The sequence below is a fragment of the Sinohyriopsis cumingii genome, chromosome 8, assembly GCF_028554795.1.
Source record: "Sinohyriopsis cumingii isolate HCF-2022 chromosome 8, ASM2855479v2, whole genome shotgun sequence".
NCBI lineage: Eukaryota > Metazoa > Mollusca > Bivalvia > Unionida > Unionidae > Sinohyriopsis > Sinohyriopsis cumingii.
In genome coordinates, this window is record NC_142968.1 from 90,092,462 (window position 1) to 90,380,819 (window position 288,358).

At 35.9% G+C, this 288,358-nt stretch overlaps 4 protein-coding genes and 1 long non-coding RNA gene across 10 annotated transcripts in view; 3 read left to right on the top strand and 2 right to left on the bottom strand.

The window, feature by feature from the left end:
• Positions 1–1,824: 1,824 nt before the first annotated feature.
• Positions 1,825–21,054, bottom strand: LOC149794120 (uncharacterized). Of its 2 annotated transcripts, none has more exons than XR_016422960.1 (4): positions 20,897–21,054; positions 3,367–3,503; positions 2,429–2,608; positions 1,825–1,948 (listed from the first exon to the last, which is right to left on the bottom strand). It is a non-coding gene; the product is annotated as an uncharacterized LOC149794120 (long non-coding RNA). The 2 variants fall into 2 exon arrangements; XR_016422961.1 differs by lacking the exon at positions 20,897–21,054 and adding an exon at positions 13,881–14,021.
• LOC149794121 (guanine nucleotide-binding protein G(q) subunit alpha) lies at positions 20,268–128,237 on the top strand. Of its 2 annotated transcripts, none has more exons than XM_089968106.1 (8): positions 20,268–20,472; positions 71,391–71,575; positions 89,842–89,996; positions 99,543–99,671; positions 103,348–103,477; positions 106,790–106,943; positions 117,379–117,486; positions 121,374–128,237. In XM_089968106.1, the coding sequence occupies exons 1-8, from the start codon at positions 20,346–20,348 to the stop codon at positions 121,454–121,456; spliced, it is 1,071 nt and encodes a 356-aa protein (XP_089824232.1). In that variant the 5' UTR covers positions 20,268–20,345; the 3' UTR covers positions 121,457–128,237. The 2 variants fall into 2 exon arrangements, with proteins under 2 accessions (XP_089824232.1, XP_089824231.1); XM_089968105.1 differs by lacking the exon at positions 20,268–20,472 and adding an exon at positions 38,704–39,074.
• A 10,079-nt stretch (positions 128,238–138,316) lies between these two features.
• On the bottom strand, positions 138,317–160,711 carry LOC149794122 (transmembrane protein 267-like). 3 transcript variants are annotated; one of them, XM_089968107.1, is made up of 5 exons: positions 160,628–160,705; positions 160,179–160,262; positions 156,669–156,815; positions 150,537–150,815; positions 138,317–142,292 (listed from the first exon to the last, which is right to left on the bottom strand). In XM_089968107.1, exons 3-5 carry the CDS (start codon positions 156,672–156,674, stop codon positions 141,990–141,992), a joined length of 588 nt encoding a protein of 195 aa, XP_089824233.1. In that variant the 5' UTR covers positions 156,675–156,815; positions 160,179–160,262; positions 160,628–160,705; the 3' UTR covers positions 138,317–141,989. The 3 variants fall into 3 exon arrangements, with proteins under 3 accessions (XP_089824233.1, XP_089824235.1, XP_089824234.1); XM_089968109.1 differs by lacking the exon at positions 156,669–156,815; XM_089968108.1 differs by lacking the exons at positions 156,669–156,815; positions 160,179–160,262 and having other exon boundaries at positions 160,628–160,711.
• Positions 160,712–160,735: 24 nt separating this feature from the next.
• Positions 160,736–255,648, top strand: LOC149794123 (uncharacterized). 2 transcript variants are annotated; one of them, XM_089968102.1, is made up of 13 exons: positions 160,736–160,916; positions 168,187–168,508; positions 173,860–174,001; positions 183,757–183,876; positions 188,504–188,650; positions 200,325–200,535; positions 203,191–204,774; positions 206,638–206,771; positions 227,586–227,669; positions 232,800–232,977; positions 243,001–243,114; positions 247,131–247,231; positions 252,970–255,648. In XM_089968102.1, exons 2-13 carry the CDS (start codon positions 168,219–168,221, stop codon positions 253,189–253,191), a joined length of 3,327 nt encoding a protein of 1,108 aa, XP_089824228.1. In that variant the 5' UTR covers positions 160,736–160,916; positions 168,187–168,218; the 3' UTR covers positions 253,192–255,648. The 2 variants fall into 2 exon arrangements, with proteins under 2 accessions (XP_089824228.1, XP_089824229.1); XM_089968103.1 differs by having other exon boundaries at positions 160,782–160,844.
• Positions 255,649–263,640: 7,992 nt separating this feature from the next.
• Positions 263,641–288,358, top strand: part of LOC149794124 (uncharacterized) — a 38,220-nt gene continuing 13,502 nt past the window's right edge. The window contains exons 1-4 of the mRNA XM_089968110.1: positions 263,641–263,880; positions 272,064–272,192; positions 280,059–280,209; positions 284,033–288,358. The exon at positions 284,033–288,358 is cut by the window's right edge and continues 13,502 nt beyond it. Coding sequence (XP_089824236.1) covers positions 272,094–272,192; positions 280,059–280,209; positions 284,033–285,699 — 1,917 coding nt within the window. The 5' untranslated portion in view covers positions 263,641–263,880; positions 272,064–272,093 and the 3' untranslated portion in view covers positions 285,700–288,358. The remainder of the gene's footprint in view (positions 263,881–272,063; positions 272,193–280,058; positions 280,210–284,032) is intronic.

Genomic DNA, 288,358 nt, shown 5'->3' on the forward strand with positions numbered 1-288,358 from the left:
ACAACAGACACAGTTTCAGCCATGTGTACCACATTTAAAATTATCATAAAAAGTACAAAATATGATCTAGATATGAATTAACAGCTAGTGTTGTTCTTTATTTCTGAATGCAATGTTCCCTACACCTTATGCTCTGCCCACCTGGACTTGCGCAATTGGTACTGTTATACCTATGTGGAGATCACTGGCACTTGATTCTGGGGAAACTAATGTGTACACTCACCATATAACCATGTTATAACCACATTAGTTTCCCCAGAATCAAGTGCCTGTGGTGGTGTTTAGTGATGAGTCAAGCGAATTTATGGCAAATTTGTCATGTTCATATTTGTTGTGTGAGGGAGATGAACTCCTAGAACGTAATGAATCTTAAGAAAATTCTGCTTGCTGAGGTTAGACAGTTCCAATTTAAGCTCGAACAAGACAAGGACCCTAAAGAGGGTGATAATGAGACTGAGTAGCACTTCTGGTAATTACTATTATCATTATGGGAATTATTATTATTATTCTTTCATTGATGTTATTTGAATTTCATAATGAAAAGAGATGGGCACATATTTGGGCAAAACTTGGATGTCTTCATAGCAGATTGTCATGTGAGCGTGGTTCATCTGTAACCAGTGGTGTTAAAAGTTAAACACTTAAGACTCAGACTGTGAGAGGTGTAGAAATAAATACTTTATGACAAGTTTGTTCTTTTAAACCATGATGAAATGCAGACCCCCGAATGTACTTTGGGTGTGATTGTTTACTAGCCTCCACAGATAGTAAAATTTAAGAATTTTATTAAAAAGAAAAAATAATCATTGACCTGGCGTATCCAGATGTTCAGCAAAGCATATATTTTCTCTGTGGGTCTAGGTCTATAATACTAGTGGCAAATGAAGTATACATATTTATGGGGAAACAAATCTTGAGAATAATATTATAATAATAATAATACATTGCCAATTATTGTTATGTTATGTTATTGTGGTACAAAAGGATAAACAAAAGTCTAACCACGCATCACATATACATATATATCATACTTTAGCATGCAAGAACTTCTCATAAATTTTACCCACAAGTTTCCTCTCTAATACAATAATGAATGATGGAGTGTATTTACCATGTACATGTATATTGGTGTACCTGTGCAAATTGCAGCAGTAAATAAAAAGTTGAGAAGTGTAGATGCTGTAAAGAGATTATGATTTTGAATAAGACTGAGGAGGCCAGGGTGGATTGTATCATTTGTCATCCAAGATTTCATACTCTTTGCTTGGATGAATATGTCCTGGAAGCAGCATACTGTGCCTACATTCAGCAATATGGAAATTGCAAGGAAATCCTGTTCGAGTACATGAACACTTGTAGGAAAATATTCTTACAGTTGTTATGGTGCCACTATCAGGGTCAATTTTGGGACAAGTGACTGCTTTATATGCATGTGAAAATTATGCTTAAAATTCTTTTTCATAAAATCCTTCCTTTATTAGCACAATTTATTAGTGCATGTACTATCATTTTACTTGAGTGTGGAATTTTTACCCAAACCTTTCCTTTTGATAATAGATTGTGCTAAAATCATTCATCCATTATCTTGGAAATTCTCATGAAAATTCTTTAATCCTCTGTAATTTCATTTCTTGAACAGATTCTATACCATGACATTAAAAGCATCTTGCTGTCTGTTCATGATCACATTTGATTCATTTAGCTTCCTAATACTGGTTGTGGTAAAATCTAATTTTATGCTAAAGGCATTGACTCTGAAAACATGAAATAAGTAATAGAAAACTGGGATACTTGAAATAACATAACTTTATTCAAGTTTAAAAATTTGCTGTATATTTTATTTTCAGTCATAATAGATACATGGCTGCATAGAGGTGGCAATAACTATCAACTTAGTACAGCTTCCTGACCACTTCCTCCAGCACTGCCATCAATTCTTCAACATAGTCTGGAAAAAAAAATTAAAAAATTGTTACCCCAGTAATTGAAGAAACTGAAAAATGTCATCCACTGCCTATGTCCAAAAATTACTGACAATTTACCAAAGAGAATTAATGGAAGCGGAAACAAGACTTAATTAGTATTAAATTTAACATACATATAAATCATAGTTTAATGAATGAATAATAATAATAATAATAATAATAATAATAATTTTTGTTGTGGTATATGATTTTGAATATGTGCTATAAAAAAGAATCTGTGTTAGCTTTGTTTTGATTGAATCGAGTTGCTTTTCTTTAATTAGCTTCTCCCTTCTGTCTGTGTATGTACAAGGCCGGGGAGGAGGGGGCTGACTGTATTCCTAGTAATATGTTCACTCTAACTTTAATATAACTTTAAACATAGAACTGTTATATATGTGCTTGTATACAAGTTTTATCAAATGGTATCATTCAGTGTAGTAAAAACTGCAATATCCACATACACTTGGCTACATGTCACACATCAAAATATTGTGTGGCCTTCATATTCTCTCTGATCCATTATGTTCTGAACATGCCTGTCTGTAATAATAGTGTCCACCTCCACACTGTGGTTCTGCAGTTTTTATGGCTCTAGAAAGTCCATCTTTTTTTGTGATATAACTACTCTTCACTTCATTAATCTGAAGAAAAGAGAAAAAACAATATTTCTATTTCTTGAAATGTGACATAATCTGTACATAGCTTAAATGTGTTTACCAACATTTTCAAAATGGACTTATGCATAAGTAACATAAAAAAGTAAGCTCATTTTCTTGCACGAGTGTCATGTATGAATGCTAACAAGTACTTGAAAGTTTGCAAGACCTTTGCTCCTTCTCTTAACTTGCTGGACATTTCACAACCTGTGTAGGAGGTGAAATTTTAGACATGTATTCTGATCATTGTAGTTTTCACACAGATGAGGATTTCTCATGAACATGTATCCTTTAAAGTGTATCATTGCTAAATAATAACAAGTGATTGGCCTACCGAGTCATATGCTTACATAATCATGCTGAGTTTAGTTAATACAATGTTATATGTTTCATTTGCTTGTTTGTTTTTTCTTAAGTATCCTATCAGTCTGATATTGAACAGCAATACTGCATGAGAGTGTATCTAGTCCCTGTAATAAGAGTATGAAAAACGTGTTTCATGCCTTTCCAGTAGATATGATATGGTAGTCACATATGAAGTCTTTTTCATGTCTGAATAATAATTGATAATTGCACAAACTCTTTATGCTCACTTTTACAACTAAGGGTTTATCATAAAGTTTGACATATTACCAATACATTGTAGTTATTCTGCAATCAAAAAATTACATAATTATTGACTCATATGCAGATACAACTTGTGAGGCCTAGGGAATCCATATCAACTATGAAGCTATACAAACCATATAAACAGGGAATGAATGGAAAATTCACTGTGACATCAAAATGCACCACAGGATATGTCACACCATCTACTGTCTTCAGTTCTCTCTGGTGCACTATCTTCCAGGTGCTGGTTCTCAAAATTCTCATATAGTACCTAAAACACACACACACACATATATATATATATATATATATATATATATATATATATATATATATATATATATATATATATATAGAGAGAGAGAGAGAGAGAGAGAGAGAGAGAGAGAGAGAAGCTTGGAGTGTTTTTCATTGTGCAATAAAAAAATCAATGTTTTTTGGTCATTGTTTTCATTAATGATGAGGTATTTGACATAATACCTTCAAAAATCACATCTAGAAGAAATTTATCATATAAATGAAAGATGTGTGAGCACACTAGTAGACCTTTAATCTTGGTGAATTCACAGAAACTATGGAGCACAACCTTATTTATTAACAAAAGTGATGCAGCACTGCCTTTCTGCTCAGTTATCCATGCACTTGAAAGCGACTCCGGATACTACTAGCTTATCCAGGTTTACAAATCGAAGAACACAAGTTTCCTGTGGATTTGCATGGATACTGTGACTTTAAAAGCTGATTCAAGACGTTCTGAAATGGCTGACAAATTTGGATGGATTATACCCACTTCCAAAACTTAAGCCTGAGCAGGATTTATCTACTTGGGACAATGAGACGAAGTAAGTGTTTCAGTTGTTGCATGAGGATCTGCAAATAGGAGTGTAAAAATACAGCTTTTCTGGAACATGCCAGACAGTCCTCCTGTTGTCACTAACTTCATTGGGGGTGTCTTGAGTATTATCCACACAAATACTCTTGAATAGAGAATTCATATTTTACCTTGAGAGCTACCAAAGACTTTATACAAATTTAAGTGAAGCGAAACAAACAATTACAAAATTTACGACACAGATGTTTGAAACAATGGGTAGCTGAATGATATAAAAAGCAAATTAGTGTACAGTTTTTCAAATGGTCGTACACTGATCAACGATTACTTAACTTCGTTAAGAGATTGTATGTACGGACATGTGCCTACAATGTTGCAGTGATACTCAGAATTCCAGGAATATAAAAGAATTAAAAAATGAAATGGCATTCCTGTGGATCACTAATATAAAGGTTTATCATTTCATGACATTTGTCATCAGTATTGCAAAAAATTCTGAGGAAGGAAGTCCAAGACATTCTTCAGGATTTAGTGGATAATGACTGACTGACACAATTCAACTGAAGTTTGGTCGATGTGTGGTGTGTGAGTGTTAGTGACCACTTATCTTGGATTTCATTTACCAGCAGATTCGGTGTGGATAATTTATAAACTGTACAAGAAAAACATGAAAACTAAAAATTAATCTGTGTTTGAAAGACTTGTTTGTGTTAAAAGTGTTGAGAATAGTGATGTGATGTAGATGAGCTGTGTACTTCCATGTGAGGAAGAAATTTGTTGTGTTTTATCCATGCTTCATACTTACAGAAACCTGTTTATAGCTAGTTTGTTACACCACCAAATGTTGTGGCTAGAAAAATTACATGACTGCAAAAGACTCTGGCTTCAATGCTTGGTAACATGATGTGTCTAAATATGCCAAAGACGTAGAACCAGTAAGAGAAAAACCAGCAGTGAAAGTGGTATTAGAATCTATGTTAGATACAGTGGTAAAAGAGAAGAAGAAAAAATTTAAACTCACAAGAGTAGTGTTTATAGTTATAATACTTCACAGATAGAATGATTGTATAGGAGAGGGTAGGAACAATTCATTCCACAGAGACTAAAACATCAGAGTGTTTACAAAGTGACATATACTGAGCAAGAGTGTTGACAATTGCCCTTTTTTTGGCAGCTTTGGTAATTTTAAGTTGTGCCTCATTTGTGTACTAAGTCATTTATGCATTATGTGTTTTCGTGATTTAATTTTTGTACATTGCTTGTCAAATGTAAATATATGCTGTTGTCGCTGCTTGACCTTGATGAAAAATATAAGCGTGTATAAAACATATATAATGTCTTGTATAGTTGATGGTATCTTAGAAATCTAAACTTGATTGTTATTGCTGCATCCTCTGTTCTCACACGGAATAAGTTAAGGTTAGATCTTCAAAGTTGGGTGGACATCTTGTCCATCCCTTTAACATACTGTTTGCTGGACCGTTTTGGTTAATGCAAAATCGAATATGTCAAATCTTTAATTGAATACAAATCACAATTGTTGAATCGTCCTCCTGACATTTTGTGTGGTATCACAATGTCTGGCAACTGGTTTACATGCTACTCCAAGAAAGTCAAGAAGAATCAATTTCGCTTGTTGAAAACATTCTTTGTGAAGACAATGGGATTGTGTCTGACTTTAGTAAAACATATCTTGTCACTGCTGATGACATGTTAGGAGATAATGAAGAAGATATTAAATTTAGTTTACAAGAAAAGGATATCTTTCTAATGCCAGTATTATTTACATCACCAAAAATGTATTTCAACAAAGAAAAGCACATTGCACAACACAATAAGTAGGTGATACTAGGATTAGCACTAAAAAAACTCCATCTCTCAGTGCATCCTGATGGAGTTGCTCGGGGAGAATAGTTCAGCATACTACACTTTATCGCAGAATTGCATCCGATGATCAGCACGGACTGAATGTGATTTTGATCAAATCGGCGTGGTTAAAAAATTAAAAATGGTTGCAAAAAGCAATCCTAGATACATGTAGGTTCACCCTAAGCTATAGATAGATGCTCATAAACTTGCCTCAGCAGTGATGCTGTCTGTCCTCTGAGTTCGAAGATGGCTGTGGCATTACTGACTGGTTTTGTTTCTGTGAGCAAGCACTTGAGTGGCTGATCAAGTCAATTTGTGCTTGAACTGTCTGTGGCACACTTGACAGGAGATGCTGCTAGGGTTTTCTTGAATAGAAGAGATGCTACAGAGATTTCAACTGCTTGCGTGTCTGCATTGCCTATTCAATTCTCCTCCGTTCAAAGTATGTAGTTCCAGTATGGTCGAGACTCCGTCAAATGGAGTGATCTTCTTTGGTAACCAAAGCTTGACATCCTGGTGACATGGCCCATCCATCTCAACTGTGATTTGGTTATTGATATGCCTGCCCGTGTAAGAACCTCCTCTGGGATCTGGTCCTTCCATCTTATTCTCATCAGTTTCTTCAGGCTGCCAATGTGAAATGGATCTGCTTCTTGGCATGGTATCTGAACAATGTCCAGGATCCACAAGTATAAAATAGGCTTGGCAACAAAATGGCTTTGTAGATCGTGATTTTTCTTTGTGGACTGATGCGCTTCCACAAATTTGGACATAGTCTGCCAAAGGCTAACTTCCTTGAGCAATTCTTGATTTGTTTCATCATCAATGTGGACTGCATGTGTCATTATGCAGCTGACAAAGGTGAACTTGTCCATTGTCACAAGCGTTTGACCATATACTTTGATGGTAGGCTGTACGTGAGATTTTCTGGTGTAGGTCAGTGCATCACCTTTGACTTCTTGATTCTGATTATAAGTGATAAATGTCACAAGCTGAAGAGAAATGGTCCTTACCTTGTAGCATGTCAGACTTAGTTATCAGCTAATAGGTGATCCCAAACATTCTCTTCCTGTAACTTTGTCCTCACCCGAAGTCTCTTCAGACTGAAGAGCTTGCCATTAGTCCGGTATCTAATGTTGATCAGTGTCATATTCATGGAAGACATCAGTACGCATGGAAGATAACATCATACTGAAGAGAACAGGGTCCAATACAGAGAGCTCAGCTTGACTCAATAGGTCACTAGGAATGGTTCAGATGATTCACCGCTGTTGTCGACACAAATGGGAGGCCATTTTTTTGCCATGATCTTTCAAACATTTCCACTGTTGACTGTGTCAAAGACTTGTTCAGGTCGATGTATGTTGTAATCAGGTTGGAGATCTGTTTTTGATGTTACTCTTCTAGATAACGAGATGAAAACATAATGTTTGTGGTCCCATGTCCTTTTCTAAAGCCATATTGACCTTCTGGCAGAAGCCATTGATTGATTCAGCAGAATCCTCGCAATATTTTGCCTATTATTGAAAGCAGTGAGATGCCCTGGTGGTTCTTGCAAGGTTTTCTGTTGTCTTTCTGCTTGTACAATTGGACTATGTATGCATCTAAGTACTCCTGGTATTCCTTGAGTCTAAATTGACTGAGTCATTTTCTGTGCCATATACAAGCTTCTGGCTATGCATACTTCTGCTGTTATAGCATCTTATTCTGGTACTTTGCCATGTGACAGCATGCCAATTGTATTTTTACGTTTCAGTCACCGCTGGAGGATCAGCAAGTGATATATTAATTTCCACTTGTTGATCAATTACCTAACTGCTGATAGATGACTATTGATTGATGATGCTGATGAAGTGTTTTGTCCATCTTTGAAGTATATTTTGTTTGTCTGTAAATAGAGTGGTGCAGTCAGCACTCATTATTGGAGATGTTCCTGATGACTGTGACCCGTAAATTGTCTTCATAGTATCATATAAGTACTTCATATCATTCCTTTCTGCATGAAACCGAATCTCATATGCGATGTTGCTCAGTCATGAGTCTTGCAACTCTCAGAGTTTGCACTGGACAGTCCTCTTGACGTTGTTTAAGGCTGACTTTTTATACGACCAATTGCTGTCTTCTAAGCAGGACTCCTGTAGCTATGTTTCTCTTGTAGAAGTCACTGTATGACAGCAACGTTCTCATCAAACTAGTTTTCAAGGTTATGTGCGGATGGACTAAGGATTTATGTAGCAGCCGAGTACACAGAGTCTCTAAAGGATGCCCAGTTTTCATCGACATTTTCGAAATTTATATCGATTGTATCCAGTTGATTGCACGTTTCTTCAACGATTTGCTATTAAGCTTACATAATAAGAGTATGTGGTCAGTCCAACATTTTGGACACATCTCATAGCTTCGGAGATCCTACAGGTCTCTTCACCTGATGGTAACGTAAGTCAGTAACATGGCATTGCATGGAGCGTGTGTGCATCCAGTACGTGTTGTTGCAGTTTGGCAGGTAGACGACCGTTTTGGTGGTTAGTAGGTCGTGTTCAGCGCATTTCTTCAGGAGGAATCCAGATATATTGCATTGGCCAACACCATTTTTTTTCGACGACCTTGGCTATTTCTGGTGAACTTCGTAAAGTCTAGCACTGAACCGGGATAAACATATTATTGCACGTAATCTATCACTGACGACTGAATAGGCCAAGCCCATCATACTCCACTGGGAACAAAATATAGCAGGTGAAATAATTTATTGTTAAATCATGTTTCCAGCAATAGGTATCATACATGGGAACATATCAAAACAGCTGAATAGTTTATATTAGCATGTCAACAATATACAGCTCTAACACATAATGTTCTTTGCACTTTACCTCTGTGACCTACAATTCAGATATTATCATTTGGCAATTATATGTGCTCTAACAACATCATCCCACTTCGTAATATTGGAAGTATAAAAATCACATGAGCTGTGCTTTGTGTGGTGCTGTCAAAAAATCGAATACTTTGGTACTACTATACGTATTTAGGATGCAACTCGATCACTACATGCATATTTACTCATCGATGTAAAAGCTAACATTCTCGATTGTCTGTAAGTTTGTACCCATTTGTTCCATAATATTTTTCTTTTGCCAAATTGACGCAAATGCATATGTACGTGCACATTTGATAGCAGGGGAACAGGGTGATTCGGACCATGGCTGATTCGGACCAGGCTGATTCGGATCAGATTTCTGGCTGATTCGGATCAGATTTCTGGCTGATTCGGACCAGATTTTTGGCTGATTCGGACCATGTGAAATATCAATAAGTTTCGTCTGAGATTTAAATGTGACACTTACATTTGTTTAGACACGATATTTCTCAGTATTTCCCAGGTACGTTGAGCAGTTAAAATATGCATTTAAGGAATTGATCATTAAATTGCATTTAGGGAATCGATCATTAAATTGTATGCAGATTGTTGGTGACAAAAATCGCTAAAACAGTGTCCATGCAGCAACATTTATTCATACATATTGATCTGAGTTTACATTATTTGTGTCCACACATACAGGTCTGGGTAGGTTTATGTCTTTGCTAGATTTATGTAGAATTTATTTATACTGTCTATTTTGCTATATACTAATAGTACTACTTAAATCTTGTTTCTTAAAGGAGAAAGTGAGGTGCTGTACAATTTTTGATTTAGTTCGATAAAATATCACACGTCAATATCATACGTTTATATATATTATATTTATATATTCTTTATTTTGGTTTAAAAAAATCTAAATGCTATAGTTAATATGGAGTTTGTTCTGATTTCGGTTAGAAATTTGCTAACAACTGTCTTACGTAAATTTAGAAGCCGAATATTAACTTTTTATATTCTCTTAGTATGTCTGCAAAAACCGTAATAACTACTAAACTATATAATGTGTGTGTTACACCGTTTTTCTTATAATAGTTCACATGGTCCGAATCAGCCCGTAATTTGGACCGAATAAGCCAGTCTTTGGGCCGAATCAGTTATGGTCCGAATCAGCCACGGTCCGAATCGGCCAGCATTCAACAGCAGCTGGTCTCAAAGAAGTGTTACCATGGTTTACTTAGACAAAATTATTTGATAAACATACAGGATCGTTGTTACCACTGTCTGATCCAAGAATTGATACTCAGTCAAAACAAATCGTGTTGAAACCTAGTGGAAGTGAATCTTTCGGTAGTGTCATTATTCTTAACTTTTAACATTGGCTCCTAATGCCGAAACAAAAATATCTAAATTCCGACAGCAGACCAAAAAGTATAGAGGTGGTAGTGGTGGTACAACAAGTTCACAAAAGAAGAACAAGACCAAAGAAAAAATAAATAATAAAAATACCCAAGAAAAAACTCCTGCTCTAAAGACGGATACTGTTGTTAGAACGCGCAGGCACGCAAGAAAACACTTCTTTTTTAAAGACTTCACACTTGTTCCTCAGGATGTTAATGACGGACATAAATTAACTTTATACGGAATGATCTCCATCGTTGATGATAACAACGGACACCTTCATAATCTCATCGAGATGTCACGTTTATAAACAAAATTTGCATTCGGCATCAGAAACAGAAAAATCGCAAGGGTTTGAACAATTATTGCAACTTCTTTACATGTTTAGCAGAAAGCTATAGATGAAACGACTCTGAGAGAAAACAATAAAGCATCACAGCTCCCAATATGACGATATTCACCGCTTCTGGAAACGAGTTTTAAAATCCACCAGCTAAAATACACTTGCTGACAAAGCCTACATCAAGGACTTGTTGATTCAAAAATCCACACTCTTGTAAAAACAAGAGAAAACGAAAGAAGTCATGACAAAACTCAAAACAGAACGATTACCCCTGTTCAGACATCATTCTTTATACCCACTACTTGCCATTCCAAACTATCCATCTATAAGTCAACATTATTTATTTCCGGCAATGAAATCAATATTTTCAAACCCCTTGACCAACTGGTGTTGCCAGTGACGTACAGGCGCACTCTTTGAACGCCTAGCACCCATTTGATGAGTAAATAATTAGTACGCTAAATGTACATGGCCGAATGGCCGCATATGTCTCTAATTTAAGATAATCATCATGATCACGTAAAGCGGGAGACGAACTCCTTAAGTCTTGCAAAGGAGTTCTCTGGGAAGTAATTGAAGAAGAGGTTGTGAAGATAATGTCATTCTGAGCTGATAATAATAATAATATTATAATAATGAGGACTTTGTATAGCGTCTAATCTTTAGAAGCTCTAAGCGCTTTACGACATTAGACAACACATATAACATAAAAAAACATATATAATGACATGATTACAAAAACAAACACCATAAAATTAGAAATAAAAAAACATGTTGAAAATATTTAAGGTAGGTAACATTAGGTCTTTAAGTTTGTTCTTGCAGTCGAAATAAGTGAGTTTTAAGGGCACTCTTGATTGGGATCACTGTGTCTTTGTGTCTAAGTTCAGTGAGCAATTCATTCCATGTTACCGGGCCCTGGTGTGCAAAGAATGCTGTCCATATGACTATGTTTTCATAGTGGGAGTAATGAGTATAAAATTGTCAGATGAGGAGCGTAAGTATCTTTGCTGGTGTGTACACATGGGTGAGGTCGGATAGGTATGTTGGACTGGAGTCCGTCATTGAAACGTAGCACAGAGAACAAATTTTGTGTTTGATTCTGAATCGAATGGATAGCAAGTGTAGGGTACAGAGCAGCGGGGAGGTGTGCTCTGATCGTGGTACTCAAAGTATGATCCGAGATTCTGTGTTTTGAAGTTTCTGAAGTAGTTATTGAGATGAATCAGACATAATTCAGTTACAATAGACCAGTCTTGAAAGTACTAATGAACACAAAATGTTTTAATGGCATCAACTGAAAGATATTTGCAAATGGAGCTGATGCGTCTCAGCTCAAGATATGCAGCCTTGCGTAGGTTCATGACATGTTGGTGCAATGTGAGAGTACTGTCCTGAGTAACACCTAGATTTCATACTGATTGTGTGGACTTAATATTGGCGTTGCTGATATTTATTGGTTGAGGTAAAGGATGTGAATGAGAAAGTCTTTGTGTTGTGATCAGAATGGCCTCAGTTTTATCATCATTCATCTGCAGCTTGTTAGACGTCATCCATGATTTCACATCGGAAATTCACCTCTCTACACCTTGGATGGTAGCATCAACTTCAGCTGTGTGGCTAGATTTGTATTATTAGGGTGTCATCAGCGTACCATTGGTGAGGCACAGGATCATGATCTATGACACTTGAGAGTGGCTGAGTATATATAATGAAGAGAACAGGTCCAAGAACAGATCCCTGTGGAACACCAAAACATATATTAACTGGGCTGGTGTGTATTCCACTTGCGGACACAATTTGTGTCCCGTTGACCAAGTAGGACTTGAACGACAGTAAGGCTGTATCATGAATGCCAAATACATGCTGCAGACGGTGAAGTAATATGTCATGGTCTATTTGTCAAATGCCGCAGACAAATCAAGGAGGGTGAGGACTGTAATATTTCCGCTATCCAAAGCAGATATAATGTCATTAACTACTTTTAGAATAGTAATTTCAGTACTGTGGTAAGGGCGATATGCAGATTGTACATTGCTGAAAAGACTGTTTGAATTCAGATGAGATACAAGCTGTGATAGAACAACCTTTTCTAAGATTTTTATGAATGGGAGATTAGAAGCTGGGCGGTAGTTCTTTGAATCGTTATGGTCTAGTGTTGGTTTCTTAAGCAGACGCTTTACAACGGCAGTTTTGAAAAATGATGGGAATTCCCTGGATGATAGAGAGGTATTAATAACATCGGTTAGAGAAGGCAATACTGGATCTAAGCACTCAAGAAGCAGTGATGTTGGAACTGGATCAAGTTCACATGACTTTGGTGCACTCTTCATCAGGATTTACAAACGAAATCCATAGAGACAGGTTCAAATGCTGCTAATGGTTGCCGCTCAAATTCTGTATCCCAACTGTATGGTGACGACGAGTCAATTGAAATTGTGGTGTCAAGCTTATCTCTAATCGTTTGTACTTTGTCACGGAAGAAATTTGCAAACATGTCCGGAAGGTCGACGGGAGAGAAGGTAGTTGGAAGTGGTGTACATTTGTTCCTTGACATTTGCTTGTTAGTACTCTCGAAGAGCTCTTTTCAGCTGGATCTTTCCATGATCTTATTGGTGTAGTGTGCTGATTTCGCTGCATGGACTATATTTGTGACATTCTTCTTAGCGGCTTCATAGATTTGCTTATGAATAGTGAGTCTGGTGGAAAGCCAAAGCCTCTCAGCTTTACGGCGGTCTCTTTTAGCAGTGCGAAGTTGGTCTTTAACACTGCTATACCATGGAGAACACTTTTGAATTGATACGCTGCACTTGGTAGCTAGGGCATGTTTGTCGAGCAATGAACGCAGGCAGTTATCGAGTTGTTCTGCTGTAGGAGGTAAGCAAGTTGTTAGGTTTGCTTGGATGTCATACATTAGTTTGGTTCTATTTATCATACGGAGGTTTCTCTTAGTAGCAGATAAAGGGTCAGGGACGGATACATCAAGATGGCAAAGAATGCAGAGGTGGTCTGATGCAAGTTCATAGGATACCAGGTTGGACCGTAGAATGTTATCATCAGGTCTTTGAAGAATCCAGTCTAAAATGTGACCATGTTTATGAGTGGGTTGGTTAGCTGACTGTTTGAGTGTTTGAGGTTGAAAACATTAATAGAATCTAGGAGTTTTTATGCGTTTGGGTTTCCGGGACAGTCAAAGTGTAAGGTGAAATCTCCAAGAATAATTAGATTGCCACCTATCGAATTTCCATACTCTAGGAGATTCAGAAACTTCTCCAAAAAGAAAGATTGAGTCAGCTTGTTTTTTCTACTAGGAGGAGGACGGTACAGGGAGAAAAAAAAATGGACTGACCTTTGCTTCTTTGTGAGTGTGGTTTGGACTAGTTCAAATGATGGGTGGTCGAACTTGAATGTTGTGGTGTGGTTAATACGTTTGATCATGGAGTTCTTTGTGATGACAGTAATTCCACCTCCGCGAGAGTTACGGGAGAACGACTTGATGGAGTAACCAGTGGGTGTTAGATCCGCGCACTTGGGGTCATCGCCTGATGTTTTTTAGCCATGTTTCTGTCAGGAAAAATACGTCGATATTCTGGTGGTTGATAAAATTAACTATTTCTGTGCGCTTTTCCGGTGGTCCTACTGACTGGTCACTGAACAGTGATTTGAATTAGGTTATCTAAATTAACGGTCGAATTTTTAAATTGTTGAGCCGGAAAGGGTATAAGGGAGATAACTGGAATTCTTCTTCCTGTGTTAGACGCCGGCCAGCTTTGAATTAACGTTTCTTTTTTCGCTTCTTTTTACATTTAGGTAATGATGAATTTAACCCGAATTCATTTAGTCTAGAGCACAATGTAGTGTGGAAAGCCAAGGAGTGGTCATTTAAAGCAATTAATGAGGGTCCATCATAGCATAAACGGGTTGACTGGCGAGTATCACGTGATGGCGGTTTGTTAAAAAAAAAACCACAAAGGCAGTTGTAGCAGTGGAACAAGACAGCTGAGAAAAAGTCTAATTGTTCACGTTTCCAAAACACGGAGATGAAGAAACACATACGAACTGAACAGCCAATACATGATGAACACAATAACGTAAACGAAGACAGGCAGCAAGCACATATATCATGAAAACAGGCCCCCCCCCCCCAAAAAAAAGGAACAGTTGCTTCAAGCCGGTTAAGCGATAGCAGCCATCTTGTCATATCTTGGCATAGCTGATGAGAAGTAGGAAAGGGAGAGGCACATTAAATAAAGGGAATTTGCGCGTCTCAGTATGAAAATGATGAGGATCCAAGACAATATGGGGTGGGTGGGTAAAAATTGGATTCCTGATGAAGAGCTACCACAGCAGCGACCTCTGATTTGGATTCGAAGACCAATGACTCTAATTTTAGGGAAGTGTGACCACCAAGTGAGAGGAGTGATGGCAGAAAGCAAAACATATCCTTTTCAAGACAACACTAATCTATGGAGAAGAGAGGTACTACATAAAGTATTTTAAAAAATCTGTCTTTGTCTATGTTTACAACTAAAACCCCATTACCCCTGCCTTATTTTTATGTGGGTATAGTGCGTCTATATAAACACTCCCACCCTTATCTGCTCATGTCACATAATTCTATGTTTGTACGAGAGTAACGTGTGTCTAGAAACACTCCTACACTTTACATTGAATAGAAGAGTAGTGAGATGTATTGTAACGAAAAACGGGTAACGGAAAGTTGGGTGTGTTTTAGATTGTAATTTTAAAAGCGGAAGCTCTATATCAGACCTGTGTTGGATTGTAATTTAAAAAAAAAATGTTAACATTACATTTCCCGTAGAAATGTAAAATATTTTCGACACTGAAAAGGCTCATAACGCAATGTTAAGGCACCCCACCCCCCAAGAAAGAAATATGTGTTTCCTATTGCACTGGTAAACATCAGGACTAACCATCAAAGAGCGCCCACCTCCTATGCGGGAGGTTGTGGGTTCGAACCCCGTCAGAATCATACCAAAGACAAAAATGTTACTAACTCCTGCCTTGCTAGGAGTTCAGCATTAAGAGGTCAGTGTTGGGACTAGTCGGTCTGGTGTCAGGATAATGTGACTGGGTGGGACATCTTGCTACATGATGCCCAGTTTCTCGTAGAGCCCAATAATTTTTATTCTGTAGGTCTACACAAAGACTGATCATTAATGTTACATTCCTTTATAGCCTAAAGTGACCCCCCCCCGTCACCATAGCGTAAACCTATGACGTAATGTTAGTTCCTGTATTGCCCTAGATCACCCATACAACTCCCAATGTCATCTTGTAGCTGAATTCTTATCGTGTCAATAACTAGGAACCAAATATATACATAAATGTTTCAGAAAATAAAAAGCAATTGATAAAACTTTGGAATCCCAGTGTACTACATTCTGAATAATTTTTGTCCACTTATATTTTTTAATCTTCAACTCATAATGGCATCTTATATTCAGCTACCATGTAAATATTTAGAAATGGCCATGTCTTGAGGATAAAATTTGTGAAATTAACCTGCTTATTTCGTTTGCACTGAGCTGCACCTGCATATATAAGTATTTTTTATATTAAAAAAATAACTTGTGTATACAACAGAATTTAATGCTTTGTTGTTCATTGTTCTATTCGCCATTCATTTAAGATAACTGAAATAATGTATCCACGCATTCCGTTTGGGCTATTGAAATAAAGTGCAGTGGCATGCTAAAGCGGGTACGAGGGGTGCAGTCCGCCTCGGGTGATAGCCAGAAGGAAGGCGGGAGGTGGTGTGCCATCGGAAGAGTTCAAATACCAGTACAAGTTTGTGTTTTTTTTTAAATTATTGTTTTAGTGCATAATATGCAGTATTATATGTTCACTAAATGTTTAATGTCCTGCATTGTTCTTAATCCCAATTTGCTTATGACAGTGCTGTACTGTTTAAAATGAACTTGCAAGCATAATGTATCTTTCTGTGTGTTTACATTTTCAAACTATATGTGGGAGTGCGAAAGGAACGATCCGCCCCGGCTACCAAATATTTTAGGTACGTCCCTACAAAGAATCTTCTCTCTCTCTCTCTGCTTGCTGGTTCGGCATGTAGATGAGATTTGAAGCGTCCTCAAGCATGGTGTAAGAGATGTGTCCCGTATTGCAGAAAAAGTCATACAGGTCATGTAGGAGCATTTACTCAAATTAAATTAAATTTTAATTGTTCTAAAATTTAATACTAAAATAGTTCAACCAAAGTCTATTCAATCAGGAATGCTGAATTCTCTGCACCTTAAATATTGTACCAAAATCTTCAAGACGTTAAGTTTTTATCGCTATGGACTTTTACGATGGTAGCCAGCTACTAAACTGGTTTGAAAAATACCCCCCCCCCCCGACCTAATCGTCACATCGTTGGTAATACACTTTTTTTGTAATCAACCTGCGTAGCTTTCATTGTGACATGACAGGGCGCGACATTTAATCAGGTATGTATTGGGTCACATCTTAATGTTGACCTCGTCCACAAATGTCCACATAATTTATTATTGATTTTGCCGTAAGTACTTCTCGTGGCATGTAAATAATTACCTTCTAAAGCAATATGGATATACGTGAATCCAAATAAAGTGAATAATTACAATTTAAAGGTACGTGTAACACTGGACAACAAATTTTTACAAAAGTCATGTTACTGAAATAAAATTAGTCAATTCTTATCAATTTTTATGTGCTGAACACGAATATGACAGTCAAATTGCAAAATTGGCTCTAGTTTTTTTGTAATCTGCAAGAAATTAATGTTTACATAACGAAATGCATTCCAATAGTAAAAGGTCAACTGTAATAGCCTACCTATAAAAAATCAAGTCATTGACTACATCTTAGATTTCTTCGCCTGTCTCTTGTACAGCTGTTCGGGAGCATCTCTGAGGAGTGTCCAGCAGTAGTCAGCCAGCATTGTAGTGGACCATTTTCCCTGGTATCTTTGTTCCATTGTTGCGATATCTTGATGAAAACGTTCGCCGTGTTCATCACTAACAATACCACAGTTGCTAGGAAAGAAATCCAAATGGGAATGAAGGAAGTGAATCTTTAGAGACATATTGCAGCCAAGTTTCTTATACTTCATCAACATGTCTTCTACTAGTTCCTTATAGTTTTCTGCCCTAACATTTCCGAGGAAGTTTGTAGAAACTAGGCGAAAAGCATTCCATGCTTGTTTCGCGTCACCTTCCAGCAAGTTGTTGAACCGGTCATCTTTGAAAAGCTCTCGAATCTGAGGACCCACAAAAACTCCCTCTTTAATCTTTGCTTCGCTGAGTCGAGGGAATTTTTCATGCAGGTATCGGAATGCTGGCAAAGTCCGGTCAATGGCTTTCACGAAGTTCTTCATCAAACCTAGTTTGATGTGAAGGGGTGGTAGCAAGATTTTCTGAGCCTCAACCAGAGCTGGGTGTTGGATATTATTCTCTCCAATGGCTACATTCTGCCTGTGAGTCCATTCCTTCCTCATGTAGTGCATTTCCCTTGCTCGGCTATCCCACTCGCATAAGAAACACATGTATTTTGTATATCCTTGCTGCAGTCCCATTAAAAGGGCAACTACCTTCAAATCACCACAGAGGTGCCAGCTGTACTTGTTATACTCAATGGAATTCAGTAGCTGCCTTAAGTTATCGTATGTCTCTTTCATGTGGACAGCATACGCTACTGGAATAGATGGAAGAATGTTTCCATTGTGCAAAAGCACAGCCTTGAGACTCAGTTTCGAAGAGTCCACAAATAGTCTCCATTCTTGTGGGTCATGAGTGATTTTTAAAGCATTCATGAGGCCCTCAATATCGGAACAGAATATCAGATTACTTTCCTTTCTGAAGAAAGGCTCCAATTGCTGGTGGCGCTTTCGATATGCAGTAATTGTGACATCTTCTTCTAGAAGATTCCATTGTTGGAGTCTTGATCCTAGCAATTCTGCCTTGTTCTTTGATAAGTCCAAATCACGAATCAGGTCATTTAGTTCTTCCTGTGTTATTCTGTGTGGGGTTGTTGATGCACCACAGTGAAAATCTGGATCACTGCATGCTGATGGACCAGGAGAAGAACAGGTCGACTCACCTTTGTCTTCGTCAGATGAATCAAGAGAATATTCTGCTGGAGGTTCTGGGATAGGAAGTCCCTCACCATGTGGAACTGGTCTCAATGCAGACGGAATGTTTGGGTAGACTATTCTCGACTTCTTTCGCTTCGTTATTCCGCCGGAAAGAGGAGGAACCAAGCAGAAGTAACAGTCATTTAGGTGGTTGCTTGGCTCTCTCCACACCATTGGGACTGCAAACGGCATTGATGACCCTTTGCAATTCAACCACTGTGAAAGCTGTGTTGTACATGTAGCACAGCATACATGCGGAGCCCAAGGCTTGTCTTGGTCACCAACCTTGCATCCGAAGTAAAGATGATATGTCTTCTTGACTTGAGAATTGATACTTTTCTTCTGGTTGGCAAATGTCACTTCCCCACAAATATAGCAAAAATTGTCCGCGGTATTAACACACTTTCGAGGCATTACTGTTCTTTATTGTACGTAAATGGATAAAATAATAAGTTTTATGTAACAGTAGCTTGAACTGTCTCGCACAACGTCTAAAATATTTTAAATGCTGAACCTATCTGATTGGGCTTTATATAGTACACTGCTTACGTCAGCTTCAGCAGCCGCCTGGCATTAGTATAATAGGCCTACACATGTATAGTACACTGCTGACGTCAACTTACTTCAGCAGCCGCATGGCATTAGTATTGCATTGCATCAGAAAATGATGCAATCAACTGTGGATGATGTGAGCATGATGGTATTATGCAATGTTACATCATTATTCCGGATGTTGCTGCAGTCCTACTGGAGAAATTTACACAGTGAAACATAGAAAATGAGGTATATGAATATCTTCAAAACGAGAGCCAATACAAATTTTTCACGGTTATATTCGTGTTCGGCACACCAAAATACTACAGATTAGGGCCTTTTCAAGTTAGTAATGATTTCACTGTTGACCAGTGTAATCTATGTCAAACAAATGACACTCATTACTGAAATACTTGGGTTATGAACCTGCATCATCGGAGACAGTTTTGGGCATTTTAAGGAAAGGCGAGCTAAAGAGACGTAAAAACTACAGACACATAATTTTCCATTCGGGTGCTTGTTATATGCTGTAATGCATGAAAACACAATATAATGTTTTTAATAATTTCAATAGCTGTAATCCCAAGTGACTGTTGTATTGTTTTTTTTAGATATTCAGTAAATTTTACGGTTAAAAAAAGTTTTTTCCTATTGACTTACTCATTGCTGCATTTTATGATTGATCAAATACAACCTATGCAAAATTTTATGATTGGTCAAATACAATCTACCCAAAACTTTTCTTCTGACCTCCAGAAAATAAAATGTTCAAAATATTTCATTCTTTTTATTGTTGCTACATTGCTAGCATCCCTATTGTGTTTTTATTTCACGTTTAAAATACATGTTGTCTTCTCAAATCCTTATCAGTAATGATCAAAATCAGTCCTTACGAAATAAAACTATAAATGACACGTACCTCTCCGTCAGTTGACAACGATTAACATAACATAACTATGTTTACCTAGGTTTTGAATGCATTCAAATACGCCACCCAGTTTGCAGACGACAAAATTTACCCACAATTCTTTTATCGGAAACAAAGTGGAAGACACCACAACATGCAGAAACTCGGGAGCTATAGTGTTTGATTCTCACTGGATTCTTGTTCATTTTTTAAAAAAAAACCAGCAAAAAGGCAGAAATATGTCTTGTCTAGCATTGTGCATGGATAAAGATTCTAAAAGACTGAGAGCTTTGAGCAAACAAATCGATGCCCGGTTGGCCAAAGAAAAGCGGATTGCCAAAAGGACGATTAAACTTCTTATGCTGGGTAAGTACAAATAACTCAGTACAGGTAAATCAGACAGGAGATGAAAACATGTGGCTGCATGGGTGTTTAATCTTTCTTCTGTCTTTTCTTTTCAGGTTTGTGGGGTTTTTTTTTTCATTATCTAAGTGGTGCGAGCCAAAAACCACGACAATTTTCTGACAGTGAAACTTCGTTGCTTAAAAAGCACAACAAAACAGTACCCCATCCATAAACAAACAAAACAAAACATTAGAATTTACATTCGTGAACGGTGTCACAAGATACATAGCCGTTATTCCCGCAGTGGGTCAGTGAATGAAAGAGGGTGAGAAACAACAAAGGCAAATAGGTCAACAAACTCAGAGGAGTATGCAAATATCACATGAGTGACTTAATCCATACATAAACTGTGTACCCATTCGATATAAGTAAAGATGGCATATACCTAGTTGCAGATCGATAGGCTTTTGAAGGTCATGTACCCATTTGCTGTTTGCGACAAAGACTGTTACGTTGTTTCAATGCGTCCTTTTGTGCTACTTAGTTCCAATAGTGTTCTTTTGTGCCAATTTCATTTAGGCCTAGTCACCCCACACACGTCATTCGACGTAGTACAAGTACTGAGATTAGATGTGTACGATTTGGTTTATTTATACATACTTAATAAGATATACAGTAAAGTCGAGCTAAAGTGGGTAAAAAAAAAATGCATGATAAGGGACCTAACAGTTAAATCAAGGGGAGGTAATTTACTTTAGCGCTGGGCTATAATTGTTTTCGTTTACCTCAAGATAATTTTGTCAGCTAAAATGAGAGATCTAATAGAAGTTGCTTTTTCTAAAGCTATAAATCAGAGCAAGAATATTTGTTCAAGCTATCTTAGAGCCGAAATTTATTTGTATCACTCAACCCCCCCCCCCCCCCCAGAGAAGCCACATTGAAATAGTCGGTCTTTAATGATCGCCTGAGTGTTAAGAGTTAGTGCCACAGGTCACAATTATATAAGAGCATTTTTAATTGTATATAGTGACTACCTGTCCATAACAATATCACTTTTAGATGGTTCCTTGAGTGGACACTGTACGCAGGATGGAATTATAATAAGTAAAGTTAGCAGAATTAAGTTGATATCAGCGTGCATTTGGCATTTGTAGATAAGAGAGACAATGTTAAGACTAACTACTTGTATCAGCTACTTAATTCATTTAATAAGCATTTACTCCGCAGCGTCTCTGCAAAACGGTGGACTTACCATTACTGAAATCAAGCCAGATTGTCCAGTTTATTTTGTTTACTTTTTGGGTGGCCAGGTGGCCTAAAGCGCTCGCCTTTACCTATCACTGTCATCTCACCTCTGTCCGCGTGGGTTCGAATAACGCAATCGACCAATGTGCGTATGTGAGAAGGCATGACATCAGATTCCCGTGTGTTTCCGGGCCTTACTGAGGTGTTCCTGTGTTTCTTCTCCACCATTGATACTGGCCGACATGTATCATGCACTTAGAAAGTGGCGGTAATCCCAGAACATTTCTTTTTCTTTACAAATCCTTTCAATTTTCAAATTTGTTATAACCTTCTTAGCAACTAAATCACCAACTGAAACGACACTCTTGTGAAAATCGACCCGGACCATCGGGCATTGCAGTTGAACACCAGTAAGACTGGTCACGTTGTCACAGAGGCGTAGCTTGGGGGGGGGGGGGGCAGGGGGGTACATATGTCCCCGGGCGCCAAGGTACAGGGGCGCCAAAATGAGGCTTACAACGTTACATTATAATAAGTAAACAAGGGTAATATTCAAAAATGTGATTAAACGGGGAGGGAGCTGGGGCGCCAATTTTATAGTTCGTCCCCGGGCGCAAAATATCATAGCTACGCCTCTGCGTTGTCACGCGATCGTGTAAAACTGGTAGTAGCCTTAATTCCATTGTTTTATTATTGGGTGCTGTTGTTCCAACTTATGGAAAAACGGAAGGGTGTTACTTCCAGTATACTTGCAGTATCTAAGTGAAGTAAAAAATCCAAAGTTTAAAAAGTATGCTATTTTATATGATTATGATGCAAATGAGAAAAACATTTAAAAAGGATTTTGTCAGGTGTGGCATGATAATGTGAGCTTATTATCACTCTTGCTCGTGCAAAATGTCGGTGGCTCAGGTCATTTTCCACACGAGTGTTATTACGGTTAGGAATAATTTAGCTAAGAAAGTAAGAACAGTTTTGAAACTTGAAAATGTATACTTTAACTGTAGTTTTATATTTTCTGTTTTGAACGTTTTTATAAACATGATCAAACTGGCAGCTTCCGGGAAATCGCGTTTATATAAAATCCTTGAAAGGCCATCACATTTTGAAATATATCCATGAGACATAAATATATAAGGGGTAAAAGTAATACCTGTATGTATGACTAAATGACCATTCTGCCATTCCGAAGTTATACCATAATAATTGTGTACAGTTTTACCTGCACTCACGTTGATAAATTATTAAAAATAATGTTCTTGTCACTGCAGCTATTGCTTTCCTGCAGTTTCTGTAAAAGAAGGTATTAGTGTCTGGTGATCTGGATTCTTGTTTGATTTAGCGTTCAGGTCTTAGTTTCTCGAAATTTCGCATCAGATTGAAGTTTTATATTGTCTTTCATATAAAATGTACGACTATACTGAGATTTTCTGAGATAAAGGTAATTTTGAAAGAAATTTCACACCTAACAGTATTTTAGTTACCGAAGAAAGAGCAGGGTAATTCCTTCAGTAAAGACAGTTGTCTAGTTTCTGAAGATAAAACAAAGCTCATTTCAGAAGAATTCAGAATATATCGGTACAAAATTAATTTTTACAAACCCTGCCAGAAGAATACTAATTGAACACATCAAGAACTTGGTACGGAGAGTTAATCTAGTTTCACTCTTACAGAATGAGTGTTACGACCAAATCCTCTCAGTGGAAGAGCTGCTTATTATTTTCGATATTATCAAACACGTGAAAAGCTCCTTTCTCATAAATTGTGATAAAATAATTTCAAGGACTTCATATAATCTGATTGAGCGCATTAACAGGGCGAAGAGTATTGCGTTGGAAGACCTTGACCCATTTTCACCAACATATCATTCCCGTTAAGTCTGAAAAGTTTCCCACTCTATAACGATATATATACCAAGGACATCACGAAACAAAAGTATAACGCAGTGTCGCAAAATGGGTCCAATGTATTATGCAATTATCACACATGGAGCGTTGATCGGAATATGCAGTAGCACGATGAAAGCTTGCAAGGATGGATGGAACTTAGAGACGTATGCAATGCGTTCTTTCGGAATCGAGGATTACTTGTCAGATGTTTTGGTTTAGTCTGCATTTTATCTGAGAAATATAAGGAGAAATGAACAATACACAATTAAGTGAAATTGCACGATTTTTTTTTCTTGCTGATATTGATATTCCCCCACCCCACCAATGAATTATCAGTTGCAGGTGTAAGGTGAGCTTGTGTAACAAGGCTGACACTAGATTGTTTATGTTGGTCAACCAGGTACGTTTAGTCAACATATAAGCAGTCTTGTACGGGTTTCTATACTTTCTGTCCTTGAAAAATCTCGCTAACTGAATATTGCCAAAATGTTGTGAATTACAGCAGATCTTGAAAGTTCGTACTCGTTCATCGTATGGAATTGGAAGTTTTCATTGTGTTGGATGTTGAATAAGGTTCTTTGAAGACACACTCTAAATGTTAATTATAGATTAACAAAATTCAGAACTTAACAAGTTTTCGTAATGGATATAATAAAACCTTCATCAAACTTCCAAACGTTTAGGTATATTTAATATAAATTTTTTTAAAATAATTGTTTTAATTTTATTTAATATTAAAAAAAACTTATTACATGCTATTGTAATGTAACATTGTATAATGGACTTGACCTTGTCCAAAACTGAGTTCATTTCTGCTTGACCCATATTGACTTTTTTATTTTATTCTGTGTAAACAACTAATACGTGGCTAAATTATTCACCTTGCATATGGGATTAAAATCAGTACTAGTAGTATTATTAATAGAAGTATATATGTTAATTTGGGTCTAGGTCTAGGTTTTGAAATTTCCTATGTGCATTTTACATAATCTAATTTAAGGTTTGTATTTTGTAAACACCAAGATCATTCTAGAAAGTTATTTTCCATTAGATAGTGTTTTTTAAAAAAATAATGTTTTTTTTTTAAAAAGAAAATGATAATTGTGACATGAGGTCAAGTAGACAAGTATATAATCTTGTAACTGAGATATTTTTTTCAGTCGTGCTTTAAGTCCTAGCACGTTTAATTTGATTATATGTTGCGTCCAGTATTTCATTTCAGGGCTGATTATTTAATTTCTTCCAATTATTGAATTCAAGTGATTATTTTTGCTGAAAATAAAAAAGTGCTCTGAAAAAATTCTTGGATAGACATTCTCAGGAATTTATAGTGAATTCAAACCTGGATTAATATTAATGTAATTCAGTAAAAGACTATTGACACATCAGTTCTCCATAAGCTATAACAGACACATCATCGGCGTCAGGTTTGGATTTATTCTGGACTTGTACTGAATTTTATTCAGGACTTTAAATTATTAGGACTTGTGGCTGCAATTCTAGGATCATTTTGGGGTTTATTTCACAATATCGTAAGTTCTTTTTCCATTTTTACTTTTTATTAGAAGGGAAAAAATTATTTGTTGAAATTTACAAAGATTTTTGCTTTTCAATCTTTTCTGTTACTTATTTTAAGAGCATAACAGAAAGTTGGGGACTCGTTTGGGATACGAATTTTGCTAAAATATTTAAGAAAACTTTGTTTTTGAAATTTAAATTCACCTTTTTTGGAAGTTTTTAAATCCCAGGTATCATTTCGCCATTCTATAAATCTTTAGTAAAACTAACAGGCTTTTACAGTGTCATCTAAAGTGGAGATATTTATTTCAACTCTAACCCAGGAGCAGTTAGACTCCTTGAAAAAGGATGAATTACTTCAGATTGCCAGAAAATATGATCTTTCTGAGGCAAAAGCTTCTTTAATGAAGCTAGAAATAAAAAATATTTTGGTCCAATATTTGGTGGAAAAGAATGTTCTGGAAAGTGCTTTGGATGTAATTAGTAAGTTGTTTTTTTTTACAGACTCTAACCTAAAAGTAAAGGCATTACAATTACAATACAAGATGGAGTTAGAGTTAAGAAAGCTTGAGCTTCAGAAAGAGAAAGAGGAAAATCAAATGCAACTAGATAAATAAGAAAGAGAGAAGAAAATGCAGTTGGAGAAAGAGGAAATGCAGTTACAGAAAGAAGAAAAACAAATACAACTGCAATTGGAGAATGGTGAAAGGGAGAAACAAACGCAAATGCAGAGTGAAAGAGAAAAGGAAGAAACGAAATATCAGTTTAGATTAAAAGAATTAGAGCTGGCAAGTGAAAAGTAATCCTTCACTTTACACACAAATTCTAAGTTTTGATGTTAATAAGAATATTAGGTTAGTACACCCTTTTAGAGAAAAAGAAGTATATAACTATTTTCTTCATTTTGAATATTGCTGAATATTGGAAATGGCCAAGAAAGCATTGGACTCTATTATTACAAAATGCACTTTTTGGCAAAACCCGAGACATGTGTTTCCCTGTAAGTACAACAAAGTGCTGACTTTGATCTGGTTAAGGAAAGTTGAAGGGTTTTGAGTTTGTACCTGAGGCTTATCTGCAAAGGTTGAGGAACTATAAAAGAAAAAAGGAAACTTGACAAACTCATGTCGAATTTGCAAGAGAAAAAGAGCAATTATTTGATAGGTGGTGCTTAGCAAAGAAAGTTGGTCAAGATTACGAAAGTCTCAGACGACTTGCATTAGTTGAAGAGTACAAGAATTGCCTCCATAGTGATGTTACGACTTATCTTGATGAGCATAAGGTCGAAACTGTAGAGAGTGCTGCTGGTATTGCTGACGAGTGAGTATTCCTTAGCTCACAGAGTTCCTTTTGTCAGTAAGTCTTCTACACAGCAGTCATTTAGTATTTTTAAAAAAACATATTTCAGCTTAATACGAGCTCTTCTTAATCTCAGTCAGGCGCAACTTTTAAAAATCTAGTGTCAGATAAGATTGATTAAAAGTCCTTATCTCTTCCTATTGCAACAAGAAATGACACGTTATTTCTGATTGCTACAAATTAAAAAAATAGGCAACAGAATCAAAACAGACTTATTCCAAATTTTCTTATTTCTGAGAGATCAAGATCACGGTCATGTGTTGAAAGAAATACATTTTTGAGTCAAATAAACCCCAGTCTAATTTTATTATCGAGAATTATGAACCATTCATGTTTTAAGGGACACATAAGCTTCTCAGATTCTTTTATTGTCAGTTACTTTGCCTTTTTCTGAGAAGTCTTCTTTTAATGAGATCGTTTTTATTCAGCTTTGTTAATGTTCTTCTTCATTGTATAAATTTGTCATCAGACTTAGTCTCACGACCAGTGACAGTCGAACAGTGTGATCTGCTGTCCAGTTCGACACAGCAATCGACTTGAACATATTATCATTCCTCCTTCAGAAAGGATGGTCATATCAACGTAGACTTTTCACTGAAAACTTCTCATGGTGTCTAGTTGATCCTAAATGAAAATGGCGCGGCTCAGAAGTCTAGTTGTTGTTGTGTGGTTTAACGCCATTTTTCAGCACACGGTATGCTATACATGGCGGCCAGTATTAATGGTGGAGGAAGAGCTCGAGAAAACCCCGGAAAGAACCACCTACCCACGAGAAGTTACTGGCAAGCTTTCTCACATACCCACATTGGCTGAATCCGAGACTCGAACCGCCGCAGACAGAGGTGAGATGGCAGTGATCCGTAACGAAGAGCGCTTTAGACCACTCGGCCACTCGGGGCCCCCAGAAATCTATTATGGCTGAGAAAGAGCTGTCTTGAAAATCGTTTTCGAAGAGCCATATTGGCTTGGTGATTTCATAGAAAGACGTTTTGTGATATCCATTTTGTCCAAAGGGAAAATGGTGCGGCTCAGACCTCATGAAAATATTGTTATTGCTACTCCTGCTTCTTTTGAATGGATGGTTATAGCAGCCTCTTGTTTTTTTGTTTTTTTTTCACTGAAAGATTTTTTATGATTGTCCTCAGTTAGTGGTCATATTAAGAGAAATTTGTGAAATCGGGTCATTTGTATCTGGAGTGTGCTTTAGGGAGTAAAAATATATGAAAAAGAATGTGCGACGAGTTTCAGTTGAGATGAGCGCACATTTATGCAAGATTTCGCTTATCACATAACGAAAGATACCGATTTTATTCAAATTTACCGTAGAATAGTGTAGTGAAGTGACTTTGAAAGTATGAAATACATTCAGATATCTAGGTCAGTATGCATTCTCCATTCATATATTTAAGGCATATTGTATAATGTTACAATGTCTTGTTAGATGTTTTACCTATGGAAAAAGTATGTCATGGTTGTATTAACCGAAATGACACAACACCACCATATTGAATGATTTCCATAAAATACATTTTTCAATGGATTACAGGACGACATCTGATTGACAACAATTCATTGCACTGTTGCATTGCATCGTGTTCATTACTGTATCGTCTGGTGCAGTTGAAATGGCATTGCCACTATTTTTGAAATAAGTTTCAATTCACAGTTATGTACTAAATCATGTATTAATATAGTATAGACCAATGTTATTGTGAATGTTAGAATCTATATTTAATTTTTATTGTTTGTTGACTTTTCTAATTGATTGCATGGTATGTATATCTGTATTTTGTAATAGACCTTAGTCTAAAATCAAGTTAATGGTCTACCTGACTAGTGACATTTACTTTGTAACAACATAATACATAGCTAATATTTCTTTGTGAATATAGACAAATATTCATATAATTATTGTTGATGGTAAAGATGTTTACTTGAAAATGAGCACAGGATATTAATTTTCCACTGGGAAATTCCTAAACGTTTTGACAACTTTTGGATGTTTTAGAAGGAAACTGACCCACGTACTGGCTCTATTATTGTGTCTTAAAGTTAGCTTTTAATATCCGTGTTGCTTGCTTAAAAAAACTACCCATTGCTAATTTGCTTCCTTAACATCCGAAATGGAATGAGTCTTATTGTTGTATTAAATTATTCACTGGAAGTACAAAGTGCTCACTAATACTTCTTGGATTAAATCATTAATAAGGAACTACTGTGACTTAAGTGAAGAACATTTTTGATTATAATGTCGTGATACGTCAAAAGACTGTTTTGTATCGCCATATTCCATGTCATTGGCACATTAGCACATTTAAGACTAGAGACACGAACTGTAAAACGGTTTTGGACAAAGCAACTTTTGTTGAGTCATATGTCTCCTTAGATATAAATTAATATTATTGTCACGAACAAATGTTTTGGTTGCATCAAACCGTCATGCGTGTAGGTCTTCAGTTATCTCTCTTCAAATAAACAACTCCGGGAGAATATCCTATCATATTAAATAATAATAGCAATGATTTAAATAATAAGTATATGTCCTGTCAAACAGATTTCAAAATCAGATGATATCCCTGGTACCTGTCATTAAAGTACCCGATGAACAAGCATTTTAATTCAGTAATGTGTAGAGTTCTGGAACTTTTATTTTTAATTGTAATTAGGGCACACAATTTGACGGTCGTTAATATCGTAAACAGTGAAACTTCAACAGACTATTATTTCTCATAAATGTAGAGTTTTAGTTATCATAAGCGCACATTTTCCTTGTCATTTTCTCATTATAGTTTGACAAGCCTTTCGAATTAATGCGTTCGTTTGTTGTCAGTGCTTTGTGTTCAGAAACTTGAAGTTTATGTACATGGAATCAGATAAGCTCATACATTGAGTTTGTGAGAAATTTTGAGATAAATATCGTTGCATTCGGCTTCATAAACGTCCTGTTAACGTGACGCGTACATTCTTCAGTTTTTATCTGTTTGTCAATTTTTTTTAGAAACAGTTGTGGTGTATATCGTAACCATGGCCCTTTTATGTTTTTTTTTTTTTTTATAAGTCCGCGTCCCAGTTTTTATCATATCCTCTTCTCTTATGATATTTATCTTATATTGATTACAGTTTCGTTTTCCACTTTTAAATTTTGGAGCATCAGCCCATATCCAACAAGTTAGATTTTCGAACCGCGGGGTATGAGCTGGCTGTCGTATATCAGCGTTCACTTCAATATTCGTTCTTCATCTGCATTTTGCTACAGTGTCTCAAACCTAAAGCAATGTCGATGTACTGCAAACTAGCAATGTATTATGCAAAATCCGACCGCTCAGTGGTGGCCTGGTATTGCCATTTGAAACAAAAATGGTATGCATTACCGATTACTGATATTCACAACGACTTGTTTCATGTTTTTTTTAATTTTGCTGTTGAATTATTAATTGCGAATGTTAAGCTTTTTTGCATGGCATGGAGTTAAACTTGCTCTGGCACATGGAGTGCATTGTTAAACATAGTATAGCGTATGTAAGGCATGGGAATAACTATTAGCCGCCTGTCTGTGTTTTGATCATTATGATTACGTCAGACCTTGCTTGTCCACAGCAATTGTCCCATAGTCTGTCGTTATCAAATAGTCCCATATGTTTTTCTTGTCTGTAGATGGATTGTGTTTGGTCAGTTATTTTCTCTCAGCTATTTAAAGATAAGAAGAGCTTCTGCGAAGGCCTGTCGTCCGTCTGTCCGTTAACATAAGTTTATTATTACTATTTTTTCTAACTACTTAACACTGATCAATCCTAATGCCTCAGCAACGATTCCAGGATACCGGTGACGATTTTCGAACGCACTGGCGACTAAAAAGTTAATGCCGAAATGGAAGCAACAGATGGGTATGCGATCAATTTATCTATTTCATTCAATTTCCTGGTTAAGTCATATCCGAAGACGAAGTTTTATACGTCATGCAAGACTTCTGTAGAATGACCACTAACCCCGTGTTCAACAAGAAATGAAGATTTACCTTGTGAAGACAGTGATGGATGACCACTGACACCAAGTACAAGAAGAAATGAAGATCTGCCTTGTGAAAACAGTGATAAGAACATAATATTTAACGACTAAGAAGATAAATGTATACCCGAAGCCTCTGTACACAAAGCAAGAAACAAATATGCTGTCAAACATTCATCGAAAGCTTAAATATGGCGCAATTGTTATAATTAGAAACATTGACACAGGCCGACTAGGCCTGGGACTGAACATTGTACGAGGCGCCAAAATTGCGGCGGCATTTGAAACAAAAAAAAAAAAACAGAAACAAAAAGCCCCAAAATAACCCAAAGCAAAACTTAGAAAATAGACAAAAAACTATAACAAATAACACTCCCTCCCCCCAAACCCCCCCCCCCCAAACAAACAACAACAACCCCCCAAAAACAAAAACAAAAAACCCAAACCTAAATACTAAATTAATTAGTTGTCGGAAAGAAGATTCGCCGTTCGCGACACATCTCTTCCTGCCGCCTAATACCTCTTTCATATTACCACTTTACAGTGGGCATAGGGCAAAAATGAACCCGACAATTAAATATGTCGCTGATTAGAACTTGTTACATCCTTAACTGATTTACAAGACAAGGAAAGTGGAACTAGGAGACGAGCCCCTCTCCCCGGCATTTTTTTTAAACTTTTAAAAAGTATGGGGAGCGGGATATTGCGCGCACGCGCGCGCGCGCGTGTTTAATTTTAACGTAGCTTTAAAAAAAACCCCAGTCATATCGCTACGACGGTTGCAGTGTGACAGTTTATAGTGATGTCTAGCACTGGGGCATCATGCTGCAGACATGTAGCATCATGTCCCAGCCAATCACATTATCCTGATACCAGACCGACCAGTCCTAACTGTAACCTTTTAATGCTGAGTGCCAAGCGAAGCAGCTTCTAGTGCCATTTTATAAGTCTTTGATATGACTAGGCGGGGATTCGAACCCGCGACCTCCCTAATCCGAGACTAACGCTCTAACCATATGGCCATCGGATCAGTTACTATTTTTTCATAACTTACAATCTACTAATCTTGTCGGGGCCCCGAGTGGCAGGGTGGTCTAAAGCGCTGTCCGTTACGGGTCACTGACATCTCACCTCTGTCTGCGTGGGTTCGAGTCTCGGATTCGGCCAATGTGGGTATGTGGGAAAGCTTGCCAGTAGCTTCTCGTGGGTCGGTGGTTCTTTCCGGGGTTTTCTCGGGTTCTCCACCATTAATACTGGCCGCCATGTATAGCCTATCGTGTGCTGAAAAATGGTGTTAAATCCTAGAACAACGACAACAGCAACAACTAATCTTGTCTTAAGTGGAAGATGCAGTAGCTGAGTGGATAGTATGTTGGTCACGGGTTAAATCCTTCCCATTTCGGTCAGAGTTGGCCGCCGCAGTGTCTTGGCAAATCGGTTTGCTACCAGTGCTTCGGTATTAAATAGTCTTCCATGTGTTGATGTGTACCAATCATCCACCAGTCAGTGGACAAAGCAATAAGTTTATATTAACAAATATTGATTATATCGATTAGAATATATTCATGACTTTCCTGAAGATTATCCAGTACTAATTCATACCATCATGTATCACACATCCGTAGGGTATGTCAATTGGGCGCTTTGACCACCTTTTTACTGAATGTCATTAATACGTGTAATGTTAAGATATCTATCGCATTTTGTCTTGTAATTGAACAGTTGAGATCTCAATGAAATTTGATGCCCTTTGGTAAATAATTGAACTGGTATATCAATGCTAGCTATGAAGAACATAAAATTGGTTGCTTGAACATCGGTAAGACATACATTACTTGTCACTAATAAATTGAGACGTATGCATGACATCTATAAAAAAATGAAAGCAACGCTGGCTTTGACAAGGTAGCGAGTAGTAAAATAAAACAACACTGTAAAATGTTTGACTTTTCATGCATTTGATACAAGGATATATCAGCGCCAGCACAAGGATATTAACCGAAACTGCAGGTCCAGATGCATATTCATTTTCAGGGTTGATAACCCTTGGGTTTTTTTTTGGTATTTTTCTAAATAAAAAGTCCTTAATTGTGATATTATATATTTTTGGTTTCCTGGTGTTCATTTCCCGACCGCTCCGGTGGCCTAGTGGTTAGAGCGTCCAACTCGGATGCGGGGAGGTCGTGGGTTCGATCCCCGGCCGAGTCATACCGGGTACTTACAGCTTCATCGCTTGGTGCTCAGCATTAAGAGGTTAGTGTTAGGACTGGTCGGCCTGGTGTCAGGATAATGTGACTGGGTGGGACATCATGCTACATATCTGCGGCATGATGCCCCAGTGCTAGACATCACTATTAACTGTCACACTGCAGACATCATAGCGATACGACTGAAAATTGTTAAAACTACGTTAAAATGACACACACACACACACACACACACACACACACGCTGTTCTTTTCCCTTGATAAAATGCAGGCAACATTGAATGAAACTTGAACCGTGAAAAAAATGCGCAGCGAAAGTTTAGTAAAAAGTTGTTTTTTCCAAATGTATTTGATGAAATTTTTATGGGAATTTACATATCAATAGAATAAATAGCAAATTTTCAGAAATCTTTTTTATTGTCTCTATAATTTTAAGTCAACAAACTCGAAAAATTAAAACCAAATTACAGACAGGCGAAAGGGGGAATGTAGAGTCAAACAGACCTACGGACATATGGACCGACAGAGAAGTGACTGCTTAGTCGTGGGTGATATTATGACTATCTTTGTTTCTCATGACATTAATAGTTAGTGACTGGTCCATTTTTTCCTCTTGTCATGCAGTAGTGTGAGTTGCTCATTTAAACGATGACAAATTATTACCTAAAAATATTTCATATTAGATGCGAGCATGGCAAAACCTGAGCAATAAACACTTCTCATTAGAAAGCGACATTGATTACATAGAATTATATAATTGTCATGCTGAAAATGGAAATGCATCAGTTTTCGAAATTATCCTCGACGAATGCAAACTCTTCGTTAATCGGGCCAATGTAATGGCACATATGTCAAACATTGAGCAATAGCTTGAGGTATGCATTATTACAAAAAAATTAAAGTCCTAAGAATAATCCTGAATGAAAATGTTGCAAATTTGACCGCCACCATGTGCGCACTGTTGTGATGTTGTGAAAAGGTTAACAAAAATCTGACCTTTTTGACCTTGAAGTCAAATTATGTCAGTACTGGCATTTTGTGGTTCACTTAACTTATGAACACAGTGGTTTGTACACATATAAATGCTTTATGATCATACTTTCGTTATTTTTTTAGTAAACAAGTTGACGATCAGCTTCTGACAGGCGATTTCAACGTGTGAAAGGTCTTGGTTATTTTCTTTTGGCAATAGTCTGCAATCATGATGTCTCGTGGGTCGGTGGTTCTTTCCGGGGTTTTCCCGGGTTCTTCCTCCGTCATTAATACTGGCCGCCATATATAGCATATCGTGTGCAGAAAAAAATGGCGTTAAACCCGACAACAACAACAACAACAGCAATCATGATGACAGTAACAAGTATAAACAGATTTGATGTATTTTTATATTTATTAAAATCTAACTTTGTATTTTTTATATATTTTAGAAATGTCTTGAATGATGCTAATTCAATAACTTTAATAATAATAATAATAATAATAATAATAATAATGGATTAAACCAAAAGTAGCATGTCGGTATATCTTGACGAAATCTTACACGAGTTAAATAATATTAGATTTTAGGTATGTCTTAGACTTTAGACATAATACTATTTAAGTCCTGACAGATATCTTTGTATTGCTCTTACCCTGTGAACGTGATAAATTAAATATCTGAAAATTTGGTCTTTTGAAGTTTCTTAAGAATATAGGAGATTATCAGAATACTTAGCAATTAAATTAATATATATATATATATATATATATATATATATATATATATATATATATATATATATATATATATATATATATATATATATAAGGGGGGGGGGGCGACATGCAGTAAAATCCTACACATTGTTTTCGGTACGTAGAGCGTCATTCCTTTAAAGTCACTCCTGTTGCAGGCAAGTTTGTCAGAGCTCTTTTAGCTGTAATGCCTGACGTAATCATAACATAATACCATCAGCAGCCATTCACACGGGTCACAAACTGTATAGAACTTCTGACTCGTAAATAAAGGGTCTCGCTTTGGCTCGTAATTCAAAGGTGGTGAGATTGATACCCCACTCAAGCCATCCATTGGTTGACTGTCTCTGTGTGTCTTTTGAAAGGCACTTAGCTTCCGATTTTTCCGTATAATGTTGTGCTCAAAGAGCCGTTAAAACCAGGCAATGGGCCAGTTGTTGGGGCATGTATCCTTGACGGACACTTTTAGCTTGTATTTTCTCAGATTTAGAAGAGTGGATGAGATATGCTTATCATTTTATTTACCCGACATTGAAACACTGAAGTCCCCAGCAAAGACCAGCAAGTTGTTCGTTAAAACAAACCCAATCTGGCCCACATGAAGCGAATGGATCTCGATACTTTCATATATAGACCGACATACCTGTCTTAAGTCGTTCGTCCTTATTAAAATGGGAAGTTTATCATCTACATGTGATGATTTATTTTCATTATATGATGTTGTCTTCTTATCATATTCGATCGTTTTGATGTTATTTGCAGTGGTTTCGTTAGTATATCCGGTACTTCCGACATTACCTGCGGTATTTATGAGACCATTTTATTATACGAGGCAGTCACCGCGTTCCATACTTTCACTTGGTATGGTCTTCTTTGTTCGCATTAAATCGCACTCGATATAGTCAAGGTAACTGATAGTGGCATCTCAGAGACGGGATGTCGTCTAACTTTGTCTCGCCTACGATGACTATTGCAAATGGCGAAATTTGGCGACCACAGCGTTCCCTGGCGACATAAATTATTTTGTACCACATATATCCGGTATCCATTTGGACGAATTGTTATAAAACGATTGTCCGATTATTTTATCCTCGTCAGTCTTCGCGTGGAGGTTTGACAAGAAAATAAAAAGACTAGAGCGAATTTTAATTCGAAGAGCTTAAAAACTCATTGTCACGGTCGAGGTGGGATGGGGTGATGTCCTTCAGAATGGGAATAATTGTTGCAGACAATACTGCAAACCGATCGTTGTATGCATATTGGTTTTATAATCTCTGACGGTCGAGTGGTGAGTTTGTCCGTCATGTTTAAGTATGAAATGTATGTGGTTTTTTTTGGTGTTTAAAAAGTAATTAAATCTCGAGAGGGTAATATATCTTTTATTTCTGCCATGACGAAGTAGATGAGTAGTATATTCATTTGTTAAATTGGGTTTAACTAGTACTTCAGTGCAATATATGCAAAATGCACAAAATAGTCACAACGAAATTCTCAAACTGGACAATATTAGTTTTGTTTTTAAAAGATTCATGAAGGATTTAAAAAGAAATTAGATCCATTAATTTGTTGAATGGTTAGAATTTATTCTTTTAAATTCATTACTTAACTGAAATGAAATATAAAACGTAAAAGAAAGTATGTGTAAAACATTTAACTTTCTTAAAACGTTTTTTATCTGAAAGATTAGACGGCTCTTTTGATAAATAAACACGAAAATTAACCACGCTCTTGTAATAATGTGGACGGTAACTAAAACCGAGTATATTTTTGTTCCTATATTGCATTGACATTAAGTACACACAGTTCCGTTACAGACTGCATGAATGTTTTGATCGAAATTTTTTATTTTTCTGAACCAATTCATGGCCTGGAATTTGGCACATTTGTGTGTGTGTGTGTGTGTGTGAGAGAGAGAGAGAGAGAGAGTATATTTTTAAATCATAGCCTAAGATTTTGCGGAGACATTGTTTAATTAAAATCTCCTCCGAATATTTGCATGTAAATATATTATAATCTACAATCGCTGTATAATTAATTTGCATCCACAAAATTGTACCAGGAAAAATAATTAGAAATTAACGAGTGAACTGAAGAACCTTGATTTGTCACCATCACGTTTACTCTTTCCCCAGTTTCCTTTCGCTCAAGGTTCCCGATTTTCGTTTCTTAGGCGTGGTTTCTTGCTACAAATTGCGTATACTCCGCATATCTTTTTGCCCGGGTTTTCCAGTAATTCCTCGGACCACGGCACCTAATGACATCACTGGTTTTCTTGCATTGACTATATATCTTGCAATAATGGGAGTTCATTGATGAATGATACTGTTCAGAATGTAAAATCAAACTCGCAAGACTTTCCTTTGTTATCAATGCTACAGAAATGATCTGTATTTGGAGCACATGAATGTAGAGTTATAAATCACAGCGAAAAGTGTTATATTGTATTCCATTCGAAATTATATTTCTGAGTACGCATGTTTCAGCATTCTTTCCACAACGTAACTTGACTATTACGGAACTAAAACTTCGATTTCAGTTCAAACAAATATGTTCAGATTGCAATGAATACGAAACGGTTTCATCATGATATTGGTAAATATATCTCTGAACTGTGTAAAAATAAAAAGCGAGTTGCGCTAACTACGTATATGGTTTTGCTTGTAGAAGGTTGGGTTCAGTCCAATATATTCTTTATAAGTTTGGTATAATAATTGTCGCACTCCACATGAATCATTAAAGTTGGTTTGCTTTATTACGTGATTTAGGTTTGAAGGAACGAAGGATGCTCTTGGGAAGATTTTGGGTAACATGTAATTCGCCTGATATTAATGTGTATTGATATTATTAAAGTGTATAATGATATTAAAGTGTACACTGCAGTATCTAACTCAAGTCAAGCCTTTTAAATATTTATGAGAAGGAAAAGAAAAAGAAAAAAAGAAAGGAAAAAGAAAACAAAACAAAAACAAACAAATAAATAAATAAAACAAACTCAAAGATAATCCATGGCTCACCAAAGCAAATCTCTACGCCTTTTAAAAAATATTAACCCAACCACTGAGCTTCTACCCTATCCAGCCTCAATGGGGATTGTGATCCACAAGGGTCATAACCAAAAATAGTTACATTGGAATGCCTTTCTCCCCTATACTGCATGTGTAGTTTTATAAAATAAAATTATAAAAATGTTATTGTTCTTTATAATTTTGTACGTTTAGCCTCTGACCTACTCCTCTTCCCACCACATGGGAAAGAAGATACAAATCATTCCCCAAACTTGCAGATGGTTAAGATATGGGCTCGATTCGGGGACGAGATAACTAAAAAGTACGTTTTAACCCATCAGTGTAGGAGGAAATATGAAAACAGACGCTGTTTGAGACAACAACGTTGAAAATATTTATAATTCATCTATTGTTATTTTCTCCACTGAAATCACGTCGTCACAGTCATCGCCAAGATTATCTAGGAGTGGTAGGAGAAGTATTTGGTGTAAGTTTGCGTCTGTAAATCGCCTATTCAAACTTATGAAGGGCCCCCACCCCACCCCCATTGCGTTAAATATATTTTTGAAAAGTGTATAACTCGCGGATTTAAAAAAAATTGTTTAGTGCCTGCTTTACCAATTTTAAAGTGTAGGCGGATATGATGACTGATTAATTTTTCAAGTTAGACTTTCATTCGTTTCTTATCGTTAACACATTTTCTTACAGGTTTCAATAGTAAAGGCAGCATTTATTACATTTTAATGTTTCTTTTTCCTCTGCAATCTCCTGTACAGTCCCACGGGCACATAACCGCACAGAACACTGAAGCAAAATTAACACATCAAAATTAATACACGAATGGAAAAAGAAAATAAGAAAAAGGTAATGATATATTTATCAATCGTTTGGGGATGTACACTTGAGGCAGCCGTTTCAAGGATAATATGACCTAGTATTCTGAGTGGGGTTTCTAGGATTTCAAGGTTATGAACTAATTTCTGCCCGTTTCCATTGAAACTCATAATATGCTTATCATAAACACCGAGCATTACATATTCGCAAGGAGGGAGCAAAACTCCATCCCATAATAATTAAATCAATCTCGCAAAGGCCATTCCAACAACGTTCGGCGTAATATTTAAGCATCCATTTCACCAGATATACAAAGTCTGCATCATTTCTGTAGAGAACATTTCACCCATAACAGTAATTTTGTATTTCCTAACCAGTTAGTTTATTCGAATAAGTCCACTATCCGTATTTGTCGCTAGATAATCACCTCACGCGACTGCTGTTCCATTTAATGGACTCACCCATTTTCACCACACCCTGTTTATGCTCCATCTATTGGGCCTCGAAGGGTTTGAGTCAGAGACACAATCTAGGTCGCCTAGATGCCGTAAATAGTTGGAGTTCCTTATTTCTTACTTGATCCAGAGACAAGGACTGGAAAAACGGATCATCGAAAGGGGTTTAGGGTTCAGTTGATAGCTCGTCTTGCCCTGTCTGTAAGCAGGGTGCGTGTGACGGGAGCTAACGTAGGGTTGCTTTTAAAATGGCGTGCTGCATAACGTGCATGAGCGAAGAGGCAAAAGAACAGCGTCGAATTAATCAAGAAATAGAGAAGCAATTGAGAAAAGACAAAAGAGATGCGAGGAGAGAGCTTAAATTACTCCTGTTAGGTGGGTATCTTATCACTATCAATTTTCAGCTAGAAAATAGATCTGATGTCGGTTTCAAACGAGACTATAAGCGAGAGGTAGCCATCTTGAATAATATTAATTATGTGTTAGATACATACTTGTCGAAGGTGGCAAATATTAAGCATTAAATAAACATTTTTGAATGTGCAGAGAGAGTACGTGGGTCACATGTAACGAGAGACGTGTTTTTACTGTAATAGCGGCATATTTGCACACTTTTATTAGTGGAACAGGTGCCCGCTTTACCGATATATACGCACACATGAATGAATATATTATTCCTTTTTACAGCATCTTTAAAAAAAATAGGTAAAATATATAGTTGCAATTCTTTAACTGCATCAACACAAATTAACAAGTTACACGACCAGATATTACAGGCGCAGGTCTGTTTCGCCAACAATATCGTGATTTTGACAGGAGTCGAGGAACCGGTGATGTACATTTTGGACAGGAAGTGATGCCTAGCGGTTATATTTTGACAGCTATTGAAAAAAAAAATGCTGCGTTTATCGTCATGATTTTATGTTTTATTGATATGTTGAAACTTTTTTGTGTGTGGGTTTACTGTAAGGTCATAAATGATATAATAAAACTGGCAAAAAAGTTTATTTTTTTTTACATGGTCTTTCAGCAGCCACACCCTTCAAACAAGCAGCCTAGCAATGAGTTGGAAGTTTCTTAAAACCGTGTGTGTGTGTATATATATATATATATATATATATAAGGTTACATGTGTGAATGCAGTGGTAGTGCTGTCATCATCAGAAATTTGATTTCATAACAGATTAATGTTTTTCACTAGTTTGACTATTTTCACAATATGTTAGTTAAATAGGTTTATACCTTCACTTTGTTCAACTCTTCATAACTTTCCTTACAAAACATTTATCTGTATGTTTTTTTCTTCTTCCCCTTAAGATTAATTTTGTTCTGCAAATACAGAATTGTCAATTGACCCCTGGAAATGTGTGATCTGTTGACAGTGCTTCAGTTGTATGTAGATACTAGCAGAGGGGCACCTACTTTCTCCACGTCATTTAACTTTTGCTGCTATGTTCTTGATTATGAAAGTAACTAGGAGAAACAAGTTAATTCCTTTAATATTTATTTTAAATTCTGTTTTTTTCTTAAGTTTTGTTATTTCTTTTTTCACTGCAAATTTTTTCTGAACCATGTTCTTTTCCTTCATTTGAAAAAGAATGACTATTAATAAGTCTGGGTTTATAATTAAAAAAAGGTTGACACCAGCGTTTGCCATAATTACATTTTTGCATGACAACAAAATCCATAAAAAAACTTCTGTGTAGATGATTCTCTCACTTGTTCTCCACTTCAGTGGCATAAATGGTTGGAGCGTTTGCCTTGGTTGGGTGGGGTTTCGGTTTTGAACCCTGGCCAAGTGACTTATAAAAATGATCATAGCAGCTGCCTCACTTGGCACTCGGCATTAAGAGGTTAGTGGCTAGTCTGCCTGGTGTCAGGATAATGTGACTGGGTGGGACATCATGCTACACTATAAACTGCCACAATGCAGACATCATAGTGATATGACTAAAATATTTTTAAAGCTACATTAAAAATACATATCCATATGGGTGGGACATCATGCTACATGTCTGTGGCATAATGCCCCAGTGCTAGTCATCACTATAACTGCCAGGACCCCGAGTGGTATAAAGTGCTGTCAGTTGTGGATCACTGCCATCTCACCTCTGTGTGCGTAGGTTTGAGTCTCGGATTTGGCCAATGTGGGTATGTGAGAAATCTTGCCAGTAGCATCTCAAGGGTCGGTGGTTCTTTCTGAGGCTTTCCCGGGTTCTTCTTCCACCATTAATACTGGCCACCATGTATAGCCTATCGTGTGCTGAAAAATGGCTTTAAACCCATAACAATAACAACAACAACACCATAACTGCCACACTGCAGACATCATAATGATATGAGTGAAAAATTGTTTTAAGCTGTGTTAAAATCCATACCACACAAAAAGTATGTCAATCTTCCAGTAATTAGAAAAGTGACCCCTTTTCTTTAATCATTTGGTGAATTTTCCCCAAAATTGTGATTTCTTAAGTAGATTCGTATATTTAATTTTCAAAGAAAAGGAGCATACTGCGCTTTTAAATTAATGAACAGAGCAGATCAAATCCAATAGCTTGACTTTATTCTGGGGCAAATGCTTATTTGCTATTTTATATCGAGCAAGTGCCAATGTTTGTGCTTTTAACACTCTTCTACCTTTATCTTAATGTTTACATCACACCCCCATTAGTGAATGCACAAGCCTACCTGTCTCCATTCATGAATTCATATCCCATGATACTACAGTAAGTGGTCATTGATAACCGTCAAACACGTGTATATTCTGTTATCGCTTGAATGCATATTGGGCTAAGTGGTCAGTTAATCAGCCAATTAAAATACTTCAAACTAAACAAATTCTGGATGGTTAATTGGCATTGTTTTAAACTACTTTCAGGGATCACAATGATTTCCAAACTGAAGTGTCAGTTTGCCCTTGACCCTAAAATCTCGGGATTTTATTATATTTTCAACTTTTCAACATATTCTGTTTAGAGGGCCTCAAGGGAGAATTATCCATGACTAATGAGTCACCCTCTATAAATAGAACATTATTATTATTATTATTATTATTAACTGCTCAAATTGATATGCCAAAATATACAACTATGAGGGTTATATATTATTCAGATATCAAGGATGTACATCACAGAATTATCAGTTCACTTTTCCTTCCATCCTTAAGTTTTGGGTGGCCCTGAGTGGTCTAAAGCGCCCACCGTTACGGATCACTGCCATATCACCTCTGCCTGCATGGGTTCGAGTCCAAGGCTCGTCTAGCGTGGGTATGTGGGAAAGCCTGCCAGTAGCTTCTCGTGGGTCGGTGGTTCTTCCCTGGATTTTGGCCGCCATGTATAGCCTATCTTGTGCTGAAAAATGGCATTAAACCCTAGAACAACAACAACAACAACCACGTTAAGTTTTGTAACAAATTTCGGAAATTGACTTTTCTTTTTCTTCTCATCAGAACTGACAGTATCATTCTGCTTCTTTGGAGTCTTAAGAGTAAGAAAATTCATCAATACCATGTTGTTTCCGAGAGAGACAAAAAAGAAAATATACTTCTTTGCGCCATTGTGATTTAAAAGTTCAGATGTATGCATGGAGTGTTGTGTCCGTTCAATTTTTTTCTGAATGACCCATTAATTAAATCGTTGGAGATTGTAAACATTTTGCAGATTTAAGCAAATTAATCAGCAATAAAACACAATTCCATGGTGAAAACTGGCTTAGCGAGAAGCCATATATTCATATTTTGTCGCACTGATTATTATATAATGCCCAATCAGACAAATACAGATATTTTATCAGAAATGAATCCAGTGAAGTCACACATGATTCCAAACTTTTAAACATGCTAAAAGAAACAACTTGTCAATAAAACAAAGTTGATCCACTTCTGTTGACAACTGGCTTAGTGATCTGCCATACTGATATGCTCCAGTTCTGACCAGTTGATTATAATTTGATGTCCAAACATACCAATGCTGATATTTGATCAATAGGCAGTCCATTCATATCATAATTGTTTTCTCTTCCTCCTTCATAAACTTCAAATGTAATCTCTCAACAATCCAACCTAAGTCAGTTAAATCCTCAGTGTTTCTCTTTATGCACATTTGTGCGTCAGGGACGCACATTAGAAAAAAATTGACATGCACATTTTTTTTGCTGTATTTTTGATGCATAGGATTTGCATAATGCAATCAGAATTTATTTAATATCCAACGCATTGGACGAGAAGTGGCATCGTGTATACTTCGAGCATAGGCATTGATTGGTTCCCCACTTTGTTTGCTCCCTGTGTTGCGTTTCTCTATTCGTATAGCAGAGTGCAATGCAGGGAACATAAGAGATAAGGAACCAGACTAGCATAGGCAATGTTATGGTGGAGTAGCTTCCTCTAATCTCACAAGCCCTCATGATTTTCATCGAGCTCAGCAAGATGTCATCTTGATGTTTAACCGCAGTGATTGTTGCATTAAAAAGTAATCTCCAGATTAAAACCTCATGCACTAAGAATCATTAGCGAAGAAAGTGAAAGAAGCAGAACACAAAATAGTAACTGTGGATCAAACTTTAATGAAAAACTGACAAAATAATTGCCTTGACTGGAATACGGCACATCTATTAGGATCCTCGGTGTGAGTGGTAGGGTTTAAGAATTTTAAAAATATCTCTCCCCATTTGCCACAAGATATTTGGAGAAAACATTATAACCCAAGACATTCTTTCACAACAAAGAATGTAAACTTGCCGAGACAAATGCATTTATTTGGATTACACAGTCAGGGGGTCATTGCAGATTTTTGGGTTTTTAACTTTGCTGCAAACAAAGATCGTAAAGTTCAAGTGTAACTTATTAGAAATAAGATGAATCATTAGCCTCCTTGATTTTTGGATAAATTTGTTCTAAGACGAAGTACAATGAAATCGATGATAGTACACATTTTATTACAGGCAGTAAATTAACTACCATTTGGTTTAAAAAGATTTATTAGGCTTTTGTATTGGCTTGTATGTAATGTGTTGGTCTTTAATATTGCTTCAAAAAGATTATAAGGAGAGTACGACTTTAAAAGAAAATTGAACTAATAAAATTATTCTTTGAATGGACAATGCATTTGTTTGTTAGTTTATTTGTATGTTTAGAGAGAGTATGTTGCAGTATCCTATTTCAAGCTGAAAGAGTATAAGTCAGATGAAAATTATCACTAAATTTTTGACCCCCCCAGTTTTTATTTGACCCGCAGTTCTGACACCAAGGGGATACATTGATCCTGATTTCATTGAACTGTTAGCTGAAGGTCTAAACTGTTGTCGAGGCGATGTCAGTCAGTGCCTCCTACTGTAAATTTGTTATGGACATCATGCTTTTAATAAGAAACTAAGCTGGAAGTGAATCAAGGGTAATTACGGTTCATGCTCCAGTCAAAATCTGCGTGCATCAAAAAGATGTAGAAGTAAAAATGTATTTATGTTTATTCAATCCAGATACTCGTGAGTTGATTCCAGTGAGGCTATGCAGTTAATAAAACGCACTATGCTGATATAAGTATCTGTTTCTTTTATGAATTGATTAAATGAAGTATTTTTGATATTTGATCGTTTACAGGATCAGCTGATATTCCATTCCAAGTAAAGCCAATTATGGTAATTAAGGAGCTGATTGTGTTTATATAAACCACAAAATGTATTTTGTGTCAGTTTTACAGGTTGTTGATGAGTGAGGTCATCTTTAATTCATGGATACTATGAGTTTAATTATTTCTGCAAGGAGGTTATAGAAGAAATTTGGAGAAGAAACATTCACAGGAAAGCAGGGGTCACACTACTAGGCGAAGTGGGCAACAAAGTGGCCTAAAAATGTTGTAGGGTTTAAAACTATGTTTCAGCACAAGATAGGATATACATGGTTGCCAGAACTCTGGAAAACCCCAGGAAGAACCACCAACCCATGAGAAGCTACTGGCAAGCTTTCTCACATACCCACTTTGGCCCAGTCTGAGACTCAAACCCATGAAGACAGCTGAGACGGCAGTGATCCGAAACGGTGAGTGCTTTAGACCACTTGGACAAATGGCCCCCCCCCCCCCATGTAAACTTTGCCTCTGTTAAGAAAGTGAAAATAGACTTCACCCTCCGATTTTTCAGATGTAAAATGACCGGCTGTAGTTTATGACTTTTGAAATGCTCCTTTGGTTTTGCCAGGAAGTTCTGTCAGTGTTGTGTAACCCACAGCGAAATGTATTTATGCGGTGTTGATACCAATTAGCCTATGCTGACAAAACCTTACACATTCCTAAATGTGTTTTAATAGCAAACTGACTATTAACCTTTTCTGGAGCAAGATGTCACTGCTTGATTTCCTGAAGCTGGGCCAAATGTATTATTCTGAACCAAAATCTAATTGGAAATTTAAACATCAATATGTAAATAGTAACTTGTTTTTTTTTTTAAATATAATCGGTGAAAAGCATTTTCTGATTTATTTTTAAAATGGCGATTTTAACTGCCTTGCTTGTGTTTTCAGTCTGAAACCATAAGTGAACCTGTAATGGCGGAAACACTGCTTCATTAGATTGTTATTCATAAATAATTGGGCAGATAGATTAAGGAAAATATATACGCTACTGGGAAATCTGGGGAAAAGTTGGGAGAAATGACAAATTTTTCTCCAATATGTGAAAAGTCCTTGAATTTCACAAATATTGACGAAAGTCTGGAAAAACCACTTGATGCCCGAAACAATGACTGGAGTTAAATTTATCAAGTTCTGACCAGAGTATTCGAAGCGTGCAGTATGGATCATTTGGGTGCTTGCAATAAACATATTTGCTGAGTCAATCCAAATGCTCAATGGATTAGATTTGTCTAGTAGACTTTTATTTTCAAAATTAGTTCGTTACATAGAAGCTATGAAAACCAGTCTAGCGTCACAAGAGGCCAACATGGTCGTGGCAAAGCGTAGCTGCTTACCGGTTGGCTTAGCAAACCTAAACACTGTTAGATCGAGTGATACATGCATGAAATTACTTATTTTCTCTGAAATTGTGAGTATGTCTTTTACCCTTTACCTCATGCAAGCACCTTTGGACGCCTCTACTCCATTCACGTGGAATCGCCTTTTGATGTCTGCTGTGAACATCAGTCATTTTAAGACAGTTTTCGTAGTGCCATCTTCGGGGAAAACCCCCTATTAAATACTACATTCATTTCTGTGAATGACAATTATGTCAGGTCACATGGTCACTGTTTATGCTCTTGTCAAAATCTGCTATTTAAAGTAACTGGGTCGTATTCTCCACTCTCCAAAATGGAGGTTGCAGATTTTGTTCATTACTTTTCACGATTAGAATCACAACTATGAAAGCTTCAATAACTTTGGTAAAGGCTTTGATATTGATGTAGGTAGTGATTAGTTTTTATAAGTTATTAAATTCAGATGACTTAGTGATCTAGACGCAGACGAAAAATGTCAATTTTGAGTATGAGAAATGGCAGCTACAGTTGGTCACACGGCTTCACTGACTTGATGGTGAACAAGTATGCTGAAGCACATAAAAAATTCTTCCGTGAAAAATAATTACACAGCTATAACGATCGGATTTTACTCTTAAATGTTTCCATACATAATAGATGTGTACCAAAAAATGTAAAATGGTTAAAATTGTTGTTAAACATAACATACACTTCACTGCTTAACAGTTAATAGGCAGGCCTATGTGTGTGGAGTTGAATAGATAACGTGTTCTATTTATAGTGCACTGCATTGGGTAACTTTGCTACATGTGTATCGGAGGGTTCAAAAGCCATACACTCTGGGAGGTAAAGGGTTAATAAAGTAAACTATTATATATGCCTTCTCTGTTTTCACTACAGGTGTAGTTCTTATTTATTATGCATCGATTTAACCCTTTACCTCACACAAGCGTCTTTGGACACCTTTACTCCATTTGCATGGAAGCGCCTTTTGATGCCTTTACTCCATTTGCATGGAAGCGCCTTTTGACGCCTGCTGTAAACATCAGCCATTTTGAGCTGGTTTTCGTAGCGCCACCTTCGGGGAAAACCCCCCTATTAGATACTACATTCATTTCTGCGAATGACAATTACGTCAGATCACGTCGCTATGTATGCACTGGTCGATATCTGCTATTTAAAGTAACTGGGTCATAATCTCCACTTGCCAAAATGGCGGTCGCGGATTTCATTCAGTACGTACGAAATTTTCAAGATTAGAATAACAACTATGAAAGATTCAATAACTTAGGTAAAGGCTCTGATATTGATGTAGGCAGCAATTAGTTTTTATAAATTATCAAATTCAGATGACTTAGTGATGTAGATGCAGACGAAAACCTTGTAAATTTCGAGTATCGGAAATGGCAGCTACGGTTGGTCATGCGGCTTCACTGACATGACGGTGAACGAGTTCTCTCTCGATTTTAAAGCACATAAAAAATTCTTCCGTGAAAAATAATTACACAGTTATAACAATCAGACTTTACTCTTAAATTTTTCCATATATAATAGATGTATACCAAAAATTATTTGATATCATTGTGGAGCTACATCTGTCTACCTTTCAATAATACCACCCACTTTAGTGTGTTTTACATGATTTTGATGCTGCAGAGCTTGGCAGTAGGCTACCTCCAGCCACGTAAACTCGACACCAGGGGTTAATGAGTTAACTTAATGACAGTGCCTTCCAGTATTCAATGAATCGACAATGCATTCATATCCTTATTTCTGTTGCAGTTCATGCAGTACATTTTTATAATGATCATATGAAAGTTTGTGATATTGTATACCTTGCAGTGAGAAGAACCTGTTTTGAAGATAAATGGCCATCCACAAACTAACAATCCAGCACAACAGAAGCCATCAGTAGTTTGTTTTCTTTGTTGTTGACAATAATATCATGTGCCAACTGATAACCTAAAAGCACCACAGCATGTTTGTCTTTGCCATCATGTTGACAGTAAGCAGTGTACTTGAGGACAAGAAAATTGTACTGTATAAACCATATGCTATTCCATTGTTTGATTCCACCTCCCACCCTTCCAGAAGACTGATTGAAATAAAAACTTGTGAACTCATAGTTTCACGATTTTGCATTTATCTGTTTATTGGCACCTCACTTCCAAATGATTTGCTATTTTATTTGTATGATGATAAAAAAAAATTCAGTTTCATATTTCCCCATACCAGAATGAGCAAATAATCGGATACATGTGAAGAGATTGTCAATACTTACAGAATGCCACAAATTTGTTCAAATTAATTCTCTTAATATTGGGGATTTGCACATTACCTTTTATTTCAGCATCAAGTTGAGTTCTGTCTAATTAGGAGGAATTGTCAAACTTTCATTTTTGATGGTGGTACCATATTTGGGGCTGTTGCAATGTGCCAAGTCAGATAACTTCCTGTTATAAAAACACACCATTCCTAAACTGAAATTGAGCTCATCTTTTGATGCTAATCTTTTTCAATATTTAATAACAATGTTGTCTGGTTATTGGCCAGATTTTTGTAAGCATCTGCTGCAGTCAAGTTTTTATTATGAAGAGAACTTTTAATTTTCTAAAGGTGTGTGTGGGTAAATGTTTCAAAAACATTGCCTTGTTTGGATTTGTAGTCCAGAAAAGACATTATTCAATTCCTTGTTTTTTTAACGTCTGCCTCAGATGCGGGCAGTCGTGGGTTCAACCCTGACCGAGTCATACCAAAGACAAAAATTGTACTAGCAGCAGCCTTGCGTGGTGCTCAGCATTAAGATGTTATTGTTAGGACTGGTTGGCCTGGTGTCAGGATAATGTAACTGGGTGGGACATGATGCTGCACTATAAACTGCCACAATGCAGACATTGTAGTGATATAACTGATTTTTGTGTGTAAAGCTACGTTAAAAATTCATATCGCACAGACACACACACACATGCAGACTTAGCATATATGCCATTCTTGTCCATGACAAGATAACAATTACTTGAAAAGAGACCACCTGTTGTCTGTGACTTTAGGTCATTTCAGACCGCACCATTGGATCAGGTGCTTGACTCAATACAATGCCCTTTGCTTTGCACTCTGTGAATGTTTTAAAAACTAATCAGAGGTCTCGCTAGGATTTTAAAGCTATGAGTCCCACCATCAAAAATTGCAGTCCCTTCTTTCCTACAGAATCAACACAGACATGAGTGCATCTATTTTTAGATGGAGAGGTTTTTGTAATGTAATCACTCACTTTAATATAGCTTCATTACAACAGTCCATTGACAGGATTGCAAATTTATGGTTTATTTGTCTACATCCTTGTAGTAATTTTAGGCAATAGTTAAATAGTATCTGATTTGTTTTTTCCCATATTTTCGCAAATACATGTCAAGTAGGAAAATGGCTTAGACCTTAAAGCGCATCTCGCGAATTCCACAACATAACATTGTCCCATAAGTTTCTGACCTACATAATTTGCATTTTAAAGTTAAATCGTTAATAAAAAAAATACCTTGTCTTTGATTTTTCTGAAAATATTTGCCCAACGATTTACAAAAACAGACAATCTAATAAACTGGTACATCCCAAACTTGGCAAAGTCCCCCATTATTTCACGTTATGCCTACTGGTTCACTTAAGTTTCAAACTAATTTTATGAAGAAATAGTGTACAAGAGGCAGTTAATATATATCCAGATCACCGATTCTGATCTTAAAACACGTTTGTATGTTTTATCATCAAAGGATATCATGCAGGAAATTGATAGTTGCTACCTTACTTGAAAAGGGTTAATGGTCAATCAGCTAACAAAACATATGCTTGTGCATGGGCAAGAGTTTGTTTGTTTGTTAACCTGATTGATATCAAAACTAGACCTAGCTAACTGATGTCTTGATGAGTAGATTTTGCTACAACACTAGAACTAACCAGGCTAAGGCGAGGGGCATTTAAAAAAAGTATGGTCTGTCAGTGTACTCTTAAATAGCTCTTGTTCGTCCATCAGAGTGATACTGAACTTTGTCAATCCAAGAAAGGACTTGTTCCAAACACTAAGCTAGGCATCACACACTTTCTTACACTTAGCTACTGTCCTATCCGAACTATCCATTCTAGCAGTTTTAGCACTCTTCTGAATCTCGTTACAGTCTTCGTAAGTTTGCCATTAACCCAAAAATACTCTTCCAAATTTACGAATGGCATTTTGTTGAAGTCTCAAAATGTTTTGATTTTGAGGTCGTGTGCACTACTTATTCCAATACATTTAGAAATGAAGGCAATAACGAAATCTAAAGTTGTTTATTTGATGTACTTTTATAAATGACCGCATTTACATCTCTGGGTCTTTTTGACTCTGAATTCAATCACTGTAAATATCTACATTTTTGCATCTGGCCGCCAGTCAAAGCATGTTCTTTTTGATGTACTGTTATAATGGCAATATGTATGTACATCAAGGGGTCTTTCATTCACTGAATGCTGTCATTGTCAAGTTTTTGAATTTTGTTGCACACCTATTACATGCATACGGAGGACTCGTGCCTCAGTGATTTTCTGCATCCCAGATAAAAAAATTGGCGTACAAATACACGTAATTAAGCGTTTCCAAGATCTCAGCTAATTATTACTAATTTCATGTCTTAAACTTAGAAGACGTTAGCTTTAGAACAGAAGAAATGGTGCAGTTGCGTTGTGCGATGAAAATCTCATCTAGAACAAGTACTTTAGACTAATGCAAAACAAATGCCATTGTCACAGGCACTTATTTTTGCTAGTTAAAAAGGAAAACTGTATTTCACGATCATCGATACAAATAAAAAAATACTTAAGGAAACAAACTCGTGCTGTTTGAGACCTGTATCATTGCAGATTCTGTACTGTTCATATTTATCCCATATGTACGTTCAGTAACTGGTGAAGTATCTCAGCTTAGGAAGAGAGCTTCCAAATTTGCTTCCTTTACAAGTACATTTCAGGTCATAAGAACCATGTTGCGCAAAGCTTCTCTTTTGTCTTGCCAACACTTCCAATGTGTCACGCAGGGAATAAGCTACAAGAAGTTCTGATTATTGGTTATTGTTTACACTTTACTTTAATAATAACCACCAATCTGAATTCAGTGTAATTCACTGCAAGACACACCGAAACTAGACTCAAGTGGACACGATATGAATCAAGAGAATAACTATAATAAAAGTGATTATTGAAAGACAAGTTAAGTACTTCTTTATATTTGGTTACACTTGGAATATCTCCTTTATGCTGAAGATGTAGCTGGGATAAAATAGTTAGCATGAAATATATGAGATGGGTGGATGGGGATCATTATGAACTATATCACCTTGTTTGTAGAAGAAGAGGGGGGATTTTCCATACGTGTTTCTTTTTAATTGTCAAAAGTGAGTGCCTGTATCAGCAAGATCTAAATATTAAAGTGACTTGTATAGGGTTGGTGTCTCATTTTTGTATTGGTTCTTCACTTCTTGTGACATTTATCGGTATGGCAAAAGTAAAAAAAATGGCAGCCTGTCACACCTGTCCAGCTAAAACTCTTTCGCATTGATTATAGTAATGGGTTTGGTACCAGGGCTGAGCAATTCCCATATCCCGACATCCCGGAGTAGTCAGTTTTGAAGTTGGACAAGTAAAATTTTCCAAGTCGCTAGTCCAGGACAAGTGCTTTTTAAAAAAGTCGGGCTAGTCCTTATTTTCATGCTTTAATGACTATATCTGCCTTTATTTGGCCAATCATGCCCTCTGGGCGTGCTGAACACTTAATTCTACCCCTCTTCGTGTATACATTTACATCCTGTATACTGGGCTAAGCGCCCAAATTATCAGCAAATCAAAACACGTCAAACAAAAGAAAGCCAGTATATCAACTGCTGGCTTAGTACTGGTGCAGGTGGCAGACATATACATAGACATATTTTCAAATCCATCAGCTAAAACATATATACGTGAACCTGAAGAAGCTAAATGTATAACAACGTTTTTGAAAAATTACATTCTTTTAAGAAATAATTATGTTGTATATTATTTTTGTTCTTTCTATGGATTAAGTACATACGTCTCATCAAATCTTGGCAAGTGATTACCATTTTGGGACCAGTGAAAAGTAAGGTGGGACTAGTGAAGAGTAAGGTGGGACTAGTGAATAGAAAGGTGGGACTAGTGAATTTTCTGAAACCACTTGTCCTGGACTAGTGGTTAAAATAAAAATTTGCTCAGTCCTGGGTACATAAATCTGATCTTGATTCCAACTGGGCTACTAATGATGTGATATCAACCCCAATTTTCAGCAAAAATGAGTTGGGATAGATTTCTAGCTATTCTAAGCAATTTACACCTGACAGACGAGAACAATCAAGGTGACACTTTGCACAAGATCCGCCCAGTGATTGAAAAAAATGAAGCATTTGCTGAGGTTTATTCACTAGATATGAACCTCAGTTTTGATGAGGCTACCTGCATTTGGAAAGGTCGTCTGAAATTTCCAGTTTATAACCCTGCCAAACCTAACAAGTATGGCATAAAAGCTGTTTCAGGTGTGCGAGGCAAGCAGTGGATGTTGTATTGGTTACCACATTTATGCTGGTAAAACAGGTGGAGACTTTGACAGTTTTGTAAAGGACTAGAACTAAACATTGATAAGCGGAGTAACATAACAAAACTTGAGTTGGTAGATACCTCAGCATGTGGAACCGTGCAAGCAAATAGAGTAGGTGTTGCAGAGGCAATGAAGGTTTGAAGAAAAGTAAACCAGGGTGAGTGTATTTTTGGAAGAAAGGACAATTTGCTACAGGTGAAATATCTAGACAAAACGAGATGTAACTATGATCTCCAGTTATCATGAAGCAAAGGTAGCAGTGATCAGGAAAACAAATTCTGCTACAAACACACCTCTAATGAAACCCACATGTATTGTGGATTATGTGAAAAACATAGTAGATTTAAGTGACCAATTTAACCAATACAATCCTGTAGTATGGAAATCCAAGAAATGATGGAGAATATGTATTTTTCATCTGTTGAATGTATGTATTGTGCAGATTTCCGTGTTTCAGTAGTGATGTCATTGGTTCAGGAAGCAGATGTGTCTGAACCTACTAAGTGAGGAGAAAAAAATTGCTGGTGAGCAACTCGAACGCCTGTTTGGGAGGCATTTCCCTGAATTTATTCTAGCAACACCTGGAGCTAAACGAGCACACCCTGCACATGATTGTGTTGTCTGTATTAAGCAGACATGATTTTCGTCCATTTTAAAGTGGAATTCCGCTTTTCTTCTGACTTGAATCTATTTTTCTTGATATAGTCCGTTTTTTTAAATCATCTCCGATCCGATTCTGTGGCACCAACATACAGTACAAGTTATGTGTTGCTCTTGAGCACTGATTTTCCTTGGCTTTTTGTTGTAGCAACAGGTTGGCTGTATTATACATGTGTAAGGGTAAGGGAATTGAAAGAGTGCACTGAATGTTAATCATGCGAGGCCTGGATGTAAGCCTTAATCAAGGTTGTTACTGATGCACAAGTTTCTTGAAGCCTGGACCTTTTCTCAAGTTGAAAGTTGGCTTGTATATTTTAAGTCTGCACCTCTTGCAGCTTGTAACTGTCCCCCTCTTTAACAATTTTGAAAATGAAAAGAGGAAACTTCAAAGTCCTTACCTTATATATTATAAAGTAATAACTAATAATGACTCTTTAAGTGAAGAAAAGGAATTGTATTTCATAAGAATTTTACATCCTGACCTAAATCGATCAGGCTGATTCTTTATAAAAGTTAAAACATGATTATTGATGCAATGTATCGATACACTAATACATTTTCATATCATGACGACTAAATTTTTAATTATTTTAATTTGTATGTATCACATTTTAAACTGTCAATGCATTGATGCACATTCATGACATTTCAACACTACAAATTTAATTTTGTGTACTATAATTGTGTTATATAGATGTAGAGAAGTTGTTAATATCTATAAAAACAGTGACTTAGTTTATATTACAATGACATCAAATTGTTTATTTACAAAAATATTATAAAGTAATGTATTTACCAGAAAAGAAACACCGGACACAGTATAAACTATACATTGTAATTCATCGTAACTGACAGGAGTACCTAGATTACACAATTGTAATTACAAGATGGAGAAATACTTAATTAACCACCACTTAAGCAAGATATTTTTACTTTCAGATATTCACTTTTAAATAGCAGTGGAGAAAATATTTAGCATGTTCGTGAGAACAAATGCACAAGTGTCTTCATATTACTGTTATTGCCCTATGATGTGAAGATACTTGTTCATTTGTGATGGTCAGTCAGCTATTAAAACACATGCCTTGAATGTGACAGCATAACATGGGAAATACACTGAACTACCTGGCTTGGTCAAGGGAGCATCTCAAAAGTTCTCTAATGTCACTCAGAGTGCAACTGCAAAATCACAGTGAAGTCTTTTTAGATTCTCTATCAGAAGGAGAAGTTGAACCTTTTATGGCAACTTAGTCACCCATGTTGCCTGGTAGCAGGACCCCTGTATTATGAAAGACTTTTTTTATACAAGCATTTGTGTACAGTTTTACAAACATCTAAATCACATACACACGTGCACTTGCCTTTACAAATCACTGACATTGCACCTCTATGGGTCGTTTATCAAATCCCTATTATGCATATCTATATTTAGATTTTAATCATTCCAGTGGAAAATTAAATTGTAAACAAGACTGGATCTAAAATGTTCCAGACTCAGATGCTCTGTAAAACATTCTACAATAAAACCTGTATTGAGAGACCTGCTATGCGAGACCACCTGTCTTGAGAGACCTGGTTCTCCATGTACAGATTTATTGATTATATAGTGTTATGACCTGTTATGAGAGACAGCCTGTCATGAGAGACCGTTATGTCTTGGCATAATGGGTGGTCTTTCAAGACAGGTTCCACTGTATTTACAACTTAAAATCTATTCACATGATCTAAAACAGTACAACTTGCAATCATAGCCATATTTGAGCAATGCACCTAAGTAAAACATAACTTGGTTAAATGCACCATTTCATGTTTCAAATTTTTGAAAGGAGTACACTGTTTATTTTGCAATGCTCAGACAATTCATTTTCTCATTTGCTTTAACAGAGAACACACTTAGCATTTTGTTAGTTCACTTACTAATGAAATATTTTGATATGTTTACTTTCAGTATTCTGTACCCATGTGTGTGCCAGAAATGATCTATGTTATTAATGTTGGGTTTAACGCCATTTTTCAGCACACGATAGGCTGTACATGGCGGCAAGTATTAATAGTGGAGGAAGAATCCGGTAAAACCCCGGAAAGAACCGCTGACCCACGAGAAGTTACTGGGAAGCTTTCTCACATACCCACATTGGCTGAATCCGAGATGCGAACCCACGCAGATGGAGGTGATATGGCAGTGATCCGTAATGGAGAGCGCTTTCGGCCACTCGGGGCCCCAAAATGATCTATGTGGGGGATGTCATTAAGATTGTATGGTCTCTGATGCACAAATGAGGGTAAAGGGATATATATATATATATATATATATATATATATATATATATATATATATATATATATATATATATATATATATATATATTAGCGGTGGGTATTGAATTAAAAATCATATTGCAATATATTGATTTAAGCAAGAATTACAGATTACTGTTAATTTATTGAAGTAAAATTAATGTAAACTGCAAAAATTACTTAAAATTATTTAATTACATAATTAAGAGATAGTATGGAAAATGAATAAAATGCAGTACAGTAGTTGCAATGTAACACAGAAATAAAAAGTTACAATTTAAGTCTTGTCTGAACAGTTGTTTGTGGTTTACTTTTTGATAAACATAAAATGCATGAAACTTGATCTCTTCTTTGTCACTTTACCCCGTGTAATTCAAACTGAACTACCTTGACAATCACATGATGGAACTTACTCCATAAAATCAGACTATCAACTTGATTTGGTTTTAGGGCTGAACGTTATGCATTTGCTATATCTCAAGCAGCGGAGAACACCCTCTCAGAAGGGACACTTGTTGCTGGGATGCACAATAAGGATTTAGCAAGCTTAGCTAATCTAGGAAATCTCTGCTCATGATTTTTCCACCATTGAAGAAGATCTGAATCCAAGGGAATCGATGGAAACACACCATGGTTCTTAAGCTCTTCTCTAGTTCTTCCATTTGTGTTTTTGAAGTCATAACACCAGTTAAGTAAACATCACCAAGAAGTTATTGCATGCCAGAAAGACAGGTACCTTTATCTATCGTATCACTCTGACCAATGTCTGACTTGAGCTTCTTGCAGAATTGGCAGGCACACATAACTGTGCTGTGGTAAAGGTGGCAGTTCTGACTGCCCACTATCACCCATAGGTGAGTGATGAGTGTCATGTTCAGCCTTAACTCTAACAATGATTTCTGATGCATTCTGCAAAATTTTGGTAAAGATTTCACTCCTTCGTGCATCACTGAGAAAAGGTATGGCTTTAAAACATGGATCCAAAGCAACAGCAATGGTGAGAGTTTCTGGATGAGTGTATCTATCCTGAAGATCATTAACCACAGTCCTTTTCTTCTGAGCTATTAGTAGAGAGTCATCATCACTATGTTGGAAAATGCTGTCAATAAGTTTGTGATGAAGAGCCATGATAACAGAAATGGTTGGAACTGACTCTGCACAAAGAGGTTTTAGACAAACCATTACCTTGTCTGCCAAGCAGATGTCATCATCTGACTGTGTTCAAATCTTTCTCTTTTAGCAAGATCTTTGGATCTCAAATCTACAATTACTGAAATCCTGTCATAAGTACTGTTTCTTCTAGTGGGCACATCAGCTATAAGCTTATGATCCGGTAAACCCAGCAATTCAGCTTGGCTTCTCAGTTTAGCTGCTGCAATTGTACTTTGGTGGAAGACCGTATCTATTCGATGAATCCTGCTGAGGAGAATTTCAATGTGTCTGATCTTGAGGCACTTTTGTGCAGCTAAATTAATTGTATGTGCATAAAAGAATCCCTGCCTTGTCCATGTTTGATGCATTATCTGATATAATAGATGGTAAGGGGATTGACCAGGGGTGGGCATGCGGCCCGCCAAGGGTTTTGATGCGGCCTAGGAACAAGTCATCATTCGCACAACATATTAACAACTGAAAATTAATTCTGTGTTATTTAGAAAAACCTTTTGTTTTTGCTATTTCAAATATTAATTACTTGATGAAATATGCGGCCCGCGACAAGGTGTAAATTTGTGTATGCGACACTTGCACTGGAAAGTTTGCCCACCTCTGGGATAGACTGTATTTTCCATTCTTTGAGGGCCTCATGAATCACAGCAGCTATATTCTCACTCTGTGCCTTTTATACATGGGCTAAGTTTGAAGAACAATTTTTATCAGTGAGTTGATGTCACTCATGTGACTGTCAGATATAATTCAGTTGACCTTGACATCCAACCATCTGTTGTCAATGCAACCTTCTCAGCATTTTGAAGGTCTTCTGTTACCAGTGTCTTCAGTTAAGCATATTTTTGAGGAATGATCACCTCTGCAAACTGCTTTCTACCTGGAATATTATGGGGGGGGTCAAGTGTATGTAAAAGGTCTCTAAACTCGGGCGAATCCACTATTCGGTATGGATGCATGTCCTTTGTTATAAATCTGCACACCTTGTCAGTTATATGTAAAGCACAAGAAGAATGCGAGGGGTATTTCGCACCAATGAGCCCTGGTAAGGTCCTCTGGATTGGCTGCAACATTTTAGCTTTAGAAAGATTGGAAGTATCTTCACATGACAAACTTGCATTAGCGATGATCGATGATCTGTTGTTTATCATCTTGTAATTACCACATTCCCAGGATGGTGCTTACTCATGTGGTAGGCTAGATTAGTGGTTTCGCAAGAAAACTTGACATGAGTCTCACATAGTCGGCACACAGCAATTGCCTCATCAATTTTCCCATCCCTTTTACTCTAAATGCAAAATGAGTTCATATGGCAGACTGCGGTTTTGAACTTTGCACCAGGTCATACTCGGCCATGCTTGAAATGTAGCTCAAGGTCAATGTCGTCATCAATGTCAGCAAGGTGCTTATTTGTTGACAAAGAGAAGTTAAAGCTTCAAAAGGATGAAGATTCACAGACATGTAGCTTCTGATTACCCCTGCTGCAACTGCTCAGGAAACGTGTGTGTGTGGCAAGTGCATCCTTCATGAACAATTCCCCCATGTTGTCACAGTTAAGGTAATTTGTTTGCCGACCAGTCCTAAATACTAACTTCTTAATGTTGTGCGCCAAGAGAGGCAGCTGCCATTACCAATTTTTTATTGAGTATTTGGTATGGCTTGGCCTGGGTTCAAACCTGCGATCTCCTGCATCTGAGGCAGATGCTCTAAACACTAGGCCACTGGATCAGTCTCTGACAGAAAGTAATTCTCGTTTACTGTTGTACTTACTGAAAAAAAATGTGTAATCTATACAATAAAATGAAATGCGTATATAAGGTCGCTATTTTATTACAGTTTACATTCAGCGGCCCCAAGTAGTCTAAAGCGCTTAATGTTTCACGGATCACTGCCATCTCGCCTCTGTCTGCATGGATTCATGTCTTGGGCTTGGCCAGTGTGGGTATGTGAGATAGCTTGCTAGTGGCCTCTCCTGTGTGTGTTTTTTCCACGGATTTCCCAGATTCTTCCTTTGCCATTTATACAGGCTGCCATGTATAGTCTATCCTTTATAGTATTTCTTGTGCTGAAAAATGGTGTTAAACCCCATAACAACAACAAAGTTTACATTCCATTCCAGATTATATACTTTGTTTAGTAATGCTGACAGATCTTGGGTGTGGCATTTATTCTCATCATCAGCAGCAGCAACATCACTGATGCACAATCCGTTCCCACTGGAATAAGCTTTTTCTTCCATTCATCCCCATATTTCACTGAGAGACAAACAGGCCTGCTGTAGCATGTCCTATAGTTTCGCTGTCTTGGGTACATTTTTTATACCAATAAAATGAGAATAAACCTAAGAAGAAATAATACTTTATTGAATTACCAAATGTAATAAATTGGAATGGATCTAAAGTTAATTGGTTGTTTCAGAGTTGACAATAAGTAAATGGTATAAATTTAAATTGCTGGTTTAAGACTTTACAATATTATAAATGGATTGGATCAAATTTAAATTTCTGGTTTAATAGGATAAATTCATTAATATGAAATGAAAGTGAGTAACATTTACCTTGCATTCGAAAGATAAGCTAATGTATACAATTTCTGCCTCTTTGGCGGACTTAACTGCAGAGATGTCACTAATTGACAAAAACTGACTGGAGGAAATGAAACGGTCCTGTTTTGACCTGCAGTTATCAGCAATAGCCCTGATAAATTTCTAACAATATTTGTACATAATTTCACATAGTCAATATATGGGTGTCCATGTTTTGCAACAAAATGAGCATTTATAAACTCAACAATTTTCAAAGGCTGCCTTCAAGCTTTTTTAAGCTATTCCTTTTGTGGCTCACAAACGAGTCATGAGTTGTGATTGTATCCATTTTAGAATTTTTGCAGCCAACTACAAATGTTCCTGTCATACACAGAACAAACTGAGCATCTCATCCTTGTGGTTTAGCCATGGAAATTCATGCTTTCAGGTCTCTTGAATTTTCGTTCTCTTTTGGTTTTCTTGTATACAATTGTTTATTATTTTTTCTTTATGGGTGGCGGAGAGACATTATCAAAAAATCTCCACATTATTTAAACAAGTGGAAACACCTCACAGAAAGATGCCTAGATGTTTGATGCTCTTGTATAATTAATGAAGCACCCAGATGACAATTTACAGTAAGCGCCCAAACGACACCGATAATTTGGTTTGAATTGCATAGGCATGATCTTTGTTTTAGCTTTGCTTAGATTTCTGCTGTTTGATGCATTTATTATTAAAAGATTTATACAGTTGTATATTATGTGATAGATTTTGTTAAAAATATCAACAATTTAAAATAGCAGGCCCAATGGACCAACTAGCGTTAGGAAAGTGCTGCTCCTTCTGAAAATCAGGTGGCCTTGGGCCAGCAGATCAGTGTTACTGTTTGTGTGGGTTTCTTTTCTTCATTTTTTACTCTCTATTATTCTGACATTTCTTAGTTGTAGAATATCGAAAGCAATTGTGTCAACATTAAAGCTAAAGTACTACTCTATCTGAATACTTCTGAAAAGGATGCCATGGAAATAGGTAACCGCTGGTGATATTGATTTAATGTGAAGTATGCCTATTAAAAAGTAAAAATTAAAATAATTTAACTCTGGTTCTTATTGTTTTTGATTGGTCTGATAAGCAAAAATATCAATTTCGATACAAAGAAAGACTTGCTACGAGAACCATATCATCTGACATTTTAAGTACACGTACAAGTATAATGATGTAGCAGCCAAGAATGACAAGGGAAGCTACTACCTTACGACTGATAGTATAGAAATGCTAATCACTCCTTAATAAACAACTTTTTCTAAAGTTCATGTTGTTAAAGAATTTTATGTAAACACACTACCCTATTTCAGGAATATTGAATGAGATGTATTTAGTATATTGATTCAAATGATGTTGAAATAATTTGTGTGCAAAATGACATAGGTACCTTTAGCATACATTTAAAGATGCTGACTTGAAAATTCACTGACCTGCATACACAGATATCATTCACAATGCTATATATAAAAGGTGCCAGCATTTTATTTGTCAGTATGACTTTAGTCGTTAATTTATTTTCTGCATGATAATTCTTGTTTACAGTAGCAGCTAAAGCATAGCAACAGAGATGCTGCCAGGGTACACATTTGCTTGAATCATGCAAAATTTGTACAAATTAGTACACTTGAAAAGCAGTGATGTGTGAGAACTTGCACTAGTTTAGTTTATAAAGTCATGTATATATGAAAATGTACACTACACAGTATAATTTTACCTGTTCACTGCTTGTTGTGACACGATTCAAGTCAGCAGACTATGTCAACGATGGACATTACAGTCATAATACAGCATAATGGAACAGATGAGAAATCCTGCATAGTAGTCGGTAAAGCACTGGTTCAAGAAAGCAAAACTTTGGCAGAGCTTATGTTAGTGAAAAAGTGTATTTTGGAATAGAAGTATGTAAAAGCTGATGACTGAGCTGTGGAAAATTATACAAAACAAACTTAAAGATGTTTACCAACTGGTACAGGCTGGCTAAGCTTACTATGTTTTCAGCACAGAACAATATTCACCACAGATAAGGAACAGATTAAGCTCAGAAACAATCAACAGATTAATCTTTATGCAAATAGAGGTGACATCTTTTAAATATTTTGATCCCAGTAGAGCTCAAACATAGTGGAGCAGGAAGAAAGAGAGATATATTTGAAGTGTTAGGTAAATATTAAGCCATTTCCTCCTACCCCTTATTTGACTACACTCCCCTTTCATTTGGTGACAAGCGGGAGCCTCATCCTTTAGCATCAGTGTAGAAGTGAAGTACTGGTATGTAATTATATTTAAAGTGTACTGCAGCTGTGAAGTATTTCCTTTGGACTAGAAAAGATGACAGGGTTTTGACTAAATAGGGCAGGGTAAACATCTGAAGATCACAGATGCATCTATTGCCATATTTAAATCACATGTTAAAAGTATTTTAATGTCCAAAAGATGTTTGTGGGCCTTCTCAGTTTAATTACATTGAACATTCATCAGGTTAATATGGTCTGTCTGAATTGGTGATTGGCTATCCTTTAGGTAAATTGATTGATTACAACTGGGTTGTCATGTACACAGTGATGGCCTGATCAATTTTCTATTTGTCACATGTTGTGATGATTCATATGCTATGGTTAATCCTAACGTTTTGCTATGACAGCTGTATTCTGCAAATAATGTAAATGTCTGAGTTGTCAAAACACTTAAAAACTGTAGCAGGAGTAATTCTGAAGATTGTTGAAGTGTGGGAAGAGTTGAGGTTTATATTCAAAAAGGCCATGAATAGGAGTGTATTGCAGTAAATGTCTGTAAATAATATATAAAAATTCCTTGCAGTATAAAAATAAATTTTCTGCATACGTTTAGTGATTATTTTAGTTTGGTAAAGAAAAAGAATGAATATGTACATGTATCTGCCTGGTACAGGGTGAGAGTTCTTTTTACTCCGTAACAAGCATAACTTCGTCAAATACAGATTTGCTCATTTTCAGTGATTTAAAAATAAATAAATTGAATTTGATCGAAAAGTGTCTGGGGAAAAAATGGGTTACTGTCAACGTCTCAAGAGAGGGCCATTGTCGTATAAAGTATAGTGCCCAAAATTGCTAATCCACATTTTGTCCAAAGTTATAAAATCTACGTTAGCATTGATTGCTCATTAATATGTGGCTTCACATTTTTACAGATTTTGTCACAGGTTGAACTTGTTCAGCCCAGGACTGGAGGTAGGGGAGATTTTTTGGTTTCAGAGGTTTTAAATCTAAATTATATACTGTTTATTGTGAACCTTTCATATTAATTCTAACATAAATCTTGCCGCCATGTTCACTTTGAAGAATCTCAAACCTGGGTGTCATAAGAAAGTCGTGGAGATGGAATATACAGTTGTAAAACTTGTTTACATTTATTCTCAAAAATTCAAAGCATCAAAAAATTTTGTTTTTCCACACAAACAACACAACAGAAAAAAAGGATTTGGCACATTACATATTACATTGAAATGTTGCACTTCCAAACCGCTGGAGGAATTTATTAGTTTCTTTCTAAGGGACATCTTTTGCTCCTCTTGCAATGAAGACTGTTTCTAAACTCTTCATATTGAAGTCACATGTATCGAAACTCTCCATTATTCTAATCAGTCTTCCTAATTTGGTATGATTCATTCATGATGTAAGTTTGGTTTCTGTGTGCAATTAGAAGGAGTGTTTTTCAGTTTCTTGCTGCCATTTTCATTTTCAGCATTCCGTGTTGGTCTTGGGCTGATGTTTCTTTGAGAAATAGGTTAAACTATTCCTCTGAGTGATTGTGTTATATGTAATACTTAAATTTGAATATTGACTTTGATGCACCAGTCTTGCAATCAGTAATATAGAACAATATATATGGTGTAACAGTAAAAATATGAAATAATTCCCTTGAATACAAAAAGTGAGATCAGTTATACAGTTAATCATTTGAAATAAATAATTGCAAGTATTTCACGGATAGTATTGCAACAATCAAAGTTTTGCATTTTTTTTTAAAGAATATCGTTTGCTGAATATATCACTAGAAACAAATTTTACATGAAAATTTCACAACGGCATTGTGGTTCACAGTCCATATTACATGTAGTGGAAACCAAAATTGCATATATATTATTTTGCTTTATTTGGAGAACCACGCTTAGTTTACATGTTATTTGTGGATTATAATACAGTCTAATGTATAGCATGAATAGAGAGTATCAACACCATGTACTGAACCACCAATCTCCTCACATACATTGAATTTACAATACACCTAATTCTGTTGAAAATACGCACACATTTAAAATATTTAATAATTGTCACAGATCATTATGTCTGAATTCAGTGCAAAGATATACATTCATATGGTGTCTATATAGCTATATACATTTCTTCCTACTAAGATTTACTCATTCGAGTATATTTTTTGTTGTTTTTTTGTTTGTTTGGGGGTGGGGAGAATTTTCAGCTGCTTTCTGCTACTGTCACATTTGCTGTTGGCAAAGTCGGTTGTATTCCTCAACTGATGAAATTGAATGCCAATCTTGATGTTAACATTAAGGGCTTGACTCTTTAACAGTAAAAGCTTTAAATTTCCATGTCCTGTTGTGCATTCTAAGTGTCCACTAATTAACACTTTGATACCTACTTGTTTAAATGACTGTTACAATAATAATTGTCAATCAACAGTGGGGTCATTTTTCAGTGGAATGGATGATATTATTCACTGGTCAAATGATTGCTTCTAACAACGCCAGCGGACACAGAGCTACATGCATGTTTTGGTGGCTTTCATTTTCTAGCACCATAATATGAATAAGTTTTGGCTTTTGGCTTTGATGATTAGCAATGTGCTTAAAATTAATTATGATAAATTCAGGCGAGAATCTTCCATCAACCACCACATTGTTTGGTGCTTGGTTGTGTAAGCAGTTTAATGAAAAAATATGTCTGTTATTGTTAGAAAAAAGATTGTATTCAGAATGCGTTGAAGACAAACACAAAAGAAGACTTGATGGATTTATTGTTCATAGATCAGTAATAATAAGACCAGTATTTATGAGCAGACAAAAATAAACTTAAATCCAAGTTCTCAAAAGGCCCAGCCATTGTTTCAGATACTTGTATTTATGTGTATTTTAACATAAAACTTAAAAGAAATTGATGCAATTTTATAATTTCATGGGCTGCACCACATTCATTTTATATTTGAATTCATATGTGATCTCCCCAAAATTATAAAACTTTTTACACATCATTTGTTGTACTTTTAAGAAGACAATTGTTTTTATGTATTTGAAAAGTGTGTATATGAAATTTCAAGAGCCATGCCATGATTGTCTTGTATTTGATCAAATTCTTTTGTGATCTCTTTCTCAAAATGAAAATTTTTACATTATTTTTGAACTACTGAGAGGAAAAAGTACTTCTCGTCCAAGAGAAAAATACATGTATGAAATTTCAAGAGGCTCTTCATGATCGTCTTGTATTCGAATTCACAAGACAGGATTGTGCTAAAGTGAGGTCACAATGTACTTGGTTCTGTGACAAAAAAGAACATTTTCATTCAAAAATTTTCTGTTGAAACATTGGTTCTAAACATATTGAAGCTGGACAATTGTTAACAAGTGTAGTTGCTAACTTGAAAGCAAAAATGTTACACCTTGAATGTTGCTTAATGATAGAATTACTAAAATATTGATTGATTGACCTTTTTCATGAAAATCATTTCCCAAATGACAAACATTGACTAATAAGAACACAGCCTCTATTACAATGCAGTTTCTTGCATTTACAAATTGTAATTCTCGCAAATGTCATTTTATAGGCCTCTAGATAAAGCTTCAGAATATTTTCTAAGTATAACTTGTGTTGTTTATTATATCAATTTGCCATGCACATTATTCTTACTGAATAAGCTTAAGATGTACATGACAACAAGCACTTTTATGAAATATCATTTATTGAGAAAGAAACTCGAGTTACAGCTTGTTGCAGAACAGTAGCACATTTCCACCTGTGTATATAGTTACATGTAATTGATCAACAAATAGGTATGTTGTAGTTGGTCTGTTTTCTGATGTACATTGTCGTTGACTTGGGTAGGGTGATATCCAAGAAATGTGAAACCATACTGTACTACTTTTTCTACATATGTTCATGTATATACGTACAATAGCTAGGCCACTGATAAATACCACAAGAAATGTTACAACTGTAAGGTTGATACTGGTAATGTTATGAAATTGATACCACCATTAGGGATGCCAGCAGATACTCGGGTATCTGTTTATAATAACCAGCTGAATAAAATGTGCCATTGGGTACCCGCTTGTTGATAATAGTTTAGTAAAATGGGCAGTCGGGTACTGGTTAAAAATATTTTAAAGTGTTTCCTGGTTTTGATCACAGACATCATTGAGACTTGGATTAATGATTATAGTTTGAGGGTCCTATCATAAGACAATTGATAATTTCAACCTAACAAGTAGGTGATTCAGTTTTTATCCTTTTAGACCTCTATCTTTGCTAGCGAAATAAATCCTTGTAGCCTGCCAGTTTTGTTTTAAAACTAAATCTTATTAACCAATAACATGATGAAATGTATTCCAAGATTTTTTTAGATTCATTTTGAGAAATTCTTTAATAATGAAATTAGACAATTAGACAGGCAAGATGAAGGATAAGACCCGAGTAACGCATATGTTATCCCCTATTGGTACCAGGTTTCAAGCCTGTTGTAGCATGTATGTTGAAATGAACAATTGTTGCACATTTATCCATAGTTAGACCTCTGTCTAATTTCCTTATTTTCTATTTATAGTAATTGTATATGAAATAGTTCCAAGGCAGCAGATGGATTACTTGAATGCTAATCTACATGTCACAGATTCATCATATTTTGATACACATGAATGTAGTGGACCAGTCAAAATTGTTTGACTGAAAAATGTTATTAGAGAGTGGTCTTGTTAAACCTCAAAACATGTTGCATCAGGAAAAGGACAAATCATTAGCACTTTACCAATTTTGAAAGAACAGTTTGACAGTGATATAATACAGCGTTCGTTATTGGTGGACTTTATGAACCTTCAGCAAAAGCTAGACATCTAAACTTTGTTATGCATAAATTATTTATCAGTTTGGTTTTTGTCTATACTCTTTGTTTATACTAATCCACATGGATTTAGCCAATTTGTGACAAGAATTTGAACTGGAGATCCAGGTAAGTTGGAAAAATAAATGTACGTTTTTCATAGTTTTCTGTAAATTTTGGCGTGTAACGTATACATTGTTCATTTTATGATCAGATTATGCTCTTTTGCCACATATATTACACTTGTACATCTCTTGGGGGTAGGCATGTATGAACCTACAACAAAGCAGTTCAGGTTCACATCTAATACAATTTACCTTCATTGGGTACCTGGTAACAAATCGTTCGGATCAACGGGTACTGAGTAGACGTTTCTGAAGCTTTATTGATGTCTAAAAAACCCAGTGTTTTCAAGTTCAGATTGTTGATTATATCAGGTGACATCAGGAATGCGTGAGACAGGTCAATGCATATAGTTTGTGTGACTTTTGGCTACTTTACGTGCATACAAGACATCATTGACTTGCCCCGACGTTTTCAGTCAGTCTTGATATGCAGGGCAGGAATGGATAGCACAGCAGTTAAAACTACTTTTTAACACATTCACCCCAAAGCCAAACAGCTAGGCATTCTGCTACAGCATACTTGCAGAGAGATCACCTAGGGCTGTGTTAACCTTACTAGTCATGTATCCCTGAGGCTGCTTGCAATAGTTTTATATAAAAAGTTATGTTCCTTTAATTAAGCAGAAATTTGTCACAGCAATTCTTAATAAAATTGCGTACATAATGTTATAAATTTTATGCTACATGCAGATATAAAACTTGTGCCTAAAGGTAAAAATATTTATTGGCTTCTCTAGCCATGGATCATCCATAATATCCATTATGAATTCATACTGAATAATTAACAGTCAACACATGAAATTAATTATATTTCATGTGCACCGACATTCCACTTGTCATCTCTCTTGCAGACTTCTGTGAATACTCTGAGTGGCTGATTCTTGTCATTTTGCATCATTTTCAAATCTTAAAAATTTTCACTATTTCTGCTGCTGTCAAAGTCAATTGTTTTTTCTTTGTTCAGCAATGTTCACTCTCTATACAGTAAAATTTTATTGGTTAAAATGCCTGCATAATTGGGAAATGGCTTGAAATCAACTGTGGTTTGTGCGGAAATAACTTGCAGGATACAATCCAAGACTAACACTCTCACCCAGACATGGCACCCAGGATACAATCTAGGTAAACTAAGTCACCTTATCATGGCACTTGGGACATGAGCGAGGTAAAGTACAAGTTATCGTGGTGACGGGGGTTAACGAGTTAAAATCAAGAATGGGTAAAACAAATGAATGGATTTTCACCCGGGGTTTTAGTAAAGGAGATCTTAGGGTTCAGGTTAGGCATTACCATTTCCCATTGATCTGGTACCAGATTAGCCTGTCACTGGGATTGATGGGTACCTGGTAGATGTTCACTAAACATTTGACAGTCCTATATGTCAGGATAGGATTTGCTGCATTGGGATTGTTCAGTCTGTTTACTGTATCATCTTGTTACTAAATGTAATAAAATCAATGAGGGATAAACTACGGCTGTAATAGAATCTTTGAGGGAGTTCCACATGATTGACTGGGCATCCACAATTTTATAGTGAAAACTTGATCGCTTGACTCGTTATTGACTAGAGCTGACTTGCTAGGTACTCAGCATAAGAGGTTAATGTTAGGACTGGTTGGCCTAGTGGCTGGATAATGTGACTTGGTGGAACATCGTGCTAAATGTCTGCAGCATGATGTTCCAGTGCTAGACATCCCTGTAAACTGCCACACTGCAGACATTGTAGCGATAAGACTAAATTTGTTAAAAGCTATGTTAAAAATCCAAATCAAGCACACACACACACACACACACACTCAATAAGGGCATACAAAAATAAGTGCATATGACTTGAACTGATTTTAGGATTATCCATGTTAGACAGTATCCTTAAAAGAAAGAGGCCTCCTGAAACTGTCAGAGCTTAAATTGGTTTTGATTTAACATAATTAGGTAGAATATTTCAAAACTCATAAAATAATTTTATAAAGCATAGATACTTAGTAACCGAATTGAAGGTCGTTATGAAAGTCATAGACTGATCTTGAATGTTGCAACTTTTATTGGGGGAGCCATCTCCCATTATTTATTTTTTAATGGACAATTCATAGCTTGTTGTGATTATCCCTATTATTTGTGAAGAAAAAATATATATGTTTAAATAAAAAGCAAAAAGTTTCCACTTTAGAATACCATTTTTCTATACTTTTTCAATCTGATTATTGATAAGTCTGAGCCAGCCTTGCCAACAAAAAGTTACAATGGTTAATCTATTTTTTGGTCAGATTATAATAGTTAAACAGCATGTGTCATATATTGTAATTATTATAAAGAATGTACTTCAGGTACTGGGAAAACGGGGTCAATTATATGTACAAATCAGTTGTTTTTGTGAAAAAGAATTATTAAAAAATTTCTTCTATTTAACCTGGAGCAAAATGTACTAGCAAAAGCCTACATGAAACATATATATTTCTTTTGCCATACACCATCAAAATGGGGGGAACAAAAGCAAGACCTGATATTGTATGATACCGCATCACAGATATATGGGTATTTCTTGGAATTGGCATTGTCATGAACATTAGGCAGAAACCCATATATTCTCTTGGCTGGACTGAATGACATCTATATATTTTGGGATCCCAGGAATACCACAGATTATGACCAGAGATTTTTTAAAAAGGGCAGATATTTCCATGTCATTGATGACAAGCATTTAGACACCTGGAGGCCAAACAGGACATAACAAGATTTGCTATACAAAACCTCATGGAGAAATGCTAGGAAGATTATGACCCTCCCAAAAATAAGTAAGTTTGACGAAGGCATGATTGCTTATAAAGGAAGACTATCACTTAAACAATACATGCCATGGCAAAACTCACCTAATTTGGAAGTAAAAAAATCTTGGAAAGAGTCTATCTCCAAACTGGCCATGTCCATGAATTTCAAGTGTGTGTGTGTTGAAAAGCCTGACGGACAACAAGGGAAAGAGAAAAAACAAGGATTACAGACCAGCATGTTGAAAGACAAGAACCACTGTATCTATATATGGACAGTTATCTCAAAAGCCCAATTTGTTTGAAGATTAATGTTAGAATGTACTCTTCTGTTGTCCAAGCAAGTAAGAAAGGAATGCCAGACCCTTTAAAAAATATTCCAGTGGATTAAAAAGACAGTGGGACATGAAAATATGCAAAAACAGGACTTGGTCGTGTGTTGCCAGGAAAGACAAGAAGTTTGTCCATATATTCTTTATTAACATGGATTCCACACAGCTATCCAGTGAAACTCTACAACATAAAAACAGGTGACAAAAGAAGTAACATATCCAAAAGTTGAAAACTATTATTTTAAAATCAAAAGAGGGTTGATACTGCAGACCAAAATCAAATGTAGTACAAGTTCTTGCTATAAATTGTGGAAGTACCCTAACAGAGCTATATCGATGTAGGCAGTGCCAAGTACATTTATCTGAGGTACCACTCTCTACTTTATAATTGGGGTGTGGATTTCATTCATATTTTACATGCAAATATAAAATAATATGTATGACTGATTTTTTGTATGATTTGATTTAGGAGTACTGGTATGTCAAGGTGGAAATATATAATTAACAGATATACTATACAATTTAAGCTGGTTGTTTTTATTTCATTGAAATCCTGCAATAACTAGTGAGATGATGAAAATAAATAAAACCATGTTTTTGCTGTCAGTTTCTGTAGTTAGCCATGGTAGTGCTTTAGTATTCACCATAGCAACAAGTCTCATTAATGTCAACCAAGGTGATGCTTTAGTATTCACCATAGCAACTAGCTTCGGTAGTCTCAACCAAGATGATGCTTTAGTATTCACCATAGCACCTAGCTTCATTAGTCTTAGCAGCAGTGAGTAGCTAAAGGGTTAAAACTACGAAGATTATAGTTTTTGAAGAATTTATTATGACAGCTGTAAAGTTATGATATTGCAAAACTTCATTCTTATTTCTTAGCATTGATGTATTTCTGTAGAAACAATAATTTCAGAATGAAATGGGATGTTTTTTTGCTTGTGGAGAAAAGAAAATTGCATGCATAATATGGGCTGTGCGACACAATATGATTAAGTTATATTATGTTTTCACAAAATTGGTATACATAACAAACCGTATGAAATTTGTATTAATTAATCTTTCAATGTAGCACATATAATGTACATCTGTCTCTGAAACACAAATCTGTGACATGTTTGTGAAAGCTCCATTATGCTTCAGGTTTTCAGTTTTGTATTTAAAAAAAGAGGCATCTTTCCTTATAATAAAATGTGTTTATTGCATGCAAGCACAAGAGATTATGCACAGTAACTTTCACTTGATGTTACCCATAGTTTTTATTGCTAACATGGAAACTGGCATTGATAATTAGAGAGATTTTTAAAATCTGCATTTATCTTCATTTTGGAATTCCTCAACTAACAAAATTTAGAAATATTTGAGTTTGCTCTTTATTTCAAAATGCGTAAAAATGTAATTTGATATTTAGTAAATAATTTTGCATTTCACAAGAATTTTATAATTAATTGGGTTATTAATCTGCTATTAGTGTGCTTTTTGTGTCATTATCTTTTGTCGATTCTGGTCAAAATTAACATGTATGAACATAATGCTTCAGAAATTTAATAGACTGGAAGTTAAATGAATAAGCATCATTGCAGTAAAAAACCCCGAACACATGACAGTATTATTTACCTTAGAATAAATAAGGATTTTACAGCCTCTGAAGCCTAAATGTCTACTGCCTCCAGTTCATAGCATCCATATTCATGCTGAGAATTTGGTTTGAAAGGGTAAAAATGTCATATAGATCACTAGTGATCACCCCCCACCCATTGCAGTCAACACCAGTAGTCAACAAATAGATTCATGGCTTATGTATGTAAATAAATCCATGTACATGAATGCATTGTACACCTATGATCAGCGTTATTTCAAACAGTGCTGACAATCTGATTCTATTGGCAATGAACCTTTCTGGTGGCCACATTAGTTGCAAAGTTGGCACAAATTTCATTCAGGACATAACCGTATTCTCAGGCAGTTATTTTGAGTCACTGTTTATGCACCCTGCCATCATTGTGTTGGGGGCATATAATTCTTGCCCTTGCCAATTTATTTACAAGTTCATGTTTTATGTTAAAGGTCAGTTTTAATGCTTGTGTTCTTTTTCCACCAGGTACAGGAGAGAGTGGGAAGTCAACCTTCATAAAGCAGATGAGAATTATCCATGGCTCAGGCTACTCAGATGAAGACAAGCGCAGCTTTATCAAGCTGGTGTACCAAAATATCTTTATGGCCATGAACGCCATGATACGTGCCATGGACACATTGAAGATTTCCTACAAGAATCCGGCAAATGAGGTAAAAGATTGATCGTACTACACTTGTGTTGGTGTACAGTGCTGCTGAATATAGTTTAACCCTTTACCTGATAGAGCATAGTTACAAAGTGATGCGCTATAAATAGAATACCTGTTGCCTAGTTGACTCCTACTCATAGGCCTGCCTGTGAACTGTTACGCAATATAGTGTATGTTTAACATCAATTTTAACCATTTTACATTTATGGTTCACATCTATTATATGTGGAAAAATTTAAGAGTAAAGTCTGATTGTTATAACTGTGTAATTATTTGCCACGGAAGAATTTTTTATGTGCTTTAAAATCTTGAGAGAACTCGTTCACTGTCATGTCTGTTTTTTCATCTGCGTCTACATCACAAAGTCATCTGAATTTGATAATTTATAAAAACTAATTGCTGCCTACATCAGTATCAGAGCCTTTACCTAAGTTATTGAATCTTTCATAGTTGTGATTCTAATCGTGAAAACATCGTAAGTACTGAATGAAATCCGCGACCATCATTTTGGATAGTGGAGATTATGACCCAGTTACATTAAATAGCAGATATCGATCAGCGCATAAACCGTGATCTGATGTAATTGTCATTCGCAGAAATGAATGTAGTATCTAATATGGGGGGGGGGTCCCTGAAGGTGGCGCTGTGCAAACCAGCTCAAAATGGCTGATGTTACAGTATGCATCAAAAGGTTCTTCCATGCGAATGGAGTAGAGGCGTCCAAAGACGCTTGCATTAGGTAAAGGGTTAACAAAATACTTTTTTGCTGTTCATAGACTTGTTGCATAGATCTTATGTTAGCACAAATATGAAGTTAGATTATCATATTTTCACACAAAAACCCATCCCATGCATATAAACATGCTCATGCATTTACCCCAATAATTGTGTAAAAAAAATATTTAGTATACCCCAATCACTGTTATAATCCCTAACATAATCTCACATGAACCAACCTTATGTGCCAAGATCCCCATCAGTGTACACTGATACATGCAAATGGGTTGTAACTGCTTGAAGTAAACTTGCATCAGCAACCAAATGCTTTGGATTAATCAAGGCCAAAGTGGACAACTTATGAAGCAGCAGCAGTCTGTTGATGGTGTTGAGGGAAAGATGATGATGCAGGAAACTTGGAGATGACTGAAGCACATATTACAACAGTAATAGACATTTTCATTGATCAGTCAGATGAGAGCTTCAGTTACAGCAGCTACAATGAACTTTCTGAATAAACATTTGTAAGGTTTATGTCAATATTTCTGTTAAAACTGATGGATTGGACACTAGTATAACAGCAGTGAAGAATATTAGATATGTGTATGTAGTAAGTCAGATCTTGTGCAGGTATGCAAAGTTAAATGCCCGAGTACCAAATTTATTATGCTGTGAAAAGTTTAGCTTGAAATATCAGCGTTGATTTTTAAATAGGTCTTGAGAAGAGAGATTAGAATCCTCCCTTGTAGGATTATATAGTAACATGCATGATTTGAAGGTAAATGGTAGGCAGTGATGTGAACCCTGTGCTTCTGTTGTCATTCTGATTAACTTAAACTTTTAAACATTATAACAAAATTAGTAAAAATTACATCTGTATATTTAGAAATCAGCTGATGACTACCAGCTGTGTGAAAAGAACTAATGTAGCCTATATGGATGGGTGAGGTGCATGTAAAATCCACTGGATATATGCATAAAAATACAGGTCCACTCCCATAGCAGTCTATCTGGTCAGCCCAGTCTGTGTTGTCCCAGTTATGGCTTGACTTGAGAGAAGCAAAAGATAATTGCATGACACCAGAATGTTACATTAAGCATAATTGCCTGACTATACCCTTTGACATCAGATTGTTACATTTTACAGGTGTAAAATTAAAGACAACAACACAGAGAATGAAGGAAAAATGATAATACCCATCATGTGCACCATAGCTTTAATTGATTGGCCCATTTCCAGATCAAAGTCCTTCTTCATTTCACCGCTATGAAGTCGAGTTAAGCTATTATACTGTTTCCAGTGTCGGGATGTTCACAGATAAAAGAATATACATGCGTATACCCTCACTGAATATTGGCCATTCTTTCATCCCAGATTCTATGGAACAGTTTTGAATGGGTTTCATAGAGCCTAAACCCAGGGTAGGGGCTAACTTGGTAGATAGAGTAGAGATAATGAAATTTTTCCAATCTCCCAGGTTTTTCAGTGGGGTACTTAATCCCCTCCACTTCACTCCATGCTTGAAGGATTAAGAAGTAAAAGTCACAACCTTACCTTGGCAGGCACGCCAATGGCAACTCCACCATGGATGTGTTGGTCAACTTTACTGATTAATATTTGAACAACTAATCAATCAAGACCAGTTATGGAAGACGGAGAAGTCAAGAATGATTTACAACTGGATACCATTTGAAGAATCAGTCATCTTTATTTATTTCAGTCATATATTTGGACAATAACAAAATAATTTTAGTCGTGTATATTCAGTACATGAATATTAAGAAGAGGTTGATCAACTATAAGCGAGTTCACGAAAAATTACTTTGCATGCGCAGAAATTTCACAGCTGTATCTGGGTTAAAGGTCAAAAGGACCCATAATGTATTCTCTTGCTATCGAGTAGATTGCACCATATGTCACAATGTATGAATGGTAGGCAGCAGAAAATTTCACTGATACTCTACTTTCATATGGCAGCATGCAAAACCTCTATATTTCATATTGTACCATCTACATTCATCTCTCTCTCTCTCTCTCTCTCTCTCTCTGTGACAACAGCAAAGGAAACAAAAATGGTTAGATAAAGAAGTATAAATTCAGTTCACTCACCGAGCAAAACATGTACAGTAAGCACTTCTGACAGCACCAGATTTCTTCTCTGCACAAATCCAAACCTTGTGTGGCTCTGAATTTAGATGTTGAGATGGCTTGCAGAAAGCAGCAAGAAAACAGTATGTTGAGATATTCTGTATTGGGTGATAAAATATTTCCTGGAGCCAATATGATGTGTAATAGCTGTATGCCTTTCCTTCCTTGTACTCGCCCATATGTTGGTTTGAAAGTTCATCTGGCTGTCCCGTTAGCTTGAGAAATTTTGCAATGTCCCAATACATGATGGGTGGCCACATTGTCATTCCATCTTTCTCACCTGTCCACTCATTTGGTTTCAGTAGCATAGGGTCAGGTAAATACCCATCTTCTGTCATCAAAAGTGATTTGTACTCGTCCTTTTTCTCTGTCAACTTCTTCCTGAGTTGGTACTAAGGGTAGCTTTTGTTCACTCGCTACAAATACTCGAGCAACTAATTCCTTTTTTGTCCCCACTGTCGAAAGCCCCCTTTTCTTCAAAAACACATTCAAGCTGTCGACTTTCCATGTTTCTGTAGTGTCAGAAGACAAATTCTCACCGTTAAAAGACATCGTTCACTCCTGTTAAATGGCTTTATGAATGAGGGTGTACCGGTTGGGTCCCTGTGACCTTTGACTCGTGACATCACAACAAATATGGCGGCACACAGTATATTATCGTGAACTCGCTTATTTTGTAATAATTTAATGCTTCTGCTTCATTCATATAAACCTGAACAAACTTTGTATGCTAACTTGATGTGCAGACAGACCTTGCTGACCTTTCTTAAACAGCATAAATTTATCCTATGATTCCAGATGAAAACTAATCCTCTGAGATATGGACAATTCAGTTTCAAATTGATGATGCTTATTTTAAAAAACACAACCAGAAATACCAAAAATGTTGAATTTCAACTGTAATGTGAACCACATGATTAGTCCTTATGCATTAATGGCACAGTCACATGGCTAATACACACAACTTTGAACTAGTTCATTTCTGACTGCATATCTATTGACAAGGGACTGATCAATTCATATATGAGGTTGGAATGTTCTTTCTGACCAGGTTTAGTTTTTCCTTTCATCATGAGATACGAAAATAAGGAATGGAATAATGTATTTTGTTTTTTAGATTACAGATCTGAATAAGGCAGTTGTTTTCAGGCATCCCCCTCCTCCCGTTAGAAAATTGAATGGTCTCACCTAAAAAAGACTTAACTTCAGTGGATCTTTCAGAAATAAAGGCAGTGACACTGTTATAAAATATTGACAAGGATTAGCATCAAAAGATGACATCAATACCAGCATGGGAAAGCTGTGTGTTTTCATCACACGAAGCCCCCTGACTTGGCATATTGTACTTAATAGCTCCCATTATGAACCCACCATTAACAACAGTACTTTGATAATTGTTCATAATTGATCTCTCCACTTGTTGCTGAAATGAATAATGCTTTATGCTTTTATTTGGCAGCTTCATATGGAGAAGAAATGGTAGGAAATGTCTTTTCCTCTCTATGTGTTTGGCTGATCTTTCACTTTCCACAGATCAGGTGGATTGCTTTTCCTATCAGAAGAGGTTATCACTCCAATCCAGAAACGGCCCTTTCATTCATGAAATTTAGCTCATATGGTTCATGCTGTTGCTACCTTTTGGGCCTGTCAAACTCATTAGTATCTGTAAGGTGTGATCAAATCCACTTTCTGCAATTTCACACTAAATTCTCCTCCTTCTGCCTTTGCTCTTAATCTCACGAAATTTAAAGTATATTTTCCTTGTGTCCGATTGTCATAGCTGATTCTTGTTTGATACTGTCTGGCAGTAGTCTTCTGTTCTATAGGCCTGTTGTGGTATCATAGGCCTCCCACAGGACTGACAACAAATTCTGCTATGCAGTAGCAACAGGTTTTGTATTACTGATACTTAAATGTAGTTTGGGAGATGGGGAATAAAACACATTTTAATGATGTAATACATATCTGTCGCTATTAACAAATTTCTTCCTCTCGCACTAATGTCCCACTATAATCTTTTCCATACTAAAAAGAATGATGGACAGTGTGCATGGGCAAGGTGTCTATGGGTTGGACCACTGGCAGTCTCGTGTTTTAGAATCTTTTGGTTTGCCTAAATGGTAGGACAGATTCTCATTATGCAGTCTGGGTATTTTCTGCCCCAAAAGTTGCCAGCTACTCACTAGCTACAGGTGAGTATTGTATGAATCAGATTTTTTTCTCACACCCGCCCCTTAAAAGCTGCATTTTGTGTCACTATAAAAAAAGTTTCAGTGGTGTTGAGCAGCAGGGCTCAGATTTTTTTTCCCAACTAGTTTTCCAAATACGATGGTTATAGTCCAGAAGAACTTCTGGGATGGTTTGTACATCATCCATCATTCACTAGAGCAAGTATCTTACTCCTGCCCTTTCTTTACTACTCAGAGGATTGCCTTGAAACTTTTCATCCCATGGTATACTTGATCCTAAATGACACTTTGCTGCTCGGACATCCAGCATAGCTGTAACAATGGCCATCGTAGAAATCTTGTTATAGCTACCTCATCAGAATCGATGGTACTATCAGGATGGGCTTTACACTAAAATAATATATGATGTCTAGTGAGTCCTAAATGAAACAAGTGCCTGTCTGTCAGCCTGTAAATCTTGTTATTGCTATTCCTCATTGTCAATATCAACACGAGGTATTCACTAAAAGACTTTTAATGTCTAGTTGGTCCTAAAATAATGGTGCTAATATGATGTAGAATGTTTGCCATGGTAGCTGTCTTGAAAATTTTGTGATCAGTATTCCTCCTGAATGGATTGTCATATCAAAACAGGATTTGCATTAAGAATTACAATGGCTAGTTGGTCCTATATGAAAAAGATGTTAATCAGATCCTTAAAAATTTCCACCACATCGGCCATTTAGAAAGTTTTGTTAAGGCTACTCCTGCTGAATAGATGGTCCTATCAACATAGGGTTTTCACTAAAATGATTTTCTATGATGTCTTGTTGATCCTTAGTAGAATGGTGCCAGTATGAAGCCCAATATGGTCAACACAGCACCAATCTTGATAATCAAATTGCTGGTTCTCCTGAATGGATTGTTGCATCACCGCAAGTTTTCACTAAAAGACTTCTTATGACATTTACTTTTATGACATTTACATAGTCCTAAATAAAAGTGGTGCCAATCCGATTGCCACTATGGCAGCAATCTTATAAATCTTGTTATCATTACTCTGCTTGAATAAAAAGTCATGTTGAGCTGCTCTCACAAGAAAACTTAATGAAAACCAGGTCTTAATTGAATATGGGGCTGATTTAACACCTAATATGGCCACTCTAGCAGCCACCTTGAAATTATTGCCGTTACTGCTCTAGAATGGAATGTAACCTTGAGAAAATATTTTCTTCAGTCCAGATGGATAGTTGAATCAATATGGGGTTTTCACCTGTAGACTTGTAATGTTACCTAGTTGAACTTAAATGAACATGGTGCCAGTCATACATCTAGTAAGGCTGCTATAATGACAGTCTTCTATCTTGGAATTTTAATAATCAATGAGATTTTTGCCAAGTCCTAAATAAAAATGGTGCCAGTGACACATCCAATATAGCTGCCACACTAACTTAAAAATCTTGATGTGACTACCATCCCTGAATAGATGTTCATTAGGACATGGGTTTTCACAACAGATGTGTAATGAGCTCTACTTTGCCATAAATGAAAATGGTGCCAAGCTGACATGCAGTGTGTGTGCTCACAGAAAAATGTCGATATGATTTCACACTTTACAGTTAATTGGAAGAAATGATCAGTTGTTTCTGCCCAATAAAGCATCAATTCCTTTGAGGAATTTGTGTATTTGTTTTCTCTTTAACAAGGGTTTTGGAAATTTCTTACAAATTGTCAGGGAATGGCTAATTTTGAAATTGTGTACAATAATGATGCACAAATGATTAAATACACAAGGAATATTCAGATTTGGTGACATCGTCAAACTTTACCCATTAAATATATTTTTTCCCTCTTCTGCAACTGGCTCTTTTGGGAACTTGTGTCCACTAGAATGGAAAGGGCAACATCATCCAGAGACCTTTCAAGCGAAACAGGACTGTCCTAACCAGCATCCCTTTATGGAGATGGAGAGATCAGATTATTGTTATGTCATGGAACTTACCTGTTCTGTTAGGATAATGTGACTGCTGGTCTCTTCTCAGCAGCCATGAAAGAAAGAGACCAGTGGTGACGACTGAGCAGGTCCCTGTCGATCATGTACACCATACGCTGAAACCAAGGCAGGAATAACCATGATGCTATGGGGTGGGCTTTTGGGTATAAGAAAACTTGCAAACAGGTAAAGGAGGTTCTCCATATGCTGTAGGGAAAGGGGGATGCCAATTCACTTTCCTTCCCCAGACAAGTGAGCAAAATAAAACTTTCTATCCACATAAGGATTGGACAGTAACAAACTAACTGGATATTATCTTTCTGATCCCTGTCCCTAGACTGACTGATCAAGCCCAGATGTCTGGTTGTTTGACTGGCATGTGACTGTGTTTGGAGCTTGGGTCCTGGTGATGGGCATGTGGTGATATCTGACTTGAGAGATCATTGCTCATCCCAGCTAGGAAGGTATAACTCCAGGTTTGTCAACCTATGGCACGCATGCCACAAGGTGGCACGTGGTCGTCATCCTATGGCACGCATGCCACAAGGTGGCACGGCAAGAGGTTGTGTGTGGCATGCAAAGGGCAGCCAATATTCTCGATTTTAAGAGTGTTACTCTCTTACTGAAGGCACATGCATGTTCATTTTATAATTAAACCAAGGACAGGTAATATTTAATACTGATTACAAAGAAGTTAACAACGAATAGAAGCACCTCCTGTTGAGCAAAGCACAAAAATCTTTTTAAGATGAAACACAAAAATCACTCATAATTTAAGGACTGGTGAAAAAAATGCAAATTCAGCACTAAAATGTTGGAAGATATGAATGACATACATTAACAGACAAAACTGAAAGCGCAGTATTGGTGAGCGCTCATGGCACACATGTTACTCACACAATGTCCAAGGAAAGAGGAGAATGTATTTCAGATGTTGCCTGTAATTAAGGAATCTGACTTATGTTCATCTGAATTCTGGACCCAATTACTAAATGGAGGAGAAACATTTAGTTTTTTGGAAAAGGTAAACAATGCAGTTGGAGTGGGTAAGTTTTTCTTCATCAATGGGACCTACCAAAAACAAATTTTGTTAAAGTTTGGCAGTAATTTCCTGTGGGTTGATGGTTGTTCCTAGGTTTTTCTAGGTTTTCCTCTGCGAGATATACTGGCTTCCATGTATAGTCTGTTGTGTACTGAAAAATGGCATTAAAACCAAAAATCAACTAAAATGATTGATTGAATTAGTTATTTTTGTCTATTAATCAGAGGAAGAGTGATTTTCTTTTTTCTCAAGCTATTTTTCAAATGAATCACAGGCTGCTTCTTCCACATTTAAATTACCTGTCCCTGTGATAGCTACATTTTAACACGTGTAGCTAGTCCTTAACTTTGGAACATAAGTGTTTATGTTGTAGGGGTGGATGGATTTGCATTCATAAGCTGCACTTTGTAACTATGCTCTATGAGGTAAAGGGTTTGAATCTACAAGACCAAATGATCTATTCACAAGCATGTCTTTGTAAAGCAAGGTTATCTTCACAAGCATGTCTTTGTAAAGCAAGGTTCTCCTCACAAGCATGTCTTTGTAAAGCAAGGTTCTCTTCACAAGCATGTCTTTTTAAAGCAAGGTTTTTGCATCCTTGAAAGAATCTGGAATTTCTTGAATTTTCAATAAAGTTTGATCTTGAACATTGTTCTGAATTTTTCTCAACTCCTTAAATTTGTTAGAGGAATAAAAAACGTAATTCCAAAAATAAAGAATAAATAAAATTGATAAAATGACACAACATGGCTAGTAATCAGATTGAGTAGCATCCTCTTGCTGTAGTGGTTCACTGATTAGTTGCAGGTTTTTCTTCTACTATTTTTGTACTTGTTTATGCACTGTTAAACAAACCAAAAATTATGTTTCCCAAGAAAAAATACTACTTGAAAACTCCTTTTAAGAAAAGAACTTCTTGGGCTAGATGAACCATTGAAATCTCGAATGGCAGAAATGTTTTTAGCTGCATATATTACGTTTTCAGATTTTTGAAAAGGAAGCAATAGGCTTAGTTCACAAGAATGAAAGAGAGTAGGTTATGAGCAGTTGCTGATAAATGCACTGCAGGATCTGTGGTAGTTCATTACTTTAAATTAACAATAATTCGGAAAAGATGCAAAATTAAACTGTAAAAATAACAGAAAGAAGAAAGAAAAAATTTAAGTCATGGCTAATGATCATGATAACGTGTCAAAGAATGTGAGATTTCATTATTAGCCAAGTTAACTGAAAATACACTTTACTGAAACTAGGTTTGTCACACGGAGATATGTCAGCTGACTGATCTGTATGCAGAACAGATGCATAGGGCTACATAACTGATTATTTTCTAGAAAACTTTGGGGTAAAATGAACTTGTAAGGCAAGATTGGACTAGGAATCTTGGCTTTAGCACCCCCTCGCCTATTCCTGCAGCCCTCTGTAAAATCTTATGGTGGACACCTTCAGAATTACTAGTTGTTGTTTGTTGTTGATTCGGGTTTTATGCCATTTTTTGTGAAGGATAGGCTGTATATGGCAGCCAGTATGATTGGTGGGAGAAGAACACAATATGAACCACAGGCCCATGGGAAGCTACTGGTAGCTTTCTCACATACCCACATTGGCTGAGCCTGAGACTTGAACCCACGTTGACAGGTGAGATGGCATTGATTGGTAAAGGTGAGCACTTCAGACCATTTAGACCCGGGTCCCTCAGAATTGTTTAGAGCTGGGTTTGTTGGCAGGGTCAGCTAACCAGTGTGTCCCTACACAAGGCACTTTGTGTATTTCTTGGTGTAAGAAACATTAGCAAAACTATTTTCATGTTGATAGTTACCCACTGTAGTGTAACTCATACAAAAGAATTGTGTTAAAAAAAGCATAGTCTTCATCTTTTAAAATGTCAGACAAATCTCCCAGGATAAATGAACTCAACACAAAACATAACATGACCTTGCATGTGCCATTCCACTGAATTTTTTGCAGTTCATCTGTTTGGTAGGGAAAATGACATCAGCACACATGCTTACTTTCCAGACCTCAACAACTGATAACTGTTGTGTACTTAACACTGCACATTGAACAGGATACATGAGGGTCTTGTACAGATGCACCCACATTTACTGTCATGCTCCAAGTGCATCTCTTTGCAGCATGCAATATTAAACATGTTTTTTAATTATTCTAGTGTATCTGGTAAATGTCTATGGAAATTCACAAATATAAAGAAAAACTTCTGAAGATTTAGCAGTTCCTACAATTGATTTATACAATGATACAAGAAAAATATAGGTTAATTTGTATATTTGCAGGTTTACTGAGGTATATGATACTATTGCATATACAAACTGTATTGAAGGGCAATTATCATTATAGATATTGCGATGCAAAATAGATGCCAATATCCAGCTGTACTACTAGGGAAGAAGAAATTGTTAGATGGTGGGTGCTCAGACCTTTGAGAACAAGAACAAAAATTAAATTACAGCTTGTTATATTTAAGAAATTTAATAAATTTTTCAGTGTAAAAGTCAACATGATTCATAATAAATTCTCTCAACAAAAGTAGCACATACTATAGGTCTATCCTTTTGCTTTCTATTTAAAGTTTGTTGTGTCCACACTAATGGGAAGCAAGACAATGTTTTTTTTCTATAGCATCATCATTTTTCTTGAGGCTTGGTTAAGTTTTTCCATTTGCATATATTCCCACCAGACTTTTGGGGTTATCGTACTACTAGGCATGAATTGTCATGAATCTAAACCTGTGCCGGAAAAGTTCAAGGAAACTTCTTGTTTCCACCCAAATAATCAATCCATTCATGCTGTTGTCCATTGGATATAATGGTCATTGTTGATATCCTCATTCTGGCTCGTTGTTTACAGATTAAGTTCTGTTGCCCCAGTTAAAAATTCACAGCAGTATAATTATGAAATAGTGAACATTTACTAGAGTGCGTTGAACTAGACTGTTGGCAGAGTTAAAGTAGATAATGGCAAAATGTGTTTTTGAAGTTGTACATATAGCCACTTAATTTTAATTTAGATGTATGGACTATGTAGTCTAAAATAAAGAATTCTAGGAACTCACCCATTAAAGTGTTTAGCACAAGACACAGAGTACAAAGGAGCTGCAATAGCAACACTATGGTACCGTCTTCAACCAGTTACCAAATAGTCTCAATTTTAGTGCATAACCTAGTCATACTTAAGCTTTGAACTATATTGAAACCCCCCCAGAAGAAACAAATTACATTATATTCCCTTTCCATATTGAAAGCCTTACAGAATCTTAAATTTGACAACCTGTTAACCCATTATCTCGTGTAAGCACTGTTTGGATGCCACTACCCCATTATCATGGAATCATTAGTGGACACCAACCAGATTTGCATTCAAATATGTTTGGGTGCTTCAGTACCATCTGCATGGACGTGTGTTTGGATGCCTAGTGTAAACATCAGTCATTTTATGCTGGTTTTTGTAATGCAAACTTTTTTGGAAAACCCTACATTGGACTATACAGGCATCGAGTTAAATGACTATTTAGGACACATGACATGGTTGGTATTTAAGATCTAGTTATGATCTGCTATTTGAAGTATTGGGTCGGATTCAACACTCAGAAATGGAGGCCATGGATTTAGCTCTACTTTCTTGAGTTTGGATGATTAGAATTGACTATGAAAGCTTAGTAATTTTAGATACAGGTACTGATTTTTGATAATTTAACAAATTTAAATGATTAGTGATGAAGACTTTGAAACAGAACTGGTAGATTTTGAGGTTGTAGTTGATAAATGTCAGTTGGTCACACTGCTTCACAGGCTTGATGGTGAAAATGTTATCTCGAGATTTGAAAGTGTATGAAAAGATCATTCTGTGAAAAAATAATTATACAACTGTAAAGATAATTTTACTCTCAAACCTTTTTGTAGATAATAGATATGTACCAAAAGGGTCAAATGATTAAGATCCGTGTTAAATTTAATATATACTACACTGCTATAAATTAAACAAAACAGTGTATGTGACTTGAGGCATGTTGATAACAGGTGTTTTATTGATAGCACACTGCACTATGTGATTTGTTACATGTATAACACGGCAACAGACCCCATGAGGTAAAGGGTTACTATCCCCAATATTGATATCATACAGTCGAGAGTTTGGGTGGGGTGGGAGTGTTAGCTGCCTAATCATTGTCAAAAATGGTATATAATAAAGGGTAGGGTAAAACACCCAAATTTGCTTTGCAATGGAAGATTACATATACTATCTCAAAATATGTATAAATCAGCATGTTCGTCGTATTTGGCAAAATATGTGGAATGAGAACCCCAAACATAAACCTGAGAATATAACACAGTGGACTGCTCTGGTGGCTTAGTGGATAGAGTGTCTGCCTTGGATGTGGCAGGTCGTGGGTTTGAACCTTGGACGAGTCATACCAAAGACTTCAAGAAATGGTACTAACAGCTGCCTCACTTGGCACTCAGCATCAAGAGGTTAGTGTTAGGACTGGTCGGCCTGCTGTCAGGATAATGTGACTGGGTGGGACATCATGCTACATGTCTGCAGCATGATGCTTCAGTGCTAGACATCACTATAAACTACCACAATACAGACATTGTAGTGATATGACTGAAAGATTATTAAAGCTACATTCAAAATTTAAATCACACACAAACCACCCTTTTTTTTAGCTGGTTTTTTTTTTTTTGAAGACCAAAATCATGTTTGTAAAGTGCAACGGCAGTGTGTCATATTGAAACAGCTAATAACCGGTGTCTTTAGGAAAGTCATCGAGGTGGGAAGATCACCTGTTAAGGATGAAACTAGGGAGAATGAAATATCAAACGGTTTGCTGCAGAGCATGGCACCAAAAGTGATAATAGAGAAATGTAGAGCATGTTTACTATGGTTTAGACGTTGCAGAAAATCTGATAGAAAAATCTAAGGAAAAACATGCATGAAATATGGAAAATTGCATGTATCATGAAAGCCAGTTTCTGAATCATACTGGCCATAACTCAACAGTTTTGCCTTTACTAACAGCCGAATGAAAGGAGATATAGTTTACAAAGTAGAATTAACATTACTCCAATGAATATGGTAACCACAGACCTTTTAAATTCTCATCACTGTTATATTTAAGAAGAAAAAAAAGAATATCTACAAAAGAAACATAACAAAATCCTATATAGATACATAATTTGATAATATATATGGAAAGGATTTTCCCATTTTTTCCCAATGATTTCTTGTGAAAGTGATCAAGGCCTGTGGGCTAACATGAAACAGTAAAGAAACTTGTGCCTATAGTGATGTGTGTGTGTGGTCTACTAGATCAGCTTGCAAAGGTTTTTGGAAGAGGAGTGATAAGAAAGAGAATATTACGAGAAGAGCAACAATAAAGTATGTAGATACCTTGTACATTATTGTCAAAGAAATGACAAAATCATTAAATGCTTGATTTAAATTGGGTGTTTCTACACCCTATAATAATGACATCTCCCATCAACTACCAATTCACATAGTTTGCTATGATTGCTCCTGCTTCCAGTAGAAGTGAGGGACCTGCTTGTCTTAAAATTTCTGGTAGCATCTCTGTATCAAATGAAAATATCTATCAGTTAAAATGTAGGTAATGACCGCTGGTAGCCATACATAAAGAAATGGAAGGTGCTTGGCTCATTGGTTAGCATGCTGGAATTTCAATTGAAAGGGGGACAGGTTTGAAATCTACTAACTGACCAGCCTAGCTCAGCTACTATTATGTGACCTCCGGCAAGGCACTTGACTCCAATTGCCTGACCACTAAACAAACTACTTGTGTTGCTGTTAACCTCCAAACTAAAACTTGAGGGGAAAAAGGATTATCAAGTGAAATTTGTGTTTCTAAATTTGGCTTCATTTTAGTCATCATAAATGTGATGTGCCTCCTTGTATTTGAAATGTTAAAATGTGATACCTGACCATCACAGTGATGCATGCTAGTGTTTCCTTGAGAATCTAATTTAGTACCGTGTTTTGATTCCTGACTTGCATAAGTGTTAGTTGTATTATTGTGCTCACTTACAAGTTGACCAGCATTGTATTATCATCTTAAGACTTTTGTGTCAAATAAACTTAAAGGTTAATTAAAAGTCTTGCTATTCGTTCCCATGTAAGAGTTAGTGGTCACAGATAAATGTTAAATCAACCATTATCAATTGATTAATATTGCTGCCGTGCATTATTTTCTGATGGATATTATACCATCTTGGCTAAGGGTAGTCCTGCAGGGACTGTTTGTGAAGAATCTTCTATTCACATCAACATTATAGAAATTAGGGTAGTCTAGCATTTAAAGTGTGCATTAACCACACAAAACATTGCTGTGTTTTATTAGCTGTGGACAACACATCAGCAGTAATTTTCTTAAGGACTTGGGGGAGGGCACTCGTGTTCCTTCCTTCTGCTTGGAATTCTGACAACTCTTCATTAGACAGATTCAGAGATCATTCTCATGGTCATTCATACTCTGAGCATGAGTATTCTGGATGACTGCTTGGCAGTCCTCATTGAATTGTCTCTTCATCAATCAGTAGCATAGACACTTTTTTCATTGGGGAAAGCCAGTGGTAGACCTGTCCACAGTGGGCTGAACAACAAGCTCCCTCATGATGTCTCTCCAGTGTCAGAACAGAGGGCATTTGCAGTGAACACCATCAGTTTCAGTTGGGATCCACTTCATGCCTACACATTCCACACTTTCCAAATAATCCCTTGGTACTTCCAAGTCATTGCTCATTCTGATAGCTCCCATGTGAACCCAGTGAATGTGGTTCAGCAGTCTCCTTGACCTGTTGTTCAACAATCCCAGACTGTTATTGCAGTGGAAAATCTGCTGTTGCAGCACAGATGGTCCTTTGTGCACAGCACTACTAAAATCCACCTTCACCCTCTGGCTTGTATCTAATGTCCACCAGGCCTGTGAGCCCAGTTGCCAGACACATTACTTTAAAGTTAGATAGGAATTGACTTCCAAAATTTATGATGCCAAGTGGAACAATTTTTTGCAACTGCTGGAGTTAAATGTATTAATCCTATCTGCTTTCCATTAACTGCAATTGAAGAGTTTCATCAATTTCATTTTAACTTTAAAGATGGCTGGGTATCCTCCATATAGGGTTGTAGAATAATTGGCTGGCACTGTTAAGTTCTCTGCAGGGTTGGACCCATCCTTTCAGAGCTAATCAGTTACTTCAAGCTCCACAGACCAGTCTCCTTTTTGGTTAACAATGGATTAGAATCTTTCATTTGTTCTCAGGTTATTATCTAATATTTGAATATTGGGTGAAGCTTCTTTTGAGAACCTTAACCTTAAACTAGTCTTCCTGATCTCCCTAGCATTGGTGAGGAGAAGGAGTGAAATTCATGTTTCATTGGTGGAAAATATTGTTGACATTACAGTAGTAACGATGATTTAATCTTTCTTCCTCAAGAACCTGAGTTTGTGCTCAAGAATCTGCACACCCTGATAGCTCCTGTTCCTAATGAAATCCCAGTTCATAGTCTTGTCTTTGCTGGGAATGATCAAGATAGGCTCCTTTGCTCAGTTGGATCCCTACAGTTCTATCTATTCAAGCTAAGAAAGGTGATACGTAACATTTTCTCATTCACAAAAGTACACTGATATTCAGCAGCCACTAGTTCGAGGTGTAATGAGGTAATATGTGAATTTTGAAGACATCACCAAATTTGAATACTCCTTGCATATGTATGTCAATATTGCACATAGATTACAACAAAAAAACCCCAACATTCCTTGACCTGTTGAACTATTTCAGATCTTTAAAAGAACTTATCGTTATCTCAGTGAGAGAGATCTCTTCATGAAAATTATAACACATGATGTCAGGATGTTGTTGCATCTTGAATAATTGCTTGTTGGATGATGTCATAAAATCTAAATTCTGGTGATCTCACCCCACTTTTCATTTAATGTTGGATCATTGTCGCATGAAAGAGAGGGTATTGTGCTTTGTACCCATACTTATCAGCTGTCATACAGTCTGTAATAGAATATCCTACTGACAGCATTTAACTCGTTAATCCCTGGTACCACGTTTATGCATCTTGAGTTTGTACCTTTCATCCAATATCTGTATGTCAGTCATTTAAGATATACCAGAGTGAATGGTATTGCAGAAAAAAAGTAGACAGATGTAGCTCTACAAGTGATACCAAATAATCTGGACTTTCTACTCGCATTACAAAATACAGAGGAAAAATATTCTTTTGAAACCCTATTTTTTTATACACCAAACATTCATTGCCTGAATCATATTTGTGTCTGGATTTTAGACTTTTTGGCCTGAGATGTTAGGCAGACCATTATGAACTGCACACATGTGAACCTTTGCAAAACCAAAGACAAGTTGGAGATTTGGAGTTAATAGTGGCCAGGATACAAAAATGATGGGTCCAATAAGCAGAAAAAAAAGAAGACACCCCCCCCCCACTTTCACCGTTCTACACATGCATGAACGAAATAACCAGAGATAATGGTTTCTAACACAACTGTGCATCCAGCTAAATGACCATCTCTTGGAGGCGGCAGATATATTTGGATGTATTCAGAAGTAATCCCAAAATGTGTTTCCTGCTCCCATTCAGGCAAAAATGACAAAATTCTTCAGGGTTAATGAGTTAATATGTGAATTTTGATGACGTCACCAAATTTGAATACTCCTTGTATATTTGATAATTGTTATGCCAATATTGCACATAAATTACAAAAATAACTATTCCTTGACAATTTATGTGAAATTTCCAAAATTTTGTTAACAGCTCATCTTTACACACCATCACCCTACCACATCAGCTCTGACATAAAACACGTGTTCATCCTAAGTAGACCTAAGTGAAAATAGTGCTGCTCAGATATCCAGTATGATTGCCACAGTAAACATCGTGAAAATGTTGCTACTTTTAATAAGTAGATGATCATATCAAAAGGGTTTTCACTAACAAAGATAAAAAGACTTTTTATGATGTCTTGTTGGTCCTACATGAAAAGGATATTGATATGACATCCAGAATTACCACTATGGCAACCATATTCAAAATCTTGTTATTGCTATTTCCTTGGAAAGTTGTTCCAACATAGTTTTTGTTTTGTTTTTCCCAGAAGACTTCTTGTGCATCCCATTGGTCTTAAATAAAATATTTTAATCTGGCATCTAATGTACAGTGGCCATTTTGAAAATTATATCACTATTCTTGGATGGAAAATCATATCAGCATTGGGTTTTCACTAGAAGATTCTTGCGATTTCCAGGTGCCACCAAGTAAAAATACTCTCGATCTAACATTCAGTATGGCCAATAATACCGCCATCTTGAATTTTGTTATTGCTGCTTCTTCCAGATTGGAAGGTCATATCACCATTGGGGTTTTAATCGGAAGACAGATTAAATAATTTTGTTGGTATGGATGAAAATAGTACTGATCTGACCTGATCTCATATCTCACAATGAACATGCTGAAAATCTTGTTGCCTGTTCTGAATGAATGATCACATCTATATTAGTTACTCGAGTAAAGTCTTCCTATGGTGCCTTTTATGTCCTAAATGAAAATTATGCACATCTTAATCTAATATTGCTGCTACAGTAGCTAGTTTGATAATCGCACTGAGGAAAAGTAGAGATGGTTTCAACACTAAGCAATTAAAAAAGGGAATGAATTCCTGGAAATTCTTTTTGGACAGTAGAGTGTAAGACCATTTGAGATTGGAGATTGGAACAATGTCCTTAGATTGGGGTTTATTGCCAGAAATAGATACAGCAAAGCAATAATAGCAGTGAAATATTACATAATGAAACTAAATTCTCCTCAAACCACATAATTGTCACCTGACGACATTTGTAAATGGAGATTGTATACAGGTCAGCCCTACAGGAACACAAAGCTGCCCCCAGACGGTGCAGAGTACAACTAAGCTACACCTGGGAGAAAATCACTCCTAAAAGAGACTAGTGTCAAGTTTGGTATGAATTTATGTGGATTCTACAAACCATGAACATAAAGACCAACAAACGCTAACACTTAACTGTCTGTTGATTTAAAATGCAAATGAAATAACATTTTTCACCCAAAAGATGAACATTGATACCATTGAAAATAAGTGTTAAACCTCACCTTTATATCACCTTTGTTTTTGCAGGAAAATGGCATAACAATTAGGAATTTGGACCATGAGACAATAACCACCTTTGATGCTCAGTATGTAGATGCCATAAGGTCTTTGTGGGCAGATAGCGGGATAATGGAGTGCTATGACAGACGACGAGAGTACCAGCTATCAGACTCTGCAAAATAGTAAGTTCACACTGTTTAAATGTATTTGTCTAGTGTGGTAAATATAGGACATTATAGTCTCTTTGGAGTTCATGGTTTCAGTAGTTGCTATTTCAAGACATTCAGTTTCATGCCAGGAGATTGTAACTCTCCTGGCATAAAACTGAAGGTCTTGAAGTAGTTCTCAGATTGTGGTTAAGTTTCCACTCAAAGCTAGTCAATAATGAGTTTTCAAAGTTACATCTTCTGTGATTTGTTGAGGTAAAAAAAACCAAAAAAACAAGAATGTTACGCTAAGACTCTGACTTGCAGATCACATTAGCTCTTTCCTTGATCCTGGAAGTTTTTAGGATCCTGTAATTTTGGGATGTGGAACACCTGTTTGATTACTTCGCTCAAGAGCAAATGAGTTTGTATTATGGCCCAATGGACACTCAAAGCACATTTCAATCATTCTTGAGATTTATTAAGTTTACATCATCAAGATCACAATTATCCATGTATTTTAATGATCTGATCAAGTATCAGATTAACCCTTTACCTCATGCGAGCGTCTTTGGGCGCCTCTACACCATTCACATGGAAGCGCCTTTTCACGCCTCGACTCGAGTCGCATGGAAGCGCCTTTTGACGTCGGCTGTAAACATCAGCCATTTTAAGCCGGTTTTCATAGAGCCACCTTCGTTGAAAACCCCATATTAGATACTACATTCATTTCTGCAAATGACAATTACATCAGATCACGTGGTCACTGTTTATGCACTGGTCGATATCTGCTATTTAAAGTAACTGGGTCGTAATCTCCACTCTCCAAAATAGCGGTCATAGATTTCATTCAGTACTTAAGAAGTTTTCACGATTAGAATCACAACTATGAAAGATTCAGTAACCAGGTAAAGGCTCTGATATTGATGAAGGCTGCAATTAGTTTTTATAAATTATCAAATTCAGATGACTTAGTGATGTAGATGCAGACAAAAATCTTGTAAATTTCAGGTATGAGAAATGGCATCTACATATACATGCCAACCATTACAGTTTTGGCGTAATCATTACGCTTTTTTTTAACTAAATTACGCCTTACACGTAAACATGTATGGATTACGCTTTCTTGGTATATCCACCTTCCCCAAATAATAAATTGTTTGTTTTCTTGTTTTTATTAACATCCCATTAATCCCACAGACCGTATTTTAGAAAAGACAGTTTCTATATAACTACAGTATAAGAGTACGCTTGTGCGTCCACTTTCCTAACAGTATTATGTTCTATTTATAGCAACAATCCTATTACACAGAAACATGCTGGTTGTACTTTCAAACTTTTGACCTCGTATTCTATTTATAGCAGCCGTATGGCTTAGTGAGGAGAGACCAGACTGGTTTTCTAATTTTTAATCTTTACGCGCAGATTCTATTTTTCTAATTTATATTTAGTACAGAACCAGTCTATAGGTATTTGGCGCTAAAATTTATTTTAGTCGATGCATGTATGAGAGCAAAAATATCTCCTTTCAAATAATTTCACAGATGGATTAAAAAAAGGCAAAAAATAAACGAAACCTAAAAAAACAATCCTCCAAAGATGAGGACACGAGGGCAGCATCATGTGACGTCTATTGCAGGCCGTGTGAAAATAATTTTACTATTTGGTTTCTAAAAGTCTTTAGATGTATTCTATAGTCAGAATATACATGCTCGTTTGTATCCCCCTGCCGATTCCAATAACGAAAAGCATGAACAAGATCAGAAATCCACAGAACTTACTCAGTTCATTCATTAATTTATAATTTGTAACCTGATTGCCACCATGATGTCAATAACACCGTCATCATCTGTGAGTTTCATGCTTAACGGAAGTTTTCAATACAATAGACAGATATGCTCGAGATCCATTTCCAGTTCACGGAAAAGTTCATTTTCAGCAAAGGGGTGTGTGCACAACTATAGATGTACATACGTATGTCATCTGCTTCCAACATTTACAATGTCAAATCAAGCAAAAGAAAAGAAGGACAACAGATCTTCCATGGATTTAACATGCGGTTTACTTTCAGTGTTCATGTCTGCAAAGTGATGTCAGTTATGGAATTATCCGGCAGTTACCGAACAGGATGAAATACGTCATTATGTTGTCTGATGGAAATAAACTAGCCCATAGTGTACACAGTATGGTGCTGTGTTAGTATGGAAAAGTCCGTTAAGCATGAAAGGTGCAGTTGAAACCAGTATTAGTGCCATTCTGGTCACAGTCAGGTTAGAAATTATAAATAAATGATTCAGTTCACTTAAATCTGTGCACTTTTTATCACATTAAACATTTTTGTTTTTGAAATCAGTAAGGGTTACAAACAGACAGGGATGTAGAGTCAGATAGTCGATGTTTGTGTTAGAGCACATATTTTTTCAAAGAATTTCACAGGTGGATCAGAAAAAGACAAAAAAAAAATGAATCCTGCAAAGATCAATAGATGAATGGCATAATACAGCATTCCATTCTCGGGCACAGAGACTTGTATCGTTGCTTAAAATTGACCTGTAAAACTGACCTGTCATACATGTACTATATAGTACATGTATGACAGGTCAGTTTTAAGCAACGATACTAGTCCCTGTATTCTAGAGCAGCATCATGCTCATTGCAGTCTGTGCGGAAATGATTTTAATATTGAGCATGGTGGTCAATGTTATGTGGAGAAACACTTGAAAACAAAGAAACACAATGAATTAGCTCATCTTACGAATTCCATTACTAAGGTAACTTCTTATCTACAGCAGAACTAAAGTGCGGACATGAATGTTATGAATGCAGAGGTGTTATTTACGGAGTTCTTAATAGAAAGATAATGAAGATCTTGCTAATGGTGCAGAAGCAAGAGAATTCAAAGAACCCAATTCTACTCTAGCTGTGAAGGTGTTCTATGATAATGTTAGAGATTATTATGCTACAGCCTGTGAGTACATGCTCCAGAAATTCCCATATGGAGATGGTGTGCAAAAACATTCATGTTCTTAGCTGGTACAAAGTGTTTTAAAATGCAACATGAAAATCTGTTGCTTTCGAAAGCTAAAAGTGCTACATATGAAAACTTGAAGCAGTAAAGGATGTTAAAAGATGAGAGGGGCAAATAAATCATTGTTTATTGAATTTTTAGCATGTTGTATGTGGATTCCTCTTTTTCTGATTGGATTCCTCTTTTTGTTCACTTGGATTATACTTTTTCCTCATCAGAGGTTGGCATGTATGCATCTACGGTTGGTCACGCGGCCTCACTGACATGATGGTGAATGAGTTCTCTCAAGATTTTAAAGCACATAAAAAATTCTTACGCGAAAAATAATTACACAGCTATAACACTCGGAGTTTACTCTTAAATTTTTCCACATATAATATATGTGTACCAAAAATGTAAAATGGTTAAAATTGCTGTTAAACGTAACATACACTACATTGCTTAACAGTTCACAGGCAGGTCTATGCGTATGGGGTCGGCTAGGTAACAGGTGTTCTGTTTATAGCGCGCTGCACTTTGTAACTATGCTCTATGAGGTAAAGGGTTAATAGAACTTGTGAAACACTGGAGAGGCCACATTTCTGATCAGGTTTGGTGAGTAATCCTTATTTCATAAAGATCTGGGATGAGTTTTATTCTGATCAACATTTAAAAAATTTAATGTGGTGGTCTTTCATCTGATTTTACAGAGCTTGTGAACACAGACTGTATTTCTGAATATATTTTGATCAAGTTAGTGAGTTCAGTCATCAGTGAGATCCACACATGCTAATCAGGTGATCTTGCACATGGTTGGTTGATATTGTTAACACTTCATGAGGACAGATACTTGATCTGTAATCTGTAGCCTGTATGAACAGTGCTGCTTGGTGCTCATGTAAAACTATCCTTTAAGTCGGTTCATACAGTTAATTGTCATTGAGGCAGTTAAACATGAGGCAGTCAGATCAACAACCACAATGTCACAGCTAAGTGTCATGTCCTTTGAGGGAAAGATCGTAACCTAATTTGAATGGGTAAAGTAAACGAAACTTGGTTTTTGTGAAGCTAGGTGGATGAAAGAGATGCATATTGAAGACTTAAGTTGTTACACATTATTCACTTGAATGAGAATGTTTAAACTCTCATTATTGAAGATTATTGGCAAGTTTGTGATCAGTGGTCTTGTTTGTTCAAAGTTGGAGATATGGTCCATATATAAAATAAAAAACCCAATTATTTCCATAGTTGGAACTGTATACAAGTTTGAACGCAAAATGTTGAAATGCATTGTGATTCAGGAAAGGATGAGCCATCTGCCATTTGAGCAAAGCCCAGAAAAACTCAATTTCAGAGAATGGATTGATAGTTCGACATTTTGTGTCAACAGCAGCAAGAGGTAGCATTTGTTTATTTTATTTTTTTTGGTGCTTACTATAAATACTATATTGATATGAGTCATTCTGGAGTGTATGACATCTGTTGATATAGCAACAGAACAATGCATAAATGAAGAACTGGATCCCTGAAGTAACTAACATGTTTAAGCAACCTTCACGTCACAAGAGCTGAAGTACTTTTCAACAGTTTTATTGCAGAGCACAATCTGCCATTCGTGGCTGCAGATCACTTTCCCGACCTGCTTGTTTGCGATTCCCCTACAGATTTGCAGTTGCAGAAGGGTCATTTTCTTTGATGAGATCTTGCGGAAGAGTGAACAGTACCATCCTGTTTCCATTGTGAGCAAAGATGAACACAACCAACTCTTACATTACCTTCAAATCCCCCACAGAACTACTGAGAGCAGCAGAGACTGCATCTAATTAAGACTGTAATTATGGTCCAATTGATTTTTTTTATATATTGTCTGTGCGGTTGTGAATATGTGAATGGGAGCACATATGTACTTCTATGTGTTTCTTGGTGATATTTGATGATGCTAAATCTACCAGATATCTTTAGTTGCTACAGTACATGCATCATAGACTAAAGATTGAGCACTCATTCCGGTGGATGTGGTAGTGGCCAAGAGTGTTGCCTAAGCTTATTGGACATCTACTCAATCTAATGGAAATCCATAACAGATAACCATAATTGGCTTTTGATTTCATTTGCTCTACTAATTAACACACAAAACAAACATGGGAGAAATCACAGTGTCATAATCCAGTCACAATTTAATCCTTGTACTAGCTACACAGTAATAAAATTCTGATGCTATTTAGTAATGGCCTTGCAAGGTATATGCACAGACAAACAAGAATAACTGAGACAAAATATGGTATTTTAAATTTCTGGGATATACTTGCATCCCTTTTCCAAGGCAGTGATTACATCAGACGTTGCCATGCTACAATCATTTCTGTTGACAGACTGAGTGTTTACCTGTTGTGATATATGTATGCAAAAAGTAAGTGATTATATTTTTTCACTACTGTCAACCATTCATTTGGTAACATTAAACATGTCAGATTTCCGAAGAAACAATCATAAGCATATAAGCTGTTGGCAACAGAATACAGCAGCATGTGTGTGCAATAAGTCCAATTACAAACAGTAAGACTACCATAAAGGTAATACCTGTCCAGTTCTTGAGAAACTTTGGCCCATGGACAAGTGTATTTGGTGCAGAAGCAGACTGCTAACCCGTATGATTTTGCCGCAAGTCTTACAAAAATGGCCTAAAGTATGGAAAAATGGAACCAGGTAACTGGCTCATCTGTGTTTGATCTGGATCTGGGTGTCCTATTAGATTTAGTGGAATTTGTCAGGGTACCATACTAGCTTTACAGTAGTACTTAAGAAGCTTTAAATTATACATTTTCTTTATGCAGAGCATCTGCATGATGAAACTGTTCATTAAAGAATTTTGTTAAAAATAATATGGCTCCAGCAGGTCATGCATGTTGAAGATGACAGGGAAAATAAGACTCTTAAAAAGTTAAAATAATAGTACAGAAGAACAAAAAGGAATATTACGATTCTTGTGAATAAAAAGAGGAAGGGATAGACACAGTTATTTTTATTGGACATCATGTTGATTTGAGTATGTCTTGTGGCAAGAGATACAGTACAGCTCACATGTATTTTCGGAACACCATGCAACGGGGTGGTAGTAAAGAGAGGGAAGAGGATTAAGAAAAAACTCCACCTTCTCCGTTTGTGTCCTTGTGGAGTAGCTGGTTCAGCTTAAGAGAATTGCTTTACACACCACACTCTCTCGTAGAGATTTTGATTATGACTACTGCGGAGTGGACGTGGTCACGGTGGTCTCCATCAAATGGGCATGGCTTATTGCGAATGACCCCTGCAAGAATGCTCTTTAGAGAGAGAGATATCAATTTATTTACATTATCAGTTGATTATACATATTTCCTAGTTCTAATGAAGTCTATGTAATAGATGTGATGCCAAATCAAATTTTAGATAATAGTGTAGTCACGGTGCCTTGAAAACTGTATTAATACTACTGTACTTTTTACATTTACAAAAGGCTGATTATCACCTTTTGTAAAAGTTTGATGCTTTTACTATATTCAAAGGAATCTTAACAAACTTGCGCAAAGACTTGACGTGACCTTGATCTTCTTTTGAACTGTGCCAAGTTATCCTACTGTTTAAACCTGAAAAGTAATCCTCTGAGGTATGTACATTATACTCCAGATGGCAGCCGCTTCATTAAAAAAAAACACAACTGAATTTAGTATTCAATGCAAAGCACATGTTTAGTCATTGAAAGTAATGACCCAGTCCCGAAGCTGAATATACACATGCACAGCTACGAACTTTACTTCAGTTCTGACTGAATTTTGTCAGTTTATTTATGGTTCTTTCTGACAGGGGCATTTTTTTTTCAGTTCATTCATGCATCACAATATAAAATTGTTTCAAATGATATTACCCTTTGGAAACTTGAATGGTCTGTACCTAATAAAGAATTATCTTATGCACGTTCTGCAGAAATAGAGATAGTGACCATTGTAAACACTTGTAAAACTAGCACCAGAAGATGACATCAGTGTCAGTGGGAAAGACACATTTTTTTCTACCACAAAGCCATTTGACTTTGCACATTGTAGTTTGCAGCTCAAAAAAATGGTTTTATCACTAACAGACCTGCCAACTCTTGCAGTTTTGCCACAAGTCTTACAAAAATTACTCTTAAAATACAAACTTATGGCATACAAGCAAAAGCTGCGGAAAAATGATAGTTTCCGAAAAATCCAGATTATCGGTTTATCCATGTTTGATATGGCTCATGCTTTAATTTATGGATTAATGAAAGAAATCAGGGAACCAGATCAACTTTACAGCGGCACCCCAGATGCTTTAAACTGCACCTATTTGTCACGCAAAGCATCTACATGATCAGACTGTTGATTATATATATAAAAATTAAATGGCATCCAAAAAGCAATGCATGTTTAAGACGAAAGGGAAAATATGCTTCTAAAAAGTGTTAATAATCAACACAGAAGAACAAAAAGGAGTATTCAGATTCTTGTGAATAAAAGCTGGAAAGGACACAACTACGTTTATTGGACATCATGTGCCAATTTGAATGTCTTGTGGTGGGTGATATCATTGCCATCTTCATGTGCAATGGAAAAAGAATTTCCAAGAATTTACGTCAAGTTGAGAGATAGCAACAAGCCATTGAGTTGCATAGGGTTTGGAACTAAAGGTCCCCAACTTTCCTAAAAAGGGCCTGAAAGTAAGTCTGTCTGTGTTTACTTCAAGTGTGAACAATACCCAGTATACATGTGCAAGAATAAACAGCTAGATTTCAAATGACAAGTGACTATGTTTATGTGTTGGTTATGGTTTTTTTTGGGGTAGGGGCCCTAACGAGTTCTCAGTAATATCTTGTTCTATTTCTTCTTTCATCCAATCACAGGATTATAGAGGGGTTATTTAAACTTTAGATTTGTATTATAAGAAAGACCATACCATTCCTTTTCTTATTTGAAAGTAATTTAAATTGTGATGAATGTAATAACAATAAAAATATCTTGTTTGGGAAGAACAGTCTTGCCCCATAAATTAAATGGACAGTCCCTTGCAGTACACGTGTAGTTAAAATTTAACAAGTATGTATATTTGACCTTGTGACTGGCTCTTTACCTGATTTGTAAAAGATTCAGAATTTGTTTTTTAAAACAATGGACAAAGACCTTATTCACCCCCCAGGCAATATGGATTAACTCTAAAGACAAACAATATACACAACCACTGTCTTAATTTTGGCACTACAATGGCAATTCGTGACATGTACATTAGCCTGGTTTATGGACTGTAGCTTAGTTATTTTTTGTATAGTTATTTTTAATAGTTTTTTTTCTTTCTTTTTATGTTTTTTTTTATCAGAACAATTTTTACTAATCAAATGGTCATTACAAATGATTTCATAAAGGTCAGTGGTGGTTGTCTCTTCTCACAATGCAGTCATTCATAGAGCTGGATACTGGGTCCTACTCGTTACATTTGGGCAGAAGCTACAATAATGCAGGGAACCATGCTAAGTGCTGGAATACTCTGCATGTACTTTAGTTTGGTTTACAATAGAAAATATAGAACACTGTAATTATACCTACAAGATTTCAGATATATTTTTTATATAGAACCGTATTAGTGGTCATTGTTACATTGATTCAATAAAGGTCGGTGGAGTTTATCCCAGTTTATGAAGGAGATTGGTTTACATTGATAAACCATTTGGGAAATGTCTAAAGCACAACAGCAGTGTCTCGTGTTGAACAAAAGATAACTGATTTCTTCAGGAAAGTTAGGGAGGTAGAAAGATGAGTTCAGAACAAAACTGGGGGGGGGGGGATGAAATATCAGATGATTGCCTACTAAGTGAACATAGCATTGAAAGCATTGATGCAAAAATAACTGGCTTGTTGTCTACTGTAGTTTAGACCTTGCAGAAAATAATTTACCCATGTCCTTGATTCACACCCACTGGCATTAGTCTAAAAAAAATATCAGTGGATGTCATATTCACAAATTTTTGATGTTGGGATTCAGTTAAAAGAAATGGAAAGAAAATTACGTAAAATACAAGCAAAGAAAAGATAATTACCAAAAGAGCATTATGATATTTCAAAACAAAATGCTCATTAGGCAGGGCTTGTGAAGTTTATAGCTAGAATATGGGCAAGAATCCAGTGTTTTGCTTTTTTGTCAAGTTTGCCAGATATGCATCTATATTTAACACGGTCATACTAGTTGTGGGTTTTGAAGTATTATGATATACATGTGTGTCGAAAACACATTCAGTGTGTGAAGTATGAAGAGGCATCAAATAAACCTAAATGTGCAGATGCCAAATTATTGAAAACAAATGTAGAGTTCAGTCTTCTAAATTGTATGCATGTATGTAAGTGTATAACAAGTAAAATTTGTGGACGATGAGTAAAGTTTCAAGTCAAGTGGCTATATGAAAGCTTGAGATCTTTAATTCTGAAACCAGAATACTAATGACACGATCACAGTACTTTCATCCCTGCATTGTATGTATCAACATGTTTCATTCAGTTTCTTTACTGTCAAGATGTTCTGCTATTTTTCAGTTACCTTGATGATGTAGACAGAATAGCTGCCCCTGACTATCTGCCTACCTTACAGGACATTCTTCGAGTAAGAGCACCCACCACAGGCATCATAGAATACCCTTTTGACCTGGATAGTATAATTTTTAGGTAAGTACCAAAAGCAGTTTTCAGCCTTTGTAATCACTCAAGGGAAGTAATAATCATATTTTTGAAGCTCTGTTACAGCAGCATTCACGGATTCACGCCGCAAGCCAAAAATTCACAAATTCTCCAATTCTCAATTATTTTAAATGTTTAATAAAATAACTGATATCCCGTTAATTGCTAGTCGTGATATTTGCAGTTGCCGAAATGGTCCGGCACTGCTGGTCGCGATATTAGTAGAACCACAGCCGATTAGTACAGTTGGCCCGGTAGCAAGCATTTTAGCATATTTTAATCTATATGTATAAGAGCAGTTTTACAAATGCTTTTGAGAGAAACTGGGGCCTAACCAGAATCTTGCTCCGCGCATGCGTTACCAACACTGATTTGAGTTACCATTCAGCATTGCATGTAAGATCTTGAAAATGTCTTCACCACCAAGGAAAAAGAAATGTATTGCTCAAAAAGTGAAGTTTAATTTGGAATATACATGATATGGGATCAGTTCATAGCTTCATCCACAACTAGTCAAGTTGAGGCTACGACATCATAGCTAGGTCGCAGACACAATGTGAAGAAGCAAATCGGTTGTAAAAGACGCGTAGAAGTTGGGAAAATTAAGAATTCGCAGATTTCAGCTCCGGAGTATTTTAAGCCATCAGCAGAAGACCTGCAAGCTACCAACACTGAAGCATTATTTGTGAGTTTTCATGTTGAACACAATTTACCTTATCAGCTGGAGACCATGCTAAACATTTGTTCCAACCAGTTTCCTGACTCTAAAATCGCTTCCAAAATTTTTTTCTTGTGGAAGAACCAAAAGTGCTGCAGCTCATGGGCATTCCTCACAGCAACGGTGACAGCGAAAGAGTATTTTCTCTAGTGAGAAAAAATAAGACAGACTTGAGGACCTCCTAAAATGCAGAAAATTTTTCAGCAATTTTAGTCACCAAGATCAACCAGCAGGCAAGAAGTCTGAACTGTTTAGAAAACAAATTTACGATCAAGCAGTTGAGGAAGTTCAAGTCTGCCACAGTATCATGTCTTGATTAATAACCACAAGAACAAGTGAAGTTTATGAATACCATAATAAATAGAAATGCAGATATATTGCTGCATATGTGTAGTGTTTAGTTTTATATTGCGATCTTGATATAATGTAGTATTGACGGTCAGAGTGGATGGAGTTATTGTCATGGTATTTTTCACTGATTCATGTCCAAATTCACGACTTTTTATCCCTATTTTCACTAATTGTGAGCCTGGAAGGTTGGCAGCTATGCTTGGACATCCACAGTAACCATCTTGAAAATATTAACACCACATCAGAATGGATGGTCATGATGGTATTATTAATTAAATTCCATTGATGTCTGATGTCCTACAGTAAGATGGTGCCGGTTTAATATCAAGCAGCTATGGCAGCTACAGTGAAACCCAGCTGTAACATGCATTGCTGTAGTATAAATTTGGATGTAGCACAATTGTACTTCAGAAATTTGGGAATAATTTCACCAGTTTCTGAAAGTACTCGAAAGCTTTTGTGCCGGAATAAAGAAGAGTTGGATTTAATAATTTTTCCAGATGGTTTGTATTGTAGAAAAAGAAAAAATTTAGCTTATTTTTTAATAGACCCAGCTCCTTCTCAAGCTGATAATTATTAATCGAATTATTGAACCATGAATAATGAAGTTGTTAAGTCGTCATTGTGTTTTTACTCTATGCACCCAGTGAACAACTATTGCTCATTCCAAAGAAAATAGTAGCCAACAAATGTTTGCTCAGTCACATGGAATATTCATGTGGGAGTCTTAAAGGTTTCTCCCTCCAATGTATAAATTAATAAATTCACCCACCTAAGTGAGGGAAATAATTGTGCAACCAATTCTTGCTCATTCAACTGTCACAGCTGCTGAAACACGTGGATTGCACAAATTGTGAGATAGCTGTTTTAGGCATTTACACATCCCCCCTCCCAAACAATCCTTTATGACTTGGTCATAGACCAGAAGATTTATGGGATGGCCTTTTGTCATTTTGTCTATTTGTTCTTCCCCACATTTTGTCCAAAAAGAAATGAAATCTGCTTTGACATCAAAAATGTTTGCCACAGCAGGCAGCTTGTAAATTTTTTTGTATTGCTACTCTTCCTAATCAGACAATATGGGGTTTTCACTATCAGACTTGTTTGTTATGATGTCTAGTTGGTCCTGAATGAAAATGGTGTAAATCTAACATCCAGTATGACCCCAACATGGATTTTATTCATACTTGGGAGGGGCCCAGAGTGGTCTAAAGCGCTCACCGTTCCGCATCACTGCCATCTTACCTCTGTCTGCGTGGGTTCGAGTCCAAGGCTCGGCTAGCGTGGGTACATGGGAAAGCCGGCCAGTAGCTTCTTGTGGGTCGGTGGTTCTTCCCTGGGTTTTCCAGTGTTCTTCCTCCACTAGTTATACTGGCCGCCATGTATAGCCTATCTTGTGCTGAAAAATGGTGTTAAACCCCAGAACAACAACAGTCATACTTGGGTTGACTTGTTATGATGCTGGTACAATTTTATGCACAGGTTGCTCAATGTTTTGATGTTGAGGTCAGGGTCACATTTTATATCAATATTTTTCAGCAGTGCTTCAGTCGTGGGCTTGACAACCATGCTGTTGGTGTCTTGTTACTGATTAAATGAATAAACTCCTTATTGGAAGGGTGTGATTGGGAAAGATGCCCAGGTCAATCATTTAAGGAAAATTTTGAACCCTTTGAAACATTTTCAGGAGTAAATTGCATGTTTGTAATTTTATATTATTATACAATCCATCCGATGTAATTTTATATTATTTTCAGATCCATCCAATTGGCATAGGGGTCCATTATTGGCCCCAATTCTGGACCTTGGAAAAAGTCCATTTTCATCCATTGGGTAGACAAATTTAATGTAATGTTGTGTATATTTAGCTCACAGTGTCATAAGGTGAGTTTATGGTTTGTCCCTGTGTTCCTCTGTTTGTCATGTGTCCATCAACATTAGCTTCTTGAAAAACGCAGGATGATGTCAACCAAATTTTTAAAAGGATGACTTCTGAAAAACCATTTGACAAAATGTTCACAAAAGCATAAAAAAGTGACCATCAAAATATGTCTGCCATAACTATAAGTAGGAAAAATCTTCCAATGACATTTAAAAAGACCTAGCATCAGAATTTGAATTTGGCAAGATCCAGGCATGAAGGGCAATTAATTACGTTTGTATATATGATGCTGATCAGCTATCAAATATGGCCACTGTTACTGAGGATAAAAATATATTGATTCATCTCAAAATGTGCTAACAGAATTTTACCAGAGTTGATAGCATCCTACCATAGAAGACAGATGTTGCTAGTTAGTTGTCAGATACGGTCCCCTTTCCTAAAACTGAGATGAAATAACATTGAAATTATCTTGAAAAACCGCTTAATAGATTTGACCACCTTTGCTGGAAAACATCTAAGTTTAAAGGCCTTTCATTATTGGAAAATTTATCCTTGTGTGCCATCAAATAAAGATGAAGATACAAAAATAGAAAATCCTTGAATCTTGTCTGACACATTCTTGAAGAACTGCAATTCCATTTTGGCTGTTCAGCAGCAGTCAGGCAAGTGAGCACTCTCGGGTACAGTTGATCCTCTTGTTTTTATTTCAGAATGGTTGATGTAGGGGGCCAGAGGTCAGAAAGACGCAAATGGATCCACTGTTTTGAAAATGTTACGTCCATAATGTTTTTAGTCGCCTTAAGTGAATATGATCAGGTTCTTGTGGAATCAGATAATGAAGTAAGTACTTACCGTCTGTGTTCATTTGTAAAAGTCTGCAGTAAGAAATTAGTACAGGGTGTTATGTTGTTCAGCCATCCATCTGCTACCAGTCTGCTTTTGACTTCATTTATTCACCATCAAACAGTACATACTTTGTTGATGGCATGCAGTTAAGTAAAGAAAAACCCTACCAATTTCAGGGTCAGAAGATCAGATGTCAGGTTCACTGAGTTTTGAAAGAAAATGTTTTCCACAAGATAACTTATTTAGCAGTATACATGGTTCCCACGCTACCTGGAAGTTGGGAAAAAGTCTGGAGAAATGATCATATATTCCTGACCATGAAAAGTTTGTGAATTTTGCTAATATTGATGAAAGTTGGGAAAAACCTCGGAATTTTCCTCAACAGCTTCACACATGAAACAATTACATAACTGAGTCGTAACTGAACTGATTGTGGGTTAAATTTATGGAGTTCTAACCAGAATATTAGGAAGCTGCAGCATGGATCATTTTGGTGCTTACATAAATTAATTTGTTTAGACAATCGAGACACTCAGTGGATTAGATTCATCTGGTAGACTTTTTGTTCCACGGACAGTTCAGTATCTGTATATATTTTTTATATAGAAGGTATGAAAACCAGTCAGGCATAACAAGAGGCTTTAAATGCCAATTTATATAAATATAGCCAGATTTGTTTTGTGTGACTCATTTTATGGTTTTGTACATGATTATCTTTCCTGAGATATATGTTTTGGAGAGTCTTGAAAGAGAAACGTCATCAGCTTCGGAAAATGCGTGTTTTATAATCCAAGATATTCTTTAATTCCATTCAATAACGATCATACGCTAACCTTGAAAAATTAATTTCATCCTGGAAAAAACCTGGAAATTTCTATTTAGAAAAGTGTAGGAACCACGAGTATTGTGACCAAACTTTGCAGAAGAGTAAGGAAGAACCCTAAAGATTTTAGGCTTTAAAGTTTCTCTTACGGAATGAAGTAAATGACTTCCACACAATAAATAGAGATGCACATATGTAGTTACCAAAACTTATTTAATAGCTTGTGCTTGGTGTAAGGAAGCATCGTACTGATTTTGGAGTCAATGGGACAAAGTTCACCGACTGTTAAGGGAAAAATTGCTTTCTTCACAGGAATATCAGTTATCAACACACTGGACTATTTAACTTGATATGGCTGTTCATGTTAGACTTTTTGACATTACCGTTGTTTTCAGTTATTAAATATTAGATGTCAATAAGTTTTGGCATACTATAGTGTTAAACTTCTATATAGGTATGAGTGGCATACTGTATTTCTCAACTTCTTTCATATTACATATCAACAACTCTTTGGCATAATGAAATACTCCACTTGTTTCATACTGTGTGTCAGTAGTTTTTGGAATACAATTTTGGCATACAGTAATGATCAGTTTTTGTTTCATAGTGTTTGGTAAAGTTTCTTCGTATTCTATATTACTCAGATTGTTTCATACTGTCATCAACAGTTCTTGGCATATAGTAATGCTCTGCTTGTTCCATATTGTAAGGTGTAAAGATCTTGGCATTATATATTATTCAGCTTCTTCATGCTGTGTTGACAGTTCTTGGAATATTGCAATGTTTAATTTGTTCCATACTGTGAATTAATTTTTGATCAAGTACAAACTAGGGGCAAAATGATTCACTGGTGTATCAATGCAGTGATACTTCTACATATTACACTGCTGGTATCAGGCAGTGTAACATGTTACATTGAATTCTCATTGATGGTTATTGTTTGTTCCGGTCCAGGGTGGGGGCCCCCGAGTGGCCAAGTGGCCTAAAGCGCTCTCTGTTACGGATTATTGCCATCTCACCTCTAGCTGCGTGGGTTCGAGTCTCCGATTCGGCCAATGTGGGTATGTGGGAAAGCTTGCCAGTAGCTTCTCATGGGTCGGTGGTTCTTTCCGGGGTTTTCCTGGGTTCTTCCTCCACCATTAATACTGGCCGCCATGTATAGCCTATCGGGTGCTGAAAAATTGCGTTAAACCATACAACACCGGTCCAGGGTAAACAATAGCCACCAATCAGATCTCAGTGTAGATTATTTGCTGACAGACTGAGAGGAAGTATTAGGAAGGCAACTGAGAAACTTAGCACAAAAATGATCACAAATTGTTCAGTAAAGTTCTTGAACAGAGATGTTGCCAGGACATGACAAAAGAGTACAATTTGTAAAGATTCACACACTTAGAGAGCATTGATATGCGAGAAGTCTTGAAAAATTAGTTGAAGTTGCGCAAATGAAAATGTACATAACACATTATAAAATTTTTATTTAACTATTCACTGTTAACACATTCCATTCTTCAACTCAACATGGATGTTTAAATTTGAATGGCACATTGTAAGTTTACAAGTGTGTTTCAAATATGGGCTGACCACTCCAGTGGCCTAAGTGGTTAGAACATCTGCCATGGATGGGGGAGGCCACAGGTTCAAACCCCATCCAAGTCGTACCAAATACTTTTCAAAATGGTACTAGCAGCTGCCTCACTAGGCATTCAGCATTAAGAGGTTAGTGTTAGGACTGGTTGGCCTGGTGTCAGGATAATGTGACTGGTGAGACATGATTCTTCATGCCTGCGGCATGATGCCCCAGTGCTAGACAGCAATAAAAACTGCCACACTGCAGGCATTGTAGTGATATGACTGAAAAATTGTTAAAGCTATGCAAAAAATCCAAATGACACACATGCACATACACACACACACACACGTGAAATGCGGGCTACCTAGAACACCAGAATGGCTGATTCCCAGTTCAGTTTATATATGTATCGATAATATCATATTGTAGGCCACATATTGTGAATCATGTCAATATGTGGCACAAGCATATTGTTTCACCCTAGTACCATTTGTGCCTGGCCAGCACTGATGGAAATATTTAAAAAAATTAAATATTTTTTTATATACTGTAACATTAGAAAGAATCTGTTGCATATATGATTTTTGAAGTCATCTTCTATAATGAAAATCACCAGGTTTTGTTATGTCATCATCTAGGTATATTGTGTTATCAACTTTTTGCTTGGGACAGTACAGCTTTTTTATTTTTCTGTTTTCTTTTTTGCTGTAAACCACAAAGATCTTTCTTTAGAAGCAATAAGACACTTCTCCTTAATTCACATGTACAAGTAATGATTATAAACCCCCCCCCCCCCCCCCCAAGAACAAGGAAATTTTTAAGAAGGGACAAAGTTATTGTATATTTTTATCATACAAATAAGAACCACGTGAGATTATATGAATTATATTTTTGCATGCTTCTATTGCAGAACCGGATGGAGGAATCCAAAGCATTGTTTCGGACAATTATTACGTATCCATGGTTTCAAAATTCTTCAGTAATACTATTTCTCAACAAGAAGGATCTACTTGAAGAGAAAATTATGCACTCACATCTTGTAGATTATTTTCCAGAATTTGATGGTAAGTTGCTTTCCAATGGAAGGTAAAACCTGCCTATGGCAGACATTTGAGGGACTGCAAATTACCATGTATACTCACTTTTAAGTACGACCCAGCTGCGTACTGTATAGACCCATATCTGCCTAACACATTATGCAACACCAGATCAGGTTCTGTTTTGTTTGCAGGTGAACCCAACTTACAAGTAAGCATTCATGGTATGTCTTGGGGGATCTGTTTTTATTTTAGAGGTTGGAGCTGCTAAAGTTAAATCAAGTTGGCTGAAATATCGGGATCACTTGAAATGCAGAATGTTTGTACAGCTTGTTATAACACAGTATTCAGGGTACATTATTATTATTCTGTGTTATGCACAGAACCATGATGTACTGAGAATAGCACAATATACAGGACCATGATGTAGTGGACACTGTCATAATTTTTTAAAATATTAGTGTTCTGCAAATGAAAATGAAGATATAAGACCAAGTTTTCTTTCATCCCTGATTCTTATACATTGGAATGAGTTTGTTTATGGCATCCATAGCAGTACTTGTTTTATCCAGAATGGGGGAGAGTTGTAATTATATTCAACCATGTTCTCTCTGAGAACGGATCTCACATTGATGCATGCAATCGTTTTGAGATTTGAGCTGCTACCTACTCGTCAGTTTTCAAATGGTCATGGACCAGAAGAGCTTATGAGATGGCCTGTTTTCCCTTGTCTCTCTGTCCATTACCACAAACAAATCATTTCTCCTCCTCAACTAATTGGAGGATTGCTATGAAACTTGACAGACACATTCACATCATGGTCTAATTGGTCCTAATTGAAAATTGTGTTGCATGCATATATGCCAACCATTATGCTTTTGGCGTAATCATTACACTTTTTTCCCACTAAATTATGCCTTACGCGTAAACATATATGGATTATGCTTTTTCGGTATATCCACCTTCCAAAAAAATCATTTGTTTGTTTTCTCATTTTTATTGACATCCCATTAATCCCACACACCATATTTTAGAAAAGACTGCTTCTACGTAACTACAATATAAGAGTACGCTTGTCCGTGCACTTTCCTAACGGTATTATGTTCTATTTATAGCAACTATTCTAATACCCAGAAATATGCTGGTTCTACTTTCAAACTTAAGTCCTTTTATGCTATTTATGGCAACTGTATGGCCACGTGAGGAGAGAACAGACTGGTTTTCTCATTTTTAATCTTTGCTCGCAGATTTTCTTTTCTAATTTATATTTAGTATAGAACCAGTCTATAGGTATTTGGCGCAAAAAAGTATAATTTATTTTAGTCGATGCATGCATAAGAGCAAAAATATCTCCTTTCAAATAATTTCATTGATGGATTAGAAAAAGTCCAGAAATAAACGAAACATGAAATAAAAGAATCCTTCAAAGATGAGGACACGAAGGCAGCATCACATAACGTCTATTGCAGGCCGTGTGGAAATAATTTAACTATTTGGCGCTAAAAGTCTTCAGATGTATTCTAGTCGATGTTTGTGTTAGAGCACATATATTTTTTCAAAAAATTTCACAGGTGGATCAGAGAAAGACAACAAAAAAACGAATCCTTCAAAGATAAATACATGAATGGCATAATACAGCGTTCCATTCTCGGGCACAGGGGCTCGTATCGTTGTTTAAAATTAACCTGTCATACATGTACTATATAGTACATATATGACAGGTGACGTCAGTTTTAAGCAATGATACGAGTCCCTGTATTCTAGGGCAGCATCATGCTCATTGCAGTCTGTGCGGAAATGATTTTAATATTGGGCATGGTGGTAAATGTTATGTGGAGAAACACTTGAAAACAAAGAAACACATCGAATTAGCTCATCTTACGAACTCCAATACTAAGGTAACTTCTTATCTACAGCAGAACTAAAGTGCGGGCATAAATGTTATAAATGCAGAGGTGTTATTTACCGAGTTCTTAATAGAAAGATAATGAAGATCTTGCTATTGATGCAGAAGCAAGAGAATTCATAGAACCCAATTCTAATCTAGCTGTGAAGATGTTTTATGATAATGTTAGAGATTATTATGCTACAGCCTATGATTAAATGCTCCAGAAATTTCCCTGTGGAGATGATGTGCAAAACATTCATAGTCTCGGCTGGCCAAAGTGTTTTAAAATGCAACATGAAAATCTGTTGCTTTCGAAAGCTGTAAGTGCTACATATGAAAACTAGAAGCAGTAAAGGATGTCAAAAAGATGAGAGGGGCAAATAAATCATTGTTTATTGAATTATTAGCATGTTTTATGTGGATTCCTCTTTTTTTTGCTTAAATTTCTTTTTTTGTCCACTTAGATTACACTTTTTCCTCGTCAGGGGTTGGCATGTATGTATGCAGATATCCAATCTTGAAAATCTCTACTGAACTGTATCAACAAGGGGTTTTCAGCAGTAGACTTTGTGATGTTTTCTTGATTCTAAGTGAAAGTGGTCACTCTTGACATCAAATATGGCCATCATAGTGGCCGTCTTGAAAATTTTGTTATTGCTGTCTATTTTGACCAAAGTGTTGTATTTGAGATGGGGTTTTCACCAAACAACTTGTTATGTCTAATTGATATTAAATTATCATTGGACATACAGTATCGCCATTACAGTTGACCTGTTGAAAATCTTGTAACTGCTACCCTTCCTGAATGGATGGTCATATCAACATATGCTTTCATTAAAAGATTCCATGCTTTGATTACTTGGTCCTAAATGTAAACGGTGGCCTAAAGTGCTCGCATTATCAGATTGCTCCCACATCTCACCTTCTGGGTCGACCAACGTGGATTCATGTAAAACCTATCATCTGCTTTAAATAAAAAAGGGTCTTAAACACCCACAAACAAACCATATTATTTGGCAACAAGTCTTACTGAAACGACCCTGGAATTACAGACTTGTGGAATAATGGCATAAATTAGGAAAACATGATCAGTGTTTTAAAATCTGCAAACTGGCTTGTCTGTGTTTGATTTGAATCTGGGTTTCATAATAGGTTCACAGACCTTCCAGCCATTTTGATTTGACCTAAGTCTTGCAGAAATGACCTGTAAATTATGGGCTTTCAGAATATAAAGCAAAAATTATAGAAATATGATTGTTGCTGGATACTGGCTTGTCTTTGTTTGATTTGGAACCAGGTTTCATCTTAGATTCTGTGGAGTTGGTTAGGGAACTAGATTAACTTTAAAGCTTACAGTTCAAAATCCCATGCATGGCATTTGGGTACTTATACTTAATCCCCTTCCACTTTCGCTCTGTGGTGGAGGGATAAATACCGACAAATCTCCATCGTGGAGGGCTGGTCAACATTACTAGTTGACATTTGAACAGTCAATGAATGAAGACCTCCCATGGTAAGATTGAGACATACAGAGCGCTTCACAACCAGATACCATTTAAAGAACTAGTAATCTTTATTTTGATTACATATTTGGAAGAAGAAAAAAATTCTAAAGATTTGCATATCACTCCGAATAATATTTAGGAAAGGTTGATTGATTTCTTTTGCAATAATTTTATGCCTTTATTGAAAAAAATGTAAACAAACTTGTGCACACATTGTTGAGAAGCTCTTGAACAGTGTAAATTAATCCTTTTGTTCTGAAGAAAAGTAATCCTCTGACAGTTACATTCCAAAAAAACATCTGTTATAAAAAACATCCAAATCCACGGAAAAGGCAGGATTAACACAGAAACCACATGCTTAGCCCTTGAGCAGTAATGGGAGAATCAGAGACTGACCCTTTTATTAAAAGTGTATCAACTCCGACCAAGATATTTCTTTTTTCCTTTTCATGATGAGATACATTTGTTTCAAGAAAATAAGGAATAGAATAATGACTTTTTTATACTGCAAATTAGAATCTGGCAGTTGTTTGAAGCATTTAACCCCTTACTTCAGCAGATATTTACAAAAATCATGGCAAGCCTAGGAACTGTATTTGTTTTATTGTTTGAAGTGGCCTAACCTGGCATATAGTGACTGCCCCAATTATGGTCTGGCCATTAACAATGTAAGTTTAATAATTTGTAAGTAATCTGAACGATCCTTATTGCTAGAGTGAATAATAATGTAGAAAATTCTCAAATCTTGGGTGTTCAGAGATTTTGTTTTACAACAAAATTTTCATGAACAATGCAGGATCAAGATGGTTCTTAAAGCATTACCTACAAATGGCATTCAATGAACAAGAACCCTTTGAAGATGAAATAAGCCTCTTAAAACATTAGAACATTCTATATACAATATTCTAATTCTTGGTGGGGAGAAAAGGGGAGAACAGTTATGTTCATAGGACATCATTTCAGGTGGATTTGTGGTAGGAATGATGATTGTCATTGCCACTTGAAATTGAAATTGAAGAAACAAGACTGAAAAAATAAACCCAAAGAATGTTTGATGGAGATCTAGCATGAAGCCTTTGAGCTGTACTAGTCTTTTAAATGCATGTTTACACACAGACAATATAAAGAGATAAAATTTTGTGACACATTGCTAAAAGTTGGTCTAATTTAAACAATTTTTTTATTGAGGTCTTTCTAAGGTTGGCAGGTCTGCTGCTTCTCCTAAACTTAGATATATTGACATGGGGTTTTCACGAGAAGACTTTTTATGAATTGGTTTTAAATGAAAATGATGCTGATCCGACACCCAGTTTAGGTATTCACTTAAAGACTAATTAAGATATATAGTTGGCTCTGACCTCAAAATATGGCTGCCACAATGAACATACTGAGAATCTTGTCATATTTTTGAATGTATGGTCATATTGGTCATGGGTTTTTTTTGCCAAAAGCCTGCTAATGGTATCAGATTTATCCTATGTGAAGATGGAGCCAGTCTTTTATCCGCTTTGACTGCCACAGTATCAGATTTGAAAATCTTGTTGCCCAGGAAAACTGGAGATGGTTTCAACATGGCAGTTAAAAAGAAAATTCTTTCTGGATAGTAGGAATCATACATGTGATTCTACTGGCAATAATCCAAAATACCATTTTAAAGGCCATCAACCACACTAATGAAATCTACCACTTTTAAAAATGTTTAAAAACATTATACCCCAAGTCCCCAACACAATATTAATGCATATTCTATCAACACGTTTTGAGAAACCAGCCAAAACCATTCTACTGGGACCGAAAATGTTCACCAGTACATCAACCGGTACATTGATGACCAAATAGAAAACAACAGTTTACATGTGTAGAGACGCTGTTGATTAATTACGTTATTTTTGTAATTTGGAGAGTTTGAGACCAATTGTGGGACTTTTTAGGAGGTATTACAAGTAATAAAGGAGTTTAAGGTGGTCACAGTGTCTTCTGAGCCTTTGGTGAAAATCGGCAGACATTGGATGGAGGAAGTTTTTTCGGCAGACACTTTTTGTAGTAAGTATTTTTATTTTTTGTTGTGTTTAATTTTATTGTTCAAGATATTCTAGAAAGAATATTTTAAATGCAGCTTTTACATAATTTGTTGAATTCATTGCAAAATGCAGAAACATATATCCCGTCTCCCAGTGCTGAGAACCACTGGCTAAGAAACATTACAAGTTCAGGAATGTTTGAATATCAGAATTTCAGTATTTGCAAGCAAGTAGTAAAGGTCCCAAGTTTGCATTGTGTGTTTCAAAGGCATGCATCTTTTTATTTCATAATTTTTGGTGTTTTCATGCACATAAATTAAAATTGAGATTATTCATAAAAGCATAAATACACAATATATAATTCCATTTATTTCATGTCTAAATCTTAATTTTTTTTACAATGGTGAAACCTGCCTGCAGATTTTTGGAAGTGAGCCATGAAGGAAAGAAACGCTTATGGATGAGACTCTGCAGAACATTTGAAGTCCAGGTCAGGATTTTCCTCTGAGGGGTGAACATACTGTGGAGTATTGGAAAGCAGCTGACGCCTTACAAACCTAGCAACAGGAACACTGAAGTTAAAACTTCTTTGCAGGCTGAGCACAGATGTCATTACAATATTCTAAAACTGATACAGGGAGACATTCTTCATTCTTTGCAGAATAGAAAGTGATTCGGGGGAAATCTGGAGAAAAGTCTTTTTAGAGCCTGCTTAATAATCACAGTTAATGTCATCAGTGGTCACCAGACAGTAATCTTGTGAAATAAACTTGTTTTCTTTGCAATCCCTTTGAAGAATGTAAAATTAATGTTTAATAGTCAGTCTCTTGATTAAAATTTGGAAATCTACTGGCTTGAAAGGACTCTTGCTTAAAGCCACTTGTCCCAGGCTGATACGTGAAAACATTTAATTGAGCACTTCCCTGTGCTGGCTGTTTTTATTATGATTATCAATACCGGATTATACATGGTCATTGCTTTGTATTATCAGGGAAGTGTGACATTTAAAATGCCTGTCTTGATGAGTTACCAGTACATGTATGTTGCATGAAGCACAATTACCAATAAAACACTAGGCATATACACTAATTACTTCCAAGTATTAAAATATACACTTCATTGATTTTTTCCAAAAACACAGAATTGGCAGATGTGTCATTTGGGTCTGCTGATACACACAAATATTTTGTCAGGCAAATCATGATGAAAATTGCTGCATGCTCAGAGTCGTGAATAATTAGGTCCAATTTGTCAACAAATATTTGCACCAGTTGTAATTATCCATCAAGCATAAATTTGCTTGATTGATGTTTTTAAATATGATCGAGTGGATCAAGTTTATGAGGGAGGCTCAAACCTTCAATTTAGTTAGCATCTTTGAAATGTTGACACTGCTTGTTAATTGCATTGAGCAAGGGGCAGCTGGTCATGTATTTGGTTCACAGGTGGAATAATGACATCTGAACCATACAGGTGGTAGTATTGTTTTAACCATTGAATTGACATCTGTTTGTCGTCAGCCTAGTTTTGTTCTTTTGTATTCCTTTGGGGTGGTATTTGTCAGGTTAATTCATGAGATTAAATGCCTTTGAATTTATGTGTGCACAAATTTTTTCTTCTTCAAAATACAGATCCTGAAAATTGGGACACGGAAAAATAACAGTATCTGAAATGTGTTAAATGATCATCTGTTCATGATATCGGGTTCAACATGCAAGGTCATGACTAAGATTTTGTTGGTCTTACTCTAGTCTTGTTCATAATGGAGATTCTTAATAATATTAGAGGCAGTTTCAATAAAAGAAACAGACTTGCCATGGATTGCTTCAGTCTTTTCAGGCAGTAGAACTTCAGTCAAAGTGTTGCTTTTTTTAGACCATTTATCTGAACAAAATAAACTACCTGGTGATATTTACACCACTTGTGCCCTGATAACTTGCAAACCTGCTTATAATGTAGAGTCAGGCATGGATCCCATTTTTTTAAAACCAGAAAATACCCAAAAAACAAAATTGATCCATATTTTTTAAACTTGAAAAAAAAATCACAATCAAAATTGGTAACTGAACATTCTTTTATCATTTGTTTTATGGTTGAAAATGGTAGATATGACCTGGAGTCGACCCCGCCATAACACATCCCGCGATAAAGTGAATTTTGATATAATTTCATATATTCATTCGCACATGAAAAAATATATTTTGTTTCAAGTACATGAAATAGTGTATAAAAAATTTATTGTCATTTTGGGGAAGAGTTAGCATATGAATTCGAATATAATACGATCGTGGCATGGTTCCTGAAATTTTAAATACCTGTACGTGTATATTTCTTGTACTGGGGAAAACATTTTTTTTAGTACAAGAAATAGTGTGAAAAAAGTCTAATATCATTTTGTGGAAGAATTTGCTTATGAATTTTAATATACTACGATCATGGCATAGCTTCTGAAATTTAACAATTTCATGAGGTTTTTGAAGTGTTACGCCAAAATAAACATTATCGGAAATGTTACTTATTACTGATCCATGAGTAAAGCCAGCATGTCATCTTTGTGATTGTCTTCAATTAATTCTGTATACAACCATAGCCGACATGTGTTTCTTCTTTAACTGCATACACAACTTAGCAGCAGACAATGCGGTGGTTGATAAAAGATTCTCACAATTTAATAAACATGAAAAAATGAAAGTACCACGATGTTTTCTGGTCTTGGAGATGTTATTAGATGCAATCAGTTGACCAGTAAATAATGTCCGCTTTATTAGCTGGAAATTGTTAGGGTATGAAATTGTACATGCATTCAGCTTAATTTTTTATTTGAAAAGTGACCATTGCAGGGCTACTGCACTTTGTTCTCTGGTTTTACATGTGTATGGTGTTTTTTTATGAATTCGTTATTAAGTTCCTATTTTTTATAAAAATATTTTACCATTATGGAAAAGCAGGTTCACAAATGCAGGTCATTTTCTGCACTTTGTGCAATGATTAGTACAGTAGTTTTTACACGTTTCTTTCAATATTCACAAAATCTGAAGTAAAAGTTATATGCACGCTGCAAGCGTGTGTTAATTGTTAATTATTCTTGCTGTAGTCGTTCAACTGAACAGGCGTACAAGCCTTAATTATTGGAAATTTGCAGTGGATAAATGTATAAACCCATATGAGAAAATGTTAGCAGTATGAAATTTGTACAGACACCATTCATAGATCCTGGAACCTATTGAACTGTACACATGCTTAGTCTTTCTTAACCTCATTTTGCTGTTAATTGTTCCCATTGAATTCAGACACATAATGATCTGTGACAAAATTATTGAATAGTTTAAATATGTATGCAGTTTTTGTAATGGAATTAAATGTATTATGGATTGATGCAAGCCATGACGGTATGATATCAGAGGGCAAGTAAACGGTGTCAGTACTCTGTTCATGCTGTATATTAGACTTTGAATTCAGATACAATGATCTTGGACAAATTATTGAATATTGTAAATCTGTGTGCAATTTTTCAATGGAATTACATGCATTATGGATGAACTGCATGCCACGACAGCACGATAGTAAATGGTGTTGATATCCTATTCAGACTATACATTAGACATGAATACATGTATATGTGCCAATGACTTGTTCTTTGAAAAAAGTAAAATACTGTAAAACCCTGCATTAACACGACCGCGATATCAGTGCGATGCAATTTTTTTTACCCCAATTATAGCACAGTGGCGGGGTTCCAATGTATTCAAGGAAATTTCGATCTACGAAAATGTCACTTACATCTAGTGTAGGCAGTACATTAATATTTAAATGCCAATTAAATGATTTTTATTAAGTGAAATTTGTGTTTTAATTCTATCTTTTAGTTTCACTTATGTGTAATGATCATAAATGCAGTGTGTATTTAAATGTAAAATGTATCAATCTACCATAACAGTTATGTCCACAAGCATTTCTCTGAGAACCTAATTAAGTGCCAACTGTGTTTTGATAACTGACTTGTAGAAGTATTTGTTGTGTTGTTGCAATTAATTAACAGCTGTCCTCCTTTGCATGGCCTTGTCACGTTAATTATATCTTTTTAATGAAATAAAGGAGGTGGAATAAATTTTAAAAAAGTATAAAGGTATGCAAATCGTACATACTTAAAATCTAGTGGCCCTAGTCATATTTCGGGTAATTCATTTGATAATCGAACACTGTTATGAATTTTATTGTTTATATAACATAAACTACCTTAAATTAAACAACTCTTTCATTAACTGTGATCAAAGATAGCAAGACTACCATGCAAAACAAGTATTTAATAAAATAAAGAGCTTGGTTTCACAGCATGAACCATTGTGGGCAAGCAATTTTCTGAGAATTTCTGAACTGGCACTTAGAGATATCCTTAAGGATGATAAGAAGTTTTACTATTACTTTCAATGAAATCATGACATCAGTAGTGTACTAATTGAACAATAATTTGTTTTTACTTTCAACGTAGGCGATTTTAATTTTAGAGAAAAAGGAATCTTGTTTGGTGGTATATCAACAGATAGTCTAGTTTTCGGCTACTTTGACTCTCAACCTGCTAGTATACTATTTAATACCACTCCGAGAACCAGACAAATCAACAAAACAAAAAGCAGTGACGTAATACACATTTTTCTTGTACATGTGATGGTTGTTCAAACCAGTTGGAATGATTTTTTACATGTTGGAAAGTTTGAAAATGAATGTTTCTTATACAAAATAATGAACAACTTGGTTAGAAAAAGTGCATTATTAACAAGTATTATCGACGTGATTGTTAAAGGAGTATTTAATCATTAAAAAGCATAGCCCCTCCCCCCCCTTGTTTTCTCTATGTATAATTGGATTCTTTTTATTACTGGGGGTCCCTCGATAACTTTTGCCCTCACTTATAGTGCAATCTTTGTTTGTGGACCCCATTGTGTGTAAGTTAATGAGGGAGAGATGTATTATGATACTCTTCTGTAAGCAGGAATAAATCACAAATACAGTTAGGCCAATACTGACATATTTTTGTCTTTCCATTTCAGGTCCAAAAAAAGATGCCCAGGCAGCGAGGGAATTCATTTTACGAATGTTTGTGGACCTGAACCCTGACCCTGACAAGATTATTTATTCACATTTTACATGTGCAACAGGTTTGTACCATTTTTTGCAGCTGTGCCTTCTTGATTTGGTTTGATTGCCCATCCATAAGCCAGTCCTGAGAATCATTAGCAAAGTTATGCAAGTTATAATTCAGACAGATTAAATTCAGGAGGCATGTCTTTATCTGATTAGGTCATTCCATTATTAAAATAACTACGTTTTTAGCTCTAGTGGTCAAAGACCAGAAAAGCATATAAGTTGGTCTGTCGTTAGGACACGTTTGTTATTGCTGCTCCTCCTAAACTACTTGGAGGATTGCCTTCAAACTTTACGTTCACATTTCATCCCATGGTCTAGCTGGTTCTATATGAAAACGGTGCTGCTTGGACATCCAGTATGACTGCCACTGTGGCCATCTTGAGAATCTTGTTGATACTCATCCTGAATGGATGACCATATCAAGATGGGTTTTCTTTAAAAGACTTTTATAATCTCCAGTTGATCTTGAATGCAGCAGCCATTTAAAAAAATCAATCGCAATCCTTCTAAATGAAAATTGTGTTGCTCGGACAATCTTGAAAAACACTTTATTGCCATTTCTCATGAATGGATGGTCATGTCAACATGGGTGTTTAATTGAAAACCTTGTGACGTCTAGTTTGTCCTAAATGAAAATGGTGCCAATCTGGCATCCAATATGCAACATGTAGATCTGTTTATTGCTACATAAGCTACATGGATGGTCTTTTCAATATGAGCTTTTTGCTGCAAGATTTCTTATGATGTCTACTTGGTTCTGAATGCAAATGGTATTAGTCTGATTTCTGACATGGGCACCAACCACATCAGTCATCTTGAAAATACTGTTATTGCTCTGAGTGTGTGCAGGTGCGTGCGAGTGGTTTAGATTTTTAAAACTTAGCTTTAACAATTATAGCAGTACAGTGTCTGAGGTGTGGCAGTTTTATAGCACAGGGGGCGGAGCATCATGCTTCAGAAATGTAGCATGATGTCGCACCCAGTCACATTATCCTTATCCTGACACCAGGCTGACCAGTCCTAACACTAACATTTTAATGCTGAATGCCAAGCGTGGCAGCTACTGGTAACATTTTTATAAGTCTCTGGTATGACTCTGCTGGTGTTCAAACTGCATCTGAGGCAGATGCTCTAACTGCTTACACAACTAGTGGGAGGTCATGGGTTCAAACCCTGGTCAAGTCATACCAAAGACTTATAAAATTGTACTTGCAGCTGCCTCGCTTGGCGCTCAGCATTAAGAGGTTAGTGTTAGGACTGGTCGGCCAGGTGTCAGGATAATGTGACTGGGTGGGACATAATGCTCTATGTCTGTGGCATGATACTCCAGTGCTAGACATCACTATAAACTGGCACACTGCAAACATAGTAGCAATATGACTGAAAATCTGTGAAAGATATGTTGAAAATCCATATCACGCACACACATCTCCAAATGGATAGTTTTATCAACATTAGGTTTTCACCAATAGACAAATGATACTTCAGTTAGTCCTAAATAAAAATGGTGCTATTCATGCATGAAATATGCCTGTTGGGATGAAAATCTTAACAAATTCTGTTTTCACTTATACTCCTAAATGGTTGATCATCATGACATAAATTTCACCAAAAGACATCTAGTACAATGTCTGCTTTGTCCTAAATGAAAATTGTGCCAAGCTGTACCACAGCAGCTAATTTAAAAATAGGTTATTGCTTAAGAATATCAGAGTTGGTTTTGACACTAGAGTGTTAAAAGGAAAATGTGGTTTGAACTCTTGGAAATTCTTTTTACCTAGTAGAGTATCAGTCCCCTCAAGGGGCTCTTGTTCGACTATCTGGACATAGACTTTTAAGTTTGCTGTCAGGTATATATTTTGTGTAATCACAAATCAAGATGTGAAAAGCTAAAGGAATTAGGGAGTTTGAAGTTAACATAGCCTTAGAATATTCCTGGAAGAAGTTAATGTTTGCTGTCCACTGCCTCTTTTTGTAAGGTATATTATGCTACAACCCTATCTGTCTGGCCACATGTCAGTTGGTCTTAAGCTTTCCTTTTCTGAAGAATGCCTTCAGTTTTGCAGCACCTTCCATCACCAAACTTTACATGCAAATTCTCCTTGATGAAAGAAGGAAGCCTATCAGTTTTGTTGCCAAAAGTTAAAGTTCAAAGTCAGTTTGATTGAGAAAAGAAATTCCTGCACAATAACGGCACAGATAAGAGCAAAGAGTACAGTGTAGATGGCTTACGCTTGAGGTAGGGACTGTTGATTTAGGGCTCAGTAGACGATGGCTACTGCTTTAAAAAAATGACCCTACTTTTGTATAGTAATATTAGTTGTAAGTGAGACACCTAGATCTAACTTTGTGGATGCCTTTCATTTTCCAGCCAAAAGAGCAAAAGTTACCTGGATGGGTTGATAGAAGAAAAATTGTTTCTGCACAAAAATGTCAGTTCTGTAATACTTACCTTCACCAAAGTTTGTTAATGACTTGTCATATTAGGTAAGAAAGAAGCCTACTGATTTTGGGGTCAAATGTCAGAGTCACTGAAAGAAGAAAAATTGTTTTTGCATACAAACTTCATTTATAGATTTTGGGCAGTAAGAGCAAAGAAATTTTTTATTTATAAAAATCTAATAAAAACCAAGATACAAAAGCCAGATTGTAAATATAAAACTTGGTCGAGGCAGCTAGGGTGTTCAATTGGTGTAAAGGAATAATCAATTCTTTTATTTGGCTAAAATTTTTGCGAAAAAGTGACATTTAATTTTAAATTCCTACATATAACTATTGCCACAAACCAGTTTTTGAAAAAGATCAATTAAAGTAATAATGATAAATGCACCCTCTCTATAAGGAGGGAACAGAACAAATTGAGCTCTTATTCTGACTTAAGTTACTGGACGTATTTGGAAAAATTTGTGGAATGGATCCAAACATACTACCCAAAGTTTAAAATTATTATGAAAAATGTCTTTATAGGAAATAAAAAACCAACATTCTAATCTTTTTTGCAGAATATATTATTAACAGATCATATTGTGCATAAACTATCCCAAATCTCACATATAAAAATTGTTTTATTGCACAGTAGGCTGGAAAAATGTCATCAAAGTGAATAAAACTGACCAGTTTAAAAAAAAGTGGACCCTTTTGTCAAACTTGGGTTTCACTTCTTCGTTTTTCTTTACTTTCACATCAAAGAAACAAACGGAATGCAAAACACCTTGGAGTTTGTAAATGAGTGGTTCTTGTATAGAATATTTGAGAATGTATGTGTTTTTGTGTGTGTTGTGTCTAAGTCAAGGAACATGAGAAGAGCTCAGGATGGAAAATAATATAAAGGTTATGCCCCATACACCTGGTCAGGTGATGATGTAGTGGAACATGTAAAATCCTGACTTGTGTTCAATAAGAATAGAAAAAAAGATTTTGGGCAGCTTGCACTTTAGGTATTAACAAGACCTTATGATTTTGGGGTTAAAAAGTCTGAGGTCACAGTTAATATGGCTCAGGTAGAATGGGTTTATTAAAATAATTGTAATACTTTAGTAAGTTTCTTAACCAAACATTGTAGATTGCACTTTGGGTAAAAAAAGAAATGTACAGATTCTGAGTTTTACAGGTGAGAGGTTTTGGTCATGGTAAATCTGACCAGAAATATTTTTGTTTTAACAAGTTAAGTACCTAATAGCTTAGCCAGTGGTCCAAGTCATGTAGCCTCGGTGGTAATTAATCTCAGATATCAACTATGCCTTATCCAGCATGGAGGACTATTAAACATGGGATTAACTTGTAATAATCTATTCATGTTTTTTTAAATATATTACAGGTTGTAGTATCTCAGGTTTTCCTTTGCTTGAGAGAGAAGTTTTTAAAAGTATACTTAATGTTGTCTTTCTTTCTTTTGCAGATACAGAGAACATTAGATTTGTGTTTGCAGCAGTAAAGGATACAATATTGCAACTGAATTTGAAAGAATACAATCTAGTTTGAGGCAGGTGACTCTTTCACAGCAAACTTTGACCTGCCCACCCAATCTTCAGTGAAGTGTCCTTGGAAATGGTGAAATAACCATTAATTCTTATTGTCAGACAGTGAGCCGCCGCCACACAACGGTTCCGTTCTACTGTGTGCATGATCGATCTGTCTGCTCTTGAGACAGTCTGAATTCTATTGCTGTATATTCTCACCATTTGCTCTCCCCAAGGTGACTTCATTTTGACATCAGCAACATCATCTGTGTAACAAACAAACCAGCAATGGCATTTTTGCATATCAGTGGCTGTATCAGAGGGAATGTGGTAAAATATTAAGTTCTCTCCCTTTGGAGGGTAGTATAACAGAGTTGTCACCCCCGTCCTGTGGGGAGTTTTGTGACCTTTACTTCGTTCTTTTCCACTGGAGCTTTTGAATAGTGTGAAGACCAAGTATCAGTTTTGATTCTTGTAAAAATTGAAGTGGTTGCCAGAGTAAAAATAGAAAGAAAAATTAGAAATTGTTGATCACATGGCTGCAGGATGACGTGACAGTGTATATGTTTGTTGGAGATACAGAGATATGCAAATTTAATGGCAACACAAATTTGTCTATTGTTTCATGTCTTTTCCTAGTGTTTTCTTAGTGGAGCTCCAAGGATGTCTAAAATGCATATGCATGTACTTTGATCAGTACATATTTATATTCAGTATAGTATCACATATCTATATTTCCTAGACAAAACTGTCTTTAGTCCTTTACATCCCTTTTGAAAAGATGGGGAGTTAGTTCAGCAAAGATCTGTGAAAAGTTTCTTCTCAAGTCTGTTTTCTGTGGCGCAAACTGTATCACTATCATTAAGAAGTGTGAATGTTTGTGATCTGTCACCTGTACTATAAACAATCAAGAAAATTTGATGAGGCTTTTTGCTCTACACTGAATTGTCATGTCACCATAGGAGAAAAATTTATCAACTTTATATGACTTGTAGCAGTTTCTTGCTAAATAAGTGTATTAATATGTGCCAATTGTGGCAAATATATAGAGCTCGTACAGAATATCACCTTTCCTCTTATTCTCTCCCCTTTAATATTCCCTTATGAAGGTTACCTCCCTTTGCAAGAAGGGGAATATTGACTGGCCTGTGTAGTTGTTTACATGCCAACCATTATTTGAGTTGTGTCATTTTTTTAATTATTTTACAGCTGATCACAAAATTTGGGCCAAAATCTGAGCTCCAAATTGTTATTGCTTCTTTCTGTTCTATCAATTGGCAATGATTTTATTTGTATTTTAGGTATCTGTAACCGATTGTCTGCTAGATGTCGAGTGTTTGTTTGTATATTTTATGTTAGGATGGAAGGAATCGTGTAAACCAATTGATAGTTATGATTGCTAAGTCAGCTATATTGTACTGCTGATGCAGCAATTTTGACCCAAGTTTTGTGGGACAGCTTTGTTAGTAATGTTGTGATCTGGTACATTAACTTATTCATGCATATCTTAATTGTAATGTCCATCCCTCTTTTTAAAACCATTGTCTACTCATTCTCAATTGTATATGAATGTAGGTATAAATGTTAAATGGAGTCTGAATTGGTAGAAATCTTTTTTATCTTCATTTTCAACTTTAAATGATAATTTATTCTCAAAATCCCGACTTAAAATCATTGTCAGACAGTTGTTTGACTTGTCTTTAAATATGTCATTTAGTTAGAGGTAAGTCTTGACATTTTTACTGTAAATGATGTATAGAATTTCCAAAGGAAAAAAAATCCCGCGATGATTCGTGGACCTTTTATCACTTTTTATCAGAAAGAAACCCTTGGTTTCAATGACCATTCAAGAGGGATATTTGTGTATATGGTTTGTTCTTTATGTTGAAAAGAATGCTTTAATAAGCCATTTTAACAACTTTATTTATTTTAATTTTTGTAATGGTTAGTTGTTCTACTTGTAACAATATTTCATATTATGAAGCCTCAGAACAAGGTAAAATAGAAGATGATGTGTGGGCAAAGTACATTTTTGCTGTTAACTCTTGCAATGCCAAAGGGAAGGATAGACAAAGAAGAAAAAAAGGGGGTGAAGGGGCTTGCATAATGTACCTATTGAAGGAAATTGTTTTTAGTAATTGTGTATATTGATTGTTTTTATTAACAAACTCAAGGGAGGAAACTTAAGACCATTCTTGAATGCAAGTATATTGACTGAGTATATACTACATGAACTTTTGAAGAACATTGATATTTTACGTCACATTTTATAACCATCAATTGCAGAAATTAATTTGAGTTCTGATGTTTAAAAAACCCATATATATTATAGACTGTGTGCTTGATGGTGAAAAAATATTTTTTCTCTAAGAAAGTTAGCCTGGGTCAGCTAGAGATAGAGACCATTAAATGTATTTTGGGAGGAGGGGTTTGATGGTTTATTGCCATGATACTCTAGCTGTAGCTCTGATTTGTCCATATCACCAGGAGAACTGGAGGATGATTTTCAAGAATACCTCTGTAGTTTGCAGCACATATTAACATGTTGCACAGCTTTGAGTCTAACTGCTTTACTTCTACAATACTTGCACTGAATCTGTTTTCCTGAATGATGTAAATTCCATCGCAATTGAATGGTTGCATTTTTCAAAACCTCATAGCTACCATTTTATTTGGGTCAAGAACGACAGTAGCTACAAAATGCTTAAGTCGATAGAAATTTGGCTTAATTTTCATTTCATAATGAATGTTTTTAATCATATTTGACATTTGCTTCATTTAAGAAAATTAAATCCTAGTTCAAATGAGTTGGGGATTCATCAGCTACAATTGCTCTTCAACCATCTGAAGTGGTGGCTAAGAGATTTTGAAAAATGTATCTACTTAAGTGCTGAAATTTACTTCCTTCAGGAGAAAGAAATAAGAGAACAAGTATTGTACAACTGAAGCTGTCAGACTTAAAAGCTGTGCAGCAGTGTCAAAATGGACTGCAAACTATGTGAGATATACTTGAAACTTGGTCTTCAGTACTCTTGATAAAAGAGAACAGAGGTACATGGCATTAAGTATTAAGGTATTAAGATACCATCGACCCATCATGTATATTGGGTTAGCTGCAGTGCCATGTTTTAGGGTTGCATCTAGGATGTACAGTTGTGCTTCCCACAATTTTTTTTATCTACATGCATTCTAAATGGTGCGAGAAATAGGCATAGTTGCAAGTGTGTGTGTGTGTGTGTGTGTGTGTGTGTATAACGTGTATTTTTCTGGCTGTCTAGAAAAGTCTATACACATGTAATGACATTATTGTGAGATGTTGGGTTCTGATGGATTGACTGTCACAGGTATTTTTTCCAGACATGCCATGAGACAGAATGGATATGCAGCCCAAACTTTTTTCTTCAAATTTGTTTAAGAGAGAGAACTCGGGAGAAAGAACTGAAAGGGTCCAGAATGAACAACAGGAAAATCTCAGTTTTCAGCACCTCATATCAAGTTCACTGTACATTGTTCTGAAAACTAAGGGGCTAAACTGGTTCACCTTTTGCAGACAGGTGTTAAGATCATGAATGTGATTATTTTCAGCTGTAAATGCCACCTTGACCATTTGAAATCAAAACAGTTCATTTTTGATTGACTGTTTCATTCATTTTCAGTGATTGTTAAACTGTAAGAGCTTTATTGACTGGGAAGATCATTTTAATAACTTAAAGACTATGTAGTAAGACTTTGAATTCAACATTTACCAACTAGTAAACATTTATTTTTACATAATATTTCATCGAGGCCTAAATATTGAAACTGTTCCCATAAATACTGTGCATTTGATGTGGACATTTACTTCAAGCATGTGTGTGATTGAAAAATGCTGTTGATCCACATGTCTCAGTATGTTTAAAATAGTTATCTTCATTTCTCTATTTCATTGCAGAGGACAGTCACATTAGGGGTGTTGCTCTTTAATACAGCATAGTAGCCATGATGATAAGCATAGTACGCAACAGTAAAATATATAATGGCAGTGGACACAATGTCAGCATAGTTACATTTAGATAGCAGTTTGCATAATAACAATGGAGTTTTTATTTGTTCCAGTGTTCACAATGTCAGCGGTTTATTTGGCAGTGTACATGATGTCAGTAGAGTTACATTAATATGGGAGTGTACACAATGTCAGCAGTTTTGCATTTATGTGGTAGTGTACATGATGCCACCAGTTATATTTATGTGGCATTGTACACATTGTCATCACATTTACATTTATATGCACACAATGCCAGCAAAGTTACAGGTGCATGGCATTTGAATGAATTTTAAATAAAAGAATACAATCTTCATTTCCAAAAGTTCTTTCAAATTGGGTTTGGATTGGTTTTGTGAGGTTTAACACCATTTTACAACACATGATAAGCTATACATGGTGGCCATTATATCTGGAAGAACTGCCAACCCACAGGAAGCTACAGGCAAACGTTATCATACAACAAGATTAATTGAGCCAAGACTCAAACTCACAATGACAGGTCAGATATGCAAGTGATCTTATAGATGTTATAGGGTGATGGTCTTGGACTACTTGGTCAACCAGGGCTCCATAAATGAACACTGAGCTTCCCCTCATTTTTTTCTCTCCTCACCCTCCCCATTTCTTATTTTCCTAGAAGAAAGGGGTACTTGCCCCTTACCTTTGAAAACCTAGATGCAACCTTGATAATTTTGGGCTGGGCACTCGAGTCTTATTTCTTTGGCACAATATAGTCTTTCATGTGCAGATGTGCCTTTAAGCATCAGGAAGTCAATCAGTTGATAGCTCATTCAATCAATCTTATTCTAGTTCAGTGAAGAAAATAACAAGGTATGGAATGCAAAGTCTTGAGATGCCTGTACATGTTGGAAATGAAAGGGGGTAATGAAGTTGAATTTGTACTAATTGTGTCATGCCACCTTATATTATTGCAGGAAATTTTGTGAGTAAATTATAACAGGTCCTAGATAAGTACATTTTGTATTTCTATATTCTGTACATGTATCATTCATATAGACAGGTCAAATGAGCAGTGATACTTGCCCCTGTGTGTATAATATAGTTGTCATTTTTGTAGATGACAGGAAATAAGAACAGATAGATCTAAAATCCTGTTCACGCTTGAATTTCATAAATTTCATACATCAGTAATTAAATGTTTACATTTTGAGTATTGAAATCAACCCTAAACATTTGCCTTTAATCTTGACATTATTGTCCAATTTTTCCATGGATATGCAGAAAAAATTGTCATTTTGGGAAATGCTGCAAGATTGGGGGGAGGGAGACAGCTAATTCAAGACTTATGATGCAAGATTAAACAAGTTGTACACCTGGAGGAATTGTGGTATAAACAACAGAAAGTTGTAGTGTAAACAGGATTTTAGGAGCCACTGTTAGCACCATTTGAATGAGGTGTATGGTATGACAGTCACCAAAGAAACTCTAAACCAGGCAAGTACCATCTATTCTCACCTTTAGGTCGAGTCCAACTGCAAACAATATCGACCCTGATCTGCTGTTGCATAATGGTCTGTTCAGTTTGCAGTTGGATTTGTAAGAAGGTAAAATTGGTTCATGCTGCTTAGTTTTCCTTCATCAGACAGATCTTTATGCCATGTTGCTTTGCTTGTAATCGGTAATTTGCTCTAAATGTTCAGCGAACACAATTATTATTAATATATGCTGGTATTCTATAGAAACTTGGTTTGCTTGTTTAATTCATGGAATATAGTGTTAACCTTATGTGACTGTCACACCTTAAGTAGGTTTTAGGTTTTGCATTTAGGTAAGCTTTCTGGCAATGTGATGAATATCTTGTATTATTATTATTATTATTAAAATTAAATGTTAGCAGTCCCTGGAGTAATTTTTGATGAGAGACACTGCTGATGTAAATTGGAGTTCAGAAGTTTCATCTTTATTGTGTTCACAGTCTGCTTCTAATGAAAATATATAAAAACTTTTGTCCAGAATATGGTACCAAATTTAATTGCATCTAATGAAAGATATAAAAACTTTTGTCCAGAATATTGAAGAAGATTGTAATATGCACAGCACTGGACAGTTCACTTTATCACATGTCAAAAGAGCAGTTGCACATATATTTAATGTCAATATAGGCATGTGGACATGTTGATTTAGATTACTGTGTGCTCTGTTTGTTTGGTTTCCTCCAAGAAAACTGATTTTTAAGGGACTTGAGAAAAAAATGGCAGTGAATGTAAAACTTAAGTGAATGTTATTAGCCTTTCAGTCTGCATGTGCAATATTTCATCATTTCTGTGCTTTCGGGTTCACAACAAAACTGTTCAGAGAGCTCCTGAAACACCCTATTTGTATAAAATCAAACACTCACTGGAATCCTTGAATGTACTTAAGTTCAGTCCCTTTGTAGTATCTTTAATCAGTGGTTATTTTCAGTGATACAATATGTTTCAATGCTATTCATAAATTCTTTATCATTAACAGAATGATTGTAGGATATTGTAACTGAATTGAAAGTTGTATGTGTTTGTAATGCCTGCAAGAAGAAACTTACTAGATAATTTGTAGGATCAGTTTTGATGGGAGGGAGCATCTCTCACATGTCACTGCTAGCTAATACGGTGACACAGGCTGATATGACATTCTGTTGTATTTAATTTGAGTGCATACCATATCTGAGTTTTTACATGGGCAAAAGTGGTTTTATGTCATTTCAATACTGAGATATTCTGTGTCATTTTTGTAATGTCATAGTACCAAGACATGGATCAAAATAAAAGGTTCATCAGTGCTTCAGAGTTTGGCATAATTTAATTTGTGCATATTTTATAAGCTTCATGGGTCATAGACCAGAAGAGCTTATGGATAGGTCTGTTGTCCTTTGATATCTGTCTGTTAGCAAGTTTCTTATTGCTACTGTTGTTTAGATTGATGTGAAACTTGCACACACATTCATCCCATGATCTAAATGGTCCTAAATGAAAATAGCATTGCTTAGACATCCAATACGGCTACTTCAGTAACCAGCTTGAAAATCTTACCATTGCTCCTCCTTAATGGATGGTCATACCTGCATGGGGTTTTCACTAAAAGATGTCTTGTGACGTCTAGTTAGTCCTTAAGGGAAAGGGTGCCAATCTGACATCCAGTATGGCCAACACATGGATTATTCATAAGACTTCTTTTGTTGTCTAGTTGGTAAATGAAGATGGTGCCACATTCATTCAGTACATGTGCCACAGTGGTCATCTAGAAATAGTTACTTCTCCTAAATTATAGACAGTCACATCAACATGAGGTTTTCTTCTGATGTCTAGTTGGTCCTAACATGATGGTGCCACTTGCTTCTTCAGTAGGGCTACCACAGTGACCATTAAGAAAATGTTATTGTTACTTACACTGAATAGATGGTTGTGTCAGCATGTTTTGTTTTGCTTTCTACTGAAAGATGTCATATGTCGAGTTGGTCCTAGATGAAATTGATGCTATTTGGACATTCAGTTTGGCTGCCACAGTGGTCATCTTGAAAAGCTAATAACTATTCCTGAATGAATAGTATCAAAATTGGATTTTCTGTGACCTTTCTGAGAGATGCTGCCAGGGCATGCGAATGTGTGAACTGCTTAAAATTTGTACCAATTCACACACTTGGAGACTGGTGATGTGCGAGAACTTGTGCAAATTAGTTCATGCATGTGAAAATGTACTCAACTCAGTATACAATTTGTATTTAGTCTTGCACCCTTACAGTGCTTGTCGCGACATGAGCCATGAGCCATGCAGGTAAAGGTATTGTAGCACTTGTTGCAACACATCATTTTTTGTAACTGTTAAAACGTCTGGATTCTTCAACTTGACATAAATGATTGTTTAAATTTGATTGGCACACCAGCCCTGGAGCAAGCTTTCTGTCATATTTTGAACCTTGCATGAAGGAAGTTTGTTTCTTCAAATCCATGTTTGTAATACAGGTTGCCTAGAAAACCCGAAGTGGCCAATTCCCAGTGTGGTTCATCATTAGATGGCGATTTCGTTCAATAAATACTGGCTGCTGATAGTGACGAAGACAATTTACTTTTAAAATAAGGAAATGTATCAGATGAATGGAATTGGGAAAAGTTATAATGAAGATACCTGTGAGTAATTTGGAATCTAAGAATGGTGTTAAATGAGTCTCATGTACATGCTGAATGGACAGAAACAGATGGCATGCTGGTTAACCCCTCATTTCAGCGTTATTTTGAAACTAAATGTAGAAAAGGCAAAATAACAAGTCTAATTAAAATACAATTTAAATAAAGAGTGCAATTGTAGATTCTTCTCTCATCACAATTTAGCCCTGTGGAATCATGTGTTACAAAACCATATCCCTTGTTTAAGTATTAAGTAATTTATTAAATAAAAATGTAAAATTTAATTATTTGATCAAAATACCTGTCTGAACAAGCAGACAATGGCATTAATGGACATAAAATCCTATTACATCATTATGGAACAGATAATAATAATAATAATAATAATAATAATAATATGACTGGTCAACTGAGCAATGTTCCATAAATCTGGCATACAAGTCCACAATGTACTGAAATTTTGGCAGAGCTTATGTTAATGAGAAATCTTAGTTTTGGTTTAGAAGTATCCAAAAGGGGTACCTGTGAGCTGTAGAAAATTGGACATAACCATAAAGAACAGCTATGTATTCGTCCCATTAGACAGCACAGAACAGTCGGACAAGATTTTTCTCCATTTTAAAGCGGAAATCCTCTTTTCTCCTGAATTGAATAAGATTTTTCTTGATATAGTCTGTTTTTTATATTATATCCGACCAGTTATTTAAAAATGTTCTGTGTGCTCCCATTATGCAACAACCCTTGTAAATTATTTGTTACCTATATTAAAGTTAGCACACAACTCTCATAAAGTGTATTCTAATAAGTCGAAGGTTTAAATTCATCCAGTGAATCTTCATGTAATGGAAACTAATAGCAATGGAAAGAAGAAGCATGCTTGTAAAACATGGCGTCCCGAGTTGTTGAGAGAGACCACGACACAAAAAGTTTAGATAAAGGTTTAAAAAACGTATGGAAATGGGAATGGCTGGAGCGAAAAGTTGATGGAAATTTAGTTGGTCTTAAGAAAACTGAACGCTAAAGGACTGGCATTTTGTGACCTCTAAAATAAAGATATGAAGTATGGTAATTGCAGTTGGAAGAGTTTTGAACAGCACCTACAAAAGAAGCTGCATACGGAAAAATTGAAGCTCAGAAGGCATCTAGAAAAAGTGCAGTTAATTGCTATAAGAAGAAACATTTCTTGCATGAGAGAACAGATGTAGCCCTCTGTCAGAAAATGCACACTGCATGCTGCCAATACAAGCACCAGCTTGAAATGAAAAAGGCTGTCATTGAGAAGGACAAGAAACAATTGCACATTGAGCCCAAAAAGTCCGTGGTGACAAAAAGGAAGGCTAAAGAAATCTTTGCCAAAGCAGCAAAAAGAGCTCGACTGCCATATCAACAGGTTGTGTCCAGTGAAGAAAAAGACAGTGACTGTATGGGATTAGTTGTATATAGTTGATGTACTTAGGTGTTTATTTTACAGATTTGTTATGAAAAGAGAGAAGTAGAACATATTTGCTGCAAAAATTGAGAAATTGTGATTTAATTACGATGTGAACACTGACATGCAGATGAAATAACTTAAGCATCAATAGTATTGGAGAAAAAATTCATGTGATTATAAATATGGTGAATTTATTGAAGTCAAGTTGAACATTTTTGGTAAGTTTATTAGTTTTTCAAATGATTATTTTGGTTTATTTAATGATCATAAGTTGCACTAGGAGCAGTTTTGGATGAGTGCAAAATGTGTTTTTGGTTGGGGGCTTTTGGCCCCATGGACCCTTGGATCGGGGGCACTGCCTCTTGAGACCCCATTGGGGGAGGACCCACAAACACCCCCCTGAAAAATTTTTCAGGTTTTTTTTATGGAAGACCAAAATCATGTCTGAGAACATTTTTCATGCTTGGGTAAGGAACAGTTAAAAACAATCAAAAGATTAATGTTTAAACAATTGGAGTCAATACCCTAAAGGTTTTGATTGCAATAGGCTCAAACACAGAGGAGCTGGAGGAGAGAAATGGGTCTTGAAGTGTTAGGTAAATGAATTATGGCCGTTTTCTCCTTCCCACCTTTTTTGTTACATTTCCCCCTTATTTTATGACATGGGGGGAGCTTGCCCCCTTGTATAAAATCCTGGCAGCATCTCTGCTGTTGGTTGGTTGTAGACAAAAACGATGCTAATTGGACCTCCAATATGGCTATTACAAAAGCCATCATAAATTTTTTGTTGTCGCTACTTCTAGAGGGCTGATTATATTAACATTGTACTTTCACCAAAAGATTTCACAATATTTTCTTCATTGTAAATGGAAATGGTGCCAATCCGATACCTAATATGGCAACCATAGCAGCAATCTTTAAAATCTTGTTATTGCGACTCATCCAAAATGGAAAGTCCTATCAGCATGGTGTCTTCACAAAGACAATACTTGGGTCCTTTGTTGGTCCTAACTTAAGAAGGTGCCAAACGGATGTTTAAAATGACCATTATGGTGGCCATCTTGAAAATATTGTTACTGCTACTCCTGTTAATTGAAAAGTCTGTTTATATGGGTTTTCACCAAAATACGTCTGATTATGTCCTAAATAAAAATGGTCCCAATCTCAAATGTAATATTCGACAACTGAAGGTAATTAAAAAAAAATTACTGCTAAAGAATTTCAGAGATGGGTTCAGCACTCGGCAGTTAAAAGTAAGAAATGTCTATATCTTGAATTCATGGAAATTCTTTTCACCTAGTATGTACTGTCGTTTCCTTAGAGGACTTTTGTTGATTCTACACTTTACCTTCAACTACCTTTCCTGAATTATTGAATTATCAAAGTTCACATTATGAAGGACAGATCTTGCAGTCAGATCAGTTGCATGTAGATTTGCATTAAAGGGAAAAACATTTTAAATGGCCCTTTTCAGTCCCTATTTGTATTTTCTTGATGCATTAAATGTAGAGATATTGGTACTTCATTTATGGTAAATGTTGTGCGTTCACATACTAATTGAAATGAACACAACATGTCGAGAAACAATAAAATATTACAATTTTCAAGCATTTTCACACCCGATTGGCCTATGAATTATTTGCTGAATTTAAAATGATACCAGTAACAAGATGAAGCCAGGTTGGGTTGGATTTTAGCAAAGACGCTGAATGCAATTTCTTGAATGAGATGTAAATGAATGATGAGTAAATCTGACACGATACTCGTGCACATAATATGGATCAACGGATATAACAGAATAATGCACACAGTTAAAGAACGGATAGAAAAAAAATATGGCTCGTACATGGAACTAATCAGATCTTGAATGAACAATCAAACAAGAATCATTGCAAGGAATTTGTATACAAATGTGATTGTTATATGGGCTTATCACCAGACATGATCTATGGATAGAACTTCTAAACAAATATAGCTGATATATGGATCTATCACCAGGGATAATCAATGTGTAGAATTTAGAAACAAATACGACTGATATATGGATCTATCACCAGGGATAATCAATGTATAGAACTTATATACAAATATGTCTGATATATTACCAGGGATAATCAATGTATAGAACTTATATACAAATATGACTGATATATTACCAGGGATAATCAATGTAAAGAACTTATATACAAATATGACTGATATATGGATCTATCACCAGGGATAATCAATGTATAGAACTTACATACAAATATCACTGATATATGGATCTATCACCAGGGATAATCAATGTACAGAACTTATATATACAAATATGACTGATATATCACCAGGGATAAACAATGCATAGAATTTATATACAAATATGACTGATATAGGATCTATCACCAGGGATAATCAATGTATAGAACTTGTATACAAATATGACTGATATATGGATCTATCACCAGGGATAATCAATGTATAGAATTTATATACAAATATGACTGATATATGGATCTATCACCAGAGATAATCAATGTATAGAACTTATATACAAATATGACTGATATATTACCAGGGATAATCAATGTAAAGAACTTATATACAAATATGACTGATGTATGGATCTATCACCAGGGATAATCAATGTAAAGAACTTATAAACAGATACAACTGATATATGGATCTATTACCAGGGTCAATCAGTTTATAGAAGTTGTTCATACATGTGTGATTCATCAACAAGTACAATGCATGTATAATTATCTTCACTCAAATAGTAATACTGAGTTAGACTTTAAACCATGATAAATATTGTTTCAAAAATGGAACACGATATATATCTTGTGACACCCAGTCAACAATCACAAGATATTTCTGGTTCCACAGTTCTCATTAATTGGTCAATGAACAACCATGCATGGTCTACTCGTCTGCCGCAGAATCTCTTGTAAAACCTTTTTCTCAGCAGATTGATTGGTCCTGAATATTTGATCCGATTAAACCAGTACCATCCTTCAAATGAACGTCACCATCGACCTCGGCATCCTAGTTACATGAAACCTGACATGAGTTTATGACTCCCCATGAGCAGCTATTCAGCTGATGATTGCTTGTCTAATGTGGACATCTTCATGACAAAACCTCTCGATACTTTGATAATACAGTGACAATTTACCCTGGTTATGGTCAAATCATCACTAGCTCATCTCTCAATGTATCCACTTTTTATACTGTTTACAGACTGATCAACATCATCTGCCTGGGTTCAAGTCTAGGAATCGGCCAATGTGGGTATGTGAAAAAGCTTGCCAGTAGCTTCTCGTGGGTTTGTTGATCTTCCTGGGGTGTTCCCGGGTTCTTCCTCCACCATTAATACTGGCTGCCATGCATAGCCTATCATGTGCTGAAAAATGGCGTTAAACCCCACAACAACAACATCAATTAGCGCACCATCGGCAGTTAATAAAACTGCGATCTTGCCAGCCACTATTTTGTTAATTGTGTAATGACAGAAAAGATGTCCACTCCTGAGACTTTGAGGTTTACCTCAAATATGACCAATATTGTTTGGGTTAGCGTTAATGGAGTGGTTGCTGAAACCTGTGAAATCGGTCTTTGTTGCAAACATTGAGAGAAATATTGCGACTCCAGCCAGAGGGCCATCACGTATACATGCATGCCTGGTAATTAACATCAAACTCTACCAATCATGCAATGAATTGAGCTGCCAACTTTTAAATCCTGAACTGTTATCTTCCATAGAAACAATATCTATGTTATAAGCTTTGTATTCTTTAGTGGTTTTGACATTAGCCATGCTAATAAGGGTTTTGCGTCCAAGCTCCTCTAACGTGAAGAACTGATCTAAACTTTGAACCTTGGTAACTGTAATTTCCGCAATCCTGTTTGTGTTGTCTTTACATCTGTCACAACAAATCCTCATATAAATGGATATCCCTAAAAAAACTCATAAGCTTCAATAACCCATTTATTAATTTGTTTTTAGTGAAATGCGTGAAAATTGTTAGGATCTTGCTATAAACCGGTATGCCTATGAGCAATCTTAAATTGGCCCAGGAATTATTTTTTCTGAGTGTTAAGGTCCACTTTTTTTCTGAGGCCACATTCTGTTGGTAGAATGAATCTTTCACGTGCTTAATCACATTGTATCCCATGGATTATGTATTATGCAATATGCCCATGCTTTATGCTGCCAGCATTGTCAACCTTGTTTGCTTCCAGCATCATTTAAAATATCCACATGCTCTTTTCCTACTTGTTTCTTGGGACTGTCGCATCAGTTTGATGTCGAGTTGCTGGTCCTGCTCACCTTGTTTAGCTTGAGTACGCTTCAACATAGTCTTTTGAGGTCATTTCATGATAGTCGGTTGTGTCTGGAAAACCTCTGATCTTTTTGTCACCCATGTTCTGAGCCCAAGATCTGGACTTGCTAGCCTTTGTTAATGCCTTTGTTAATACAAATTTAGCGCTTTTGTTATTAATAAAAATATCTACGTAATCTTTAGTGAAGTAATGTGTAGGAACAGTCAGGTCCGTCACACTTGTAGGCTTGTTGTACCACACTGTCTGGTCCCCTGAGCCATGTAATCTACATATTGTCTATGGGCACATCCAGCTGGTTAGTTGTAATCATACTGTTCCCCATGTCTAGGGCCCACAACTGGTGTGTTGGGTGAATCTACCATAATAACAATCTTGTTGCCTCCCATGTTGAAGATGCCATTAATCATGTTGCCTCCCTTTTGCATCATTAATTCGGCCTGTTAATTAATGTATTGTCTGTTTATGTATATTTTTGTTGCCATATCTTGGGCCTCGCTGGGATAAGCTAAAGACGTGATCTTGTTGCTGTGTCAAGGTCACCGGCCTTTTGAATCCTGAGACCAATATCACCTGGCGTGCCATTGGCAATGAAGACTTCCATATCACCATCGGCAACATTAGCTGGCTTGGGGAAGACTATAAAGACATCTACGCCCGAGTTCTTTTTTTATTATATTGTTCTGATCATTAGAAAACATGTCATCATGGCCTTCATCAGAGTGCATCTGAAGAACATGGTACCAAATGCTGCCATTTCGGCCTTGGTCACACAATTGAAAAGGCCAAGGGATGCTGCTGTCATAAGGCAGCTGAAGGTACCAGTACCTCACCATCGTTCTAAATGGAATGACCAAATATGTAAACCAGCACGATCGCAGTATGAAAAAAATCTTTTTGAAAATCTGCTGAAAGCGATGACTTTAACAGTGTTTGAGCTGTTGGATTGCACTTAATAGCTGTTATCATTTCCATGGCTGAAATAAATGTTACAGTCATCAATGGCAGCAAGTGCCTTGTCACTTAGGGATTCACCTGTAACCTTGGCCAACGTCTTGATTTGCTCAAATCGTACTCAGGTATTCACTCATTTCTTTGGCATGCTTTCAGTGTCTTGATCATACATTTGCCATGTAAAGCAAACTGTCTTCATCCTGATTCCACATTTTGTGTGCACTTTTATGTGAAGCCTCCTTCTTGCAATCTTTGAGAATAATGCTTACAAAACTTTTTTTGCATACCTTCTGTCACATTTGTACCAGTTTAAAGTATCAACCATGGGCACATAAGAGTTTCTTGCTAATACTGGCACTGTTTGCAGATGTGTACTTCTATTAATATTAATTACATTTTGCACCTAGGTGACATATCTCTTTTACTTTTTGCCCTGGGGTAGGAAGCCATAATGCATAAAAAAGAAATGCACTTTATTCCAGTGGTGACCCAAAGCTAAAACCTAACGTTGGGAGTAAAAAGTCACTTACTTCAAATTTTGCTTCATCCCTAAAATAAGGGGTAAAACAATAAAAAGACCCTTAGAAGCCTTGGATGAACACAAACACTTGTTTTACATCTGTCCAAGAGTTTGATGATAGAAACATATATTTCAAGTTTTATCAAACCTGATCACAAATACAGCCTCCAGAAGTGTAAAAAGCTCTCCAAATCAGCTGCAAGATCACCTCATTAATATGCATGGATCTTGTTCATTATAATTTGCTTAAGATCTTAATGATATTCCATGTTTGAACAAAATTTGAGTCATAACAAGGTCAGCCAATCAGATGCAAGATCACCTCATCATGTGTGTGGCTCTTATTCATTACTGAATTCATTCAAGAAATTGTTGATGTTAGCATCTGTGGTCAAGTGGCTGTGTATGGAAGAATCGCTTTAATAACATATGCAATCAACAGCATTGGAATAAATTGAAACTGAATGCTTCCTACTGAGCCAGATTCTTGTCACAATATGGACTCTTTAGTAGTAGGTCGTGGGAGGTGTTTGTGGCCAAGTCATAACAAAGACTTACAAAAATGATAATAACAGCTGCCTCTCTTGGTAATCAGCATTAGGTTAGTGTTAGGACTGGTTGGCCTGGTCTCAGGATAATGTGACTGGGTGGGACATCATGCTACATGTCTGCATCATGATGCCCCAGTGCTAGACATCACTATAAACTGCCACACTGCAGACATCTTTGCGATATGACTGAAAAATTGTTTAAGCTACATGAAAAATCCAAATCACACACACACACACACTTCAGCAGTAACAAGCAATTGCTGATATATGCATAAAGGGCACACAGCCATATCATAAACAAATACCTAGATTTCTTGGCAAAGTGCTCTTGCATTTTGCTATCAGGCACCTATCACTTTCATGTGGCTATTAGGCAGATGTTGCACATCTTTGGCCTCTTGTTTACATTAGTTTGAACTGCACTCATTTACTCAAAAACATGCTCTCAGTCTGTAAATATGTTAACTACTCCAAATACATAACATGAAATTACTATTAGGGTTGCATCTGACATGGATTTTGTGTTCATTACGAGTGATAAATTTAAAGACTTGTGAATATTTTTTCTGTGAAATCAATATGATCCATTTCTTCAATCTACACACTTTAATACCTTTGAAAATATCATACTGTATATAAGTGTTACATCTAGGGTGGGGCCCTGAGTGGCCAAGTGGTCTAAAGTGCTCACCATTACAGATCACTGCCATCTCACCTCTATCTGCGTGGGTTTGAGTCTCAGGCTCGGCCAATGTGGGTACATGAGAAAGCTTGCCAGTAGCTTTTTGTGGGTTGGTGGTTTTTTCCTGGGTTTTCCCGGGTTCTTCCTCCACCATTTATACTGGCTGCCATGTATAGTCTATCGTGTGCTGAAAAATGGTATTAAACTCTATAACAAAAACAACATCGTGTACGGGCTTAAACTAAGTAACAAGACAGGGTACAACCCAACAAGTATTCAATTTTCCAAAACATAAATTTATTTCCCTGAAATATAAAATCAAACAAAGTGAAACAATGAAATATAACTTAAGAGTATTAATCCCTAGAACATTTCCTAAACTGTACTATCAATTTCACATCAATCCAGAAATTATCCACAGGTTTTAAGGTGCTTGTGCGATAATGTGCTAGCACTACTGAAGAATCAGTTCTAAATCCAAATGTTTTTACTTCAAGGTAATCCCGTGACTGTAGAATATCATTAATGTCCTTGAATGTAGAATATCATTAAAGTCCTTGAATGTAGAATATCATTAAAGTCCTCGAATGTAGAATATCATTAAAGTCCTTAAATGTAGCATATCACGAATGTCCTTGAATGCAGAATATCATTAAAGATTGAAGTCCTTAAATGTAGAATATCATTAAAGTCCTTAAATGTAGAATATCATGAATATCCTTGAATGTAGAATATCATTAAAGTTCATGAATGTAGAATATCATTAAAGTCCTTAAATGTAGAATATCATGAATGTCCTTGAATGCAGAATATCATTAATGTTTAACGTAATCCAACTGAATTATTTAAATGTTCAATAATTGGACATCATCCTGTAGGTATTGTTTGTTTTAGAATAAATATTTTCCACTCTGCAAGTCCAATGAGCGCATTATAAAAAAAAATAAACCATGATTTCCTCCCATGACTCTTACAATTCCCTTATATAGTCTCTATGTGCACACTAAGTCAACAAAATCTCAATCACCAAAAATGTTGTTGAGCATTTAAATCATTAAATTGTGAAATACTTAAGTCAAGTTCTGACCTTTCAAATTATAGAGCCAATTGACAGTTAGGGCATGCAAGATATCTCCACAGGACAAATGTAAAGCCAGTATCACATTCTGTTGACATGACCCACATTCAAATAATGCACAGCATACTTTGTCTGAAATAGTTGTTGACTTGACCCTGGCAATTGGCCTGCGTTTATGAATGAAATTCTACATGTAATGTACAAGTACTTTTACTATAACAAAAGCCAGCCAATGAATTTAAAGAATTAAAATATAAACATCATAAACCCAAATAACTTCAATAAAACTATTACAAATTAATATATAATACAGACAGCCATAACAATGAGTATGAATAGAATTCATGGCATATCAGCACAATCCTGTCTATATTGCATTGATTCAAAATTGTTATAAAAATAAACATGTAAAATTTAATTAAAATTTAACTAAAATTAAAGGTATAGTATAAGAGATCCTGTAAATATAAGGTCAATTGTTTTTCTAGAAACTTAATTTTGGTCATAGATCAAAAGAGCTTATGGAGTGGCATATTGTCTTTCCATTTGTTAGCACAAATTTCCTATCATTATTCCTCCTGAGCTACTTGGAGGATTGCCATGAAACTTGATATACACATTCATCTTCGAGGTCTGTTTGGTCCAAAATGCTCAGATGTTGTTGTTGTTGTGGGGTTTAATGCCACTTTTCAGCACACGATAGGCCATACATGGCAGCCAGTATTAATGGTGGAGGAAGAACCCGGGAAAACCCCGGAAAGAACCAACGACCTATGAGAAGCTACTGGCAAGCTTTCTCACATACCCACATTGGCCGAATCCGAGACTTGAACCTACGCAGACAGAGGTGAGATGGCAGTGATCCATAACGGAGAGCACTTTAGACCATTCGGCCACTCAAGGGCCCAAAATGCTCAGATGACCAATATGATTAACAAGGTAGTCATCTTTTAAACATTTACCAAAACTCCTTCTAAATGAGAAGTCACATCAAAACATGGGCAATTACAGAAAACTTGGTACTAGATAAAACATTTATGCTGACTTTATATCTAGTATGACCACTACAATGGCCATCTTGTAAATCTTGTTATTAGAACCCCTCCTTAATGGTTGGTCATCTCAATACGGGATTTTCACCAAAATATTTCTTATCATGTCCAGTTCAGGTTCTAAATGAAAATGGTACAAATTCACCAAAATATTTCTTATCATGTCCAGTTCAGGTTCTAGATGAAAATGAATATAATATCTAATTTGGCCACCTTTTAAAAATCTGTTTAGTGATCAAGAATATCAGAGATGGTTTCAAAACTCTGCAGTCAAAAGAAGAAATGATCTTAAGATGTGAACATTGTCAAATCACTAGTAAAGGTCAATACCTGAATATGTATATATTGTCAAATCATTGGTATGGTCAATACCTGAAGATGTGCATGTTCACACAACACAGTTTTTGCTCTCTCTCTGACTTGTAGCTGAATATAGTGTAATAAAGAATCTAATAAATGTAGCTAGTTTTACAGATTTCAGAGGATTTCCAAGAAAGCTGAATAATTTTATGATTATTATCTGAAGACGTTCATATCCACAAATCATTTTCTGTGATTTTGGCCTGATCAAAAAATCACTTCCTATGATTTTGACCTGATCGCAGACCAGAGGAGGTTATGTGATGTCTTGCTGTCTGATCACCAATTATCACAAGTTTATTATACCGTTTCTTCTAATCTACATGAAGGACTGCCATGAAATTTTACACACAGCTGGTGAAAATGAAAATGGTTCCAATAGACACTGAATGCAGACCCTATACAAATCATCTGTAAAAAAAGAAATTATTGCTATTACTCATGAATAGTTGGTTACATCAATATGGAGTTTACACCAACATTATTATGTCTAGTTAGTCCAAAATGGAAATGGTGTTGATCTTACCATCAGTATGGAGTTTACACCAAAATTATTATGTCTAGTTAGATCAAAATGGAAATGGTGCTGATCTTACCATCAATGTGGAGTTTATACCAAAATTATTATGTCTAGTTAGTTCAAAATGGAAACGGTGTTGATCTTACCATCAGTATAACTACCATGGCGGTCCTCTTTAAAATCTTGCTGTTGCTACTCTTCCTAATGCATGGTCCTATCAACAAAGAGTTTTCACTAAAAGGCTTCTTTCTATGTCAAGGTAATTTTAAATGAAAATGGAGCCTATCAAATGTCTAATATTCATCAATGTCTCCTTAAAATCAAAATCTACATCCGATAATTTAGATGTCAATTCAATTCTAATATGGAAGCTATGGGTAAATCACAGACTGTTTAAAAGTTTCACTAAACATTGATCATACTGAGCTTAGAACCAGTCTGTCCTGTGGGTTCCAACTGATGTATCTGAATGTTTTTTTTTAAAATTTTTATATTTGCATTATTATCAAATACCAGAACTTCACATAGCAATACACCAACGTAGTCAATTTCACAGCACAGTAATGTTGTCTTGTTAGCCAGCACAAACATTTCTGAACTTCATAAGGCATCTATTCTTGGTGTATTGATGAAAACTGTCAGCCAAAAAGCCCCTACTTTCTCCAATCACCTTTACAGCTGTTGGACTATTCTGCAGAAGTCAGCTATTTTGCTTCTGGAGTTGAATTTGTAGGTTTAATGATCATAATTGTCAAAACTGCAACATCAATATTCATTTTCACAGGAACAAGTTTATGAATTTTGACTAAACTTTAATTCCTGCAGAATTTCTTTATCTAACCCTTTATCTAACTTTACAATCCATATCACAGATGGCAGTTTACAAAATAAAACCAGTTCTTGAAATATTCATTTAAATAAATCATACATGGGATAAACTATACATGAAATATCACAAAGTTTTGATACATAATCTTTACAAGAAGTGGTATAATCAAGGTGGAAGTGATGTACAACCATACTGGAAGTGGTGTGGTTTCACCAAAGGGAGGCAACCAAAGTCCATGTCTTGAAGCATCTCGTATGTGGTGAGAGACCACAGCTGTAATAAGACATAAGCTCAATGTTTTCAGACAAAGGATCTTGTTCAGGAATAAGGACAAAATCCACAAGAGAATGACAACCAATAACAAGGGACTCGTGGCATGGAATGGCGGCCTCCTTTCGAGTGATAGTGCATCCTGAAATGAAAATGATGAATGCTGAAATATGTTTTCAACAAGGCAGTCTTCAAGACTTATATTTCATGTGGTCACATTCTCCAACCGTCTTCTGATGCAGCATAGCATTCTTTATAAAATAATTTGTATGCCCCTGCTGTAATAGCTGAAGTGCCATTTTGTTTAGACCCTGATCTGTCCATACTATATTGTATATAATTTGAGTACAACTGCAAACAACACAGACCTTGAACTACCATTGCATAATGCACTAACACATCAGGGTCACCATTGTCTGTTCTAGTGATTACTCCTAAAGTGCATGTCAATGTGGTTATGTAGATGCATTTACTCAATTTATATTAAATATTAATTGTTGTTCTAAAATTAAAAACTAAAATACTTCAACCAAAATCTATTTAGTTCTGATTGTTGAATGCACTGCATCTTAAATATAAAAACTTCCAGATGAAAAAAAATGAACACTGGAATTTTACAAAGGGAATGTTGGGTGCATCATAATAAATAACAGGCTGGTACCAATTTGTTTTCAACACGTGAGGTTTCATTGTGACATCACAGCATGTGACATTCAGTCTTTTTGTACCAAATCGTACCTTTAGGTTGACCTCGCCCAAAAATGTCAATGGACTTTAACACTGATTTTGTCATACACTATATATATTTCTCTGGGCATGTAAGTAATGTTCTTCCAAAGGATATGGATGAATGAGGATCCAGATAAACTGAATAATTGCCATCAATCAGATTTATGTAATCAAATTTTTTAAAATGACAGCCATTACTGAAATAGTTCTGAATGCCTATATGACCTGTATGACTTTTACTATAATAAACTGCACATGATGCAAAAGTAAATCTGGATCTGGGCAGTTTGCAGTTAGACTCAAATTATAGGGGAGTATTTATGGTAGATCTGTGCAGTTAGACTCAACTTATAGGTGAGTATTTATGGTAGATCTGTGCAGTTAGACTCAACTTATAGGTGAGTATATATGGTAGATCTGTGCAGTTAGACTCAAATTATAGGTGAGTATATATGGTAGATCTGTGCAGTTAGACTCAAATTATAGGTGAGTATTTATGGTAGATCTGTGCAGTTAGACTCAAATTATAGGTGAGTATATATGGTAGATCTGTGCAGTTAGACTCAACTTATAGGTGAGTATATATGGTAGATCTGTGCAGTTAGACTCAACTTATAGGTGAGTATTTATGGTAGATCTGTGCAGTTAGACTCAAATTATAGGTGAGTATATATGGTAGATCTGTGCAGTTAGACTCAAATTATAGGTGAGTATATATGGTAGATCTGTGCAGTTAGACTCAAATTATAGTTGAGTATATACATTAGATCTGTGCAGTTAGACTCAATTTTTTTGTACAAGGGAGGTTATAGACATAGCTTTGAAAGGTGTTTTACTTAGCCATGTAAGAACTCACAGTAGATTCCATTTCAGACACTGGGTTGAAGCCTATGGCTAAATCAACTCAAAGTTTGATAGAAAGTCAGAAATGTCTTTGTTTTGGCCTATATCCTTCTTTCCATGATGATAAAACATGTTTAAAATCATGGAATGCCAGAAAGTCATTGAGGTCTTTGTTTTTGGCCTTTATCCAGTTTAGACCAAAAGATGGGTGCCATGCATAGGTTCATCATTTCCCTCCTAAATGCAAAATTTCTCTCTAAATGGTACTGTACTGAGTACCAGTCTCTGCATCCATTCTGAAGCATGTGCCAGAGTGAAATTTTAGATCAATGACTAGCTGAAGTGTGCTGCCTTTGGCAACAAGAACAGTCTAATGTAAACTCCAGGTTAATTAGGTTTGAACAATCCCTCCTTACTGTATTCATGGGAGATCACTCTCATCTGACTTAGGTAGGCAGATGACTTTTAAAACTGTTGTTGCTAAAAGGAAGTTTGGGAAGGCAAGATTTGTTAGGTAGTTTATAAACTTTTAATGTATTATGTCTGGGTAATGTATCTGAAGAAGATATGAATTCATCACAAAAACTGCATGAACTGGATTAAGATTTGAATACCATCATAATATTAGACCTATTCAGTCCAAAGTTGGACAAACTTGGCATTCTGTGCGCAGTTACAAAATAATAAACTCATAGATTCAATTTAAATATTAAATGTAAAGACTGCCTGAAAGGTAGTGACAAATATGTGGAACTTGGAACTTTAATAAATACTGTAACATATGACATCTTTCCACAACTTTATGTTATCAGTTCTTCGTCTAATGTTGATGATTCAATCAAATGAAAAATAAGCAACATCAAACAGGCCTATATCAACAGAATTCTGAACAGCAATCTCCAATTATAATTTTTTTTCTGATTACACCTCTCCCTCTATAACTCACAAACATAGACACGCACTATAAGGGAGGTGCGAGTTATTGAGGGACCTCTAAAATTTGAAAAAATAGATTTAACAATGAGAAAACCGTTGGGGTGGGAGTGGTGTTAGGGATCTGGGCTGCTTAATGATTGAATCCTCATTTGACGATCATGTCAATAATAATTTGTAATAACACACTTTTTCTAATGAAGTTGTTCGTTATTCTGTTTAACCCGTTACCTCATAGAGCATACAGCATAGAGCATAGTTACAAAGTACAGCATGCTATAAATAGAACACCTGTTACCTATTTGACCCCATACACATAGGCCTTCCTGTGTACTGTTAAGCAATGTAGTGTATGTTACGTTTAACAGCAATTTTAACCATTTTACATTTTTGGTACACATCTATTATATGTGGAAAGATTTAAGAGTAAAGTCTGATTGTTATAGCTGTGTAATTATTTTTCATGGAAGAATTTTTTACGTGCTTTAAAATCTTGAGAGAACTTGTTCACCATCATGTCAGTGAAGCCATGTGACCAACCGTAGCTGCCATTTCTCATACTCAAAATTTACAAGTTTTTTGTCTGTGTCTACATCACTAAGTCATCTGAATTTGATAATTTATAAAAACTAATTGCTGCCTACATCAATATCAGAGCCTTTCCCTAAGTTACTGAATCTTTGTGATTCTAATCGTGAAAACTTCGTAAGTACTGAATGAAATCCACGACCCACATTTTGAAGAGTGGAGATTACGACCCAGTTACTTTAAGTAGCAGATATCTCCCAGTGCATAAAGTGACCACGTGATCTGACGTAATTGTCATTCGCAGAAATGAATGTAGTATTTTATAGGGCATTTTCCCCGAAGGTGGTGCTATGAAAACTGACTTAAAATGGCTGATGTTTACAGCCGATGTCAAAAGGTGCTTCCATGCAACTGGAGTAGAGGCGTCAAAAGGCGCTTCCTTGCAAATGGTGCAGAGGCGTCCAAAGACGCTTGCATGAGGTAAAGGGTTAGATAACATTTATTTTCAAAATGTCCAACATATGAAAGATTGTTGTAACTGGTTTCAGCAACCTATCACGTGCATGTGTAAAAATCTGTGTATTATGTCACTGCTTTTTGTTTTCTTGATGAGTCTGGTTCCCTTCCACAGAGCTGGGAACTAGACCAACTGTTGCTACACCACCAAATAAGATTCCTTTTTTCAAAAACACAAGATTTATTTTGTGATACAATCGTCTACGTGAAAACTCAATTATTGTATTGCTCAATTAGTACAATATTGATGTCATGAATTAATTAATTGGAATTAATAATGAAACTTCTTATCATCCTTGAGGATATCTCTAAGTGCTAGTTCAAGAATTCTCTGAAACTCGCTTGCCCACAAAGTCCGTATCTGTGAAGTCCAACTCTTTTATTTTACGAAGTATTCATTTCACTTGGCTGCCTTGTTATCTTTGGTCAGTTATGAAAGAGTCAGTTAATTTAAGTTAGTTTATGTCGGTTACATACACAATAACATTTATAAGTGTTTGATTGATCAAATGAAGTAAGTTCACCCGACATAGGTCTGGCGCCACTAGATTTTAAGTTTGCAGGATTTTTGTGCCTTTTAACTTTTCTTTTATTCCACATCCTTTCTTTGATTCAATAGACATAATTAACGTGATAATACAAAAGAGGCCAGCTTTTAATTCAGTACAACAATACAACAAATACTTCTGGAAATCAGTTATAAAAACATGGTTGGCACTTAATTAGGTTCTCAGAGAAACACTCAAAGACATAGCTGTTATGGTAGATTGATGCATTTTACGTTTAATTATAAGAAGACACATTGCATTTATAATGATTACACTTAAAAGGAACTAAAAGTTAGAACTAGAACACTAGTTTCAATTGATAAAAAAATTATTTAATTTGTATTTATTTATTAAAGAACTGCCTCCACTTGGCATGAGTGTCATTTTCATTGATCAAATTTCCTTACATATCGTTTAATTGTGGTGTGCTAGGAATGTCGTTTGGAAAGAAGATGTAAAAAAATTGTATGACCTATTTTTAAATTTGATATTTCAGTGTTGATTAAAATTTCCAGGTCCTATCTACCATTTTTGATGATAAAATGAGTGATACATCAAAGTTTCCATTACCAATTTTGATTACGATTTTCATTAAGTTCAACAAATAAATATCTATTTGTTGGAAAGGCTAATGAATTCCAATTCAAAGTAAAGTATGTCTCAAATGATCATGGAAAGGTTAATGAATTCCAATTCAAAGTACAGTATGTCTCAAATGATCATGGAAAGGTTAATGAATTCCAATTCAAAGTACAGTATGTCTCAAATAATCATGGAAAGGGTAATGAATTCCAATTCAAAGTACAATATGTCTCAAATAATCATGGAAAGGGTAATGAATTCCAATTCAAAGTACAGTATGTCTCAAATGATCATGGAAAGGTTAATGAATTACAATTCAAAGTACAGTATGTCTCAAATAATCATGGAAAGGGTAATGAATTCCAATTCAAAGTACAATATGTCTCAAATAATCATGGAAAGGGTAATGAATTCCAATTCAAAGTACAGTATGTCTCAAATGATCATGGAAAGGTTAATGAATTACAATTCAAAGTACAGTATGTCTCAAATGATCATGGAAAGGGTAATGAATTCCAATTCAAAGTACAATATGTCTCAAATAATCATGGAAAGGGTAATGAATTCCAATTCAAAGTACAGTTTGTCTCAATTGGTCACTAAATGCTAATACTGAAATCTATACATATTTAGTCCTACATGTAAGATCTTGATGCTGATATTTAAGTTCTGGGCATCAGAGTCTAACTGCCTAACTAACAGCACTGTGTAGTGTGTTTTGATGTCAACTAACATCGTAACAAAAGTAAAATTTTCAGGAATATCTCAAACAACTGGCAACTAACATAATGGCACATTTCTACAAAGTTAAGTCATAATGTTTTAGCCAGACATTACTTGCTCTGATGTCTTTTCTCTAATAAATTCAAATTATCACAAAAGAAATGGACCTGCTGTCAAGTTTCATTGGCCTACATTTCAGTTCACTGGAAAACGAAGAAAGCCGGGAATGCCGAAATTGGGTTAAGTTGAAATATTATTCTTTAACAAAATGAATAAAAAATATATTATGCCTATTGGTACTGTAAAGCAACATTTTGTTTAATTCAATAAACATATCAGCCACATGAACCTACTTAAGCATACTTTGGCATACCTCGACTACCGTCACATTGCAACAAATTCAAATGTATGTCAACGGAACATGAAAATGCATCCATTTGCTAGTGTCATATTTTGATTCTGCCAGGATAAAGACAGCACAGTAAGTATATTAATTACACATAAATTAGTGGAAGAGTGCCAATATATGCTGCCAAATGTGTGAGATATTTCTGAAACTTTGACTACACATGCTACACAAGGCCATTATTTGGATAGTATAGTATAGCACAAAAACAAAACCAACATGTGCTATGTCTTACATTGTAGGACTAATACATATCAAGACTGATTAAATTATAATAAAAGATTCATGATGGAAATTTATAAAAATCAGTTGATTTACCAATAATTTATAAATGTTGACATTCACTCATGTAAGTAAGAAACATGAAACTTAAACATGACGCTTTAAAGTTTCTGTGAAATCTTAATGGTAAACAAAATATAGTTTATGTCAAATTAAGTAGTATTTCTAGTCAACACAAAATTTGAATGAGAATTCTACAGCATATCAAAATATACATTGTAGAAACTCACTGCATTAAAATGATATTTTACAGCTATTTTCTTCAAAATCTGTATTAATAATATTTCATTCAGTCACATATATTAAAAGATGTAGATCAATTCCCTATTTCTAACAAGCAATTTTTAACTCCATTTTCAATTCAAACAAAATAAAAAATGTATCTTCAGTATGTGAAATACAGGCATCATTTTCTTTAAGGTATTGTAGAAATTAAAACCCAAAATGTTTGCCTACATGCTTTCCTGAGATTATCTCCCCTGTTTCTGCCATTCCAGCACCTCAAAGGGGCATATCAATCTCTCATACTTACTATGCATGTTTACAATCCACCCCATGATATCCAATTTCAATGCTTTAACAACCCCATGATATCACATTTAAGTGATTTACATGCTTTAACAACCCCATGATATTGCATTTCAGTGGTTTACATGCTTTAACAACCCATGATATCACATTTCAGTGGTTTACATGCTTTAACAACCCCATGATATCACATTTCAGTGGTTTACATGATTTAACACTCCACATTATCCCATTGCAATGCTGTAATGCATGTTTAGAATGCATGATTGCAAGCTTTCCATTAAAACATGGGGTTGTAAATGATTCCACAAATGTCAAATGATCAAAAATAGAACCAAATTAAAAAGATGCAAGTTGGTCCAAGATTGCTTACCTTGCATATAATAGCCAAAACTACTATCCAAAGATGTTTCCAGTCCAGTTCGGGCAAAAAGAAGGTCAAGTATTTTTCAAGAATGTTTCTTTAAATACAATGAATGTGGAATGGCATACAGTGGCCTCCCTCATGAATGACCCCCTTACCAGCAGCCACCCACTCTTTACAACCTAAATCCCTTGGCACCAATGAGTTTATGTTCAAAGTTCCCCTCAAGAAAGGCCACCCCACTAACATGACCAGTGGCAACCATATTAGTGCACAAATGTAGCGGCCACATTTTATTATTCATTTGTCCAGAACTAATATTTAATTACGGTGAGGTAAGTAATCTGGTTATCTCTTCCAATGTCAGGTTTTCGTTAATGAAAGAAGTGTTGGTTCAAGTATGTGAATGAAAAGTCATTCAACTTGACAACAATTGGGACAGTGTATGTACCAAGACTCAATGTTTTTGAATGGTTTTGTAATGCATATGCCAACAATACCACACTAACATTTCACGTCTAAGAATACAAAATATTAATTTATGTTATCATGAAATAAGATTCTGTTTTTAAGACAAGAACATCTTAATAATTAATGTTACTTTTAACTGAAGATATTTAATGCTTTAAGTTATATGTAGCTTTCCTACTATATACACTTGTACATAAACATCTCACAAATATAGTCCCCCTCTAGGTAACAGGTGTTCTATTTATAGCACGTTGCACTTTGTAACTCTGCTCTATGAGTTAAAGGGTTAAACAGAATAACGAACAACTTCATTAGAAAAAATGCGATATTACAAATTATTATTGACATGATTGTCAGATGAGGATTCAGTCATTAAGCAGCCCAGATCCCTAACATCGCTCCCACTGCCATGGTTTTCTCGATGTTAAATCAATTTTTTTTCAAATTTTAGAGGTCCCTCAGTAACTCGCGCCTCCCTTACAGTGCGGTCTATGTTTGTGAGTTATCGAGGGAGAGGTGTAATCAGAAAAAAAATTATAATTGGAGATTGCTGTTCAAAATTCTGTTGATATAGGCCTGTTTGATGTTGCTTATTTTTCATTTGATTGAATCATCAACATTAGACGAAGAACTGATAACATAAAGTTGTGGAAAGATGTCATATGTTACAGTATTTAATAGATAAAGGGTACATGCATACAGGACCAACCGACATTGATCTTCACCCCATGGGAACCTACATAATTATTTTCAGCGGAGGGTAAATTGTAGTGGTCAGCTGTTAATTTTAATGGATGTAAGCCACAACATGTTTAGAGCAGAAGTTGGTGGGGGGGGGCAGCTCCCATGATTCACACTGATAAACGAATCAACCTGCCCATAGTAATCAATGTTGCTTCTCCTTTATACTACAGTACCTTTATACTACAATACCTTCAGTTTTAATGATTTTGCTGCAATGAAGTGGTCAATATCTACTGCCATGGAAAACAGAAAGCAAATCAAGCATGCCACTATTTTTCTGGGATCTAGATCTAGGTCAATGACAATAGCCCAAGAAAGTGCTCCAACTGCTCCATGAGTTGTGTTGTCTACTAAAGCTGCTGCCCACATAGACTTCCTGACATTACTAAGAGTCATAATATGGTCACCTGACAGACATGTGATCAGCAGAAGAAGCTCAAGTGAAACTGTCCTAATCAAAGACTGGATCTGGAAATATAAAAAAATAGAACTGGTCATCCAGCTGCATGGTTTCAGTTAAATAACTGATAATTAATATCTGACTAATTCTGTGTATGTGTGTGCCTCTCTGATTTTTTTAAAACATAGCTTTAACAATTTTCCTGTCATATCGTTATGATGTCTGTAGTGTGGTAGTTTATAGTGATGTTTAGCACTGGGGCATCATGCCGCAAACATGTAGCATCATGTCCCACCCAGCCCCATTATCCTGACACAAGGCCAACCAGTCCCAACATTAACCTCTTAATGCTGAGCACCAAGCGAGGCAGCTGCTAGTACCATTTTTGTAAATCTTTGGTATGACTTGGCTGGGGTTCGAACCCACAGCCTTCCGCATTTGAGGAGGACACTCTAACTACTAAGCCACCGGAGCAATCTGTGTGTGTGTGTGTATATATATACTCTATGGTCTTAAAGTAATAGAAAAGAGTGAGAAGTAACAAACTCTGTAAAACACTGTACAAGCTTTGTTTATATTATCAATACATGTATAATGATTACTTTATTGTCCCTGCCATTCTATGAGCTGTATGACCTTTCATTTGAATAAGCAAGCATCCATTTATCTGTGTATAACATTATTATAAATTATATAGATAAAATTCAAATTTTCTTAGGTATAACTTCTTTTCATTTTTAACAAACAAACAACTGACACTTGAAGATTAGCATTTAAACACAAGAACAGAAAACATGTTTCCTTAAACAGTAATACTTCCTTACTATGCTTTTTAAATGTGAATTGTTAAGATTAACACATTAATCCCTGGAGCTTTATGTCATTTTTGCCTGAAAATCGAGTAAGAAACACATTTTGAAAGTTATTTTGAAATAGACTCGAAAACACCAAATCCCTGGCCATCTTTCACTAACATACTGCCTAGTTGTGTTAGAAACATAGCTTTTCATTGGCTATTTGACTCGCGCATGAGCAGAAGGGTAAAAGTTGGATTTTTTGTTGTTGCTAAACGAAGCCATTATTTTTGTAGGGAGACCACTCTTTATTCCAAATTCCCATCTTAACCTACTTTTTGCAAAGGCTCATCTGTCTGTTTGCAGTTCATACTGGTTTGCCTTAGATCTGAGACCAAAAAGTTTAAAATCAGGATACAAAATCGGATTCCGACCACAGGCGAATTTTGGGTAAAAAAAACTCGGGTCCAAAATATGAGGTTTTTCTATCTGTATTTTGTAGTGCAACTAGATATTTCAGATTATTTGGTATCATTGTAGAGCTACATGTCAACCTTTCTATAATACAACCCACTTTAATGTATCATGCATGATCATGACGCTACAGAGCTCGGTAGTAGGCTACTACCTCCTGCCCTGTAAAGTCGCTAGGGGTTAATGTGTTAAAGAAATTGGAAAGTGTTTAAACGTATATGAAATATATAAATCTGTTCATAGTTTTTTCCATTTTCCTAGATCCATCAATGTAGACTGTTTATACAATATTGCTTTAGGTATGAGAATTTTGGTTACATTCTACATTTGAAGATGCAAAGACTTTAAGATTTGGTCTTACATTGATGAAGGATACTTACTTCTGTCGTCAGTGTTGTTTATTAGGAGACAAATATGATTACTTGCTGTATATCACACAACTTCAGAAAGTAATATATTATTTTATATGCAATCAATTTGTTCCTTTAAAAGTTGGTCAATGATTAAAAATTATTTTATCAGCACATTCATCACTGTAATTTTAAAGCATTGAAGTTAATTTGCTGCAACTTTTCAGGGGGAAACAAAAATCTATTTTTACTGAATGAATTTTTTTAGAAATGTTTCACATGTACCGTGGTTTTTATTAGTGTATGATCTCTGCTTGAATGAGATCCAATAACAGTTCATTATATTTATATCATAATGTATTGAGTAGGAGAGTTACCATACAAATTCATTTAAAATTCTAATATTTACCAAGACTTATTGTAATTGTCTTGAAATTTGTTCAAAACTGTAAGTTACAAGATTTTACAAATCTCCTGTAATCATGCTTTGTTAAATCGATGTCTACTGCTAAAAAAAAATTGTCAAGTGTATTGTATATAAAGTTCATGTTAAATATTTAATTTTTAAAGGCACATTTGCTTAGTTTCAATTTCATTTGATAATGGAAAACAAGATATCTTCTCTAAACAAATCTGTGATAGAAAACTTATCTTTGATGTTTATATTCTATGAAAGTATATTTTTTAAATCTTAATAATGAAGAACATGGCACTCTTTTCCTAATATAAAGAAGAGTTTTCAACACACAAAAAACCTGCATAAATTCCCATTTTAAATTAAATAAAGACGTGCACTTAGTGTAGCTGACGCTTTAACCATTTATTCTCACCAATCATCATTAATTATCAACATCATCATAATTCGTTTTAAAGCTGGTCCTCTGAAGGACAAGTTATAAATTATACTCTGTTCCACAGTATGTGTATCATGTATTTTCTATTACTGAGAAAATCAGCACACAGCCTAATTGTTGTTGTTGTTCTAGGGTTTAACGCCATTTTTCAGCACAAGATAGGCTATACATGGCGGCCAGTATAACCGGTGGAGGAAGAACCCTGGAAAACCCAGGGAAGAACCACTGACCCATGAGAAGCTACTGGCAGGCGTCCCATGTACCCACACTAGCCGAGCCTGAGACTCGAACTCACGTAGACAGAGGTGAGATGGCAGTGATCCAGAATGGTGAGCGCTTTAGACCACTCGGCCACTCGGGACCCCGCACACAGCCTAATAAAATAATATATCAGCCCAATTCCTCATTTTTGATTCTGATATTTAAGTCCATACAATGAAATTCTAATATTCAGTGGTCTAATACTATAATTTCCTCACATTACTGAAAATGACTCTTATAAATCATACTTAGAAAAATCAAAACAATGACACCTAACTGGAGACATACATACATTGGTATTAGCTACATTATTGTATATTCAAGTTGTATTCCATTACTTGTCTGTGAGAAAGCTTGCCAGTAGCTTCTCGTGGGTCGGTGGTTCTTTCCGGGGTTTTCCGGGTTCTTCTTCCACCATTAATACTGGAAGCCATGTATATCCTATTGTGCTGAAAAATGGCGTTAAACCCCACAACAACAACAACAACAACAACAATTACTTGACTGCAACAGCACTATAATAGATCATATTAATGACTATGGATGAACAACAACAAATTGTACAATTTTTAAAATTTATTATTCTGCAAAAGCCATCACCAATACTATATGTACAAAATGATTAATTTCTTGCTCATTAGTAAAATTTCAGGGGCCCCGAGTGGCCAAGTGGTCTAAAGCGCTCTCCATTATGGATCACTGCCATCTCACCTGTCTGTGTGGGTTCGAGTCTTGGATTCAGCTAATGTGGGTATGTGGGAAAGCTTGCCAGTAGCTTCTCGTGAGTCTGTGGTTCTTTACAGGGTTCTTCCTCCACCATTAATACTGGCCGCCATGTATAGCCTATTGTGTGCTAAAAATGGCGCTAAGCCCTACAACAACTACAACTACAATTTCTTTTTACTGTAGTTTCATCTCCATTAATATACAGTATTACTATGTATAGGCAGACCCTCAAAATGAGTTTTTTTCTTCAGTTCTGTATAGTCAAATTGTGCCAAATACATTCCATATGGATCTGGAATATTCATATCCTGTTGACAAAGAAAATACTAAACCTGTGATAGGAACCACAGGGTCTTGAGGAATAGAGATTTAGTTCATCTTAAGTATTTAGTATAATGTACTGTGTGTACACACAGCTATAGTTTATTCCACACAGCATCTGTTTCTCATGTAATTTTCATGCCAGCTTCTCGAAATGTAGCTAACATTAATGAATTCATTTCAAGAACAAATTTTTTTAAAGCATAATTCATACTGACACACAGTGCAATACCATTCATTCAATACATTCGGAAAAAGACTGGTCTGTGTACAATGTAATCTGCCATGTTCATCCAGAATTCTGGAAGAATCCATTTTTTATAATGCAAAGAAATCAAAGAAAGGCTACTACATTATGGCCAAGTAGTAAAACTAGTCACTCCTTAAAAACCAATTAACTCTGTCCACAGGTCATGGCAGCATCACATTTTTTTATGTAAACAGACCACCCAGTTTTAGCGTGTATTTAATGAGACGTGTAACACTCTATGTCAGTTTGAACGGTGTTGAAATATTCTGTGTATGAAATAAATTTTAGCTACATTTTAATGATGTTAAACTGAAAATTCACTGAGGTACAGATACAGATATCAATCGCAACACTGTGTCTAACAAACCATAATTGCAATGGCAGTAGCTGGTAAAGGAAAGTAACATTTCCATTGGTCAGAATGTTACCATGTGATCAAAATGAATTGCATTTATTACTGTATGAACTGTAAGCAGAACTACTTTCCCACTTCTATAAATAGAGTCATGTGTACAGCATAAGAAAAACACTGCCAGTGATGGAGAATCCCAAGTGCTATAAATAGCTATGTAACAGAATACCCCAAACATGTATTACTAAGCTCAACTAAGATTTCTGTTTTTTAATAATGCAAACAAAATAACATAACGAATAATTGAACTTTTAATTATAAGAGTTTGACGTTTTTTCTTAATTTATCGTGGTATAAACTGTCAGTTGCCAACTCACACAGCTTGCATAATGCTCTGTAGCTGATGGCTAACCAAGTATCTAGGGTGGGTATACAGTGCAAAAAAGACTCCTTTTCGTGAAAAGGACTTGCCATCTGCAAAAAGGACTGAGAATGTTTTTACTAGCAGTATCAATCCATACATGTATTTCTATTTCACAAATTAAATTATTTTATGTAGTAACTCATTTTACATAGCATTTAATCTATCTTTTTCAATATAAAGTGTTAAAAACAGGCCATTTTCATGAAACAGGTTCTTTTTGCAATAAAACTTATTGTCTGTGAAAGGACACAGTGCATTTTACAAACAGTATCACTCAACAGTTTAATTTCATGAGTGAATACAGTTTAGGTATTAACTCATTATACATAGAATTTAATATTTCATTTTAGTATAAAGTGCTAAAAATGGTGCTTTTTGCAAAAGGGGTACTTTTCATGAAAAGAACTCAATGTCTGCAAAAAGACTATATTTCTGCAAACAGCTTTGATCAATATTTCTATTTGTATAAATGGCAGCATACACGCTAAATGCTGAATACTTTCATAATGCCCTTTACAGATCCAGAAATAACTTTAATATGGACAAATACACTAGGGTCTGACATAAACTTATTTTCTGGTAACCATAGCAGCGGACACAAATGGATTCTAAACTATTTTGTACAATTGGTATATGAAAAGCAACAGCTACACCCTAATACATACCATAAACAAGTAATACAGCAAAGAAAATCAGTTATTTCTGAAGAACACTATATATTTGTCACCAAAGAGATCTGAATGTCTGAATATAGATGGTCTAGACCATACACTGAATGTTTACAAAATGGTGGCATTCTCTGGATTAACTCAAGACTGCAATCTTCAGTCCCTGTGCATGCTGCAGATATTGATGGCCATATTTAGTTTGGGAACAACTTATCTATAATTATGGAGGAGAAATTTATTTCTGGGCAGCCATCTTGCCAGTATGAAACTGATAATATGCAAATAATGAAAGTTCTAGAAATGAATGTTCTACAAATTAAGGTGACAATTATAACTGACGTACTGCAAAAGAATGTGACAGCCATGATATAAATTTTACCATAGGACTACTGGGTAACAAATTCATGTACATAATGCAACACCAAATAATTTCGTAGGGTCACATACCATCATGGAGAAAATTCCGACAAGGAGAAAAGATGATATGTACTTTGTGACTAACAATTCAAGAAGGTTGAAGTCGTTGAAATAGAAAGAGGTCTGAAATATGGGATGACTGTGGTGCTTGAAAAATGTGGCAGCCCCAACATCCAACTGAAATGAATTGAAAGTTAATAACTGGTTAAATGGCAAAGACAATATTGTTTAGCAAAACAGGTGGACAAAAAATATAAATTCATTGCAATAGAACCTCAACCAAGCAAAACTGATACTCTTACAATCCACCATCTCTACCAAATGCTCTAGACTTCAAATACAGATAAAGACCAGTTTAAGAGGAAAGTATCTTGGTCAGAAAGTTGTATGACCTTTATGATGTACCTCTTGACAAATGTGCCTTGTTGAGAGCAGTATTTATACAAAATAGCTTCAATTCTATGCCACTGGCAGTTCTAAATATAGCACACAAGGGGGTTTCTGACAAACAGGCTGAAAATAATATCTGCTATCTAAGGATTTCATTTCGTAGCTCTTGACAAAAATGATGTTCCCGGGGCCGAATTTATTTATCTAAGTGTAGATCAGAACTCAACTGTTTGACTTCAAAGGTGACTAGAGAGTACAGAGCCAAAATACCCCACTGGAAATTGATGTGATTTGACTAGAACATAACAGAATAGAGATTTTATTGAATACTTTAGGTCTCTGAACCATAACATATAACATAATAAAACCCAAGTTTAATACAGAGTGCATTATTAACAGTATAGAAAAATACATTTCTTCCGGTGTTATTATTGATATTTTTAAAAGCTCATCTTTTACTTTAAAACCAAATACAAATTTAAAAAACAAACATTTCTAATAAGAATTATTTTGTGAGCGGACGTTAAATATATAAATTTAGCAACTGAAGGGTTGATATAATGCATCTTGTTGAGGTATTTCTGTCTGAAATTAGCATAAGAAGTTCACACACAAAGAAAATTATACTACAAACTTCATATTTTCTTTAAGATATAATTTGCAAACTCCAATCTCTTTCAGTTTTAGTGTGTCTTCCTTGTTCAATCATTAAATCTTCTTAAGAACTCTGAAAAGTTGTTAATGCTTTTTCTGAAAATGAAAGGAAGATTTATTATTAAATATTTGTCAATATCCAATAAATCTTGTATCGACTAAACAATCATATTTTGTAGAATCACCTATTTTACTTGACCTCTGTAATGAGGAATCAAATTACACATTGCTTGAACATACTTACTATACTGGTCCTGTGACCAAATTTTTTGTGCTTGCCATGCATAACCAAAACCATGAGAGAATAAAACAGGATTTTCTGGTGTTGGTCCATTCCCTCCAATGAAAAGTACATTTCATACATAGGTGTCTTTATCTTTCTGAAGGTGAAATCTCATTGACCACAACTGTGTACCCATCTTAAACATTTTTCTCTTTTTTTTATTTAGTTTGGGAAATCCATTGCCAAAATCAATAAAGTACACACCTTATATCTTGTATCTGGAATCACTGGTTCGTAAACCATAGCAGCAATATTTTGTCATCACCATTTTCACTGTCAGATGCAGTTTTTAAAATGTAAACTGTCTTTATAACCTAACTCTTCACAGTGAAAACTTGCACCCAACATGTATTGGATAAGCTAGTGCGTCCAAAGTCAATATTGCTGAATGTGCATACACAATGGAGAATCAATAAATACAGCATTGGCTAATTTTGTCCAAATACCAAATTGGGACATTTCCTCTGAAAGAGTACCATGGTTATGTCATCAATACAGACAGAAACATAAAATGCCTAAGAACAAAGCAATCAGTGAGGAATAATCAGAAAGAAGAACTGAAGCATGATTCAGTGAAAACACTATAAACGAGGATGAATAGGCAGAGAAATGATGACTATAAAAAACAATGAAATGTCTGACAGCTTAAGAATATCAAATCCTCCATAAAACAGAGCATCTCACTCTCCATTAGAAACAAAGTAGCTGATCGCATTGTATGCATCAAAAGAAATAACAAAAAGCACAAAGAGTGTCAAATATATTAGTGGTATTCTGCATCTTGTAATAGCACACTACACAAACAAACAAATCAATGACATAAAATGCTTTACTACAAAGATGGTGAATGTGTTTTAAGTAATGACAAGACATTTAACCATAGAAATTTTAAAATAACATCTGTTTACAAAGTTGTATCAGTCATACAAAGGTGAATATTAGACCATCCCATGTTTTGGACTGACAATTTAACTGACAAAGAACTCTCTATTCTTACCATAGGAAGTGACTAGGTTTATCATTCAAAAGGGCAATAAAGTGGATCTTTCTTGGATGTACACATGTTCGTCATTTGAAACAATATGCAAATAATGCATGAATGATCAGGTTGGATATCCAATGAAGGATTGACAAGAAACTTTATCTGCACTGTTTGGTGATAAAGGAATTGTAGGAAGCCGCAACTGTGACACATTTAATACTTGTGTCAACAGGTTGTGACATTTGATGAACAAAACAGATACCAATGTGGGTGGTAAACAATTTATGCCTTACATGAACAAATTGTTGCCCTTATTAGCTGAACATGAATGAAACCAGCTAAAAAAAAGTAAAATCTCTACAACAAAGAAAAAAAATAATTCAGAAAGTGTGAACCATATTTTGAAATCACCAACAAACTGTAAATTATTTGACTTGCCTAAAATCAACAAAACACACTGTCGTGCTCTTCAAGATATGGGGAATTTTAAGTTGAGCACAACATTTCAATATCAATGGCCAGATACAGATTAATAGACAAACATTTCACAGGAACAGAAAGACGTGAGAGTAACAGAATTTACAGTGGTGAAACCAATACAAACATTGTACTTTTTACAGACAGAAAGTGATAGGTACACATATCTTCTTCAGCTGGAAAAATGCCAAACCAAAAGAAGCATAAACATGCAGAGCAGTCATATACACATAAAAGATGGTTTGCCTCCATGAAACTGGCCCCAGCCATATGCAATAGAAGTGAACTCAATGCATAAACCAATCCACAGCTTTGCACTTATTTTCAATTAATAAACTTTATTAGTGGATATTCAGACCATAGCCATAATTTAAGAAATTTGATAAGGCCATTTTACAAACATATGTCTGTCACCTATGACTATAATATAAATATTCACTGAAACTATCAGCAAATTTATACATACTGGGTCCTTTTCATGAAAAGAACCCATTTTGAAAAGTTAAATGCTATGTAAAATCAGTTAATACACAAACTATTTCATTTGTGAAATAGAAATATTGACTAAAACTGTTAGTAATAACATTTTGGTCTTTTTGACACTTTATATGAAAAAAAAAGAATTATTAAATGCTATGTAATTTACTACACAAAACATTTTCATTTGTGAAACTGAAATATTGATTGAAAATGTTAGTTAAAACAAACTCAGTATTTTTCGCAAAATGGAGTCTGTTTTGTACTTGATACCTACCGAAGCATCTTCAATTGTGTTGGTGATGAAGCTTTAGACCAACAAGTGTTTCAAGGCCTTTTTTTCTGACATGACTGTGGAACACTGAAAGTAAGAAAAGCGAATAACAACTTCTTGGTCTACTGAAGCTACAGTCCTCCAATGTAAGACATCTACCCTGATATTTATGCTATTTGTATTGACCCAATATAAACATCACTTATCAGGATAGTCCTACAACGTAAGACAGACACATCATCCGATACTTTTGTTCTGGGGGGTGATGGCACTAAAAGAAAAACGTGTTATGTCTTACATTGTAGGACTATTATCAGGATAGACGTCTCATAGCATACTACGTGGAATTGCAAACCAACAATACTTAGATCAGATATATGAGGCATGACTATTTTAGCCTCTGATAGGACTGGAACTTTTGTTGTGATAAAATTAACTTTAGTAGCTTTTACCATTTGTGAGAATGGACGAACATGGTAAGGAACATTAGGTCAGACGAGTGTCTTTCAAACAAAGGGAGGTAAGTGGACGGTTACTACTGTCAACGTCAATAAAGCGCATACATTTGATTCAAATTACTTTAAGCATCTTGTATTTTTCACAAGTAAACAATATGGCGGATAAAATTGAATTCCGGAGATCACCTACAGACAATTTACTCTTATCAAAGTAAATTTTGGAATATAATTTAAATTATAGACATTTACCACGTGGAAATTAAAGAGCGTGTCACTTCAAAAGGTCAGCAGTCCTTCATAAACTACGCGTGACGTAAATTCCATTACATATGCTGTATACAGAGAATATCCAGGACACCTCAATTTTGACACTTAAACTCTTCCCTTTTCAGAAATATACTCCTTTCTTAGTAATACCTCTAATTACTTTCAAAACAGTAGTTATTTTAGAAAAGTATGGATAACAAATGACAATGTTATACATCTTGACCTAGTTTGTTTAGTAAAAATATGGTCCTGCAATGTAAGGCGCATATCCAAATATTGTGTTGTTTATGTTGCCGTCTTACTGCCTAAATAACAACGCTTTGTAGCCTGTTCCGAGGTAAACTAACACTGGAACGAGAAGTCAAATTTTCAGGATTATCTCACACACATGGCAGCCAAAATATACACTTTCCTACAAATTCAAGTCGTATTGCTTTTAGGATGACTTACTCGTATCTTTTTTGTAATAAATTAAAATTCTCACGCAAACAAATGGATGTCTTTTCATGTTCCCTGAACCAAAATTTCAGTTTGCTGGAATGCAGTGGAAGTGGGGAATGCCAAAATCAGTTAAAAAGATCATAAATATCTTGAATGAAACAAAGCTATCTGAACACTGTCTTCAATACTGTACTAGTATAGTTTTATAGTCTAGCATAGTTTTATTTGTTTTATTAAAGAAAAATACTTCAGCTAAATCAGATTTTGGCATTCCTAGCTTCCATCACATTCTAGTGGCTTTGTTTTGTGTTTTTTTTAGTTATTGTTGTTTTTTTTTAAATCAGAAAATGCCACTGATAGTTGGATATGGCCCAAATATTTTTCACAACATTCCATTTGGCCAACACATTAGCATACATAACACACGTCAAACATGTCATTAAAGGATCATAAATATAATTGTATTTGTAATTTTCACTCCCTCTCTCCCTCACTCCCTCCTATAGCCAGCACTTTGACATTGATTTTAAGATTAAAGATCTTGACTTGGGTTTTTTGCCATACTGATACCAAAAACAAATATGAATGGATTTTATTAAACCTGTTTTGTCAATATACCTGAAGAATACCTCGAAGAATTCTATTTCAATAACCTAATTTTTTTCCCCTAAAAATATTAATTATGGACTCATCTACTTAACCCAGGGATGCATATATAGTAGCGCTTTTTTCTTTCTATTACTCATTTATCCAAAAGCTGTTTTACAGTTTCAGAGCATCTTTATCTCTTGCCATTTTGTACATGCATCATTTCACAGGTAGGTTCCTTGAGGACAACACAGTATTGCAAGATGTCATACAGAGTAGAGTACTGGTATGTTTGATTACATCAGGTTATATGACTTTGGGTGGACGAGAACAAGTTGATATGAAGTAAAATCTACCTAAACAAGTATTTCAGCATCAACATTGCATGTTGTCATTATTTGACCTTTGCATAACATGTGCATTGTGAGAAAAGATTGGAAATGTAGGAAGAAAAATACAAGAAACAAAGTCAGAAGGTAGTAAAGTTGATCCCAATTCCAGTTTCTGATTATACAAGCTCATCTATAGTGGCCCCAGAGATGAATTGTGAAAATGGCTAGTCCCCATGAGATCTGACTGAGATAGTGCTAGTCCCTATGAGATTGACAAGTAAAGGAATTGTGACTTTTATGACTCTTTGGTTTTAACTAAGTAACAGAAAAAAAGCAAAATTCAGCAAGTTTAATAAAATTCATCACATCCAAGTTAGTCCTAAACGTTCTATCACAATTACAAAGGGATTGAGTATTCGGAAAGATTTCCAGCAGTGTTCCAAATGAATTCCAATTGTGAATGTGCTGATGTGCCTGGTCTGGAAGAGTGTTGATGTGCTAACAGTCATGATGTGTCTCAATGATATAATCCAAAATGACTCTAATTGAATTCATAATAATCCCAAAATATTGATTTAGTACAAAATGTCTAAGAGCACTTTGTAATTCCAATGAATAATTTAAATAAATAAATCCTCTCAAATATTAACCGAAGCGGAACTAAAATTGTGTTAAGATAGGAATAAAGAATTTCTGTTTACCCCCCCATATAAAAATCTAAAACACAATGACAGAACCAGAATGATGGTCATTTTCTCATCAAATTCAGAAACAAGATCCCTTCTAGAAACTTCCAATGTCAAAAGGTCACATAAACACATTTACCTCTAAGTGATAATTATCTTAATATATAATACACAATCATAGACAAATATTAGATATATAGTATGTTTGCAAAAAAAACAAGACATTAGTCAGGTAGGCCCAACTTCTACCCTCAATTATGGACAAAGATCAATCACACAATACAAATGAAATATATATACCACCTCCTTTCGTAAATAAAAATTAAAGATTCATACAATGAAGTTTTCTTTTTCATATTAGTCAAATGTACATATGATACTATAATAATTAAAATTACATAAGAAGATATCTTATAAATTTCACAAAATATACACAAAATAAAACAACCTAGTAATTCTTTATGGATGAAAGTTCATCTGCAATCAAATTATCTTTTCCTATGATGTGCCTGGTGTCATTGTTGTATTCTTGCAACATCAAATTCAACCTTAACAATCTCTGATTATTGTTTTTCATTTGTTAATGAAGGTAGGGGGGTTGTGATAATTGAACACAATAATCAGAGAAGAAACTGAAGAAATATATGCTTCGGAATGTTGCAAAGTCAAACATTCCTTCTTGACTGTGGATTAATTTCTCTGGTGCTTGTTTAAGATTTTAGAAAATTAGCACACCAAATGATCCACACCATTTTTGTCTTTTGAATCAATACTTCACCTACCCCTGCATCACTCACTTATACAAACATGTTAAATGGCTGTAAGAAATTTGTAGCTGAAAAGAACTGGTGCAGTCTGGCCTTTAATTTATCAAAATCCTCCTGACATTTTTCAGACCATTGAAGCTTGGTTTTCTTACTCAACAAATTGGTCAGAGGTTCAGCAATTATGGAAAAATTACGGCAAAATCTCTGGTAATATCCAGGCATACCCAGAAATCACATCAGCTGCTTTTTACTGATAGGCACAGGGAATTCAGAGATAGCATTGACCTGAACTTCTATAGGCTTAAGTTGACTGTCTCCCACAATATGACCTAAACATGTAACAGAACATACTGGCATTAGTTTTAATATTACTCAAAGAAATTGCCTCTGGGAATCTTGTGGTCACTCACATTATGGTGAACAAGTATCAGTTGCCTGGCTTGGTCTTAGGTAAGTTACTGGCAAATTCTACAGTTATTCTGCTAAATGGTTTGTCAAATGCAGGAATAGGTTGCAGAAGAGCTTAGGTATCTTCTGATTGGAGTTTCCTACCATTTGACAAGTATGACAAGTGTGGCAAGATCTAAAGTATTTACAAACATCTATTTTAAGTTTCTTTTAAGTTTCAGCCAACAAAATTTTTTCAAGATTTTGTGGTAAGTCTTATTGACTCCTCAGTGACCAGCCACAGGAGTTTCATGGGCTTGGCCAGTGGTTCACAAGCCCCCCAGGTTGGGAACCACTGGCGTAGACTAAGAATTTCCTGTTAGTATGACTTAAAAACAACAGTTTGATAGCTCACTGACCACTCTTTGCAGATACCTTGGGTAGTCCACATTATCTAATAAGAACCCATTTTTCACAAAATAATAAACAGGTTCTTGTATGACTTCAGTTAGATCTGGATCTTGTTCCTGTTTGAGTGATTGTCTTTTGTCACCCTGATTAGAATAAAAAGAATGATTAGTAAAAAGAGGATCAATGATCAAAAACTCTTGACTGATCAATACGAAGAGCAAAAGTGACTCATTGGAAAACTGACCCATACATGTGTCAGCTAAAGGAATAATTTCCTGCTCAACATCAATTTAAGAGCTCTCTTCACCATAGCTGATATAACTGCATAATCAAGGGATAAATCAGGGATTTCATTTTCATTTTTCACTTTTGATCCAAACAAGGTTACAAGTGGATTAACCACAACCATTTCTCCTTCTAGGTCATTGCCTAGTAAGAAATTAATACCTTTGATGGGTAAAGAAGTTACTGTTGCAATTGTCATGGATCCTAAAATTAAGTCTGATGACAAACCGACATGATGGAGGGGAACATTAACAAAGATACACTCTACTTCCAGAATAAGAACACTTTCAATAGAAGAAGACTTCTCATAAAATGCCAAAGTACCTGATAACAAAAGACTTTGAAAAGCTCATGTGTTCCTTAATATTTTAATAGGGATAAGCTTAGCTGAATCACCTGTAAGTTATATGGAACCTTTTGACATGAATAGTTCATAATTCTCCATAATAAAATCAGAATGGAGTTTGTTTAACCCCCAAAATGTATTGCTTATGATATATAACCATGGGTTTGACCCCTAAGAAATAAGAGCATCTGGAATAGTTCTATATTCTGTTGTTTTGTTTCAGTCGGAAATAATATGCCCTTCTTGCAATAAGTGCACATAGGAAGAGATAAGGATTTTTGATCACTCTGAGTCTTAAAAGTCATGCCAGATTGAGATCTGGAAGTACTTGTATGAGACAGATGGTTATCAGATTGTGAGTCAAGGAATAGTTGTCAGCTGTATGAGCAGCATTTTCAAATGTTTTGACTTTTTGCTCATCAAGGTAGGCATTGACATCACTATGGATGCAATTCTTGAACTCTTCAGCTAATATAAAGAGTCTTAGATTATCATATTCTTGATCTACCTTCTTGACTGAGCACCACCTATCAAATAATATGCCTTACATACTGACTCGTGACACTTTACAATACATTCCTTAACCACATTATAATTAGCCCATTGTTGTACCAAGAGTGAAGTGTAGACTTCAAGAGCATTGCCAGAAAGCACACATCGTAATAGCAAAGTCCAATGCTCTTTTTGCCATTGCATATTTTCATCAGTTTTCTCAAAATGAGTCAAATAATTATCTGCTTTTTTTCTCTAAAAGTGGACTCTGGCCCAATGTTTATGGTACATGTAACATCAAAACTTGAATTTGTGTGCAATGGGGTGAAGTGTTTTCTCTTTTTCTCTTTGCATTTGTATTAGCAATTGTCTCTCTTCTTTCTGCCATTGCATTTCTCTTTCTTCCTTCTTCATTTGCATTCTCTTTCTCTCTTTTTCCTGATTCTGCAATTGTATTTCTAATTTTTCTTTTTGATTTTTGATTTCCATTATTTCTTTCTGAAGATGAAGATTTCTCAACTGTATTTCCATCTGGTTTTTAAATTTCAATTCTTTTAATTACATTTTAGAATCAGATAGAGACTTACTAATCAAACCCAAAGCTACTTATTCAAAGCTTTAACTTCTTTTCCACCAAATTTTCAACCAGATATTTGTAATTTTTTGCTTTGTTGAAGAAGCCTTCGGTTTGGAAAGATCATATTGTCGGAAAGGACTCTAATCCTACAAGAAGACAGTCATACACATTTAAAATAAAATAATTGCCTAAATTTGCTTATTAGTCACCCAAAAACCTATAATTACTAATATAAAAATGAAATATCAAGGACATAATTTGCAGTTACATAAATTTACATAAAATAACAGATATGGCTTATTGATTTATAGGTCAATATAAAATATTTGTTGGCATCAGCATCAAGTTGAAGTAAACTCGTTGAAACACAAACAATTTCAAGCTTTTCTTCTCGTAGAAATAGTTATGTAAAGTTATGTAACCTCAATGATTTTTATGTGTTGTTTTGTTTGCCTTGTCTGTTTCGTATTTGCCTTTGAAAAAGACTCATTTAGAGTCAAAAGTACTCAGGCTAGTTAGAAACTAGTTTTGCACTGTACGTTGTCAGTTTATTGCATTTATCTTAATTAATGCCTGACACATGTGATCCCTTGCTGGATTCTGTACACTTGAAAGGACTCTTATTCGCCATATGATTTATATTTTATGTAGAATTCTGTGAAATTTTTGTGAAAAGGGTCTAAAATATTAAGGATACAATAAATAATCAGTTGAAAATATGTCACTCAAATTAGGTCACAATGACCTAGTTAGGGGTATTGTTGAGTTACTTAGTCAAGATTTAGGAATATATCAGTTTTGGTGAGTGCAGGTGAAAGAGCATCCATGATGTTGAAAGTGTTGTAAATTATCAGCTGAAAATAGAAGTCACTCAGGAATGAAATTGCATCATTTGACCAACGTTGTGTATGGTTATGTAATAATGTTTCATAAGTATGTGAAACAGGGTCAGAAATATTAAAGGATAACAAAATGTTGAGAGGATGTAGAAATGAACACACATTCAAATGAGAAAAACCTATGTGGATTCCAGATTTACTGATGAAGGGATAATAAAAGAAAAAAGACCAAGAAAACATTATAGTTGTAAGTGCTCTTTTGATTAGCCACCCATTTTTCTAACTTACATGCATGGCAGATGCTTGAATTCTTGGATCATTAATTTGTACATTGATTAGGTTTGGCAGATGGTGGATAGCAAAGACAAACAAAGAAAAGAGGAATTAGAGAGCAAATCAATTGGTACATTCAATTTTTTTGTCAGTAACTGTGGTTGGCAAGAAATGGGGGGGGACAAGAAATCAAGGGAGCACTGCACTTGTACATGTACTTAAAATATATTCTTTAATATTTTTTGAATTTATGAAAAGATATTCCATGAACACAGTAATACTCTCTTATACAGACTTTCAGTAAATTAAATTGAATAGTTTGTTTCACTACTCTACTTCATAGTAAATCAAGCATTTTCATTTCATAACTACTTAGTTGCAAGAGATAACCATTTGCATGTAGGCTTTGGATAAAATCATAACAAGGTACGCTTAATCTGGCTATAATTTTGACAGCAAATTAAATCTGAAATTGAGATAAGAAGTTCTTACTGTGGTTTCCCCAGGTTCTTCCTCCACCAGTTATACTGGCCATCATGTATAGTCTATCATTTGCTGATAAATGGCATTAAACCCACCACAACAACTTATAAAACTATATTTTTGTACATCTTACAAGAAAACTCGTTTTAATAGAAAAACTGAGTAATAACCAATTTAAAAAAATGTGATATTAAAATTTAAATATAATTTTTTTTTAATTGTTAATTTTTAACATTAAAATACATGTACTATGAAACAAATATTTTCAAACTTTTTTTATATTGTGTACATATTGGAATTGGTGACATCATCAAGGGTTTTGTATATAGTTATTATATTTGAAATTACTGTATCATTTATTTCAATCTTTCATTTTCAGGTTTACTGGCTTGAAAGAGACTGCTTTACATCATGGTGGAGGTTCTTCCCCTTCAGCATCATGCACAGTTAACAGTTATACAGGCATTACTGGATCATCTGGATAACATAGATGAAAATCAAATCAAATATATTGTAAAACTTTTCCAGACACAAAGTTTCACACCAGTGTCTGAGCAAGTGTTGAAAAGACTTGTGACATATTACCCTCACAAGTTAACCAATCAGATTCTGACAGCGTTAGTACCCCCACATGTACGCCAGCTTGTCCTGAAGAGCTGCACAAGTGTGTCATTTAAGGGATTGTCAGAAACATTAAAGAAGTAGGTTGTTATCTTACCTTACATGGTAGTAGATATGCTAAGTGGTGTTTTACCGTAACAAGGTTAAGATTTCATACTATTCATTATAGTAGTGGTTGCTGGGGAAGCAGTGGGGGTATTGGAGAGCCAACTGACCTGGGATTTTGAGCCTACTGTGACTCAGCCCCCTTTGTGCATGGAAGTGTACACTGTCACCATGACAAATAAACAGAGAGCCCCAGGGACTGCCAACTTCCCTTTCTGGCCCTGCGCTTTCATGACTAAATCTTACCTTTTCTATTTTGCTCTCCGACGGCTGTCAGGATACCTAGCAGACATAAACAGCCCTACAGATGTTGACACCAGGGTAATTTCAGACAATTGTCAAACAATTCATCAGATGTTGACTCCAGGGTAATTTCAGGCAATTGTCATACAATTCATCAGATGTTGACTCAAGGGTAATTTCAGGCAATTGTCATACAATTCATCAGATGTTGACACCAAGGTAATTTCAGGCAATTGTCATACAATTCATCAGATGTTTATACCAGGGTAATTTCAGGGGATTTACATACAGTTTATATGGTGCTATTCCCAGGGTAATTTCAGATCATTTTCATACAATTCATCTGAGTTTAATGTCCTTATTCTTGATATGCAAACTGGAATAGTTCTTGGTGCAGAGCATTTGCATCTAGTTTTCATCTAGACTGTTCTGTTAACTTATCCAAGTATTTTATCTATTGGTTAGTACTACATCATATCCTAAAAGTCTCTCCCATCTTAGTTTCATTCCCTTCTCGAGGGTCGGTGGTTCTTTCCGGGGTTTTCCCGGGTTCTTCCTCCACCATTAATACTGGCCGCCATGTATAGCCTATCATGTGCTGAAAAATGGCGTTAAACCCCACAACAACAACAACAACAACTTAGTTTCATTCCAGCCTTAACTTTCTTCTAGCATGGAGACAAAAGACGTGGATGATGATACATTTGGAAAGTACCTCACAGATGAGGATGCCCAGTTGTTAATTATGATGACTCCATAGCAGCAGAAGAGAGCACAAGCAAACATCACAAAAGGGAAGGGCTGGATGCCTATATATTGTCCTAATTTTCATGCATCTGAGCATCAAGGCTAGCAGATTTATCTGTGTAGTGTGCTTCATTGCTGCATACAAACTGCAGTCAGACAGCCTTCACCTCTTCGAAGGTCATTACTGGAGCATTTTTTTGCATATTGTTATCCTTTCCCCAGCTTTCATAGAATAAGACATACCACACTAGACTGGATATGTCATCAACATGACATACCACAAAAGACTGGATATGTCGTCAACATAATATACCACACATGACTGGGTATATCATTAATAAGATATACCACACAAGACTGGGTATGTCATCAACATGACATACCACACAAAACTGGATATGTCATCAACATGACATACCACACAAAACTGGATATGTCATCAACAAGACATACCACACACAACTGGGTATGTCATTAACAAGTCATAGCACACAAGACTGGGTATGTCATCAACAAGACATACCACACAAGACTGGGTATGTCATCAACATGACATATGACACAAGACTAGGTATGATATCAACAAGACATACCACACAAAATTGGGTATGTCACCAACATGACATACCACACAAGACTGGGTATGTCATCAACATGACATATGACACAAGACTGTATAGTATATGTCATCAACACGACATACCACACAAGACTGGATATGTAATCAACAAGACATACCACACAAGACTGGATATGTCATCAACATGATATACCACACAAGACTGGGTATGTCATCAACAAGACATACCATACAAGACTTGATATGTCATCAACATGATATACCACACAAGACTGGGTATGTCATCAACAAGACATATCATACAAGTCTGGTTATGTCATCAACACGACATACCACACAAGACTGGATATGTCATCAACAAGACATACCATACAAGACTTGATATGTCATCAACATGATATACCACACATGACTGGGTATGTCATTAATAAGATATACCACACAAGACTGGATATGTCACCAACAAGACATACCACATATGCAGCAGATGAACTGATGGTTTCTCTACTCCAGAAAGCTGGGATGGGTCTGGACAGTGTGTAGACTTCATCTAAAATAATCAACAAAATGGTTATTTTCTGGACCATTCACTTTGGTTTTGACTCCTTTTGGCCACTTCATCAAAAGAAACTATCACATGTCTGTATGCAGACTCATTATGTTATTAAAGTTCTCTTTTACAAGATGGTGTGTCACTGTTGCAACAGAGCTACATCAGATAGGGGGTCTTTCCCTACTTGCGACCACCATTTAGCTAGCTAGTTTTTTATATGCCAGTGATCATTCACCCATGGGCAGTAGAGTGAGGGGCAGTGTATTTCACTGTTCTGGCTTAAGCATGTAGGCTGCATGTTCTTGAGGGGCATGTCTTGCTACTGGTCTGGAGCCACAGACAATAGAATCTGAGCCTTTCTCTCAAGAGACATGTGCATGTTTTCACCATCACAAACCTTTGTACCAATGAAAGAATCCATCTGCATGTTGTCACCATCACAAACCTTTGTACCAATTAAAGAATCCATGTGATGAAGCTTGTAGAGAACTGTTTTCTTCATGTAGATAGAGTCAAGAAGGTTTTTATCGGCATAAGCCTACATGCTGGCCCTTGGATATATGTACTGTGGTTATTAGCATCAGCTAAGATTTCAACCTATTCATCTGAAGTAAGCACCACAGGGATAGAGGCCTGGAGATCCAGGTCAGTACGTTGCTGTTGTTGGGCTGCTTCAAATTCAGTCAACATCTCATTGATAAGATTGTCTGTAGTTGCCATGTTTTGTGGGTATACTCATTAGGTACAAATGTGCAGGTATGCTGTTTCTAAGAGGGTATTTTGTTTTTATTGATTCTTCAATGTCTATCAAATTCAGTTACATAAAAACTTCAGTTACATTCTCTGTCTCCAAAGATGGGCCTTAAGGGACTTACATGATGCATAGCTTGCTTTATTCTACACAGAGGTAAATTCTTACAGTATTCACCGGTGCAACTTTTCCACAAGTCTCACTACTTGCATATCTGAGGCAAGCAAAAGTCTTTTTGCCATCATACATAGTCACGTGTTTTGCAAGTGGTAATAGGATCTTAGAATGGGCAAAATAAATATTACTCAACACCAATGGGATAAGTTTCAAACTACATCAGAACTAGTGTCAGCTAACCACTTTCTTACAGAGGCAGGCAGTCTACATATGTTTTTTGTGGCTTCACTGGGCATAACTTTGCAGAAGTCAGTGGTGCTCCAGTTAGGACACAGCTGAACATTTCGAGAAGGCCATTTTTGCATGCATAGGCCCTGGCCTTGTTGAAATGGGTGATACCCTCTATTCTTAGTACAGTTGAATTATCTGGCCTAAGTTCTTGCCTACAACATTTTTGATACAGTCCTAAGTTTGTGCCTACAACCTTTTGATAAATTCATACAGAGAAGATTTTTTGATGTCAAAAAACTATACATAGACATTCATGTCTATCCATGTGGTCACAGTATCTCTAAATGATCCACAATAAAGTACATATAAATATATCGCTCAGCTTTGTTTTGAGTTCATACACCAGCCATCTTAACATTTAAAACTCTTGCTTGCAATGGGAGATGTCTCTCCAAGTGGTCAGATTATCTTTAAATGGACTGCGATCAAGTATGTGTATCTGTATTGACTTGCAGGGGTGGGGTGGGTGGACTCTCCCCAGGGTTATCTGCTCTTATGTTTTTTTTGGGTGCATTTTTGGGGGTATATTGTCATGCAGATGGGGGTAGGAGCCATGGCTGGGTCAGATTCCAGGTTGGATCTCCCTGCTGTCAATGAGTCAGTATGCCTTTAAATGTTTAATTTGATACAGTCATAACTTATGAAGAAGTTCTGATTGCAGTTTCGTTTTTTATCAGGGTTTTCCTTTGTGGAATTTTTGCACAAGCTCAATATAATTAGCATTGAGACTCTTGAAGGGACTTAAGTGCTTCCCAAAAACATCCACATTCTTAAGAATTGAAATAGATTATCTATGCTTGTGTTTATAAGTGTGTGATTCAAGTTGAACTTCTTAAAAAGACTGATCAATTTGCCAGTTTCCTGCATAAACCACATGTAGTGTTTACATTATACAAGTTATATTAGTTAAAGAGTTAAATGTGTCATCTTCAGTTCCTGCCCTAGGATCTCCTGGGATGGGCTGAAATGTATCATTCATGGATCATGTCCAATGAGATCCTGGCATGGGTTCAAATGTGTCATCCTTGGTTTCTGTCCAAGGAGATCCTGGCACGGGTTCAAATGTGTCATCCTTGGTTTCTGTCCAAGGAGATCCTGGGATGGGCTCAAATGTGAAATTTATAATTACAGTGCCACTTTTGAAATACTATCTAGCCAAACTTTATCCATTCAAGCTGGAAGATGCAGCATATATTTGGCATTATCACCACTGGGTCAAAAACATTGAGTGAAGGAAGTGGGGTTAGCAATTTGATTGGAATATGCAGAAGAAAATGTAGGGATTTGTGATGGCAAGCTGTTACAGTTGCTCTAGTTATTGTTGTTGCTGCTGTTGTTATTATTATTATTATTATTATTATTATTATTAAGATTTCATGAATCCATCATAGAGTTAGCTAATTTCACTTTCACATTTTAGTTCAGTCTAGCAAAATATTCACTTCTTACTCAAATTATTAAACATTATTGTGGCAGAAAAAAAATGCATTATAAGGAAATTTGCCTGTAACAACTGACAATAGATGAATATAAAAAATGTAACAAATTTAATTCATTCTACACAGTCATACTTTCCAAACATGGAAACAGGTAAAATATGTGATTTCTTGTTTAATTAATCTATAGACCTATAACTATCAAACAAAACCAACTACTGCTTATTACTGCTTATTAAGTGTCTGTATTTTTAGTATTTTATTACTAAAAGTCCAACAGTCAAAGAAATTTTACATTTTTAATTGGTTGCTAAATTGTTTGAATTAAAATTAAATGGATTACTTATATATATTGTTTTTAACTTTTTAACACATGGGGTCTGAATAGCAGAGCAGTTAGGCTTGAATATCTTGGGGTCCCAGTTTTGGTTCTTGTCTTCAACAACATATAAAGTAACATGGTCGCCCATCAAATGTTGATGCTTCCCTCTGTCCTTCACATTAAAAATAACATCACTCCAACTTTTGGGTCATTCAGATAATTTTTGTTGTAAGTTCTAAGAACTTTATGGAAAATTAATACAGTTTGACTTTAAATTTATTTACAGATGTAAACATCTGCAGTTCCTGGACTTGACACAGTGTTCTTGTCTGTTTGCCGATCTCTTCACTTATGCAGGGCTGATTTCACCTTCCCTCACATCCATTGCTGTAGAACATTGTGATACAGTTACAGATGAAGTTGTGCAGGTTGATTTCCTGGTCATAGAATAAATAGCTTATGGGATGGCCTGTTGTCTGGCGTCTGTCTTCAGGTTTTCATCTATTCATTAGCTCAAGTTGGTTATCACCACTCATACTCACTTGCTTGAAGGATTGTCATGAAACTTTATACACACACATTGATCCCAGGGTCTGTTTGGTTCTAAATGAAACTGTACTGTTGGGACATCCATGATTATCATCACAGTGGCCATCTTGAAAATCTTGTTATTATTACTACTCCAGAACCGATGGTACTATGGAATTTTTCATTAAAAGACTTCTTTAGATGTCTAGTTGGTCTAAAATGAAAATTGAGTCAAAATGAGTATTACCACCATGTCAAGCATCTTGAAAATCATGTTATTGGCTAGAATGGAAAGTCATATCAGTATGTAGTTTTCACCAGAAAACTCTCTTTGATGACTGATTGGTCCTAAATAAAAATGCTGCCTATTTAATCTCCAGTGTAGCCACCTTAATGACCAGCTTGAAAAATGTGTTGTTGCTACTCCCCAGGATGGATAGTCATATTGAGATTTGCTTTTCACCAAAGACTTCTTATGATGTCCGGTAGGTCCCAAATGAAGATTTGCCAACTGTAATTGTAATATAGCCACCACAGTTACCAGCCTGAAAATCTTATCACTCAAGAATATCAGAGATTTGTCAACACTCTTTGGTTAAAAAGAAAAAAATGGTTTCATCTTGGATTCCTGGAAATTCTTTACAGCTAGTAGAGCATCAGTGTCACAGAATAGAAACTGAGTGGGTTTTTGGGCTAAATGAATAAGACAAACACAGTGTGAGAAAGATGGAAATTTATGACTGAATTAATAAAGAAAAATATATGATGTAAAAATACAATGATTCTCTCACACTCTCAACATATGATTTACTCATATCACTCTACACAACATTCACACATCGAAAAAAACCACAAATATTAAATCAATATGAAGTATAGATCCAAGAAACCTCATGGACTGCAGATACGCTTCAAACAGTATTTTACACTATAAGAGAGATTCACATAATCCCGAATATGAACTCTATTAAGATTTAAAATAATCTTATGAACACAACTAAGATTCAGAATAATCTTATGAATATAACAATGCAATGGAACAACAATTGATCCAAACGTGTGCTTCTAGACCCCTTGTACAGTTGCATGATTCCTTGGGTTGGCCCACACTCTTATTGGCTGCTTGCACCCTTTATGAATCCACCCTGTGTACAGTCACACATATACACACGTACAGACAGCATACAGCACCCTTTTTAATTTGCTACGTCTACGTCCGTGGCACAGACATACGTACATACATACATACATACATGCGTATCGACAGCACGCAGCGTTAAATATTCTGGAAACTCCAGACAGCTCTAAACAACTTTAGACAGCTTCAGACAGCTCTAGTCATATTCACAGTCACATTGACAATCACACTTCACAGTGACAGACACAATCAGCTACAATAAAACCAAAATGGTCATACTAATAGTTTCTGTATAATCTCTAGATATATGATAATACTTAAACCTCCAACAGTGACTTGTAATTCAAAGTTCAAATCTGCGTTGTAATAAATGCATTATTATGCGATAAGACATTACAAACCGAATAAGCTTCGCATATCAAATGAAATGTAAATTTAACACTTACCCCTATGGCTGGAGAACAATGGAGAGCATACACTCCTTACGTGATCCAAAACGACCAGTGTCGGTTTTAGAAATTGATCTTACTTAAATCCATAGGAGAGTGAGCAAAAGTCAGGGTAGAATACCCATGCATATCATGTTATTAATGTTCCTTCGTCACAAGTAATTTCTGGCTAGGTACATGTTAATACAGTCACTTACCTGGAAAAACACGTATTCACCCTATGACCACTTGCCAATACCTCTTACCCTCCGGGGTGATAAACTCCCTATGAATTAGCTCGTTCCTACGAACGAATCTCTAGCTGCCCCCAGCCTTGCAGTGTCTAATTGCGCCAGATGCGATTTTCTCACTAACAGTTTTGATGGGTTCATAACGTTCTTGTTCTTGTGTGAATTCATCACGCGAAATTCTGGAGATCGATTTAGCGACTATTAATTTCTGAAACGCGTTTTTCTCTCATCTGGTTTGCACTCACGTTTCGACTGCCTGGGCCAAAGGTATCCTGAAATCTGCCATGGTTGGAAGATGGGAACCTTCAATGTTACCGATCGTCATATCGTAAATAGGGTTTTCCATACAAAGGGCATCTACAGTTCTGGTTAGGAAAGGTGTTTCTACTGTGATCCTTGCTACAGGAATGCGACCGATCGTTTGATCAAGTAGCATATATGGGGACTCCCACCCGAGCATTTGGTTATCCTGCACGAGACTATGTTTGATCACTACAGCCGTGTAACCAGTGTCATGTAATGCTACGACTTCCCGACCGTTCATGAAACCTCTCGCGGTTGGTACTCGCGTTTCGGGGAAAAGACACATGCCAAGTGTATGAATACTTGGTTCTACCTGCACCAGATTATCAGATATACTTTTACTCTGTATAGCCACGGCTACCTTATGCATAAGTCCCTTTCTTTAAGGACATTTCACTTGAACATGACCCCATTCCTTACACAAGAAACATTGTATACCCTGACGACCTGTATCCCTAACTGACCTACTTGCCTCAGCTGATTTCACAAGCTCCCTAGGCACCGGTCTTGTAGACTGGTTTCCAGACTTAAAATCTTTTGAAACCATGTTCTGGGTTCCCCCATGAGCCTTGGCATAGAAATCGGCTTGTTTAGCCATATCCTGTACGTTTGAATAGACTTTCTCTTTCAGAAACTGACTTAGTTCCCGCCCAACTGTGTTCAACAGTTGATCTCTGAGCAAGAAATCAGTCAACCCTTCAAACGTTTTCACTGCTTTGCCGCATTCAATCCACTGCTGAAAATAGTTCGCTATTCTAACGATGAACTGATCAAAGGTTTCTCCCTTCTTGGGCTTGCTATACCTGAACTTTTTACGAAAACCCTGTTCAGTCAGCTTGTACCTTTTTAGAAGTGCTTCCTTCAGGACATCGTATTTGAACACACTGTCTCTAGGAAGTCGCGAGTACACATCCAGCACTCTACCTTTTAATAAAGCACTGAGATGCAATGCCCAGTCATTTCGACTCCACTTCTGGTTCTTGGCATACTGCTCAAACTGATGAAAATAACTATCCATGTTATCTTTTTCATTGTCACAGGGGGGTAATTTGGGACCCTTTAATTTCCTAGAAGCAGAATCATGTTCCCCTTTTCTAGCTGTTGCTAACTCTACCTTACGTTCATGATCTCGTTGCCTTAATCTTTCTTCTACCTCCAAAGCTTCTGACCTTGCTTGTTTTTCTAACTCTATCTTCTCCCTCTCAGCTCCCCAATCCCATTCTATCCTTTCCTTTTCGGCCTGTTTTTCTAGTTCTATCTTTTCCTTTTCGAATTCCCTTGCCCATACCCTTTCATCCCTCTCCCGGGCTTGTTCTTCCTTAATAAATTCCCTTAAACTTTCTCCCTCATACCCAAGATCTTTGCCTCAGGGATGACATGATTAATAGTAACAAAACAAATTTAATTTTACAAAAGAAACTATTCCTGATGAAGGCAACCAAAACAAAAATGAATATGTATTTATACTAGACCCACAGACCTAGAACTACTGAACAAAATAAACACCTTCTTGATGATTATCTTGTCGAGAAGGTCACACTCAAATATAAACAATAAGTGTAGACTTTCACAAACAATATGATGACGATTCACTTAATCCAAAGATCCCACTTCTGACACCATTATCGCAGAATAGAAACTGAGTGGGTTTTTGGACTAAACGAATAAGACAAATACAATGTGAGAAAGATGGAAATTTATGAATGAATTAATAAAGAAAAATATATGATGTAAAAGTACAATGATTCTCTCAAGCTCTCAACATACGATTTACTCAAATCACTCTACACAACATTCACACATCAAAAAAACCCCAAAAATATTAAATCAATATGAAGTACAGATCCAAGAAACCTCATGGACTGCAGATAAGCTTCAAACATTATTTTACACTATAAGAGAGATTCACATAATCCTGAATATGAACTCTATTCAGATTCAAAATAATCTTATGAACACAACTAAGATTCAAAATAACCTTATGAACACAACTTAGATTCAAAATAATCTTATGAACACAACTAAGATTCAAAATAATCTTATGAATATAAAAATGCAATGGAACAACAATTGATCCAAACGTGTGCTTCAAGACCCCTTGTACAGTCGCACAATTCCTTGGGTTGGCTCACACTCTTATCGGCCGCTTGCACCCTTTATGAATCCACCCCGTGTACAGTCATACGTATACACACGTACAGACAGCATACAGCACCCTTTTTAATTTGCTACGTCTATGTCCGTGGCACAGACATACGTACATACATACGTATCAACAGCACGCAGCATTAAATATTCTGGAAACTCCAGACAGCTCTAAACAACTTTAGACAGCTTCAGACAGCTTCAGACAGCTCTAGTCTGTAATAAATGCATTATTACGCAAAAAGACATTAAAAACCGAATAAGCTTCGCATATCAAATGAAATGGAAATTTAACACTTACCCCTATGGTTGGAGAACAATGGAGAGCGTATACTCCTTGACGTGATCCAAAATGACCAGTGTCAGTTTTAGAAATTAATCTTACTTAAATCCATTGGAGAGTGAGCAAAAGTCAGGGTAGAATACCCGTGCATATCATGTTATTAATGTTCCTTTGTCACAAGTAATTTCTGGCTAGGTACATGTTAATACAGTCGCTTACCTGGAAAAACACGTATTCACCCTAGATAATGTTGTACGCATGTACAATGAGAAATAGTCAAATAGTTCTAAGACAAAACCAAGTTATTCCTTTGCCTAATTCTGTGACAATCAGACCATTTACATTTCTGTATTTCTGTTTTTCCCATCTATGAATAATCAAAACAATCTGCTTAATGACAAATCATCCAGCCAGGCAAGACGAGTCTTCGATTTTATACAAAAATTGCTGATCTGCCATCCAACATGGCCACTATTTCTAAAATTAGTAAAATGTTTGTACAACTTATTCTTAAAAACTGCTCACCAGAATTTTCAGGCATCCCAATTTTGTACAAATCCAGTTGATACTTTATCAAGTATTGCAACAATGATAAAAATAGAATAACATCATAGCAACTTTATGAGAGAAAAAACATTTCACCAACTTTAACAGAAAGCATCTTGGCATAAATCTCTTTCAGTATTGGACAAAAAATGGTAATGTGTTGTCAGATGTGGATCAGAACACAAATTGTAGAGATATCTTGAAGCCATTGTCTTTGCTACATATACAATCATCAGTAGTATTAGAAGAAATCTCTACAGAAAGCAGCCATCATATCTAGATTTCTTGGCCAACTGCTTATGCATTTGTTTTTAAACGTAGATGTCAGATCAGTAATTTCAGGTCCACTTGGGTGACTTGTTCCAGATCTATATTATCAGTTGTCATACAAACAAAATGCGCAGGTCCTGTATTAGGCTACTTGTCATACAAACAAATTACACAGGTCCTGTATTAGGCTACTTGTCATACAAACAAATTGCACAGGTCCTGTATTAGGCTACTTGTCATACAAACAAATTACACAGGTCCTGTATTAGGCTACATGTCATACAAACAAATTGCACAGGTCCTGTATTAGGCTACTTGTCATACAAACAAATTGCACAGGTCTTGTATTAGGCTACTTGTCATACAAACAAATTGCACAGGTCTTGTTATAGGCTACTTGTCATACAAACAAATTGTACAGGACCTGTATTAGGCTACTTGTCATACAAACAAATTACACAGGCCTTGTAATAGGCTACTTGTCCTACAAACAAAATGCACAGGTCCTGTATTAGGCTACCTGTCATACAAACAAATTACACAGGTCCTCTATTAGGCTACTTATCATACAAACAAATTACACAGGTCTTGTTTTAGGCTACTTGTCATACAAACAAATTGCACAGGACCTGTATTAGGCTACTTGTCATACAAACAAATTACACAGGTCTTGTTTTAGGCTACTTGTCATACAAACAAATTGCACAGGACCTGTATTAGGCTTCTTGTCATACAAACAAATTACACAGGTCCTGTATTAGGCTACTTGTCATGCAAACAAATTACACGGGTCCTGTATTAGGCTACTTGTCATACAAACAAATTACACAGGTCTTGTGTTAGGCTACTTATCATACAAACAGATTACACAGGTCCTGTATTAGGCTACTTGTCATACAAACAAATTACACAGGTCCTCTATTAGGCTACTTGTCATACAAACAAATTACACAGGTCCTGTATTAGGCTACTTGTCATACAAACAGATTACACAGGTCCTGTATTAGGCTACTTGTCATGCAAACAAATTGAGGAGCCAGCAGAGTCACAGACTAAAAGGGTTATGCTCTGAAAATGAAAATGCTTGTACTGTTTTAGTGTAACATGAAGTATATATTTGCTGTTTTAAATGTTCAAGGTCAGATGACAACCAGTTCTTGTTTACCAATATTTTTTGGTACATATGATAGAAGGTGAATGAACAATAATGGACAATACTTTAGTCTATCTGTTGTGGAGAATGACCCATTAGTTAGTGCAGTTGACTCCAAGTCAGGAGCCGTGGCTTGAATCATGTCAATCTCACATGACCCAGTAGTTAGTAAGCTGACAGTGAATCAGAGAGCCCTGGCTTGAATCATGTCAATCTCACATGACCCAGTAGTTAGTACAGTTGACTATGAATCAGAGAGTCCTGGCTTGAATCATGTCAATCTCACATGACCCAGTAGTTAGTACAGTTGACTATGAATCAGAGAGTCCTGGCTTGAATCATGTCGATCTCACATGACCCAGTAGTTAGTACAGTTGACTATGAATTAGGATCCAGGCTTGAATCATGCCATTTTCATATGACCCAGTGGCTAGTAGAGCTGACTTTTTGTTATCCTTCCTCACATGATGTTAGAAAAGCAATTTGAATGGCTCATCAGTACAGTACTGACTTTTTTGTTACTTGGGCCAGACGCCAGGTGAGCTTATGGTATGACCATGCATCTCATGTGGATTGTCTGTCCATCCATCAGCACTTGTTGAATACCCTAGGGGCTTCATTTTTGATCAAATTTCTAACGGATTTCGTATGTAAGCCTTTATCATCCATGCATCTCCTTGCCTGAGTTCACTGGGGTCCATATTTCTGATAGACTTTGATTAAATCTGATGTGTAAGCTTGTATGAGAAAGATTTTGGATGATTTTGATTTTGAACAATATCCAAGAATTTTAATATTGCATCTGATTGACAAAGCTAGTGAACACTATATTTCTAAACAGATCTGAAGTCGACTTGGTATGAAAGCTTGTTTCATCAAGATCTAAGATGAGTTTGATTTTGATCAAGATCCGCACATATATTGGGCATTCTTGTTTAACAAATGGTGAGAATTAAACCTGCAATCTGCTGGACATGAGTCTAATGCCTCAGCTACTGAGCTGTACCAGTTTCCTTGGATGTTGATTTTGATGCTTTCTAAGTTTAGATTCAAGGAGTGGGGTCCAAGAGGTTAATGACATACATGTACCATGGAATCCAGACTCACTACACAGATTAATGTCCTGTGCTTTAAAGGTGTGACTGAACAACTTCTAAGTTCTGAATCAGGGCCTCATCTCCAGAGATGGAGAGAGTTCCAAGAGACAGTGCTGGTTGTAGATGGACTAAAATAAACAGATAGTGTGCAGATAGTTGAAATAATCCATACCAGCTCTTCATGAGTTATATCCACTTTGAAACCTGTGCAGTTAACCTCAGCTGATAATATAGATCTGGAACAAGTCACCCAAGTGGACCTGAAATTGCTGATCTGACATCTACGTTTAAAAACAAATGCATAAGCAGTTGGCCAAGAAATCTAGATATGATGGCTGCTTTCTGCAGAGATTTCTTCTAATACTTCTGATTGTATATGTAGCAAAGACAATGACTTCAAGATATCTCTACAATTTGTATTCTGACCCACATCTGACAACACTTTACCATTTTTTGTCCAATATTGAAAGGTCTTTATGCCAGATGCTTTCTGTTAAAGTTGGTGAAATGTTTTTTCTATCATAAAGTTGCTATGTTATTCTATTTTTATTATTGTTGCAATATTTGATAAAGGATCAACTTGATTGATCAACAAAATTGGGGTGCCTGAAAATTCTGGTGAGCAATTTTTAAGAGTAAGTTGTACAAACATTTTACTAATTTGAGATAAGAACAGTATTTGTAGTAGCTCAGGCTATTAATCTGTGTAGTATGTTTTTCAGTCTGTCATTGATTTTGATTTATAACAGTCAAACAATTTTGTAGCCTGTGGTTTTCCACAGACAATTACTTCATAAGTTAGTAAATTTAATTTAGTATAATAGTAACTAGCCATTTAAGATACTCAGTTGGTTAAAGCATTTTAGTAATATGACAAATGTTTGTAGATTATACAACTAATGATGTAAAGTCACATACTTCTGATAGCATGTTCACCATAAAAACACTGTTTCCCAGTATTGAAAGGCATTACTAGTCTTTGAATTAAATATCAATCATTGGGTTGATATTGTGTATATTTGGCCTAGGTGTTTTATTGTATGGAGGCCAACTCAGATGCATTGTAGGCAAATTTAGATGCCGCTTGTAGTGTCTGTATCACCAGGTACTATATAAAAAATTTACTAAGTGGAAGTATAATGAAATCTGTGAATAAAACCAATGTTCATTGGCATTTACATCTTCGCTAGTTAAGGTTTTGATCTGAACACCCCGTCTACACCTTGGTGTATTGAGCAGATATTTCTGTACTTCAAATCGGTGAATTTCATTGGATGCAGCAGCAAGCCACTGCATCTAATCAGAATTAAGTTGTTCAAATTTGAACAGTTTCTACATGATCGAGACAAGTGGAGCACACACTATTGGCTATACCAAGGGAGGTAACTCATGAAATCCAATAGATGTCACTAGGAGAAAGCACTAAAATATATGTTTGATCTGCCAGGTTGTTGATAGGGTTATCATATCACAACCTTGGCGAACAAAGATGTGGCATTTATAAATGGTAATCTTTTGAATAGGAGATTATGCTCATTGTTTAAACATTCCAGAAAATGGGGCGGGGGGAATTATGCAAGAAAACATTATCATGTAAGTGCTGTTTATTTGGAAACAAAGATAGCCCACTTTCAAGCAGTATTGAAATGCAGGGCTAAGCAAGTTTACCATCTTCTGTATTAACCAATTCTTGTACTTTTTCTAAAGATTCAGAAATTATCAGTGGATACTTTGTGCTTTTAATCCTTCAACTTTACCATCTGGTGCCAGACCCATATCTTTTGACATAGAAATGTGAAAAAAATAACTGATCATACATACTGATGTGGGATAGGAAACTTCATCCCTTTGGCTTATAATTTATGTGCTGGAATTTTGCAAACCCTATGAATTTTGCCCCATCTTGGGTGTGATTTCACTATCCCACATTAATACATTTGCCATCATGAGTGCAAAACGTGTCCATTAACTTTTAGTTGCATGATAAGTAACTGCTAACATTAAACACTAATACTTACTATGAGTTTCCTTTTTTTCTCAGGCTATGCTGCAGGGTATCTCACCTCTGCGACATCTGAGTGTTTCCGGCTGCCTCAATCTGACTGATAAAGTCTTCCTTCTAAATGAAAAATTACAGGGATCCCGAGAAGCATTTTCCAGTGTAAAGATTTTAAGTTATATTTGGAATGCCTACATTTATCATGTAGCATTGGCATAGATGTAACTTTTCTCATCAGTTACATTGACAGACACATATTTTGTACAGTGTGAAAGACACATTTTGTATACTCTGACAAAGAAATTTATTTTGTACAATGTGACAAACATATTGTGTACATTCTGACAGACATATTTGGTAGAGTCTGACAGACATGTTTTGTACAGTCTGACATACATTTTGTACAATCTGCCTTTTTAACAATCTGACACAGACATTTTGTACAGTCTTGATCTTATTTTGTAGCAAAAATCACATATCCTGCTTAAATGTAAAATAATAGATTCAGATAACACCAATACATGGTTACTTACAGAAATATAAAACTTTCATAAAGAAAACAAGAAAAATACTAGCAGATTCACTGCCATGAGGACTTTAACAGCAGTGTAGTGTAACTTCTCCATTTAAGATATTACTATTATGTGACAAAGTAAGCATGAATAAAATTCATACATTTTATGTCATTTCCACAATATAACAATGTAAGGATGAATGAAATTCACACATTTTATGTCATTTCCATAATATAACAATGTAAGGATGAATGAAATTCATATATTTTATGTCATTTCTGTAATGTCACAATGTAAGCATGAATAAAATTCATACATTTTATGTCATTTCTGTAATGTAACAATGTATGGATGAATGAAATTCATACATTTTATGTCATTTCCATAATATAACAATGTAAGGATGAATGAAATTCACACATTTTATGTCATTTCCATAATGCAACAATGTATGGATGAATGAAATTTACACATTTTATGTCATTTCCATAATATAACAATGTAAAGATGAATGAAATTCATACATTTTATGTCATTTCCATAATATAACAATGTAAGGATGAATGAAATTCACACATTTTATGTCATTTCCATAATGCAACAATGTATGGATGAATGAAATTTACACATTTTATGTCATTTCCATAATATAACAATGTATGGATGAATGAAATTCACACATTTTATGTCATTTCCATAATGAAATAATCTATGGATGAATGAAATTCACACATTTTATGTCATTTCTGTAATGTAACAATGTAAGCATGAATAGAATTCATACATTGTATGTCATTTCCATAATATAACAATGTAAGGATGAATGAAATTCATACATTTTATGTCATTTCCATAATAAAATAATTTATGGATGAATGAAATTCACACATTTTATGTCATTTCCATAATGCAACAATGTATGGATGAATGAAATTTACACATTTTATGTCATTTCCATAATATAACAATGTATGGATGAATGAAATTCACACATTTTATGTCATTTCCATAATGCAACAATGTAGGGATGAATGAAATTCATACATTTTATGTCATTTACATAATGAAATAATTTATGGATGAATGAAATTCACACATTTTATGTCATTTCCATAATGCAGCAATGTATGGATGAATGAAATTTACACATTTTATGTCATTTCCATAATATAACAATGTATGGATGAATGAAATTCACACATTTTATGTCATTTCTGTAATGTAACAATGTAAGGATGAATGAAATTCTTACATTTTATGTCATTTCCATAATGAAATAATTTATGGATGAATGAAATTCACACATTTTATGTCATTTCTGTAATGTAACAATGTAAGGATGAATGAAATTTACACATTTTATGTCATTTCTGTAATGTCACAATGTAAGCATGAATAGAATTCATACATTTTATGTCATTTCCGTAATATAACAATGTAAGGATGAATGAAATACACACATTTTATGTCATTTCCATAATGCAACAATGTATGGATGAATGAAATTTACACATTTTATGTCATTTCTGTAATGTAACAATGTAAGGATGAATGAAATTCATACATTTTATGTTATTTCCATAATGAAATAATTTATGGATGAATCAAATTCACACATTTTATGTCATTTCTGTAATGTAACAATGTAAGGATGAATGAAATTCATACATTTTATGTCATTTCCATAATATAACAATGTCAGGATGAATGAAATTCACACATTTTATGTCATTTCCATAATGCAACAATGTATGGATGAATGAAATTTACACATTTTATGTCATTTCTGTAATGTAACAATGTAAGGATGAATGAAATTCATATGTTTTATGTCATTTCTGTAATGTCACAATGTAAGGATTAATGAAATTCATACATTTTATGTCATTTCTGTAATGTCACAATGTAAGCATGAATAGAATTCATACATTTTATGTCATTTCTGTAATGTCACAATGTAAGTATGTCATTTCTGTAATGTCACAATGTATGGATGAATGAAATTCATACATTTTATGTCATTTCTGTAATGTCACAATGTAAGGATGAATGAAATTCACACATTTTATGTCATTTCTGTAATGTCACAATGTAAGCATGAATAGAATTCATACATTTTATGTCATTTCTGTAATGTCACAATGTAAGCATGAATAGAATTCATACATTTTATGTCATTTCCATAATATAACAATGTATGGATGAATGAAATTCATACATTTTATGTCATTTCTGTAATGTCACAATGTAAGGATGAATGAAATTTACACATTTTATGTCATTTCTGTAATGTCACAATGATAGCATGAATAGAATTCATACATTTTATGTCATTTCTGTAGTGTCACAATGATAGCATGAATAGAATTCCTACAATAAGAATTTAAGATGGCAGAGATCTTTAGAATTCATTCACATTGAAGATGAAAAGTTGAATTTGAAAGTTGTAACAGTATGTTTAGCCATAGTTTTCAGTGACTGTATTATCTTTTATTTGGTTGAAAGTATATAGTAAATAGGTTATTGAATTTGCAAAGAAAAATATATTTGTACAAACTCCTTGGCCATTGCTAGAATACTTCATTCACACAAATATTTTTCAGTACAAATTAATAATCCGCGTTTATTTGAATCAGAAAATTTGGTAGGCCATGTCAAAACTTGAAATTAATCTCGACATTCAAGGAATCTGTCTTTCATTGCCTGGACATATACCAATGTTCATCAGCTTGTCAATTTACTCTGCAGCATGCAACCCATTTCTTTTATTTACTTTCACTACCATTGCCTTGGGTGGCCTAGTGGCCTTTACCAAACACTGCCATCTCACCTCTGTCTTTCTGGGTTCAAGTCTCAGACTTGGCAAATGTGGTTATGTGAGAAAGCTGCTAGTGTGTTCTAGTGGCTTGGTGGTTCTTACTGGGGCGGTTTCCAGATGCTTCCTCCACCCGTTATAGTAGTCGCCATGTATGGCCCATCTTGTAATGAAAAATGGCATTAAACCGAAAACAATAACAACAACAATGTCTTTAACAGCTGACTTGAAATAACCCTTTGCATGCATTGTCTGGCTTTAAAAAACAACCTTTGCGTGCAATGTCTGGCTTGAAAAAAACAACAACCTTTGCATGCAGTGTCTGGCTTGAAATAATCCTTTGTTTGCAGTGTCTGGCTTGAAATAATCCTTTGTGTGCAGTGTCTGGCTTGAAATAACACATTGCATGCAGTGTCTACTTCAGTATTCCTTACTGAGGTAAATTTTCACTGAGCTTAATAACTTCCTTGACAATTGTATGATTGGTTCTTTTGGTTTTTAAACTAAGTTTCTTTGTTATTTCAGCCCAAATTAATGGAAGTAAATAAACTTGATGACAAAGTGACTTTGATCATACAATAGTGACATAATGAAACTTTCAGTACATACGGTATCCTCTCGAATTTACATCAGTTTGGAAATGATCAGCTTTACAAAGTAATACTTCCACATATTCAGATTTTATTTTCACATACCTTTACAGTTGAAGAATAATTCTGTGAAGTGGATAGCTTCCTGACAAGACTCCTCTATATTTTGGTGATACAGAGATAATCTGGGCTATAAGTACTCTAGCTGTGGTCACATATACAGCACGAGAACAGTTTCCCCACTGCAGGCACTTTTTGTGCACATCAGTGAGTGAACATAAATCAGTATTTCTAAATAGCCATGGTTAAAATAATACACCCTGGGTGATGTTGTATAAGGCAACAAAACCCATCTGCATTTTTGTTCATACATAATGCATAGATTTTTTCATATTCCTTGTACTCGGATGGGGACAGGAACCTATTATGTTCACATATATACCAGTCCTCTTGATGGAGATGTTCCTCCTGATGGGAATAGGAGGCCTTTTCTATTCACATATATGCCTCCTGATGGGGATAGGGTCTGTTTTCTTCACATTTACACCTCTTGATGGGGATTGACTTCATAGATATACCTCCTGCTGGGTTAGGGAACCTATTGTCTATACAGATATACCTCCTGATGGGGACATGGGACCTGTTGTCTTCACATATATGCGCCATGAAGGGGATAGAAGAAACAGATCATTCTTAGTTGGGTATTTCAAGTCTTCCTTATAGTCATAATACAATACATAGAATCTGATGCCTCACAGATAAAAGAGAATTCACAGAAATACCAATATGATAATTGATTGTAGAGTTGTAGAGATGCTGCACTGACTTTCTACTATACATAACAATCATATCTAAGGTACTATTTATAGGTGCGCTCAGTGATGGACTTGGACTATGAATGTCACCTAGTGAGTGTAGATATCTCTGGCTGTAGGAAACTCACTAGCACAGCAATACGCCATCTCTGCACACTCTGTGGACCTACATTGAAATCTGTCAACATATCTTGGATTCTGGTAAATGAAATTATTATTATTATTATTATTATTATTATTATTATTATTATTATTATTATCAAGCCCAGATTAGTGAGAAAGCAATACATAGCAGTCACTTTTCTGACACCACCAGCTGTGTCAGCATCATCTACATTTTGTTATGGTTTTAATTCAAGTTTTTGTTTATGCCTGGGATGAATCATTATGAGGCTAAAACAGTTCATTCTGCAATATCCATTTCATCCTATTGACCTTATGGTCAGTATCACATACAAAATTTGCATAACGGTTTTGATGGATCTTTTCATGGCTGGCATGGCTTTCACATGCAAATCCTTGTCTTGGTCTTTGCATTGTTATTATTATTATTATTATCATTGTTCAAATTCTATTCAGACAGTGTTACATCTTGATTTGTTCTATATGGTGGACAGTGGATTTTGTCAGATGTTTGGGACAGAAATGAACTACAGACTACAGTTAGTTGACAATTATTTATCATAACTATGGAAAAAGTACTGAGCATGCATGTGCAGAAAAATATACTCATTGTCGCAACCCCTTTACAGTATTAGGACTAATATGCTTGAAAGGTTTACATTAAAAGTTTGATTGATTCATGAGCCCCTAGGCAGCAATGCCAACAGCCTAAATACATGATCAACTGAGAGTAAAATGTATAACAATTTAACCGATACTAATACTAAATAAACTATTCAAGCAATTTATGGATATAAATCTTACAATTACACCCCACTCATAAATTAATATATTAATTTGGCCTATTAACCAATACCTCAGTTAATGTCCTAATGTGAGAGAGTCTCCTTTCAGTGAGTAGTTCCTTATATTCATCTGTATCATTTTTCCTTTCTCCCTTCTTCCTGCATGCCCTCTTCCTGTGCCACTCCTTATACTATTCTCCTTCTCCTGCACCCTTTCTTTACTACTCTTTGTACTCCATTATTCCTGGTATTATTCTTATATTTCCTCCTTCCCTCCTGAAGAGTTTAGTGCCATCTCTGATTGCACCCTGGGAGCTTCCTGAAGCTTTATATTTCTTTCCCAGTTCTATTCCTCGTTCCCTTTTTTATGAGTCTCTTGCTCAGAGTGGTCTTTTCCCATACTTTTTGATACTTCTTGTATCATATTCTCCTTTCAAATGTCAACAAAGTACTGGGTAATTTTACACAGGTACTGGCCAGATGTTTCATTGTCCCCTTGTATGTCTGAGACATTAGCTCCTCCTAATGGTAGGTTTTTATATTTATCTAATTTCGATTGGCTGGTATGCCTAGGTTGATGTTCGTGGTGCTTGCCACAACCCTTTCACAGGTACCTGTGAATACAGAAATCTGACATACATAGCAGAAAGTTCAAACCCATTGAAGTGACTAGCCAATTCAGCCGTCTAATTACTGAATAAACACACCATTAGCCATTCGCTATGGGTCTCACAATGCCTTCAGTCAGCTGTCATAGAACATATGTAACCCTTTGTCAGCAAGAAATCACAGCTGTAAAGATGGAAAAATTCTGACTATTTCCTTGCACTCATTTTATTGACACTTGCCAAAGCTCACATAAAGGAGGAATATAAAGCTTATGCAACATAGTTAATGTAAACATGGATACACAAAATATATGGTTAGTGCAGAGTGATATCACATACCCGATAAAGAAATGAATACCATTTTCGATGTAATACACTCACTGTATGCTTACAAAATTATCCAGGTCAGTTTTGTGAGTTAAAAGCTCTTATAAAACAATGCACACAATAGTCACAAGCATTGACCCTATCACATACTTACATGTGTCAAGAATAAGTTCCCTTTGTGAGAATTCTCTTCTCCAATCAAGTGATGCTGAATAATGCACATGTATGAGCTGCTTTTGAGATGATTTCATGAAAAGATTTAGTAGTAATGAAACATTAGGCATCCATAGTTTGGTAATGAGACACAAGGCATGCATAGTAGTAATGAGACACAAGTCATGCATAGTGGTAATGAGATACAAGGCATGCATAGTAGTAATGAGACACAAGGCATGCATAGTAGTAATGAAACATTAGGCATGCATAGTCTGCTAATGAGACACAAGGCATGCATAGTAGTAATGAGACACAAGGAATGCATAGTGGTAATGAGATACAAGACATGCATATTAGTAATCAGACACAAGGCATGCATAGTCTGGTAATGAGACACAAGGCATGCATAGTGGTAATGAGATACAAGGCATGCATTGTAGTAATGAGACACAAGGCATGCATAGTAGTAATGAGAGACAAGGCATGCATAGTGGTAATGAGACACAAGGCATGCATAGTGGTAATGAGACACAAGGCATGCATAGTGGTAATGAGATACAAGGCATGCATAGTAGTAATGAAACATTAGGCATGCATAGTCTGGTAATGAAACACAAGGCATGCATAGTGGTAATGAGATACAAGGCATGCATAGTGGTAATGAGATACAGTACAAGACATGCATAGTGGTAATGAGATACAAGGCATGCATAGTGGTAATGATATACAGTACAAGGCATGCATTGTGGTTGCTGTTGTTGTTCTGGGGTTTAACGCCATTTTTCAGCACACGATAGGCTATACATGGTGGCCAGTATTAATGGTGGAGGAAATAACCACTGACCCACCATGCATAGTGGTAATGAGACACAAGAAATGCATAGTAGTAATGAGATATAAGGCATGCATAGTGATAATGAGAGAATAAATGCATAGTGGTAATGAGACACAAGGCATACATAGTAGTAATGAGACACAAGGCATGCATTGTGGTAATGAGACACAAGGCATGCATAGTGGTAATGAGACACAAGGCATGCATAGTGGTAATGAGACACAAGGCATGCATAGTGGTAATGAGATCCAAGGCATGCATAGTGGTAATGGGACACAAGAAATGCATTGTAGTAATGAGATACAAGGCATGCATAGTGGTAATAAGACAATAAATTCATAGTGGTAATGAGACACAAGGCATGCATAGTGTTAATGAGACACAAGGCTTGCATAGTGGTAATGGGATGCAAGAAGTGCATATTATTAATGAGACACAAGGCATGCATGGTGGTAATGAGACACAAGGCATGCATAATGATAATGAGACAAGGCATGCATAGTGGTAATGAGATACAGGGCATGCATTGTAGTAATGAGACACGAGGCATGCATAGTAGTAATGAGACAAGGCATGCATAGTGGTAATGAGACACAAGGCATGCATAGTGGTAATGAGACACAAGGCATGCATAGTGGTAATGAGATCCAAGGCATGCATAGTGGTAATGAGACACAAGAAATGCATATTAGTAATGAGATACAGTACAAGGCATGCATAATGGTAATGAGACAATAAATTCATAGTGGTAATGAGACACTAGGCATGCATAGTGGTAATGATACACAAGGCATGCATAGTGGTAATGAGACACAAGGCACACATAGTGGTAATGAGATACAAGGCATGCATAGTGGTAATGAGACACAAGGCATGCATAGTGGTAATGAGACACAAGAAATGCGTAGTAATAATGAAATGCAGTGAATTCATAGTGGTAAAGAGACAATAAATTCATAGTGGTAATGAGACACAAGAAGTGCATAGTAGTAATCAGACACAATGCATACATGGTAGTAATCAGACACAATGCATGCATGGTAGTAATCAGACACAAGGCATGCATGGTTATAATGAGACACAAGGCATTCTTAGTAGTAATCAGACACAAGGTGCATTGTTGGTAATGAGACACAAAACATGCATAATGGGAATGAGATGCTATGCTTGTTTAGTTAGATGATTTAATGACAAGATTTAGCAATTTTGTGGTAATGTGACACAAGGCATGCATGGTGGTAATGTGACACAAGGCATGCATAATGGTAATGAGACAAGGCATGCATAGTGGTAATGAGACACAGGGCATGCATTGTAGTAATGTAACACAAGGCATGCATAATGGTAATGAGACAAGGCATGCATAGTGGTAATGTGACACAAGGCATGCATTGTAGTAATGTAACACAAGGCATGCATAATGGTAATGAGACAAGGCATGCATAGTGGTAATGTGACACAAGGCATGCATTGTAGTAATGAGACACACAACATGCATAGTAATAGTGAGACAAGGCATGCATAGTGGTGATTAGACACTATTCATGTTTAGTGATAAATTCCAGCAAATTTATGATGTTCTAGGCAGATTTTTCCCTTCTGCAGTTCATTTTTGGATCCAGACATGTGATACAAATGCATCTGTATGTCTCTACTGCATTTTAGAGTAAGCAGCTTTTGACACCTCTACCACATTTCAGTGTAAGCGTGCTTGAGTACCATTGCTATCTCCATACAAGTGCTTCTGGATACATATGGTAAACAACTGCTATTTACTAGATCAGTTGATCAGAATATTCCAGTAAGCAAAACAGGCCTACAGGAAGTTTCTTTGATGTAGTAGCATGTGTATGAGATGAATAGTCAGCCATAGGTCTGAGTATATCTGAAATTCCTCCAAAATGCAAATGGCAACTGCTTCTTGCAGGTAGATACACAAAATCCAGATTGTTATTTCCAGTTTTGATGATTAGGATTTTATTTGAAGACTTTGTCAATAATTGTGAAAAATGTGTAATAGACAAAAATGAAGAAACATGCATAAATACTGTAACCAACATATCAATGACAATAATTGCGATTCTTGAAGTCCAACACGTGAGTGGAATCTGTAGCACACTACCAAAACCTGGGACTCACCACTTGATGTTCAAAATAATTAAGAATGCTGCTATTTATCATCTGTTTACGGGGCCCTGAGTGGCCGAGTGGTCTAAAACGCTGTCCGTTACGGATCACTGCCATCTTACCTCTGTCTGCATGGGTTTGAGTCTAGGATTCGGCCAATGTGGGTATGTGAGAAAGCTTGCCAGTAGCTTCTCATGGGTATGTGGTTCTTCCCAGGTTTTTCCTCCACCATTAATACTGGCCGCCATTCATAGCCTATTGTGTGCAGAAAAATGGCATTAAACCCAACAACAACAACAACAAATCATCTGTTTACTTTTGAAGAAAAACAATATTGAATTTTAAAGCTTTAAATATGCATATATCACTGCAGTTTTGGAATAATTTCAACTTATTTTATGCTGTTCTTTATACATCACATTGTACAGTGTAGCATGAGATGTAAACTGACCTGTAATTGAGTGGTTGGTGCTATGAAGCTAAGCGTTTCATGCTCTCCTTTATGTATCACATTATAAATTGCAGCAAGAGACATATGCTAAACTATAGTTCATTGTTGCTAGAATGTTGAGAGTTAAGCACAGGGTATTGTTCGCAAGTTTAAGCCCAAAAGAGTGTGTGTGAACTTCTTAAGGCATGTTCAAGTATTATATCACATACAGTAATTTATATAACAGTGGAAATTCAGGTGTTCTCAATAGGTTTGTTAAAAATGTTTTGCTGTGGTTTTTCTTATTCATTGACACTAAATTATATTATTTTCCATTTAAAATTTTAAGGCTGTATGCACTCATTTACTCTTTGTGCAGTCTGCCTCAGATGCAGGAGGTCGTGGGTTCCATCCCTGGCTGAGTCATACCAAAGACTTAAAAAAATGGTACTAACAGTTGCCTCGCTTGGTGCTCAGCATTAAGATGTTAGTGTTAGGACTGGTCGGCCTGGTATCAGGATAATGTGACTGGGTGGGACATTATGCTACATGTCTGTGGCATGATGCACCAGTGCTAGACATCACTATTAACTGTCACACTGCAGAGATCATAGTGATATGACTGACAAATTGTTAAAGCTACGTTAAAAATACTAATCACACACACGCATACTCTTTGTGCACAGTAGCTATTTTACTAGTGGATCATGTTGTTTCAATATTGTTAACGCAGAGCTCAGGGAAAAAAAATTTCTAAGCACTAGTCCCTGGGACAAGTGAGTTGCAAGAGTCCCTTGACCCTGTCCTTATTGTACTCGTCAGACTACATCTCCACTGCATTGCTTACAGTTTTCCTAAAGAACCACAGACACCTAATGCAAGCTTGATACTAAAATGGGTAAATATCATGAAAATATTATGTTCTATTACATTGTTCCTTGGGGACCCACATGGCTGAGTCATCTTAAGTGATTACCGATAGCAATCACTGTTGTCTCACCACTTTTTGCATGGGCTTGAGCTTGGACAGAGTAACTATGTAAGAAAGTATGCCAATAATTTTTCATGGGTTGATGCTTCTTACTGGGGCTTTTCCAGGTTCTTCCTCTATCAGTAATTCTGGCCACCATGTAAAGCCTATCTTGCACTGAGAAATGGTATTAAAAGCAAAAATAGCAACAACAATATAGAAATATAAAAAGATACAAGGTTTGTAACTTGAGAAATTGCATTGCACACAAAGCCCTTGATTTCTTAGTGGTATTCACATTTACAGTGCAACCATTCAGCATTCTGGGTGTTATGTGTTTCCATTTCCGTGTGCTGTCATGCATCTTTATGAGTTAGAGATGGGAGAAGTTACGGGGCAGAGAATGTCAATATTTGTATGTTTTTGTCTGGTTATAAATTGTTATGCTTGTCCCAGATCACCAGTATTTTCAAGACTGCAGCTTTATTAATACATTATAGCACCAAATTAAAGATGCCTGAAAATATTTATATAAGGCTGTAATTACTTTTCAGAAGACAAATGTAACTTGCATTTGAAAGAACAATTCCATCATTTCATTTTCTACTAACATTTAAGGGGCCCCGAGTGGCCGAGTGGTCTAAAGCGCTCTCCGTTACGGATCACTGCCATCTCACCTCTGTCTGCGTAGGTTCGAGTCTCGGATTCGGCCAATGTGGGTATGTGAGAAAGCTTGCCAGTAGCTTCTCGAGGGTCGGTGGTTCTTTCCGGGGATTTCCTGGGTTCTTCCTCCACCATTAATACTGGCCGCCATGTATAGCCTATCTTGTGCTGAAAAATGGCGTTAAAACATACAACAACAACTAACATTTGAACTAAATGATCCATTTTGGTCAAAACTCAATCCTATGGTGATACAAATGGTCACCATGAAAAGAAATATTGCCGATTGGCCAAAAACAATTGAACATTTCTAGGTCATGATCCCAGCTAGATTTTGACCAATCTGCTGTAAACAGCATGCATTGTGTGAAAGTTCATGGAAATTGGCTGAGACACTTACATACTAATTTGTTCATGTAATTAGCAAGATTTTCAGATGAAAATAATTACATGCTAACAGAAATATCTGCTGGCATCTTCCCTTTAGCATGACAATGTATCAATATTGTTTCCATCTTGAAAAGACAGTGACCTACTGCAACTGTAGCCATATGTTGTTGTTGTTGTTGTTGTAGGGTTTAACGCCATTTTTCAGCACACGATAGGCTATACATGGCAGCCAGTATTAATGGTGGAGGAAGAACCCGGGAAAACCCCGGAAAGAACCACCGACCCACAAGAAGCTACTGGCAAGCTTTCTCACATACCCACATTGGCTGAATCCAAGACTCGAACCCACGCAGACAGAGGTGAGATGGCAGTGATCCATAATGGAGAGTGCTTTAAACCACTCGGCCACTCAGGACCCCTGTAACCAGATGAAACATTCTATAAATTTTGTCATTCTTTGTCTCTTTACTTCTAAAAAGTCTAACTGATATAAAAATGATTACTGAAAGGTGTCACTGTATTAATGCAAACAGCATTAAGAAATTGAGTGCTAAATGTAAAACTGTTGCACAGTATGTTGATAATATTCAACCATATTAGTATCAAGCTTATATCAGGCACCTGTGTAAAAAAAACAAGCAAAACATGAAATGAAGTCATTTTCTTTGGAACATGTTCAAGAGTGACAACAATTAGGCAGATTAGGCATAATTTTTTTATAACTGACGCATGCCACATGTTAAGCAGTGCTGAATGTCAGTGCTTGTTAAGGGTAGATAATACAGTCATTCAGATAATTTGTATTCAACCTAGTTTATGAATTCTGACACATATTGTGTTCATTTAATTATTGTACTCATTTGTCTTGGTCATTAGCTTCCTCTTCAAAGTAAGTTTATGTGACACATTTAACCTGTATAGGCTATTGATTTCCTTTCAGTAATTACATGCTCTGAATACAAACACTTTAAGTTGGCTGAGGATAGTATGCTACGTGCCTGAAATTTGTATGTTTGAGTTATACATGAAACATTTGTGTCAGATGGATAAAAAAATATGTGGACTTCTGTCTCGACCAGACAGTGTGAATAGGCTAATGAGAAAGGAAAAGAAATACACTATCATCAACCATGACAGAATAGTGCAAATACATTAGATGAGATATATTTAAAGTCAAGAAATGAATTCCCTTGTTTCATTTCTGTTCTGCCTTGGATTTCTTGCCAACAAGGACAAATCTGAAATCACTTCATTTCAACATTTGACCAAGTTGGGTATGGAGTTCAAAAAACAAAGGTCAGCAGGGTCTATCTCCACCAGGAACATGCCTTGAAAATCATCTTGATGGTGTCTTTGGACTTTGGCCCTTGCAGGGAATTGCATTTCAGCCTATGAATTCATGCTCCTATTGGGTCTTCTTAGTGCAGCAGGAGATTTCTTTCCTCTGGGCTATCTGTTCATTAGACCATTGCAGATGACATTTTGTTCCAGTGGATCTAGCAGTGCCAGGTTTAGGATGGTGTCCAATCCCTGCAAGTGGAAGAGCATCACCTTGGCTTGTGGCAGGGTTCCCTTATGAATTATGATCTGCATAGAAGCCCACCTCATTTCTTTTTCTTTGAGGAAGTCAGTGGCTTGTGGCCTTCTCAACACCAACTATTGCACAACAGATTCCTGGAGATGATGCCCATGGTAAATGCATTTCATTGTTGGCAATAGACACTGTATGGAAATGATTTCCTCTTTCTGTCTGACAATTCCACTATAGTAAAATTGTATCAGAAGGCAAGGGGGAGGCAAATGCTCAGACCTCTTACTCCTGGTTTGGGATCTTCTGAGGTGGTGATATCAACAACAAATCCATGTTCAAGTGGATCATATTCTATGCAGATTCAGTGATTTGCAGTGCTTACGATCACGATGGGATCAACTATCGAAACTAAATGGTGAATTCACCCTCATTATTCACTCAGATTGTACCCACAGTGTTTGATGAGGTGGAATGCCAAGCATCCAACTTTTATCTCTCCAGTCCAAAATCCAAAAGCAGTCAATATTCTTTACATGGATTGGAATGGTCAGGTGGCACACACTCTCCCTCTAACCCTTTTATCATAAAGATCTTGCAAAAAGTGATTGAATCAGAGTGCAGTCTTATTCTGATTGCTCCATCAAGTCATGGATAAATGATCTATTAAACTTGTCAGTGGCAATTTGCAATGAAAATTGTTTTACCTCACCTGCTCAAGCAACCTTGACAGAAATTAGAACTGTTGAATCTCTGTGCCTGGATCAAGCTGTTAGAGGCAAACACTTCTCAGAACAAGTGGTGGTCAGAATTGCATAGATGAGAAGGCACATGAGGAGATGTGGCAAGTTTTCTCCCAGTGGTGTGATCTGGAAAACATCACTCCATTTTAAGTCTCAATATGCCAGATAGGTAACTTTCTCCAGGGGCTCTTAAAGGATAAGAAGTTAATGCCCATCACTATAAAGGCTGCCATTTAAAAATATCACTGCCAGGGAGGGGATGATATAAGCCAAAACAAGGACCTCTCAACTCTTATGATCAACTTTGCCATGACTGGAGGCTTTGGACCTGTGTCCAGAATGGAATCTACCATGGGTTCTGACATAGTTCAATAAAGTACCATTCAAGCCTCTCTATAGAGTCTGTTTGGCCCATTGTCTTTATAAAACTGCTTCCTAGTCATTCTAGCTAGAGCATTCAGAATTGTTTGCTTATTCTGTTAATTACATTAAAAGCTATAAACTATGTGTAGAAAGTGAAGTACATGACCAATGAATGGGGAACAGTACTATTTCTGTGTAATGAATTTCATTGGTAACCTATAATAAGCATTACTTGTCCTTTTTGATTAATAATGAGCTATCCATTGCTCATACTGACATGGTAATTATCATTGGTAGAATCAGCTATCCATTGCTCATACTGACATGGTAATGTGTCATTGGTATAATGAGCTATCCATTGCTCATACTGACATGGTAATTATCATTGGTAGAATGAGCTATCCATTGCTCATACTGACATGGTAATTATCATTGGTAGAATGAGCTATCCATTGCTCATACTGGCATGGTAATTATCATTGGTAGAATATATCAAGCACATGCAATTGTTTGACAGTTAAGCTAAGCTAGGGGATTAGTGACTTATAAAAGCCTCCAGTACAATGTCTTTCACCTTAAAGAACTGATATAATTATGTTGTATTTTAATCCAGTTTGTTCAAAGAATTTGTAACCACTAGTTCTGTTGATATATGGGGTGGGTATTGTCTGAATTGGAATGAATGTAGTAACATTTAACAGTACTGCAACACAATAGTGGCTATATGTTGACAACACAAAGTGAAAATTCCAAATGTGTAAAATGAAGAATCATACAAAAACCATTTGAAGATAAATGTAAGCATGAATACAACAAGACAGAATATATAGGATAAATATGTTAAAATTCAATAAAAGGTATATGAAAGAAATGATTATGGTATCACATGTACAGTATTTTAAACATCAGGTCAAAATTAGTTTATCAACTGCATTCCTTCAAGAAGTCCAACATTTTCTCAGCTGGCATATCATCATACAATTTCTCCATCGAGTGCGCATCATATTACTTTTGTCGCAGATGGTTGAATTTGACACTTGCCACAAGAATGTATTCTATGGTCAGTGGACACTGGTAGGTCATTGACATTCATCCTTTTTGACAGTGATACATCAACAGTACCTTGACATGAACTAATAGTGACGCTTGAAGCTACAGTAAAGATCAGTGCCTATCCAACTTCATTTCTGTCTTCAACCTTGATTGAAGATTTTTACAGCATCCAGTGAGCAAAGTAACTGAATACAGATATACATCAGGGCCTAAAAGAAACATTGCTTTTAATGAAATCAAATCCAATCAGAATTTTAGTACACAAAGTCATGCATGATTTTTTCTTAAGTACCCTATTATGAGAAACAATGCACATAGAAAATAAATTAAAGCATTGATATATTTTTGAAAAATATTTAAATGATAACAGTTTCAGCTATTTGTTAAAATAATAGGAAAAAAAACAGCCCTGTGAGGCAAGTGGGGCAAGTGAATTTTGAGTCAGGGCAAGAGATTTTTTAAAGTCACTTGTTCTGGGCCTGTGTTCTTTGAAAAATGTTATGTTTAATATGCTAAATGTATCCATATAAAAATGTCCATGTTATTCATGTATAAACATTTTTTGTGGTCATAGCCCAATTTTTCACCTGCGTTTTGGCCAGATTTGTCTGAACATACCCAACAACACCATTTAAGTATATGTGCAAAGATTTACATGGAAATATGTTAATATCTAATGAAATTTACAAGAATCATTGTTTATAGGTGAATTTAAAAATGAAACTTGAAACTGTTCTACAGTTCTAGTGACCCTGATTGTATTAATTATTTCAGGCAGATTGTACAGCACTCCTCTACTTGAGTGGATATGACCATCTAGCAGTGTCATGTGTCCTCTCTTTATTTGATGTGGCGCAGCAAGCTAAATCCAAGGACAAGTTTTCACATGTTTTGCGGGAAATACTGCAAGAGTTACATAACTTGGCTGATAACTATTCATCTGAGCCGAGGGCTCAAATCTTGAGAAAGCTTGTAACAGCAAAAGGTAAAATGAAACACTGGGCACATGAAATATTCAGAAAGGAATCTGAGACAGAGTGCATGTACATTTCCTGAATGAGCTGATATTGCTTCATGAAAGAAACACAACATATGAAATCCATAAATGCATATCTTCACAAACAATCGTGTTAAAACCAGACAGGTATAGGTAAGCTTTTTACAAGGAAGACAAAACAGATCCAAATTATTCAAGCCAGTTTCAAATCATTAAAAGGATTTTAGCCAGTGTAAGTTGGGGGCAACAAAAATTAAACAAAAATATTGAAAAAGAACACATTTCATTTCCAGGAACAAGGGGCAAACATCTGTATTTTTAGTGAATAAGCAAACTAAGAAGTCTCTATTAAGACTGCATGTTAGTTATATCAGCCAAAAATATTAACAAGGTTTCAAATGCACACAGTTTTTGATTCAGATTCTGTCTAATTTTTCCATCAGAACTTTAAACAGTTTCATGCTGACTTGTATTTTAGATTTATTCGTCATAGGTTATTAGGATTTATTTCTGGTTATTTTTTAACAAATTAAAACCTTATTTTATACAACTTCATACCAGAAAAATAATTAATAATATAATTAATTAAATAAATAATTAATAATATAAATACATAATGCCATTTTAAATGTAGTGAACGATTTATTAATAGACAATATCAATGAGAAATACATGAAAAAGATGATAAATCTGCACATCTTTGAAATGTTTTTCACACATGGTTTCCATGGCAACCAACACATGAAAACATCATTTATGTTGGAAATTAAATCAAACCACATCATACATGTGACATGTAATACATCATATGAAGAAAATTGGAGAGAAGACATAAAATGGACCTCTCATTAGAAATGGGCAAAAATGAAGGAAATATGTAAGGAACTTACTTCATATAGTGAGGCCTTCTATCCACCTTCCAGGGACACCATGGGTGGAAGTCAAGAATACAAATCATTTTGTAGGTGGTTTTTATGGAGATAACACAAGTACCAAGTTTGGTGAAACTGCATTAGTGGTTTAAGATACAGAGCTACAAACTGACAGTTGGACAGAGTGAAAGAGGCTGTTGCAGCAGTACATATATTACTATAAAGAGGAATACAAATAAAGTTCATTCCAGACCCTATGAAATGAAAATTCTGAGCAAGATCCTGTCTTGCACTGAAACCTACATTCTGAACTAGAAACAATCTTGCATCGAAACCTAGATTCAGAAATTGAAAGAGTCTTGCATTTGAAACAGTCTTGCATTGAAACTTAGATTCAGAAATTGAAACAGTCTTGCATTTGAAACAGTCTTGCATTGAAACCTAGATTCAGAAATTGAAATAGTCTTGCATTTTAATCAGTCTTGCATTGAAACCTAGATTTAGAAATTGAAACAGTCTTGCATTTGAAACAGTCTTGCATTGAAACCTAGATTTAGAAATTGAAACAGTCTTGCATTTGAAACAGTCTTGCATTGAAACCTAGATTTAGAAATTGAAACAGTCTTGCATTTGAAACAGTCTTGCATTTGAAACAGTCTGGCATTGAAAACTAGAGCCTTAACTTGAAATCCTAATTCTGAACTACCAGTAGAAAGAGTCTAGATTGAAATCTAGATTAGAATTAGAACCAGTTTTGCAGTGAATTCAGGATTCAGAACTAGAAACAGTCTTGTCCTGAAATCTAAATTCTGAACTTGAAACAGTCTTGAATTGAAATCTTGCATTTGAACTAGACACAGTCTTGTATTGGAATATAGATTCTGAAATTAAAAAACGTTTTTCTTTGAAATCTAAATTCTGAACTAGAAACAGTTTTGTTCTGAAATCTAGATTTAGAATTAGAACCAGTTTTGTACTGAAATCAGGATTTGGAGCTAGAAACAGTCTTGAATAGAAATCTAGATTTTAACTAGACAGGCTTGTATTAGAATATAGATTCTGAACTAGAAACAGTCTTGCATTGAACCCTAGATTCAGAAGAGAAACTGCCTTGCATTGAAATCTAGATTCTGAACTGGAGACAGTCTTGCATTTAAATCTAGATTTAGAATTAGAACCAGTTTTGTACTTAAATCAAGATTTAGCGGTATAAACAGTCTTGTATTGAAGTCTAGATTCTGAACTAGAAAAGTCTTGAATTGAAATCTCACATCTGAACTAGACACAGTCTTGTATTGGAATATAGATTTTAACTAGAAACAGTTTTCCATTGAATCTAGATTCTGAAATAGAAAAGTCTTGAATTGAAATCTCACATCTGATTTAGACACCGTCTTGTATTGAAATCTAGATTCTGAACTAGAAACAGTCTTGCATTGAATCTAGATTCTGAACTTGAAACAGTCTAGTATCTGAAACAGTCTGGCATTGAAATCTAGATTTAAAATTAGAACCAGTTTTGCACTGAATTCAGGATTCAGAACTAGAAACAGTCTTGCATTGAAATCTAGATTCAGAACTAGAAGGTAATTATTTGAATATATTTGTTTCCTTCAGAAATGACAAATTTTACCAATACCCTGTGTTAAAATATCAGGCTCGTTTAGAATAAGATTTTTCATTTTTGGACTTGCCACATAAGAAAACTTGTATGATTACAATATTTATATGAAAAAGTAGAGTATATTAAAATGTTATCTTATTATTTTAGATGAGGTTGATTCTGCAAGCTCATCAACTCTTTCTGTAAAGACACTGGCCAAAATCTCTGATGTAAACAACATTCCCATAGAGGAGGTAGAAGAGAAAACTCCAAATACTGTGAAAAACCAAGATGCAAATTTTATCAAACCAAGCATCTCAGAAGACACTTATTGTATTGTATCACATGAGAGTGTGAATGTAGAGTTTGAAAATCTGATTGAAGAGTCTGATGCCAAGCAAATCTTGCAAGCAGAAAATCTGCATTTGTCACCCTTTGAAGGTTCCACTAATGCAGATTGTTTTACGAAGAAGCAAATGACTTCATGTTTGGAAAATGATGGTTATACAAGCTTATACCATTTCCATGAAGAAAAGGTTCAGCTAGAGGTGAATGTACGTGAAAGAGACTCTCTACTGGTTGCCTTGAGTGACCAGCATTGTGAAATGAAAGAATTCATTAATCTTGATGTTAATAATGGTGGAACTACTCAAATGGATGGTGCATCTCAGGCAAATGGCGATACAGGCAGCACATTGTTGGCTGATAATGGCTCAAGTCTTTTAAATTCTTTTGGTGAGGTTCCATCTGTTAGTGAAAACATTACAGAGGAAGAGTTGCCAAACGTTTCTGATAATCTGAGCACATGTCTCTTTTCATTATCTGTTGATGACGCAGTTTTATCCACAGAGGGAATGTCAAATTTATCCCAGAAACATGAAACTTTAAATTCCTCTTTGACAGATGCTAATTCAAGCTTGAACAAAAAGAAAGTTTCAGTTATTTCCTGTGAAGGAATATGTTCTGTTGATGATGATTTCTTGCTATCTGTAAACAGCTCAGATGTATTGAGAAGGGGGATATTAAGTACAGAAATGGATACCACTGACTCCTATTTGTATGAAGATACTAGAAATTCAAGTTCAACAGAAGAGAATATGTCAGGGTCATTTGATACACCAAAGACTGTGGATTGTTTTGGAGCTCTTAGTAATTCCAGTCTGGATGATGATGACATAACAGAAATTGAGTTCTCTTCTGGTGATGTTATTCAAGACCCTGATGTGATTTCACAAGATGTTGTTGAACCATTGTCATTCCAAAATGTTGAGGATACAGCTGTGCTGATGTCCTTTGAGTGCACGGATCCGTCCAGAAGCCAGAATAATCGGACAAGTAAACCTGCTGTGGATAGAGTTTTTACTTCCCCCATACTTAGAATCATGAATTCTGTGGATAGCTCCATATTTCAAAAACAGGATTCAGTATTATCTTCACTGTCCATAAAAGAGCTAGAGACAATATTTAAACAAATATATGTACCAGAGTTGTCTAGCTTGGACATGACAGATATCGTATTTCATAACAAAAGTAGAGATGAATTTTGCCTCCACGTCTTCTTTCAAATCAATAAAAGCATAAAGAAGTTTGGAATATCATGGAAGGAGTTGTCAGATGAAATGTTGGACAGAATTTCTGCTTCCTCACCTGATCTGCATGAAATTATGTTGGTAGAATGTGGGTACCTGTCAACACCTGGAATCTCCAATTTAGGCCTGAACTGTCGACAGCTGCAAAAAGTAGATCTTAAAGGTAGATTTTAATAGCAGTAATACAATGTCTGTCACTACTGCCTTGCTTATCTTCCAACACCCTAAGTTCCTTGTCCAAGTTCACAATTCTACCCCTCCATTATATAGAACATTCTAGAAATTTAGAACACAGAGAATTCAGAACCAGTCTGACTACCATGTCATCAGCTTCATTTGGGGTTCTCTTCCTCTTGAAATTAAAGTTTTGTCAAATTATTCAAATTTCCCCTTTTACAGTACAGCTCATGCAGTTTTTCAAAACCCCATATGTTGCAATGGGGCACTTAATTCCTTCCACTTTTGCTCTGCGATGGAGTGATAGATACCTGCAAATCGCAACTGCACCTTGGCAGGCACACCGATGACAACTCCTGTGGAGATGCTGGTCAACATTGCAGATTGACTGCAGAGTATAATGTTTATTTTTCATTTTTAAAGGGGAAATTAGCAAACATGTTGATGTTTTGAAACAAAAGGGAGGTATTGGGAATGGTGTGATGGTAAGGCAAAGCAAGTGAACTTCATTCTCTGAGCATGTTGAGGTGAAATGACAGTAAATAGTAATTATTTTGCCTGAATTATGCCTTAGTTGGACCCCAATGCTAGGAAAAGATCTGATAATGTAAAGATGGCTACATTTTGGCTTCAACAGACATAATTCATGCTTACAATATCTCAGTATATTAAACACTTGGAACAATTCATACAGACCCAAATCATTTCACCTTAACTAGGTCTATTATGCAACCTTTTTAAAAATATCTAGACAAGAGAAAGATTTGTTTTGGCATTTTAAAGATCTTGTCTCACAAAAGAAGAGTCATTTTGGAATTTTCAAGATGGTATCTGGTACAAGAAGATGCAAATATATGCAAGAAATACACATAGCAGAATTGAACAGAACCTAGCTCAGATAAAAAGTTAATTGTTATGAATCATTTGAAAAAGACTGACTTGACTTTGACTTGACTTGACTTGAAATGACTTTGACTTGAATTTGACTTGACTTGACTTGACTTTGACTTGAATTGACATGACATGACATGACTTGACTTTGACTTGACCTGATTTGACTTTGACTTGACTTAGACTTTGACTTTGACTTGACTTAACTTGACCTAGACTTGACTTTGACTTGACTTGACATTGACTTGACTTGACTTGCCTTTGACTTGACTTTGACCTTGACTTGACTTGACTTGACTTTGACTTGACTTTGACCTTGACTTAACTTTGACCTTGACTTGACTTGATTTTGACTTTGGCTTGACCTGATTTGACTTAGACTTGACTTAGACTTTGACTTGACTTAACTTGACCTAGACTTGACTTTGACTTGACTTGACATTGACTTGACTTGACTTGCCTTTGACTTGACTTTGACCTTGACTTGACTTGACTTGACTTTGACTTGACTTGACTTTGACCTTGACTTAACTTTGACCTTGACTTGACTTGATTTGACTTTGACTTGACTTTGACTTGACTTGAATTGACTTGACATTGACATGACTTTGACTTCACCTTGACATGACTTGACTTTGACATGATTTAGACTTGACTTTGACTTGACTTGACTTTGACATGACTTAGACTTGACTTTGACTTGACTTGATTTTGACATGACTTGACTTGACTTGACTTTGACACGAATTTGACTTAACCTTGACCTTGACTTGACTTTAACTTTGACTTGACTTGACTAGACTTGATATGACTTTGACTTGACTTGACTTGACTTGACATGACTTTGACTTGACTTTGACCACTGATATATTTTGATTTGCCTTCATCTAGTGTTCTGCCTGTTGAAATTCATGTTCATGTATTTGTTATGTCTGTTGTTGTTTGATTTCTGTTTAAGGTGTGAGCTTCATAGGAGATAGAGCTGTAGCACCACTGCTGACACTTCCAGGTCTTGAGAGTTTAGTGCTGTCTGGGAGTGAGATCACTGATAAAACTCTTGACACAATATCAAAGGGAAGATGTGCTGCAAAGGTAAAAAGGTCAACCATTATAGGTTTTATATGTTGCAGAATTAACCACAGTGTTGCAATTTCTGGTCAGAATGGACATGGTCGATGGTGTTGAAGAAATGTTTGAAAGGAGCAAGAGATGGGCAAAGTTGAAACTGACGGATAGTGATAACCCTAGTTCCTTGTCCAAAACATTGTTACAGCTAATGTATTGATGTCCCAAGTCCCCATCAAAACATTGTGTGTAGCTAATATAGTTATGTCCCAAGTTCTGAACCAAAACATTTTAGATAATGTAGTGTTGTCCTGAGTCTCCATCCAAAACATTGCAGACAATGTAGTGATGTCTCAAATCCCCATCCAGAACATTAAAGGTAATAAAGCAATTTCCAGAGTCCCCACCCAAAACATTGTATGTAGCTAATGTAGTGATGTCCTTGAGTCCCCATCCAAAACATTGTATGTAGCTAATGTAGTGATGTCCTTGAGTCCCCATCCAAAACATTGTGGCTAATATAGTGATGTTCCAAGACCCCATCCAAATATTGTCTATAGCTAATGTACTGGGAGATACTTTGATGGCACTTCCCCCTCCTAAGATTCTTTGAACCATTATGTCAGGTCTGTTAGAGATGGAGAATTGGGTGCCGTAATATCTCTCTAAGCTACAGCCAGTACAAGCATTGCGTGAGCTGCATCCATACTACACCCAGTACAAGCATGCATGAGCTGCATCCATACTACACCCATTACAAGCACTGCATGAGCTGCATCCGTACTACACCCATTACAAGCATGCTTGAGCTGCATCCATACTATACCCAGCACAAGCATTGCGTGAGCTGCATCCATACTACACCCATTACAAGCATTGCATAAGCTGCATCCATACTACACCCAGTACAAGCATTGCATGAGCTGCATTCATGCTACATCCATCACAAGCATTGCTTGAGTTGCAGATGATGAGACTTGTTTAGGAGAAGACTTTGCATTATTAGCTTTGTGGAGGGTTTTATCACTCTGTCTTTCCAGAACAGACTTTGAACTGACATGAAATTTTTCACCCAAATCCAGTGGACATAAAGTTGCTCCACATGCCCGAGCATGGCCTTGAGGTCTGTAAGTATGGAGTATAATACTGAACTCACTGACTTGTTTTACCAGCTGTTATTGCTGCCCACCACCATTCCAGCTGCTAAACTGGATAGTCCAGCCAGCCAGGTGGCCATATATACCACGTATCAGCCAGGATTCAGTTCTTTTGGCAGGCTATGCCACAAACCAGCCCATTATATGCCAAACTTTCCAGTCAGCTGTTCAGCTGATATTTGAGTTGATATCCTAGTTATCAAGCCAGTCAGCTAGCTGGTGACATGTACTTTGTTGGTTGCCCAACTGCCTGTCCAGCTTGCAGGCCCAATGTTGTTGGCATATCCAGTTGAGAAATAACATGCTATGCCCAGGGATAATGTCATCATTCTGTTCATACATGGATATAGACATCCTCCACAAAAAGTGCCAGATAAACCTTGATCCATTGCCTCACTCCAATTTGACAACAGAACAGACAGTTAGTATGAATGATGTTGTTGGGGAATTTACCAGAGTGGACTGCTGCTATCTGTGAGCCAGGTCAAGGGCTCATAAGGTCAAGGGCTCGGATGACACTGAGGATGAGACTAAACACTCCTCCATTTATATCATTCTGCAGTCAGCAAAAATAAATCTTTTGAACAAAATTCAGGATCTGGAAACTCTAAGGATCCTAATCTCAGAAAGCGTATTACCAGTGTATTCCTCAGCACAGTGGATCACACCTATATGGGCATGTTCCATCATCTGTAAGAACATTGTAACAGTAAATATGTCAACTGATAATACTGTAAATTTAATAGAACATGTTTTTGGCATGACTTCCAAGTTAGTGTGGACTATGGCAGACAGATCTTCAATGTTTGACTTGGCATTATTGGTAATAGACAAAGACAAGGACAACCCCCACAATGAGTGCAAGGAAGACCAAAATCTGCTGTCTCGCTTTGATCTGACTATGGATAGCTAACTTGGCATTATTGCAGTTTTTAATCTGGCCAAAACAGTGGCACTAAGCTTCTGTGGGAGTCTATTGCCCACATCACCAAATCAATTAATAGGGCAGTAGATAACTAAATACATGTACCCATTGCCCTTATGGCTTCTAGCAACAAAGATTTGGTGTGACAAGGCACCATTTTTCACTCATTGTCACTGAAGCCACATCACTCTTAAAGCCTTTACTCATTGCCTCGTGAACCCCTCTGGTGGCCTAGTGCTTTGGAGCATCCACTTTGAATGCAGAGGTTTCGTGTTCGAACCCTGGCTGAGTCATACCAAAGACTTGTACAAATGGTACTAACAGCTGCCTCACTTGATGCTCAGCATTAAGAGGTTAGTGTTAGGACTGGTTGGCCTGGTGTCATGATCATGTGACTGGGTGTGACATCATCTTACATGTCTGTGTCATGATGCTTCAGTGCTAGATATCACTATAAACTGCAAGTAGAGCAGGTGGGCCCATGTTACTGGCATATGTTGTGTATTTTTAATTTGTATTGTTTGTTGGCTTTTCTCCATCATTATATGTAATGAATATCTGTATTTTATACTTGACGTTTTTGCAAAATCAAGTTAATTGTGTACATGACCAGAAATAATTATTTTGTAAACAACTTATATAAAGACATCAGATACAACTTCAAACACCAAAATAAAATAGAACACATTTGCCATTAAAAGCTTGTTCAGTTAAACAGTTGAGAACACAACCCATAAATTCAGTTGATATAGAGTCATTGGCCCCAAAAGTAACAATTCAGATAGTCTGAGTTTCCTCTGACCTTTCCCACCCTATTTTAGATATTTGACATTTTTTGTGGCCAACTCAGACTGTTAGGGAGATTGCTCAGTCTCAGATGAACTCAAGTTCATTTTTTCAAAAGAAAGCACTCAGGACAGAATCAGCTACTTCGGGTTTCTTTAACATGTTGAATGCTGGTTGTGCACTCAGCTTTGTAAGTGCTCAAACGATCAGAGTATTGATAATTGAGAGGTGTATGTTTTATTTCTGGTGCAAGGTCTCAGCTTGTCTCAGATGCTATTAATGAGTGAGTAACAAAATTGGATATTCATTTAATAAGGTGTTTGAATGATTGGCTGACTCTGGGTATGCTGTATAAGCAGCAGGGAAGTTGAACAGACCAGCGTTTCCAACCAAAATAAAGCTTCCTACGCGAACTTTCTCCGTAGAAGCCTCAGAAAGCAGAAATAAAGCCTTCTACGGCAGCTAATTTTCGTGCATTTCAGACCGAGTGCATCGGGTGGTCGCGCCGTGTGTGTTAGTAAATATAGCGTTCGTGACAGGAAAAATAAATGTCAGGGAATAATTTTTGTTTTTTGTTGCATGGTGGGGCTGCTTTTTCATGAATAAATTTGATCAAGACCAATTCGATACCGACTGCGTGGATCGTGAAGATTTATCGTGATGAAACCATGCGGCGTTGCCTGAGCGCGGCTGAACAAATTTTTGAATGTATTTATATCCATGTCGCCGTTGCACCAGGTCTGATGGATATTTCTCAGCGTGTGCGTGTCCACGCCATTGAATACCGATAAAATATTACAATTATCTCTAATCACCTTGGGAATCTGCGTATATCTCTGTGTCACGTAAATAACATCGGTGTTCTTGTGTCTGCCACGCGAGAATATCCTAGCCGGGTTAGTTTGCTTGTCCAGCATAACGTCATCGAATACAACGAGATTATTAATATCACCGTCCAAATTTTCCACGGATGGAGCTTCATTGATGTCCGTGATGAATTCGATTGTGCCTTCGTCGGTATTGTCACTAAATTCCTTTAACACTTGATAACAACGTTGATCGTCCACGGATGGTGCAACCAAGTACAATTTATCCCATTTTAACCATCTCATGATCATATTCAATAACAATTGCGTCTTACCAGATCCAGATGGACCAATGATTATCATTCTAATCGAATTCGGTAATACCGCATGATGTTTTACCTGCTCGCGTCGTTTCGTGGCTGAAAAATCAATTACATTCATGTTACTAGAATACATGGATCTATATTGTGTTAAGTGTCGCACACACACAGCTACGATAAATCCAACCGAAATCGTTACACGCAACAACAGGAACGCAATTGCAGGGGAATGTGAAGTTTGTAAGACGCGCAAGTTCAGATTTTTAAAAAAAAAAATAGAACAGGAGGAGACATTGCCGCCTCCATGAAAAATCTACCTGGGCTGCCCTGGGCGAAATATCCCGGAGAGAAGCATCTACCAGGGTACAATTATTGTGGACCCGGAACAAGGCTCGATATCAGACTCGACGATAATAACCAACCCAAACAAGGTGAAGATCCGGTAAACGCAATCGATAAAGCTTGTTACTATCACGATCTCGCATATCGCAGCGGAGATTTACAACAAAGACATCTCGCTGATATCAAGCTAATTCACGCATTAGACGCGATTCCCGATAAAAGTTTCAAAGAGAAATTGGCATCCTGGTTGATAAAAGGCGCGATGAAAGGTAAATTAGTATTCGGTGCTGGTAAATAATATGGAACAAATATATTATTCTCCGCGAGGATTTTGGCGAGGAAAATCAGCGATTGCCAAACTCGCTAAAGCCGCTAAAGTAAAACAATCCGTCGCTGAATCGTGGTTATCAAAACAGGCAATTTGGCAAATATATCTTCCTCCGCCTAAAAAAATACCGTACGCGAGTTTCACCGTCAGTGTCCCCAACGAGGTCCATCAAGCGGATCTTATGTTTCTTCCTCACGATACCGTTGACGGCGTCACATACAAATACGTTTTGACAATCGTCGATATCGCTAGCAGGTATAAAGAAGCCGAGCCATTATCGAATAAAACAGCAATGGAAATTGCTAAGGCATTTAGCGAAATTTATTCACGATCCCCGTTAACATGGCCGAATCTTCTCCAGGTTGATCCAGGTCGAGAATTCCTCGGCGCGGTTACTTCATTGATGAAAAAAAATAACGTTAAAATCCGTCGCGGTATTGTAGGTGTTCATCACAATCAAGCTATCGTCGAAAGATTCAACAAAACGCTCGCAGAACGATTATTTGGATACCAATACGCGCGTGAATTTATTCAAGATAATCGATCTCACGATTGGGTATCAAGATTGCCTCAGGTAATTAACGCGTTAAATAACGAGACGACTCGAACAATAGCAATGAAACCTGCAATTGCAATCACAAAATCGAATATACTCCTAAAGCGAGATTCCACAATTCAGCCTGTACTAGGTAGCGTCACAGTCAGGTATTTATACAAAGAAGGCGAGGCTGAAGGAGGCAGAAAAAGAGCAACCGACCCAACCTGGAGCGTTACAACACATAAAATATCCGCCGTAACAAGATCATCAGGAAGACCAGCGATTTATATCCTAGATTCGTTAGCGCCTCAACGCGGATTTACCAAAGAAGAATTACAAATAGTACCAGAAGATACTCAACTACCGCCAGCGTCACTAATGTAATTTACTCGAATTCGTCCTAGCTGAGATAATTTTCTTACTCTCGACACGGCCAAATATACCAAATTTGACCAAGAAATTCTGTCATCGACGATCCAAACTTGACCATCTGCGGTCAATCCTTGTGACGAGTGTATCGTTGTTGCGTAGCCTAATTTCCACGGCGATTTTTCTGCATTTATCGCGTCATTAACAAGATTAATATCAACAAAGATAATATCATTCAGGACCAAAATCTTTTCCTCTCCGCATGGCAAAGTAATATTAATATTTTGTCGTCGAGTATTAGCGGGCCTATAACATAACGGTACCTGCAGTGTTGGAAATTTCTCACAGTGCAGCTTGAATAACATTTCCTGAATAATATCGCGAACAATTTTTCTACTAGCGACAATCAAATGATCAGGACGCCACAAATTTAGAAAAATGCTCATCGGAGTTTCGTCGATTATTTTCCTCATGACGTCACACTGAATCTTGTTAGGTTGTAATCGAATCAATTTCTTAAACTCGGTCAACAAAATATCCGTCGATCTATAATCAGCGTCAATTTCCTCGTAATAATCAACGAAGTTTCTGAGCCATTCGTGAGGCGATTCACCATCGATAGGATCAGGTTGGCCATGATCGCCGCACATTATCACGGCGGTATTTTTCCCTTCCAGCCAAGCTAATACCGATTTTAATATATCTAAATTCACCGTGCAAATTTCATCGAATATAATAATCTTGTTGACATATTTGTCTCCCATATGCACCGAGTCCCATGATCCACCGCTGTATTTGAAATAACTGTGATACGTGCACGAATTAACGCCACGCTGTTTTATTTCTCGCGCTAATCTATGTGTCGGAGTCAACACAATCATATCGGAGTTCGCAAATAAGTTTATTACTCGCGTTGTTTTACCGCTACCACCAGGTCCATTCAAGTAAACGAATTTACTGCGTGAAATTGGATCGAACGCAGATGCTGCCGCCGAAGATTCTCCAAATTTACCTTGATGGAATTCATCGCGATCTTCAACATTGGCGTCCGCGCAATAATCTAGAATATCCTCGTTTTTTATCCTCCAAGTTCCCCACAAACTACCGTCGGTAATTAAATTTTCCAACCTATCTTGGTATTTTTTATCGATATAGAACGAATCCGTCGCGACCCTTACTGCGATATCAGAAAATTTGTTTATCATCGATAGCAAATTTATACTTACATAAGCGAGCATCGATGATCGTAAATGCGTATATTGCGCTGATTCTCCATCAAAGTAGCTAATCACGGTACCTAACTTTGTTCCATCAATGATAATATTCTCTCTGTTACAAAATATTCCTTGTGATACCGTATCGGCGATTATAAAATCCATCTCGGCGTCGTTGATAAACAACCTAGCGTGTCGATGTTTGTGATCAACAGATCCACCTTGAGTAAATTTACCAATTATTTTTCTTCCTATATCTTTCGCGTTGTCACAGTCTGTCGGCAACCACACATCTGTCTGTTTCCTATACGATATAATCGCCTCACTCACCGTCAACGACACTAACATCGACGAATCTAGCATATATCTCAACAACACCGTAGGAACCTAACGGCGTTGAGATAAATGCCTTCCGAACCAAATATAACAAATTTTATGTAAATTTTCAGCAAACTCAAACGATGTTACACAAGCGAATCCTGTCATGACAAAATCAGGCAACGGTCCGTTAATCGCTACTCTTGTCATCTCGCTGGTAGGATGGCCGAATTTAGCAAAATAATCTGCACAATCGCCATATCCAAGGAAACTTCCAGGAAAACACGCGCTCATGTCAACGGAAATCATATCTTCGAAATCGTACTTGGTATTCCACAATCCGCCATGGCCGTATTCGATACAACTAAGTTGAATATCAGCGAGGAATTCGTTCCTCGTAGGCTTCCATGAGTTTTTCTCTCTAGCGGTATGAGCGGCAACAGACGGAACTGTAAAGCAATTCGTTAGCAACTGATCGGGATTCGACGAATATTTCACCGCGAGTTTCCTCATCGACTCGTGTAATATTTCGTCTCTGTAAATATCACCGCATGGCAAAATAAATTGATCGTATTTTTCTTCACTCGAAAACAACCATATCGATATTGGATCAGATGCGCTTAATTTTTTGATAAATCTGAACATGGAATCGGAATTATCCTTCGCAACATCCACCGTGGAAAATTCCACGGGATAAAATTTAACCATACGATCTCGTGGAAATATCATTACCGATTGCGACCACGCGTGGGAATTGTGATCGATAATCTCGATTGGTACTCCTCGAGATCTATACGGCGACGAGTATAATATTTCTCCCGATAACGTTTTGACCGTGATAGGAAATTTAAGTTTTTTGCTCAACGCAGCTACGTCGTCCACCGATGCACCATCAGCGACAGTCTTCGCCCACGCGCTAATTTTATCTAGCCTTAATTGTGTCAAACCAGATCCACGTCGAGCGTTTTTCATGTGCTCGATAACACGCTCAGCCACGCAGTTTATCATCGGTGATTCTTTCATCGTAGGAGGGTTTTTTACGTCCGGATTGTTATTCAGCCGATAAATTCCATAAACGACTGCGCTGGCTGGATAGGGTCTAGCATAATAAGGGCCATCGATTCCCAATAACAATCCTGGTTTGGAATTTTTATCGAGAATAACGTTTTTCTTACCACCACGCACTGGATCTCGCTTATCGCGAATAATCCAGGTATCATCAGGCATTTGTGCGATAAATTTTATTCCAAAGATAAATCGCTCTTCTTTGTGTTCGGTTTTTATATGGTCGATTATTTTCTTAGCTCGCTCCAGGTTCATCGTAGCATCGATAGAATTTGTTTTCCAGGTCGACCAAGTGTGAACAGCTCCATCGTCGAAGAATTCTTTCTTCGCTCGATCAACTTCAGGAATAATATATTCTGCCTCATCAAGATCAAATATATCCATGATTATATTTTAGACATATGTTTAAATTATAATGAATCAATGCAAGTGGGTACTAATCGGCTCAACAAAATTCTGTGATAAATCCTGTAGAGGCGATTATTGCGGCGCTCACATACATGCGATTCGGCGTGGCAGTAAAGGACCACAGCGTTGCTTAGTTTGTCAAGTTGGCACGCGAGGGAAAACTCGGTTGTGTTTGGCTTGTGGAGGAAAGAATTATCGAGAATTACGGCGATATTACGAAAAAAGATCCTCGTCAGTTATAACATGCGAAGAAGATTATATTAATCGATTCAAAGCAAATAACGATTTAGACATATAATTATCATATATGAATTCAAAATCAGCGATTCCAGAAACAACAATGACATGCGAGTTTAAATCTCATCCAACGATCACTGGATACGAGGCGTCGTCCGATGGTATCGTTAGAAATACCAGAACGAAGAATCGGGTCGGTAAGGTTTGTAATTCAGGTTATTTGATATGTACCTTCAACGAGAATAAAAAAAGAAGAAAAACGAATTATATTCTTCATAGGTTCGTTTACGAGTGTTTTTACGGACCAATCGAAATTGGCCTTGTTATCGACCATATTGACGGAAATAAACTTAATAACAAGATATCCAACCTCCGAGCAGTGACTCAGAAGGAAAATTGTAAATCTGGTAATAATACCGGCGGCGGACAGCGACTAGCTAAGGCGGTTAAATCGATAAATCGAGAGACAAATGAGGAAATTGTGTTCACGTCGATGAGTGCCGCTGCAAGATATTTTAGTATTAATCCAGCATCGGTGCGTCGTGCAACAGAAAAAATAATCAACGCGACTTTTTCTTATCGATTTGGCGAGTGGATCGAGTTTTATTATATTCCAATAATATCTGATTAAAAATTAATTAAATATTAAAAATTTATATAATGGACGAGGAAAATATAAATAACGTCATCGAGACCATCGAGAATTTGAAAAATAAAAATATAAATTTATCTTCAGATTTGGACACAGGTAAAATCCGGTCCGAATTTGAAACGATCGTCCAAGGAAAGCTCGAATACAGGTACACGCTACCATCTGAATACAAGTTCATAAAGAAAATCCAGATTGCGATGTATCAATCGCTTGCGTCTGTCAGAGATGATCAAATCGAGGATTTCGTTAAATTATCGACGCTGGTAGAAAAAGTAAGGTCGAGTTTATCAGACGAATACGAGTCGAGAAAAATTACCAGCTCGCGCGTCAGGCAGCTAAAAAAGCTGGTCGATGAAAGTAGAATCAAAGATTCTTGAATTAGAATCGAAGATTCTTAAAAATTTCTATCAACAAAAAAAAATAAAAAAATTTCAAGAATCTCCGATTCTAATTTTTATTATTTTTTTTATTTATTTTACTGAAATTGTGCAATTTTCTTGTTTCTGACTACCATTTACCCCAACAAATTTACTAAATTATATAATTTACTCAATTTGACGGGTATTTACCCCAGCAGATTTACGAAATTATATAAATTTCTTAATTTGACGGGTATTTACCCCCATCAAAAACATAAAATTACACAAATTTCTTAATTTCTCTGATTTTTATTTTTTTTTTATTATTTACTAAATTAATTTATTTACTGAAATTGTACAATTTTCTTGTTTCTGACTACCATTTACCCCATCAAAAACATAAAATTATATAAATTACTCAATTTGACGGGTATTTACCCCAACAGATTTACGAAATTATATAAATTACTCAATTTGACGGGTATTTACCCCATCAAAATTAAAAAAATTTACTAATTTTGAAAAATTTCCTGGTTTTTATTTATTTTTTTTGGCCATTTTTTCTGCGGGGTAGAACTTGAAGAATCTTAGATTATTTCACGATCTCACCAGCAAGTTTATACTCAGCGTTTCTCCGCGTATATCAAGCAAATTTCCATTCTGGTCCGTCAGTTTGAAATTTATCTTCGACAATAATCGATTGTGACATCGCAGGTAAAACGGATTTACTGGCTCTTTTATTATCAAAAAACCCGGAGAGGCGCTAGGTGAAAACGAATATAAGATAAATCCCTGCTGCACCTGCTCTGACACAGACGCATCTGCGTTGTAGCTACCTTCAACGACATCCGCGTGAAGATAAATCGCGATAACCTCCGTTATGTTAACGATACCTGGCGAGATATGCCGCCCTTGCCCGGCAGGATCATTATTATGTTTGAGAATCGATTCTGATTGTATTTTTTTAGTCCACGCGGCATGTAATTTCGGAAATAAATCATCGATGGTATCAGTAACAGATTTTCTCATTTTATCAACGTCATAATCGGGAAATTTGAAATTTGGTAGCGTTTCCTCGGTTAATCCAAATACTCTCATGAATTTTTGTTTTTCTCCTGAATTTTTGATCAACTCGAATTTGCTAATAGGAAGAACATAATCGGCAATTGATATATCGTCGATTATCGCCCGAATGAACATGTTGTGATAATATTCAACATCATTCGCGAGTTGATTTAAAATCTTCACGCGTCCGATAATTTCGCTACATGAACCTGATTTATTTAAGATGCATTCATGAAAGGATTCCCGCAATAAATTTAAATGTAATTTATGTTCTTGATTAAATTCGTTGATGGTTCTTCTTATCAAGATACCGTCTATGGGGGCTATTATCCTGTTAATGTTGGTAGCGTCGAAGATTTCCACGCCGGGGGAATTTTAGGAAGAGGCAACCATGAGAGAATTTTGTTGTCCCTGAAAGTAAAAGCGAACGTTACCAGGTTAAATTTGTGGTTATTCATGATGTTGATGGCATTGTGGATTAGAGGTTTGTGTCTGATAGTTCCGTACCATCCTTCGTCGGTGATAAAATCTGATTTTTTTGGCTCCGGTAGTTCTGGAGGAGCTTCTTCGTGCCAACCTGGAATAATAAAATCAGATTTTTCTGGTTTTGCCAGAGGTGCGATTTCGGGCCAACCTAGAACTGTCCTAATCGATGACTGGTAAATATCGACGACATATGGCGATTTTACCTCGATTATCGATGACAGCGTTGGTTCGTGTGCTAATATTTTTATTCCTGGCTTAGCATCGCCGGTTATATTTGATATTCTACTGGTAAATTCCTTGTCGATTTGCTCAACTTCGTAACTGCCTGTTGGTATGCCAACGAGGATCCAATCGGGAGTTCCATCGGGACGGTTTTTATTGGCAAAAACAAGCGAATTATTCGACGATAATCTACCAAATGATTTCGATCTAACATTGGGCCAGCTGTTATAGACGCGTAACTGTGACAGCGCAATTTCCTTGACGCTAATTGGTATTGGAAAATCGATACTAAATTCTGGCCTGGTTGAGCTTGCCGATATCAGCGTTGTTATCGGCGGTGTCGTGTTTGTCACGATTTGAGCTAGTTCCGACATTATTGATATTCATTTGTTCAATCTCAGAATAGATATTTACCATCATGGAAAATTCTAGATCGGATATAACGCCGTCGTTGAGACTTTCAGAAAGCAACGACGATAATTTCGAATACGCCTCGTTGACCTGGGATAGTTTACTCTTGTATAGGGACAATTTTTCACTCGTGCATGAGGATATTTTTTTGCGATAATATTAAGAACACCAGCGTTTGTCGTTGTCGATGAGATTATTATCGTTGCAACAATCGGCGCGATTGTTGTTACCGCGGATAAGATTATCCCTGCGCCGGCGATAATTGCGATTACCGCGTACACAGCAACATCGATGGCAACTAATCTGCGCTGATATTTTTTTATTTTTGTTTGATATTCGTCGAGGAGTTTTTTTAGTGAATCCTGCCACGAACGCGCCTGGTTGTATCGGTAATCCGATGCGGTCATTTATTAGTTAATTTATCTAACCAATTGTGTGGTATGTTCCGGATAAATATTCGAAAATTGCAAAATAATTGGTTGGTTTTATCTGGGTGGAACTTCATTCCATCCGGATAAAAACTCGTAAATTGCATAATATGCAATTGGTCCTGTGATGGTTCTATCTGGCGGTTCTAATGTAAATACTTCACTGTGATTTTCCTCCATGGAAATAATAAAAAATCCAGGATAAAATTCATAAATTTCATGACGAATGGTCGTTATCTTGAATTTTATCTTGGAAATAAAATATACTCGATATACTCCAGTAATTGGCGCAGTAAAACCAGTAAGATTTCCCTCGGGTTTCCAAGTAAGATTCCGTGTTTCTACCACAAATGGCACATGACAACGAAGTTTTTCTACTTTTTCTACATCCGCTGGTATGGCAATACGCGCTAATTTTTCAAGATTCACTGATGATATTTTTGTGTTAATATCGTTAATTTTTGTAGCTGCGTCGAGAAGTTTTTTGTTCAAATCTCGAATTTCTCCGTCGTACACCGATGTATCGACCTTTTGACGCGCCAATTCACGTACTATGTTGATATCCTCGTCAATTTTAGCAATATCCTCGTTGATTTTTTTTATTTTCTCGTCAAGGTCGTCGTGTGATGTTTTATCGACTTTTTCACTTGCGATTTGACGTATCTCGGAAGTTTCCTTGTTAATTTTAGTAATATCCTCGTTGATTTTTTTTGTTTTCTCGCTAAGATCGTCGTGTAATGTTTTATCGCTTTTCTGACTCATTACGATATTTATTTCGGTAATATCGGCGAGAATATTAGTAATATCCTCGTTGATTTTTCTCACTTTATTGCTAAGATCATCGTGCGATGCTTGATCGACTTTTTTCTTTGCTAGCTCGTTTGCGGTGGTGGAGATATTATCGACGGATGTTTTTATATCCTCGTCAATTTTTTTACTAAGTTTACCTAAGGTATCGTCAAGTTTTTTAAGATCGTTATTTAGCCTGTTAAGTCTCTTTGTCAATCTGTCCTGAAGATCGTCGTGTAATGTTTTATCGGCCTTCAGAAGCAACGTTGCTGATAGCTCGTTGTCTTTTTTTTCCACATCCGCGATATTGGCCTTCAGGGGTAACTTCGCTATAATATCGGCGATATCAGCGATGGATTTTGATACCGAATCTGACAGGCTAGTAAATTGATTAATGCGATCGTTATATTCGTCTCGCTTGATTATATCAGTTATTTTGACGTTGCTTGTTTGTAATCTTCCTTCACGGCTCTGAAAAATAGCAACTTCGCCTGGATCTACCTATGACAGCGATAGGAGATTATTAATATCATCCCTGGTTGCGAATTTTGATAGATCGACGTCAGTTACTTCTGCTTCCTTCTTCCTGTAGGTAGATCTACCGTAAATGTCAACCATGATATTTATCTACGGCATATTCAAATACGATTCTATGATACGGATCGGATGATTTTGAAATCGCATCGAGAACGTTAATTGATTCTGGGCCGCATATCGGTGGATCCACTAACGTCTGCGTTGGAAGTGTCGAATACCAAATTGGAATATTTAACTTTGATACGTAATTGATGAATTCTTTTGGTGGCGCTAGTCCGTACGAGTCAAAATAAACAACTTCGCGAGGATTAATCGCGTAGGCGACCCAATGTGTGCCAGGGCCAGTATTTGAATCGAGATTTATTATTCCTGTCTCGGTGAAATTTGGTTTTTCTGGTAGTTGATCCCGCATAAATACGCCTCTGAAAAACTTTATTTTTTTTTTCTTTGCTTCGTTGAATAAATCTAAATTTGAATAGGGCGTGCTAATCTTAGGCCGGATCCGTACGGGGGGCGTCTTAGATAAAGGCCGCTTCCCTTTTTTTTACCATATCGCCCTCCCATTACTTTGTGTACTAGTTTGTCGCCTACAGCTCCGGCCGCACCTAATCCTATCGCTTTTGCAATTGCCGGAAGAGCCCCGGATAATAATCCAGGAATAGCAGCTAGGAAAGGGAAAATTCCGCCCGTTTTGACCATGTCTCTGATGGCACCTATACTAAGATTCACATGAACGCCGGAATTCGCTGATTTGGCTTTGGTGAAACGTTCACGTTGATTTTTAGTTAGCGACAGTTTGTTAGGCCCGCCCTGAATTTGATCGTTTTTCAGGGTTAAGTTCACACCGCATCGCTTTGCTGTTGCTGTTTGGAGTTTTTTCATCTGACCCGGGGTCAGAGTTACGCTGACGTGTTCGTATGGCATATTAATAATCGTTTAATCTAAATTTAGAAAAATCTAGGTTTTGTTACATTTTCTCGACAGGTGCATCGATGACTCTCATTCTGCCGCTGATACCTTCCAGGATCATTGTTCTATCGCTGAGAATTACCGCGATTGCTTTGTGATTTAATCCACCTGTGTTAATTCTGGCTTTGAAATGGATATCGACAACGGATTGTTTTACCAAATCAAGATGCTCCAGGGAAAAGTAGTAGATAGGATAGTGAGTATTAAAATCCAACTGTGATATTTGCAATCCGGTATCGATATTTTGATCACGACCCATAAAACACAACAAGCGATGATATGCGCGAGCCGTCGAACGATTTTCAAAATCAATTGATATTTCCTCGGATGGTTCTTGTTGGCCATTTACTCTCAACGACACATTTGTTGCTCCAATGTGATCAAATATCATGTGACTGTATAATTGATGATATCTATTGGTACGCAAAAAAGCGATAAAGATATGCCTAGGTGCAGAGGTACCCTGCTGCGATGCAATACGCCAGGTAAAATCACCATTAATATTGATAGTTGTGGAATCTGTTGTTGTTGTCAGCCAAGACATAACTGATTTACCACCCTGGTTCATAAATGACAATAATTTTTCTTCCTCGATTATTGATGGAGTTATCGCTGGCATCCACAAGGTAAATTTAAGTAACCTTACTATGCCGTTATTTTGCGCGACATCATTGGGACCTATCACGCCAGTAGCGTAATCGACAGCACCTTCTCGCCAGATAGCATCGTTGCTATTTTCCTTTCTGACAAACGTAACGGTGTGTTTTGCTCCGTAGATAATTTTCCTGAAATGTCTGCAAAATCCGAATATATGGGATAACGGGATAGCACAAGAGAATCTTCTGCGATCTGGTGCTAGCATAGACTTTCGCGTGGCAAATCCGAGATTATAATCAGGATAAGGTCTAATGATCATATCTTCGATAGCAGCAGGAGCGGCGCGATCGTTGGGCTGTCTGATAAGAAACGGCCTACTTTCGGGACGATTAGAATTATCCTTGGCAAACATCATACTAGGGCCAGCTGATCTAGTAAAATCATCCGAGTATCTAGCTAGACCTATAATCATCGTTGCTAAGTCAGTGTCATTGGTAATTGACTCAATTTCTCTTCCGTCAATCATGTAAGTGGCACTCTTGAATAATGCCATAATACCGTTGTTAACAAATCCGACCCTAAAATCTGCTGCATAGGCGGTATTATCTGCTTTAACAACTTCCCCGACAACTTCGATATATGCCTCAGATGGGAGAAAATATCTTGTCGTATCGCGAACTTGAATTTCCAAGCGATTAGGTGTATTTGGTTCAACTGCGTCGTACGAGAAATACTGGAGATCACGCACGGAGGTGTCCTTGCCTACAGGTTCGTCCATGTCGAACACTTCGTTTGACACTTGTGCGAACATTTATTATTAAGAATTTCATCTAAAACGAAGACCGCTACCCGATATGAAACTTGTATTTGCAACTTCCTGTGCTAGCTCATTTATTTTTTTATTTGCTGCGTCGTTTATAGCTTTACTGACATCGGCGGGCATTTCGCTGGTGCTAGGTAATTTGACGGGCTGCTTTTTTTTACGCATTAAATTTGATATTTTGCTTTTGACAACATTGAAGCCTTTACTGGCCAAATTACCAACGCCAGAGATGACGGTCTCGCCAATTTTTCCTATTGCTTTTGATGCAATTTGCTTAGCTGCGGGTCCGATTTTAGGGACTACTCGCGTGACGAGGCTTTTAACAATGTCGCCGAATCCATTGCCGTGAATATATTTGTATACAGGCAATCGAGAGTTAGCTATGCGGACCTGTCTAGGTCTGCGTTGATGTTTGTGAATAATCATGTTATTTCAATTGCGTTGTTTTAATCGATGAGTTCGTCAACGAGTTCTTTGTAAATGTGAGAATCAATGACGCCACCGCGAAATAATCGCCGACAAATATCTGAGGCCTCGTTGATTATTTCAGAAGAATTGTTTCCGGCTCGCTTTCCTCCTATTAATATTTCGAGGCGAGATACGTCGTTGACGACGCTGTCAGGACAAATGGTATATCCGCTTCCTATTTTAGGATCTTGTGGTGGTGGCGTACCTGGTCTAGGATCTCCAAATGGTGTCGCGCTTTTTCCAGGATATTGTGGTGGTGATAATGATAATCGTTTCATTTGCCTTTCTTTATGTTCATCGACCTCCTTTTTAAAATCTGAATATCCGAGATCGAGTAAATCCATCGGTTTTCTTAAACTACCAAAATAAATTAACTGTGGCCATGTTCCTGGTCCGAATGAATCAAAGTACTTTTTTTTCAAGAATAATCTTTTATTTTCTGGAGAATAATCCGCAGCGACAACTAATCTTGCAAATTTATCATCGAGCATATCGATTTTGTCTTTTCTCAAATAAATATTAGCAGGTTTACTATAATCAACTTTTCCTCTTGAACGAGATTCAATTACTTCCTCAATTGCTCGAACTCTCTCGTCCGCAGGTCGTTTGTAATCGCTTGGTTGAACTATTGGTTCCTGGTCGCTCTCATCTTTTTTCTTTGGTTTTTTCTTTTTTTCCTGAGGCTGACTTCTTTCTTTTGGTCTGGCCCCTAATTCCCGTGGTTGAATATCTTCTTCCAATTCCTGTGGTTGAATATCTTCTTCCAACTCCTGTGGTTGAATTTCTTCTTCAAACTCCTGTGGTTGAATTTCTTTTTCTTTTGGTTTTGTTTTTCTTCTCCGTGGAGATTTAGGTGTTGTTCTTAGTAATTCCGCCTGTTCGATATTATAATTATACGTTTCCTGTGCAGCCCTAAGAAATCTTCTGTAATATGGATCATCGTTCCTTGCCTGAGATTTTCCAGTGTAAGCTCAATATAACATTTTGTACCATTCCTCACGCCCCTTGTATTTTTTTTTTCCTTCATTAGTCAGATATTCTCCTCGACCACCATAATAATCTTCCGCAAATTTACCAAATTTATCTATATTATAAAGTGTCGAGAGCGGCTGTGATATCATTTCCCATCCTTCCTCGGTAAAATTTCCTCTTAAATCCTCGAGATGGAACGCTTTTCTTCCTCCAGGTTTTCTTCCTCCAGGTTTTCCTTTTTTTATTTTAAAACCAATTGCTCCTGCTGGTTGTGCTTGACCACGTTGTTGTGCTAGTATTGCTAGTCGTTCCGGTAATACTCGTGAATGTTCCTCGATTCCTCTCAACACGGGAAGAATTCCGCGTTTCTTGATATCTGGATCTTTTATGTCACCAAAAAAGACTTTTTCGGTTGTTTCGGTAACTGGCTTTAACCATTTTGACGATAACTCGGTGATTCCAAATTCTTTGTCTTCGTGAGCACGAACTTTTTTCTTGAATAATTCTTTTGTTGGAATAAGTTTCTTTAGTGCCGCTAATTGCTCTCGCGCTAATCTAGCGGAATGAGGCTCTCCAACTGTACTAGTTTTCGAGCTCATATTATTTTTAATCATATTATTTTAATGCGACGTAAAATGGACCAAAGCAGCCCCAGTGACAACAAAAAATATAACACAAAAATTTATTCCCTGACATTTATTTTTCCTGTCCTGGACGCTATATTTACTAACACACACGGCGCGACCACCCGATGCACTCGGTCTGAAATGCACGAAAATTAACTCCCGTAGAAGGCTTTATTTCTGCTTTCTGAGGCTTCTACGGAGAAAGTTCGCGTAGGAAGCTTTATTTTGGTTGGAAACGCTGGTCTGTTCAACTTCCCTGCTGCTTGTATACATTTAAAAAGGCATTTGAATGATTGGCTGACTTTGGGTATGCTGTATACATTTAATAAGGCTTTTGAATGATTGGCTGACTCTGGGTATGCTGTATACATTTAATAAGGCGTTTGAATGATTGGCCGACTCTGGGTATACTGTATACATTTAATAAGGCATTTTAATGATTGGTTGACTCTGGGTATGTGGCTGACTGGGTGTGCTGTATACATTTAATAAGGCATTTTAATGATTGGCTGACTCTGGGTATACTGTATACATTTAATAAGGCGTTTGAATGATTGGCTGACTCTGGGTATGCTGTCTACATTTAATAAGGCATTTGAAAGATTGGCTGACTCTGGGTATGCTGTATACATTTAATAAGGTGTTTGAATGATTGGCTGACTCTGGGTATGCTGTATACATTTAATAAGGCATTTGAATGATTGGCTGACTCTGGGTATGCTGCATACATTTAATAAGGCATTTGAATGATTGTCTGACTGGGTATGCTGTATACATTTAATAAGGCATTTGAATGATTGGCTGACTCTGGGTATGCTGTATATATTTAATAAGGCATTTGAATGATTGGCTGACTTTGGGTATGCTGTATACATTTAATAAGGCATTCGAATGATTGGCTGACTCTGGGTATGCTGTATACATTTAATAAGGCATTTGAATGATTGTCTGACTGGGTATGCTGTATACATTTAATAAGGCATTTGAATGATTGCTGACTCTGGGTATGCTGTATATATTTAATAAGGCATTTGAATGATTGGCTGACTTTGGGTATGCTGTATACATTTAATAAGGCATTTGAATGATTGGCTGACTCTGGGTATGCTGTATACATTTAATAAGGCATTTGAATGATTGGCTGACTCTGGGTGTGCTGTATACATTTAATAAGGCATTTGAATGATTGGCTGACTCCGGGTGTGCTGTATACATTTAATAAGGCATTTGAATGACTGGCTGACTCCGGGTATGCTGTATACATTTAATAAGGCATTTGAATGATTGGCTGACTCTGGGTACGCTGTATACATTTAATAAGGCGTTTGAATGATTGGCTGACTCTGGGTATTCTGTATACATTTATTTGCATTATAATTTCCATCCTTTTAAGACCATATATATTTTTGAATCCTTAAGTGCAATACATCTTGTTGCAGATTAATTCTGATTGGTTGATGTTTGCCTTCCACAGGTAAATCCATACTTAAACTCATAGCATCTAGAACTTACAGTAAGCCAATACTGTTGATGACTGCTCCGTGGCCTAGCGGTTAGAGCATCTGCCTCAGATGCAGGAGATCACAGGTTCGAAGCCTGGCCAAGTCATACCAAAAGCTTATAAAAATGTTACTAACAGCTGCCTTTCTAGGCACTCATCATTAAGAGGTTAGTGTTAGGATTGGTCAACCTGGTTTCAGGATAATGTGACTGGGTGGGATATCATGCTGCATGTCTGTGGCATGATGCCCCAGTGCTAGACATCACTATAAACTGTCACACTGCAGACATCATAGCGATAAAGTTCCACATCACTCACTCACTCACCTGAAACTGTTGATGCTTAGATTTAGCTAGTTTTTGGTTGAGAACAAATGCTGAAAATCAAGTTTAGATTGGCAATTAGTATATTGCATGCTAAATTTGCAGGTTTTTAGTATGGTTTTACATTTGATTGCTGGAAATCAAGTCTAGACTGGCAATTAGTGTATTGCATGCTAAATTTGCAGGTTTTTGGTATGGTTTTACATTTGATTGCTGAAAATCAAGTCTAGACGGCAATTAGTGTATTGCATGCTAAATTTGCAGGTTTTTGGTATGGTTTTACATCACTAGTTTCCCATTATTGAGTGACTTCCATTTGCGTTAGTGCATTTTTACAATTCTTTTCAGATTGTTAAGGACTGTTCCATTTAAACATACATTGTGCCCAGGGACATCAGTTAGTTTTTAAAAAATACATGACAGGGTACTTTGTTTTCACAGAGTTCATACTAAAATCATAAGAAAATTCAAGATTGCACCTATGGGTGAGTACCCCACTTTAGAAGTGCCTTCCCTGGGTTCCCATGTATGTTTTAATGGAACAGTCCTAAGGATAAAAAACACACATTTTCTTCAATTTTATTGGAACAAATAAGAAATATCAAAGGTGTAATGGGCTAATGCTGCTTACATGTGACTGGTCCACAGCTAAAAAAAACAATTTGTCTTTCTACCTTGGAGCACTGGAATTTTTAGACCGTGAACATGTATATGGAGCAAAATTTGAGGAGAGGGATAACTAATTTCAGTCCAGCTTTGCTGTCTTCTGAGAGCTTATTTCTTGTGTTTTTGTACTGCAGCTAAAGGAATTGGATCTGTGCTGGTGCGAGGAAATCACAGAGAAAGGGATCAACATGGTCTGCTCAGAATGCCATAGCTTAGAGGTATGAAATTCGATCAAATTGATATTCCTCTTTGCTCTTCCAATAATAATCCTTGCAAAGCTGATTCCCATTTGTAAATGTCAGGTGACACTCAGAAAGCACTAAACAGTTTAATATGTTTGGCCATTGTGGGTAAGTATTTGATTGAAAAGAATTTTTGTCTCGTTATTTTTTCGTCATTTTTTTACAGTGGTGTTAATGTATGATTACATGCTGTGTGTACAGTTGGACAATTCTAGTACAGAAGTTACTGATAATTCTAAAGCTATTCATGCCCTACTTACCAGCATCAGTGCAGAGAAAAACAAAATTCAAAATTAAAGAGTAGTCATGTTGTCATAAAAGTGACCAAGTGGGGGATAAACATAGTTGCAGACGTAAACATGCTTCTGCGCCACTTCAGTCTGATGTATTTCGTGTATAATTTGCACAGATTAATCCAGTCCAAAATCACAAACTTTCGTCGAATCAAAACAAAATACCAAAATATATTCATTCCACATCAAATGGAAAAGTTGTTGCAATCCACATTCATTCACAATATGACTGCAAATTTCAATTTTAACTAGACACACCATTTTCTTTTGAAAGTTATGTCGAGTGTGCAACTAAGTTCAAATTTATCTGGGCGGAGTTAAGTGCGCATTAATAATGATGTCATTGTGTAATGACAAATCTGCGCTTGCGTATTTAGTTTGGAATGCGACATACATTCATTTACGTTGTTTCTTGTAGTGTATTTTATTTATATAATTAAACCTTAGGTAGAATAAAAATGAGCATATAATAAAAAGGTTACTGCATTTGTATGGGAAAATATGAACTCGTAATGTCGGAAGGATATACTGCACTCTCAAGGTTGTGCAGTGTTCCATCCCAAAACAAATGCAGTAACCTATAAATACAGGAATAAGCATATACAGTAAGATGTTATACAGGAGTAAACATATACAGTAAGATATTATACAGGAGTAAGCATATACAGTAAGATATTATACAGGAGTAAGCATATATAGTAAGATATTATACAGGAGTAAGCATATACAGTAAGATATTATACAGGAGTAAGCATATACAGTAAGATATTATACAGGAGTAAGCATATATAGTAAGATATACAGGAGTAAGCATATACAGTAAGATAATATACAAGAGTAAACATATACAGTAAGATATTATAGAGGAGTAAGCATATACAGTAAGATATTATACAGGAGTAAGCATATACAGTACGATATTATACAAGAGTAAGCATATACAAATCAGATAATATACAGGAGTAAGCATATACAGTAAGATATACTGGAGTAAGCATATACAGTAAGATATTATACAGGAGTAAGCATATACAGTAAGATATACTGGAGTAAGCATATACAGTAAGATATACAGGAGTAAGCATATACAGTAAGATATACAGGAGTAAGCATATACAGTAAGATATTATACAGGAGTAAGCATATACAAATCAGATATTATACAGGAGTAAGCATATACAGTAAGATATACAGGGTTAAGCATATACAGTAAGATGTTATACAGGAGTAAGCATATACAGTAAGATATTATGCAGGAATAAGCATATACAGTAAGACATACAGGAGGAAGCATATATAGTAAGATATACAGGAGTAAGCATATACAGTAAGATAATATACAGGAGTAAACATATACAGTAAGATATTATACAGGAGTAAGCATATACAGTAAGATCTTATACAGGAGTAAGCATATACAGTAAGATAATATACAGGAGTAAACATATACAGTAAGATATTATACAGGAGTAAGCATATACAGTAAGATATACAGGAGTAAGCATATACAGTAAGATATTATACAGGAGTAAGCATATACAAATCAGATATTATACAGGAGTAAGCATATACAGTAAGATATACAGGGTTAAGCATATACAGTAAGATATACATTGTTAAGCATATACAGTAAGATATTATACAAGAGTAAGCATATACAAATCAGATAATATACAGGAGTAAGCATATACAGTAAGATATACTGGAGTAAGCATATACAGTAAGATATTATACAGGAGTAAGCATATACAGTAAGATATACTGGAGTAAGCATATACAGTAAGATATTATACAGGAGTAAGCATATACAGTAAGATATACAGGAGTAAGCATATACAGTAAGATATTATACAGGAGTTAGCATATACAAATCAGATATTATACAGGAGTAAGCATATACAGTAAGATATACAGGGTTAAGCATATACAGTAAGATGTTATACAGGAGTAAGCATATACAGTAAGATATTATACAGGAGTAAGCATATACAGTAAGATGTTATACAGGAATAAGCATATACAGTAAGATATGATACAGGAGTAAGCATATAGTCAGATATACAGGAGTAAGCATACACAGTAAGATATTATACAAGAGTAAGCATATACAAATCAGATATTATACAGGTGTAAGCATATACAGTAAGATGTTATACAGGAGTAAGCATATACAGTAAGATATTATACAGGAGTAAGCATATACAGTAAGGTATACATGAGTAAGCATATACAGTAAGATATTATACAGGAGTAAGCATATACAAATCAGATATTATACAGGAGTAAACATATACGGTAAGATATTATACAGGAGTAAGCATATACAGTACGATATTATACAGGAGTTAGCATATACAGCAAGATATTATACAGGAGTAAGCATATACAGTAAGATACACAGGAGTAAGCATATATAGTATGATATTATACAGGAGTAAGCATATACAGTAAGGTATCCAGGAGTAAGAATGTACAGTAAGATATACAGGAGTAAGCATATACAGTAAGATATTATACTGGAGTAAGCATATACAGTAAGATATACAGGAGTAAGCATATACAGTAAGATATACAGGAGTAAGCATATTCAGGAAGATGTTATACAGGAGTAAGCATATATAGTAAGATATACAGGAGTAAGCATATACAGTAAGATATACAGGGGTAAGGATATACAGTAAGATATACTGGAGTAAGCATATTCAGTAAGATATTATACAGGAGTAAGCATATACAGTAAGATATACAGGAGTAAGCATATACAGTAAGATATACAGGAGTAAGCATATACAGTAAGATATACAGGAGTAAGGATATACAATAAGATATACAGGAGTAAGGATATACAGTAAGATATACAGGAGTAAGCATATACAGTAAGATATTATACAGGAGTAAGCATATACAATAAGATATACAGGAGTAAGCATATGCAGTAAGATATTATACAAGAGTAAGCATATACAAATCAGAAAATATACAGGAGTAAGCATATACAGTAAGATATACTGGAATAAGCATGTACAGTAAGATGTTATACAGGAGTAAACATATACAGTAAGATATACAGGAGTAAGCATATACAGTAAGATATTATACAGGAGTAAGCATATACAAATCAGATATACAGGAGTAAGCATATACAGTAAGATATACAGGGTTAAGCAGATACAGTAAGATGTTATACAGGAGTAAGCATATACAGTAAGATATTATACAGGAGTAAGCATATACAGTAAGATGTTATACAGGAATAAGCATATACAGTAAGATATTATACAGGAGTAAGCATTTACAGTAAGATATGATACAGGAGTAAGCATATAGTCAGATATAGAGGAGTAAGCATATACAGTAAGATATTATACAGGAGTAAACATATACAAATCAGATATTATACAGGAGTAAGCATATATAGTAAGATGTTATACAGGAGTAAGCATATACAGTAAGATATTATACAGGAGTAAGCATATACAGTAAGGTATGCATGAGTAAGCATATACAGTAAGATATTATATAGGAGTAAGCATATACAGTAAGATATTATACAGGAGTAAGCATATACAAATCAGATATTATACAGGAGTAAGCATATACAGTAAGATATTATACAGGAGTAAGCATATACAGTAAGATATTATACAGGAGTAAGCATATACAGTAAGATACACAGGAGTAAGCATATATAGTATGATATTATACAGGAGTAAGCATATATATTAAGATATACAGGAGTAAGCATATACAGTAAGATGTTATACAGGAGTAAGCATATACAGTAAGATGTTATACAGGAGTAAGCAGCTTTGCATAATCTTTTCAATTCTTGTTTTGGAACTAAATGGTAGAATGCTGATAGATATAAAAAAATCTCTAAATTTGCTTTTTTTAAATGTAGTAGAAGGTACCCCAAATGTATTTTGAACACCAGTACTTGAGTTTTAGCATTGATGTTTGTTCAAATTTTGTTTTATCCACATCTAACAACATTTTAGAACCATTGTCAAGTAATGATGGGCCAGACTACCCCTTCCTGATATGAGTATTGAATCCACTTGTGCCATCAAGGTTGAGTAGAGGGTTTGTGCACATGAAATATATGGTACTCAGTAGTTTTCATATATTGTAAAGGAATAGATTTTAAAGAAAAAATATTCACAAGGTTTCCTCACTGATTATCATGATCGTTTAAAAAAGAACTTGTATATATTAAGCAGAGTCGAAAGAAGAATTAATTCCCTTTATTGTCATGCAATATTGATGGGTGTAATTTGGGTTATAGAGTAAACAACTTGGTCTTCTGATGTACACTTATAAAAATACTTCTACCATGGCCTAGTCATTTCACTTCTAGGACTTAAAAGGTATATCGCACCCAAAAAAAGAGCAGATAACTTTGTTTCCTTTTTGTATATTTTGTATTTCATTCAATCAACTGTTGGGGCCCCGAGTGGTCTAAAGTGCTTCCATTAAGGATCACTGCCATCTCACCTCGGTCTGCGTGTAGGTATGAGTCTTTGATTCGGCTAGTGTGGGTATGTGAGAAAGTTTGCCAATAGCTTCTCATGGATTGGTGGTTCTTTCCGAAGTTTTCCCGGGTTCTTACTTCACCATTAATACTGGCCGCCATGTATAGCCTATCCTGTGCTGAAAAATGGTATTAAACCCCACAACAACAACAACAACAATCCAGTCAAAAGCAGAAATCTAATGTTCCTTATTTTAATAACTGCTAAAAATAGTATACTTTAGACTAATTTAGGCTGGTTTGTCGAGCACATGAATGGCATGATTTTATATATATTGACAGAGTTTGCACCTGAAGAAGTGTCCTGTTACAGATTTGAGTTTGACCTTACTTGCTGAGAACTGCCCATGTATGAAGGTCCTAGTCATTTCGAGTGTTAGTGATATTACAGATGCATCAGTGATTTACCTCTCAGAACATTTACACCAGCTTCAGGAACTGGATATCAGCTGGAATCTAGGTAAATAAATTTCATGGTCTACACCGCTTAATCAACTAATTGTGTTGTACAAAAGATAAAAATGACAGTCTTTTGTACTTTCATTGCCTTCCTGATAGTTTGTAGTATTTTCATTGCCTGCCTGATAGTTTGTAGTATTTTCATTGCCTACCTGATAGTTTGTAGTACTTTAATTGCCTGCCTGATAGTCTGTAGTACTTTCATTGCCTGCCTGATAGTTTGTAGTACTTTAATTGCCTGCCTGATAGTCTTTAGTACTTTAGTTGCCTGCCTGATAGTCTGTAGTACTTTCATTGCCTGCCTGATAGTCTGTAGTATTTTCATTGCCTTCCTGATAGTCTGTAGCCTTTCATTACCTACGTGATAGTTTGTAGTACTTTAATTGCCTGCCTGATAGTCTGTAGTACTTTATTGCCTGCCTTTTAGTCTGTAGTACTTTAATTGCCTGCCTGATAGTCTTTCATACTTTAGTTGCCTGCCTGATAGTCTGTAGTATTTTCATTGCCTGCCTGATAGTCTGTAGTACTTTCATTACCTACCTGACAGTTTGTAGTACTTTCATTGCCTGCCTGATAGTCTGTAGTACTTGTATTGCCTGCCTGATAGCCTGTAGTATTTTCATTGCCTGCCTGATTGTCTGTAGTATTTTCATTGCCTGCCTGATAGTCTTTAGTCTTTTCATTGCCTGCCTGATAGTCTGTAGTACTTTCATTGCCTGCCTGATAGTCTGTAGTACTTGATTTACCTACCTGATGGTTTGTAGTATTTTCATTGCCTGCCTGACAGTCTGCAGTATTTTCATTGCCTACCTGATAGTCTGTTGTACTTGAATCGCCTGCCTGATAGTTTGTAGTATCTTCATTGCCTGCCTGATAGTTTGTAGTAATTTCATTGCCTACCTGATAGTCTGTAGTACTTTAATTGCCTGCCTGATAGTCAGTCTGAAGTACTTTAATTGCCTGCCTGATAATCTGTAGTACTTTCATTGCCAACCTGATAGTCGGAGTACTTTCATTGCCTGCCTGATAGTCTGTAGTATTTTCATTGCCTGCCTGATAGTTTGTAGTACTTTAATTGCCTGCCTGATAGTCTTTACTATTTTAGTTGCCGGCCTGATAGTCTGTAGTATTTTCATTGCTGCCTGATATTCTGTAGTACTTTCTTTGCCTGCCTGATAGTCTGTAGTACTTTAAATTCAGTTTGGCACTCAACCTTGTTTACGAATTCTGTTATGTAATTGTTATGTTAGAATGTGTTCAAAGGTCATTCATATAATTTTCAATAAAATTTTTTTTCTTTATTCATAGTGTTTAAAGGAAGTTCATCATGATGCTCAACTAATTTTGCCTTCCTGTGCCATTCTTCTGCTTTCTGTTTTTAAAGGTATTAAACAGTGGTCAGGATTAAGTATGTGGTTTACAGAGGTTCAAACTGGATGAAGACAATCTCTCTGCCAGTATGGGATGCAATTTAGACTATACATGCAACATGTATTCATACTGAGTTGAGGATGTATAGGTGACTGTCTTTGCCAAACATGTAACTAGAGTGAATGAGAGAGCTAAGAAGCACACAAACAAAGATATAGATTTAATTGTCTTTGGCCCAGATGCTACCTCAGTTGGCAGTTTCCTTTTGACTGAATCCTTGAAGGTGGAAAGCATGTCCATTTAAAAGAAATCTGGCAATCTAGTCTATCACAAGCCTATCACACATTGCCAACCCAACTGTCTTCTTTGTCACAGCCTACAGAATAGAGTCTACCTCCTTTACACATTGCATTACTACTGACTTGGTACAGTAACCCATCTGGCTGAGTGAATATTCTGGAAATAGGCACATCCTGCTACTTGCTGGGGTGTACTTCCCCAGAATTGCCCATACTGAACATCAGCACTAGAAACAAACCCAACTGTGGACCACACCATATCTGATACAGCTTCAGCCTATACATTTGATTTCCACGACCAGGTATGGTGATCCGTTTTTGTCTGTATACCCAGAATTGATTTAAAGCATTTTGCTCAATGTCTGGCAGTGTTCATTACTAGCTCTGGTTCAGACATATTTTGTAACTGGAATTTGTGAACTAACATGCTAGTCATTACCAAACTCCTGGAGGTATCTCAGACTAGCACTGGACAAGTCCATCTTTAGCCATAGCTCCATCATCATGTGCTGCTGGGTATGGCAATGCTCCATTTATGGATGGTCAGTCCTGGACTGTGGGTGATACACACAGTGAATGCCTGGATAGAAGTATGTCCCAGTATGACTAGATCCCATCTTTGTACACCATCCCGCTTAACCTGCTTCACTTGCTCAGACACATGCATCACAGGAGGCTTTTCTTTTACCCATCTCTTTCTTGTCTAAAAGTTCATGCTCACATGTGCCATCATCCTTTCACAGTTCAGTGATGTTCAGAGAGGTCTCAGCTGTCCACACATTGATTGAAGAGGTTTTCCATCTTCTGTCACCAAAGTTTTGTCCACCTATGTTCACTCTATAAGTGGCTGCTTATAAAGTTCCTGCATCATTTGATCTGTTAGTCAAGACAACCCAGCCATCACTCAAACAAATAACCCAGCCTGGTCAATGACTGATATACTGCTGTGCTTTGAAAGGCAGCTTCGGGATCCAAGTACCAACAGGCCTTTCTTTTCACATTGATGATCCCCATCAGATTCAAACCCAGCTTTCTACGAGACATATGGGTTTTTCACACTGAAGTCCCATATTTGTTGACAGAGACATTGTGGATTGTTCACACTGAAGTCCCATATTTGTTGACAGAGACATTGTGGGTTTTTCACACTGAAGTCCCATATTTGTTGACAGAGACATTGTGGGTTTGGGAATGTCAAAACCTTCTTCTATACGTATGGACCTGAAAACCTTTGTCAACACTCAATAATTACATCACTCCAGTGTTGTGATGCTGTCCATGCAAGCGTTGGAATATACTGCCCAATAGTGAGAATGCCTTGTAATGAAGTACATTATACATATGATTTTATTGAAATGGGATCCACTTGTCTTAAAACAGAAACTGTGTTATAATGAAGGGTGCTATTTTGAAGGAGTGCCTTAGTTTAGAATATCATAGTCATAGGATATATTCTTGACTTTGTTTTGATGGTTATTTTCTACAAGTCTTAATGCAGCCTAGACCCTTCCATCAAGAACCTCCCTGATGGTCATGCTTTGGAATCAATCCCTCCTGTAGTGCTTAACAGAGCAGCTCAATACTCACTTTATATTATCATAGCTGCATCTAATAGCCTACAGCTTGTGGAAAGAGATGACTTTTTCTCTATGTATGCTTTCTTGAAAGATCACCTCAGAGTAATTCTCTGATCATAACTGCTTTCTTCCAATCTTCATTTTCATTACAAAGTCAGAAAACAGATTGTCAGAGAGGTGAACCATTCTCAGATCCAGCAATCCAGAGACCAATCCATATTTCCAAGGAGAGATCATAGTAACAGCAAGGACCCATTATAGCATTCCAAAGAGTAAAACCATCCTCCAAGCCCTTTCTTTCTACCAGATTTCTGTTTTCAGGAGCTGCCAATGACAAGGATTGGTTTTGATCCCATTTCTCCCCCTGTCTTTATTGCTGAAAATTTTGTCATGCTCCTGCTGCCTATTTTGGACATTTTCATGGACAGAAGACTCCAACACCTAACCACAGAAGGGAAGCAACTCTAATCCAATGATCTCTGGGTTGGTGACCTACCAGAGCAATTTTAGCACTACTTCCTATTATAAAGGTTTCCTTCCACTACATACATCTCTAAACACCCATGCAAAGCTGTTATGCAGCAAGAAATAAATAAATGTTGTCAAGATTGTTTACAATGCAGACTTACTGGGATCTTACCCCAGACTTTCTCTAGTTCCCAAAGCCACTGGTAAGCTTTGTCCAGTTGCAGATATAAGCTTTTCTAAACCATTTCATAAATTTGTTGAATTAAGACTCCAAGATTGGGTCTCAGTGCCATTCAGAAACAAGACTTTGCAATTGTCATTGGCCTACAGATATACTGCCTTCATATTGCCATTCACAGGTCTTAACATAATTCCTTACTTCATTTACAGGAAAAGGGAGTACCAGCTCAAGATAATTGCTCTCATCTCTGTATTAGTCTTTGGATATTCATGAGAATCACTGAGTCCTGCAAGGCTGTGTCACACTTCTGAACCACATTTACATCCATGATATTCAATAATCTGGATATTCTCTATAAGCAACATTGCATTCCTTGTCAGCAAGGGCAAATCCAATCTCATCACAACCCAACATTTGTATTCAGTTAGAAATGGAGTTTTAAACCCTCTTGAGCCATGTTTGTCTCCCTCAGGAACATTCTTTGAAAATCATTTCACTAATATTAATCTTTCAGTCAGGAAACTAATTTCAGACCAGAAATTTATTCACTTCATAGGTCTCCTCAAGATGGCAGCAACTCATCTTGTCGTTTGATACATTTTCATGAGACCACAACAGATGATTTTTGTATCCCAGTGGTGGCTTAAACTTGGTCCATTGGACCAAACAATGAATGTTTTGGACTATTCAAGGTCCCACCTTTGCAAATGGGAGAACCTCACTTGGCTTACATTGGTCATCCTGCTGCAGTATCAACTGCTACAATATATGATTTGCACAGATGCCAGCATGACAGGCTGAATTACCAACCTCCTGCTCTCCTTACAAGAAGTCTGAAGCATTTGGCTGAACTGCCAACCTCTAAAGGGTTTGACTCCTTCTGGAGTGCTCATGACACAATCTCCTGGAGACAAAAGCCATAGTGAATGCTTATCATTTGTTGCAAGATTTATTAACAAGAAAAGAGTCTTCTCATTCCATCCCAATCCTTGACTGTGTATATATAGTACCAAAACTATTTCTAATTATATGCTGTGTAAATATAGTATAAAACTAATGTACTATAGTCTGATAATACAAACCCGTTTGTTTGTACCCCCCTACTGATTTAAATAATGGAAATCTTTAATGTGATAAAAAGTGCAAGGAACTTAGTCAATTTATTCATTGATTTATAGTTTCTAACCTGACTCTGAGTAGAGTGGCCCTAACACCATCATCTTATGCGCATTTCATGCTTAACGGAAGTTTTCAGTGTAATAGACGGACATGCTCGGATCCATTTCCAGTTTCTGGACAAGTCCATTTTCAGCAAAGGGGTGTATCACGACTACAGATATACATACATAAGTTGTCTGCTTCCAATATTTACAATGTCAAATCAAGCAGAGGAAAATAATGACAACTACAAATTTGCTTTTCGTTGGATTTAACAAGCGGTTTAATTTCTATGTTCATGTATGCAGAGGAATATAATTCCAAACTCTCAACATTATGTAATTTACGCAATTATTCAGCAGTTGCCGAACCTGATGAAGTAAGTCATTATGTTGTCTGATGGAAATAAACTAGCCTATAGTGTACACAATATGGTGCTGTGTTAGTATGGAAAGTCCATTAAGTATGAAATGCTGCAGGGGATGCCAGCATTAGTGCCATTCTGGTGACAGTCAGGTTAGAAATTATAAATCAACGATTCAATTGACTTAGTTCTGTGTACTTTTTGTCACATTAAACGTTCTCGTTTTTTAAATGGGGGGTACAAACAAATGTGGATGTAGAGTGAGACTATAATTAAATGTTTTGTAAATATAGCACAAAACTAATGTACAAATTAAATGCTCTGTAAATATAGTACAGAACTAATGTAATAATTAAATGCTGTGTAAATGTAGTACAAAACTAATGTACTAATTAAATGCTGTGTAAATATAGTACAAAACTAATGTACTAATTAAATGCTGTGTAAATATAGTACAAAACTAATGTACTAATTAAATGCTGTGTAAATGTAGTACAAAACTAATGTACTAATTAAATGCTGTGTAAATATAGTACAAAACTAATGTACTAATTAAATGCTGTGTAAATATAGTACAGAACTAATGTACTAATTAAATGCTTTGTAAATATAGTACAAAACTAATGTACTAATTAAATGCTGTGTAAATATAGTACAGAACTAATGTACTAATTAAATGCTTTGTAAATATAGTACAAAACTAATGTACTAATTACATGCTGTGTAAATATAGTACAAAACTAATGTACTAATTAAATGCTGTGTAAATATAGTACAGAACTAATGTACTAATTAAATGCTTTGTAAATATAGTACAAAACTAATGTACTAATTAAATGCTGTGTAAATATAGTACAGAACTAATGTACTAATTAAATGCTTTGTAAATATAGTACAAAACTAATGTACTAAATGCTCTGTAAATATAGTACAGAACTAATGTACTAATTAAATGCTGTGTAAATATTGTATAAAATTAATGTACTAATTAAATGCTCTGTAAATGTAGTACAGAACTAATGTACTAATTAAATGCTGTGTAAATATAGTACAGAACTAATGTACTAATTAAATGCTTTGTAAATATAGTACAAAACTAATGTACTAATTACATGCTGTGTAAATATAGTACAAAACTAATGTACTAATTAAATGCTGTGTAAATATAGTACAGAACTAATGTACTAATTAAATGCTTTGTAAATATAGTACAAAACTAATGTACTAATTAAATGCTGTGTAAATATAGTACAGAACTAATGTACTAATTAAATGCTGTGTAAATATAGTACAAAACTAATGTACTAATTAAATGCTGTGTAAATATAGTACAGAACTAATGTACTAATTAAATGCTTTGTAAATATAGTACAAAACTAATGTACTAAATGCTCTGTAAATATAGTACAGAACTAATGTACTAATTAAATGCTGTGTAAATATTGTATAAAATTAATGTGCTAATTAAATGCTCTGTAAATGTAGTACAGAACTAATGTACTAATTAAATGCTGTGTAAATATAGTATAAAACTAATGTACTAATTAAATGCTGTGTAAATGTAGTACAAAACTAATGTACTAATTAAATGCTTTGTAAATATAGTGCAAATCTATAGTACTAATTACATGCTTTGTAAATATAGTACAGAACTAATGTACTAATTAAATGCTGTGTAAATATAGTATAAAACTAATGTACTAATTAAATGCTCTTTATATTCAGTATCAAAAGTAATGTACTAATTAAACAGTGTATATACACTACCAGAACTAATGTACTAATTAAACACTATGTATATACAGTATAAAAACTAATGTACTAATAAAGTGCTGTGTACGCAGTATAAAAACTAATGTACCAACTGAATGTTGTATGTATACAGTACAAAAACTAATATGCTAATTAAATGCTGTGTGTATACAGTACAAAAACTAAGGTACTAATTAAATTTGGTGTATATTCACTAATTTCAGTACTAAAGTACATATAGCACAGATTTTTGGATAAAATCAGTGACTAAACATCATGTCAATCAAGTCTATTGTTACACACAAGTATTTGTCATGTAAAAAAATCCCAAAGATGCAGAACTACACAAGTCCAATTTTCTCAAAACCACTGGTAATTAGGCCCATTTTCTCAAAACCACTGGTACTTGGGTCAATTTTCTCATAAATTCTGTCCATTTTCTCAAAACCACTGGTACTTAAGTCAATTTTCTCATACATTCTGTCCATTTTCTCAAAACCACTGGTACATGTAATTAGGTCAGTCTCCTCATATCCCACTGGAAATTCTGTCCATTTTATCAAAACCACTGGTAATTAGGTCTATTTTCTCCTGAGCCAAGATTATCAATATAGCATGAGTGGGTTTGAGTTTTAAGATCATTGTTAAAAAGCATTGATCTTCACCAATGATGTCTCAGTCATGGAAGTTTCATTTCAGTTCTTTGTAGTGTTTGTTTATTGCCAAGTCTAATGGTTGGAATTTGTCATTACATGAGGTGGTCACAAATGGAGTGACTCCAATTTTTCAGTGTAGCTAGCATCTCTGCATTCTGAAGGCATTGTACCCACCAGGTTGTGATGGCCTGCTAACTGCTTTGAGTAAGGGTCAGTTGGTCACTTGTTTGAGTTACATAATTATATGGAATGATGATGTGATTCACACATCTTAATTTGACCACTTTTATGCCACTGTGTTAATGATCACTGGAATGTACTGATGGTGAAGCTCTGTGGGTTGTGGTTTAAGTAAATGTTCATATAGATGTGATTCAACAATAACTGGCCATGGTGTTATTGACTGTCAGCTACATTTGATGTTGAGCACTCAGATGAAAACAAAACATGAGGAATTGATCTTTACAGGTGTTTGTTTTGTGCTCATACAGTTGGAATTATTGTTTGAACCATTCAAGTGTGCACACTGTGTTCCTTTGCTTTCTTAGTTATGTGTATCAGGTATTTGTTGAGGTCAGTCCATGAAATTAAATACTGGTATATGCATACTGTGACTAAGGCAAATCCATGAAATAGCTTATTCACAAAACCATGAAAACTGATACTCAAATGTATATACACTGTGTTTAATTAGTACATTAGTATTGGTACTGTATATACACAGTGTTAAATTAGTACATTGGTATTGGTACTGTGTATACACAGTGTTTAATTAGTACATTGGTGTTGGTACTGTGTAAACACAGTGTTTTTAATTAGTGCATTGCCATTGGTACTGTGTATACACAGTGTTTAATTAGTACATTGGTATTGGTACTGTGTATACACAGTGTTTAATTAGTACATTGCCATTGGTACTGTGTATACACAGTGTTTAATTAGTACATTGCCATTGGTACTGTGTATACACAGTGTTTAATTAGTACATTAGTGTTGGTACTGTATATACACATCATTTAATTACCATATTAGTTTCAAGCAATGATAGAGGCTTCTTGTTGCCTTGGATAAAAAATGTATGGATAAAAAATGAGATATGTATTTAATTTGTAGCAGGAATTAGAAAATTAGCATTTATCTACCCTTTTATTCATTGATATGAATTACAATAGTGTGTTTACAATGAATTACAATAGTGTGTTTACGATGAATTACAATAGTGTGTTTTCCATGGATTACATTATTGTGTTTACCATGAATTACAATATCGTGTTTACCATGAATTACAATAGTGTGTTTACCACGAATTACAATAGCGTGTTTACCATGAATTACATTATTGTGTTTACCATGAATTACAATATCGTGTTTACCATGAATTACAATAGTGTGTTTACCACAAATTACAATAGTGTGTTTACCATGAATTACAATAGTGTGTTTACCATGAATTACATTATTGTGTTTACCATGAATTACAATATCGTGTTTATCTTAATTTGCAGAGAATAAAGTGCAGTCTTTTTATACAAGTCTTTTTGGAAAATGGATTCACCAGAACAATGTAAATAAGCATTAAATCCAATTTTTGTAGAGGTTTTATTATTCAGGAATACTGTTCTCAGTACTTGACGCTTTTTCTGTTTTTTTCCCTTGATTCTTACTGATCTCATTACACATACATGTTTTAGGCAGGAACTAATGGTTACTGAATAATACATACATATTATGTGCATTGGAAGAATATAAAATACTTTACAATTCTTTTACAATTCCTTTTTTTATAAAAATAAACACATATAAAAGATAATATTGTATTATTCGTGAAGTTTACACGTGTTTGTTTTTTCTTAAACAAAAGAGGTAAAACAGTTATACTGGTAAGACAATTTATTTTGTATCAATGCATATGTATGTATGTATGCAGTATCCAGTAGTGTTAACAAATAGCTGACACTTTTTTTAAAATTAGAATTCATCAGTCAGAAAATTGGCATTGAGGAGGGGGGTGCTTTTTTCATAATATGTGGCTCATTTTTTGTTTGGTCATGAAATTCTTGGTTTGCAGCAACCAAAAATTCCATGAAAATTTAAACCTCCTGAAAATTGGTACCCTCTGAGAAAGTTTACCTGCAATAATTCAACAAGTTGTGTGAATTTTTATCAAAATTGTCATGTCTGTTTGTGACTCATTGCAGCCTTGACCAATGAATCTGTCAGTGCAATACTGAAGAATTGTCGTCGCCTCCACACAGCTTGTATGTCAGGGCTGAAGCAGATCACAGCAGAGCCATTCCTTCCAATCATAACAGGTCAGTTTAACTCATATTCTTTAGACCAGAAAAATGTATTCAGACTGAACCATAAATCAGTTTTATAATTTGTATTTTATTTTCTTATTCCCAAGCATTTCTATCTATCTATAAATATGTTGACACAGTCACACCTGCCTATTAAGAAGTGGGTGGTGTGTGGTCAAAGATAAAGTAAAGATGGAAGTGATAGGACATTCAGAAGAGTAATGATAGGAGAGGCAGAAATAAGTAAAAGAATGTCTGTACATTTTCATCCCCTCATACTCAGACCAATCTGGCTATCATTGTGGCGATGAGATAAGGAACCTTAACCGGCATAGCCCTGAGAATCACTAGGTCTTAATAGTAGCTGACTAGTTCATTATAATGTGATTTAGGAAAGCTCTTGCTTGTGAGATACCAAGTCAGGAGCTTCTGCAGTTATTGTTGGTAATTTGTTCCATTTGTAGTACCCAGGGTTTGGATTTGCCAGGTTTTACTGTATACAGAGCGTGGCCATAAATAAATAAGTTCCCTATTTTAAAAATCCCCTTGATGTATGTTGTAAATACGTAACGTTATACCTTTAGTTCATGACCACATTAGTTTTCTGTTATCTGCGTAAATACTATCATATCGAGAATTATGAACCTTGGTGAGGGGATGTACCTAGATGAGCACTGCTTCATTTCAATAGTAGGTCATTATGGATACAAAACAGGTTTAAGTCATCCTATATGCATACTTTCCTACCTGGAATAACACAGTATATACTTATTGATAAGAGACACATCCATGCAGCTAAATGAGGTCTCTGTGACCTGTAAATTGTGCTTCAGTTACTTCCAGGGTATACACATATAACCTTACTCAGAAAGCCCTTTCCAACAATTGAAGTTGAAAGTTGGAATAAAGATGTTTTATTTTCAATTGTAAACTTTCCATATTAATGACCATACATTGTATAGCTTACATTCAACAGGTTAACTATGTATTATATTCTACATGTCAGTGAGTGTAGGAATTAGATGAGTGGTAGTGGCTAATCAAGGTAATTATTTATACATGAACTATGCATGTACTGTGCAACCCTGATATAACTAGCATTGGTTTAACACGAATTCGGATATAACGCATTCGTGGCGTGGCTCCCGAAATTTCATATATTCGCACATGAAATAGTGTATAAATAAATTAGTATCATTATGGAGAGGAGATCGTGTATGGATTCCAATTTAATATGATCGTGGTGTGGTTCCTGAAATTTTAAATACATGTATGTGTATTTTTCTCGTACTGGGAAAAAAAAAATTGTTTTATAGTATGAGAAATAGGGTGTAAAATGTTTATTATCATTTTGGGGGAAGAGTTTGCATATAAATTTTAATATAATACAATCGTGGCATATCGTCTGAAATTTAACAATATCACCAGTTCTTAAAGTGTTATGCCAAAAGTAAACATTATCGGAAATGTTACTTATTACTGATCCAGTAAAAAAAGCCACCAGCACGTTTGCTGGGCTTGGTGGTGTTATTAGACGCAATCAGTTGACCAGTAAATAATGTCTGCTTTATTAGCTGGAAATTAAAAGGGTATGAAATTGTACATGCGTTCAGCTTTTTTTTTTATTTAAAAAAAAAAGTAACTTGTGACGTTTGCAGGCCTACTGCACTTAGTTCTTGGGTTTTACATGTGCATGGGGTTGGCTTATGAACTCGTTATGAATTTCCTATTTTTTTAAAAAAATATTTTACCGTTATGGAAAAGCAAGTTCATAAACGCAATTTGTTCTCTGCACTTTGCAAAAAAAAATTGATTATCATTTTGGGGAAGAGATCGTATATGAAATTGAATACAATATGATATATAATATGATTGTGGCATGGTTCCTGAAATTTTAAATACATGTACGTGTATTTTTTGCGTACCCAGAAAAATACTTTTTTTTAAAGTAAGAGAAATAGTGTGTAAAATGTTTATTATCATTTTGTGGAAAAATTTGCTTATGAATTCGAATAAAATACAGTCGTGGCTTGGCTTCTGAAATGTAACAATTTCACCAGGTTGGTGAAGTCATATGCCAAAATAAACATTATCGGAAATGTTACTTATTACTGGTCCATGAGTAAAGCCAGTAAGTTGTCCTTGTGATTGTCTTCAATTAATTCTGTATACAATCATTGCTCAAACAATAGCCGACATGTGTTTCTTCTTTAACTGCATACACAACCAATCAGCAGACAATGCAGTGGTTGATAAAAGATTCTCACAATTTAATAAACATCAAAAAATGAAAGCCGCCAACATGTTTTCTGGGCTTGGCGATGATATTAGATGCAATTAGTTGACCAGTAAATAATTTCCGCTTTATTGGCTGGAGATTGAAAGGGTATGAAATTGTACATGCATTCACCTTAAAAAACGTTATATAAGTGACCATTGCAGGCCCACTACACTTAGTTCTCGGGTTTTACATGTGTATGAACTGCTTATGAACTCGTTATTAATTTCCTAAATTTTATATATAAAAAAATATTTTATCGTTATGGAAAAGCAAGTTCACAAATGCAGATCGTTCTCTGAAGTAAAAGTTACATGTATGCTGAAAGCATGTGTTGATTTGTAATTATTCTGTTGTAGTCGTTCAGACAAACAGGCATACAAGCGTTAATTATTGGAAATTTGCAATGGATAAATGTACACGGAAACGCATATGAGAATATTGTAGCAGTATGAAATTTGTACAGACACCATTCATATATCCTGTAACGTAATGAACCGTACACCTGCTTTGTCTTTCTTAACCTAATTTTGCTGTTAATTGTTTCTATTGAATTCAGACACATAATGATGTGTGACAAAATTATTGAATAGTTTAAATGTGTATGCAATTTTTGCAATGGAATTATATATTTTATGGATTAATTTCAAGCCCCGACGATACAATATCAGACGGCAAGTAAACGGTGTTGATACTATGTTTATGCTATATATTAGATGTTGAATTCCAATACTATGATTAGGGGAAAAAATATTGAATATTGTAAATTTGTGAGCAATTTTTCAGTGGAATTACATGCATTGTAAATGAACTGAATGCCACGACAGCACGATAGTAAACAGTGTTGATACCCTATTCATCGTATACCATAGACATGAATACATGTATATGTGCCAATGAGTTGTTCTCTCATAAAAGTAAAAAACTGCAAAACCCCACAGTAATGCAACCCCGATATTAACGTGATCCAATTTTGTGGACCCCAATTATGGCATTATAGCGGGGTTCCACTGTACTAGTGGCTCTTTGGTCAAGGTTACTCGAAGTATGTGACTTCACTCAGTAAAACCTGACTTCTAGGAGTTGACAATGTAAACAGATTCCAAGCAGGTTTTAAGAACAATGATTTAAAAGAAATAATACAAAAACAATATTAATCTCCTTATCATCTCATTATCATACCTCTACTTTGATATCATACAAACTAATGTCATTTTCTTATCATTTTATGTCTTTTGTATCCAGTTCATTTGTAGGTAGGTAAAGGTAAATAGGTGGGTAGCCTAATAACATTTTAAATTTTTAAAAAATTTGAAACATTACAAAGCAAGGGGAAAAAATTGAAAACTGATTTCATTTAGAAGGATCAAGATTATGTTGTCATGACATGTTTTTGGCACGATGATGAATGTATTTAGTGGCTACTGTAATATTACTGAAAGATGTGAGCTTTGTAATTGTCAATTGTTAATTACACTCAGGGTTAAAACTACTTCCCTTGGGTTTGTGTCTGAAAAACAATTTAGCAGTGTCATGTTGTCATAAAATATCTTATTGACGCTGTAGAGGAATGGTAATTTACTGTTTGAGGTAATATGTGATACTTTTACTACATCACACGAGTTTTTTTATTAAGGAAAAACAATGCAGCCTGAACATACTGTCTTATGCATTTAAAAATATAAACATGAGCTGTGATTGATACATAGCAGACTTTGTCACTTATATTGGTCTCCATGGCTTACTTTAGATCTAAAGAGATGGCGTCGGTGTCAGAGTTTGTTGAGATTCAAACTCCATGAGAAGAAGATTCTTGAGGAGAACAATGAGGGAAACTACTCAAGCGATGAGGTCTGAACATATTGCAGTATATTTTTCTGTATTTTTGTTTACATCAATATGGAATGTGAAGATTCAGTAAATTATTTAATATGAGCCAGTGAATGTAAAGACTCTTTCACCCTTTTGTTTCTGCAGCTTAATTTAAAAAAGGTTGTTGGGCTTCAGCCAGATTTGACATGCTTAGGGTTTGTTGGGTTTCAGCTGAATTTGACATGTTCCTTTATATTGATGAATCCTAGAGTAAGTCTGATTTCTAGTGTTTCAAGACTTGTACAGGAATTATGCCCCCCGATGTCCAGCCTCCAGACTTTGGTCTCCATGGTATCATTTTACCATTACTTTTTATGCCACATTTTATTGATGTAGCTTGAAAGGATTTAATTTTCAGCACTCCATGATTTTTCATTTTTGGTGTTGCAACAATTATTATCCAGCCACCTCATTTTGATTTTCACAGCATAACTTTACCAAGGCTTGTTGGACTTTGGCTAAGTCTGACATGCAGTTTTATGATGATGTCCTTTAAAAATATTGATTTTGAGCTTTCAATTTCATATTTTTACAGAAATTTTGTCCCCTAGTTAAGCAGTTGACAGGTATCTGCAGGACTACTTTACCAGGAATTTTTGGATTTTAGATAAATTTGGCATGCAGTTTTATATTTATGAGACCTTAAAAAAGTTTAGTTTTCCAGTATTGCAAAACATCATTGAGAAGTTACGGCTCTTAATTTTCCATTCTTTTAACTTTTATTTTTATTTTTTGCAGAATAACTATACTTAGCATTCTTGAGTTTCAACTCACTGTGGAATGTACCATTTTATAGATAAGACCTTGAATGACTTTAAATTTAAATGGTTCATGACATTATTTACAGGAATGATGGCCCCATATCATCTACAACTTTGACTTTTGTTTCTGCAGCATTACTTTACAGGCTATTGTTGGATTTCAGCCAGATTTGTATTGATGAGACCTTAAATGACTTTAATTTCAAATCATCATTTGAAGTTGTTATGATCATGAATGACCATCCTCTTCAAATTTTGGTTTCTTGAATTCCCTTCTGAATGAATTGTTGTGATTAGGGCCCATTGTGATGAGGACCCATCATGATTAACCCATTTTGATCAGGGCCTATTGTGATTAGCCTGTTGTGATTAGGGCCCATTGTAATTAGGGTTTATTGTGATTAGCCCATTGCTAAAGTTCTGGCTTTGTCTGTCTTATTTCACTACCCAGCATATGCTAATCTCAAATTCAGCTCAGGAGTCACACTTGTGCTATGAAGTACAGAAATATAGTTCTTGCTAAAGGATGTAGTCATATATGTATGTATGTATGTATGTATGTAGGTATGTATGTAGGTATGTATGTATATATCTATATATATATATATAAATATGAAAACACATGTCCATTTCCCAGTTCATTTATAGAAAAATTTATTACTTCAGCAGGAAATCAGTAACATGTTCTCGCTTTAATCCTTCAAGCAATTTTGCATCATTATTAACAGGTAGATAAATTATAATTTCAAAGTTTGTAAATAAATAATTTGTTGGAATAGTGATGTTTATCATCTCATTGTTTATTGGGTGAGATATAAACAGCTTCTTTCCATCAATATGCGACATATGTATGCAAAAGGACATTGTAAGACTGGCAAAATCATTGAACACCATTCAGTCCTGAACAAAACAAATAAAATAAATTGGTTTGATCAGTAGTAATTCGAAAAGGATTAAACATGTTAATGGATTATGAGTGCATCAGACATTACTAAGAAGCATGTGTGACATAAAATAGGTCAGTTTGGAATCAGTATTTCATGTTTGTTGATATCTAAATATGTATAAATATCTGCCAGTGCTAAAATGCCAATATCAAAACAACCAAAACATCACAGAAAATCAAATTCAGACAGATATGAATATGCTTTCTGCCATTCCTATAAAGCCGATTTTAAGAGGAGCTCCCCAAAACCCAGATAGCATGTCTTGTGAGATTCGGGCAGACAGGCAGCAACCTGAATGTACCAACAGGCAGGAAACAATTCGATTTCATGGAGGACTTGGCTGAGTTGTATACATATTACCACATTCCAGTAGACATTGTCCATTGTGAGGAAAATTCAGGCTGCCCCAGAGAAAACCGGATAGAATAATAGCACATCATCTCCCAAGTGTTAATAAATAAATATAATCCAGACAGTGATATGCAGATAACAATGCCTGTGGTATGGAAAGCATGGCATGACCTTCATATTAAATGAAAGGAAATTTGTTTAATGGTTGTAATGTTTGTCCATTTGCATGTTAAAAATCAGATCACTAAAACTACCCCCTCTTTTGACATCAAAACTTCTAACCAAATTTTGCTAATCTCCTGATTTACCCAACACTGACCTCTCTGTTCTGTCACACGTATGACATTTTTGTCGTTTTTCATCTGTTCATGCAATGTTATAGTTGACCTAAATAATGGGTATTCTCACAAATGAAGCTTTATTTATATATTATCATGCCAGCAGGAAGATACCAGCTGATGTTTCTATTAAGTATGTAATTACTTTTCATGAGAATAAGGTTGCTAAATTTGAAATTAGTGTTTTAAATGTCTCAGCTGATTCCCCACTGCTCCGGTGGCCTAGTGGTTAGAGCATCTGCCTTGGATGTGGAGGTCATGGGTTTGAACCCCGACCAAGTCATACCAAAGACTTATAAAAATGATACTAACAGCTGCCTCTCTAGACACTCAGACCACTCTGGTGGCCTAGTGGTTAGAGTGTCCGCCTCGGATGTGAGAGGTCTTTGGTTCAATTCCCGGTCAAGTCATAACAAAGACTTACAAAAATGGTACTAACAGCTGCCCTGCCTGTTGCTCAGCATTAAGAGGTTAGTGTTGGGACTGATCGGCCTGGTGTCAGGGTAATGTGACTGGGTGGGAAATCATGCTACATGTCTGTTGCATTATGCCCCAGTGCTAGACATCACTATGAACTGTCACACTGCAGAGATCATAGCAATATGACTGAAAAATTTTTAAAGCTACATTATAAATCCAAAACACACACACACACGCACGCACACACACACACACAATTAAGAGATTAGTGTTAGGACTGATCAGCCTGATGTCAGGGTAATGTCACTGGGTGGGACATCATGCTATATGTCTGTGGCATGATGCCCGAATAATAGACATAACTATAAACTGCTACACTGCATAACAATAAACTGCTACACTGCAGGCATCATAGTGATATGACTGAAAGATTGTTAAAACTACGTTAAAAACCCAAATCACACACAAACACACACAGCTGATTCCCACCAACTTTAACAAAATGCATGCAGTTAATCTATTGTATAAAACAGACTGAGTGACATGGCAGATGAGAGTCATCCTGCACATGAAGAACTTCTGTGATGTTTTGGAGACCAGTCTCTGGGCCAGTCATTTGGAACATCTCCAGTAGGCCAGTCATTTGGAACATCTCCAGTACTAAATGCTGACATCACCACAATGCTCTCTGACAGAGAAAGGATACTTCAGAGATAACAGTATCCTTGAACAACATCCTCAAATCAACAGTCAACTCTCAGTGCCCAAAGTGGAAATCAGGATAACAATTAAAGATCCTGTCAACAGTTAGTTTTAAATCCCAAGAATGATCACTGTCAATGCTGCATAATGTTCTCCACAAGCAAAATAAGATCTCCATTCCCACCAAAGAAACTTACACAAGTAAACACCTGGCATTACTGTACCATATATACAAATATTAATTGCCATCATGAAATTGAAAGAAGGATGAAGAAACATACCACACAGCATATGTATGCCCAAAAAAAAAATAATTAAGAATAGATAAATTTTTTAGTAAAGTGTTAAATGCCTTATGAGGTAATAATAAGAAAATAAGATGGGATAGAAAACTTGGGAAACATTTACCACATGTATGGTAGCATAAGGCTGCATAGTTTAAGATGAAGAGTTGTTCTCTTAAGATGAATTCACACACACACTCTAAGTACCATAACAAAATAGGACATCATTTATTTGCCATTCAGTTGTTGGTGCTTACATACAAACACTGTGGAAAATGGTTTCTCTGATGTCAGAGGGCAGTCCTTTTCACAAGATAATTGGAATGATAATGATTGACCATTCATTAGTCATACTGTCTTTCCTCCTTGTTTACTCAAGTCTATAGCTGTCATGCAGTTTGGCCACAGCTGAACAGAATATGAATAGGGGGCACATCCTAGAGGAAGATAAGACATATCGCATGGAGAAACAGCATGGCCTTAGAGAATTTCATGTGTATTTAACCCAAAAGATAAGTCAATATTTATTAAAAACAATGCTTGCAAAATGCCATGAAAAACTTCCTGCTTTTAGATCCCAGTTCCCCTATTTTTTTAATTCAATCGCCCTACATGGCTTTTGACAAGTTGACAGGTGATTCATCAACATACTTGAGGAAAGACTAATGTAGAGCCTACCATCACAGTAAATGGTGAAACCCTCTAGACAAGTCCACCTATCTCAGCAGCACACTGTGACATGCAGTCCACATCGATGATGAAACAAATTCCAAATTGCTAAAGCAAGTTTGGTCTTGACAGACTGCTTAAAAATATGTAGGAGCACAGAGACATCGATCTACAAACAAAAATGATTGTTTTAAAAGCCACTGTTTTGCTGACCCTGCTGTATGCATGTGAAACCTGGAAGGTGTACATATACCATGAACAGAAAATGAACAATTTTCACATGCTGTCTGAGGAAACAGATGAGGAAAAGATGGAAAGACAGGGTCGCAGACACAGAGGTTTTCACACAGGCATGCATTTCAAGCATCCACACTGAAATCATAGTTGAGATGAGCTTGCCAGAAGAGCAACTACCAAAGAAGATGTATGGTGAGCTGAAGGAGGGAATGCAGTCTCAGAGTGGTCAGAAGAAATGCTTCAAAGATTCCCTTAAGTCATCATTGAAACACTTCAACACAGTGATCAAGAATTTTCAAAGGATCATGCACAGGATTACCCCATCTGATGCTGTCTCATCTATACTGTAGCTAGAGACATTGACCTGAGGAGAATTGCAGAGGCATTGCAGAAGTGTTAGCAGTGTAAATCTCAGAATTGCATCACATTTCCATTGATCAAGCAAACCCAAATAGTGTCAAGTGTGCGATGGACAGTTCAGAGCACAAATTAGCCTGATCTGCCACTCATGTAATCACAGAAGCCAAGCCATATAATGACACCATGGTCATCTTCAAATTTGAAGGATGAACAACAGCACAGTAAATATAGCAAATAATATTGAGACAACATCAGATTGGTTCAGATCTTTTGGCCAATCAGCAATCTTCCTTTTTATGGCACCCATGTGTAACTCTTCAATGGAAGCTTGATCAAATAGATCATGTAGTATAAAGGTTTGTGTAAATTGAGAAGGTTGGAATTCTTATTTCAAATACAGTTTTCCTGTGAAAAGTAATTACTTATATAAATATCTGCTGGTGTCTTTACTTTGCTGTGAAGTCACACAGCCTTGAAAATACTAATGATTTGGGGCAAGCATATAAATGTCTGAGTAGATAAAATCAAAAAATTTGTACATTGTGGGTCATTTAACTAATTTGTACCAAGAATATATTAGTACAATAAATCCTTCTTTATTTCTGATTCGTTGCTGGCCTGATAACAAATACTTTTTGTCTGTTACAGGAGTTTGAAGAACTGTATCTCCCACATCGATCTCAAGTTTACACCCCAGATCTCAGAACACTGCTGCTTGAATACAGTGACTTGGTGAATGACACACAGCTGTCAGAGATTGTTGCAGTGTGTCGTGGATCTCTGCAAATTATTGATTACTATGGTGAACAGATGAAACCAGCATTAATCCACTATAAAAAGGGGAAACAATATCTGCCACCTCAAATGTGAATCTTAGAACTCATTATTTTGTTACATCAAACATAGATCTGTTATAGTTTTTCAATTTATATCACAAGTAATAAGTAAAACTTTCACATGGAATCAAGAACTTTGTGCTGTGAAATTTGTATATAAAGGACTGCTATAGAACTTGTCTATAAAAGATTGCCATAGAACTTGTCTCTAAAAGACTGCTGTAGAATTTGTCTCTAAAAGACTGCTGTAAAACTTGTCTGTAAAAGGACTGCTATAGAACTTGTCTATAAAAGGACTGCTAAAAAACTTGTCTCTAAAAAACTGCTATAGAACTTGTCTCTAAAAGACTGCTATAGAACTTGTCTCTAAAAGACTGCTGTAGAACTTGTCTATAAAAAGACTGCTGTAGAACTTGTCTATAAAAGACTGCTATAAAACTTGTCTACAAAAGACTGATATAGAACTTGTCTCTAAAAGACTGCTGTAGAACTTGTTTATAAAAGACTGCTATAAAATGTTTGTAAACGACTGCTGTGGAACTTATCTATAAAGGACTAAAGAGTGATCTCCCATTGTACGTGGATTGGCACCAAGTCCCATGAATATCTCTGTTACTTCTGGAGCGGAAGTCACACTATTTATAAATGTAACTGTGGGGAGGCTGGGAGGGTGTGTGTATATTATGATCAGTTAAGTATTTGTGAAGAAACATATTTGACTAGAAACAGTTAGTGTCTTCTATATATATGTTATCCAGTCTTACAAAAATACCTTAGGAGAATATTTAATAGTTGGAGGGAGATACATTCCCTTACCCTGGAGATCTCATCTCTAGTCCCCAAAGGCATGTAAGGCAGTTTCTAGATAACCCAGTTGGGGAAGACTCCATCTCTTGGGGAGCAGCTTCAAAAATGCAAACCTTTCCCTCCCACAATCCAATGGAAGTTGCAAAGCTGCATCTTATGAAACTGTCAAATGACCTGCAAAGGTGACCTGTTGCACCATGGCTGTAGGTCCTACCAAATCGAGTTGAGCAGTTTGGGATGAACCTGAACCTGTTGCACCATGGCTGTAGGTCCTATCAAATCGAGTTGAGCAGTTTCGGATGAAAGAGCTCTTACATAAAAACTGCCAAAGTCTGGATAACGTCAGTTAGAGAACAGTTCCTGTCAAATGTTATGCTTGTGACAAATGCTCTCACCTCATAAGCCATAATGCATTGAAATAAATACATTGAACTGGGGTTATTTTTCAATATGCTGAGCAGGATGAAAGGGTCTGTGCTGAAATATCTTCATGTTTCTGTTTGAGAGGTGATAAGCGTGATCTCTCTCAGTGCAGATGCTCTGTTATTTTAAGATACCACTTCAAAGCTTGTACTGGATTTTGTAAGTGGTCTTGAGCTGAAATATCCAGTAAACAGTTCAATTGGTGTCTTGTTCATCCCAGTTCATTCTCATTGGCCAGGAGAAATCCAAACAAATAGAAGATCAGACTGGTCTTTGGTTCATGCAGTATCCTCTTGTCTATGATAGCACAGTGTGCTAGTGATCACAGAATGGAAATTTTAACTGGGATGGGTGCTAACTGTTTCTCATTGAAGAGCCTAGAAAGTTATCTGTTGTAGTATGGATGTCCCCATTAGAATAAAGTACTCTGGTGTGAATCACTGAGATTTTATTCCATTGCCTCCCTATATTGACCTGGTTTTTCCTGTATTCCCTATTTTAGTAGAGGAATCAGGATGAAGACACTTGGATATGTTTGGTTTCTGTATCATGTTCAGAATCCATGGTGTTGGATATATATATATATATATACATTTGGCCATTCCAATGTATAGGAAGCAGAAATTACACAGGCCTTTGGGCCCAGGATAGGTGTTGGATATATATATATACATTTGGCCATTCCAATGTACTGTATTTTTGGGCCAATAAGTTGATGCAGAGTATAAGTTGAATGAGCATATTTGGCAAATTTTCTATCCTTCCTCGATAATTAAGTTGATGCTGAGTATAAGACAATTTTTTTCTTCTTTTTCACTTCATTCCACACAGCATTGTGAATTTTATCCTATCTGTAACTTGGTAACATTTCAGGTCAGGATCATTAAACATAATTAAAAGTACCTAATTTATTTCACACAAAGTATTTTAAATGGATTATGTATTCTTAGCTAAATATAATGATGCTGACCTGAAAATGTATTGAGTTACAGATAGGATGAAATTCGCGATGCTTTGTGGAATTAGACTATAGTAACTTCCAGTTTCATAAATATAAAAAGTATCCCTGTATGCTATTTCAGATTACCAGCAACAGGGAAATTTCATCATTAATGCTAAAATGCTTTTTCCACAGTTCATTTTTGAAGAGAGATACAGAGAGAGAGAGAGAGGGAGAGAGAGAGAGATGCATATGTATTCCATCATTTTTCTTCTTGCACCTCATGATCAAAATAAAATATTGCCCAATATGAGAAAGAGATTTCAGCTCTTTATGTTGTTTTTTCTTGTACCTTATTGCTCCTGTTTAGCTGAAGCTTTTGTTAAAGAGAGAAAACATTTGTAAATTAAATAGTAAATATAAACTATGAAAATACAACCATACTCCTTCAGAATTTAAATATTCACAATATTTATATCCTTATAGACTACATTTAGAATAAATCCCAAGAATGACCATTTCATATGCTGTCTAATTTTATTTGTGCAAGATCAATAACCTCTCCATTCCCAACAAATATGATTTTTTTTAAAGTGCATGTACTCTTCCTGTATGTAGGTGGCAATTTTTTTTATCTTTGCTCATGCTTTAAATTGCTGACAGTGCTATCGATGTCACTGGTTGAGAAATTTACATGAATAACCAGCATTTCCTTTCATTATACGGTACTATAGTCATAATACCCATGGGTAGCCTCATTTCCCTATTTGTAAGCTCATTAATCTGATCTGATCTGCCGAATCTTGACCTCAAACCTGACTACAGCTGTAACATATTTAATTAGCATGTAAATACCACTTCAAAGCGATGTGATTATTGGACAATGGAAGTGGTAACTGTAACGATGTTCCCTCTTGGTAAACAGGGGTGGTTAATTAGCTTTGGCTATCATTATCTAGAGGATGGCCTCCCTTGATTTGATTGCCCGGTGTGAGTGGACTGATAGAACATCAACAGAGAACTGAGCATAACTAATGAGGAGAAATATTACAATATGAGCTCCCTTTAGACAAAAGAATAATTTAATCAATGACATAAACTAACGGTGATAGCTTCAATGCAAACAAATTCACATTTACAGAATTTCAATAGCAGTGTTATATTATTGATTCATTTCATCATGATAACGAGAGTGGTGAAATGAGCACAATGTTCATGCCTGATTTGCATCACCTAGCATCGATTTTCTTCTCTTTGTATCCCACATCTTCCCACATTCATGTGTATATGTTTGATCTTTCTTGATACTTCTATCCTAACTACTTGATCTCTTAGCCAGACTTCTGTCTTTTGGACTGTCCCAAACTATTCCAGAGAGCTGTTTTGCTGAATGACAAGATTACCACTCAGTCTCTATTTGTATCACCTTCTATATGTATAGAAAATTCTCTCGCTATTGTTACTCAGAAAGCATAAAATAGCTATCAAAATACTGCAAAAATTCTGACATAAGGTGACCTTAACAGTTAATGGTCCTTGCAAATTTAGACTGTATTTTGAGTAAGATACAATGGTTATCCTAAGTTACAAATGACCCCTGTAATGTACATCTAAGTCTAACCTAATTCGATAGGCCATCACCCTAGCTGCACAGCAACTGACCCTAAATTAACATGGGAGCTATGCATATAACAAATATTCCCATATCTCTCTTCATACGTTACCACAAGACTTCTTAGACATCCAACCTAGTCAGTTCCACTCTATAAGATACATGCTATCGATTACTATTGCACAAGACTCACTAACTTCTAGCTCACGGTAATGCCTTACCAACAAGATTCTTTAAGCATTAAAAATCAGATATAAATATGCAATTATTGTTAACTTGCAATAATCAATATTGTACTAACAGACAAAAGAAATTCTATAACCCTATGAAATCCTATAAATCTGGAAATTTGGATCGCATGCAATCAGTCAGTTCTATCAGAGAACTAGTAACCATAAATTTAAAGAAATAAATTGCTTAAACAACTCTAGCATATCAACAGATTTTCATGAAATCAAAATAACAATGCATATTATGGATCCTAGGCATATCAAACACATTTGCATAAAACAAAAACAAAATGGAACATTGCATGAAAAATTAAAATACCTTAATGCTGTTCTTTCCAAGAAAATGTGCATCCTAACACTAAAGGCCTGTCTTTGCCCACAAGACAGCCACCTGGTCCCCTTACTTGTCTTAATGAGGAAGAATTACTTTTTAGTTTTCCCTGGAGTCAAATGAGTCTTGCTCATCTTGCAGGAATCTCGAACTGAAGAAATTCGCCCAAAGTCATTACTTTAAAGTCAACATTTCTTCCAGGGTGTACACCTTAAGTTAAGCTGACCAAACATAATCAGTCTTTCCTATTGTTCCCCAAGATAATTATTTCTTCCATAAAATTTTGACAGCTTAATGAATCTGAGAAATATGACACGTACCAACTTCTTTTATTAAATGACTATTCATCATGATGTTCCCATTAGGTGGATGTGGTCGGCATCTTAATGTTTGCTTTCCCAGGACAGCTTTGCGATGCCCGGGTCAATTCCAAATTAGCCACATAATCTGGCCTCTCCTTCTCCCACAAAATGTAACAAAAGACATGGGAAAAGGTTGAAATTTCCCTTCACATAAAATCTTGCTGGCTTTACTGTACTAAAATTTTAATGCACAATGTATTCAATTATAAGGTTCAGTACTTATTCAAAATTCGACACGTTACAGTAACTAAAACTAAATGGAATTGCTTACCCTGTGGTATTAATTGATAATGGAATATACTGCACTTTTACATGAGTAAGATCACAGTCATCAGGTAAGTGAACAATACAGACTACAATTGTCAAGACATTTCTTTCTCTCTCTCTCTCTCTCTCATAATGGGGCATAATTTTTATTTGTGTAAGAAGAAAAATGTCCTGGAATATTTGACTTTGTGATGGATATTCATCATCTGACTTCTCAATTCTAATGTATATATATGTAATCAAATTTAAACAACATGTATTACTAGTGCTTTAGCGCAGTTACATCTGATGTACATTAATTTTTAATACTGATGATCATGTAATTATTTAAAATCCTTTTTGATGTGAGATCCTATATTTTTTCATACACGATCTCTTCCCCAAAATGAAACAAAAAATTATGTGACATGATAAATTGATTCAGATGACATAATCCAAATATAAGTCGATTTGGAGTATAAGACAAAGCTAACATTTTCAGTCAAAAAAGTATCGACCTATAAGCCAGCAAATACGATATAGGAAGCAGCAATAACTAGGCTTTTTGGCCCAGGATTGGTATGACAAGATTGTGACTGTTTGCATTGCACCTTGTCACTAATGTGTATCATACGTCATACCCAGCATGCATCATATGAAACTGAGGGATAAAAAGGTCATTCTGTTTGTATGATTTCTTACTTGCAGAACAACGAGTCTGCACATACATTAACCAGCCTAGGATATGTTGAACTGAAACCTGGATTGTCTTAGAAATTCCCAAAGAAGAATACAAAGATATACTGTGGTAGGAATGTAAGCTGTTTTGTGTTTAATGTATGCCATAAATTTGTGAAAGGTCAGTCTTTTCAAAAATGTGAAATCTAAAGAGTTTGGAATCGCTGAGGGTTTCCAGATTTGATTTAAAAACTGACTGCAAGAAATATATGTACATGTAAACTTAAATCTCATTTGAAATCTATTTTTAAGTAGGAATCATGATATAATCAGCAAAAGGTTATGTGTATATGCTTGTACATGAATGCTTGGAGTTGGGTATTGGTCAGGTAGACATAAGTTTTGGAATCCATTGTTTATTTTGTTTTCACTTTTTGTTTGAGAATTAGCTATTATATCTATTATAAATATTAAAGACAATATCCATCAATATTTGTGGTTTTTTTTCTCTGTATTGGATGCTTACAAATATTTTCCTGTCTATGACTTAGCTACAGTGGTTCATCCCACCTCCTTAAAAAGCCACCTTTTCTGAGATGAGAAGGTAACCTCATAAAATATAGTAGCTTGTTTCTTATGATAGAAACAAAATGGCATACGTTTACAGCACTTCCTTCTATAAAACTGTTCAAAACAGTCTTAAAAGAGACTCACTAGATAAATGAAGCAACCTTATACTGAGACTGACTTAATAAATGAAACAACCTTATACTGAGACTGACTTAATAAATGAAACAACCTTATACTGACACTCATTTTATGAAACAACTGTATGCTGAGTCTCACTTAGAAGTAAAACAACCTTATACATGTACTGAGACTCATTGTATGAAACCACCATATACTGAGTCTCACTAAGAAGTAAAACAACCATGTACTGAGACTCATGTAGATGTAAAACAACCATATACTGAAACTCACCTTTAAGTAAAACAACCATATACTGAATCTCACCTATACGTAAAACAACCATATAATGAGACTAATTTTATGAAACAACCATATACTGAAACTCACTTTGAAGTAAAACAACCATATACTGAGACTCATTTTATGAAACAACCATATATTGAGACTCAATTTGAAGTAAAACAACTGTATACTAAGACTAATTTTATGAAACAACCATATACTGAAACTCACTTTGAAGTAAAACAACCATATACTGAGACTCATTTTATGAAACGACCATATACTGAGACTCACTTTGAAGTAAAACAACCGTATACTGAGACTTATTTTTATGAAACAACCATACACTGAGACTCACTTAGAAGTAAAACAACCAAATACTGAGCCTCACTTCAGAAGTCAAGCAACTTTTTAATGAGATCAACTTTAGAAGAAAAAGATCTTTATATGGAGGTTGTTCATAAGGTTGTAAAAATAGTAAATCAAACACGTAGAATGGAGTATTTAATGATGTGACCAATTTCATATGAACCTTCGCTGTTAGAAGAGGGAACTGGATACTGATTTGATTCTAGATTGCTTTATAATAAGGGAACTTAGTACTGCTTTGGTTCTAGTTTTGCTTTATAATAGGGAACTCAGCATTGCTTTGATTCAGGATTGCTTTATAGTAAGGGAACTGGGTACTGGTTTATATCTAGATTACTTTATAGTAAGGGAACATAGCACTACTTTGATTCTAGATTGCTTTATAATAAGGGAACATAGCACTACTTTGATTCTAGATAGCTTTATGATAAGGGAACATAGCATTGCATTGATTCTATATTGCTTTATAATAAGGAAATGTAGTACTTCTTTGATTCTAGATAGCTTTGTAGTAAGGGAACTTAGAATTGCATTGATTCTAGATAGCTTTGTAATAAGGGAACTTAGCACTTCTTTGATTCAAGATTGCTTTATAGTAAGGGAATTGGGTACTGCTTTATATCTGGATTGCTTTATAATAAGGGAACATGGCACTACTTTGATTCTAGATTGCTTTATAATAAGGGAACACAGCACTACTTTGATTCTAGATAGCTTTATAATAAGGGAACTTAGTACTACTTTGATTCTAGATAGCTTTATAATAAGGGAACGTAGCACTACTTTGATTTTAGATAGCTTTATAATAAGGGACCTTAGCACTACTTTCATTCTAGATTGCTTTATAATAAGGGAATTTAGCAGTGCTTTGATTCTAGATTGCTTTATAATAATGGAACTGGGACTACTTTGGTCTTAGATGGCTTTATAGTAAGGGAACATGGTACAGCTTTGATTGTATATTGCTTTATAATAAAGGAACATAGCACTGCATTGATTCTATATTGATTTATAATAAGGGAATGTAGCACTGCATTGATTCTATATTGCTTTATAATAAGGGAACTGGGTACTGCTTAGGTTCTAGATTGCTTTATAATAAGGGAACTTAGCACTGCTTTGGTTCTCGATTACTTTATAGTAAGGCAACTGGGCACTACTTTGGTTCTAGACTGCTTTATAATAAGGGAAGTTAGCACTGCCTTGAATCCAGAGTGCTTTATAATAAGGGAACAGGGTATTGCTTTGGTTCTAGATTGCTTTATAATAAGGGAACTGGGTACTACTTTGGTTCTAGGTTGCCTTATAATAAGGGAACTTAGCACTGCATTGATTCTAGATTACTTTATAATAAGGGAACTTAGCACTGCTTTGGTTCTAGGTTGCTTTGTAATAAGAGAACTGGGTACTGCTGTGATTTTGGACAAAATGGCTTCTTTTCAGAGAGGCCAGTATGAGAGGGACTGCTGTATTTTGGTCTCAAAATTTGAAGTTTCTATTTCTTTACCTCACCTATTTTCCACACTCTCTCATTCTCACTCATTTATGCATGTATTGCAGACATAAAGGTATACAGATGGGCAGAGACAGTATTGGTCGGCAATCTTCCTAGAAGTTGGTTTGCATCTGCATTCAAAATTTGGCAAAAATAAGCTATATTTATTAGTGTGAAATGTAGATACAAAATGGGATATTTGATTATATGGAGTAAAATCTTAGTTGTGTTTTGTATGCTTAAAGGGTCAGAAAGAATATCATTCAAGGACTGCACATTTTTGGGGCCACGGTAATGTCACATTGTTTCCAATTAAGTTTTTTCTATATTAGTGGCTTTGCAAAATATACTTTGATGTTGGTGAGATATGGAGTATTAAGCTCAGCTGCTGTTCGGAACCATATTTGTGAAGTTATAAATGGGGGTAATATTCAGTAGTGACAAGTGTGTGAAATTCTAGGAAGAATTATTGCCTTTTTGCAGAAAATCATGTACCCAGACTGCTTTTTATATATAACAAAAATTGAAAAGTTTGGTGAACATGAGTACCACTGCAAGCAAGAGTGCAAATGTTCATCCCCAGAAACAATCAGAGAAAATAAAAAAGTTTGTCAAAATTCTTTAATTATGTTTTTTTAAATCCTATTAGGGATGAACACATTTGCACCCATTTGCTCACTTCTCATGCATTTATGACCTTACAGAGGTTTTTGGACACAAGGTTTCTGTTGCAGATCTGAAAAGTAAATGGATTTCCTCACCGATAAAGCCTATAAAGATAGATATATTTAAAAATAGATAAATACATGTGCAAATAGATATTTTTTTAGTTCACTAGTGCTGATTTGGATTATCAGTAACATTTGTTTCTGCCATGCCAATGGAAAACACTTTTTTCATCCAACCACCATCAATATTCACTTTCAGGATACAGACTGCTTCTAATACTTGCATGTATCTATAATAATTAGACTGTAACTAAAGAATCAGTCAAGAAATGGGTGTACATAAAATGAAGTATATTTAGTTGATACTTGAAACTAACGTTTTAGTGAAAAGAATCTTTTAAGAGTTTATCCTTGATTATAACTGAAAAAAATAGGGACAATGTTTTATTGATGGAATTTAAGTCTATTTAGAGAATTGAGTTTGGAAAGTTCATTACAGAATGTTTAATGCAGAATTGAAAGCACATGTTTCAAATATATGTAGATAAAAAAATGCAACAGCTCATATTGTTTTCTCTACACAGTAGTGGAGCTTGAGGATTTATCATTTAGAAAGAGATACTAGTTATTGAAGAAACTTCCATGTCATTTATGTTTTACAAATATAGTACAACTTTTGAAAATGTAGAACAACTTTGAAAAATATGGCATGTTTGTATTTCAGAGTTTTTTCTTTTTACTGAGACAAATTGTTAACTTTCCTAAATTTATGTGAGGTTAAGTTTGTGCAATTGTGACTAACCGCAAAAGTCATAAAAATATAAGTATGGAGAAACGTGCCTATATAAATTAATTTCAATATGAACTCAGCATGAGGATAAATAGACACATAAATATATAAATATTTTTTAAAAAGAAAAAACAGTAATTAATTTAAATAACATCTAAATAAATGGATCAAGAGGTAAGCTTTTGATGGAATAAGTTAACTATTTTAATATTGATATAAAAAAATTGAAGTATGTATAATTTATCTGTATTGATACAGTCTTTAATAAAACCTCAATGAGTATGTCCTTTACGTCACAAAAAGGGAACAGTTTGTATAAATACATTTGCTGAAGCATACAACAAAATTCTAACAACAGTGACAATCTTGGTATGTTTTTATTAAAAGCAAATATATCTTAATAAGGTACTTGATAAATTTTTGTTAATAAAAATAATAGTGTTGTGCTTAAACACGTTATTTTGGATTGTACGCTGTTCCCGACTGAGACACAGTTTTCCGGTTTATAGCCGGAGTTGTATTTAACATCTCCCATCACTTAAAATGATTTTCGTGTAAAAGAGCATATTTGGGTCAAGGACAGAAGCATGTAAAAAAAAAAAAAAATAAGTTAACTTTAAATAACGTAAATTTGATTCAGATTGTGCTGATAAGGTAGCATTTATGTTGCAGCATTTTAACGTGGTTTCTGTGTACGTAGTTCTTGAGCTGTATTTATTACCAAAGAGGAAGATTCTGTGATAAGGACGAAGGCATTCCCGGAATGAACGCGAGGGGCATTCCCCATTTCTGCAAAAAGTGTAAGTCGAGACCTAATTACGCGCGTGCACACGTTTTGAGGGGATGATATGAATGAGTGAATAGTACTTGTCATTATGTGAAGTATTTAGAAGTAAATATGGTACTCTTTTCCAGTTTATGAGTCTCTACTTTTTTGGATGTGATCGCATTTTCGATGACAAAGCCTCACGGGGCCTTAGGCCTAGTTCGTTTAAGAAGTTTATTTTACTTCTGTAGAATACCATTTTATGAAGAAGGAAAATTGTCTGCATTTTTTTTTTCGTGGTAAGCGAGAATAGGAGTCACTTATTCAGTAGAGGCGTCGCGATCGACTTCGTCAGCAGTTGAAGTTTTGGTTCAGGTTTTCAGTAATACTTGATCGTAAGTTCGACCTCGGGCTCGGGCATGAATTGTTGTGTGCAATTTACATTTATACACTGAAGTCAGCATCAACAAACTGTTTCAAGTTCCGCTTCTTTCCACATAAGTTGATAATATCTACACACGCACTACAACAGGCTTGATGCCCGGTTCCAGTATGGGAAAACATTTTGTTTACTCAGCTTTTATCCTTTATCTTGCCTTACAAGTTCATCATCACAGAATTTCTCAAAATGAATCTTGGAAAATTTTGGGAATACATTTCAGCATGTTATTGATCATAAATATTTAAGACAAAAATAGTTAACTAGACGAATTCTTTTCACTATGAAAGGCAACAGTCTAAAAGATGAAATCTGTCAGTCACCTACTCGAATGAGTCAGCAGTGTTGGATTGGTTGAATGCCGTATCATAATGCCACTATTGCCTATGGGGTCTCATGACTTGTCAGTGCTCATAGAAATGTTGTTTTTTTCACAGGCCCAGGGCTGGTGACTTTACAAAAATCACAAGCCTGTACTCAAATTCCACATGCCCTGACTCTCAATTTCCACATGCCCAAAATTGCCCCATTTTTATTACTGTATTTGTTACACAACATTGCAATTGCAGCACATCAAATGTGAAAAGATAAAATAAATATTAAACTGACTTGTGTTTGTTTGGATCTCAAAATATTTCACATGATGCAATGTTTTTTCTTAAGGACCTTTGATCATGCATTGCCCAATTACTCTATCAGTATCCTCCTTACTCCATGGATCAGCAATGTTTGTGTTCATTAGCATGTCTTGATTTGTACAGTTTCTCTTTACACTTTTGATGTTGCTCATAGGTTCTGCTTAATATGTTTAACCAGTGTTGCATTACACTATAGAGATAACGAGTGGTCTAAAGTGCTGTCCTTTACGAATCACTGCCATTTCATCTCTGTGTGGGTTCGAGTCTCAGATTGGGCCTATTTGGGTATGTGAGAAAGCTTGTCAGTAACTTCTCGTGGGTCAGTGGTTCTTTTCGGTGCTAACCTCCACCATTAATACTGGCCGCCATGAATAGCCTTTTGTGAGCTGGAAAATGGCGCTAAACCCTACAACAACAACATTACACTATAATGTAAGCATGAGCAAATGACAGCTCAGTTATTATTCATTAAACTTGAAAAAGCTTGCCCGACACAATAGCAATTAAACAAGACCTTTAAAACAATTAAAAATAGTTATGTGTTTTTGCCAAAATCATATTAAGTTGGTCTTTCCTTTGTATCTCAACTCCTTGAAAGGTATGACAAATTTTAATCAGTGACTGAAGCCATCATGACTGCATTTGGTGCCTTCATTACTTATAATACCTAAAAAAACTTCCCACATTTGGCCTAAACTCTCCATACTACAACAGTAAGGTGATCAGTTAATGGTTTGTTTTGTATCCATTAAGGGTCACGCTAGCAGGCGAAGTGGGTGATTAATTTGCCAAAAAAGTTATCTTCTCTGTCTTATGTTAGTAGTCAAAAACGATTTCAACCTGTGCTTTTTTTTTTTTTAATGAAACATTGTGTGATTGTACTTTCTGAGATGCTACCTCACCTTAGCCAGGTTAGTTCCAGTGTTGTGTTGTAGCTCATGGTCAGATGTAGACTTCAAGCCAACCGATAGCTGGCTTTGATATCAATTGTGCCAACAAACAATCTTACACATTAACAGGCATGTGTTTCAATAGCTGATTGACCATTAGCCTTTCCCATGTAAGTTGGCAATTATCACTGCTCAAGTTTCGGAAGTTATCTTTTATGACAAAAACTTACAAAATATGTTAGAGGAACATTAACAGTATAGTATGTAAATAACAATTTGTTTTTTTTCAGGAATAGAATTGGTAAAATGAATATTTAAACTGCCTTGTGTAAATTATTTTCTTCACAAAATCAGTTTGGAATTGTAAGTGAACCTGTCATTGGGAAATAATGGCAGACATTGCTGTGTTTGGGAAGTACTATGTCATTAGATTGTCTATTTTTGTAAACCATCAGGCAAATATATTCACAAAATACATAGGAAACAGTCTGAATATTATGTTATTGAAGATTTAGCTTTCAAATGTAGGTCAGAAATATATGGACATTGTTTACACAAGCACCATTCATACTTACCTACGAGTACCATATGGGTACCTTGTCTATTTGTATAGTGTATGCTGAAATTTATCAGTTAGGACTGAAACTAGTTGCAGCTTCTATTGATAAATCTGATAGTAGCAGGTGGTACTGGTTTAGGTGATATCTTTTAATGGTTGCATCAGAATGAATTTCAATAGCCAGTGGATAGGGCTTCCCCCAAGGAATCTATTGTTTTGATGCAGTTGCTTGACTTTGTGCAATCATTATGCTCAATTATGATGAATTTTTCTGGGAACACATCCCGATCATTTTCTTTTAAAACATTGCCTGAATATTGAAAAGTCAAGCGATTGGGCTAAAACTAAACTTGACTATGCCAGTGAATATGTAAAAAAACAAAAATGGGATTTCAAAGATTCTTGGCTGCAGGAGTTTCCTTGGCTTGAGGTCAGCGCAGATCAAACAATCACATGATGGACGATATGAAATACCCAACAACTGCAGACAAAACCAGTAAATTGTTTGCAGGACAGGTTATCACTAGGAAAAGTGCAAAGTACAATACATGTCGGCTAAATTTTGATAATGAAAATGATCTTAGAAAAAAATAAGTTGTAGGTGATTTAGATGGAGTATGATTTGAGTAAAACCAAGTATTAGAAAAAGCTGTATAACATGGCATATTCCATAGCAAAGCATAGAAGATCTCTTTCAGATTTTAAATTTCGTTGTGAGATTCAGATAAAAAATGAAACTAGGAACTGATCACATCAACAGAACTGCATGCATAGATTTCATCAGCAGTTTATCTGACATCCGACTGAAAAATGTAGAGGATAAAATATCGGGAGCTAAATTCATATCCACCCGTGCAGATGCTAGTATTAATTCAGCAGTTACAAAACAAGAATGCATTCTTACTAGATTTGTAGACCCTGACCATGAAAGTAAAGTTACGATACTTGCTAGTGTTGAAGTTCTTAAATGGTCAGATTCTGATGGGGTTTTTTATACTGCAAATAAGGGAGGACATTGTTACCTTGACATACATTTTGATAATTCTGATAACACACAACATAATATCCCTCACCTTGTTTGTGTCATTATGGATAGCACAAGCATACACATGGGACCAAAGAACAGTGTTGCTAAAAGGCTTTCAGACACTGTTGATAATCATGTCATCATAACATAATAGCACATAGACTAGATCTTGATATTTTGGATGCAGCCAGGAAATTTTTCTCTTACCATAGTTATTTTGAACAGACTATCAAAAGATGTGCTGTGAAAGCCTTTTATATGGACATTAAGCCAACAGACATCCATTTGGAGCAGGTCCTGTTTTGAACATGCAGATGAACATGGACAAGCTAAGAAACTTCTGGATGATCATACAAGCGAACAATCTTCTGATTTTTTAAGTGAGTGAAGCTAAAAACACACTGTAGACACATCTATATACCATGAGAGTGATGCCTGGTAACTGTCTAAATTTTATAATCAGTCTCCAAAGAACAACAGCTGATGCATTGAAGACCCTGGTGGAATTGCTGTTTACACTTGCCTTCTGAAGCAGAGTGTGAAAGTTTTTTTTCTTCTTCTCTGAACCAGATTAAAACCCCACTTCACAGTACAAATCTAATAAGTCAGATGAGGATCATTGCCGTTGGACCTGGTTTAAACTGAGGATTATTGCCAATGGACCTGGTTTAAACTGAGGATTATTGCCAATGGACCTGGTTTAAACTGAGGATTATTGCCAATGGACCTGGTTTAAACTGAGGGTCATTGCCAATGGACCTGGTTTAAACTGAGGATCATTGCCAATGGACCTAGTTTAAACTGAGGATTATTGCCAATGGACCTGGTTTAAACTGAGGATCATTGACAATGGACCTGGTTTAAACTGAGGATTATTGCCAATGAACCAGATTTAAACTGAGGATCAATGCCAATGAACCTGATTTAAACTGATGATCACTGACAATGGACCTGGTTTAAACTGAGGATCATTGACAATGGACCTAATTTGAACGATTTTGAGGCAGTAGAAAGTGTAATGCATTGGTTAAACAAAAAGTTCTCATGCATAAACCAAGAAGTCGAGTTCTCATCCTGAAGCTAAACTGTACAAGCAAGTCTGAGCCTGAGTCAGTTGATGTAAGCTTTCTGCAGGATGTCTTTGCTCAAATAACAATGCAACAGCAAAAGTGAAACTGTCCATAGCTTCTGATCAGTGTTCGCTTCAATAATCACTGTGGACTAATATGTTTTGTGGCCGTTTAGCCTTGTCAGAGTTAATTTACTCTTTAATTGCCAACACAATGGCTGAAGGAAACCCACCAGCATATTACTTACAGTTTATATAATTTTAATTTATTGACTTAAATGTTGCAGTTTAATGAAAGTAATTAATTTAAACAGTCCTGTCTTCCACTGTTCTGAAAATATACACAAGTAGATCTTTTATAAGGACAAGTAAACTTTTTAATTTTCTTGTCTTGGAAAACTTCAGTTTAACAAAATTTCTGCACCTTTGCATAGTGCTCCTGTACCCCCTCTATCAAGGGACATAGTGATTCCAAGCCACTCTCCAGCTTGGAGCATCCTTGACTATGATGATGCACTCTGTATTCTAATTAATTCCAACAAGTTCAAGACAAGCTGCAGCAATGATACTTTGCAGGACCACCCATTCATGTCAAATAGATGGGGAAAAAGAGGTCTGGTCCTTTGTTAAGGAAGTAAACGAGGTTTACCATCTGTTACCCCCTGGACTTGTGCCCCAAACCATTGGGCACACAGTCCAAAAAGATACTTTTCATTTTGGCAAAGATCTCCAGGGTACCAACTCAACTAGACCTCTTACTTCTCCCACATTCATGCATGATAGAGGAAATATCATGGAGGTTTTTGCAAGGACAAAAAAATCACTTGACAATGTCAAGGGTGGCCTGTTCCTCCCTCAGTGATGAGACCCCTTATTTCTTCTGCCAGCTACTAGGTACATTCCCCAAAGTGACCCACCAAACCTCCTCCTTTGGATGCTGGTGTAGCTGAAGTGAGTGTTTCTGCGTGAGCTTGGGCACACCTTGCCATCAAAACAATTGATGCTATGGAGCAGAAAACCCATTTACTTGCGACCATAGCTTCTCATGTTGATCTATCCTCGCTGCTTCTTTGAATCCAGATTCATTACAAAGCATGCTGGATGAAGTGGCCAGACATCTCGGCACTCACTCTCTGTTGCCATGTCATTATCAACAGACTTTTTGCACAACCTCTGTGACACTGCATTGGACTCATCAAAGGACTTTGCTAAACCAGAGTAAAGACCTTCTAGGGCTTCTCCTGTAGAAGCCAAGATTCTCATTGGTGGGCCTCATGTCAAAACAGAGCCTGAAGCCATCAAAGACAAAAGCAGAATCCTCTTTCAGTGCTGTTGTGTGACTAATTGCTGGTGTGCAAAACAATAATAATAATGAAAGAACCACTTTTTCATTGTCCTCAATCCAACATTTTACTTTCTTGTTCAAACAAATTAATAACCACATGTTTGTTTGCTGCAGGACTGGCTTGGTTTGGATTTTGCCATTTTCAGTTTATCAGTGATGTAAGTTGTGTGATCTGAAGTTGAAGGCTTTGACCAGAACCACAGTGGCTGGTATTGTTGCTTACATTTTACCTATGAATGAGGGGCCCCGAGTGGTCTAAAGCGCTCACCATTCTGGATCACTGCCATCTCTCCTCTGTCTGCGTGGGTTTGAGTCCAAGGCTCAGCTAGCTTGGGTACGTGGGAAAGCCTGCAAGTCGCTTCTTGGGGGGGGGTCTTCCTCCACCAGTTATACTGGCTGCCATGTATAGCCTATCTTGTGCTGAAAAATGGCGTTAAACCCTAGAACAACAACAGCAACCTATGAATGATATATATACTATATGATAGTAGTATTTTAGTTCATGTATGATTTATAAGTTATAAGGAACAATATGAGCTCGTGTTTTTTGTGGTATATATGAATACCTTAACTATTTTCTTTGTAAGTGAGCTCTGATCCGAAGTTGTTAATTGTGTGTGGATTAAGTTGGTGATGGAGGGTGACACTGGAATGGGATTACACTACTGTTTGATATTGACATATGATGTTGTAAATTTTAATATCTAGGCAGCTTCTATAAAGGTCAGAAACTTATTCCTTTTCTTTCTCTGAGTATTGTTTACCACAGCAATTTCCCTACTTTATGGAGATAATAAACCAGGCATTATTTATATCGATCAGCATTTGTGCTGGTAAAATCTGGCCTTGTGCCAAGTTTTTCCATCCTTGTCAGTACAAGGTACCAGTAGTTGTATAACCAAGATGTAATCTCTGTTTTAGTCAAAGACTTTTGGTTGTCAAGTTAAATCGGCACCATCATTGTCAACTTTTTCCTTAACACACTATTGTTCTGGTCCACATTTAGAATGAATCTTCAGTCTGGAAAAAATTGAACTAAATATTTATTAATGGATGTACAAAAAGATACAAACTACCAGAGTTCCAAGTCAGTTACCAGGGTCAAATTCTTAAAGAGGCAGTGATGTGTTTTCAAATAATCATGACATTATAACTAACATACATGTTCCTGTCCACTATTATCTCAGTGGCTTGTCATTGTTTTATTTATTTACTGAATCTATCTCAGAGAACTAATATATTTGTTAAAAGCAGCAATTTGCCAGTGCTTGTTGAAAGGACATGGGCTGTCTTACATCATCAAATTTTGCACTGAAAGTGGTCAGTCAAGATGTGAACTCTGCTAAAACAAACATCTCCACTTAAACTTATTGTTTGAAAAATATTTGAAATGCAAGTGAAAGAATAATCCAACACTTTTTATTTACATGTTTTCAAAACACTTAAAATTAGAGGATAATGGCTCATTTTCTTTCTTGGATAGAGAGAAAAAAAGAATTGAGAAATTAAGTTATGCTTTTATGATCAAACTATTTTACTAGGTAAAAATAACAGTGATTGAGGAAACAATGCAACCTTAACTTCTTGTCACATTTTTTCTGGAAAATAAAATGCAAAACATCAATCACAACAACAGCTACTGCTTTGAAAACAAGATATATTTCTCCTAGTGTCCAAGGAAGTGTACCACCTCATCTCACCTGTCCATACATGTCATTTGAGAAATAGGGCTCTGCATTAGATGACATGATGTTTATTTAACATTATTTTTATAAGCATACTGGGAATTATTAAAGCATTGTGGCACAAGTGGATAGTTTAGCGGTGGGTTCTAAAGCATAGCACACTGAAATGAAAGTGCAGTGGGAATGTTAGAGTAAAAGGCTTCGGGGAAAACACTGTGCTTGTAATGATGATAATTTAATGATAAATCTATTTTCTTCATTGAATTCACAAGAATACTGCTATTATCCAGATGGTGCTAATGGACTGAGACTTGTTTGATTATGTGATTCCTTTTGTTTAAATTTTGTGTCATAGAGCATCAAATAATACGTAGGTGAATTATTGAGATTCTTCCCTTGTTGGACTTATCATCTCCCAGAATTGAAATTCCCAATTATTTTGATAACCAATTTTCAGACAAAATCGTCTTTTGGTAAAGATAATATGAATTTTGATGATATAAGTGGTCCATATTTCTGGAAATTCTAAGCAAAAAGGTGTTAATTTATTCTATTTCATTTTTAGGTAGACCAGTTTTTTAGGTGGTGTAGGTTCATGATGTATGTCAAGGAGGAGGCAGCAGATGCTGTGATTGACTCACCAGAATTTCAGCGAGTGTTGCGCCTTGTTCTGAAACAGCAGATACTCAGCCTGGTAAGGATTTTAAGAAAGATGTGTTGTCTCCCCTTTTTGTCAGAGAAAATCTGAGACATTGTGATATTGATGATGGTGGTGCTGGTGGTTTACAAATCACAGAGTAAAAGTTTTTGTTCAAAAGGAGTGTTTTTGAAGTTTTATAACTCAGAAAAAGGATGACATTGTTCAACAAAACCTTTGTCACAGATACATTGTCTAATGATTTTAAGGCCTGCAATAATTTGAAAAAGAATGTTATTTAAGTGTCTTACAGAGCTTTGCCCAGAAATTTTGTAAGATGTAGAGGCAAAGCTGTAAAGTATCCAGTGAATCATTAATATTAATAATAGTACTGTAAATGCTTTTATAAATGGGGTATGGGTTAATATTGATAATATTAGTGTAAACAATTTTAGAAAAGGAGTGATATGGGTTAGTATTGATAATAGTACTGTAAAGGTTTTTAGAAAAGGTGTGATATCGGTTAACATTGATAATAGGAAACACTTTTAGAAAAGTTGTAATATGGAATAATATTGATAATAGTACTGTAAACACTTTTAGGAAAGGAGTATGGGTTAATATTGATAATAGTACTGTTGACTCTTTTAGAAAAGTTGTGATATGGGTTAACATTGATAATAGTAAACGCTTTTAGAAAAGGTGTAATATGGAATAATATTGATAATAGTACTGTAAACGCTTTTAGAAAAGGTGTGATATGGGTTAATATTGATAATAGTACTGTAGAAAAATAGTGATATGGATCTTAATTATATTGGGGGAGGGGAAGAGTAAAGAAACAAGGTTTCTCACCATCCAGTTTTCCTAACTCCTACTTTTGACTTGTCACCCCAACTCTCAACAGACAGCATACCAGTAGATGCCAGATTCCTGCACTTAATTCTCACAAGATTACTCTATTCCCACAAAATGTGTTGGCGATCCAAGGTGTTTAAACAGGCTTAAAATGTAATTCCCCCCATCCTATCTACTCATTACAGAAGTTCAATCACAGCCAGAGAAGTATCAGATCTGGTTGCTTGGGTGGTGGAGATTGTTCTCGGGCCACAAACTCGGGTTCTATTCAAGATTCTCCTATAAAATGCAAGCTCAGGCAAATTATTGATTGGCTCAGTCAATATACATCTCCACCCAAGTTCAAGATGGAGACGGCTCAGTTAGTCTGATTGCCCATCAGAAGGATGAATTTACCATCTTTATCATCTTGGTTTTCTAGTGAACTGGAAAAGGTAGGATCTGCTATCCCATCGTTTTGTCCACTTCAGTAGGGAATTATAACCAATGTCAATCTCATACAACTACGTCATGTTCGATGGGTACTATTATCAAACTTGTAGAGCCCACATCCAACAGGAAGTGGCTTACCACAAGGGTTTCTGCAACTCCTCAAATTATTGATTGCGGCAGGGCCATATTTTCATGGCCTTCATTTTGAGCCCACTCAATCAGAAGATCATAGGTGAGATAATATCATTCCTGTGTCAATTGTGCAACTTAAGTTGACTCACTGCAGGGATTTCCCTGGAAAAATGACAATAGAAGTGAGAGTACAGTATATGCAGATGACAGTATGTATGGTTGGAAAGCCAACCTGTTGCTTGGTCTCAAGACTGCTAATGAATGTCAGGACAAGTGAGTAGTCTGGGAAAATTATCTTAATTTTGTCAGACACGTGAGTGGTGAAGTATCAAAGCAAGCAAGGGGGAATCAGATCACCAGATATGTATATTCTGGTTTGGCGATTCTTGTGTTGTTGCTTCCAGCTCAGCATTACTATACAAATCAGACTCATTATGAGCAGACTCAAATGTTTATCCAGTTCTATATCAAGAAAGAGTCAGACCATTCATAATAATTGGTTCATTAACTAGCCAGTCTATCATCGGATTTTCACACTCTGCTAGGCAACCAATGAATCTAACTTTTCAAAACAAGGTTGACCCACAAACTGACCACTTTGTCTTCCCAAATGGGACAAGTCCAGGATAAATCATCTACATAGTATGGCATTATATTTACCCAGGAAGATTCTGGTAATGCTGAATCTTCTAAACCATGTATTCCATTCCTGTCTGGACCGACTGGAGACAATCACATGAGGAAGAAGTCCCTCTTCTTTGAAGACCTATGAGGAAATTCAGGGACTTATGCAAAAGACAATAGCATTGTCTCTTTCAGTGCCTTAATCCCAGCTGATTTTTTTTCTTCTGGCTTTATGAGGAAAAACTTCGGCCCTGATTACCAGTAAAGGCTACCATTCCATGATATCCAACACCTTCAAACATTCTAGTGAATTTTAACTTGAATAGACCATTGTCCCTAATCTTGTTTTCAAAATGGAGACTCATGGGTCATGACATAACTCATGACTCAATTCCAACAAATTTTTAAACCTTTAGGGTGAAAGAATTACATGCATTTTCAATGGACCTAAACTCTCTTCAATTGGATTGGTCCTGATGATGCATCCATACTTTGTCATGAAGAATAGGCTGATTTGATTGGGCAGTCTGACAGCCGTCACATGCTCTCTTTCTTCAATTGATAGGCCAAGAGAAGCATCCTTGGAAGATCCTGTCTGCACTCCCTGACATTATCTGAAGCACATTGAGATACTTTGGGGAACAAGATAATCACTCTTTCTCCTAGTCTAGATGGGGAAAGAATGCATTTACCCTCTTAACATTGTGGCTGAAGTGGTTTGTACACTCGGTGTGCAGAAGTTTTAAGAGATAGTCATTTCATGAAGATTTCAGCCCTTGAAATTTGAGCAATCTCTTCAGTCCTTGCTTTTGATATCAGTGTTGCAATATGATATAAAAGAAAACTTTTGGGTGGCATGCACGGTCAGCCTTCTTCTGTCTCAGGGACCAAGCTTTGCAGAGTCTAATAAAATCTGTGTTGGGTTTTGGACCAAGACAAATAAATCCCAATCAAGGGTTACTTTATTTATCCCCCCAGTGGGGAAAATAATGTAACCCAGTGACTGGGATTTCCTTGTCTTGGTAGAGATACCAGCATAGGTTTTTATTTCTCACCCAATGTTTTCCAACTAAATTAAAATAACCTGCACTTTAGCAATTTAGTTAGAAGATTCAAAACAGAGTATTCATCAGGTACTACGATTACTTCTCACTCTTTATAATGAAGGGTTCTCAATAGATTTCCAAACTGTAGAGTCAATTGACCTTTGACCCCAATATCTCAAGAGTCAAACTGAAATCCTGAGAATCAGTTCATTTTGACAGTCATGAGCCCATAGCTGTGATTCCTCATTATTGGTGGTAACAAATGATGCTGAACAATGAGAAATACTTGTACAGTAGTTTTCTCTTATCAACTGCACAAATACTTTTATATACAAAAATATACCCATAGAACTATGAAAGTTATATATTATTCAGATATCAAGGATGTACATCACAGAATTGTCAGTTCACTTTTCCACTCATTCTTAAATTTTCTAAGAAAAATTTCAGAGATTTAGTCTTCTCCTTCTCCTCAGAGCTGACACTATCTTTCTGTTTCTTTGGAGTTTGAGTGTCCGAAATTACATCACTGGTAGGTTGTTTCCAAGACTGAGACAGAACAGAAAATATACTTCTTTGTGCCATTGTGATTTTGAAGTTCAGGGTATATGCACTGAGTGTTATGTCTGTTTAGTTTTTTCTGAATGATCCGTAAATTAAAACATTTGAGGTTTTAAACATTTTGCTGTTTGAAGCAAATTAATTGCCATTAAAACACAATTGAATGCTGAAAACTGGCTTCGCAAGAAGCCTTATATTGACATTTTTTTGTTGTTGTGGGGTTTAACGCCATTTTTCAGCACACGATAGGCTATACATGGCGGCCAGTAATAATGGTTGAGGACGAACCTGGTAAAACCCTGAAAAGAACCACCGACCCATGAGAAGCTACTGGCAAGCTTTCTCACATACCCACATTGGCTGAATCCAAGACTCGAACCGCCAGAGACAGAGGTGAGATGGCAGTGATCCGTAATGGAGAGCACTTTAGACCACTCGGCCATTCGGGGCCCCTTCACATTTTGTCTACCTGATTATAATTTAAAGCACAAACATTGCCAATATTTTATCAGAAATGAATCCAATGAAGTCATAAGTGATAATGGATTCTTAAACATCCCATCAAATGAAGCAAATTGCCAATAAAACAATTCAAGTTGTCAAGTTTGTCCACTTACTTTGACAACAGGCTTTGCAAGCTGCCATTAATTTCTGTATATGCTCCAGTTCTGATAATTAGATTATAATTTGATGTCCAAACATACCAGTCCTAATAAATGATCAAAAGGCAGTTGTTTCATGTCATAATCATTTCCTCTTCCTCTAGCATAAACATAAAAAATAATCTCAACACAATCTAACCTAATTCATTTGCACCTGAGCCTGACCTGAAATCAATAAACAGTTAGTTCCACCCAGTTCATATATATTTTCCATTGGAACAATATTATTGGTTGGCAAGGTGTAACTGTAGTGAAGCAGATATCAGTCAGTGCCTACTACAGTAAATTTGTTCTGGACAGCATACACTTAGTAAGAAACTGGAGGAGGCAGATCAAGAAGGGTAATCAAGATTGGTGACCCAGCCCAAATCTACATGCATCAAAAAGATGCACAAATCAAAATTTCTTAGTGTCAAAAATGGGTCATATTTAAATTCCAAACGTCAAAACCTGAAGGTTCATCAGGTTTCATACTCTTTTATGGAAATCTGAATATTTATCTAAGTAGAATCTAGCTATATATGCCACACTTATGCCTCAAAACCTGAGGGTAAGCGTCCATTGAAAACCATGATAAAGTTCATCAGGTTTTGTACTCTTTTATGAAAATCTGAATATTTATCTAAGTAGAATATAGCTATATATGCCACACTTAAAATAGAAAAAAAATCAAGGGAAAAAGTTATAATTGTTATGTGTTGTTTTGTCCTTATGCTGCACTGTAAGATGAATATGTTAATGAGAGCAATGGGGAGACCTGTTGATTCTAACTATGTAAGTTCTGTGCTTGAGAAAAATAGAAACATATTGATATTATTACTGTACTTTCACATTTAATCAATGGATGTCTTGTGAAAATAACAATAAGTAATTAATATCTTTTATGTGGTTAAATTTAATTTTCATCAGTTATAATTTGGAAAATGCTTTGTGGTAGGCAGTGGTATGATATTGTGCAGTACATTATGGCTACTGGGTACACAGTTCTTAATGAAGTGTGTAGTGACATCAGGAAATGTCTAATTTATGACTTTCTTGACATTTATATTTTCTGCCCTGAAAATATGGCAGGTGCTGCTGTCACTAGTGGAGTGATAGACTACATGGAAATCTTTTTGTAAAATAGCATGTGGACTGATGAATGAATTGCCCTGGTTGGTAAGTGCAGGAGTTTTCATTTGCAGTCGCATTATCATGTTTGATTCAACTTGGGCAGATTGTGGGTGTTTGACAAAGTCTGAAGAAACTAGTTTGACGTAACACATTTCTGGCTTTTGTAGGCTTTGCAGTAGCCCTTGAGAGTGTTTGGATTTATGTGACCATAGATGCATATTGTCTGTGTGTTGAGAGCTCGACTTGTTGTTTGATTTTATAACAACTCTGTCAGGCACAGCAGAGGACAACAAGGGTTTCTTCTTTTTAAAAGTAGTTCCTAGGACATGGACACCATGACAGAGACATCTGGACTGAGATAAGAAAAGTAAGGTTAGCAAAACATGTAGATTTCTCTGTAACATGGGTAAGAAAATAATCTGTAATCCTCTGGGTCCAGTGGCTTGGCCCAGTTATCTACCATACTGTTTCAGTGGTATCAAGGGAAGTCAAGTTAAGGGTTAGTGCCCTTTGTATGTGTTAGATGGAGATATTTTCATCTTTTTGGAGGGCTGGATTCGGGAGGTAGCAATTCTATATTCCAAATAAAAGTATTTTTGGAGAAAGATAATTTACTTTAAAAATGTGCTTTCTGATCTACATATTAATCTATTTGTTAATTTGCATAGATCATTTTTAATAACTTTAATTATCGGTTTATGATTTTAAGATACAAAAGAAAGATAACAAGAAGGAAACATTCTTTATTTGTAAAAAGAAATGAAACATGATTTTCTTGAAACATCTGATATGGTATTTGACCTTGGCTTTTTAATTTTCTTTTACTTTAGGTGTGATACTATGTTGTTGAAATTTGCAGCAAACTCAGATCTCCCAAGGACAAGTTTTTTTTACAATTTCCAGTCAGCTTGTCTCAGACTTTGTTAAAATGAAGGCTTATTTTTGTTTTGTTTTTACCTGTATATGACTCCACATCATGCCACTGCACCACATCAACCTGCTTCTCCCCAAAACAACGTGGATTTAATATTGCATTCCCTATTGACATTTCTCAAAAGTTGTAAAAGTTTGAATAGAAAGAGGAAGGTAGGGTTTGACATTTTCAGGGTGCAAAGATATTGCATGATTCATCGCAATATTATAACTGCTGGGACCCCATGTGGTCGATTAGTCTAAAGCTCTCAACTTTACTGAGCACTACCTCTGTTTACTTGTGTTTGAGTCTTGGGCTAGACCGATATAGGTATGTGAGAAATCTTGCCATTAGCTTCCTGTGGATCGGTTGTTTTTACCAGGGTTTCCCATGTTCTTCCTCCACCCAATATCTTGGCTGCCATGTATAGACTATCATGTGCTGAAAAATGACTTTGGTGGTGCTCTACAGTTTCATATTTTGCATTATGGTTAGAATTTTTAAGAAAGAGAATTTCACTGAGTTTCCTTGCTGGTTATACTGTCTATTTAAGAAAAGAACTTCTGTATCTTAGGTATTGTTCAAAGAACCTTTAATTCCCTTTATTTTGGTGTATGATTGATAGGTGTAATATGGGTTATAGAGTATACAGCTTGGCCTTACTCCAGATGTGCACCTTTCAAAACAGCTAATAACTGTGTTTACATTTTATATATTTGGTAATTCATTCATTGCACTTTCAAAAGCTGGTATTGCCTAGTTGGGCAAAATTCATTTTCCCTATTTTAATAGATGCTAAGGATTTTTTAGTATAAGGGAGCAGTCATTTCAGTTAGCAGTGTGCTTAGATCATGTACAATTTCCATAAGTACAGTATCCAAAGAAATGTCAGCCACATTACATTAAAGCAGCATAGAGGTATGCCAACATTCTCTCCACTGTTCATGTTTTAAATGCAAACAACTTCACCTTACACATGTCACTCTCTCAAATATACATACTAACTGGTGAGCACCCCCTATAAACCCAAAATAACAACACAACAATTTATAACTGTGCTAGGTAATTACTTCCCAAGATTAAAGGTAGTGTACAATTCACACTTTACTGTATCCCAAATATACTTTTAAACATTTGAGATGTTTTGCCATTAATGTGATAACTGATTTATGATTTACTGGAAATCATTCACACGCCAGTCTCATTACCTTGTTAAGTTGTTGTTGTTGTTGTTGTGGCGTTTAACACCATTTTTCAGCACAAGATTAGCTATACATGGCGGCCAGTATGAATGGTGGAGGAAGAACCCGGAAAAACTCTAGAAAGTACATATGGCAAAACTGATTTCACCATTACAACATCGATATAATCATCCTTATGATTTTGTGGTGAAGTCTGTGATTGTCATACACAGTGAGGTTTACATCATAGCACAATGTATAGGCATTTTGATTATTTGATCTGAGCATCATTGGTGTCATCTATAACCATCTCGCCAATGTGGTGGCAATGTATGATATGGCATGTTTACAGCTAAATAGTCCTCTTGTCAACTTCATTGTGTTTCTTTTTCTCCAAACAGGTGAAGCAGTTAGAGGAGTCTGGAGAGGAATGTGCCATTTTGACAGCCAACATTACCAGTGGTACTGTTGGATTCCTGGGTTCATTCAAGGGGGAGGGATTTCTCCATCGGCAAGAGAACATTCAGTCTCAGTTTCTCTCATACTGCCAAGGTAACTTGTTTGTATCTCATTTTTTTCTGTAAGCATAGAGAGAAAGACAGCAACTGACAGTGTTGTCAGTAGCCTACTGCATAATAATGCCAGTGTTGTCACTAACCCTACTTCATAATGATGACAGCGATATATCATAAAGGGTGTAAGTCTTTCGATTGACAAATAATGAATAATTTGTGTCACAAGATTTGTACGCACATACAGATACGCCCCTTTTCTGTGTTCCAACACGCACAGAAAAAAAGCATTGAGATGTAGGGCAAAAAAATGTGTCTGCTGACCATCTCCATTTTTCCTTGCCAACCCAAACATTTTTTCATAGAGGGTAAAACAGAAAATAAATAAAACAATTCCTAAAATTGATTTATGCATCTAATGGAGCAGGTTTTTCCCAGTTTGAAGTGCTTAGTACATATTTTATATATATATTTATTTCCTACCAGCCTTAATTTTAAAACCAGTGCAAAAGGAAATCTGCATATTTGTTTGTTGCCTAATTGACAAAATATCTAAATTTTATTTAAGCCAGCTCTTGTTCAGTTATTAAGACATTAAATTGTTATACGCTGCTGTTGTTGTTTTTATATTGTGATTTTATGTGCATATTTTCTAATTTTTCCAACATGAAAATTACTTTTTACTCCCAAGGTACACTTTTCTACGCCTTTACCTTTACTGCCGCCCCCCCCCCCCCCAAAGTCATTACATGGCACATTATAAACAATGCTAATATACATACCTGGATGTTTATTTTTTATTCACCACAAGGTAACCACAAGACAGTCAAAAGTGTACTTACATTTGGTTTATATGATGTTTTCCTGTTTTTAGCAATGTAAATCTCATTATCTTGGTTCTTTTTAAAAGTAAGTTTCTACAAAAGCACAGCAAATATGGCAGGTCTTCTTCTCTGTATTGTCATGTATAATGGTGTTTAGGGTTGTTTCGGATATTAAATCTGCCATAATCATGGAACCTATTAAATTAATGGACAAAGTTAAGAATGATTGTTTTGTTTATTTCTTCCAGTTGTATGAATATGCAAATTTTCAGTTGAGTTGTACCAACACGCAATTCCTGAAGTGAAATTCTACATTTACCATAGGAAATGTCCTGATTTAGTCATGATTCTTTGTTTTCTTTTAATTTGATTTGATTTTTCTGAAAACAGAAACAGATTTTCGGAGTTGAGTTCCAATGAAATACCGGGTTTAAGTAATAATGTTATTTCTAACAATGGATTTGATGTTGTCATCCGATACATGTATCAGCATTGAATTGTCCTCAGATTCCAGTGACACTGATGTTGATCAGCCAGATTAGTTGACAGATTTGCATGATAAAGACACCAATCTTCTTATTCAACTGTCAGGACTGTCATATAATTTGCCTGAAACAGCATCAGAACTTAAGTACATGTAATTTCATTTGTATCTTCTAATCATCACTTGTTGAAAATATTGTAATTGAAACAAATTTGCAGCTGAAAAACAGGAGGAGGATGAAACTTGTGATTTCAAACTGGACAGACCTAAGTATGCCTGAACTGTCTTCCTTTCTTGGCATGATGATTTTTGTGGGCATAATGCAGTCCACTGGCTGTATTTTTTGTTGGTTGAATGGTAGGCTTCTTTCAGACCAAAGGATTAAAGATGTAATGCCAATAAAACAGTTTGAAAAACTGATGCAGCACTTTCACGTAAATGATGACACCACAGATTTCTCTGCCGATTAATCTGATCATGATCAGCGTCACAAAGTATGTCCTGCACGAGATGAAGTTCTAACCAACATTAAGAAGACATACAAAACTTGACCAGATTAAACAGCATCAGATATCCTCAAACTACACTCAGCCATGTCCACCCTGTCCTGTCTCTCTATACTTAAAAATAACTAAATGAAAATCTAGTCTTGTGATTGGGTAAAAGCTATAAATATTGTTTTGCTAATGTAGCAAATGAAACTAAAACTTGCACCATAAGAAAAAAATACATAACTTTTCAAAATATAAAATAGATACATTTTCATTACTTGATCCAGTTGAAAAGTATGATTTCAAATTCATTAAATCATCTTTCTAGAAGATATGAGATGACTAACTCATATGCTTTGAAATCCTGTTATGTATATTTGATTTAATTTATATTTGACTTAATTTAATTGTTTGTAAGTTTTATAATCTTTTTATTTTTGTTTCATTACATGTTAAGTAACATAATTTTGTTTAATTGAATTTGAGACTTTCCAGAAATTATTTTGACCTGATTGTTTTGTCATAAACACCAAACTTTGTATCTTAAAAGCTGACCTAGTTCCTGGCCTTGATTGAGAATCAAGTAAACAACTTTTTTTAAAATATGTATTTTTATTGTGGGATACATAGAGTGAGATCGAGGCTGTACTGGAATATTTGACCATAGACATGTAAATAGCTTCTAAACTGTTCTAGAATGTGATCACGTGACCCTCATTGGGGCATCTGTTTTGCGCAGTATTGAGATTTTATACTGATGTCTATAGAGAATTTAGTCAGTTTGGGCTTTTACCTTGGACACTGGAAAGTGTTTTGTTGTGACCAGTTTGGAGTTACATTTTAATTTTTATTCAGATTATTTGGATTCTAAAGAATTCTTTTTCCTGAAAATATTTCAGTGCACATACAGAATTCTTGGACAAAGACATTTCTTTATTTTATTTGGAATTAAAACACTGGAATATTATTTTCTGTGGTTCACAAAGAACTGTAAACACATCAGTTCTATACTGATTATGTCATTACATCAGTTCCAGTCAGGACTGTTTATAAATCTTACATATTACAGGCATATATTAAAGTGGGTCTTTTCTGGATTTTTTTCACAGATTAGTGAAAATCCAGTTTTTTAAAACATGACCACATGGGGGGAAGCAAGAAATTGTTTTAGCATGACAAGTCATGGCAGGTATGTATCAGCATGTTCAGCCACTGGTAACAGCATAAAGGAGTCATTAAAAAGATTTATCCCATATATGATTGAAGTACTTATCATTCAGTAGCGACCACTCCAGTTGCCTAGTGGTTTCAGCGTCCGCCTCAGATGCGGGAGGTCATGGGTTCAAACCCTGGCTGAGTCATACCAAAGACTTAACAAAAATTGTACTAACAGCTGCCTCGCTTGGTGCTCAGCATTAAGAGGTTAGCGTTCGGAATGGTCGGCCTGGTGTCAGGATAAAATGACTGGGTGGGACATGATGCTACATGTCTGCGGCATGATGCCCCAGTACTAGACATCACCGCAAATTGTGTCAAGTGAGTATTTCCTTGTTTTCTTTTCAAGTTTGTGTGGGGTCATCAGATCCCTTCTCCCACCTTGCACTAATGGTCTTTGTCTTAAAATAATTGACTATTGGGCATGTGCTGGGTCATAGGAATCTTCCAGAAATCTCCCCCCCACCTCCATGGGAAGATGAATTCTCATCATATTGGTGAAGGCAATTTCTCTAAAAAGAGTAGTTACACAACAGCAGCAAGTAAATATTGCATCATTAAAATCAGTCTCCCCCCACCCACCAACTGCATATTGAAATCTTGCTTTAAAATATTTAACCAATCAAAACTTAGCATTTGATTATTTTGAGTAAGATTTCAATGTCAGGAGAAACATTACTTGAAAGGTTGAGTTAAGTTCAATTATGGCAGAGCGAGGTGATTTTCAGTGAAGAACTGTAGAGATAGAGATTGGGGGGCCCACAGTTTTTGGTAATTGTAATTATTTTAAGGCCATATGTGCCAAATCTAGGCATTCAGCTACTGACACATTTTATCTCTTCATTTCAGGCCAAAGAAACCATTCTGAAGGAACACCTTTGTTTCCAAGACAAGAGTATCATGTCTCTCCTTCAGTATTATCCATTGCAACAAGTTCTACAAGTACTTGCCTGAATTCCTCACCCCAGCATCATGAACCAAGCCATGTTAATGACTCAGATATGCAAGGCACTGCTACCTCCATCCAAGGTCAGCCCTTAGGCCAAAGACGGGGAGCAAAGTTTGGCATTGCTGACAAGTTACTAATAAAGGCCAGTGAGGGAGGCTATTCCAGTAGCATTGAAAAATTAATGACATCACCAAACCCTGCAATCACGAGCCCAAGTCTCTCAGATGCTTCTCATTCTGTTGTTTATACCTCACCAGGTATCTTCACAAAAGGTTATACTTCACACCGAAGTGAAAGTAGTTCATCAGATGGCAGCACAAGTCCAACATCTGCAGGTGTAATGATGATACCCCCTGCTCATGGAAACAGGACGTCACAGGGCAGTATAGCAGAATATAAAATCAGGACCGGAAACCATCCTACCTCAACTAATACAGTTTTGTATCAAGCCCAAGACAAACCTCGGGACCGTAACAGAAATCCTTCAGATCCTGGGAATTTCTCTGTCCCAGTAGCATTATTCAAAAACACAGTGGGTGATGTAAAACATGGACATAAGTCTTTGTCCCATAGTATTGGCAAATCTTCTTCGAGTTTCTATTCTGAGGATTTTGCAGCAACAAATGTTGATGATGTTCATGAAAGACAAGATAACAATCTTGCTGGATCCAGTGGTGCAAGGTCTTTATCAGCTGATCATCAAAGTAGCCAGTATAACACGGAAGTTATGTCTCCTAACTTTGCATCAAGCAAGAGAGTTACATCCCCTGAACACCCTAGAGGGGATGTAAGCACTATTGATTTTTCCAATATTGCCAGTATTGACTTGTCCACTCAGTCTGCTACAGTTATCGGGAAAAGTACAAAAACCAGTCAGCTTCGAAAAACATCTCGTGACAGTAGCTCAAATGTTGGTTGTGATAGCATGCGCAGAAGGAAACCTGTTAATGTTGTACGCCGATTCTCTGACTCAGGCATTTATGGCTCAAACTTTGGCCATTCATCACAGTTACATGATTACTCATACTCTGACAGGCAGGATAGTTCTGACTCAGATTTTAACTCACTAGTGATTGATTTGGATGAGACGTCTGATGTACTTGGCACACATAGTGAAGGACTTGATTTGAGTCACAAAAGGCCTCGAATTGAATCTACACATGTTAAGCAGCCAGAGAGCACCACATCAGGTTATGAGGACACTTCATTAGAGCACTTCAGTTACCAGATGGGTCAGACTCAGTTGAAAAACAGAATGCTTCATGTTTCTAAGGCAGCAACAGAACATACAGCCCAGAGTGGATCTTTACAAGCCCAGTCTGTCAAAAAGTATGGGAAAGGAAATTTTATTAAAGTTGCTACTGGCTATCAGTGCCGTATTTGTAGCCGAATTATTCGGCATATGAACAATACAACAGCACATATGAGAATCCATGCGACTGTAAAACCATATAAATGTCAAGTGTGTAATCAGCAGTTCAAGTATGAAGTTGACCGTCGATACCACTTTTCCAAGCAGCATGGAGATTTATTCGCAAAAATGTACATGCCTCATGCACAAACATAAAGATGGGAGGCAGCACATGACTAAAGAAGTAATCAAGGTTTAATTTGAAAGTGTTTAAGTTAGCCATTGAATTTGGAATCATAGCTTTTTCAGGTTACTGCTTAATTTCAAGGTAAAGTTTAATGAACCAAATTTTTTTGTCAGTAACCCAGACTAGTCAAACTATATCAACACAGTACTGCAGGGCACAAATCACCACTTGAAAACCATGGTCTTACATAAAAACATAGTAGATTTATAGTGAACTGTATTTTTTTTATAATTATTTACTGCAAAAAAAGTACTCAGCAGAAAGTGCAAAATGGACAGTAATGAAATAAGACACAGAGGACTGCTGTTTATTAATACAACTTTGCACTTTATATTTGTGTTTGTTGATCATCAGGAATATCAGTAAATATTACATGCAGTGCCAGAAAGCTTCCTTTGCACAGGTTACATGTGCTGAATGCAAAATATGACTGTTTGCATAGCTTCATGAGATGTCATTCAGTAGGTGACTCTCCTCCATACATTTTACCTACCATATATACTCACCAAAAAGTCCAACTGCAAACAATATAGTCTGTGATCTACAGTTGTATAATATGCCAGCTAATTAGGGTCTGTTTTTTTAATTTTTTTTTATTTTACTAATTACTCCTAAACTGCACAGACCTGTATTTCCAGGTTGTTGTGCAAGGTCAGATCTGGGTCTGTGCAGTTTGCAGTTGGGCTTATTAACAAGTATAGATAGCATTTCGCATTAACTCTGAGTGTCAGTTCAGTCTTAACAATCAATTGCAGTTTTTATCCAAGAAACCCTTGCTTGACAACAAGCTTACCTTCAGCAAATATTTACAGAGGATATCCTTTTCTTATAAGCCCAGCTCCTACCCCATAGTCTTGGAAGAACTACAGTATACAGACAGATTTGGATGATTATTTGTTATACAGTCTGTGGTCTCCTATACAGCCACTCTATTCCATGCAAACTTTCCCTGACAGCTTACTCCTATTCAGATTTCTTTTACAGCCACATTGTGCCATGAAAACTTTCCCTGACAGCATAATCCTATTCCAATTTCCTAAACAGCATCATTGTGCCACGCAGATGCTCCCTGACAGCTTAATCCTATTCAGACTTACAAAATAGCCACATTGTGTCATGAAAACTTTCCCTGACAGCATAATCCTGTTCAGATATTACATCAAAGCTGTGTGCACTGTGCTGAGTTTATGTGATCTCCATGCTTTTCTAACATATTTTGCTGCCCATCCATGTGTTTGTGTACAAGTAATGCCACCCAATATTTCCCATGAGCTAGAGACTTCAGAGTTGGGCTATGATTAGTAGTGGTCCGCAGATGTGTACAACAGATTTGACAACTGGATTGATCCTTCACTTGTGGGGTTTGGGAGATGGGGACACCTTTGCATAACTGTGTAATGGGAGGGTGTAGTGACAGTGGGAAAATTATGAGGATAATGTTACTCTATTGTAGATGTTTTGTTGAAGACTTTGTTTCTTTTGTTGATGTTAAGTTTTCAACTTGTTAAGTTCTTGATCCAAACATCCAAATATTTACTACTGTCAGGTCAAGGTAGTTGAAAGCACACATTGATGGAGTAGTTGTTAAAAGGGTGAAAACAAGCACTTAAGCAGAATTTTAGAGGAATTGTCAAAATGTTTTATTTCCAATATATGAAATCATCTTGACTTTTTTTCCATAACATGGTTCTTTCCTGGTCTTAAATTATTTGTTTTTTCCCTTCACTTTAGCATGATGAATATTATTTCATGAAAAGAATTTTTGATTTCATGGGGAGGAATAAATGATAGGAAAGATCAATTCTATAGTCATTTTTTATTTAATTTAACCATTATTGTTGTTTGCAAAGTGATTCTGTTTTATGGATTGATGATGTCTATCTATACATTGTTGATCAGGCATCAACACTAGATTAGTGGTTTGTGTTTGGTAATTTTTCAGACATTATTGCTAGTGACTGTGAACTATATTTCATGATTCATTGATTTTTGCTTGCCTTTGCTTAATGCTTAATGCACATTTTCTCTAGAGTTGGATAGATGTTAACTCGGTTGTTTGTTTTTTTTCTGTCTCATTCCTGCTGTCATATATTTTGGTATTAAATTTTCATCATAAAGATTATTAGACCCTTAAGTCAAAACTAGATCACCATTGCCTTTCTTGACTTGCATTTACTTTGTGTTTCACATGGTTTTTCAGAAACTATTGCCTGCATTTAACTTGTAATTTATCTGCCTCATGAGAAGTACTACAGTTTTCAGTAAAATGTCACTGTGACCTATATTTTATACTCCAGTGATGCATTCAGCACAGTTTCTTAAACACTGTTACTGCAGAGTGATGTCACTTGATATATGGGATGCATATAAGACACAATTTAGACTAAGCATTGCTTTGCAGTCTGACCATAACACGATTGGCATTTTTTTTGTGCTATACTTTATGTAATGTTTAGCTTTTATATATATCATTATTTAAAATGGGGGAGGAGAAAAATGTAAAATATTTTTTCTACCTTGTAATCATAATTTTTAGATTTTTTTTCTTCTTCTATTTTGGATAGTTCCACATGATGATGATTTTCTCTTTGATAAAACTGTTTTCATGTTTATTAGTTTCTGACAGAT

Excerpts from the sequence above, each read along its gene's own strand:
- LOC149794123 (XM_089968102.1), top strand. The coding sequence starts at position 168,219 with ATGGTGGAGGTTCTTCCCCTTCAGCATCATGCACAGTTAACAGTTATA. Across the intron at positions 183,877-188,503 it reads CCCGAGAAGCATTTTCCAGT|GTGCGCTCAGTGATGGACTT; the intron begins GTAAAGATTTTA and ends TACTATTTATAG. Across the intron at positions 243,115-247,130 it reads ATTCCTTCCAATCATAACAG|ATCTAAAGAGATGGCGTCGG; the intron begins GTCAGTTTAACT and ends GGCTTACTTTAG.
- LOC149794121 (XM_089968106.1), top strand. The coding sequence starts at position 20,346 with ATGTCTTGTCTAGCATTGTGCATGGATAAAGATTCTAAAAGACTGAGA. Across the intron at positions 89,997-99,542 it reads CTATCAGACTCTGCAAAATA|TTACCTTGATGATGTAGACA; the intron begins GTAAGTTCACAC and ends GCTATTTTTCAG. Across the intron at positions 99,672-103,347 it reads CTGGATAGTATAATTTTTAG|AATGGTTGATGTAGGGGGCC; the intron begins GTAAGTACCAAA and ends TTTTTATTTCAG.
- LOC149794122 (XM_089968107.1), bottom strand. Across the intron at positions 142,293-150,536 it reads CAAAATCATTAAAACTGAAG|GATGCACTATCACTCGAAAG; the intron begins GTATTGTAGTAT and ends TTTTCATTTCAG.